Source organism: Antennarius striatus, chromosome 24, assembly GCF_040054535.1.
Source record: "Antennarius striatus isolate MH-2024 chromosome 24, ASM4005453v1, whole genome shotgun sequence".
In the NCBI taxonomy this organism is placed as follows: Eukaryota; Metazoa; Chordata; class Actinopteri; order Lophiiformes; family Antennariidae; genus Antennarius; species Antennarius striatus.
Window position 1 is genome coordinate 5,384,166 of NC_090799.1, and position 284,490 is coordinate 5,668,655.

The 284,490-nt window shown below is 47.6% G+C and overlaps 13 protein-coding genes across 19 annotated transcripts in view; 5 read left to right on the forward strand and 8 right to left on the reverse strand.

Annotated features, from left to right (window-relative positions):
- Window positions 1–5,626, reverse strand: part of LOC137591501 (major facilitator superfamily domain-containing protein 6-A-like) — a 6,254-nt gene extending 628 nt beyond the window's left edge. The window contains exons 1-6 of one of the 2 annotated variants that reach the window (XR_011034658.1): window positions 5,402–5,626; window positions 2,938–4,450; window positions 1,890–1,987; window positions 1,094–1,255; window positions 897–998; window positions 1–665 (exon numbers count right to left, since the gene is read on the reverse strand). The exon at window positions 1–665 is cut by the window's left edge and continues 303 nt beyond it. Coding sequence is in view for 1 of the 2 variants with exons in the window: in XM_068309550.1 (XP_068165651.1) it covers window positions 373–665; window positions 897–998; window positions 1,094–1,255; window positions 1,890–1,987; window positions 2,938–4,448 (2,166 nt within the window). In the remaining variant the exon portion in view is untranslated. The remainder of the gene's footprint in view (window positions 666–896; window positions 999–1,093; window positions 1,256–1,889; window positions 1,988–2,937; window positions 4,451–5,401) is intronic. The other variant, XM_068309550.1, reaches the window with a different exon arrangement.
- An 898-nt stretch (window positions 5,627–6,524) lies between these two features.
- On the reverse strand, window positions 6,525–13,181 carry LOC137591377 (reticulon-4 receptor-like 2). Of its 2 annotated transcripts, none has more exons than XM_068309323.1 (3): window positions 13,051–13,181; window positions 10,819–10,949; window positions 6,525–7,882 (listed from the first exon to the last, which is right to left on the reverse strand). In XM_068309323.1, exons 2-3 carry the CDS (start codon window positions 10,829–10,831, stop codon window positions 6,804–6,806), a joined length of 1,092 nt encoding a protein of 363 aa, XP_068165424.1. In that variant the 5' UTR covers window positions 10,832–10,949; window positions 13,051–13,181; the 3' UTR covers window positions 6,525–6,803. The 2 variants fall into 2 exon arrangements, with proteins under 2 accessions (XP_068165424.1, XP_068165425.1); XM_068309324.1 differs by having other exon boundaries at window positions 6,525–9,020; window positions 10,029–10,949.
- Window positions 13,182–15,436: 2,255 nt separating this feature from the next.
- LOC137591375 (aryl hydrocarbon receptor-like) lies at window positions 15,437–28,285 on the reverse strand. Its single transcript, XM_068309322.1, has 11 exons — window positions 27,566–28,285; window positions 27,058–27,245; window positions 25,754–25,860; window positions 22,909–22,998; window positions 21,893–22,016; window positions 21,356–21,483; window positions 19,938–20,143; window positions 19,747–19,856; window positions 18,806–18,947; window positions 17,478–18,723; window positions 15,437–15,615 (listed from the first exon to the last, which is right to left on the reverse strand). The coding sequence occupies exons 1-11, from the start codon at window positions 27,604–27,606 to the stop codon at window positions 15,457–15,459; spliced, it is 2,541 nt and encodes an 846-aa protein (XP_068165423.1). The 5' UTR covers window positions 27,607–28,285; the 3' UTR covers window positions 15,437–15,456.
- Window positions 28,286–28,772: 487 nt separating this feature from the next.
- LOC137591203 (aryl hydrocarbon receptor-like) lies at window positions 28,773–74,504 on the reverse strand. Its single transcript, XM_068309044.1, has 11 exons — window positions 74,053–74,504; window positions 63,919–64,106; window positions 38,056–38,264; window positions 37,892–37,981; window positions 36,040–36,166; window positions 35,795–35,934; window positions 35,465–35,667; window positions 35,163–35,272; window positions 34,718–34,859; window positions 32,877–34,587; window positions 28,773–32,387 (listed from the first exon to the last, which is right to left on the reverse strand). The coding sequence occupies exons 1-11, from the start codon at window positions 74,109–74,111 to the stop codon at window positions 32,301–32,303; spliced, it is 3,066 nt and encodes a 1,021-aa protein (XP_068165145.1). The 5' UTR covers window positions 74,112–74,504; the 3' UTR covers window positions 28,773–32,300.
- Window positions 74,505–83,357: 8,853 nt separating this feature from the next.
- On the reverse strand, window positions 83,358–85,669 carry gypc (glycophorin C (Gerbich blood group)). The gene is made up of 4 exons (XM_068309104.1): window positions 85,531–85,669; window positions 85,096–85,201; window positions 84,097–84,135; window positions 83,358–84,013 (listed from the first exon to the last, which is right to left on the reverse strand). The coding sequence occupies exons 2-4, from the start codon at window positions 85,187–85,189 to the stop codon at window positions 83,835–83,837; spliced, it is 312 nt and encodes a 103-aa protein (XP_068165205.1). The 5' UTR covers window positions 85,190–85,201; window positions 85,531–85,669; the 3' UTR covers window positions 83,358–83,834.
- A 16,044-nt stretch (window positions 85,670–101,713) lies between these two features.
- On the forward strand, window positions 101,714–114,812 carry sh3bp4a (SH3-domain binding protein 4a). The gene is made up of 5 exons (XM_068309102.1): window positions 101,714–101,954; window positions 106,310–106,476; window positions 106,909–109,244; window positions 113,019–113,207; window positions 113,273–114,812. Exons 2-5 carry the CDS (start codon window positions 106,353–106,355, stop codon window positions 113,495–113,497), a joined length of 2,874 nt encoding a protein of 957 aa, XP_068165203.1. The 5' UTR covers window positions 101,714–101,954; window positions 106,310–106,352; the 3' UTR covers window positions 113,498–114,812.
- A 141-nt stretch (window positions 114,813–114,953) lies between these two features.
- Window positions 114,954–119,386, forward strand: LOC137591228 (ADP-ribosylation factor-like protein 4C). Its single transcript, XM_068309103.1, has 2 exons — window positions 114,954–117,965; window positions 118,332–119,386. Exon 1 carries the CDS (start codon window positions 117,351–117,353, stop codon window positions 117,933–117,935), a length of 585 nt encoding a protein of 194 aa, XP_068165204.1. The 5' UTR covers window positions 114,954–117,350; the 3' UTR covers window positions 117,936–117,965; window positions 118,332–119,386.
- An 804-nt stretch (window positions 119,387–120,190) lies between these two features.
- On the forward strand, window positions 120,191–132,774 carry aox6 (aldehyde oxidase 6). Its single transcript, XM_068309101.1, has 33 exons — window positions 120,191–120,460; window positions 121,043–121,100; window positions 121,187–121,283; window positions 121,463–121,571; window positions 121,875–122,001; window positions 122,122–122,183; window positions 123,354–123,431; window positions 123,733–123,801; window positions 123,873–124,014; window positions 124,086–124,178; window positions 124,249–124,400; window positions 124,535–124,628; window positions 124,702–124,811; window positions 124,937–125,121; window positions 125,207–125,369; window positions 125,442–125,519; window positions 125,592–125,761; window positions 125,843–125,969; window positions 126,053–126,272; window positions 126,342–126,466; window positions 128,973–129,106; window positions 129,264–129,351; window positions 129,499–129,585; window positions 129,660–129,851; window positions 129,923–130,246; window positions 130,543–130,671; window positions 130,746–130,820; window positions 130,902–130,954; window positions 131,020–131,134; window positions 131,224–131,289; window positions 131,376–131,564; window positions 131,662–131,829; window positions 132,059–132,774. The coding sequence occupies exons 1-33, from the start codon at window positions 120,413–120,415 to the stop codon at window positions 132,107–132,109; spliced, it is 3,978 nt and encodes a 1,325-aa protein (XP_068165202.1). The 5' UTR covers window positions 120,191–120,412; the 3' UTR covers window positions 132,110–132,774.
- Window positions 132,775–133,076: 302 nt separating this feature from the next.
- LOC137591569 (eIF5-mimic protein 2-A-like) lies at window positions 133,077–138,180 on the forward strand. Its single transcript, XM_068309649.1, has 12 exons — window positions 133,077–133,188; window positions 134,630–134,702; window positions 134,794–134,970; window positions 135,050–135,144; window positions 135,243–135,308; window positions 135,674–135,809; window positions 135,900–136,009; window positions 136,116–136,286; window positions 136,367–136,513; window positions 137,166–137,301; window positions 137,380–137,502; window positions 137,580–138,180. Exons 2-12 carry the CDS (start codon window positions 134,639–134,641, stop codon window positions 137,609–137,611), a joined length of 1,257 nt encoding a protein of 418 aa, XP_068165750.1. The 5' UTR covers window positions 133,077–133,188; window positions 134,630–134,638; the 3' UTR covers window positions 137,612–138,180.
- Window positions 138,181–138,440: 260 nt separating this feature from the next.
- On the reverse strand, window positions 138,441–140,703 carry si:ch211-246m6.4 (basic helix-loop-helix transcription factor scleraxis). 2 transcript variants are annotated; one of them, XM_068309650.1, is made up of 2 exons: window positions 140,031–140,703; window positions 138,441–138,641 (listed from the first exon to the last, which is right to left on the reverse strand). In XM_068309650.1, the coding sequence occupies exons 1-2, from the start codon at window positions 140,538–140,540 to the stop codon at window positions 138,513–138,515; spliced, it is 639 nt and encodes a 212-aa protein (XP_068165751.1). In that variant the 5' UTR covers window positions 140,541–140,703; the 3' UTR covers window positions 138,441–138,512. The 2 variants fall into 2 exon arrangements, with proteins under 2 accessions (XP_068165751.1, XP_068165752.1); XM_068309651.1 differs by having other exon boundaries at window positions 138,441–139,677.
- Window positions 140,704–140,809: 106 nt separating this feature from the next.
- si:ch211-246m6.5 (von Willebrand factor D and EGF domain-containing protein) lies at window positions 140,810–156,551 on the reverse strand. 4 transcript variants are annotated; one of them, XM_068309545.1, is made up of 33 exons: window positions 156,122–156,551; window positions 154,279–154,463; window positions 153,944–154,172; window positions 153,785–153,850; window positions 153,475–153,707; window positions 152,237–152,326; window positions 152,013–152,160; window positions 151,626–151,843; window positions 151,131–151,204; window positions 150,756–151,032; window positions 150,425–150,627; window positions 149,460–150,346; window positions 149,200–149,336; window positions 148,971–149,132; window positions 148,790–148,894; window positions 148,184–148,298; window positions 146,990–147,261; window positions 146,700–146,919; window positions 146,482–146,619; window positions 144,770–145,141; window positions 144,532–144,693; window positions 144,110–144,435; window positions 143,551–144,031; window positions 143,385–143,480; window positions 143,208–143,303; window positions 143,030–143,125; window positions 142,856–142,951; window positions 142,691–142,786; window positions 142,505–142,600; window positions 142,300–142,395; window positions 142,090–142,185; window positions 141,884–141,981; window positions 140,810–141,719 (listed from the first exon to the last, which is right to left on the reverse strand). In XM_068309545.1, exons 1-33 carry the CDS (start codon window positions 156,219–156,221, stop codon window positions 141,699–141,701), a joined length of 6,087 nt encoding a protein of 2,028 aa, XP_068165646.1. In that variant the 5' UTR covers window positions 156,222–156,551; the 3' UTR covers window positions 140,810–141,698. The 4 variants fall into 4 exon arrangements, with proteins under 4 accessions (XP_068165646.1, XP_068165647.1, XP_068165645.1 ...); XM_068309546.1 differs by having other exon boundaries at window positions 140,811–141,719; window positions 144,770–145,144; window positions 153,785–153,841; window positions 156,122–156,550; XM_068309544.1 differs by having other exon boundaries at window positions 140,811–141,719; window positions 144,770–145,144; window positions 156,122–156,550.
- Window positions 156,552–157,700: 1,149 nt separating this feature from the next.
- On the forward strand, window positions 157,701–162,536 carry kynu (kynureninase). The gene is made up of 14 exons (XM_068309637.1): window positions 157,701–157,827; window positions 158,547–158,725; window positions 158,800–158,920; window positions 158,990–159,072; window positions 159,165–159,226; window positions 159,302–159,373; window positions 159,492–159,566; window positions 159,641–159,787; window positions 159,868–159,966; window positions 160,036–160,109; window positions 160,227–160,279; window positions 160,853–160,938; window positions 161,593–161,823; window positions 161,904–162,536. The coding sequence occupies exons 2-14, from the start codon at window positions 158,557–158,559 to the stop codon at window positions 162,033–162,035; spliced, it is 1,404 nt and encodes a 467-aa protein (XP_068165738.1). The 5' UTR covers window positions 157,701–157,827; window positions 158,547–158,556; the 3' UTR covers window positions 162,036–162,536.
- Window positions 162,537–162,784: 248 nt separating this feature from the next.
- Window positions 162,785–167,368, reverse strand: LOC137591560 (homeodomain-interacting protein kinase 3-like). The gene is made up of 9 exons (XM_068309636.1): window positions 166,963–167,368; window positions 165,322–165,509; window positions 165,049–165,240; window positions 164,746–164,927; window positions 164,538–164,661; window positions 164,332–164,451; window positions 164,160–164,252; window positions 163,897–164,066; window positions 162,785–163,253 (listed from the first exon to the last, which is right to left on the reverse strand). Exons 2-9 carry the CDS (start codon window positions 165,391–165,393, stop codon window positions 162,803–162,805), a joined length of 1,404 nt encoding a protein of 467 aa, XP_068165737.1. The 5' UTR covers window positions 165,394–165,509; window positions 166,963–167,368; the 3' UTR covers window positions 162,785–162,802.
- Window positions 167,369–284,490: the final 117,122 nt, after the last annotated feature.

Below are 284,490 nucleotides of genomic sequence, written 5' to 3' on the forward strand. Positions count from 1 at the left end.
ACGCCTGTCACCGCATGCACCAGGACACACGGAAACCAAGCCTGGACACTACCCACACACACACACAGACACACACACACACACAGTAGTTTTCCATCAAGTTTAGAACAAACAGCTCACCTTTCTGTAGAGTGGGTGTGTGTGTGTGTGTGTGTGTGTGTGTGTATGTGTGTGTGTGTGTGTGGTGAGAGCAGCCGGTTAGAGGAAGAAGAAGAATCAGAGAGTTCAGGTTAGTCATATTGTAGACGGTGGAGTACGGATGACTCATTGCTGTTATTAGCATTAGCGTTAGCGTTAGCTCTGGGCGTAGCAGGAACAGGTTAGCATCATTACGGTGGTTATTCGTCCCGTCTGCATCAGCTGGTCATCTACCTGCAGGGCCTGGATGTCCAGCGGCATCACGTTGCTCTTCTTCATCTTCATCAGCTCCCTGATCTGGATGGCGGCGAAGGCGATGGTGACCCAGGGGGCGCCGGTGATGACCCAGGCCGGTCTGCTCACGTCCTCCTGCTCCTCCTGGTGTTTGGTCTTCTTCACTGGAACCATGGGGGCGTGGAGGGGTAAGGCGGGGCTCCCGATGCCGCCCTGGCCCTGCACCAGGTCTATGGTGGCGATGGGGACCGGGCTGGACGGGACCGGGATGTTCTCCGCCAGCATTTTGTCCTCTGAGGACAGACGGGAAAACAAAATCAAGCTAAGGTTCTACAGTTTGCCCACTGGGGGGCGACACTGATGTGTCAGCGCTGGACAAGTCAGGAACGCCCTGACTAGCCTGTCACCATGACAACGACATGCTATCTGTATAATCAGCTACTGCATATAATTCATTCTTGGTCCGCTTCCTGGTGTTTGAATACACGGGAAACTGTGGGCGTGGCCACGGAACTATTTCCCACCTTTCTCCGCCTCCGTCTCTCCGGTGAAATACTGGATGAAGGAGAAGAGGAGGAGGATGACGAGGGAGGCCATGCCGATGCCTCTGAACGTCTCTGCAGCACCTGTAAAGCAAACACACGTCAGGAGGGCGGCAGGAAGCGGCGAACCTCAGCGTGAGGTGTGATGTCACCGCCACGCCACAGCATCGGCTCCGTACCGAAGAAGTTGACGAACACGCCTCCGACCATGGCTCCGCAGCCCCGCCCCAGGCCGAGGTGCAGGCCCTGCAGGATGCCCTGAGCCGACGTCCTCAGGGCGGGCGGGACCGCCGCGCTCAGGTAGGAGATACAGGCCGCCCAGACGGACGCGTGAGTGACCCCTGGTGGACACAGAGAGGTCAGCGCTCGCAGAAAAACACACATAATTACTTATTCATACTGCATTCTTTACCCAATGACACTTCTAATAAAGTTTATAGGTCATAAGTCAGGCGGACAGTTTGCTTCAATATTTGTACTTTTAATCACGTTGAGAGGATGAAACCATCCTGTTAGAAACGAGAGAGTAAACTCCAGTGAGCCGATGAGGACAAACGGCTGCTCGCTTTGTTTGACTTCCCTCCAGGAACAAATGACGACGCCTCCCTGAGCAAACAAGTGAAAACCTCTGAGGTTTCAGGTGCTTGAGATGTGAAGCGCTACAGCAACACCATTAAATCTGTTTCCAACAACACTGAGGTGGCCACCGCCCCGTCCAGGAACACGTCACATCTGGTCACATTAACATTAAATATAAAACTAGGTCTAAACTGGATGATTTTAGTGCTAATGCTATGCTCACAGGCTAATGCAAAAACACAGGGATGGTGTTTACTCATGTCCCAGGCTCAGGGCGGAAAAAGGCCTCCTGATAAACATCCTAGATAAAACACACGCTTCCTGTGCCGTTCCCTGCTGCAGGCCTCCGGGGTTCTAGCTTCCTGACTGCCTCCAGGAGGAGTGACTTAGCCTTACCTTGCAGGACCTCCATGGGCAGGACGATCCAGGCGTTCTGCAGGTAGGAGATGTACAGGTAGCGGGCGGTGTTGCAGGCCAGGCCGATGTACAACACCCTGTGTTCAGAGAAAACAGTCAGTCAGTTTGACAACAAGTCAACCACAGGAACATAAACGACTCGTGTTCTTCTTCTACCACATGACGAGGACCTGATCTCATGTCTCGGCAGGATAAACACAGCGAACGCGACACGCCCTGAAAAACATGTGTGTCGGAACGGTTGGCGTGAAGGATCGCTTCGTGTTTGCTCATCCAGAGACGATTTGCTGAGCGCACACACACACACACACACACACACGGGTTGAGACGGATGAGATGAATGCGAAAACACAGAGGGGAAACACGGCTAATTGTTTACCCAGCAGTGTATGGATTATCAACCGATCACACTCTTGATGGTTTAATCCCTGGGCCTTGAGTCGATACACACCCACCCATCAGAGGACGGATTCCACTGGACGCCGCTGCTCACGCCATTTACAGTATCTTCCGCACTATGAGATGCACCTAAAAGCTTTTAATTTTCTCAAAAACCGACAGTGCGCCTTATAATCCAGTGCGCCTTATAGTGCGAAAAATACTGTAGTCTGTGAAGACGGAGAAATAAGTCCCACAAACTCATGGCTTCTGATGTTATAAGGAAAGTTATGAGTGGATTAAATCCTTGTCCCACGCTCCGTCCTTTCCCTTTATCTGTGGAGCAGCAGCGGCGACGCTGCAGCTGAAATCCAACACCGGCGTCTCAAATGTCCTCGCTGCCTGAAAGAGCATCAATGACAGCTTTGTCCCAGACGGACCGATCTGAAAGCCTTCCACATAAAGGTTTCCATCTTTGATCGTTCCCCGTCAGCCCGACCCGAGCAAATATGATTAAGCAGCAGGAAGTTTCCTGGACGGCTCTGATTTTCTGTCTTTGTAAACGGGTCAAATTTAAACCCTTATTAAAAAGGATCTGGTTTGGATCGGGTCCGTTTGGTTGTCAGTGTGACTTGTGATGTGGTCTCACCTGACGTGTCCGACCAGCTCGATGAACTTGTGGCTGGTGAAGTAGGCGGCGAGCTCCGACACGTGGCTGAGGATGGAGCAGACCCCGAACAGCGTGGGGGTCCCCTGCAGGTCCTCCAGGTGCCAGTAGAGGAAGGTGAAGACGAAGCCGTAGCCGAATCCCATGAACCAGGCGACGAAGAGGACGGAGCTGTAGCGCACGCTGCAGAGCAGCTTCAGCAGGTCGCTGTAGTGGAACTCCTCGGCCGGGTCGGGGCTGCTGGGGGTCTGGTCAGACAAGCTGTACTCCGGTAACGCCGTCGGGTTCCCTCCTTCCTCCTGCGCCGCCTCAGGGAGCTCCTGCTGGTAGCCGACGCCGTAGTCGAAGCTGAACTGCGTGGCGACGATGAACGCCACCCCCATCAGCACGCCGAACACGATGAAGGCGATGCGGTAGTCGTGCATCCGGAAGTCGGGGATGACGCAGCCCGTGCCGTCGATGGTGACTTTGATGTGCGTGTGGTCGATCCAGATGCCCACGAGCAGCATGGCCAGGCCCCAGCCCAGAGAGCCCCACATCCTCTGGAGGCCGTAGCGATCGCGGGCTTTACCGAGGTACTGCAGGGTGACGGTGTCCACGATGGTGATGGCGGGGGCGCTGAAGAACTCGCCAACGATGACCACCAGGAGGATGAGCAGGAAGATGCTCTCCACCTGGTCCGTGTCGTAGATGATCTCGTATTCCTTGGCTGGGGTCGGAGCGGGTGAGGTGACGGTCGTCATGGTGACGGAGGCGTTTGGGGCGAGCTCGGTGGCGTTAACGGATGCTAAGGGAGCTGAGGTCCCGTTGGTGTCAAGGCTGCGCCTGTGCCTCAGGTACCTGATGAGGTAAGAGTTCACCAGTACGGAAAGTCCAGACAGCTCAAAGAGGCTGCGGCGCCGTCGGGTCAGGTCGGTGGTGTTGATTGGCGGCGTGGCGTTTGTCTCCGGGAGGGTCGTCATTACTGGAGTCAACATCGTCGGGGCAACGGCGCCCTCCTCCTGACATGTCATATTAGCCGGCGTAACAAAGCCGATGCCGCAGTTGAACGCCAACCAGCACAGAACGGAGAACAGCAGCACCGCCTTCCCCTGTCGGAACCGGTCCGCCACGACTCCCCAGAAGGGGGCGCTGCAGAACTCAATGAAGTAGCGGATGCCGACGAGCAGCCCGCTGCGGCTAGCAGACAGACCGAGCTGCTTGTAGTAGATGGCCAGCAGGGGGTGCAGCGAGCCGTAGGCAGCGTAGAAGAAGAAGTAGAAGAACTTGGAGATCAGAAGACGGCTGTTGACGCGGAGGCAGAGCCTCTCGCAGCAGTCCATGGCGTCCGGCGGCGACTGTTCCGGAAGCGTGTCCGAACCAGACGAGGGAGCGTCGGCCGGAATCGCCTGCCGCTCCATCGATAGGGTGTTGAACGGCTCGGCCAACACGTATTTCCTCTTCTGCTCCTCCTCGTCGTCCGTCAGGATGGCAACCTTGTCGTTTGCTGCCATATCTGGAAGATAAGAGAACGAGAATGGGAGGGGCCGCAGGTCAACGGTGGCGGAATTCCTCATTCAATGGAATCTTCAGCGCCGAATAGAAAAGATGGAAGAAGATTACAGTGGCGTACGTGTCCCCGAGTGAATTTATTCACCTGGACTTGTGGTATTTGTGGAACAAGGCTGAGCTGCTATTTACACACATAATAATCTATTTCAAACATAGTTTGAATCCCAGGCTGTATTAGGGTTGTTATTAAGGTCCTAGCACAATTTCCTCTTTACACAACACCAACATTTGAGTTTAAAACAGGATAATTGTGAAAACAACACTGTAGACTCTAATTTAAAATGAAAAGAAAAGAGGTTTAAAGAATGATCTCAGGAAGATAAACCTCTTGTTGGTGTCTGACTGGTTCAGCTGAAGGGACAGAACATGAGGTGTGTTCTGTGTGGAAGTTCATTCATAGTGTTGGGAAGATTTAAAAAGATGTTAAATAAATAAAATAAAATAAAACAGAGATTAAAGAGTGACGTATTAAAACAAGCAGGAACAAACATTTAAATCACTAATTTCCTGAACTCCTTGAAGGCTATTTCTTTTTACACTATTAATTCCAGTAGACGTGTTTCTGAGTCACTCAAACCTGATTGTTCTGATCACAACACCGCCCGGTGACGTCACCGCAACGACCGAAAGAGGTCCCCGGACCCACGTCTGTCGGTCACAACACGGAAGTAATATTTAAAATGTTTAAAACAAACTAAAACACTGAACGAGAAGAGTGACTGAAGCTAATTAAAACAGCATCGGTTAATTCTAAAAGTGCGTACCGGCACCGGTGGAACGGAAAAGAAGTCAGTCTGACGTTGATGCTCCGGTGATGTTTCATTTAAATAATGTAACTAAGATTAAAAATACTTCAAAAAAAGCGAATATAAAGAAAAAAAGTTGATTTTCTTACCTGTTCAGGTCACCGTTGCCATTAAACTATGACTGTGCAGTTTCTATTGATATTTCTCTCTCCTCCGTCGGACATATTCACAAAAAAAGCGCCATATAATACCTTTAGACCTCCGGATGAATTCAACAGAACGTATTCATGTTTTTTTATTCTGTAATGAACGTAAAGTGTTTCTCCGGGTCTGTTCGCTTTCTCCGGAGAACAACGACAACTCGTCAAACCGGAGTTCCCACCTGTCCCGACACTGACCTGTCAAGCACGCCGTCACATATGATTCAACTTCCGCTCTACCCTTCAAAATAAAAGTCGGATTTGACTGGATGTCGGAGCGCAGCAGCAGTGCGGCATGAAAACAAACTACAAATACTTATTCAGTACTTCTGCAATTGTATGGATGAATACATACACGGGCAGAAGCAACACCAATTTTTCTTTAGCAAAAATTTTGGTGTTGTTCATACATAAAAACTACCAAATTGAACGTTTCACAATTTCTATGCTATTATTTGGTCTATTTCCGGTTCTCTTCCAGCGCTAAATTTTCGTCAGCCAGAAACGCGACACCACCCAGAGGTCCTCAACGTCTCAATTAAAGAAAAAATTTCCTAGCAACAGACCCAACATTCCTGTAACCTACTTTAATGGTGACTATAATATTACATGTGACTGTAATGTGACACAACTCCGCTGTTAACATTAAAATGTAAAGTCTGCTGTTCTACCAGAATTCATACTAATTTAATACTATTTAGAGAAAGTGTCATTTCCGTTTCGCTTTCCAAAGCAGAGGTCATATTAAGTCACAAAAGAATATCTCTCTACTTAAACCGAAGATGCTGAATTAAAGTCAAATTTAATTTAATATGCATTGATATCCAGCTTTTCTGGTTGTGTGTTCCCTGAAACTTCAGTGTGTATTTTTTTTCTTAAAATATCTACATACTGTATAATTAATGTTGAATTTAACGTGCTGTTCCAGGAAACCCCACCCAGCGCGGGCTTCAATACTGTTATACAACTACTAACCTGCAGGGGGCAGTGCACACTTTAGTTCACACACACACACCGTTGTGTAGTTTTTATTGGTCCGTATGGCAACGTGGGTAAAAGTTAAATGAAGTATCAGACACAGAAAACGTTAATACATCCTATTTAATGCTTCAACAGCCAACATTCCAACATTTCTGATTAGAAAACAACCTGAACAACACTGAAGATATGTTTCATAAATGAGATGTTTGTCGTACTTCAGGAAGCAGCTACAGAATCTTCACAGGTACGCATTTGTCCCTGTGGGACAAAGCAATTGTTTCATGAAAATGTTCCCTGGAAGTCAAAACAACATGAAAATGAGCAACGTCAGACAGAAAAAGAACACATTTGTGAGAAAAAATAAAGATGTTCAATAGTCCGACTCATCTGAAAGATCTGCCTGCTGCGTCCAGTGCTTCCCCCTCTTCTTCTTCTTCCTCTTCCTCTCACCCATCAGCATGGCGGCCAGCACCGTGATCACCACAGTGACGGTGATGATGAGCACAGTGACCGTCTCAGCGATGCACAGCTCACTGTCCACGTCCATCAGCCGGTAGTCCTTGATGACAGGCGGCTCCTTGCAGGTCAGGTTGTAGTAGTCGTCCAGGAAGAGCCTCTGGATGCTCCGCAGCTTCCGGAAAACTCTCTGCAGGTCGCAGTCACAGTTCCAGGGGTTCTCCTCCAGCAGGATGTGGGTGCTGTAGGTGTGGATGTTGAGGAAGGTCTTGAAGTAGATGCTGGACATGCGGTTGGTGGCCAGATTGAGTAACGTCATGCTGGTGAGCGGCTTGAAGACGCCCACCTCCGTCTCGCTGATGCGGTTTCCAGCCAGGTTAAGGACCTCCAGGGAACGCAGCATGGAGAAGATCCCGCTCTTCAGAGATGTCAACTGGTTGTCCTCCAGGTGGAGCTGCCTCAAGGTGCTCATAGAGGAGAAGGCCCTGACGTGGATGGTGTGGATGCTGTTGCTGCTGAGGTTTAACCTCTGGAGGCCATCCAGGTGCAGGAAGCTCTGGCTGTCCAGGCTGGTCAGACTGTTGTGGGCGAGCTGCAGCTCCCTCAGGAGCGTCAGGCCCAGGGAGAAGCCTCGGGTCAGGGAGGAGATCCTGTTCCAGCTCAGGTCCAGTTTCTGCAGGAACTCCAGCTGAGAGAAGCCGCCGTCCTCCACCAGGCTGATGTTGTTGTTCTGGAGCAGCAGGACTCGCAGCTTGCGGTTCTTGCTAAAGGATCTCTCTGGGATGAAGGAGATGTTGTTGTCGGACAGATCGAGGAGCTCCGTGGTCGGGGGGATTCTCCCGGGCAGCTGGGAGAAAAGCGCCCGAGAGCAGATGGTGAACCTCAGGTCTCCTCGACATTCGCAGCCCAGCTCACACCGGCTACCGTCAGACCTCGAGGCCTCCATCGTCACCAGGAGGAGGAAGAGGAGCTCCTTCATGGCTTCACAGCTTTCTGGAAACAAGCAGAGAGGAGGTTCCTGCCTCAGAACTTCAATCCTGGTCCAGCTCAGACTCACACTGAACACAACATTAGCGCTCTGCAGAATTAAGAGCTGGTTCCAGGCCAGAGAAGAGGAGTTTGAGCGACGTAGTCCATGTCGGCTCTCTCCACCTATTTTTTAGAATTTAAAATAAAAATTTCTATTTGTTGTGTGAAGGAAATAGTATAAAAAGAGTTAACAAAGTCCTACATAGAACCTGAAGCCCTTTAAATGTTCTCAGGTAACTTAAAAAACCTCTCGAATTAAAAAGCTTTTTAAAAATACTCATGTCTCCCGGCTGAAGAAAGGAAGTCCAGATCCCTTCTCTATCAGGACCAGAGTCAGAGGAGGTAGAAGATGAGGATGAGGAGCTCCATACGTGACGCCTGCCTGCTTCGCCACTGTCTGATCCAGCAGCTGCTCCTGTGTCCTGTGCCTCGCCTGCTGACGGTCAACACGCCGCCGGCAGCAGCTGGAGGCTGGACGCGACGGCGGCGACGAGAGACGCCACAAAGGGGGAGATGGAAAGAGACACGCAGAGGAGAGGGGATGGAGAGCTCGTCAATTATTCATCCTGCGGCGCCGTGCTTGTGGGAGGGGTCACGAGGAGGGGAGCTTTAAGAGATTGAACCGAACTGGGCCACAGGGAGGAGAATTAGAAGGTCTGGACGGATTTGATTGCTTGCAGGCAGAGGTCTGTTTATCTGCAGGTTATTTATAGGTTTAGATGTTTAATGCGGAAAATGAGGAAATATGAGTTGATTTCTGGTCAGAAGTCGTTCATTAAATGCTGTTGACTGATGAAAACCACGCGCTTCCGATTTCTTGTTTCTGTTCACGTCCAGGAAAAGTGGTTTCCATTCTCCAGGTTCCAAACTTAACCTGTAACCCCTGTGAAGAACAGGTGCTAAAAGAAAATGTAGGGATATCTGTTTATTTGTTTGTGTCAGACTCATAAGTAGAGGGTTTTTTATTCATCACCATCAGCATCAACAGCTGATGGGATGTGAACCCACACCAGGAGGCTGGTCCTATGTGATGCTGCAGCCCAGATGTGAGCGTTAATTCTCCTCTGAGGGATGAAGGACGTGTTGGAGATGAGGAGCAGACCTGTTGGTCACAGAGAGGGAGATTAAACTAATACCATCAAAATCCTGCCAGATAAACCGGGGATGTTGCCGCGGCGATCCGAGGAACAGCTTGCATCACAGTTCTTAATTCATGGTTTCATTGTTCCTGGTTCATATCCAAACACTTGTGTAAAAGTCCAAACGCTGCGGAACAAGAACATGAACACGCGTTCGTCTACTGTTCCTGTTAGACCCCGTTTAAATTCTTCAAACAAATCACATTTTCATCTTTATGTTCAACGACCAGTGAGTGAGTAACGGGTCACCACCGAGGCACAGGCGCTGAGACACCTGACTTGACTGTAAGTATACGCGCTTTCTGCGCAGAGCGTGGAGGTGCGGCGTGTCCAGCTGGTACAGTAACATATTGGGTGTCTGCTGCGATCCGGTTTCAGGGCCGCCTCTGAGCTGACCCGTTCTGTTCTGGAAACTGTAACTGAACACTTCAGACGATTCAGCGACACAGGCGTTGACCACGGGTGGTCATAAACGTCGCTTCCCCTGCTGCTTCATTAGAATCTACATGAATCTGATCTTCATCGGGTTTGGATTGAACATAACATAACCCATCCAGACGGGACATAATGTATAGGAACACTGTAGGGCCGCGATCACAGAGCAGCAGGATTACATACTGAAAGCACATGAAGATGCTCATGTTTAATCCCTGTAAAGAGGATTAGATCGGTGTTCTGCCCCTAGAACATTAAGGTGCTCCTCTTCATCATTTAACCTCCATCCTATCTGTTAGGATTGTTCTTCTGTTCTGAGTTTAATCAATACGCCCATAAACACTCGTCCAGAATTAGAGTCCAGTCAACTCACATCTGTGTTCAGAAACATGTTTTAAATAAAAACAGCCATTTAAAATTATACCCCCCCACCCAAAAGGTTATCAAGTTATTCAAGCAGCACCCCTCCCCTCTCAGAACTTTCAGTCCTTCGGTACAGTTTCTGAAGGTGAAGCGATTCTAGTTACCATTCTCACCTGCGGTACTCGCAGCTGCCACCAGGGGGAGACACCGCTCTGACACACGACCTCCTGACTGACGCGAGTTCTTCTGACTCGCTGCTGCCGACCTGCTGATGCCGTGAACATCAGAGCCGGAACCTGACGACAGGTCCAGTCAGCTGTCAGTCAGACCGCGTTCGGATCAATACCATCCTGACAGAATCAGGGTGGAGGAGGAAGAGGAGGAGGAGGAAGAGCAGCTCCTCAGAATGACTCTGGAGGTGTGTGACAGATGGAGCTGCTAATGAAGCCTCGTTCACGCCGCTCCTCAGATCAGCATGGCAGCTCCGACTCCGACGGGAACCTCACAGAGGTCAGGGACGAGGGGCGGGGTCTATCAGGTCGTTCCCACTACATCGTGTCTTCAATCAGGTCCTCAGAAGGACCACCAGGATGGTGTTAGTCCTGACATAAGATTACTGCTGATAAATCTACTCCTCCTACAGCATGTGGTAGGGGTGGAGGGGTGGGGAGTTGTGCCTTCCTCTGATGGGGAGGACGTTTGTTGATGAAGACTCAGGCGATGAAGGAGACTCCTCCAGGGAGGTGCTGAAACCTCCAGTGGTCTCTGGTTGTCAGGGTGGATCCATCAGACCAGCAGGAGGAGGCTGTGACCTCCACACCTCCTCCCCTCACCCCATCCTCCTCCTCCTGTTCTCTTTTCCTGCTCTCCTCCTCATCCTCACCCCTTTTCCATTTTCACCTCTTTTTCCTTCCTTGTTTCCTTTTCTCTTCTCACTTTTACCCATCTTCTATTTCCACTCACGTTTCTTCCCCATCACTGTCTGGATTCTCTGGATCTGTCTTCCTCTCTTCCGTTCATTCTTTCAGAGCAACGGTTCTTCACCTCCGGAGACGTCAGAGCGTTCAGGTCTGGTCGGTGATCTCCAGAAGAGACTGAACACACAGCAGCAGGAGACAGAAAACATTGTGAATAATTTATCATCACATCAAATCAACAACGAGCCGGCAGAATGTTCTCTCTGCATCCAGGCTGGATTCCTCTCACCTGTTGATGACTTGTTTGTTCGTCATCCACAAATCAGTTCACAATAATTTAAGCTTCCGTGTGACTGAAGATAATTAAACCCTGCAGGGTCGACCTCTCATTGAACAGCATCACATTAAAATTCAAGTGAAATCTGGTACATGTGTGAGGATCATGGTTTCAGTTGTGATCAAGTCTGACCATAGATTTTTCTGAATCACTGTGTGTGTGTGTGTGTGTGTGTGTGTGTGTATATGTGTGTCTGTGTGTGTGTGTGTGTGTGGACGTGAGGGTCGGAGGGTTAAACCTGTGGGTGAAGGCGCTCAGTGAAGCGTTCCATGCAGAGAAAACAGAAAACGGTTTTCCAGTCAAACTGAATAAGACAGGAAACCGTCAGTAAGCAGCTGCAGCATCCTGAGTTTGTTTCCATAGCGACACATAAACATTCTTTAAGGCAGATAAACAATAAACGTTGGAATGTTTTGTTTGGAACCAGTGACACACTTGTCTCTCCACTTGTGTCTGACTGTTAGCATGGTGGTGCTAAATGCAGTTCCTCTGCCCTCATCCAGATGCTTTAGGGGGGGGGTTGTTGGACTGAAGGTGGAGGTGGAGCAGCCTGCAGGGGGCAGACGGAGGAGGAGGAGGCTGTTCACACCACCCACCAGCTCTGTTAAGCCTTCACGACAGCTCAGGCTGCACCCTGTGCCGCGGTCTGGAGGCTTCTGGGTCATGGTGACAATTAAGCGGTGGTGAAAACACATTTCAGGACAGATTTGTATTTTTCTTCTTTTCTGCTTCCTGTGACCGACTCACTGCTGCTGCTTCGTCTCTATTGTGCTCAACTTCATTATTTATTGTCCCGTCCTTCCTGTGAGTGTTTCACCTGTGTGCAGGAAACAAGAAGAGTGTCTGTCTGCTGGCGCGGACGTAACGCGACCCGACAGCCTGATGGGTTGAAGACAGAGATTGGCTCTGAACGACCGGACAGAAAATCGATCAGCGAGAATCCATCAGAGCTCCAGGACTTACGATAGACACAGCATAACTCCATTCTCTCTCTTCCATGAGATTCATTTCAACGCTAGTGATCGTGACTTCATGCCACTTTGACCTGCAGCTGAACATCAGTAGAAAGCCTGAGATCATCATCTTGAGTCTGAACGCCGCCTGAAAGCAGGTCAGCGGCTCAGCTCTTACTCCGGGTCCGTATTTCCCATCCCGGACGAGACCTGAGTGCTTAAGGATTTAAATATTTCATATCTTCTCTGTGCAGCAGGAGGAGCTGCGGAGGTGATAAATGTGGTGCATGCAACGCTTTTTAAATATGACCCACAGCAGCGAAACGGGAGCAGCGTTCACCCGACAGGTGACCCCTGGTGGCCGAACCCTACGTGACACCTGAGTGGTGTTTTTACTGTGTGTGTATTTCAGGTACAGCAGCTTGTGGTTTATTACCGTCAACACACACAACCCTGGCAGCAGCCGGCGGCGTTACACCGGCAGCTAAAGTGGGACACACAACATCTTGCTTGGATGATTGATCACGTCACAAGCGGTCAGAGCGAACCTGCTGGGGACGGCGGAGGAAGAAAAACTCTCATAAATGATTTGGGTGGGGGGTCATTAAAGATGCAAGGGTCAGCAGCAGCGGAGGGGGGAGGAGGCGTTTATGTGTGGGGGTTTATTTGACAGTGAGTCTGAATGAGGGGGCAGTAACCTGAGGTGGGGCGGGGGGACTGAAGCTACTGAACCTTTTGCTTCTGAACAGCGGGTTTCGTCTCTGGTGTCACCCAGTGTTTGTTTGCTTTTGGACGGGTGTGACTTCACACATTGTTGGTGCAAAAAGCGTCAAAAGGGAGGTGTGGGTAACTGGTGTGTGTGTGTCGCAGCTAAAAGCAGCCGGTGGCGTGTGTCACTTCAGTCCCATGATGCATCTGTTTCGATCAGACACATCAGCCGACATGCAGCTGGAGACAGTCTGCACGTTCTCAGGGTGGCTTATCTTACCTAACCTTCAGAGCTCAGCCTGAGGCTGCCTGGTCTGGCATGGAGGGGCGACGCGGGGAGCAGGTGAGGTGGGGGACAGGTGACGCCCTGGAAAGACAGGAAACTTGAGCTCAATCTGACAGGAAGAAGAATCAGAGGCGTTTCAGTGTGACGGCACAAACGCCTTTATTTCCACGATCCCAGAGCTCTCTCTTGACACGACACACACACACACACACACACACACACACACACACAAACAGGCGCACACACACACAGACATCAGTGATGAAAGTCACAAAATCAAGTCAGTGCCTCAAAAACACCCACAAATAGTTTGGCTGCAGAACACCTGCTGACAGAACATTACAGTCCACCTCAGACACACACAGACTGTATGGCACCGTTTATTCTGACGCAACATCAAGACACAACTCTGGGGATTATTATTCATAAAATGCCTTTTTTTTATACAACTTTCAGTGCTGGAAGAGTTTGTGTTTGGAAGAGTTAAAAAAAACAACACTTATACACACAACAACCAATGTTTGATTCCTTACAGCTGGTTTAAATAATCTGGTTCAAGAAATGCTACTGATATCGACAAATAACCTTTAAGCACCTTCATGTTTACTGTTCGCATAAACCACAGACACACACACACACACACACACACACACACACACACACACACACACACGCACACACATTCGTGTTGACTTGTTTCTTATTTGGTTTCTGAGTCAGCGCTAAATGCTATCTTGTAGCTGTAACCGTCTGCGTTCCAGTCATCGAGCGGTTTGTGTTTGAACAGGTTCACCTGTGTGAACGCTTCAGGATCAGACCCATTCACAGCTTTTAAAGCTAAAAGTTAAACTGGATTAAAGTATTTAGGAGCAGCGTGTTCAGTTTATCGTCCCTCACAGTGTTTGAGATGAGCCTATGTCTGTAAGGAAACAAAAATGCTTTAATTCAAGAAACACTTCTACAAAAGGACCAAACCTGGGCTTCACGTCTGCTAGCGCTCTGAAAGCTAACCCAGCTAGCCCAGGTTTGAGTCTTAGACATCGACAAAACACCAGGAAAGAAAAGCTGAGTGACACCCATCCTCCGAGTGTGATCAATTATTTTTGATCAGGTTATTGGAGGATCGCTGTGGGTGTGGGTCCGGCTGGCCGAAGCCATCGAGACAAGGCATGAACCAGAGATCTCCGCATCGTCTCCGGTCAAGAAACAAGAAATGCTTTTTCTACGTTTGAGCTCAACGCCACGGACAGACCAATCAGATGCTCTCTGATTCCGCCTGCATTATAAATATAAGTGCACGTCATCGTGGTAAACCTTAAACAGGCTAGAATGCAGCATGAGGATGAAGTACGTGACGTCACTCCCACAGAGGAGCTCCCACTGCGGCGGAAATAAATAAAACTCAGCCTGACATCATTTCAATCTCAACTAGAACACAAATTAAATGTTCGGTCCGACGTCTAGTGACCCTACGGGTGACCCGTGTCGTCTGCTGGCGTCAGTTCAAACCAGAACCGATCAGTGGAGTCATCGTCGTGACAACGCCAAAGACCAGAACGTTCCAGACGCTACAGGCAGTTGCTGGTTTCAGGCCAATCAGGACGTTCAATGAGATTAACAACAACAACTATATAACTGCCACTTGTTCATCCGTTACAACCATCAACAACACACTTAGCACTCCATTGATCGACTCTAACCTCATGCTGGCCTGATAGATCAGTTCATTTGATCAATACCAGGCCAATAAATACCTGCTTGGTATTTGTGCTCTATCAATAGTGATAACAGAATTTACATGATGTAATAGAAGAACAGATGTTTGGAGAGTAGTGTGAGGCTGTCACCTCGCCGCCAGAGGGTTCTGGGTTCGAGTCCTTCCTGTGTGGAGTTTGAATGTTCTCTCCAGCAACATGCAGCTGAGGTGAACTGGTTACACCAAACTGTCTGTAGGTGTGAGTGTGTGTGTGTTTGTCTTTCACGTGGCCCTGAGATGAGCCGGCGTCTTATCCGGGGAGTACCCTGCAGACTGGTTCCAGCTGACTTGTAACCCCCAAGATGAACAAGCAGCTGTAGATGAGACCATTAGGATCATCTTGTAGGATGAATGGATGTTTGGAGGGTTTGAACCTCTTCAGGTCAGCTCTAGAACCTCCCATGTGGACTGAGTCTTATTCCAGCATCGTCTCCTCCTCCCCCTCATCACCTCCCAGACAGATGTGAGGAGTTCTGGCTCAGGAGCAGGAATCAATCTGAGACTGTCTGCAAACTGGAACCAATTTAAAAACACGATTGTACGCAGTGACAAACCAATCAGTTCCCTCCATTCCACTTTTCTTGTTGATGTTCTGAATCCATAGAACCTGTTATGACGTCCTTTCTCCCCCTCCTCTTCCTCTGTCAGACGAGGAAGCCAGACTTCTGGGGGTCCTGCCGGGCAGGAAGTCCATCAGGGCAGGATAAGGGCACGTCCTCTGGAGCCACTGCATTCCCATTGGGTATCAAACAGGAAGTGATGAACGCTGCATTGGTGGCGCTGAGGAGGCGACCGTTCTCCAGCTGGAACACACAGCAGGGAGGTCATAGGTCACACAGATCAGAGAGGAGCCCCGCCCACGGGGTAACCAGCTTTTCATCATTTAAGATATCTCATTCCCCTCCTGCTGTACCTTAAAATAGTTTATTTCATTCACATGGACCAATCAGAGCAGAGCGCCCTTCTATCTGAGTGGAGAACAGTCTGCCCCCCCCCCCCCATTCTCCATCCCCCGCTCCGTCCTGCGTTCACAGCATCAGGTAATGATGCCAGTCAAATTGTAGGTCAGCGTTACTCATGCTCGACTGGCCGGCCTGCCAGTATTTTTCTTTCAGCGACCGTCACTGACCCTGAAGAATAACAGAGGAGGCCGAGGAGAGGGGGCGGATGGATGCCTGCCCGGGTCGGGCGGTCTCCCTGTCCCATCTCGACCTTGTTCTGCTCAGGACTCTAATTGTTCTCTGTGTGCCTCTTTTCTTTGCTCTCCTACCCTCTCATATGTCATTCCATCAACTCACATTCTGTCAGTTTTTTTTGTCAGTGTTTTTCACACCAGTGTCGCTCTGCATGCATGAAACAACACAACGCTGTGGAACATGAAGATTAAACGTCACCCAGATGTTCTCAAGTACAAACTTTGCTAAGCCCTGGTCCAAATCTTTATTACTTGAGTTTTTACATAATTATGCATAACGTTGAAAACCATCTATCAATGTCGAAAAAGAAAAAAACAAAAACTGACCCCTCCCCCGTCCTTCCTGCTCCATGTAAATCTGCCTGCGAGTTTTGTAGTAGTAGTTAATCCTGACCAACCGCAGACAAACATAATCTCCTCAGTGAAGGTAAAAAACCGGGTCAAACTGCTGACATCTCACGTCTGACGCCCCGCCGCACCAGGACACGATTCTGTCGAGGTTTAACAGCAGGGAACCTATACACACTTCTGATTTAAATCAGATGTGAAACCAGTTTCTTGGACATCCTGCTGTACCCATGTTGCCCTGCCCCTCGCTGTTTTGACATCACAACAGTCCCGGAAAAGCTTGTCATCGATCAGAACTGTTGCTGGGATCTGCAGTGACTGTCCGGAACGTTCTATGCAGAACAGCTTCAGCTGATTAATATTCTGCTGACATTTTAAACGATGTTCTGAATCAGTCCTTCTGTCTCGGCTCATAAAAGCTGATGCTGTTTAACAACAGAAGGAAACATCTTGTCCAGGAAGTAAAGGTTACTTCCTGCATCTTTGATGCTGAATAAAGAACCTCCTAGGATTCAGACTCTACTGCTGGATTCTAGTCGACTCCACTCTCATCCCCCCTCGTCTTATTTACATGGCATGTCTGGTCGCATCATCACAGTTTACACTGAGCTCATGCCAGCCCCGGGCCTCTGTTTGCTGACTCGGAAAAAAATCCACTTTCCTGACAGTGAAAGAGAGCAGGCCACGTTGAAGGGCTTTGGATTCTGTAGCGTTGGTCTGTTGACGTTCACTGATACTTGAGGCCAGTCGGCAGGATGGAATCAGGACTTGAGTCCACAGAACAAACAGTTTGGGAGAACAGTTTTGGAGACGTTGGGACGGACCAGAGGGAGATCAGGGCTGACGTGAGACCGGACGTCCGAGGGGAGGCATTGTCAGGATGACAGAGGAAAGCATTACTCATCTTCTCATGGACAGAAGAAGAAATGTATTTATAAAAAATAGGACGTCACCTCTGACCTCTGTGCTGTATGAAAGATGCTGAAGGAAAATTAAATCTACATCAACTGCTGTCCTCTTTAATTTAACTCAACGTACCATCTGCTCCAACCTCGCTCTCACAGGCCCAATGAGATTCTTATTCGCTTCTTAAAGATGTGGGGGTTTTTTCCAGCCTCTTACCTTGTCTGGTGAGCTGGGGCTGAACCTGCCGAAGGTCTCTAATGGTGGCAGGCTGTGGTGCTGCTGGGACAGTCCCAGGAGCTGCTCCAGCTCCAGTGCAGAGCCGTCACCGGGACACTGGGTCAGATAGGATGGTGGGAACATCTGCTGCTGGTAGCCCTGGTAGTCTGGAGTGATGCTGTAACCCGTGAGGCCGACTTCCATGTTCTGGAGGAAGGCTGTGTGTCCGTTTTGGACGTAAGGTCCATTAGTGGTCAAAGAGAGGCCCGGGACTAAAGGGTTCTGGCTGCTGGCCTGATGGGACTGGAGCTGGAGGGAGTACTGGTGCTGCTCTTGACCCGGTTCTGGTTGTGAGCTCAGCTGTTTGTGTTCAGCGTTAACCTGTGAGGCTCTGAGGACGGGATGTGGCTGCTGATGGGCATGGCTGGAGGGCTGATGCTCGTTCTCTGCCACCCAATGACCGTTCAGGATTGGCCCTGTGACCGGCTCCCCTGTGAGGACGTGGTGTTGCATCTGCTGGGACAGCTGGATGATGGGCTGCCTGCTGCTGGGACAGGCAGGAGGACCAGTCGGCGTGAGGCTCGGCTGCAAATCCTGGGTCATGCTTGGGGCTCTGCCACCTTCCTCTTCCCCTTCTGTGGCCCCTTCCAGAGAGTCCTGGACGTACGAGAGGATTTCATTGTTGGTCAGGAGGTCGCTAAGCGTTGGGACGTGGTTGGGATCCAGCTCGACTTGAATCATCCTCTCGTCCAGCAGCAGCAGCTCCAGGTCTTCAGCGTTCAGACCCAGATTCTCCAGCGCGCTGAAGAGCTCGCTGTTGGTGCACAGCTCCTCCCCGCCCAGAGACAGGGAGTCCAGAGTCTCTAGGAGGGGGTCATAACTAGATGCTCTACTGGGTCTCATCGTCTCCCTGTCACACAGGAGGTGAAAGCCGCCGTAACCTCCAGCTCCTCGCTGCTCGTTGGGCAGGCCGCCGTGGGAGGACATCTTCGGCTCCGGGTCCGGCTGGCACACGTACACGGACTCATCCTGGCTCATCAGCGCTCCCAGGAGAGACTTGGGATGCAGCTCATTTGAGGAGCTCTTGTCCACTTTTCCCTTCTTGGACTTGCTGCCATTTGCCTGGAGGGAATCCTGGAAGCCGTGAAGAGGATGACCCGTCTGGTAGAGCATCGCCTCTCCAGTGGCAAAGGTGAAGGGGAGGTGCATCGATCTCTTTCTCAGGTGTTCCCCTCCCTCCTCATCTCTGTAGAAATAAGGAGAAGAAATTACTGGTTCGGTTCAAACAACTTTATCGATCCAAAAAGGGGCATTTCATCCCGGCGCACCCCAAAGGCCTCTGAGTGGCAATGATGTAGTCCGGTTTGCCGTTCTTGTAGACGAGCCGGGCGTTGGCCTGGACCCACTTCCACCGGTTGTCCTTCGTGAGCAGCCTGAAGACAGTGAGGCCGCTCTCTCCCGTCTTTATCACTGGAATCACAACAGAACACAAGTTACAGCCTCACGTCGCCATGGTGATCCCATGTTTGCATGTTGTGGCTGCAAACAAGGTGTTTTTTAGTCGTCGAGCTCCAACAGACATTATTATGCCGTCTATATGGAGGCTGTGGCGTCCCATCTGTGCCTGCATGCAGCCACATAAACACTGTGTCGTACACTTCCACATGCTAATGCATGTATTTCTGTTTCGGTACGCATGAATACATGTATGCCATGTGTGTCTGTGTGTGTGTGTGCGTCTAGTGGCATCGAACGCTCCATGGTTGTGACTAACCGGGTCATCCGGTACACGAGCTAAGTAGGACACTTGACTCTCGCTCAGAGATTTCCTCCATCACTCTCTCTCTCACACACACACACACACACACACACACACACACACACACACACACACACACACACACACATTGAGTGGCTGCTTGTTTGTTTCATGTGAGCCAAACACGAGACAGGGATCAGTACAGTCTGAATAATATTGAACCCGCAGAGAATACAAGCTGCAGAGTCAAATTTTTATGACGTTAAAAAAACAAATCAGAAAAATCCATTATCTTCACAGGCGACAGGCAGCGATATCAGAGGCTAGTGTGTTAAAAAGCTGAAGATAGCCTTTGTTCCTGCAGCTGCATGTGCTCTCAAGGGCAACTCAGACGCAATGGCAGCAATAAATGAAACTCTATGAACACATAAGTGATGCAAGCGGCTGGGCTTGGTGTTTGCTTTGACGTCCCACCAGTATTTTCATTCGACTGTTCCGAGATCAACTTACTGCGGATGTGATTTTCAGCACAGTAGAGCATGTCGGCGGCGTGGATGAACTGGTACCCTGAGCCTCGGACTCTCAATTCCGCCTCGGTGTAGCCCAGAACGATTTTACCCCTGAAAGTCCAGCAGACACACACGATGACCACCGATGGAAGCACACTTGTTGACAAACACAGAGCTTATGATGGAACGTACTTGGCGTCGCAGGCCATGGGTGTGAAGTCCAGCTTGTGTTTGGTCCTGAAGATCATGTTCCTCGTCCTGATTTCCAGGATAGCTGGAGGCAGTAAGGGCGTGGCGATGGCAAACAAGGCCAGCTGAGACGGGTTGCTCCCCTTGATGACGCTCTGCAGGCTGCTCTGACCGTGGAGGAACTTGAGGCGTCCCTGGATATTCAGCGCCTGACGGGAGAGCACAAATTTCATAGCAACACATAAATAAAGACAAAATCTGTTTACTTTTTCCCTCTGAGAACAACTTCCGTCGTCTAAAGTGGTTGTTGCTCTTCCTCCTGTCTACCATCATCAGTCGTATTTATGCTGGTGAACATAGCGATGAGAGCACTGGGAACAAACTGGAGTCTCTTTTTGTGAAGTCTGCAGGTCACATGACTCAACACACTGTTTTAAAAACTAATAAATATGAAGAGTTCAACACATACTAAGATGATCATCAACAACTACTTTGGCAGAATTACAAGTGATCATTAAACTGTTGTGTCATGAAGGGCAGCAGTCAACGGTTTCGCAGTGAAAAAAGGAGAACTTTCTCCTGTCTCCTGCTCCTCTCACCCCCTGGCATGTCGTGTGAGGACCCCCACCTTCTCTGTTAGCTCTGCTTAATTAGCCTTGTTGGCTTTAAGGACCTGCAGCTGTGATGTGAGGAATCTGGCCCTGAATAGCAGGAGGGATTATGGAAAACAAAGCCATAGTGACTGGTAGACAGAAGCAAAGACCTGGCTTACTACTCACGCAAACCGTTCATGAGCACTGCTGGAGTGTCCTTGAGCAAAACGATGACCGAAAGCTTTCAGAGAAAAGAGTTTTCTCCCTGAACCATAACATAAAAGTGTTTACAAAGATGGAGGATATTGGAGTAGACCTCAATCAGTGTTCACTCCACCTCCAGTTTCAGGGTCAGGCAGTGCCTTGCTCATGGGGTCCCTGTCCCAGCTTTCCCAGGAGGGATTTGTGCTGCCACTGATCTACAGCGTGTTTTTCTCCTGCAGCTAATTGTCTTAGTCGAAGCAACCGATCTGGAGCTACCTACTCTGACTAAGCAAGTTCCCCCCTCTGCAATCGCCTCCTCTGGGTGGAGGGAGGATTAAGGCCCTTTCCCCACGACCCTGAAGCTCTCTTAAGGCGGATTACAGGAGTACATGGTGGCTTCTGATTCCTGGATTCTGAAGTGGCACGCCACCAACAGGCCTTAGAACACCAGAGTCCCAGACGGGGACTGACTGCACTACCGTTATCTGACCAGGAGAGTGCTCATGAATATTATGATTAAAACAAATTAACGCTCGCTGTCTAATAAAAATAATAAAGATTTCATTTAAATGACGCTGAGCTGTTGCTCTAAAGTTGCTGGGAACTGTGGGAACTCCATCTCACCAGGAAGCCGGAGGAGTTGTCCAACAGACAGCGGAAGCGGCAGATGAAGCCTCTCTCCAGGAAGGAGGAGTTCTCAGGGGGGAGCTGGTCGGGGTTGTAGCTCACCAGGGCGGAGGTGGGCTCTCCACCTAAGCACACGGATGGGACAAACAGAGTCATCACCAGAGCAACAGCCACAGTTGTCACGGTTAGTGTTTGTGAATTCTCTGCTGGGATGCAGCTGAAACTACAGAACAGTTTTTTCTGTTCTACATTTCTATTCTCTTTCATCAGAGGTGTTTAAACCCTCAACAGCTGAACTCCATCATGATCTTTTTGTTACCTGTGTGTGCCCGCTGACTGCTGATCCTTACCTAATGCACAGTGACAGCAGAGTGTGAGCATGTGCTGCTGATATGTGCGCTGTTGTGTTGTTTGGACCTCCTCTCAGGAGGTTTGACTTAAAGGTCAACTCCTGTTGCCCAGTCGCTGCACCATCGATTCACCAGACGCTTCTCTCGCACCTGCACGTCAACACACAGCCTCCATATGACTGACCTGTGGGCTCGACAGGGGGCCTGTGGCCCCCAGGTGGGTTGAGGGCCCAGTGCAGGTTACTCCTGAACTCCTGCTGGTCTTCAGTGTGAATCAGCTCAAACACACTCTGGTGCATCACGTCCGTCTGACAGGAAAACATTAAAGTGTGAGACTGCTTGAAGACACATCACATTTGTTGTCGTCACCGCATGTTTGTGTGTCGCTCTCAGTTGTGCTGTTTCTAAACACTCGTGTGTGCAGAGCAGCTGCTTCAGCGGGATTTGGGTTTGTTTGACAAACAATCAGAGATGCTCCTCAGATGGGTGAGCAAAAGAGGGGTGGGAGGTGGTGTTTACACCCTGACCAGGTGAGGACAGTGTGTGTGGGGGACAAGTTGTGTGTGTGTTGGTGTTTTGGATTAGATGGTGTTTGAGTCTCAGACAGTCAGACTTTGCTTAAATTGATAATCACATTCTCTAAAATAAGATTACTCTGGAGACAGTGGTGCTTCGTTGTTCAGCCAATGGGATTAAACCTCCAGCTCTAAATGTTTTTTTTAGACCCAAGTAATTCAGGATGATGCGTTCACTGATGTGTAATACAGATATAACACCAATCACATGGCAGGTAAAACAGAGGGCAGATGTGTGTGAGTTATGTCTAAAGGCCAATAATTATGTATGTGTGTTCTGTTGGATGACACTGTCCTCAGGAGGAATTTCTTGTTATCAGCTAACAATGTAAACAAAGAGTGAACAATCATCTAACATATCAAATATGTAGCTTCAAGAAAGCTTCATACCCAGCTGAACATAATGGAACAGAAATATAAAATACAAATGAGGCATCTGACCTTTTTTCCTTCTTTCAATTTGTGCATTATTCCAGAGTTGGCTTCATTCAGGAACTCTATGCTAAATCTGACTGAAGGTCACGCTTTAAGTCGATTTGGTTTTTAAACAGAGCACAAACAGCGTGAAGACAAAACGCCTGCGGTGAGATAAACCAGTCTTGTGATAGTTGACAGCAGCGTTCACCTGATGGAAGCCAAGGTAATCCTGGATGGTGTGAGAGCAAAAGAAGATGATTCCTTCAGCGGTGACGACCAGGACGAAGCCATTCAGGGCCTGCAGGGACAAGACAGCTGATCAGTTCAATGCTTCTGGGCGTCACAGAACAGTAAAGGTGGTTAACTGCTCTCAAAGTTAAACTGGTGAACTGGTGATTAGGATAAAAATGCCAAAGTGTTAGCATGTCAACCGAACAACGTACATTTGAAGCAGAAAACCAAACATTTACAAAAAAACTAGGATGAAAACAATCTTAAAAAATGAAGATAAGGTGTCCCCTCTCCAAGCACAGGAAGACAGGGAGGAGGAGGAAGATGTCAGCTCACAGAGATGTGATGGTGAGGACGGAGGAAAAAGAGGTCACTACTGGATGACTAACACCTCCATCATCACCCCTTCCTGTCACCTCATCTTCCTCTAACCTTGGGGTTTACTGTGGAGGTGATGACACTGTGAGGACTCACAGCCACATCCGGCCAGCTTCAGCCACACCCCAGTGATGATGATGATGGCAATGGTGATGATAGGACTACAGTGTTTATCTGAAAACACAATGACCCAGCTTCTGCTGCTGTCTGTTTTTCGTTTACTTTACATTTCTTTAACCAAACATCTCAATGCTATTTATTCATCTGGTCAAGTTGAGAATTCTATCAAACAGAGTTTTAGCACATGTTTGAAAGCTCTAACAGTAACCACACCCAGCACTGCTGTCAACACACACAGACACACACTCGGACTTCTTCTTCTTTCCTTTCTGCTTTTCCCTTCAGGGGTCGCCACAGCCAATCCGTTGCCTCCATCTAACTCTGTCTTCTGCATCCTCTTCTCTCACACCAACTACCTTCATGTCCTCTCTCACTACATCCATAAAACTCCTCTTTGGTCTTCCTCTAGGCCTCCTGCCTGGCAGGAGGCCTCTGACTTTATCTCCAAAACCTCTAACATGTGCTGTCCCTCTGATGCAGTCATTCCTGATCCTATCCTTCCTGGTCACTCCCAGAGAGAACCTCAGCATCTTCATCTCTGCTACCTCCAGCTCTGTCTCCTGTCTTTTCCTCAGTGACACTGTCTCTAGACCAAACAACATCACTGATCTCACCACAGTTTTGTAAACTTTTCCTTTCATTTTGGCTGAAACTTTTCTATCACGATTCACACCTGACACTTTCCTCCACCCGTTCCATCCTGCCTGGACATACTTCTTCACCTCTTTTACACACTCTCCATTGTTCTGGACTGTTGACCCTAAGTACTTAAAATCCTCCACCTTCTTGATCTCTTCTCCCTGTAACCTCACTCTTCCACTTGGGTCCCTCTCATTCACACACATGTACTCTGTCTTACTGCGGCTAACCTTCATTCCTCTCCTTTCCAGGACAAACCTCCACCTCTCTAGCTTCTCCTCCACCTGTTCCCTGCTCTCACTGCAGATCACAATGTCATCTGCAAACATCATAGTCCATGGTGATTCCTGTCTAACCTCATCTGTCAGCCTGTCCATAGCGAACAAAAAGGGGCTCAGACCTGATTCCTGATGCAGTCCCACCTCCACCTTGAACCCCTCTGTCTCACCTACAGCACACCTCACCACTGTCTTACAGTCCTCATACATGTCCTGCACCGCTCTCACATACTTCTCGGCCACTCCAGACTTCCTCATAGAACACCACAGTTCCTCTCTGGGCACCCTGTCATAAGCTTTCTCCAGATCTGCAAAAACACAAAGCAGCTCCCTCTGGCCTTCTCTGTACTTCTCTATCAACATCCTCAAAGCAAATACTGCATCTGTAGTACTTTTTTTTGGCATAAAACCATATTGCTGCTCACAAATGATCACACACATAGAGTGTGTATAAATATTTACTGTAGCTTCATTGTCTGCTCAGATTGGTCGACATGGAGCACTCCTGTTTGTTGTCTCTGCCAGACCACAACAAACAGACAACACAGAACCCCCTCAGTAACCACAGAAGAAGAAAACAGGGTCTCTGCACGTGTTTCTTGTCTCGCTTTAAGAACCTGGAAGACTCGCCTGTCGTCTTCACCAACTTGTCTTTAAATGATGGTTTACTTTAAACGCTTTAAGACGCACACATCCTTCATCCAAACCCCCTCCCTTCAATAATACATGTGTTCACCGGCTCTATATAATTCATGCGCTGGTGTCTGTAATGGAACAGAGCAGCTGATGACAGGAAGCTGCTGCCCTTCAAAGAGACTCGTTCCTGATACGTCATCACTGCAGTGACCCATTTATTCCTCCGGGATCAATACATCAATCAGGGAGTTATTGTGAGGTTGAGGAACCAGCCTTCAGTTTTAGGAGTCACTCTCATATAACATTCAGACAAAGTACATATTCAAAAATCACAATGACAACTCAAACTTAGTTGATTCTATGTGTTCATGAAACAGAATAAACACACTGTGAATAATAATCCATGGCTCTATTGTGAGTGTTTTAGTGAGAACCAACTGACTGCTGCTGAACCCAAACTCTCCTGCTGCACGGCCATGATAACAAGCCTTTCTCCTGTCGTCCTGCTGTGCAGAGCAGCTCGCCTCCATAACAAGCTTTCAGACAGACAGTTGTGTGTTGTTGTGTTCAGATTCTCTGCGTTACGCATCTAAAAAAGTCACAATAACTCAGGACCAGGGGGCTCGTCAGGAGGTAGACGATAGCTGCACGCTTGCGTTTGTATCACGCATTAATCCAGACATAAACATGCGAAGCACGTGTCATACATCTGCTGGGTTTATAAAACATCCATCCAGGAAACAGAGGAGCAAGCAAACCCCCAACCCTCACCTGCAGCAGCAGCTCTCCCTCAGGGATGCATCCGACTGATGTTTTGCTGTTTTCTACAAGATCACTGCTTCCGTTCACGCCATTGGACGGCTGGGTCTTGAGCGTCACTGTGGACAGATAAAAGATCACATCTTCAAAACCGTTCAGGTGACTCTGTCAACATGTTAACAGTAAATTAACAATCAGTGAATCAACGGCCAAAAGAGAGGAAGAGCAGGGGCAGCATGTCAATGATCAATAATTAAGAGTCAGAGGGGGTGGTGGGATGTCAAGAACAGAATCAACAGCACATTAAATTATATAGTAAGAGTCAGGAGGAAGAGGGTGATGAAGATATCAGCAGCTGGTCATGAAGACTGTGATGGATCACCTGGCAACCACAACATTATCATTTCAGGGCAAACGTTAATAATCTCGTTTGAACCGTTTCATGTTTTGTTCAGATCGTCTTTTTTTAACCTCTTTTTTATGGCGATTAATTGTCCTTAAGAGCAAAATAAAGACTTCTTAGTTCAAATCATTTCACTTCATAAGAATGCTTGTTTGTGCTCATCTGTCGCTGAGGAGCTGCCTGTCAGTTTGTCTGTCTGTACTCTCACCTGACCTTGACAGCCACAGATGGGTTTCTCAGAGGTTGCAGGAGTCAAAAGTTGAACCGTGGGCGTCTGTCCCCCCCTTCTCTTTGTAAAATGGCGGTGAGTGGATTATCCTGCTGTTTTTACTCTAAGGCTTTCATCTTCTCCTCCCACCTCGCCGTGGAGCAGCAGCCTCCTCAGACCTACTTTACCGTGTGGCTGAGACTTTGGGACAAGGGTCGTCTCATGGCCACGGGCAAAAGTAGCTGACCTACAATACGTTAATGTTGTGTTAAGACATCACGCAGAAATGGGGTCGTCCACAGTTCAGCCACTGTGACAGAGAAGTGTGTCGGCCCTGCTGGGTCGGGGTGTGTGACCCAGCACAGATGTGTGTTAAAGCCTTTGCTGGACAAGGACAGGCTCTGATTGGCTCTTCAAATGATTAAAAGGTTGAAAATATACGCACATGACTGGAAAGTCAGCTGAGCCAAAGGAAGAGTGATTTCCCTGGAGGGCTCCGACAGCAAGGCTGGTCACTCACAGTGACACTCCCCCCGTCAAAGCACAATTATAGGCTTAAAAAAACTCTAGGTTTTTCAAAACCTTTAAATGAGACTCTGAAAGCATCAAAAGCTCCCAAGGTTGTTGCTTAACAAATGAAAAACATTCAATGGTGAGTTTTTAGTGTTTTTTTGGCAAGCCGGCTTTATTAGAATCGCTACCTACCAGAGAAGAAGCTCTTGGTCCGTAGGAAGCTGACGCTGAGCCTCAGGATGGACAGTTTGTCCAAGCTGGCGATTACATCTTCAGGGAAAGGCAGCAGGCTGGCCAGCCGGTCCAGCTCAGAGTTCAGACGGTCACGGTGGCGTTTGGACGGGTTGGATTTGGCACCTTCGGTTGGGGTGGGTTTGGTTCTGGAGTTTCAGGAAGCAATGTACGATGCGTCTTTGAATACAACCTCATTATGACCACAAAGTTCACACAGAAGCATACTGAAACATGTCCAGGTCTCAAATTCAGCAATTCTTCTCACATGTGTTGTTATAAATAAGCTAGATCAATGTTCATTTTATTAAATTAACGCCCTTAGATATTAGTTTGATATGTAATTCTCAAATATCCGTGTAGCTCCTGTAAATACCGAATTATTTAGTTTATTGAGAGTTTATTAAGTATGTGAGTAACGAGTCAACTCACTATTAACCATCTAGTTAACTATCTATCATTAACTCACCCCTTCTGCGCCGGTTTTCTTCTTTTCCTGGCAGCATACATGTTTTTAGTGTTGATTTATTCAGTCTAGTCGAAGAAAATCCATTAAGTTTAACTTCTGGAGGCTTCAGACGGTACAAACCGGCCGCCAGGAACCGGCAGTGGTCCCGGGACACATGTCGTCTTCCGGGAGACAAGCTAACCTGATAACGAGCACCTTTATGCTAGCTAACGCCGATAAAGGACGGGATGGAACTACGATACGAACAGACGCTCCATGTCGAAGGCGGAGGAGTTTCACTGGATGGACGTCGCGCGGTCCCCGGTTATCACCTCCATGACGTCAAATCCCGCCTCAGCTTCCGATCCCGCATCCGAACATGTTCAAGCGGACCGCCGGGAAAGTTCTCCGGCCCCGTCCTCTCCTGTCTCCCTGCCGGGACTATCTGTCGCCTCTCCTCTCACTCCGCCACTTCACTGCTCGCGCGCTTCCCGGGCACTGATTCAACGTTGAGCGCGCGCGGTGGGTCAGAGGTGACGTAGAAAAAAAAAATAAATTAAAAAAAATTAAAAAAAATTAAAAAAAGGTAGTCGACATTTAATTCAGATTTAGTTAGTCTTCAGTCTTTAGGTAGTCTCAATATACGTGTAATCTCCAGAATATTTCTCAACAATTAGTATTTAATCATAAATAATAATTGTGGATTATTAAAAGATTTTTCTTCATCATCTTTTTCTTCTTCAGCACATTCTCGTGTTTCACACGTTAATTTATTTAAATTTAACGGATAATTTTTTAACATTTTAAAACACCCGAAGACGTTTTATTCTTTCTAATTATGTATTGATTAATTAACACTTAACACACCTCCTTTCTCAATACTGTACAGCCAAGTGTTTGGTTAATGTTAGCTAGCTTTCAATAAACATTAGAATTAATCTATCTCCCTCTTCCTTAGAGCGAATGATGCTTTCATTCTTAATGCAACTATTTATTTTGCAAGTAAATAAAAAAGGTAATAAAATGCATTATATTTCATCTCTGTCGAGCTAAATAAAAATGAAATATACTCCTAAAAAATATATACTCCAATATTAAATGTAATGCATTTAATACAGCTCCTAAATGAGCTGGTCGTGCCACTTTTACATTAAAGAAAACCACAGTGCCATCTAGCGACCACTAGGGAGCATCGCACTTATTAAATCACGGTTAAAAACACAAAGCAGACTGATCAGATCATATTTAATATGGTCAGCATGAAAAGATCGACTCAAACACTCAATTTGAGAGGCAAAACATTGAAGGCAAATCCACAAGTTACAAAAAAAACAACCCATCATAATAACAGATTATATTTGTTTATGCTGTGCACAAAATGTACAAAAATTAAGCGTGAATCAGGTTAAGGCGATATAACAAAATACACATTATAGGATGATATATATTATGAAAAAAAGAAGACAAATATATATATTTATATACAATTACACAAAGATACTGCACATTTGGAGTCTGGGCCTCCTGGGGTTTGAAAAATAAAAGTATGTGATATACAAGTACAAAGGTTTTTTTGTTTTTATCAAGAAGAAAGGATGAAATATATTTGTATTTTATACTTGGATGAAAGAAAGGGTGTTACGGTACTGAAAATAAAACACCTCACAAAACAAACTTCATGTTGTACTGAGTCTAAAAATTGATTCCATTAATTTGTAGATTTTTGGCCTAATTCAGATTTCAGGGAATCCTTTGTCTTAAAGCACTGACAAGCTACACAGTGTTGTCAAAGAGTCCTATAAGCCTGAAACTGAAGTTCTGCAAGTGGTTAAAAAACAAACTGCAAGCACTGATGAACTAACACCAGACAATTTTCCCATGATGCAACACATAAAGGGAACAGAGACGAAGATGAGGATGAAGCAGAGGACGAGAACCAGCCGGGAGCAAAACACACCTTCTGTTTGGAACCACACACTGCCTACCACAGACACCAGTCTGTAGTGCACACCTAACAATCACCATGACAACCAGACAACAGTATCCTCATGTTTCCCTGCATCACATGACCGTAACCATCACGACTCTACTGACGTCCCCAACGCATCATCCATCTAAAGCATCACGTCTTCTGCATAATAATAAATGAAAGGAGGAGGAGGAGGAGAAGGAGGAGGAACAGAAGGAATTGTCTAGATACATTTGTTGGGCTACTCTATTTTCCTTGAACTCAGCCTCCTGTCACCATCTGACACTTTTAGGAGCTTCAAAGCATTCTGGCCTTTTTGACAATAAAAAAAACAACCTCAGGAATTCCTGCTAATCTAGTAAACATGAGGGAATTTTTCACATACTCAAAAACCACACATCGTAGATGAAACACAACATCCTACATTTGACACGTTGCTTCGTAAGAATTATACATCAGCGTGTGATTCCAAACGGCCCCCACCTACAGACGGACACCTGAAGACGGCGCTGGCGTCAGGAGGGACACCCGAGTCATGTCCAGTCCTCTGCTCCACAAAGTTGATTGTGCCAGCATGTGGCACATTGAGTCATACAACATCTGTGGATTATGACCCGGTACCTGATGCTTTCCAGAGTTGACTTTAACCCACTTACATGTTGTGACAAGAACGCAGGTTAATCCTCCTTTGTGTGAACATCGGAGGTTTTGTATGTAACTCAAATCTTTAAGTTTGTGATCCTTTGAGACCTCTGGAGCGACAGATGAGTTGACGTAAAAATCAAATTTTATGACTCAGTACTGGATGAGGTTTGTTTTCAATCTAAGTGCCTAATTGTGTTGTTTTTAAGATCAACAGACAATCACAAGGAACTCAATGAAAACGCACTTTTTAATTTCCACCCCTCTTTGAAGATGTGTCTGTTTCCCTTTTTTTCCTTATTTAAAATATACAATAGCTGCCTTTAAACTGTTTTACTTCGGTGTTTCGTTACCGGATGATGTCGATGCTCTCCGGTCCGAGGGAGAACGTCCATAAATTAACCACAAAAACAGAAACAAGAAAGAGGGAGAGGACGGAAACTCAGAAAGGTAGAAATGAGTGAATGGTCCACTCCACTATTTTCAGGTTACGTTTCATCCAATTCTGATTTCAAGGAAAATCTCTGACTCTCAGTCTGTGTCTATTAAAAAAAGACATTAAACACACAAAAAGAAAAAGTTAATTAAGTTCTGATCAAATAAGGCACGAATAAAATGACTTTATGATCCAATGGGATGAAAATTTCATGCAAGCGTACAAATCAGGATTTATGAATTTTATCTTCACTACACTTTGGCAAAGGCTTTAAAAGGAATAGTGCAAACATTTCGACAACTGGCTTGGTGAATTAAAGGAAAAAGAAAACTTTGGTTTCGCTCATCTATCGATTTCCACGGCAGCTTTCTGCTGAAATCGGCGGGGCAGCAACCGGACCTTGAGGAAGGCACCGTCTCAGACAGGAGAAACCAAACGGGATGAAGGACTAAAGCTCAGACTGATTACATAACAGGAACACTACCAAGCAGCTAAGTCACTGACTACATCCTAAAAGACGACGTCATCATGCTCGTCTACGTCGTCTCACTCTCACCGGGACCGCAAGACTTGAAATGAACTTTAGAGGAACGCATTTTCAAAAGGACAAAACAGCAAAAAAACAAAAAGAGGTATGTTTATCCTTCTGTGCGTTTAAAATAGAGGATTTCAGAGCAAAGGGAGTTTTTGTGTGTCAGAGACGGCAGAGGGTTACCTGGAGACGACGTCTCTACAGGAGGGGAGGAGGGGAACCAGCAGCTATGACCTCATGCTTCTAGTCTTGGTCTGATAGCCCATTAATTATTATCTGAATCCTGATATGAAGCTATGCGTTGTGGATGAGACTTCGTCTCTGTGGCAGTATGCTGAGCCTCTAGCGTCATCAGCATGACAGTGGCGGCGGTGGGTTTGGACTGCTAATATTTGCAGAGCTTAGCCAGAGATGAACAAGTGAGGCGCCTGTGTCGCGACTCACAATGGCCTCCATTCATGGACGTTCAGTAACGGACTGATGGCGAGACGCTCCGTCCTCCATCGCTGACGTCCTGCTGTCGAGCATCACGTGTTTCAGATTGTCTCACGAAGGCTCCTGATGGAAGGTGGAAGGCCAGTGGGGTTTGACGAGGCCCTGCAGCCTGGAATGAGTCGAGCTCCACGCTAAAAATGTGCCTGGACTTTGTCTCCTGTCTTTTCTTACAAATTGTGTGGAGGGGACCAGGACTAAGAAGCTGCGCTGGTTAACCTCCTCACCTCATCATCAACCCCACCCCTCTAAAAACGTCCACTTACAAACATAAAAAAGGTTCAAATCTAATGCAATAAATGGGATAAAGAGGATGGCGCCGTTACATGATTGGCGGATGACATCAGCTGAGGTGGGTGGTAGGTAGAAACATCACAGAGCGAGCTCTGAAGCTGGTGTTGCCAGGCGTAAGTAATCCATCATCCTCTTTTTGGGACAATCCAAACAGCTCCAGGGAAGAGATTCATGTTCAGTCTGTAGATGAGCGGCCATCCGGAACCAAGTCTCAGAGCTTCAGAGAAAGAAAGAGAAGAGGAGACGCTTTCCTCGTCCTCCTCACACACGTTTTCTGTTCTTCAGTCTAGTCCCCGTTCGTGTTTAGAGACAGGAGTCTTTTGCTTCCTTTAAACTGCCGTTTCAGTCGGAGCCAGATCCCGGACCATCTGCCAGTCACAGCAGCTGATTCCTATTTGTTCTGTGAGTAGTATGCGCTCCCGTTAGACAGCGAGGAGAAGGGGAAACCTCCGTTCCCGACGACTGGACAGCTGCTCATCTGTGAAACAAAGGATCAGATTAGACCTTCACATCCAAACTTTGCACTACTTTAAATATTCTTCTCTGGTAATAAACGGTGATTTAATTGAACAAGGGAAGCCACCAAAGAGAATTTAATGTGACTTAATTACTTTACGAAGTAAAGTCTCAACATAAAGAACCTTAAATGTGTTTCTAATGGAGGACTTCTACTTCTCACCACTACTGTACTCAAACAGAAAGTAAATGATATGACTTCTTAGGTCCAGGATGGCTCTGCTCTTAGCCCCTCAGTTGTTTTGTTGTTGTTTGAATGCAAACAAAGGTATAAATGTCAGCAGAGCACCAGAACCTGACTATCAAACTTTCCCAGCATTCAGCTGCCTGCATCCTAACTTATTTTAAATGTTTTGTAGGAATCAAATGGAGGACAAACATGTCCCTTCTTTGAAACCACTTGTTCAGGTCAGCATCCAGCTCATTACAGATTGGCTGACATTTTTATTACCTGTGATTGCAGTTCACTGAAGTTTAGGTATGGCTGTTGTTGCACCAGCAGGTCTTCTGAGCCGAGGCCAGTGGTCATTTGGCAGGACAGTGGTGTCTCTCCAGGAGTCGGGACCGCCGTCATTCCCGGGACCGATGCTGCTCCTGGTAGACTCTGATAGAAACAGGACGGCTTGGATGGAATTTGGTTGCTGGCCGGGTTTAATCTCTGGTGGGAGGGGGTTTTATTGAGGTGCACCCCATTTACAGACAAAGGCTGGGGGATGTCAGTGAACATACAACTGCTAGAGGGCGCGAGAGGTGGAGGCGCCATGTTCTGCTGAACAGGAAATGGTAGATTTGAAGTGTTTGGGGTGTTGAACATTGGCCTGCCGTTCACTGAGTTCTGGGCTGTGACGACTCCAGGAAGGGGATTGCTATGAAATCCTGGCATCTGGTTCAGACAGGCTCCCATTGGCTGTTTCTGTGAATCCAGTGACCAAGACTGCCTCTGGTTCTCGCTGGATTCTTTCTGAAGGGCTAGGTGGTCTTGCATGCAGCTGGATGAGGGAAGCTCTGATGAAAAACCTGTTTCGTTTGAAAGATTTTGAGTGTATGTGTCTATAAAGTTGTTAGTTTGGTTTGCGTTCCACTGGTTGCCCTGGAAGTTGAACATGTTATTTGCACTTTGGTCCTGGAGGCCAACGAGTAGGTTGGGCGTCCTCATCTGAAGGTGGTTCTGCATTGGTTGAGCCATTTGGTTGGAGTGAATCTGATTGGTTGGTGCTTGCCTGAGGGAGAAAGTGTTTTCCTCTGCAGGCGCCTGTAAGGTTCTCCGCTGGTTCTGTGTATGAGAACAAGAATCTGCCAAGGAGGGGTTGAACGGAACTGGAGCATCCATGTTGCTACTGGTGCCAAGCTGAAGGCCAACAGAGGTGGGGAGCGCTTGCTGCTGATGGTCTGGATGGTTTAAATCAGAAGAACTCAACTGAGGAAGATACATGTGGGTCAGTTTCATCGTCCCCCTGACAGGACTCTGCTGTCGGCCGTTGTTCTGGGGATCCAGACGCCATTGAAAGTTCTGCTCTCCAACCTGGTCAGCATTCCTGTTCTGAGTGTCCAATGTGGACAGACAGGATGACATTTCAACCAGCTGCTCTGGTATCTTGAACCCGCCATCTGCCTGGAGCTGCTCCTCCACGTAAGTCAGGATGTCATTGTTGAGAATGTCGTTCAAGTCTTCGTTCAGCTCGCAGTTGGCGCTCATCTTCAGGAGTGTGCTCTCCCAGCTCTTCAACTCCTCGGCCTCCACGTCCAGGGCTTCGCTCAGGTCGTTCTCACCCAGGATCTGTTGCAGGGTTTCCATCATCTCCTGAACGGTGTCGTCGGGCTTCACCATGCTCCCCCCGACGGTTTTGGGGATGGAGTCCGTCCAGACATCTCCAGGAACACTGACTGTAGGGTGGGTGTCCTGGAAGGCGACGTCGTTGAGGGAGTTGATGGTGTTGATGTTGTTGTGTTCACAGTAGGCAGCCTGGTCCTGGTTCAGGAAGCAGCCCAGTAAGGAGTTGGGGCTGACGGATTGGTTGTCCAGCTTCCTCTGCTTGGAAGCGGAGCATGGGTCTGGGGCGCTGACAGTCGGAGTTACATCATACAAGAACGCTTCTCCTGTGGCAAAGTTGAACGGTAACTGCAGTCGACGAAGACGGAACTGTTCTTCCCCTTCTTCATTGCTGCGAAAAACAAAGTGAAGAGCAGAAGTATTAGCTCCATGAAAAATTAGTCAGCCAACAGAAAGTCCAGCCAAAGCCCACCAGAGACGTTCAAGCAGAAATGAACACAGAATACTTGTTGTTCACTTACGACAAAGCCTTCTGCCGGGCCACGATGAAGTCTGGTTTCCCACCTTTGAAGACGACCCTGGCGTTGGCCTGGACCCAAATCCACGAACCGCCTTTACAGAGCAGCCTGAAGACGCTGAAACCACTTTCTCCTGTTTTTATCACTGAAGACGAAACACACAGTTAGACTTGACATTGTAAGTTTTGTTCTGGTTTTGGTGTGTAAATTAGCGGAGGGCTACGAAGTCTCTTGTTATTTCTTCTCTTAGGTTGTCTAAACTATTTTGTTCATTTTCAGCCAATTTCTAACAAACAAAATGTGTTTTCTCGACCGAAACATACTTACAAAAATGGTTTCACCCTCCACATCAATAAGATCAATAAGTCAATATCATTGTGAGATTGAGTCTTTAATAGTTTATAAGCTGGGAGGCGACACGGAGATGAACCTGGAGGTGTAGACTTACTTCTGACGTGGTTGTCGGCGCAGTACATCATGTCTGCAGCGTGGACAAAGTTATAGCCGGAGCCTTTCATCACAATTTCTACTTCGTTGTAACCCAGAACCACCTTTGCTCTGCAGAGGAGAAACAATTCAGTTAAAATCAAAGCAGATCAAATTAATCAACAGCCACCGGGGTGTCGATTATTTAGAGTCAGGTCTAGTCCCATGAGGTTCTATTTGTTTTGTATTGTATTTACAGCATCAGACATTCTATTATCAGCACCATGAAGCAGGATCCATCTGTCAGCCCCTGACAGAATCTACCTGGTGTCGATGGCCATGGGACTGAAGTCCAGCTTGTGTTTCGTCTGGAAGATGAGCGTCTTGGAGCGGATCTCCAGGATGGACGGCGGCTGCATTGGCGTGGCGACAGTAAACAGGGCGAGCTGTGGGGGAACCAGCTTCCCATCCTCAGACACCCGGTTCTGGCCATGAACCAACTTCAGGCGACCATGGAAGTTCAGGGCCTGGAGAGAAAGGACAGAGACTTAGAAAAATCTACAAACCGTAACTAAATGTCCCTTTATCATCCTTAATGCAGAGTTTAACTGCTATTACAAGATTTATCTATTGTCAGTCCTTGTAGTGTTTTACCAGGAAGCCAGAGGAGTTGTCGAGCAAGCAGCGGAAACGACAGCAGAAGTTTCTCTCAAGGAAGGAAGAGTTTTCTGGAGGGATGGTCTGCGGGTCGTAGGTCATCACGTTGCTGCTGATCTCTGCAGAGCTCTGCTCATCTGAGGGATTTCATAACATATGAATCAATCCATCGAACCAAAACTCCAGACTCATCACAGAAAAAGTTAATAAAACACAAGGATTACAGCGCAAAGTGGACTTACTAGATCCCTCGGCGGTGCCGTCAGGCTGGCTGCGATTTGGGTTGAGGGCAAAGTGAAGCTGTCGTCTGAACAGAGCTCTGTCGTCTGTGTGGATCAGCTCAAACACACTCTGATGGATGACGTCCGACTGAAAACACAGCAGAAATCATTCACCAATCCAGTCTTCTTAAGATAAGAACACTCAAGATGGACAGAACACCAAAATGACTATTATAATAACAACTGCAAGAAAAATAGAAATAATAAGGTCATAATGAACTTTGATTTATGTCATTTTGGATGTCATAAATATTGAGCTCTTTGGAGACTGAGAGGAAATAAATGCAGACAGTTTATAACTCTTTATCACTGCACTCTGTGTTTACAGAGAGGAGGAGACTCATTGATTCCTCATGTCCCATAAGCTGGGCTGATCCTCACTCGGTATGAATATGTTCGACTTGGCTGCAGTTCTCCTCTGGCAGCAGCAGACTCACAAATGCTGATGCTCAGAGTCATGTAGGATTTCCCTCTGCAGAATTAAACTCAAACAAAGATTTGTTCTGCACTTCTAAGAAGAGAAATGGCTTTTATGTTTGTGTGCTGCAGAGCCACAGAGACAGCTAATTATTTTCCATCGTTCTCTCATTTGTGAATGTAGACATTTCTGCAGATTTGGACTGAGGAAAAGGCTGTGCAGATCCAGAGTCATTTAGGACATGGAACATAAACATTTCTCACTATGAAGAAATGCTGGTCTCTGCAGAGTTCAATCTGCAGAGATCAGCAATGATCAAACCTGTGCATTGTCTTCTGAGACGTTTTAAGTTCTCCGTTTGATTTTAGGGCACATATTTATTCTTTAAACAGAGACTTAGAACCTTAACAAAGGAGCCTCTAATAATGTGGCTGCTTTTGGCTTCACATGAACAGATGGAGAGTATATTTACCTTCATCTTAACACACCTGTTGTCAGGTGAATATGAACATATCAGTCCGTCACCACTTTATTCAGGTGATGGTGCATTAAAGTGAGACCATGAGGGTTATTAAATAACTGCCCCAGAACTGATTTTATGTGTTGGCAGAATTGTTTATGACGGGAAGAACCCTGGCTCTTCTCCTGGTCCATCCTCGTCCCCACTGGCGAACTGCAGCACTCTTTCTGACGAGCTGCATTCAAGATGGATTATGCAAGTGTAAACACACATTGTGTGAACCACAAACTCAGTCGTGACAGACCAGGGAAGGAAAAATGAACCACACCTCTGGGGTTTTTCTCTTACTCAACCGATGACAAACAGCCCAACACGGAACCGTCGTTTATCAGCGGTGCTGAAAAACGGCTTCAGTCGGATCACCAGGCTTTGTTCAACTCAAAGCGACCGTGAAGTCAGGATTTCTCAGCTTTCACAACTACAGGGACTGTTTTAACTTCACATTTCTGCTCCTTAATAATAAAACCATCTGAACCTTTTCCTCTTTCATCCCTGCTCTTCGTCTTCTGTCTTCCTCCTCTTTCATCTGCCCTGTATCTGTTTTTAGAGCTGCTTTATAACTGAAGCTTTTTATGCAGTAAATAGTTAGAGCCTCTGGTAATTGTGGGCTTTACCAGCCGCTGCGGCTCAGAACAAAGCGTTTCCTGCCCTGATTAGCATCCAAGTGTTCCCCCCCGACTGCAGACGTGTTTTATGCCGGCTCAAATGAGTGTTTCTAAGTCAAGAGTTCAGTCCTCTGCTTTCACATTTGACTGTCATGTGAACACAAAGTCATGTTTTCTGCATGCTATGGCTCCTTTAGCAATAAAAAGTATTTATTATATTACTCTGGTTTCTTCCAGAAGCACAGGAGCAGCAGGAGAGTCTGGTTTTACCTGGTGGAAACCGAGGAAGTCCAGGATGGTGGGGGAGGTGTAGAAGACGTAGCCTTCAGCTGTCACCACCAACACAAAGCCATTCAGCGCCTGGGGACAAAATAAAACTTCATTCTTCTTCCTACGCATGAGTGGTGACAAAACACACAAATCTTAGATGCTACCTGAAGCAGCAGCTCGCCCTCAGAGAAGGACACTCCATCGATAGAGGCCACCTGGGAGTTGGAGGAGGAGGAGGAGGAGGAGGAGGAAGAGGAGGGGGCTGGGGCTGGGGCTGTGGGGTTCGGAGGCAGCGCGTTCTTTACGTTTCCCCCAAACACATGTCCCCTGTCGCAGGTCCAGCTGGAGCCCTTCAGGCCTTTCTTCATGGAGGCTAGAGGTGAAGACAGGAGAGAATAAGACGTAAAACTCATACATGATTGGTTTGTGTCCGGTCAGGTGTTCACTGATGTAAAACACAGAAGAAACAGACAGGAAGCAAAAGACAAGGGGTCAGTAATCGGACCCTTTTCTGGCTTCTTTACTCATAAAGTCTGAATCATATGGATGAACAGTAACGACAAAAAAAGCCACATGGAGGTGTGATGGATATTTTTCAGAATTATAAGGCATTTTGGAAAAAATATTCAACAATTAATAGAGGAAAAAAGTTAACATTAGCATTAGTCAGTTCAGTTTAGAGCATCGGCTTTGCGTTTGTGTTTGAAATTCAATGCTTAGCTTCAAGCTCTAGTCTGACACACACACATGCACGCACACACGCAGGCACACACACACACCAGGACCAAAAGAGGATAACAGACTGAGCCACAAAATTGCCCGCTGGCCTCCACATTTCCCCTGCGGACCATCGCAGCAGGGAGGCGGCCATGTTGGAAGGCCAGAATCATGTGATGTGGTCGATGGAGGCCTCAGAGCCGTGCAGCTTTTTTTCTAAGCAGGCTCTTGTGTGCAGAAAAGTTTCGTTCTTAAATGAGATCGCCACCAACGGAAACATACAGCGTCTTCTCCAACAAAACCATTATGAAAAGCATATCATGTCGAATTTAGACGTTCTGTATTATAACCCTTTGATTATAACCAAACCAAAAGTTATATGCAGAGCTTTTCAGAAATGCTTCACAGTGATTATATGTGACAAGCTCTAGTTTTGTTCTGAAATAGGATCTTCAGAAATGTCTCCGAAGCAGCAGGACAGTGAACAAACTGTTGAGGGAAACTTTGTTCTTTGGGTTCAGGTGACTCCGAGTCACTTTCACACCAGGAGCTGTCACGTTCTGACTGAGATGGATGTCCATCTGAGAGGTAGACGTCCATTTAAAAGCATCATCAAATGGATGATGTTAGGTTTATCTTTATAGAGACATGCTGAAGCACAAAGAAGAGCATCTTCATCAATTTCCCGAGGATAACTAGGCAACTTTGGAGGCTAAACACAATCTGGATCCATGGCAGGAAACTCAAAGACGGAGCCGATATTAGCAACCAAATAATTTCTGGCCAAACAGAAAGAAGCCTGAAGTGGAGCCAGAATATGGAGAAAACACTCCAAAACATCTGGTGCAAATACCGAAATACCAAAGAGCCAGAGAGAAACTGGATGGAGAGCAGAGAATGAACGACAAGAGCCATTAATCAGCAGGCTCAAAAGAGAAGGTAAAATAAGAAGACTGAAGTTTAGATGAATTTATTGCAGAGATGCTCTGATTTACACCAGAGACTCTTCATCTGTTTGTTTCGCTCTGATTAATGGTGCCGCCAACCACAAGAGCAGCGCTTCACTTGTTCCTCACATACTGGATGTTTGCCACCATGCAAGCTCAGACAAATCTGAAGGGACTGAAAAGCAGATAAAGTGACACATGAAAGAATGAAGTTTATAAATCACATGCAACCAAGCTGTTAGGCTAAGGAACAAATGGAGATGGAGGCGATGCAGAGGAGAAATGCTGTAGTTCATCAATAATTACTAATCTTCATTTTTGATCATGCATTTGTGTTTAATTTAGCACAGCGTTCTGTTCCTGCTCAGATTTTCATTGACGATGTGACGTCTCTGCAGGAACGAGGCCTTAATAATGTTGTAGCTGATTCTGGTGAGTTTATTCAAGTGTACGTTCCCAGTTTATCTGTTGTATTTGTAGTTTTTGCATTGTTTTAGCATCACACAGAGAATAAGCCACAATGACAACACAAACCATTAATTGTCTGGTATGTGATGAATCATCTCTGAACAACAAGGACAATATGAGAGGACGATAGAGCTGAGGTTAGCGGGACAAATGCTCCGAGCTAATTGGGGTTGAAATGAGTGTGAACTCAGACGGAAGAACATGATTAAATAATGTAACATGAAACCACGGCTGGCTACCTTTCCTCCATCATGTGTTGTGAAACCAGCGCTCATGACAAAACACACTTCGCTCCTTCGCTTTTCCCCGCATCATGCCAAATTTTTCACTTCTCCCACGAAACAATCTGCACGGCTTTTAAGATGATTTATGGCATAACAGGACCGAGCCAACTGATGTCATGCACTCTCACACTTCATGGGTTCAGACACTGACTGCTCTGTTGTTCTGCAGGCCTACAGCCATGTTTAGATGTACACAAGTGTTGCTTTCTTGTTGTTTATCCTCATGGAAAGATCCAGAAGCTTCAAGCCCAGTCTCTGGGAGTATACTAGAACAACCACAGCGATGCCTTCGATGCAAACCCACCACGATTATTAATGTTGACATGATGGCATGACAAATCATAATAGAATCTATTTCCATCAGAAGCAGTTCAGGCTCAGTGGTCCAGTATGGCCTGAGGAAGAGAAGACCACACCAGTGGGAGCCCAGCTGGACACCAGGGGTTCTGGTTCTTATGAGATGAGGCAGAACCTCATTTCACATTTCACTATGAAAGTATGTGCAGTTTGGAACGACGCATGTGAAACACTTCAAATATGAGTCAGATTCAGCTCAGAATGTGGATCAGAAGACTTCAGACTACAGCTGCAAGGAAATGAAGCATGGATGAATCCTCACTGTGGTTTACAGCCTTCATGAGAGAGGCCTACCATCTCCTACACAAGCTACAGAAGAACAAAACAAAGTCAAGTCAAAACAGTCTAGAAATCATTCTGATTTTAAAGCGGTATCACACCAGATTCTCTAAGGCCAGTGCCAACCTCAATGAGCCCACGCTTGGACTATGCTGGGATTGTTTGAACGACACCTTGAGTTACAAGCATCGTCATGCTGAGTCCTCGGTTGCCACTCTTCGAAACATCTACAGTGTTCTTGCCAAGCTTTACGACACTTGAAACAGAATTAAATCCTCATCTCAGATTGCTTGAGATTATCATCCGTGATGTAACCTCACCTCCTACGAACAATGACCGCGCTTGACTCTGGAAGAGACCCTCGTGCTCCTCCAACAGAACCTAGAAGTCATGTAACTGATGTTGACTCATTGACATCGTTTGCATATTTTAAGAGGCTGGATAATTATTAAAAATACAAATATTTGTTAGTTGTTAACAAACACTGAGTAAACGTGTGTCAGTCGCTCTTCTTCTGTTTCACTGTTGCCTCAGTGTGGTTTTGGTGTATGTGTTGGGGGGATCTGTTCAGGCACGCTCAGAGTTGGCGTCTCTAACACACACACACACTCGTAGCCGTAGGTGATCTGGTTTAGTGGTTCAGCAACAATGAGCTATTTTAATGCTAACAACAGGGTGGGACAGAAGAAGATATATTAAGAAGGGGAAGAAGGAAGGAAGGAGGTATAAATAGAGAAAGAGTGGAAGTGCTCAACAAAGAGAGAGAGTCTTCGTCATAGACAAACATCAGAAGAGACGGAACGAAAAGTCAGAACTTTAGGTTAACCTCAAAAACGTAGTGTCTGGCAGAAGGAGCACTATCTGAAGGGACCACCGTAGATGCCCTGGGGAACTCCGAATCTACTTCTGACATGGTGAAAACCATATTCTGCCCCCCTGGTACCCCTCCGACTTTGAGATCATAATAAGAAACAGCTGACTCCTACCAAACTGTCAGAGCACTCATAAAACAGGAGGAACTCCCCAAACCTCATCTACGGCTGAACAAAGACGAGAAACCCTACGGCACCAAAGCACCCCTTCCTCCATTATAACAAAAAGAAAACACCCCCCCATGTCTCCCCCCCAACATTCACATAGATGTATGTTGGCGCTCAGATGTCTTTACAGATCATTTCCAGATTCGGGGTTATTAATTTGAGTTATAGATTTATTTTGGGGTCCTTCACTTTGACTCCAGATAAATCAAGTGTTGATACCCCAGTGTGTTGAGGTTCACTTCCTGTGGTTTCCTCTGAGTAGACGCGCCATATAGGTTTCAGTACAGGAATGTGTCCACATGTGGCCCGGCCACCTCAGGATGTGGTCTCAGGGATCCGATCTTATCGTTCTCAGTGCCTTCACACCTGACCTGAGGATCGTCAGGGTGCAGAACTTCATCAACATCAAACCCTCAGTACATAAAACCATTGGGGGATGGTGGAACTCCACGACCTCCACCACTGCTCCTCTCTTCTATCATGTTTGCCACAGTTCCACCCCTCCATCTCCAAACACCCGCTCTGAACCACTTTGTGGTTTCTGTCGACTTTGAAACCCAAGAGCTGAATGGAGTCATTGTTCTTCATCCCTTTGGACTGCAGAGGAGGGGGGATCGGCATCACTGGCACTCTCTCTCTCTCCTTTCCAACCTCCGTTAAGCTCGCTTTCCCGCTCTCGCTTTGATCCTCTCGGTGCAGGTTCTGACATGAACAGCGAGGTCTTGTCTGGTTTGGAAATCGAGAAGCTTTTCAGTTTGCTGTGAGTGTTTCTGCATTCGGTGTGTGGCTATAAATATACCTGTCGTGTTTTACTATAGATCACCTATCTGTGGAATCTGCACCTTTTGTTTGTCATACGTTACCAACACACATTTCTATGTGTAAATACACACACATCTGTTCATTCCAGACCCTACTTACTTACTATAGTTGAATAGTTGGATTTAGAAATAAATCAATGTCGAATCGAACTAAACCGACCAGAGTCATCTTTCTACCCAGACCCCATCTTCCCACCAAGTTTCATGGAAATCTGCCTCGGTTTTTCCTTCATCCTGCTGACAAGTAAACAAATCAAACGATGCAGAAATGTGGGAGGAAGAGGAGGAAATGCTGGTTGACGATGATGAGTCTCTGTGAGAACGTTCATGATCACAACTACCATGTGGATCATTAGCGTCTTAGCTACGATGGTGTGTCTCGGTTGTTGTTTTGGCATCTTTACAAGTGTTAACAACATATCAGGCTGACCCTCTCCCTTGACTGCTATGCTATTCTACCGATGGCCACACCTTAATGGTCGAGAACCAAATATTTCCCCCTCCCCCAACCCCTGAATCCTGGCGTGCTATTGGATAACGCTGAGTCTGGTGGAGACATCTCAACGTTTACATTCCTCTGTCTGAACGGCAGGTCACCTCTGACACACACACACACACACACACAGACACACAGACACACAGACACACAGACACACACACACACACACACACACACACACACACACACACACACACACACACACACACACACACACACACACACACACACACACACACACACACACACACACACACACACAGGGATAATACCAATCACTCATTAAATGACTTCAGGAGTTAATCTCAAAAAGCCCACAAGTCCATTTTGTGTAGAAAACAGCTTAGGTCCATCTTTCAGCGTCTTCCTCCTGGGACAAAGATGAAGACGAGCTGAAAGCTACACAGACTGGACAGACACACAAAAGACGTATTAGTCCTCAGGAAGAAGACTGAACTTGGAACAGAGTCATGACCTCAGTCCCTGATGTGAACATTTAGCTTTTGCATCAATACTTGTAGCTTCTGAGACCCTTCCTGTTTAAAGCTGTATTCACTGTGGCAGATGAAGCCCTCCAAATCCAAACCAGTTTTACATGGTTGTATTCACTGCTTCTGGCCTGTTGGCCCCCCAGTGGCAGGAGGATATAATGTTGTGTCTGAAAGTGGAGCAAAAACCCTTCCTGTCATCGTTTGATGGTTCTAAGGAACCATCTAGTGGGTGAGGGCGCTTGGCAGCAACAGGGAATCTGCCTTTTTATTCTGATTACTGATGTGAACAGAGTTCCTCACAGGACGCATCAGGAAACGTCTATCTAGGAATCAGCTGCCAAGTTGGGATGGGGGGTTTGGGGGGCTTTGTTTAATGTAATAAAAAGAAAGGAAATGTAAAGCATTACATAACCTCTACTGATACTCTTTTTGTGAAAAAGACAAGCTGAAAAAAAGGATGTACAACCCCAAGAAACAGAAGGCAGGAATGACAAATTAACACAAAAAGAAAGGAAGGAGGAAAGAAAGAAAGAATGAAAGAAAGAAAAAGAAAGTTCCCCTCACACAACGGATGGATATATGGATAATTTGCTGTAGTTGCTGCTTATTATCAAAGTTCTCTTTCCAAAACACACACACACACACACACACACACACACACACACACACACACACACTTAGCCTCGCGTGCGAACTTTCAATCCCCGGCATCCTGAGCCCAGAAAGGAGAGGAAGGAGGCCGGTAGAGCGAGAGGGAAAACATTTACTATGATTATTGTGAGACTGAGCGACCGTGCTCACGCACGCACACACACACGCACGTGCACGCACACACACACACACACACACACACACACACACACACACACACACACACACACACACACACACACACAGAGGCAACGATTGCCAGAGTGTCTGATATTCCTTTACTGGCTCTTGCTCTTTTGCATGACTACATGGTCTCCAACTTGGAACTGCTAAATGTTATTACACAGTAGACACTGAAAGGGGGAGGACAGGGGAGTGAGGAAAGAGGGGTTAGGGGGGTAGGAGGAGGTGTAGAGAAAAAAAAGCAGGGTGAGAAAATTAAAAGTGAGACAGGAGGTGAAAGCTGAGGATGGATATGGAGACAGAAAAGAGGAAGAAGGGGTGGAGGGGTATTTGCTAAATGGGGGAGGAAAGAAATAGGAGTAGATGGATGAAGGGCGTGGAGATGTGAGGACATAAGGGGAGGAGGCAGGTGGAAAGAAAAAAAAAGAGGTAAGAGGAAAATAAAACGTCATAAAACACTCCAGAAGCAGAACAGGATATGTGATCTCTTTTGTTGTGGATAAAAATGAAGAGTTTGTAAGGTTTTATTTTGAGGGGCGTTCAGTCGCTCGTCTGCTGACCTGCTTATTCTGCCAGTCTCCAAGCAGAACCCACTGTAATGTGAAGAGCAGCAGCGCTGCCAGTTCTCCAGTCTAACCACAGCCTTTCCTCTGAGCACCAAACCACATTAAAATCTCCACCCAAATTATCCCCGTCCAGGACGGCAGCTCTGGAGAATTCACCGTCTACAATCTGACAGGAATAATGAATAGAATCTGCAGAACGGCGCAATTCACTCAACCGGGTTCATTTGTTTCTCATTGCAGTCATTTGTCGTGGCGCGAACAGAAGGCGACGACTTCAAGCGGCAGTAATCTGCATGCAGCAAGGCCCCATGAGTCACTGCAGCCGCAACTTGAAAAGCTTGGCGCTCAGAGCCTGATGTTCTGTCGGACTCATCTGTTTCTTTTTTAGGCTGGAGTTGAATCTACATAAAACATTTAAGTGTTACTCAAGTGATTCCAATAGAGGAGGATCAATGCAAGCTTCAACAAATGTTTTTGAATCATCAGGGGTTTCACGTAATCTCTTCTGTAACTTTTTCCATGTCAAAGAAGAAAAAAACAACAGTAAATTAACTTCCCAGTTGGTAAACCAGTTACATACTCAGTGATAAACCAGTTACACAGTCAGTGATGCAGGTAGTCGAGTCACTAAACCAGTTAGTGATCCAGTCAGTGATTCAGGCACTCAATCAGAAACCAGCTAGTTAGTCGGTCAGTAAACACACCACTGATTTCCTGGCATGCTCTCTGCCTGTCCTGGCGGTCTGTGCAGCCCGGAGTGCTGACTGACAGGCACTCTCAACAGCAGACAGGCTGGGCTGGCAGCCAAAGGAGTTGCGTGTAAAGAGTTTATTTAGACAAGAGAGGGGGGAGAGGAGTGGGGGAGAGGAACGGGGGAGAGAGGAGCGGCGAGGGGATGGGGTGGGGGGTGTTCAAAGATGTTTTGTTCGGGCCTGAGGGATCATTTCTGCTGCTGAGAGAGAGGAGGTCTCACTCCTGTCAGAATTCAAGAACCAAATGAAATGTTACAACAGAACAGAGCAGAGGAAGCGAAATACAGTTTACATACCATAATACTGTATTTATAACTGAAACATGTTCACATACCTCGAACTGCAGCTGCTCACTCAGACACATGTACTAAAACATGCTACACATGCAGATGTGAACATATAAATGCACACATGCATGAGAGCTTAAACATGTACCTGATATGTGTAATAGCATGCACAAAATCAGACATACAGGTGAAGAGGAATGTCAGTATACACACCCAGCATGACCGACCTGCTCTGTCTGGCAGAGCTGTGTCTGTACGCTACATGGAAACACTATCAGTTTGATGAGAGGAGCTGGCTTCATCTCGTGTTTTTCTGCAGCGAGTGTCTGATAATGTCTGCATGATAAGTTTGCTCTGCCAAAGATCTCACTTGTTTGCCTTAGAGCCTGTTGTAACACGGCGTTATCATCCATCTGGGGTGATCTGATCCAAAGTGATCACCTCAGAGCTCCTCCACACCTGGCTTTAGAAAGCCTCTAAGTGACCCCTCATGATGGGATCTGTCTTCCCTGCTCCATCTGCCAGCAAACATCCCCGGGACCAACAAACTTTTATCACAGAGACAAATAGTTTAATGGAGTGGGGGGTTTCTGTCAGCATTTGTGCAACTTTGTTCACAAACTTCCTAGAAGTAGAAGCTGCAGCCTTTTAAACCTTCAAATAATTGGATTTATTCTCTTGAAGTAAACAATGTCACAAGCTGTGGAAGCCACAATGCGTTTGGCTGCTACTGTGGTGAAACACACACAAAAACACGATGTAAATACGAGTGAAGGTTCATTACAGCAATGGAGGATGCAGAAACCAAACATGATCCTGTCTTCCTTACGTCTGCGAATGGAACACCGGCGTGAGGGGAGTTATCAGAAACACCGATTAAAGGTCAGGGTTGTGTTTAAGCTGTTCGCTCCCCGCAGATTCACACATGATCAGAATCCAGACTCACACCTGCACAATAACGTGACAATCTGATACACAGAGCTAATATTTGTCTTGTACTGAGTGTTTAATATCACCCACCTCTGATGAAAACCAGTCTTGAGAACCTGACACTCCATAGTGTTCCAAAAAATTATGAAATCAGTTTTTCCACAGAACTGAATGAATGAGGCCCTTTAGCAGCAGCTAGCCCTAAATCAAATTTACTCTATAATTTACCCGGAAAAGCTTCAAAAGCTCAAACAGATTAAACTCCAGCTATGACAAGAGTTTCCAACAGTCGAACATTGCTTGTTAGCCTCGGTGATCCTGAGTTCTCCAACACTGATGGTAGCAACTTAGCGATGCTAAGAAACGAGCCACTATGCTCAAATGGGCAAACCTGATTTTAAATGTTGATGATATGCTAAGAACCTGGAAGCATCATAGCCAACACACACACACCTTACATCAACTGACACACAACTTTTGTTTCTGAGGACTTGCAAATTAGCTTCTGGATCCGTTTTGGGGCAAAATCTCCATCATGCCAGCTACTGTGTGATATAAACATAGAATGGATGACCCTCCTGACCAGGGGTGTACAGTAACGGAGTAAATTTACTTAAGTACTGTACTTAAGTACAGATTCTGAGGATTTTTACTTTACTCAAATACTAGAATTCTTTCATACTTATTACTCTTACTCGAATACATTTCCAAGGCAAAGATTTTTACTCTTACTCAAGTTAATTACTGAGAAGGCTCATGAATACTCGTTACTTTTAGGTTTGCCTGTTGTTGTTTTTTTTTGTCGTCCCCCCCCCCACAATGCAATTGGCCACACGCAGTGTTCGTCAAAGAAGGACACCTATCACAGTACACGTTCTCAACTGGTATTTACGTAAAAGCGGAAATACGTCATCCGCTACCCAATCAGCTCAAAACAAGACCGCAGTGGCAATGGCTACTGCCGAAGAAGCCTCCGTTGAATCTGAACATGATGAGCCGGAGTTTTATGAGGCGGAGGAAGAAAACCCATGGCCTCATCTTAAAGATATGTTCGAGTTTGTAGGAGTGAAAAAGTACAACGCGGACTCAGACAAGAAGAAGTACATTTTCAAACGCTTATTGTGTTTGCCGAAGAAAAACTGACAAAAGTCACACCTAGAGACCTCTTGTCACTTAATTTTACAGTACTACAGACTGACAGAGACTGGCGGACACAGGGCCACAGAGACACACAGACTGGGGGGCAGGGGGAGACACACAGATTGGGGGGGGGCAGACAGACAGACAGGTGGGGGTAGACAAATATTGTGGTATTGACATATGTCCTTCCTGTAAACATTGAGTTGTTGAAAGCAGATATTTAGTTTGTTGTAAAGCAGTGGTTCTCAACCAGTAGTCCACCAGTGTGTCCTTTAGGGGTTCCAGTCGGTCCCCAGTTAAACGAGTTGGTTGGGCCTGTATGGCTCCATTTGGTCTTGTGTGTGTATGGAAGGGGAGAATTGTTTAATTAAAAATGTGAAAATGACATAATTGTCCTCTTTGATGATTCCATTAATTTTATTTCCATGGGGAAAGCTTGGTACAGTATAACATAATGGCTCTACAGGCAAGCACATCAGTGCAGGTGGTTTCAAAGAGTTTTCTCAGAAACAAGAGATACAAAGTGCTATATATAAAATTGTAAAATGACAGTAATTCAGTCAGGTCCATTCTCATCAAACATAAAAAAAATAGGAATTTACTCTTACTCTTACTTTTACTTTAAGTGCATTTAAAAGCATTTACTCTTGAATACTTAAGTACATTTAAAAGCAAGTACTTTTTTACTCTTACTCAAGTAATGTATTGACTGGGCTGCTCTTACTTGTAGCGGAGTAAATTTTGACCAGAAGTATTTGTACTCTTACTCAAGTACTGGGGTCAAGTACTCTGTTCATCTCTGCTCCTGACACAGAATGCAGACATAATGACCGCACATGATCCTAAATATGATGGGTTAGGGTACAGCTGGAGCCTCAATCACTAACAATACCCTCCATATCCTAGAACCCTCCCATCAGAGTAAACTGTGTCACCAGCCAACTACGTGTGACTGACGATGAACCTTGGACAGCAAGCAGTGAAGCGGAGCTTTGGACACATGAAGAGCTTCAGCGCTCCTGAGCTCCTGAGGACGCTGCCTCTAGCAGGAGAATGCAGTCTAACAGGTTGGGTCGATTAGTCCAGCATGTCTGCAGGAATGCATCACAGCCACTTCCACTGTAACAACGACTCATGCTGTTGATGCTGTAACTCCTTCACAATCCTGAGAGATAGCATGTATTACTGTTTTCTCACACTTTAACTTCACATATTGTATGTTTACGTAATGCGTCATAAAAATCAGGTTACACAGGTAACCAGGCAGCATGTTTACATCGCTGCATTAGCTTGGAGGCGTTGTTCCTGCAGGCTAGAGATGGTTCCATGAAATGTTTGACAATGATTGACAAGTATGTGAGCGCTGCAGGGTTCCCAACTCTCAAATCTAGTTCTGATTCCATGTCAAAAACACATAGGAAACTATCTCCATCTGTGCGTAAAGGTATGTGACACTACCAGGGTTTATTTAAGACAACATGAGATACAGCAGGTCCACAGGTCCACTAACAAAACTTCATATAAAGGGTCAGTCATCTTCAGATTACCACCGCTACATCCGCCGCAGCGGGTCACGGGGAGCCGGAGCCCATCTCGGTGGCATAGGGCGTCAGGCGGGGGACACTCCGGGCACGACACCAGTGCACCGCGGAGCCACACAATAAAGACATACAACCATGCACACACACACACATTCCCACGGGCACTTTGGAACGGCCAATCAACCTGAAGCGCATGCTTTTGGTAGTAGGAGGAAGCCGGAGAACCCAGAAAGAACCCACACAGACACAGGGAGAGCATGCAAACTCCACACAGAGCGGGACTGGAACCCGGGTCCATGCTGCCCATATAAAGGGTTTTCTTCAGAAATCTGTGTTTAGCTGTGAGAATGACAAGCATGGAGTTTCAATTAAACCATTCTGTTGTAGCATGTAGCATTAACAGCCACAAGGGGCAGAAAACAGGCTCACGAAACACCATTTAATGTGTCAAACATCAGTAGAAAACTCTTGATTGTGCATCAATGAGTCTCTAAATTCAGTTTGTTTCTTGGTTTGACATAAATCTGCTGGAATGAAGGATATCTTTTAATTCAAACTAATTGGTTAATTACTGGCTGTGGACCAAAACGTCTGGATTTTCATGACGACGCTCCTGCTATCTGTTTATATTAGCTTTTGTGCACATGTGCCAAAAATGTCTTATGAGACACTGGATCTGTTCATATAAACACAGGAATCTGTCACCTCCCCATCCAGGATCGCAGGAGAGGGCAACAGGTTTTATTTACACCACAAAGGCCTAAGAATATGCAGAGGGAGGAGTGTGGCGCATGTGGCACGCCGTCATCTGCTGCTACATGATGCCCAGTAAGATAAGCTTACTTTAACAAGGGTGGTAACTGGTTTGAGTGTGTAATACTGGTGATTAAAGTCATTCTGGAGTAATTTGCTCATGAATTCAAGCTCTTCCTCCTTCCAGTCAAGATATGCCGTTTCTCCTCTAATGTAAGCCTGCTGGTGTCCTCGGGAACGTCTCTGAATCCCTATTAGCTCCAGACTCTGACCTCCAACATGCATCTGGATCCCTCAGGCTTCATCATCCAGACGTCTCAGTGTCTCATTAAGGCAGCATTTAAACTCAATCTACCAGGAAAGAGATGCAGCTGCTCTACGACGAGGGTCCGAATGAAAACGAAGACATTAAAGGAAGGAACATGAATAGAGCACAAGGTGTCTCTTCTTGATGTGACTGAGCAACACTCTAGTCACATCAAGAACAGGAATTCATCTTGAATAATGCCTACTAAGAGGGAATTGTAGTATTTGTTCATCTTGTGATATCAGCATCAGTATTTCAAGGCATCATCTCAAACTAAGGACTGTTGAATAAACGCAGCATCTTAACCCATAGCATCTTCAACATGCTGTTTTCTGCAGAGTCACAGTTAGTAAACTCCAATGTGAAATGAGCTCCATCTGCTTTGCTCCGTCAGTGTTTATGTCCAACATGTGCTTTTCCTGAAGGACGTCTAAGGGTTAAGGCAGACCTCTGCAGCGTGAGGAGTGATTACACAACCGGAGCCATTGTTCTGGTGTTTGGGCCTTGCGGCGAGGAAGGCCAGTTTACCGACATGTCTGAACCAGCTGGGAGGAGGCGCCGGCTCCTCTTTCATCTGCAGGAGCTGAAGTATGTAAACAAGAGCAGCAGCGACGAGGACAGCGGTCTTTAAGACCGGGATCAGGCCCAGAACTCTGCTTCCAGAACCAGACATGAGCTCATGATCCAACATGATGCAGCGTTCAGGGAGCCACCAGGACCGACGGGAGAATCCATGCAGCAAGTTGTAAATATTATGGTGATGTTTTAGTCAAGAATAATATCACCACAAAGAAAGAAAACTTTGATAATGGGTTTGATGTTGATTTGAAGCCTCATATTGAATCCTGCAGCAACACGCCAACACTTAGAGGTCGGATGATCTCAACTTAAGGCCAGTCTCTCGACTGCTGGAAAGTTCACTCAGTCAGACTCAAGCCCCGACGAAGTTAATGAGAAACTGTGAACACATTTAGTCACGTATGAGATGAGAACGAGAAGTGAAAACAGGTGAAGTTCAAAGTGAATGTACGGTGCTCAGGTGTGTTTGGTAACTGTATAATGCTGCTGTGGTAACTTCCATCAGCCCTCCTCCTCCGGGGGACAGACTTTTGTTTTAAATTAAGCTGGCATCCAATCACAAGGGGAGTTTTAAGGAAAAGAGAAAGGAGGCACACTTTAAACATTTTCCCTTCCCTTGTGGTATCTATTCCAACATACCAATTACACATCTTTGATTTCAGAGATAAAAAATATTCCCAGAACGGAGCACAGGGGCTGCTGGGAAGGGGATTTTTTTTCTCTCCTGAAGGAATGAGAGGAAAACACAGAACCTATCAGACGTGGCTGATAACTCTGCAAATTATGTTTGTGTATCTCATCACCAGTGCGATCTGTGTGTTGTGTCGAATCTGCTGTCATTAACTTATTTGGAATCGGTCACAGGGCACGACTGAACCTGAGCAGCAGATGGCCTGGTGGCGATCCTGTGATGCCAAGCAGCAGATCAAAATGTCTCAATAATCAGCGGTATACTTTAAAGTCAGCTTGTACTCAGACCTTCTGTTTCGTTGATGTGCATTAACTTGATGTTAGCTAATGATGCTAATGTGGCGGCTGATCGGAGCTATAAAACGAAGCTGTAAATCCCATCGCTGCAAGTTTACAGTTAGTTTAATCTGAAAACAAACATGTATGGCTGTTGGCGCCCTCGCTGGTGGTTTAAACATTGTTGTTCCAGTGTGGTCGCTCCACGAGGCAGCGATTCCCACTTCCTTTTAGCTGTGACCACTTGAAATGTGTCATAAGTCACAGCCTTTGTGTGTTCAAGCACAGAGTAAGTTATTTCCTGGTTGGAGTGATTTAAAGGCCGACGTCCGCTGAAAGCAGCTGCGTCTAATTAAAAGATCCTCCAGTATGTTCTGTGGGTTAAACATGGATGATGATGAGCTGATGACATGTTTTCAGCGTGTTTGTAAATCACTTAACATGTTGCTGAACAAACTGCACAACAAGTACAGATTATCTTCTCTCTTATATTACCCATGACGACACAACAACATTATAAATAAATATATATGATTTTAACTACAGACAACTACAGAGAACATCCAGGTTTTACTCAAAGATACAACAAAACCTTAAAATATTTTTTAAAAAGTCAAATAAACTAATCAGGACTGATCAGCAGCTCCTTGTTGCTGAAAGAAGTGAATTAGGGTCATTGTTGGACCAATCAGAGCGCCTGGCAGGAGCTTCTGGTAGCACAGAGGACGTCCATCAACAGCTCTCACCTTATCTAACGAAAGGAGACGCTAACTTTGACCGACAGATTTGGGGCGATGAAGAGGAAGTGAAGTCAGGAAGCAGCTTGTTCCTCAGAGGAAGATGAGGTCATGACAGCTCAGTAACTGTATCCTGACTCACCTCAACACTCTAAAGAAAAGGTCCTGCAGTTTTAGAAACACTAGTAATTTTACCACATTCATAATTTAATGTGGAGCCTTAGCTCTCCTCTGAATTATTATTGCATAGGTAAGTTATAAATCTTTAAATGTATTTGTCTTGTTTGATATGTTATCTTTTAAAAATGACAGATGTCAAAGATAAGATGCACCTTAAACTAATTAAATAACTTACATTTGGAAAATATCAGATTCTCTACCATGACAGGGAAATTTGATTTGTTCATTTCCAGCGTAGCTTAACTGTCAACCTCCTGTTGATATCTTAAAGTCGTTTCCACTCTGACGACTTATATACTTTCCACATATAATAATTTTACAGCTGTCGCCATGGCAGCAGATTGAGAAGGGTCCTGACAGGCCTGTCGTTTGTGTTACTACAATAAGAAACAGGTAGAAATATCTTTCAAACACTCCCTTTGTGTTGTAATTGTATGATACTCCACCTTTAGCCATGTGATTGGGGTGTCTGGCTCTGATACACGCTGTGTCGTCATGACGCTGAAGGGAGTTATATTGTAAGCGATAAAAAAAAGGGCAAACCACGAGTTTCAGCTTGTACCTCAAATCGCGTTCCCTTTCCACAGTCGTCACATGTGCTGCTCTGAATAACTGATGTATCTCATCTTGCGGTCAAATTAGTCACTAGTGTAGTCATGAGATGACGATCTAAACAGTTGCCTCACTATCTAAACATCTGGCATTTTTCTGCGTGATGCTTATTTTCTGAGAAGAGGATTGATGATATCTTCCCCTCATGTTAATAATTTGTAAGAGACAAGAAAATGTCACCTCAGGTTTCGACCTTGAAGAACTTGAGCTGAGCGTTCAGACCACATAGAAACACTGACTGATACAAGGGTTAAATATCTCTTTATGATCCCAGCACTGGTCACTCCTTCTTGCGTGCTGGTGCAATGATCATAACAGTTTGATTTAGTTTCCTCCAGCTTGATATTTGGATCGGGTGGTACCAACTGTTTGTCCCATAAAACCCTGGCTTGGCACACATCACTTCCTGGACTTTTTAAAATAACAATTCCTGTCTCATTGGCAGCTCTCTACCCTGTTAAGCTTCATTTGTCCCAGCTGTGGTTGGATCAGAGGTTAGCAGACACCTTTTTTCTCCACCACCTCTTCACCCCAGGCGCTTCCTCCCGCCCTGACTTCCTCTGACAAACATTACTTCCTGTTAGACATGGAGGAGAGATTAGTCAACATGTTTTACAGGTTTCCCCTGACGGGATGAGGAGCACATGGCTCTCTCCAGGCAGGGCACAGCTCCATTACCTTTCATTTCTCTGCAAAAACCTGACTCTGCTTTGGTGTCTTGACTTTGCTGATGTTTTTGCTTTGCTGTTAATGAGTGTTGAATGGGCATACATCAATCTTTACTGTCTGACAGGGAGGACAGAAAGCCTCTTGTGGGTTTCAGTTTGCTGAGGCTTCGGGTGAAAGGTTCTCTGTGGCTTGAAAGCCCTTTGAATTATTGTCTTTATGTTGAACACCGTCTCACTCCGCAGATTAAAGTTCTGTGACCTTTGGAATCCACCTTAAGCTGCGTTTCAAAAAAAATGTAAGTAGGCAAATTAGCCAGAGAGCCTCAGTGAGCAAAACTGGTGTCATAAAGCAAACATAGATCTCAGTTTGTCAGATTGTCATTCAGTACTTAGCTCCTCCCATCTCGCTAAAGGTGTGTTTAACATTGACTGGCAGGTGCATTGTTGTCACACTTTGTGCTCGCTTTGTTCCAGTCACTTGTTAACAGTAACTTCCTTTCAGATACAGGTGTTTTCGTCACTGCCTTTGTTGTTGGGATGTGTATGAGGACAGCTGAATGAGACACTGAGACGCATCCTCACTACAGCATGGCGGAGATAAAAATCTGACTGTAGAAGATTCTCACCTGGAGAAAACAAACATTACAAATCCGACCAGATTTTACTACTCGTCAGACTGTCCCCTGCAGCACTCACTCACTCACTAATAAGTGAACCTGACAGGTGTGGAACTGAATTTGGTGTGAAATGAGTGAGTGTTAGTCACCGACGGCAAGCAGGAGGATAAAAGAGACCAAGACTGTTTCATTGTTTGCCTGCTATACGATTGTTGTCTGCATGATTAACAGAAACGACACGGTGGCATGAAAGAAAAGCAGCAGTCACAGATGATGTCACGGGTTGAAGGGCAAGATGCAGTGATGACAAGAGTCCGACATGTGTGATCAATCAGGGATGCCCGACTATGTATTCCAATATGAATGAATATGAGAATGCGTCCTAAAACTACGTTGTGAGGAGATGGACACTGTAAAGTTTGTTTGGATTGTGGTTTGTTCCCAGCAGCCTGAGAGATCAAAACAAGACCTGCCCAGTCTGACATCAGAAAATTCCTCTGTGTTTGTTGGAGTTACAGAACAAGCAAAAATACTACAGCTGACCTCACACGATGGGGGGACTGCATTTCCCAGAATTCCAGTGAACAGGGATTAAACTACTGCTTGGTTGCCAATGCTCTGCTTTGCTTGAGGTAAGTTGAAGTTTAGTAATTTCCAAACCTTCATGGCAACAACAGTTGGTAATCAGGTGAGATGAAGCCCAAAGAGAAAGGGAGGGAGAGGACAGACACCTGAGGCGCTCCAAGAAAAAGAACAACATTCTGAATGTATTTGTACAAGTAATTGTACAAATGAATTAGTTTGTACAAACATCATTTTTCTGTTAAATTGGTGCTGACACACACACACACACACACACACACACACACACACACACACACACACACACACACACACACACACACACATACACACACACTCTGGTCTTCCCCAGATGCCTGGGCAGGTTTCTACACGACTGTCTGTCTGATGTTTTGACTGCGATCCTCCATGCAGAGGGTCTGCAGGTCCGATCTTATCACACTGGACCACTGAAGACGTCCCTGGACTCTTTCCAAGACACTTCCAGAACGTGGAGTCACTCCACAAAAACTCTCCGAAACAAAGACATTTCTTTTCACTGCAGCCCCAAGACATCAAATCGCTGTAAGCACAAACCTGCTTGCTCTGATTGGCTCATTTCTCACGGATTGTTCCTGAATCTTCCCTCCTTTCTCTTCTGTTTACTTTCTTTTCACTTCTTTTCTTGTCTACTTTTCTTTGTGTTGACAGAACCAGTTTGATGCAGCGTTTAAAGGTCTGTTGGACTTTGTCTCCGCTGCCAATGCAAATATTGATGTTCACTGACATAAACCAGTTTTCTCTGCCGTTCTTTCTCTTTTATTAATCCTCTTCTTCCTCTTCATTGAAAAATGGATAAAGAAAACAAAAACTGAGCTATGAGTGCGGCTGTGGGATCAAGCCTCTCACACTACTGTAGGATTATGTGTGGCCCATGTAAATAAATATGTTCACCACCAATATACCTATATGTAAGTCTGAAAAATTATTTAATGTTCTATGCAAACGGGGAAAACTGCACATGGCATTAATTTTCCTTATCATTTCTAAATATTTAATACTCTTCTGGATAAACAGATGAATCCAGCAGCTCTCTGAGTTTAAAAAACTTATTTGTTGGAAATGTGTTTCTAGTCTTTTGAGGAAATAAAGAAAATGAGGCCTTTTCCAGTTCCACGTCTCCTCCTGATTGAAATGCACCTGTAAATAGTCCAGATATTCCCAGCTCCACTTGTAATTTAAACACCTCAGCTTTGGTTTACTTTATTCTGGTGTTGCCTTGGGACACAGGCAAGTCCCACTGAACACGGCATCTGTTTTCTGACGGCAGTTACTGCAGCTGCCAAACAGTACATTATAGGACTTTTTTTTTTACACATCTCTGTTCAGTGTTGCTCCCCCACAGAGAATGCCAACGCTCTCTGTTGACACCCCTGCATCAACCTGTCAGTCAAAAAGGAGGAAAATATGCAGAAGAGAGAAAAAGTCAGAGTGAAATGAGGACAGTGAGCTTTGTCTCATTATTTTTAAATCAGGGATTTTTTTAATTCAAAAAGGGAGATTAAAGTGTAATCTTAAAAAAATCTTCACCTCTTGGTTCTGCCTTTCCTGTTGTATAGATATGTACTGTATATTAACATTGATGTTTTCTGAAGCACTTCAAGACTTTGAGGCTAAATGTATTTGAATTGAATTAGAGACTGTAAAGGTCAAATTTACAGCTACGGTCTACTGTCGCCCTTATAGCAGTGTGTTGTCTGTCTCTGAACATGAGGCAGGTCACAGGTCAAACTATAGGTCAGGGGGGGTCACACAGTTACAACGGAAGAAGCTCAAAGTCTTCTTTTAGCTTGAGTCTGCTAGGAATATCCGCTGGAGGCTGAAACGTGAAGCACATCTGGAAAATGCATGGAGGTTGAGTGGGAGGAGCGAGCATGTCGAGAGGAAGAGAGCAAGAAAATACTGAATGTGTAACAAAAAGAGTAAGTGTATATACATGTTTGTGTGTCCATGTGTGCAAGTGTGTGTGTGTTTCCTGGGGCCCAGCAGAGGAGGGAAGTTCAGCAGAGCTATTATAAGACCACAAATTACAGCCCTCCACAGCCAGAGAGCTCCTCTGCTGGGGCCTCATCAACAGCACAATGAAGACTCGGCCCCGAAACCAAATGCATGCAATCTGGCACCACCCTTAATCCATCGCCCCAGATTCCCAAAAACACAAAGGACCCTCATCAGGAACGACTAGTTTGTGGGCAAATATCTCTGCAGTGAACACGTAAATAAAGACGTGCTGTCTGCAGGATCGTTTCTACGTGCATGTGCAGACAGCAGCTGCGTTGTGCTTGTGAAACCCATCGTGCTTCAGTTTCACACCTGTCATTACAGCGCCTTTCAGGTGTGCTAAAGCTCACTTTATCCATTGTCAGATAAGTCAACAACTCCGCCCACGAAAATGATAAAGCAGAAAGGAAGAAAGAGCTGAAAACAAAGCTCCATTGTCTTCAGGGAAATTTTGATTACAGATTGAAAGCAACACTTAGACTTTTGCTTTGTGTGCTTTTATTTCAAAACTATTTCTGACAACTTAAATTTCCTTTCCTTTTTATTTTTTTCTACTGTCTTTTTTTATAGCTGTGTATTTTTTGTGGTTGTTTCGTGCACATATGAAGTTGCTTTTGTAGACTTTTTGTATGTCTTTGTATCTCTGGGGTAATTTTAAGTACGTTAAAGAAAGAACCCATTGGCTCCTTGTCCACCGTACAGGTTCTGGTTTCGCATGTCTCCTGAAAGACCAAGCGTGCATTTAAGATTTCTTTCAAAAGAATTTTAAATACTGTTTGACTTCAGCTAGTATTTATTTTTAATTTATCCAGAATAACAACTTCTTGAGTCAAACTGGGTGATGACAGAAGAAGGCAAACAAGAGAGGAGACAGAAAGATTCAAATGGAGACGCTGCGGATAAAAACAGAGCTGTGTGTGATTCAGAAAATCACGTTGTCAAACAATGCTGGTGTTGTGAGTGTTGGCGATGGGATCAAACCCCCGGGCGTTTCCCATCGACCCGTCTGCCCGTCCTGTCGGCTCAGCCCGGGGGGAGAAACGAAGACAGACAGAGCCTTCGTCTCTCTGCCACATCCTGCTGAAACGACAGCCTGGCCTTCCCATGAGCCTTTACTCTCTCGGGTCGGCTTTGTTCGCTGAGGGGCATACTGGGAAATTCACCACCAGACAGACTCCTGACCGGCTTGTTTGGTAACGTCGCAGTCACAATGAGGGATTCACCGACGCTGCACACTGACTCTTTTTTTGAAGCTGTGAATGTCTTCACGTCTGTTAGATGAATAAACTGAAACGTCCCATCATGTCATCACATTACACAAGTCTGGTCTGGTCTCATGTGCTTGTAGCTGCTTTAAATCTTTGCTTCGTGAGGATATTTATTTAATCACTTATTTGATGCTCTGCTAATAGCATTTCATCATTTGACCATTAATTGATGTTTTGGTGCTGTTATCAACTGCTGAGAGTGGATATGGTTCCTCAGTAAATGTACAGACTGGCTGCTTTCCATCCGTCCATTAAGATGTTGTCCTCTAAAACGCTTGTTGTTTAAAAGTCTATCACAGATTCAAAGCTCGGCCAGTGTTCTCAGGAGGAAGTTGGGGAACAACAAGCTTTCTCAGCCTTGGAGGTCTTGTGGTCCATCCACATTCCTCAGGAAGAATAACCTAATTGAGAAAGCGCCGCTGCCATCGGGGTCTGGACGGCACAGAGGCCAGAATGAGGACGGCTTCACAAAGGACGCTCATGTGAGCTGCTGTCATAGGTATAGTTGCACAACTTTAACTTAAGACTGAACATCTGTGGCCATAGCCGAGGGGACTTTATCTACACGTTGTATTTGTGTGTGGAAAATCTGCCTATACTCCCCAGATGACAAGGTTGGAAAACATCAGTTGAAGTTGCAAGCTAAGAATATCAAATCCACTTCCTGTCGGCGCCGTCCGGCCTTTCTCCCGACATGATTTCACATAATATTTGTTTATGTCTCTAGGTCTTTTTCCATTTGTTTGGGTTGGACTATTCTAGCTGGAGGGAACCATATGATTCTAGGTCTGTTAAATGATGTTCTCAGTGGCGGGACTCTTCGGGTTGTTTCTGGGAATAATTTGTGTGACGTAAAAAGTGGATAATTAAACTGTTGACCATTGAATGTGGAGATTTTATCAATCCACTGGACCACAGATAAATAACGACAAACAGGAAGCAGTTCTAACGTAGTCATACATGTACGATGAGAGGAAGATGAAAGTTTTGACATGTCTCACTGCTCTGGAACGAGACGACAAACATCAGGCCATCAATAACTTCACAAAAACCTGTGGTAACAGCTGCTGTACCATCACTATTATAAGAATTTATGGAATAATAAACAATAAAGTGAAGGCATGATTTAGTTCTTCGTTTTTCTGAACCTGTCATGTCAAAAGAGGAATTTTGTAATATATTGCAATACAAAAATTTACTGCAATACTGAGCCACACCTAAAAAACACCCAGTTTAATTCAGTTTCTTAGTCAATGTGATATGTAAAATTCACTGTTCCCACCAGCCGTCACATCCAGTAACACACACACACACACACACACACACACACACACACACACACACACACACACACACACACACACACACACACACACACACACACACACACACACATACACACACACACACACACAAAGACATATTAAGATATTGTCTGTTCTATCTTACTCTTACCTTTGAAAAATAATTTCAGGGGACAGACTAGTTGGTGGGTGATTTTATTATTTTTGCTCTTTGTTGTCGTTTTTTTTATCCTGTGCCCTCTCCACTCTCAATAACTTCCCAACTTTGATGTCTGCTTTATTTGACAGTTTGATTGCTTTATAAAGATACGTCTAATGCTTTAAAAGCTGCTTATTAAAATAATGTTTACGAACACAATTAGAGAGAAGAAAAGAAACAAAAAGGCAGAGAGTAAGAAAAAAACCCAAAGGTCTATTTGGAAGCGTTTCAGGAGTGGAAACCTCACACAGGAGAGCCGCAGTACTTCCTGCAGAGAAGAGCTGATGAGATTACTAAAGATGACTGAGAATGATGAAGCAGTACCAGGAAACGGATCACTCATTGTTCTCTGGAACCATGTAAAGGTCAAACTTGTCATTACGTGAAATGATGAAAGCTAAACCTGACAAAGAGCAGTAACAAGGAGTTCTTAATAGCTAACAAATGTGGACGAGGTGGTCCAAATGAAGGCTGAGCTCTGGAGCAGGTAGAAGAGGCCACCTTTCAGAGTCTCATGAATGCATAAAGCCCTGAGTTGTTCCTGTACAGCCTGCCGTGCCGACAGGCCTCCTGCTGCAACAACAAACCTGACTCCTGCAGCATTTGTTTGAGCTGGAGGGGGCTGCAGGAGCTGAGAGCTTCAGACGAAGAGCTGTTGTAGAAGAGGCTGAAGAACAGTTGAAGGAAAAGGGGTACCCCGGTTCAGCAGGGGCCGCCACAGGAAATGGGTGCGGCCCAGTGTGAGCAAGAGCGTCAAATTGGCAGATGAGAAACGGGTGGAGAAGGTTAATCTTACATCTTCTCTGTCTACTACCCAAACTAATCTGCTATTTCAAGTATTTAGCTTTCACATCAGTCACATGAGGATGAGTTTGTAACACCTCACTGTTTAAATCGTCACATTAATCTTATTTACGATGGTTCACCAAGTTCTCTGCAGTTCAAAAGGTCTGCTGTCGGGCTGACATCTGTTCCCCCGTTTGATAAATAACAAGATTTTATCGGCAGGATTCATAAAGATGAGGTCATATTCCTGAGCCAGAAACAAAACGGTGTCAGTAAACAACTGTGATGTGCTCACTGCAATCTTAAAACGCTTAAGTCACATTTAATTCCTTTCAGCTCACACAGACGTACGTGTGGTTCTTAACGTTAAAGTAATGCATCATGTTCTCAGTTCATCACGTTAACTAACACACCCAGCAGTGACGTTCAACCATCCACAGCAGGATCAAGAAACTGGATCAGCAGTTTTAAATACTTTTACACTTTATACTTAAGCTTAATCTCCCATATTTTGTGCAAGATTTCTAGTTGTAGTTGTGTAATTTCACAGGTTTGACATTCAATGTCAGTCAAGAATCAGCACTTCCTTGCCCGCGTCCATCACCTCTCTAACAACAGTAAATGAAAACATCACAGACCCTCTGATTAATGTGAGAATGGAGGAAGTCAAGATAAAACTGGTTTAGTGTCTGCATCAGTTCGCCACAACATTTTATTAGAGAACAGTGTTGGTGCTGTTCGCTGCTGCTGATGCATTTCCTCTGGGTCAGCTCATCGGTCAGTTGCCGGCCTCAATGAGGCGATCGCTCTCTTCGGACATTCTTTCAAAATAAAAGAATGTGAGTCGACTTGTAACTTGAAAGTAACCAGACTCACGATGCTGCCTCCAAAAACATTTGTTCAGCCAACACAAAGTGGCCGGCGCTGCCAAATAACTGATGACTCCCAAGCACCAGGCTCCGTTCCCTCTGGCAGCTGTTTGAAAACAGACTGGAACTCTCTCATGTTCTGATCAGAAGAGTTTCTGGGATACACACTAAAGAGGCTAAAAGACGTTTTTACTGTCTTGAAACAGAAAACAGCCAAAACTGGTAGAGTAGTTTGTTAATGCCAATGATTGATTAGCTTGCTTGATTGGCTTGCTTTACAGAAAAAAAAGTCTAATTGATTCCAAGGCCTTATTCTCAGAGCAATAAAATGAACTATGAAGCCTTTTATTATTCCAGTATTCAAACCTGGCCTTCACCAGACGTCTGCTGGCTTGGAACACAATGATTACTCTTTTATTTTATGTGTATTTATTGTTTCTGTCAATGACAGCTCAACACAAATTTGTTAAATGACGAGATGCTCAATATAATCAACTAATACTGTAAAAAAGAGCGTGTGAACATGTTTCCACAGCCACGGCATTGAGAAATAAAGTAACAGTTATAGTTTTGGCCAGGTTATAATTGTATTAATGCTACCAGTTCTTTAGCAGTGTTTATCATGCCATGAGGCTTTGCACCAAAGTATTGCAGCTTGCATCACAATGATAGCGATGCGGGCCAGAGTAGCACAGCAGAGATCTCGCCGTACCACATGACAAAAAAAGAAAAGACAGGGAAGCAGCAATTTGTAACGCCAACCTAATCATCTGTCCTGGGGCTGCTGCTCGCTCCCTCCACCTCCGCCTAACAAACACCAACTTCCTCTGGTACACGTTAAACCCAACCTAAACACAACGACCCAATCCTATTCGTCCAAATTCACACGTCCTTTTAAAGATGAGGTCAACTAAATATACAGCAAGCCATACGGAGCAGGTTTCATGGCCCTGCACTGATATAGCCTCCCAGCTGGTGACACCCCCTCCTGTACTGTAAATACGAGCTGCGTATCTCAGGCTTCTCAGGCTGTCTGGATCTAATTGCTGCTATTTTCAGAGGAGCAGCAGAACAATATGAGGAAGCTCAGTGGAAACTGGAATAACCTCCCTGAGCTTCAGATTTTCCTGCGTCATGTTGACAGAAATATGGCAGAATTCAGTGTTTAATAAATTATACATGCAGATTCATCTTTGGTCTGATAATACAAATCCTTTCTGTCTTAATTACAGACTGACTTTATTTCTTTGTCTTCTTGTCTGTAACTGTTAGAAAGTATTTGAATAACATTTAAAATCAAACATTAGCATGATTCCTAAACCTGAACTGAACACTGAAATAACACACTCTTTTTATCAGACATCCACCTTCAAATGAATGCTTGAACAAATTTAACAGAGTAAACACTTTTAAGTCCTGACTTACACTCTTTCACATTCTTGCAGAAATATACTGTATGTGACAGTGTGTGAATTTAAAAAGATGGCAAGAGGTCACAAATGAAGACATATCAGTGACATCAATCCATCCTTTTCCTGCAGTGACATCACATACTCTCATCTCACACACCGGGTGACATTGAGGTAAAGGTGGGTTTGGACGCTCACCGTTGAAGAAGCTTTTGACCTTCAGGTATCCAACACTGAGGCGGAGCACGGACAGCTTGTCTAGCCGACTCCTGACCTCCTCGGTGAAGGGCAGCAGGCTGGTGAGCTTGTCCAGCTCACCGTTGAGCCGGTCTCTGTGGCGTTTGGAGGGGTTGGATTTGACGCCATCGGGAGGAGGTGGTTTTGGTCTGTTGGTACAGAAAGAAGATTAACAAACCAAAATGAGAGTGCTGCTGCAAGAATTACAGAGGGTGATGTAATATGCATTTCCCTTTGGACATCCTGAAGCATTGCTATTCGGGGCTCATTTAGTTCATGTTAGCATCTTGGTTTTCGGTTGCATTGAAGGCATCTGTCTTTTTGATTCGGTCAGTGGTAGAGCATCATTTACTCCACTGCTCAGCCTACAGGTAGAAGCAGTTTATTGTCTCTATGAGCTAATATTGTGTTGCCGTCCCACAAAGTTTATTGTTTTATTTCCAGCTTAGAAGCAGCTGTTGATTTGTAGCGATAAAAATGAGTGGAAAATTAAAGCGCTTGCTTCTCCACAGCCGGAGCAACAAGCTACCTGTGCCATCCACTGTTGCCAGGGGAACCGGGTTTGCAGCCTGATGTCACTGAACCTGATTATGGGCTGTGTATCAGCAACAAAACAAGACTTACAAACTGCAGAAATGACACGTGGGATGTGAGCTGAGGAGTTACTGCGTGAGCTGCTGACCTACTTTAAGGACTCAAACATTTTAAATGATTCAAAAAGGTACATTCATTCAGTTTTATTTGCAATACCCAACTCCACGTCTTGAGTGTGAATATCCCTATAATCAGCGCCACTCTCTGGCTGTGTGGCAGCTCTGTCTCTCCACCTGAACTCCAGTGACCGCTGGTTAACTTAGCAGCGTCTCGTCTGTAACTCAAAGCAGACCCTCGCTCCATGGACAGGCTTTTCTTTTTCCCAGAGAAAGTGTGAAGCACCTCAAACTCGCCGAGGAGACATCTCCCCTTTACACCGCAAAATGTTTGACTTGAATTATTAGAGAAGCTGTGAGATGACTATCTCTGATACCTGAACTCCCAGTAATACATGAAAATCCAATCTTTTCCAAACACATTTGCATGAATTTCAAACATACTTATTGTACTCACTGCTATGGGTGATGGATGACAATGGTTAGATCTGTATTAATGGGTGTTTTGCATGTACATATCTATTTACATATGAGCTGAGCAACACCGGCAGCACGGAAAAACAAGACGACCAGAGAGAAAGGATGACTATAATTTTTAATTTCATATTCAATAAAAGAATCACTAAATGGAATGTGAACTCAAGACTTTCTGGAGGTCAGGTTTCAGGGTTTTTCTCAAGAACACCAGAGCATCTGGTTGTTACGGGAATGGAACCAGTTACCTTCCAGTTCCAGGTCAGTCTCACACAGAGCAGCTGCATGTCTGCTAGTCCCAGTAAAGTTAAATCAGCTTCAGATGTTTCTGCTGATGACTCCACTGGGAATTTCAGGTCAGATGAGGCCAATCGGGATGTTAACGCTCTGTGTGTGTGTGTGTGTGTGTGTGTGTGTGTGTGTGTGTGTGTGTGTGTGTGTGCGCACCTGCACTGCTGCAAACGCTCTAGCTTTGACCCTTTAACCTCCTGATTAGGGTTTTCAGCAATAAATATAATGAGCAACTATTAGATAATATTTAGCACACAAACGTTTTGCCAGAATCGGCCAAAGTAAGAAGAAAAAAGCATTAATTAATGACTTTTACGATGCAGTAACTAACTTTTTCCTTCTGATCATTGCCGACTCAGAGAGTAAAGAGTTTTCTGGTGAGAGACTCAAACACTTCTAAAACCAGCACTCTATAACTAGTGCACAATGGAAGAGGATAACAACAGCAACCACGAATGACGACGACTGACCGACACGTCAAAGGCCTCCGGTGTTCATACACGAGAAACTGATTGTTGGAGTTGACACACACTTTTCTCAGCTGTTAAATCTGACAGGAAGGTTGTGAGCTGCCTGTAGTGTAACGGTTACATAAACGTGTAAAATGTGGACATTGGCCGTGACTGAGCCCTCCTTCCCTCTCTCCTGCAAATAAGACATCTGCTTCCAATAAGGACATATTTGAAATTGAGGGGAGATGGTTATCGCTGCATTCCTGACGGCACAACTCCCTGCAAGAACAATGAGCTGGCTTTATCTACCACATCAGTCCTGGAAGGGGCGTGGGCGTGAGCGAGATCTGTGCAGTGTGTGTGTGTGTGTGTGTGTGTGTGTGTGTGTGTGTGTGTGTGTGTGTGTGTGTGTGTGTGTGTGTGTGTGTGTGTGTGTGTGTGTGTGTGTGTGTGTGTGTGTGTGAACATTTATGCTTAGATGTATAATGAAAACACGGAATAAATAAATATCATTTGTAGTGTGTAGCGTGTACAGTTTATATACAGTGTTTACAGTGTGTATAGTGTGTGTCCTGTGCAGTGTGTGAGACGCGGCGTTTCGCCGGGCTGACAGAAACACTCCCCGGCGCTCACACAAAGCCTCTCTGTCTGTGTCGGGCAGCGATACCTTCACAGAACAAAAGAAACTAAACACGACGCTGGCGTCTGTTCGCTGCTGGAGTTACGATACAGGAAAAAAAACATGAGCAGAGATCCAACGACGCCAGGCCCAGCAAGCCTTTGTTCAGTTTCTACAGGACATAAATTTAAAGTACAGTATAAAATCACTCCAGTAATTAAGATTTCAATCCACAGAAAATTCTCAGTTATCAGTTTTAGCTCAAAGCGGTCTCTCAAATAGAAGGATTTGTTGGCTTGCTTTCAGTGCAAACCAAATTTCTTCTCTCTGAGGAAAAACAAGATGTGTCAAGTCAACTTTTGTACTTTTATACATGAACAAACGACTAAAGGATTAATTGAAAAATTCTGGATTGGCGCAGTTCAGAAACACACCACCCAATAAAGCCCTGAAGAGAAACAGCTGAGCAGCAGCTCACTGATATCACAGCATTCTGATGGAAGTGAAAGTCGGGGACTGATGTCTGTCACATGGACGACAGAGTGTCAAACAGCAGGCCGTTTGAACACATGACCTACGTTTTAAAACACGTCCATCCTAACACCTTTCTGTCAGACACGACTGACTACATGTGACGCACAAGAACAACTTGAATGGCACCCTGCGGAGCACAAACCTCCCCTGACAGCTCAAACCCTGCACCCTCTATTCAGCCCGCCTGGCCTGCCCTTCACAGCATTCAGAGGAAATTGGTTCAGTAGTTTTTGCGTAACTAAAGGAAAATGTTGAAAACATCCAACAATGTTAGGAAACGCAGTGAAGCAGAATGTGAGCCCTCAGATAGCACACTGGATCCAACACTCAGGAGACGGTTATGTTCTACCAGCAGATGATGGGAGTGATGCAAACTTTACACCATGATGCGATGCTGAGGTTGTAGCAGAATCTCCAGGAGTTACACATAACAAGCTTTTTCTGCACATCAGTCATGGAAAAGGATCAACTAAGACAGCTCATCTGGGTGAACACGTCCTGAAATGTGACTTCTTCCACCACTGATTTGCACCACATTTATTAAATTTTGATTCCATTCCCCACCATATTCATCTTGTCCATGTGACTGGAAGTGTTGGTGAAGAGCGGCTACTGTTATGAGCTTGAAATGAACACAAACAAAGCACACATGGAAGACATTACAGACAGTAACAGGCTAAAAACACCCCAGCTCGCTGTCGGCTAGCACTAATTAGATTTACTTTGAATCCTTGAAAATAAAAAAGGATCTGCTCATCTTTGTCGTAAACTGTCATCCAATACTCTGTACTCACTATTATTCAATTCTTTTTCCCAAACCTGCATTGAAACACTTTGTCAGCCCCTCCAGAGGGAATGCGGTTCAACAGCATTTTACTGAAAACCAATTCTGAATCTGTTTGGTCTTAATTTGTCAAATGTGAATGCTTTCTTTTGGGGGTACTTTGTTTGGTCGGGAAAGACAAGCTAATTGAAAGCATATGTACGGTATTTGATTTCCCTCAGTATTGTACCTAAACCACAAAGTTTCTACAGTGCTGTTGGGGTGAAGGCTTTTCACCACATCTTTAGTCAGCGCTCTGTGACATTCATTAACCCTGTCCTGACTCTTTTTCCTTTGCCGGGAGGGAAACACAGTTTGTTCCTCATGTGGGAAGCTGTAATAGAAGGATAGTAAAAACAACTAGCAGGAAGAACAGAATTAAAGATAAATATTAAATACACGCTGTAAACGCATCCCATCCAGCCTCCTTTACCATGCATTAAACTTTAGAAGTTGTATCTGCTGCTATTCTGTTCATCTCAAACAGGGAAGAGAATGTTGAATGTGCAATTAAAACAATCTGTGAATTAAACTTTTTACACAGACTCTTTTATTTACTGAACAAACCAATAGCGTCATGTCGTCGCCCCGGTCTGTCGTGGATATCATGATGACATTGTGATGTAAAGAATGATAGAGCGGTGCCAAAGTCAGATCTGTTTTCTATACATATCAAGTTATTCAAACATGGTAACAACAACCATTCACTTTCTGCTATGATTGTATCTCAGGTCTCATGAGCCCACGTCACACACACAACATACTGCCAGAACGTCTGGAGACAACCACATCGCCCAAGGCATAGCTTCTAAGATGTTTCTGGTGACAGTTAATAAGTGAGGCTCATAATTGTCACCAAGCTGACCTCATCCGTCGGATAAACCTGCCTGGTGAAATGGTACCTGCCACCAGGCCAACGGCTGTCGCAGAGGAAACTCTGCTGCTGCGTGGGTTTCCAAGAAATTCATCATTTCTATTTTTGAGCTCACAAACCCACTTGCTCTTCTCACACAATCACACAATTTGTGCTGAAGATGCGGGGGCTTCTCTGGTGTTACGTCCCTCCATAGACACACTGATTGTAGATAAACCTGTCTGCTGAATGTCCAGCTGGTCAATCGGGTGTCATTTGGAATGGAGTCTTGAAGAATGGCAAACAACAACAGGCCAAAACAGGAGTTGTGTTTGTAGAAAAACTTGATGACACAAACTGCTGATAGAAATAAACAGAGACAGACCAGAGGTGTAGGCATGGGTGGAAGAACAACTGAGGGCACACTTAGCTAACTAAAGTAGTTTGCATTTACATTTTCAATAGACAAATAAAACCAGCACCTTCAGACACTAATTATATTGAAATGAACAAGTTTGTAACGCGCCCTGGGGCAGAAACACCGCCTCTCAACTCATGTGAGGATCAACACATTCTTCACACAGCAGACAAACTCACTCCATCAAGCCTGTTGCCAAAGAGAAAACAACAGAAGAGAGATAAACTCTCAACTTTTCCTGAAAACCAGAAATGAGGGAACATGGAAGACTTATGTAAGCGTGTGCGTGACACTGAACTATGTTAATTTGTGTTGAAGGAGGGAGGGAGAAATAACCTCCCCCAAAAAAACACACACAGAGACAGAGGGAAAGACAGGAAAAAAGTATGTTGTGGCAGTCAGAGGAGGAGGAGAAAAAAAAACAGAGCGCGTCTCAGATTACTCCATCCTCCCTCCCTCCTCTCTACCTCCTCCCTCGTGGAAACATCGCGTGAGAGCACTGCTCTCCATGTCCTGATTATGATTAATGCAGGTAGTACCACACACACACTGAAACCACGGTTCTGGCAGGGTTCTGTACAGCTCTCAGCGTGGGTCTGTGGTTCTGTATGGAGGATTTAACACTCCAGTCTGGATTAAAAAGCTAAAAGTCAAACTGAGGGAGATGGAGTGGCTGAGAGCAGCTCTTAGGAACTGAAAGGGTTCTTTATAGCACCATAAAGGGTTGACGCTCAATACTGGAGACCTTCTCTAGAACTATTCACCATGTAGCTGCAGATAGATTCCTTATAACAACAAGAGGTTCTGTGTAGAGTCATAAGACTATCACAGTATCTCCTAAAAAGTTCTATCTCCATAATATGGTGCAGAAGAACCCTTTAGCACAGAGAGGTTCCTCATAGTACTACAAGGGGTTTATAAATTATTCCTGCAGGATATTTTAGGTTTGCAGCATCAAATCAAGTCACCAAAGAAGATCTTTGCTTTTTGTTTTGGACAACCTCTTCAAGGCTCCATTATTACCTGCTTCTCTATAAGTTATGCTGGCTTGTTAAATATCTTTCCAGCAAATGAATGTGTAATTCTGAAGCACTAAATGATTGAGTATCAGCCTGAAAGCATCTTTGTTTCCACAGAGAAAGTAGAGGTGTTTAGTTAAATAATAGCTCACTCATTCAGGAAGGGTGCATGTCTGTACATGCCAAATAAAAATATCTTAATTGTTCCTCACACAGTCTTCAGGCAAGGTCTAATGACTGATCGCAGTCTGATCAAACACACACACACAGCACGAGGAGGGTGTGTGGAGAAGACGCACCATCTCTGGTTCTCACACAATAAAAATTTATGGGCTTCAGTGGGCTTTAGGCAGCGACATCGCTCTTCCTGTTCAGCTTCCAGCCTGCAGTCAGGAAGCACAGGGGATGTCTGTTTTCATCCAGCGCTGATGTTGATTCTTACCTCAGGATAAACCCGTTCATTTTTCCAACAGTCAGGGAAATAAGAGATAAGACTTGTGCTGGTCAGGAGAACTTGCAGCATTTATTACCTGCCTCTACTGTACGTTTACTTCAGCAGACTCCCTGACTAATCCAGCGATGCCGAGATGGGCAAACATTAACTTACGGACACATATTGTTTTTGGGTGGAGATCTAGACTTAAAGATAAGACATGGAGGGCTGAGGTATGCAATACTCATTTTTATTTGTCCAGTTTGCATTCAACTACTCCTAACAGTAAACCCATTGAAGTACTCAGTGCCAAGTTTCCAAAGTCTTTGAGCATGATGTGAAAAAAAAACAGTCCAAGAGGTTCTATATATATAGCTCCAATATATCACCATTAATAGTCTGAGAGGAACCATGTGATGTCGCCCAGCTGAGTCTATTAAAAACGCTTTCACAGCACCAATAATGTTGTAAACTTGGCACAATTTTTATAACCGAATTGCTCGGAATCCATTAAAAGTCAGACGAGCATCATGAGAAGTCGTTTAGTCAACATTTCATTTAAGATAAATACATTAAGAGATCTACTGGTGTGTTTATTACCCAGTCATGACCGCCACAGATAAGCGATTTTATGCATAGCAACTGGGCAAACATGGTTTTTTTTAAAGAATATATGTTAAATAATAATTTTTAAATGTAGTGTCTAAAAATTCAATTTTTGATTGACAAGGGATAGTGATTGGTTTAAGATCAACCTTCTTCTTTTCCTTTCGGCTTTTCCCTTCAGAGGTCGCCACAGCGAATCAATTGCCTCCATCTAGCCCTGTCCTTTGCATCCTCTTCTCTCACACCAACTACCTTCATGTCCTCCCTCATTACATCCATAAACCTCCTCTTTGGTCTTCCTCTAGGCCTCCTGCCTGGCAGTTCAAAACTCAGCATCCTTCTACCAATATATTCACTATCTCTCCTCTGGACATGTCCAAACCATCTCAGTCTGGCCTCTCTAACTTTATCTCCAAAACCTCTAACATGTGCTGTCCCTCTGATGTACTCATTCCTGACCCTATCCTTCCTGGTCACTCCCAAAGAGAACCTCAGCATCTTCATCTCTGCTACCTCCAGCTCTGTCTCCTGTCTTTTCCTCAGTGACACTGTCTCTAGGCCGAACAACATCGCTGGTCTCACCACAGTTTTGTACACCTTTCCTTTCATTTTAGCTGAAACTCTTCTATCACACATCACACCTGACACTTTTCTCCACCCGTTCCATCCTGCCTGTACACGCTTCTTCACCTCTTTTCCACACTCTCCATTGCTCTGGACTGTTGACCCTAAGTACTTAAAATCCTCCACCTTCTTGATCTCTTCTCCCTGTAACCTCACTCTTCCACTTGGGTCCCTCTCATTCACACACATGTATTCTGTCTTACTGCGGCTAACCTTAAATTGGTTTAAGATCAACCACTCAGAAATATTCTTACCACCTAAATTGTATGCAAAATGATTATGACTTTAATTAAAATGATAATTAATTAAAACTGATAATTTAATTAAAGTGATGTAGTAAACTTAGATTATCACAGCAGTACCAGAGATCCATTTAAAGATATGTCTGTCGAAATGGAATCTAATTGAAAAAATAATGCAGTGAAAGAGAAAAGTAGTGATTGATGCTGGATATCTCATTTAGAGTAGAAATGTCTCATTTTAAAACAAACATTGATAACATTCAAGTTAATGATGTGTCCCTGAATGCACCACGGATTTCCTGTGTTTGTGTATGTTGTAAAAACAAGACTTCGGTAAGTTTTTTTTACACAGCGACAAGGTTTCACATCCATTCATTCATTTTCTATTTTCTATTTCTGGAGTTGGGCCCCTCTGGCTACTGAGGTGAAACAGGTAAACCTCAGCTGACAGGTATATTTTACAACCTACTCAAGCACTTTTTTAAATTTTATCTGCAAGGGGGAAAGACACCGACCATTACTGATTAACTAGTAGATAATCTCTTCTCCATATACTAACCATGTTGTAGTTTTAAGCGCACCTGTTTGGTGCAATGTCATCTGATGTTAATTTAATAGACTATATTATTTCTATGAAGCCTCAACTAAATGTGGTTCATCTGATGAAACATCAAGATGCTAGCTAGCCTTGCAAGTAGGGTGACTGAGGCCCCATCAGGGAACCCAAAGGAGAGGGGCAGTGATCTGATCAATGCCGACCTGGAGACACTTGACCTTCTGGTCGTGTTTGAGGTGCTGGTCACACAGAAACAGTACAAACAGACGAGAACAGAGGAACTAACTAATTTTTTGCTGGTGATCTAATGAGAAATGCTCATGATCAGTTTTAAAAATAAAAAATAATGATGTAAGTAGCAATGAAACAACTAATTAAATTTGTTTTGTGAATCAAGCTGGAAACCTATGTATGATATTTCAGTAGCTATTTCACTTTTATCTATGTTCACTGCCTCTGGACCATCTGGAGAACCGAGGGGTTTCAGTCCAAGACAGGGTCCACTGAGACTATTTTTTTGTGCAAAAATCATTTTTCTATTGTATATACAACTCAGAATGATTACTGTCTGGCTCTACAGGATGCAGCAGCCGTTCTAAAATTGTGGTTTGAGGCCATCCACGGGTCCTCAAGATGGAAAACAAGACATATATCCAAAAAAGCGAGGAGTTGTGATGAGTTTACGAGTAGGGATTCATTTGCTCCACTGCAAACCTCCCCGCCTACAGAGCACAAACGAAAACTCCCTAAATATCATAAATTCAACAATCAGAAAAGCCGATTCAGTGGAATAAAGTTCCATCTCTACGGATTTAAAGCTGCTGCATGAATCAGTCGGAGGAAGTAGTGAGATTTATACTATAGTGAAGGAAGAGTTTTCTTTTGCTTTGCTTTACTTGATGTAATTTTCCATGCTGGATATGCATGCAGAGTTGTTGGACTTCATCACCTACCATTACCTCTGGTCTGGGTTTTCTCAGCCAACAGTGCAGAACCACAAGGAGGAAAATGGGTTTCATGTCCTTATGCATTCACAACAGGACAATGCAGCTACTATTGCACGCTTATAACCAGCTTATAATCTACTTATAATGATGTAAGATGGGAAGTGACACTGACTAGTCTGGAGATGTTTGCACAGCTGAAACCACCTAGAAAATACCCAACTCCTGGTGCAATAATGAATAACAATAATAACACAGGAATAAAAAAAAGAACCTTTTAAAGTAGTACAAACATGAGTGATGGTTTATGGAAATATTTAGGGATTTCAATATACAGTTAAACAGCTAAAGATCATATGAGTAACATTCAACACAACTTCAGGAATGAAATGCATCATGTAGTACAATGACAATAAGTGTAACTTTCAGGAAAACCAGAGAGAAGCACCAGAACCCCACTGTACCCCCGGCGTGATGCAGCCCATGCACCCGGTGACACAGCAGGAGTGTTACCGGGACATTCCGGGGATATGTGAATGTTTATGGTGTAAACTTACATTTTCTGGACCGGCTTCTTCCTTTTCTTGGCTGCGTAAAGCGCTGTATTCGCCAACATGGTGAATTCAGAGTCAACACAACAAGAGTGTCTTTATCCCGCGTTGTGCGAGCACGTTAACGGAACCAAAGCTGTTCCGAATGTTTCCAGAACGGAAAAGTTTCAGACGAGCCGGTAGAATCCCTTCAAAGTTAGTCCGCGGTCGGTCTCGCGCGCCCCTGTGTTGAAAAAAAAAATGTTTTTGTCGTAACTTGCGTTACGTAGCATGTCCAAACACTAGAAAAGTACCGCAACTCTTCATAAACCCGACGTTAATGTAGTTCCACGCCAGTTTACCGAGTGTACGGACACTTTTACCCGTTAAAAGCAGCCGTAAAGTCCTCGTTGCTGACGGTAAGTCCTCCGCCTGAGTGTCAGTCCCGTTGTGATTTGACAGGACTGCTGCTGCCTCCGCGCGCCCACGTCCCTGAGCGCGGCTCGCGCGCTTCACTGTAAATGCAGAGCAGAAATATTTAAGGTGGTCCAAATGTAGGCCAAATAAGACCGGCACTTGCAAGGCGGGGTGTGAGTGGAAAAGAGCGTCAGATCTGAACGACCTTAATAATGTCATTACGGAATTCGTACTGTATTAGTATAATTTATGAACAAAAAACCGTGTTTACCCTACTGTACAAACTACAAAAAATTCAAATAAATATTTATTTTCTATGGTGTTAAAAAATACTAATACTGTGATTACTATCGATTTGTTGAAAGTAGTAATCAGAGCAAAGTAAATCGATTGAAATCGATTTATTTATTTAAAAAAATAAACATTTTGTTAAAATACTAAATAAAATATTTTGATTTTTTAATCAATATACACTATTGCGATAATAAATCAGAAAATACCTTTATTGTGATTCTGAATAATCTATTTATAATCAATTTAAAGTAAATACTGACCATAACAAAATTTAATATTCACAAGTAGTCTTAATGTAACCAGGTGATTCTGGAGGGAATATTCATGGTATACCCCACAGTATTGATTAAATGTGGACAATACTGACAGTAGAATCCTGCACCCGGTAACCCATAAATGTGTGTAGCCATGACCAGCTTTTATTACCTGTCTCTTTGTTCGAACTCAGTGTGATGATGTGATGTATTGTTTAGGAATGTGCAACTGTGGTTAAGTGTTACATTGTCTGAAAAAGTTCTATTTTTAAGCATACAAAGGACCATGACATTATATTACTGTTTCCTTTTGGAGTTATTTTAGAAAGATGTGCAGGTTCAGTTTGGCCTTCCTGTCTGTTTCTTGATCTTGAATCTGAGAACATCTTATGAAAACTTGAAAACTGCCTGAATGGTCTTCAACTAGTTGACCTCGCTGTTATTTGAAAGATTTTTCCAAGAGTGCATGATCCCATCTGGAAAAAATGTCTCATAAAAAATATAGATTTGGCCGTGCAAACTGTAAATTTGTCTCTCTGGTCTAGTGGTCTTCGAAGGGAAGGGTTCACTTTGTTTAACTTAACCTTGCATGCATTGACTAAACTTTGTACATTGATGTAGTCAAGGTCAAATACATATTTATTCAGGGTCTCCGCCTTTTGCATGCAGCTCTGTCTGCCTACACTCCACCAGACTGAACAGCTCTGAACGATTTATGTGTAGTCAATGCAGTTAATGCCAGCATCATATATCATGGTGATTTATCCTTTGCGAGGGGCTTGCTGCAACTTGCCATGAACCAATTTCATATATATATTGTCAGAATGTCAAAAAAGAAAGACCTAAGAAGTCAAATTCACGATATTTCCTGTTGCACATCTGTCAGTCATAAAGTAAGCTAGAATTCCCTGTTTGTTTGTCATTTGGGACTTACTGTCATGATGGCTCAGCTTGTGCTGACTTCCAAAATCACACTTGTAAATCACGCATCAAGATTCTTCTGGGTGAAAATAATGAGGAAGACAGAAACTTTTATCGGTTTTATTTGGTGTTTGGTGCTCAAACCAAGAAGTTCAGAGCTGTTTTGTGCAGCAGAATCCACAATTTGAATCACAGTCACACCGTAAACATTCCCAGATATCAACACCAGAATTGCTGCACATGTGAGAGCTTCACATCATGACTTATGGATTGTTGCCTTTAGCAGTGAGAGTTCATGGAGGTCATGTGATCACTCTATTCTTTCAACAAGCTCGATGGAAATCCGTTCAGCAATCTTTTCTGTAATAAAAAAAAAAATCGAATCTGAAAACATGATCTGGATGAAGACCAGGATGGAACGGACGCATCGCTGGCTTCAGTCCAGTGTTTTTACACTAACAGCCTTCTGATGGACGTGGATAGAACTCCTGTGTGGAGGTGATCAAACCCCCGTCACGTCTCCTCCCATCAGCTCCACATCTTATTCTAGTGACGTCACCCAACCGGCTGATTGAACTCAGCTAAATAAACAACCTTAAGTATAGTCATTTTATTATGTTTTCTTTCCTGTAATTAAAATCTACTTCCCATTTGTAACTTCTAGAACCAGTTCCAGGTTGGTTGGCAGCACTGAGGGGAAACTCCTGGCATCCATGTTTCCATGGCAGGACGTTGTTTTTATGACTAAACAGCAGAAACCATCCGACAGCTATCGGCAGTGTGGACAGCTTTATTTAAATACACCCTGTTTGGACGCAGTTTAGGATTAGGTTTCTCTACGACAAGCTCTGTTATTTGTGAGCTAATAGCTTCCAAAGAGGCCGACAGGTTGATTTGTGATGTCGACGTTTGCTTTTAATGACTTTGCATCTCAAATGGAGCCGAGCAGTTGTTCCTTTTAATAGAAAGATCCAGAAAATGATTGATAGCAGACAATTAAAGCACCTATTAAAATCTAATGGCCACCTGAGGTCCCTGGTTTCCTCTTTAGTGATTCTTTTCATCTGAACTTTTTTTTAAATTGCAGCGTCTGAATTAAACAACAGCCTGTTTTTCATTTAGAATAAAAAAAGTCTGCAGGAGACAGAGGGGACAGGAAGACATGATTAGAATGCACCGACATTTAACTCCAAAGCATTCTGCATCAGAACATGAGAACATGCGAGCAGAGGAGCTGTGGTAACGTTCCAGTAAGCAGACCCAACTTTTTACTGGGGCATGCAGAGTGGCGTTTACACAGCAGTAAACTCACCCCCAAACTCTGACGATAACTCGTGAACTTTCAGTTTCATCCCGTTAAGTGTGGTTCAGAGCGGAGGGAATGTTCTGCCCCACATCTGAAGCTCATCATCGATTATTCCGACACCATAAAGAGTCAAACTTTTATTTTTTGTTGGAAAAGGCAACTCCAGCAAGTTGTTTGAACTTTAACACGGATAAATCCAATAAAGCCATGTGTGTTATTTGATTTCACATTAATAAGTGGAAATTTAACTCGATTAATCGCTGGTTTGATGAATATCAAGACTAATGTTGAAAATGTCTTCCGCTCAGTTCATGAAAAGCATTTTTAACGTGTTTGAATTTAATTTGATTAAAGGTTTGAAGACAGAAATCTTGTTAATCGTTCAGTTTTTGTAACATTTTTTAACTATCAAAATGTAATTAATATCATTTTGCTTCTTTCTCTTTCTCCTGTCTGTTTACTTTGTTGTAAGCTGGCAATCAAGAAAATGGAAGTTAAGGTCAACAATGCAGCATTTAGCTTCATAGAAGTGTCCCAGGAGACGGAAGACGCTCTGGTTCCGGAAACACAAACTGTGGTTAATTAATTACTGCACAGTTCTCAGTTTAATGGGCAGTAAATTACACAGGAGGGCATTTTTCATGTCCGTGAAACAAAGCACTATCTTAATTTCCTCCATTTTATGTGCAACAAATGATTTATTATCACCAGTCGGAGGCTTAGACTTGTTTTGCACCACTTTCTCCATAAAATCACATCATTACATTATACGAAGTAATTTCATGAGTATGTTCAAGGATAAAACTCTTATTTTGAGACAAATATAGAGTGCACAAGGCGGCTGTGTGCCCTTTAACTTTAGTATCTGTCTTTTCTCTTTCACTTCATGCGTATGAAACTGGTAACGAACCATATATGAGCGCTTTTATGAGCAGATAAGTTCCCATTCAGTGCATTTAATAGCAGCGTGAAACGTTCCTGTATAAATTTTATTTTCAGAAGACTTTTATTATATCACACACAGACATACACACACACACACACACACACCTTCACACTCTCTACTAACACACACATCCTATCAGTTCATTATTATGTTCTTCATGCATTGCCATATATTTATCTTTGTTTCCCTCAAATTCCGCCTGCAGAGTCACGTCGGGACGACTGTGAGCGATTCCTGTAGCTTCCAGTGAGTTTCCAGCAGTAAACACATGGTAAACAACAATAAAACCACAGTAAATAAACCATAAAGACACAATAAAACAAGCCACAGACTGCAAGAGAACATCAGCTGATATGTGCAGAGCAGAAGAGAAGCAGCGTCCAGCCTCATGAAGGTGAGCCGTGTCATGGTTTGACGAGTCGGTCACACTCATGGCAAAAAATAAAAACGAGTTAGCTTCAACGTTTCTTCCTTGTTTGGCAGTAAAAGCTATAAAACTTCTATAAACTGACATAAAACACAATCTCTGGTTGACTGTTCATGGATTATTTAGTGATTATCGCACGTCAGCCGTGATATAAAGGGCGATTCCTGCTCGTCTTCAGTCATTTTTACCACATTTTATTTCCTGTTGAATCGTGTTGAGCCAAATCCAGACAAGAGAGGTTTTCCTTCTTAAACGTTTTAATTACTTCTCTTCAAAAACATTCCTAGACCAAATTTAACAACATCATATATGGTTGGAATTAACATTTTAACATGCTATTAACAACTTCACTTATCATACTTAAGTGCATGTGCGGTAGCTGTGTCTGAGATTAAAAAACCTGGTTGTTCGTTTAGTTTACAGCTAAATCCAAATGAAAGAACGTGATCAAAAGGGCTGTGACACACTGGAGCACACAGAATCCCTCCTGAGGGCCAGGATTTAAAGCGTCTCCTGTGAAAGCCCCGCTTCAGGTCCAAATTCACCAACATCTGCCACCCATTTATCAGAACACGCCCGTAGATACGACTATTAGCCAGAGCAGCCGGCTGGGCTCGGGCCACCACCGCTAACCAGAGCTGAAGGATGAGCCGCAGGTCCGAGCCCGACATGGAAAGGCCTGCAGCAGCTTGTAATTTGGAGCCACATGCGACCTTTAATCATATCTTGATCTACATCCTTCACTCCTGCGTCTGACGGTCGCCAAAGCTAATTTGAGATTTTGTGAGTCTGGCGGTCTCTTCCTGATCGTCGGTCTGCGTTTGGTAACGTTTGGTGTTTTATCGAAGCACCAAAATGACCGGACGGCGCCTCGTGAACCAGAAGAACGTGACATTCTGATGACGGAGTTTGAATTGGAACTATGCAGCATGTGTGTGTGTGTGTATGTGTGTGTGTGTGTGTGTGTGTGTGTTCATTAAAACCTGCTGTAAACAGAACTCATTAGCGACCTGTTAGGGAGGATGCGCTTTATTTTTGCCTCCTCTGAGCGGTGGAGATTGTTTACAGGGTGACATACTGTATAAACCACATGATGGTTCCCCATCAGAACGGGTGGAGCGGCCTCTCAGAGGAGCAACATCACATCTTGGAGATCATGGGATGTGAAGCTGCATATGTTAAGATAGTCAGAGTGATACCTGGTGATAGCAGAATATTTATACGTCTGGTTTCTGCTTTCCTTTTTGCTATCTTTGGTGGAGATCTTCAACAGCTGGATGGATGAATCTCCTCATCGGTCCTGACTGAACACGTGGAGGTCAAGACGCTTCAGAAGAGGAATGATGCCTTCGGCGTTGTTTGAAGTGGGAGCATCTGTCCCCTGGGGGAGATCACAAATCAGGAGTTGGGACAAATAAAGCGTCCTCCACCTTCAGCTGCTGCTAAAGAGCAGCCTGCACAGATGGGTTATTAAAACCCGCTGGATCCATGCTAACATGCTAACACGCCAACGGATGCCAAGCGAGTGGAGATCACATCGGATAAGATCCGTAACCGATCACTGCTCGGCGTCACACACAGAGGATGAGAAAACACAGCCGCCATCGGAGGCGCCAGATGTTCCCAGTCTGCCGTCAATCCAGTCCACATGTCAAAGGAATCAGCTGCTGCATTGTGGCGGGAGCTTATGTGATGATGTCACCGCCTCCAAAACATCTGACACGAAATAATCAGATCATATAAAGAAAATACTTCGAGGCTGAGCAAAGTGGAAAAGGAAGGAGCTCATAGTTGAAGCTGACAGGCATCAAACTCATTCTGGAACCGTGTCGTCGGTCGTGTTCATCTCAAACTAACAGCAGAGCTGTGGCCCATGTGGGCCAGGAGTCTGTGTCCAATCATTAGTGTTAGCCTCTTGTACTGGTTAATGATGGGATGCAGTTCCAGCAGCTGCTGCAGGAAGTTCCAGCCATCTATTTCTTCACGCCGATGCACCAGAATCCAAACGCCACCACCATCTTCTTCTTCTTCTTCTTCTTCTTCTGGGATGTGAGGTCTTCCAGCTTTATTTCCAAGAAGAAGACACAAGGAGTTTGTATTCTGTCCCTTCATTATATTCAGGTGTGTTTTAGGTGCACCTGGATTCAACCAATCCCAGGAAAGATAGGTAAATCCCGCCTCCACCCTCTTCCAATATCTCTGTCTCTTTGGTTTCAAATCAAAAAACAACTTTTTATAAATGTAAGTGTTCACCAATGACCTGCATGTACTGAGTGGACTGACCCTTTAGCGCTCCCAGACCTCCTTCCAGGACACTCAGCTTCCAATTAGCTCTGTGGTTGAATACTGGGCAGCTCCCAGTAGCTGACAGCAGGAGTCTGTGGTCAAACTGGGCACCTCCTCGCCGTGATGTGTGCGGCTTTGTGAAACTGAATCACGCCATTGTTGAGCAGGAACGTCCGGCCAGCCTCCCCTGGATAAATAAGGGTTGAATAAAAACCAATCTGGGAAGAGGTGGTTTGAGTTTTCGATCCATCAGCCTCTATATGACTAACCAGGCATGCTGGGAAATAGTTCCTTTCCATGCCCGTGTTTTGATGAGTCACTCTTGGCCAAAAAGCATCTGGAAAATCGAGCTGGTGTATTTGGTGCGCGATGAAAGAGAAAAACATAATGAGGTGCTGCTCAGCCTCCAGGCAGAGAGAGAACCTCAATGTGGACGCAGCTCCTCAGCTTTCGGCCCGGATGGGACCAGACAGGACGGTTAGGTCAACATCCGACCTCCCTCCTCCAGCAGGACGGATGAGACTTCATCACCGAGTCAGGATGAGGTCCTGGTCCAGACTGTTGGTGCTGCTGTTATACACATCTTCACTGGAACAGCGAGACTCGGCTCATCTGGCCTCGTCTGCACTCATATGGGTCGGATTAGAACCATCACACACACACAATCACATACACACATACACACTTATGAGTGATACGATGGCGGCTTCCCATGAACTCAGTCACCCCTGAGAAGTGAGATCTCGCTTCAGAGACGTCCCTCTGCTTGTTCAATAGTTTTCCAGGACATTCCAGGACCTGGATCTACAGAGCATCATGGCCGGTTCGGGTCAGACGCCAAAACTGGAACGTTTTCCTCCTTGTCACATTCGTGTCAACCTGGATGGAAGTCAGGAACTCAATTTGTCTCAACCTGCAAACAGACTGACTGATCAATCAGACCTCATGTGATCAGAGCAATCGATCCTGAGAAGGAGACTCTAATAATTATAGCGGTCAGTCGTTTATTAAGTGTTCAGTTCAGTTATGAGACAAATAAAGACAGAATGGAGTTTAGTCAGAGAACATCATGAATAAATAAAACTGTCAGACGAAAGTAATGAAGGAAAAGTTTTAAAAGAGGAAGTTAAATAAAGTTCCACTCAAGTGAAAACTACACATTGTGGTAATTAGAAATATGTCATGGAGGAAGTGAGGAGATGAAGAGATTTAGGGGGTCCTCCTCCTCTGGAGAACAAGGGACAGAATATTTTCTATCTTTGATAAGAGCTGATGGAAACCAGGAAGCGGCTGCAGGATGTGAGATGACCGTCCAGCTTCAGACTCGATACCAGGCTAAATAAATCACTGCCTGGAATGGATACGGTTCCACATTCCAGCGAGATCCGCGGGGAATATATTCTGCCAAAATTTCCCTCCTCTGGAAAATGTTGTCAAAAAATTAGTCAGCTCTCCCGGGAAATTCACAGCGCGTTTTTATTTCTTGGATTCTTTTCCTCCGAACGGTTTCATCTCATTCCTTTCCCGCCAGCGTTTGTTATGGAGAACGTCGTCAGCTCAGGAACTGATTTGACGGGTGAGTCACAGATGAAGTTTCCAACCGCCGAAGAGCTCCTTCCTCCCCCTCCTCTTCGTCCTCCTTCTCCTCCTCCTCAATCCACTGCTTGTCTTCTAATCAATGAAACCCACACATGTGAACACTTTTGATGAGCCACCTGTTCAGGTCCCAGTGATGGGTCGGGGTCAGGGTCAGGGTCCCGGTGTCACGTCACAGGAATCGCTCCTTCTACTTCTACTCCTCCACAACATCATCAGTTCTGATTCTCTTATCCCTAAAGTTGTTTTTTTGAGATGCTAAAGCCTAAAAAACTTTTTCATACCATCACATTAATAGTTAATGTTTCACCATGCAAAATATTTCTCATCTGCTTTGACTGCAGTGGATTTCTGAGTTTAATTCAAATGTGATTGAAACTTTTAATTAAATGTAATTTGAGCGTGTCTAAATGAATCTGAAGCCTCTGAGATGAATCCCGTTTCTCTGTTTAGTGTGTGTTTGAAGCTGTGTTAATGAGCGACACACACTTTTAATTCGTGGCCTCCTTAGCTGAACACAAACTTTGTATTTACTCTCATTCAGGATGTTTGTGTTTGAATATTGAATGAGGAACATGAGCCCCTTGTTGCTCTTATAACAGGATCCCAGATCACTATTTTCCCACCTTCCATCCTGGTGATAATTTTCCCCTACTCTGATGTTATCGATCGTTAATTGAATATTAGCTACCGACAGGAACTTTTGTTTGTAATGGTTTATTTTGGTCCAGCAGCACCACCTGCCGGCGGCCAGCGGTTTTACATCAAGACAAAACGTCAAAAACCGACTTTAGAAAGTTCAAATTAAACTAATTACAGTAAGAATCAATAAGAATTAATCAAAATGACGGTAATAATGTCAATAAGGATGAACACGTTGACAAATTCCAAACAGACAACTTTTAATGAACATTCAAGCGGTTACATTTTAATGGTTACATTTGAGATATCTGAAATATATTTTCTAGTCATAACAAAAGCGTTTATTAGTTAACTTGAGGCACGTTTTATTTTAAACAAATTTATTTTATGGCATAGTTGAATTTTGAGTGAATAAATTCCTAGAAGTGTTTTTCACGTTGTTTTCCAAAGAAGTGCCTCTACTTTCCTTAACAGGCAGATAAATTCACATATATGGATTTTTTTATCTCATTTACATTAATTTCCTACACATCACACCCACAGCTCATCATCATCACTGCCTAAAAAGCTCCTTTTTGGTGTTGGGAATCCTGTCTCCATCCTGTTGCCTTCAGGTTCACGTGGACTTCAGACCTCTAGACTGAGGGCGAGGACACGATGACAGTTTTCAGTTATCCAGTCAAGACGCCGTGTGGAGATCAATCAGCTCATGCTGGTCCTTCATTCGTCCTCTTTGACCTTCAGAGGATCCTTGCTCTCGAGTGACGTATCATCATCAAACTCTTCATCCATGTCGTCGTCCGTCTCGTTGGTGACGTATGAGCCTTTGTGTCTGGACAGACTCCTCAGCAGCGCCGCGATGATGATGATGAGGATGAGCAGCACCGCTCCAACCGTCACTGGAAGGTGGAGGAGAGACGTCAGCACACAGAGGGTTTGTGAAGTCAAGACACCAATGATGTGACATTTAAATTAAACACACCTCCAATCAAAACTTCAGAACCGCCGTCTGTGATGGCAGCTGAAAAACAGAAATATGATATATATCAATCGTTAGAAATGACTTTGGACCGGTACCGCCTCTTGACATGTCCAGAACTCGGGTTCTGGTTCAAATGGTCCACATTCAGTCTGGATACTCTAAATCTGTAGAACCAAAACTGGGTTCGCCTCAGACTCAGATGGAGGCGCCACACCCACAAAGATCTGGGGACCACATGGCAGCTGATTTTTATTTTATTTTCTTGGCTCAGGAGCCAAACATGTGTGGCATTCAAAGACCGTCGGTCTATTTTAGCCCCACTAAACGGGCTCAGCTCAAGTTGACGCTGCACAAAAAGTGTCATCCTATGAAAACAAGATGGAACTTCTGTTTGTCTGACAGCAGAAACCCTGACAGCAAACCAGTTTAGTTTAGCGAAGACAAGAAACGAGTTTTCTTTGGGTTGAGCATCTTAAAACTCAGCTTTTGTTCACGTCAAGCCTACATTTCATGCAGATTTGTCAAGAAAAATGTCCTAAATAGATTAAAAAAAACCCTGCAGAGATAAGTTTGTTTTTTTTAGATCATATCTATTGATGCATTAAAATCAGAAATGTGTGCAGCGTAATCACTGATCTGATGGTTTAACTGCATCAACAAGCATCAAAACATGAAAATCAATTATCCATTAACAATTCAACATCTCCAATCTTTAGTTCATTTATTCATCGTGTGTGCGGTAACGCAGTCTGCTGGCAAATTTAGATTTGGACTCAGATCCCCGATGTGGAGACGAGGACCAGTGGGCCTTGGCGTCTGGGCTCTTATCTCCACGGCAACAGACCCTGGAGGCAGCTCCCTCCGTCTCACGCTCTTCTCTGAAAACAGGCTGATAAGAACACGCCCTGCTCAACGCCAGCGCACACGCAGCAGGGAAAGAACGGGATCACAAACCGACCTGCGTTCTTCATGTCTTTATGATCACATACATGACCCTACCCTTCGTCACCATCTCCAGATTGACCTCAACGACAGGAGGAGGGGTGCCGGGGGGCGTCATGACCACGGAGGGAGGAGTAGTGTGAGCGTCCATGATGACATCCACCTGAAATGAATTGTGTGCTTATTTGACACAAAAACCAGTTGTCCTGAACGGTTCTGTCTGGATTCTCTGTCCTCCTCTGTCCACAAAGGAAGTTCTCTTGAATCTGATTTCATTTCTTCACCAACTTCCACACACATCTCAACTTTTCTGACACGCAACTGTTTTCAGTTTACCGTAGAACAAGCAGCACAAAAGAGAACATGTGTAGGGAAAAGTTCAGCATGAAGATGAATGAATGAGAAACAGTTCTCCCTGTCTGTAAAGTCCAACAACAGCTCATAAAATCTCACAGAACACCGAAACAACAAGGCAAACAAGCAACAACTCACCAGTTGTGTGTCTTCAGCAGGAGACGGGAGGCTCTGCTGGACTCAAACATGCTCGGTGCTGGGTGTGGTTGAGTCCCCAGGGTCCGGATCCGTTGCCTCCGAGCCAGCGTGCAGCTGGACTCCACCTCTCGGATGCTGTGCAGCCTGCAGACGCCTGCGCAGCTGCAGAAGCCTCCTTCTGTAGACGCTTCCTGTTGCAGCCGGGAACACCAGATGAATCATCGCTGCACAATTTTTACTTTCCTGGATGCATGCTTGAAGGCTTCAGGAATGTTGGACCATGTTTACTTTCCATCACCATGGTGATGAGAAGATCTGGGGTGAACTGTTTAAATAGTAATAAATCCTAATAGTTAAAGTTGGATTAAAAAAGGTTAAGGTATGATATTTCATCTAAAGCTTCTGATCACGGGTGATCGATCAGAATCTGATTAATAACCAGTGGTTGACCCCCCCCCCTCAAACGAAAACAAACCGCTTTATAAACTGGATAAACTGGTGCGAGGGAAAAGCAAGCGACAACAGCGCCCTCTAACGGACACACACTGAAACTGCACCAGAAAACCCAATTCTTTCCTTCATCCTTCCTTCCTTCCTTCCTGTGTTATGCTGCTGCCTGACGTCACAGGCATTTGAAGGCCGGTTGTTGCGGCCTGCAGTTGTTTTCCTGTTTCCTCCGCTCACAAACAATGGTGACCTCTGACCGGTTTTCACGTCTTGAACTTTCTCACAGGACAAAATTCAGTCTGTTGCTGCTTCAGACTCCATTTATCCAGCATATCCCACAATCACCTTCTACCATTTCTCTTCAGCCAACAGCTCCTTGCAGACACGTGTCCTCCTTCCTGCCATCAAACCCAAACCGCCGATCTGGATTTGAACCTGCGCCTCTGTCGCCATAGCAACCCTCATATTGTCAGCCTGCAGAGCCGTGCAGCGACAGAGTGGCCATCTCATGTCACATCTTCCCCTCCCTAATCCCATAATCCTCTACTGCCTCCACTCCCACATCGGTCCAACCCTCATGGATGGCTCCTACACCATCATCTGAAAAATGTCCTTTATGAAATCCTCTGAAAGCAACCTCCTTTGTCAATGAAAGTTTAGGGTTTTGATGTATTCACATCTTTTCAACAATAGAAATGCAAGATTTTAAAGTTTCTAGGCAGAGGTGGTTGACCTTTTTCCATTCATGTTAATATGGTAATAGATTGTTCTACAAGGAATGAAAATTCAGGCATACCTTTAAGTTCCCTTCTACTTAAGAACTTTGTCTATACAGTGGGAAAAAAAGTGGTCAGCCTCCAATTGTGCAAGTTCTCCCACATGAAGAGGAGACCTGTAATTATCATCATAGAAATATCTCAACTACGAGAGTCAGAATGAGAAAAATCCAGAAAATCACATTGATTTTTTCAAGAATTTAATTGCAAATTATGGTGGATATATTTGGTCACCTACAAACACGACATGTGCTTTATCAGTCATTTCTGTTTAATATAGGTTTTAAACAACATCATTCTGGAGAATATTCTTGTCATTCTTTTGTTAGAGTTTTTCAGTATTTCGTTCATCGATCATCTTGCTTTGGTATTGTGTATAAATTTTTTATTTGGCAATCCTTTAATTGTAAGAAAATCCTTTATTTTTACTCAACACCTCTGACGTATCATTCCATCTGGTTTTATGTTAATTACTTTTACTCTTTTATGGGCCATGGACATAACAGAAATGTAAAAAACAACAAGGACTTCAAATAAAATTGAATTTAGTTACTTATGTCAGATTTATAACACTACTCAACCATGTTATAGACTCACCCAAACCATCTTCATGCATATAAAAAAAAAACCAAACCCAACTGATACAGGCCTGGACAAAAATGATGGTACCCCTAACTCAATGCTTTGCTGCACACCCTTTTGAGTCACTAATCAAGGTGATTTCTGTAACTCAGTGAGACTTCAGCACCTGTCCACAGGTATTTTGGCCCACTCGGGAGCAAACTGCTTTTTACTTTTATTTCTCATGAAAAAAGGGTGAAAACGTGTACTCAAAGGACATTTGACACATTCATTGACCATAAAGGCAAGAAGACGTGTTATAATATTTAAGGGATTGGGTGATTTCAATTGTGTACAAGTACTTTTTAAATATTTTGAGCACACTGCAACATTACTGCAATGTTAACTGATACAAAATTTTCATACCATTACATCCCTAACATATATATTTTTGTACATGTATATTTACATATACTGTATATATGGACAATCACAACTTTACATGTGAAGAACAGCTGTAAGCCTCTGATCAAGCAAATACTTTATCAAAAAGTATCCATGGGTAGTAGTTGTACGTCAACCAAGTTTAAATAAACTTAGAGCTGTCAAGGTAAAAATTGTATTGCCTTGATCAGAATAAGAGGGAGTGATTAATCTTCAGAATAAAACAACTGATTCATTCAACTGAACCCATTCATCTGATCAACAAAGTCAAAATTGTGAATATGATTAATTTAAAAATAGAAATTAAGGTTTCTAGATCAATCACAAGCGTTAACACTATTTGGACTGATTTACCTTTAGCCTTCTGTGCAGGCAGCTCATCACTGGATCGCGATGGTGTTGATTGGGGGTAGCTTGCTTTGTAAGGTCCATCTATAGGCCTCTCTTGGGGAGGTGTATCTGATGAGGGGCAGTGGTCTTTTTCAGCCTTCATAGCCATGCAAGAGTGGGGAAAATGGGTGATTATCAGTTGTGCAAATAATTTATTGCTTAATTCAGTGTTAAACCTTTACACTGCACAAGACCGACCATACATCTACAAGTACTTTCCATTGAAAATTACTCTCTAAACAACACAGCATGTTTCTTCTTGCTGGACTCTGGCCTTTGAATGACTGCCTATTTACTGTATGTGAAACTCAGTTGAGATGACAGTGTAGACATGTCTAACATAAAACCCTGGATCAAACAGGAACATATTACTCGTATGTGAACTTTGATGTAACTTGTATGCAGTTAATGTGCCATGACGATCTTTTTAGTTTTAGACAAATGCGTTGTTTTTTTTAAAATGAGGATTGTGTTATCCTGACATCGTCTTTCTGCAAGACCAGTTGAACCAACATGTGATGCTTCATGGATACAAATTCTTGCATCCAGTCGGGTTTGGTAGTAATTTTAAAAAAAAAAATCTAAGTTACATTTTAGACCCTCTTTATCAATGTAGATTTGCTCATATCAATTACTTTTATCTTCCATGTTTATGTAATGTGCCCCCTCCATAGTCTGTATTCACTTTAACCAGGAGTAAATGAGGCGCTGCATACTAGGAGGAGACAAGTGTCAATATCAGACAACCTTGTATGTGACCTTGTATAATTTAAATTTTTAACCTGAGTTCTTTACGCAAAATTACAAGACCCTGATCTCTTAGCCCTTTTACAGTGTTGAGAGCTCCTGCCCTACGTCATTGAGCATTACCAACACTGATATGCCTTGCTTCGTGTAGACGTAAGGACCTCCAGCCTGTCATAGCATTAATAATGACACCACATGCCATGACAATGGTAACAAAACTGTTAAATACAAAAAGTTACTCTTAAAAACATGCATTATATTCTCATGTCATGCACTATGAAATGTTTTCTCCTAAAATTGAATTATCTTGTGTCTATGCAATTTTAAAATAGTTTGAGCCAGTAATGTGCACTTTGTCGGGTGCAGAGCGGTCATTAAAGGGACAGTAAAGTTAATTTTAAGTGACATAGGTTGTTCATTATGAAAAATAGAATATGTTTAGATTTTTTTTCACATACTGTTCTGACCCGCTATCATCATAACAAATAAATGCAGACTATGGATGTTACAGAAGTGACAGGTGATGCTCATTCAGACACATTTCCCTCATCAGATCAAGTCCAACAGCAGGTCTGCAACAGGTCGCCAGCCAGCCTCCCATTTACTGCCCGTTTCTCGGCGACTCCGCCCGATCCCTTAACGTGACTCTAGGGAGGACTGCTGCTTTGAACAAGCTGCTTATTTGCACAATCGTGGGGAAAACACGTTTTAGGCAAAAACAGTTGTCCATTTTGTCTCCAGTCAACAAAAACGGAACTTAAATGTCGCCATGAGGCACTCGGAGATGTGGGCTATTTTTAGCTCGTCACTGTTTCCTTATGCAAATATTTTGTTAATAATTTTGTAAATACAATAATGACTAAAAGTATCACTGGTATTTATGTAAAAAAAAATTTGCTTTCACTGTCATTATATTTATTTAACACAAAACAACCTTAAATCATTCTCAGTGCAAAAAAAAAAAAAGTTTAAAAAAAATTACTTACCTGAGCATTTTCAAATTTTTCCTCACACTTGTTGTGGTGGCTCCGTAAAATATGTAATCTTCTTTGAAAACGATCCATTATAAAGAGTTGGTGTTGGGGTGTCCGAGGAGAAATGGGGTGCTGGTGCTATGTCTTCCCTTAACTAGCTGAACTTTTCCACTCCCTACTCCAGCTCTGATTGGATAATTGGACAACAAGGTGGTGGGGGATGGGCACACAGGAGCGTGCTCACCTCTGAGAACTCAAACTAAAGCTTCATGACCCCCCTTTCATGATCACCACTTTTTTATAAATTTATCCAAAACAGAATCAGTTCAATATGAATCCTGTACTATAAAAAGGGACATCTAATTAAAAATTCAAACCAAACACTTAACCTTTTTTTTTAAATTAAATTTTTAACCAATTACCGTATTGGCCCGAGTATAAGACGGTGTTTTTTGCATTGAAATAAGACTGAAAAAGTGAGGGTCGTCTTACATTCGGGGTCTGGACATTATACCCATTTACAACGCTAGATGGCGCCAGATATCTTTAAAGCGAATGCTGAACTCAACTCCCCAGGCCAAAGAGAACCCCTGTGAAGAAAAATAAAAAATAGCGGCAAGAGAGTAGAAAATAAGATAACAGAAAATAGAGAAACGTAGCGACAATCTGGAGACTACCGTTAGACTTCACTTTGATGGTTAATGCAGTTATTGCGACGTTTTATCACAGATTGATTTATTTACATTTCAGAAACCAGAAGCCATTCATTTACAAATGTGATTTCACTTTACATTTTAAATGTAAAGATATTAAGATGTGATGGACAGTTTTGCATGATTTGAATGAGGCAAAATAATATGCTTTTTCTCTCAAATACATTGTTATAATCATTAGTTTCAGATGTACTGTCATTTTCTGTATAATAATTAAATTTGGTGTTCAAAAAGTCTTTTTAAACTTGAGTCTGTAAAAAGCAGGGGTTGTCTTATAATCAGGGCCGTCTTATATTCGGGCCAATACGGTAAGTCTGTCAAGTTAGTTAAATGAATCTTTTTGTTACGTAGGACATATCTTGAGAAAGTTTATCTATCCTTTAGAGTTCCATATACTGTGAAGCTGTTCTGAAGGCCCTGTGCTGCTGCATATACACACAACCCCAAAATCAAAGTGGACTTATTTCCATCAGGTCCATCGGGTTTTGGTCCAAGTGATTTGGGGCCATGCATCAGTATCATGATCTTAGTTGAAAATTAAAATGCATGGAGACCAAAAATTGTTTTCCATAAAAACAAAAGCCACATACATTGTCACATTTTAAGCAAAAAATGTTGAGGCTTCGGCCATGGAAATGAGGGTTCCCAGTGGATTTGACTTCTGAGATTTTTTTTTTGGCTATCAAGGGCAGTGAGATGATCCACTGGATCAGTTTTTAAGAGTCTAGCCCCATGAAAACCCCCCCTGTTCCATGTTTGAGGCCTACTGCTAGTGATGAAGCCTGAGGATGTTAAACTTGCATGAACGAGTCTTGCTCCCTGGTTTTTGAGTATTGTCATCAAAATACCACCAGGTATTAGGTCTCCCCCTGAGTTTGGATGTGCAATATGAGATCCCCAACTCTAAAAGGGGCCTCCACATGGTATAAAATACTTGACAGTACAGTAGTGTTGCAGGTGGACTGATTACAGGGACTTCTACAAACACTATAGCCATGCAGTCAGGCACAGGGAACACTCAAAAATCCTTTTGTCGTAATTTATTATTACTTTCGGAGGGCAGTAGATGAAACAAAAGAGGCTGACAGCAATCAAGGCTGATTTTATCTAAATAGAACAAACTAAACACAAGCATGTATGAAATGTGTAACACAAATATAACACAAAGCATAGGTCTATCATCAAACAACATAAAGATACCAGCTAGATAATTCATTCATGGATACCAAAGGAACTCACATTCTCACGCAGACAAACAATTGCCGTCAGATAGTTGTAGAGATCTGCTGCAAGGCAAATGGAAAGGGACTCACACCTGGTCCCAGTCTAATTTATCAATTTTCCAACCTCAAGCTCCTCCCACTTCCCGATCCTCCCATCGCTCCTCCACCGAGCCTGCTCTTCACAACACATGGGCCTGTTTCTCAGCTGACAATTAAACCTTTAGAGTACAAAATGGCTAAAATGGCCTAAATCACAGATTTATTTACTGAAATAAAGCCTGATTAAAACTTACAGGCTTGATATGGGGTCCAATGTGAATACTCAAACATATTTTCAGACCTCCAGGGGCCTCTAGGCATAAACAGAGGCCAAACAGACATGTTTTTTGAACACTGTTGCTCTTTTGCTCTCATTTGACCTCTGTGGCACTTTGAGAGATGAAACCTGGACTGTGGGATCTCTGAAAATGATGAAATAAAATGGTGGTAGAACCATTTTGATAGCCTCTCCCATACAGGAAGTAGCTCCAGGAACCATCTAGAGACACGTCCTTGAAAATGTTGCTTTATGGGGGTGACCTGAATGACCTTCAAAAGTTTCAGCTCATTTGAAGTAAAAATGGCTGATTTATAAGACTTCAAAGTCCAGACATATGCAAAGTTTCCCATGGCGCCAGGTAGTACAGGAAAGTCATAGAGACACCAAATCACCACACTTAAAAAAAATCAGCCCCAAGGTCATAGTAAAAAAAATTCTGACCCTAGTCCATTTCTGAAAAATTAGGTCTTGCTACCCTCTTAGACCCAGAGACCCTGAGAAGGAACTCATTTCAGCCACTTGTACTCAGCATCCTGTTTTTTAAATGATAGAATCAGATGAGATATTTTTTTTCTAATGGGCCAAAAGCCTGAAATGGATTATTTAAGGCCTATTTTAGGCCCAATCTCTGATTATTAAATACATATTAATTTAAAAATTGTCTTACATCTTTAATTTGATTCAGTCATTATTTCTGCCTCTTTCTTCTTTTGCCTTTTAACATGTTAAACATGTTACATAAAGTCTATTATGGATGATGCCCTATTTTGGGACCTAATCCAAAAATGACATGCTCATATTCAAATCAATGTATCACAGCCAAAAGGTTACTTTGGACAAAGGAAGAATTAAATTTAAGAGAAGGCCTTGAGATTTTTCTAGATATGTAGTTATAAGGATATACGGTACTGAGGCCAAAATGGCTGCAGTGTTCACTACAACAGGGGTCACCAAATGGCGGACCACAGTCCGGATCCGGACCGCGTGATGGTTCTGTCCGGATCCGTGACCGCTCCGTGATAAATTCACGAGAGTAGATTTTCTTGGCACATTTTTAATTGCAGTTCGCGGCTACAGACGGCGGGCGCTGCTCCTCCAGTTAATACGGTAATAGCTCCACTCAGTTCAAAACCATTTTACCTGGTTTATATGGTCTGAACACGTTGCATGAATTAGAAGTGGTAACATGAAGCTATGAAACAAAGCACAGATCTTTTGCGCAGAATTATGCCCTGAAGTCCGCGCTGAGGGCAAAATGACCAAGAAAAATGCAAACGAATGTTCACTAGAGGCATGGTGGAGTTTGGGGCAACATAAAACATCTTTGAGTGATGGGACAGTTGTGAATAGGTGCTTAAAAGCTGTTGATGACAGAGAGATGAGATGTGTGGAAAAACTCCTATTGTCAGCTTCAACAGCAACCAGAAAATAAGAAATATTAACAGCTCGATGCAGCTATGCAGAGAGCACCATGCATATCTGTGGACTTTGGTGAGTGTGTGTGTGTGTGTGTGTGTGTGTGTGTGTGTGTGTGTGTGTGTGTGTGTGTGTGTGTGTGTGTGTGTGTGTGTGTGTGTGTGTGTGTGTGTGTGTGTGTGTGTGTGTGTGTGTGTCCTCATACAATACCACAGTTCCTCTCTGGGCACCCTGTCATCAGCTTTCTCCAGATCTACAAAAACACAATGCAGCTCCCTCTGGCCTTCTCTGTACTTCTCTATCAAAATCCTCAAAGCAAATACTTTTTTTGGCATGAAACCATACTGTTGCTCACTTCTGCCCTTAGTCTAGCTTCCACTACTCTGTCCCATAACTTCATTGTATGGCTCATCAGCTTTATTCCTCTGTAGTTGCCACAACTCTCCACGTCTCCCTTGTTCTTAAAAATGGGCACCAGCACACTTCTCCTCCATTCCTCAGGCATCTTCTCACTATCTAAGATCCTGTTGAACAACCCAGTCAGAAACTCTACTACCACCTCTCCTAGACACTTCCAAACCTCTACAGGTATATCATCAGGACCGACTGCCTTTCCAGTCTTCATCCTCTTCAGTGCCCTCCTTACTTCATCCTGGCTAATCTTTGCTACTTCCTGGTCCACAACAGTCACCTCTTCTAGTCTGTGTTGCCTCTCATTTTCCTCGTTCATCAACTCTTCAAAGTACTCTCTCCATCTTCCCATCACACTACTGGCACCTGTCAATAGACTTCCATCCCTATCCTTAATCACCCTAACCTGCTGCACGTCCTTCCCATCTCTATCTCTCTGTCTTGCCAACCTGTATAGATCAGTCTCTCCCTCCTTGCTGTCCAATTTAGCATACAAGTCATCATAAGCCCCTTGTTTGGCCTTTGCTACCTCTACCTTCACCTTACGCTGCATCTCCCTGTACTCCTGTCTACTCTCCTCAGTCCTCTCAGTGTCCCACTTCCTCTTAGCTAACCTCTTTCTCTGTATACACTCCTGTACCTCCTCATTCCACCACCAAGTCTCCTTATCTACTTTCCTTCCAGATGACACACCAAGTACTCTCCTACCTGTCTCCCTGATCACATTAGCTGTAGTTTTCCAGTCATCTGGAAGCACCTCCTGACCACCCAGAGCCTGTCTTAACTCCTTCCTAAAAGTCATGTAACACTCTTCCTTTTTCAGCTTCCACCATTTCGTCCTCTTCTCTGCCTTTGCCCTCTTCATCCTCGTCATCCTACACACCACCATCCTATGCTGTTTGGCTACACTATCGCCTACCACTACTTTGCAGTCACTGATCTCCTTCAGGTTACACCGTCTACACAAGATGTAGTCTACCTGTGTGCTCCTACCTCCACTCTTATAGGTCACCCTATGTCCCTGCCACTTCTGAAAGAAAGTATTCACTGCAGCCATTTCCATCCTTTTTGCAAAGTCAACTACCTTTTGTCACATATGCAGTGGATTCCACAACATACTGTGTACTTTTTATCAGCTGTCGAGCGCACGTGCACGTGGAAGAGAGTGTGTTGCTGCAGACAGACTCAAGTTAGCTGTTAGCCACGGATACAAACAAATGTACTGAGCTGCAGTTGTTTTGTGACTTAAAAATAAAGAGGCCGCCGTAGAGAAGGTCTTTACACAAAGTAAAGCCGTCGTCTTCTTTCATTAGCAGCCTGGATGAAGAGCGGCGACTGCTTTGGGTGCCTCCATGCGTTGATTACGCATGCGCAGTGCGACTCTGTGGCAGCTGGGTTGCCAGATTTGCTTTTGATGTGTTTTAGCAGAATCAGTCACGTAGTATCGGCCGTGATGGAAGCGTCGATAGGGAAGGTCACACGCGAAGCCTCACTGCCCGGCGATGCTTCGGACGGGCAGTGAATGAGGCACCAGAATGAGCGCGTTCACGTTGTCTTTCATCAAGCAGAAATATGAATCGTTCGTCTCACGTTCATTAAAAAACCCAAAACCCCACTTAAAGCATACATGACACTTAGTAAATTGTAATTAATAATGTAGGAAACTCTGTTTTAATGTTTAACTTTAGCTAGCCTTACATTTTAAAAAATCAGCTTGCTAACATTGGGCGGCACGGTGACGCAGTGGTTAGCGCTGTCACCTCACAACACGGCGGGTCTGGGTTCAAGTCCCACACTGTGTGGAGTTTGCATGTTCTCCCCCGTTAAAATAACACTTTGAGAGTGGAAATCAACTCTGACATGTTTAACCCCAAAAATTCAACATTCCAATTTCTGCTGTGTATGTCTACCTTCCTTCTCTGCATCATGTCAATCAACTCTGTACCTTTCCCTGTCATAGTTCCAACATTCAACGTCCCTACTCTCAGTCCTATACTCTTTCCTGTTGGCTTTTCCCGTCAGGGGTCACAACAGCGAATTAGTTGCGTCCATCTAACCCTGTTTTCTGCATCCTCTTCTCTCACACCAACTACCTTCATGTCCTTTTTCACTACATCCATAAACCTCCTCTTTGGTCTTCCTCTAGGCCTCCTGCCAAGGTCAACTGTTTGGGGATATTTTGGCTGCAATACCTAATTCGGCCATAGGTGTAGCAGGAGTAATTTCGCTGCAGTTCCCAATCTCAGCAGTTGATGGAACAACAAGCAAAATCTGTGTGAAATTCCGGCGAGAAATTCTCGACACCGACCCATTATGAGGACTTTTTCTTAAAATCACAGGGGAGAACCTACATGATATTTAGAGGTGATTTAGAGCATGATAAAGTGAGGACCGGCCAAAATGTTCTCACTTTCCAAAAATGTTCTCACTCTGTTGGGTAAAAACTCATGCCGGCCCTCACATTGTAGAGACAAACACACACACACACACACACACACACACACACACACACACACACACACACACACACACACACACACACACACACACACACACACACACACACACCTGATGGGCCATAAATCTGTTTTCTCCCACCAGTTTGGGTAATTGGGCCAACAGGAAAACAATCTGTGAGACATCAACGAGTCTGCAGGAAGAGTCAGCAGCATCCATTAACAAGTGATGTCAACGCTACCCACAATGCAACGCGGCACAGGCTGACTCTAGGTTCCGGTTTTACATAATGAATTCCTGGATGATGAGTGCAACTGAAGTCCTTCCTGCTGCAGACACGTCTTTTAGTGTTTGGCAGCGAAGACAACGGCATATGGTGAATGCTAAGCTCCCATCAGGTCGTCAGGGCAACACGACGAGCTCAGAGGGGCGAGAAAAACTCTTCATCGCGAAGAATAAACCACGTGGCGTGAAGAGGAGCTCCAGAGAGGAGGACCAGGAGACTCCAGGGGTCCCCACACATCAGAGCAGTTTCCTCTTGAACTCCTGAAGAAGGCGGAGACTAACACATAACCATTTTGACTTCACCTCACCTGGTTCCCGCCCCCCTAAAAAGTGTGATAGAAATGACTTTGGTGTTTTTTTCATAATTTTGGAAATTTGACCAACCAGAGTTGCTGTAAAGTAAACTTCCTGTGTTGTTCTCTCTCTCTTCTGGAGGTTCAGGTGAGTGAATGAAGCGCACCATCTCCTTCAATTAGAACACAGCCCCCATGTTAAATTTCTTTTTGTTCCTTTAAAAACAACCTACAGGAGCTGCCTGAGGCGTCACATCCACACTGACTCCTGCTCCATCAAACCGGTGACCTCCCAGCAACAGGAAGTGACCTCGTTTCTCGTGTGATGGCGGTACTCAAGCAGCTGCTGTGGCGAGGACTCGGGACAGAAGCGAGACGGAGCTCATTATGATAAAAGGAACGGAGCTTCTCAACCAGATTAAAAACAAACTGATTAACCCGTCTGTCACTCAGGCACCGCCGCCATCCTGATGAAATGAGTCACAGCGACGACTGCCAGCCGCCATGATGAAGATATTAGCTCAATCCGCTAAAGACACAACACAGGTGACTGCTCCAACTGCATCCTCCTCATCATCATTATGTATTTTTTTGTATTGTATGTGAATGAAAATCCTCCACATTGCAGGGAGGCGTCCAGGAAGCCATCTGAGATGATAAATCTCCTCCTCTGGCTCCTCCTAACATGAAGGAGGCTCATCCGAGCTCCTGTCCCATGCTGGACGCTCCTCCTTCCAGCTAACAGGGTTCATGCTTTTGATTTAGTGATTTTAAAGCGCTGCCTTCACCCTTCATCCATCAGCTTCATCACCATTAGTGTCACATCTCCTCACTCAGCCTTCGTTTGTTTTCTTTGTCTCCTCCTCCACCCACGCCTCTCAGTGCGACCCTGAGCGATGATGCCGCCGGGGAAACAAGGCTTCTGGAAACAGTCACCGACGTCCCGAACGTCTGTCAACTCTTTTACAGCGAGCTGCAGGCGAGGCGTGGAAACACATCAGGACGCCAAATGAGAGAAGAGCTCCATAAAAAGGTCAAATGCCCGTTTGACCTCAGGACCCGTCAGAACGTCTGATTGATGGTCATAGCGAGCGGCGTAATGAGTCGAACTCCATATCAACGGCCCTCTGCAGACCAAACCAAATCAAAACGCTATCCCTCATCCAGGAGACGGCGTGGAACACAGATTGAAGAATGATTGCCTCCATCAGAGCCTCAGGTGTCTCTGACGGCTGGCGAGTGGCGTTCAAGGCGAAAACGTTCAGCCCGGAGGTCAAAGAAGAAAAGATCATAGCAGCAGCACGCAGGAGGCATGCTTACAACAAATTTACAACATATTTACAGCAGGTTTACAGCACGTTTACACCACGTTTACAGCATGTTTACAGCATGTTTATAGCATTTTTACAACATGTTTACTGCATGTTTACAAAATGTTTACAACATGTTGACAGCATGTTTATAACATGTTTATAGTATGTTTACAACATAATTACAGTATATTCACAACATGTTTACAACATGTTTACAGCATACTGACATCACATTTACAATATGTTTACAGAATGTTTATAACGTGTTTATAGTATGTTTACAACATAATTACAGTATATTCACAACATGTTTACAACATGTTTACAGCGTGTTTACAGCGTGTTTACAGCGTGTTTACAGCATACTGACATCACATTTACAATATGTTTACAGAATGTGTATAACATGTTTACTGCATATTTGCATCACCTTTTTCCAGATACAGCAATAGATTTGATTTCATTGCCTTTTGGTACCCTCTCAGGCTGGGGTTGGGTGGAGAATATTTTGGATCAATCACAGAATGTCATCCTGAGAGACTGAACGTTAAAGCAAACTGAATCTGATCGGTGATCAATAATGTCGGGGGTAAACAACCTGTTCCTCCCCATCAGGAATTCCAGCGCGGCGTCCTGCAGCCTGTTGATGCTTTGTTGTTGGTGGTTTGGGATGTTCTGCAAATGGATGTGAAGAGGATTCATCTCCTCACTGCAGAATTCCATTAAGTGAGCAGACGTTATCTATCGCTGTATTGATCGATCGTGTGATGAAGCCCCTGGCTGCGAGGCCGTAAATCTGTCTTTGCACTTAAGCGATCACCTCAGGCTGCAGTTGGTTTTAAAGCAGCAGCTCTAAAACTGACGCAGCCACACATAAAACACCGTTAATGAATTCAAAGCTTCGTCAGGAGCTGCGCCTGTTTCACGACTGCACCTGTCTGCAGGTGCGTCAGCCAGAAGGACTCGTATTAGCCGTGGATTAATGATCCACATGGCGCGTTGGCAGCTCTGCAAGTGGGACAGTTTGTCTTCTCATCAGCTTTAATTCAAATCCAGACGCACCTCCACCTCTGATTCAACTCCTCCTTATCTCCTGAACTTCCTCGTTGTTATTACCTTATAATAATAGTATGTTCTGCAGACGCCTACCAAACATAGCAGAGCTGCTCTTTGAGAACAAGGTCATTTTATCCATTTCATGACGATCACAGTTTGATTTGAGTCCATTTATAACACGCTTCTGTATTTTCCTCTAACAAGATAAATGTCATCGTTTGAAGCTGCTGCCAAGACATCCGGGGGAAGACATCATTACCCTCCGTTAATCATCATGAATCCCATCCGGGTGTCCTTGAGGGGAGAATCCCTTCTGAGAGGAGAGAGGAAAGACGTGGAGGAGCGAAAGATCAACACGTCTCATTTCAGGATTTCAGAGGGAGCATCGTTGGTTTGGTCACATTGTCAGTCCGGAAGAAAAGGAATAAAAATCCAATAAGTTTTAAAAAAGAGCGAAACCTCAAAGCAGCAGAAATCGACTTTTAATGTGAATTTGCCTGGAGACCCAGACGGCCAGTCGTCTCCCACAAATGGAGGAATGAATGAATAAATAATTATCTGCAAACAGGTTGTGGAGCCTGAAGAGAGAGGGATGCAATAAACAGAGCGATGGAGGAGAGAAGGCAAAAAGAAATGATATTTTCTCTCTGCAAACTTATCAGCCTGAAGCGGCCTTGATGTCAACGTGCATCATCCTCATTATTGGTGCAACCTGATTGACGATAGATTGATCAAATCCATGATCTGTGATTTTCAGGATGGACAAACCCTCCTCTTCACTTCAGTTTTAGGAATTTCCATTCAAGCAGAGTCTGATAAACAGAATTCCAGGCGTCTCTTCCCAGAACCAACCTGGCTGACAAGCAAACGGTCTGTCATTCTGATGCAAAGCAAGCCGGGGCTGATAGCGCGGCTCCTCGATAAAGCGGTGAATGGAAGGCTTCTTTTCAGATCCCACAGCTCCCATTCAACCCAGATGAATAGAAGCATCAAATCCAGGCTGAGCCTCTCGTTCAGCTGGAGTTCAGGGCAGCAACGGCTGCTTTCTGCATTCAACTGAAAACATTCACAGACTCCCGGCGTCCTCAGGATGATCTCAGACTGTCTGCAAACTTTGCTGAGAGCCTCTTCCCTCACTGGTGCCAGCATGTTGAACACCTCCTCCATAGAGGATGTGTCCCAGGAGGTGAAACAGGTCATATTTATTAGAACCGAAGCACGTGAAAGAAGATTTTAACTCTTGATCAGGGACAGAGACAAATAAACCAACTATAGGTAAATGAAGTTCTTGGCAGAAACGCTTCAATAAAGACGTGACGGATCAGCGACAGGTTGGTTTTAAGCCTGCTGATGTTTGATCGATCCCTTTTTTAAGTGCTGTTCCAGGAGACGCAGCTCATCTCCAGTCTCTTACAAGTCGTTTTAAACACATCCAGGACTCTGGGGCGATGATGGATGAGAAGGCGTTGGCGATTAATCGGCAGGATTTCATTTTTTGTGACGCTGCTAAGACATTCGCTGTGGGTCCAGGAATAAAAAGATGTTTGGTGACAGAGGTGTGAGTCCACCACAAAAACATGAGCTGAATGAGAGAAGAACGGCTTTAATTGTTTTACGGAAAATCCGCGAGCGGAAATACAAATAAAAATATGCTGACAGGAAAGTTGTTGTGTTCCAATGAGGCCTCTGATTTTTTAGGATTGAAGTAGGACAATGCATTTTAATAACGGTTGTAAAAGGACTTGTGTTATCTTCCTCCAGCTGGTGGTCTAATTACCGCCTTGTTTCAAACTTTGGGTTTTCCCCCCATGGCGTGGCTGAAGGGGAACAGAATGCAGCATGTGTTGCTGATTGTACAGCTTCAGATCATCATTTGCTCTCATCCTGGGTTGTGTATTTGATGTCTTTCTGATGCTGCAAGTCAAGCATCTCATCCTGATTTGATATTCTGGACGTGTTGCGTTCAACAGCGCACGGGGGAGTGAAGATAACCTCTGTGTTGGAGGTAAATCTGTTGAACCATGACGTGTTTTTGCAAGGAAAACAACACTGGAAATAGTTAATCAGCTCAACATCCAAGCACTTTCTTGTTTTCCACTGTAATCTTTTTTTTTATATACACTGGATTAATCCAGTAATTGATAATAAAACCTCATATTTTTTTAATACTTTGAATCATTTATGCGCAAAAATCTCACTTTGAAGCTGCTTAATGCGTTTAGTTTCATAAAAAGTTCCACATTGCTCCCTTTATTCGGAAAGTACCATGAAATCGTTCCTCCATCCGATCCTTAGCAGACTCCGTGGCCACGCCCCGCGTGGTGACGTCAGGCTATCCCTGTCTCAGCAGCTCTCCTCCAGTCCCCGGGCAGACCGAGGCAGGCACGGACCGTTCGGGGCTTCTCGGTGGGTTTTCCCCCCGTTAGAAACTTACCGGGCTGAGAGCCACACCTAGTTCGGACCCACCTTCGCCGGCTGTTGGATTTATTTTTCGATTTCAACCGAAAGAATGCGAGAAAAAACGAGGAAAGGGGAGAAGTGACGGGCACACATCAGCTTCACACTCCGCACGTACTCGGAGCATTCCGGCCAGCAGGAGGTCAGTTCCAAATAAAATTCGTGTACTTTTAGTTTTATTTTGAGCCAAAAATAAACTATGTAATGTGCTGCTTCTATCAAAACAACAATTTAACAAGAAGTCGGCTGTGTTGTAATTGAAAAAAACGTTTCACTAGTCGTGTCGTATTCCTGTGTGTCTCTGGTGCCCAGTAGTGTTTTCGAGTCGACAGGAACTCCGTTCACGCCACAATAAAATTTACTTTAACTACTTCTAATTGTAGTTTTAACTAATAAATCCATATTTTTTTTGGCTGATTTAATCAAAATAAAGTCCAGAGATGAATTCGGCTTCACTTCTGTGCTGTCATCTCCTCCCCCGATCGCTTCAGAGGGAATTACATTCCCAGAACAAACAAATCTAGATATGAGTTGTTGTAGTTAATATTTAAACAGATGATCCTATAATATATGTGCTTAAATTATTCAACAAACATATGGAGAATAATTCGGCTTCGTCTAAATGAACAGTAACAACAGTTTTCCTGTCATATTTCTGTCCATCTGTGATTGATCGCCCGTCAGAAACACTTTCACGTTAGATTCTAATTTAATTTCGTGTACCTTAAATGATGTCTTACCCGTGATTTTCTACTTTTTGTGTGCTGATTTCAGAAAAGCAGTGTGCAAAGACGGATTCGGCTTCACTCCAGGGAGAATCCTGTTTTTCTTCCTGTGTTTTTCCGGTTGTGTGTCTGAGGTTCTCCATGGTGATTCTTCCTGGGGTTCTTCTGCTTCCACTGACTTTTCTCTTCACATGGTGTTTTTATTGGATCTAATGGTTTTGCTAATTGTCTTCAGAGTGAGTTTGTGGTTCCAGAACGAGACTCGTTGCTCCTGTGGGTGTTTTTTGAAGTTGCTGTTGTTCGCTGAGCTGCTTTGTCAGATGTTTTCGAGGACATGAGGTGACAATTAGAGAGCGTTCCCGAGCCGGTTGGCTGCACCTCCTCCTGCCGCTGAGGTCATCTGATAATCTGAAAATCCTCCTGGCTCCTCTATCAGCTGCCTCCAGGTTCCACACACCACTTACTTTCATTCCTCCTCCTCTTCCTCTCTGTTGCTCCTCGTCCCGGCTCTCCTCCTCGTGTCTTTTCTCATCCACCATTCTATATCCTCATCCCCTCCTCTTCATCCTCCTTTTTTTGACCGCTTTTTTCTTTTCCTCACCACCTCCCCTCCTCCTCCTCCTCGCTCTGATTTATCTGCTTGTACTTCTCCTCCTCCTTTCCCTTTCTGCTGACTCCTTTCTCTTTTCATTCCTCCCTCTCCTCATGCTCTTCATCTTGTCTGTCTCTTTTTCATCTTCACACACCCAGTTCTCTCTCTCTCCATAAACTCCCCCTGCCTTCTTCATCTCCTTTACCTCCTCTTCCTCTTTACTGGGTCCAGCCTCCTTCTTATTCTTCTCTCCTCCATTGTCTACATCCTCCACTCATGTTTCTCTCCCGCCCTTCTTTCCTTTCCTCCCTCTCCCTTTCCTCTCCCACCTTGCTGTCTTTTTATTCTCCATTTCCTCTCTCCTCTTCCTCTTCCTCCTCCACACAAGCATCTGCCATCACCAGCTGACGCTGAAGGGTTTGTCTTCTCTTGACAGCATCTCCTGATCCTGCAGATGTTTAAACCAGAAGCAGGGGCGGGGGGTTCCTGTGTGTGTGTGTGTGTGTGTGTGTGGGGGTGATCTGATGACTTCATGTGGCTCCAATCAGCTGACCCGTGTGAAGCTGCTCCATTAGTCGTGATCATTACCCAGCATCCCCTTCATCACTGCTATGACCTCATCGCTTTGAACGCTTGTCGGTGAATCGACTGAATAACTGCATTCAAAGTGATGCTGACTCTTCGTCAAACCGACGGTGATGAAGAATGTACTCCGGTGACATTTATACCCAACCTTTAAACGGGTTCGTTTCCTCTGGAATTCTTCCTGTGGGAAGAGGCGGTGATATTTATGGACCAGCGGCGGCAGATAGATGGACTCGACCATGTGTGGAGTTTTTTTTTTTTTTAAATGTATTTTATTGCCCTGGGGTCTGCAGGGTAGCATAAAACCTGAACACGTGAGAAAGATGGAGGACGGCATCGGATCCGGCTCCATGGTAACGAGGCATCCTGAATCTGGACATGCCATACCTGAAATGAAGGTGTGATCAAAAATATGTGTGTTTTATGGGTTAGAAGCTGTCAGGATCGTTTCTGGATGCGTCCAGCCTGCCCTCCTCTTCGTTTGGGACTCCTTCCTGATCTAAGCAGGATTGAGTCGAAGTCGTCGCTGCGTTTGGGTGAAGGTTCGACTCTCGGCGTCTTATCTTCACGCCACAGGCCCCGCCGCTCCGTCTCATTGGCCGTCCTGTCATTTTAAAGTGCTGCGATGGAGAGACGATAAAGTCCTGGTGAGCATACGGTTATTACAGCAGCATTCATCCAGGGATTAGACCGGGCCGACTCTCGGCTAATTAAACCTTGGACTCTCTGGCTCCTTCGCTCTGTCAGCCCGACTGAAATGAGTTAATAACAGCGGCTCGGATATGAATGCCTCAGCCGTCGTCTGGGGGCCCCTGGAACTCGACTTTTTTTTTTGCCTTTCCTCTATTGCAAGTAGAATTTCCTTGCTAATGTGAAGTTAAACGGAGTTCACATCCCCCAGACGCTCCTCGCGTTCTTCAGTCTGGGTGTACGCTCATACGCGAGCGTCGTGGTGGATATGCAGGTTGTTTGGAGGGAACTGCTGTTGCCTTTCTCTCAGCAGCAGCAGCTCCGATTCTTCCGTGTTCCCACCTGTCAGTCGACGTCTCCTGCTGGATTCAGCTTCTGTTCTCTCACAGCTTTTCAACGGCGTCTTTGTCTGACGGCTTGTTATTGATTGCGGCCTCGCCGCTGCCGCCGTCTGAGCTCAGGACGAGGGGTTTTCTCAACGAGGTGACATGTTCTCCAACAAGCAGAGAGTGTGCAGGAAGATGAAGCGCCAGCTCAGAGGAGTTTGACTCCCCTGTGAGGAGATGCCACTCCACTTTTTATTCTGTGGATGCAACCTCCAGAGAGAGGAGCCGTGAAGAAAACCCCAAACTTCACTTCATTTGGAAGCACGAGAGACACAATTACTCATCCGTCTGCCGGTTCTGCTCAAAACTGGGTCATCGGAGAGCAACAAACCCACAAAAGAGCAAGTCAGAGTTTTCTATCTCTCAGTTCGAGACACGAAAACTTGATTCCTCCTGTAGAAATCTGAATTTCCTGCAAAATATAGTTGCAGGAAATTCGTGGTTTAAATTATTCTACCGAAAAAACAATTGGTGAACTGAAGCTGTGCAGGATAATGTCTTCAGTGTGGCGTTAATCAGAATGCGGTTGCCCTAATGTGTGGACAGTGGAGGTAATTACCACATTTACTCTGACGTGTTATTACCGAACATAATGAACGGCTGTGTTTTATGACAACAAACACCTGCGTCCGAATGGAGTCCTCGGCGATCAACGTAAAAAACGATCGTCGGACGACAATCAGCTTCTCCGGTCTGCGTCGCTCAAATCGCATTAAAATGGCATCATTAGTGTGAAAATTAAAACTGTCACCGCCTGCCTCCTCTTGCAGGAAGGAGTCTCCGAAGGAACGGAGTTCTGCTGCACAACAATGTCTCGCAGCCTCTTTAATCAGATTACAGTCCTCTGCTGACTAGTCCCTCGTACCCAAATTGAATCATAACTCAGTTCCGATGAGGAAATTGGGAACTTTCTCTGATCGCATATGTAAATACTCCAAAAAAGAGAGCGGTGCAGCCTGCAGCCGGAGAAAGGAGATGTTTGGTTGGAACTCCCAGAAGGAAAAGATATTTATATGATCTAAAGCCTGTGGTTAAAAGCCATAGCGCATTTAGGGATACGACTGCAGTTCTGGTGCCTACATATTTACAAAATGTGTCTAGAGAGGCTTGTGTGCTATTTTTTGATGCCGTGCCTAACATTATGTTTCTTATTTTAACATTCTCTCAGAACGTAAACCTCGCTCAGTTTGCTTTCTTTATCACTTTTGGATTATCCTCCCCAGAATCTCCTCTCTCTGACCCTTTCTCTGGCAGTCCACGGCTCACAAGATTTGCATTGATTAAAAAAAACATTATCCTTATTATTTCCACGGCTCATCGTTCACTTTGGGATGCAGTGGTATTTCAAGCTCATTTTCACCTGCAGCGATGCCGACCTTTGGAGCCTTTAACCACATTAGTGATCTAGAGAATTGAGTTCCAGACTGTGGCTCTGCCTCAGGAAGTCTCTCAAGCTGAACAGTCCTATGCAGATCTGGTCTCCACCCACCCTGAAATCCTGTCTTTGTTTCCCACCCAGATGAAAAGCTGCCAATGAGCCAGCGTTGCAGTGACTGCCGGCCATGGCTGCCCATCGAATCATCAGAGTGACGAACAACAACCACATCCTCCCTCGCTGCAAGTCTGAGGGGACGCTCATCGACCTCAGCGAAGCCGTGAATGGAGCCAGTCTCAGCGATGTCAAAGGTATGTTGGTCACTTCGTAAGATCATACCATTGGTAGAACTGTACAAGTTGTCTTCTTAATCTGTCGTGTAGTTGGAGGCATTCTTTTCTTTCTCTGGCTGTGCTAACGCGCTTCATGCACGCTAATGGGTGAGCTAAAAATAGGAAGTTATGCAGGAAATTATCCAGTTTATCTTTCTGTACTGTGACTGTGATCAGAATATTCTTTAGATACTGGTCTCTCTGATCTGCAGCTCCCTTTCCTTATATCCTTATGTCTGATCAGGATATAAACAGTCTTAACCACAGCATTTGTAGAAATCAACCAGTCGCTGATTGAAGTGCACTTATCTGAAGTCAGGTCCAACCGGTTCAGACGAAGCTTTGCAATCAAGACAAATAAAAGACCATGATTCTTAACCTTAAATTGTGATTCTGTCTTTTACCTTCCAGTGCCTTCTCCCAGTGCCTTAAGGCTGGACACTTCGGCTTCCTATGGAGACGCACAGGAAGTGGTTGCCATCAAGGATTATTGCCCCAGCAGCTTCACTACTCTGAAGTTCTCCAAAGGCGATCGCCTCTATGTGCTGGACACGTCAGGTGGGGAGTGGTGGTACGCCCACAACAACACGGAAATGGGCTACATCCCGGCCGCCTACGTCCAGCCGGTCAACTTCAGGAACTCCTCGCTTAGTGACAGTGGGATGATCGACAGTCTCGGGGAAGGATATGAGGATGGGTCAAAGGAGTTCGGAGGTTTGGGCGAGTGGACAGGGATGAGCCATAAACCCTCCCCTATTAGCAACCCTTTTACCTGCCCGTTGGACCAAAACTGCAAAGACACCAGTGGAAGGAAGTCATCGGACCTCATTCGGTTTGATACACTGGCATCTCCGTCATCTCACTCTGACTTCGACACTAGCACAATCATGATCAACGGGTTCAGCAGCTGCCCTGTTACCAGTACCACCATCACTAACCCAAACCAGGAAGAGGTGGTGCCTAACTTTCACAGGAATAACCCATTTTTTAGGAGTAAACGTTCCCATAGTCTCTCAGAGCTCTCAGTTCTGCAAGCACAGGCGGATCCAACCTTGCCATCTTCGGGATTCTTCACGGGTCTGAAGGCTCCTGCACCGGAGCAGTTTCAGAGCCGAGAGGACTTCAGGACTGCTTGGTTGAACCACAGAAAACTGGCCAGATCTTGCCATGACCTTGACTCCCTGGGCCATAGTCCTGGATGGGGGCAGACACAGCCGGTGGAGACCAACATTGTGTGTCGCTTGGACAGTAACGGAGGAGTTGTCCAGCTGCCTGAAACCCACATTAGTGCACACGTCCCTGAAGGCCATGTCAGCCCTGGAGACTACCAGCAGATCTCCATGAAGGCCTTACTGGACCCTCCTCTGGAGTTGAACAGTGACCGCTGCTCTACTGTGAGCCCGGTGGTGGAGATCAAGCTCAGCAACATGGAGACCAAGTCTTTCATCACATTGGAGATGAAGGTATTGGTAACTGTGAAAAAGGAGAGTTGTCACATTGCTGAAATGCTTTGTGTTCGAAGCGACTGCAAAGAAGGGCCCTACACAGCCGTCCTCAATGCTTACATTTACAAAGACACGGTCCAGGTGCAGCTGGACAGTCTGGAGCCTTGTATCTACATAGCAGTTGTGGTTCGGTCTCAGAACCTCAGCCAGAACACAACTGTTTGGGACCACATGCAGAGGAAAGTAACTCTGGGCGTTTATGGACCCAAGCACATCCACCCTTCCTTCAAGACTGTTGTGGCCATGTTTGGGCACGATTGTGCTCCCAAGACCCTGATGGTCAGCGAGGTCGGCCGACAAGCTACTTCCAACCCGCCGGTGGCCCTCCAGCTGTGGGGGAAGCATCAATTTATGCTGGGGTTCCCTCAGGACCTCCAAGTGGGATTGTACTCCAACATGTCCAACTATCAGGTGAAGGCAAGCGAGGGCGCTGGAGTGATTCGTGGATTTCAGGTCAAACTGGGTAAAGTCAGCAGGTTACTCTACATGATCACGTCGCACAATCCCAACAGCATCTCAGACTTCACTCTCAGGGTCCAAGTCAAGGATGCTCTCGACTGTATCCTCACCCAGTTCTGCGTCCAGACCCCTCAGCCGCCGCCAAAGTCCGGCGTGAGGATAACAGGCCAAAGGAGGTTCCTGAAAAAGAAAGAGGTGGACAAGATTGTCCTGTCGCCACTGGCGGTCACCTCCAAATACCCAAAGTTTCAGGACCGCTGCGTTACAAACCTGAAGTTTGGCAAGTTGATCAAAACCGTGATCCGGCAGCACAAGAGCACTTACCTGTTGGAGTACAAGAAGGGGGACGTCATTGCTCTGCTCAGCGAGGAGAAAATCAAACTACGAGGTCAACTGCGGACCAAAGAGTGGTACATAGGATACTATCAGGGAAAGATCGGCCTCGTCCACGCCAAGAACCTTTTAATTTTGGGAAAGGTGAAGCCCATCTATTGGTGTGGGCCGGACCTCACCACCACGGTGCTGCTGGAGCAGATCCTGAAGCCCTCAAAGTTCCTCACATACATCTACGCAACAGTGAGGACGGTTTTAATGGAGAACGTGGGCAACTGGAGGGCATTTGCTGATGCACTGGGGTACCTGAATTTGCCTCTGGATTACTTTTGCCGGACTGAGCTGGACAATGAGCCAGAGAGGGTGGCATCGGTTCTGGAGAAACTCAAGGAGGAGAGCACCAACACAGAGAGCAAGGAGAGGAAATCCTTCCAGAGGGAACTCCTGATGGTAAGACTTGTTTCATGGTCTGTTTTCATGAATGTAAGCGCTTTGATAGACATGCCCTTGTCTTTTTGGATCATCTGTTAGCAGGATGGCACAGAACTACTTGTAGGATCTGGACAAGAGGGCATATAATAAAACTTAAATTAAAATTTCCACTTAAATAGCTCGTGGAATGTTGATAGACTGAAAATACAAGACAAAATAGAATGGGTTTGATGATCACAACATTTTTTGTTTGATAAATGACTCTGTAAAGACTTTCTTCCTCATTGTTTTTGTCAGAGTTGAGTTGGTTCACATCCTCTGAATCGTCCTTGAATGAAGAACTGCAACACATTGAGTTTTTGACTGATTACCCCGATGTTCCAAATCTTACATTATTCATGTTCCGGGAACACATTTACCGCACAGATAAATGCTAAGGAAAATTGTCCCACATCACCACAACACAGCAACAAAACACTGTAATCTCATGACAGACCGGATGCCTTTATCAGAGTCCCTCATGTGGCTGCGCTGCTAGCTGAGCTAAAGAGAGTCTAATTTCCTAAACAGTCACTTCCTGTCTGATTGATGAATACCTTTATGCTGCGTCGGACGCGAGGAAGGGATTGAGTCGTTTTGCTCGTCACAGGAATGGTAAACAACTTCCAGCCTGGGGGGTCCACTGGGGTGGGGTGGGACAGGGGGGGCAATGAAAAATGAAAGGCAAACCGCTAGAAATCAGACGCAACATCTGCAGTTGGAGCAGACACAATTCCGTCATGGAAACGTTCAACACCCGGCTAGTGGGGGGGGGTTAACCTGAGACGTTCCCCTCAGCAGACGGCATTATTCAAAAAGGTCTTCTGTAAAGGCTGTTTATCCAGACTGGATAGAATGCTGTCCAATCGGTGGTGACGGGCAGGGCCTGGCGGGAGGCCAACCATCAAGCTAAAAGAGGTGGTTTGTCTTCTTCTGCTTCTTGTCATCTCTTCTCATCTTTATCAATCAGCTGATATTGTTTCATGTCTTTGATTTCTTTATGGAAGCCCATTCAGACCAATCCATGCTAAAGGGGTTCTGCTGGCCCAATGTCAGCAGCTCATCCTCCACGAGGACAACAAGCAGGACCCTGGTGGTCTCGTCTCAGAGCTGGGCTCCATCCTCGACTCCACTCATTTATTCATTATAAAAACATTCTTGCGGAATGAAAGGACAATTTCCTGAGGTTACACATTTTCATCAGCAAAGATCACTTAAATTTATTTCAGTCTAGATGGAAAGACTCTATTTTCAGCCGCAGAGAAAAACGGATTTTAAAGCGCGCCGTCGTTTTTCTTCCTGATTAAAAGGTTCAAAAAGCTGAAACATGAGGTCATCAGCGTCTCAGACAGACTTTATCAGCTGTTGTCCTGCAGCTGTTCACACAAAGTCGACGTTAAGTTAACAGAGGGTACAGAAATGTTCCCGATTCTTCCTTTCAACTCAGTTTCAGCTCAGTTTAATGTCTGGGTTTAATTAAAACGAATGCAGGAAATAAATATCTTCCATCTTTGGATTGCCGGCCAGACAAAAATGTTTCTCCAGTCAGAGTCCAAAAATAGAATCTGAAGAGCTCGTGTGGAAAATGGTCAAAGCAGCCGTGTTATAACTGGACTGGAACATCCAGGCCTCCATACCTGGGGATGCGACGCATACGTTTGGTAGCACTCACATGGGCGTACCTGCACCAAGGTGAGACTAGACGTGTTATTTGTACGGATCCCAACCAGCTCAGTGTTCTTCTCTAACTACGTCTCAAGTCGTTTTGTGTTCCGTCCCACAACAGCACTGTGAAACAAAGCCCTGCTAATCTGTTAGCTTGTAATCTCCAGCAGAACCACACGTGGTGAGCTAATCAGGTTAGCCGCAGGTCATCAGGGTTAGCGCCATTATCCCCTTGTGTTGAAGGTAAGTCCAGTTTCCTCCTGGACGTCTGAGCAGCGGATCGTAAAGCGGACTTTGCTCGCCGTTCACATGAGCCGACGGGTTTCACATGTGAAACGTGAGCCACCATTGATCAGGACGGACCCAGAGGCCTGGGGGGCATCCGACACCGCCCCTGCAGATCTGTTAACACCGCAGCTCAAGTAACGGAGGACAAATGACGGCGTGGAGTGGAGGAGAGTGTTGTTCAATAATAGATCTGGGAGGTGGGGCCGATCACCCCTGCAGGGGTCGTAATCAATCTCCAGACTCGAGTTCGGGCTAAAGACCCTCCAGGGTTTGACTTTATAAACCAACGGCCTCCGTCAGCCAGCACACATCAGCCCACAGTTAATATGTCACAGCCGGACTGATTATCTGGACCGGGTTGAGTCGTTTACTGGACCACAGGTGGTCCCGTACCCCACTTCAAACCTCATCTAATGGGCCTTCAGACAGAACCAACAGAGCCCAGAGAACTTGGACCGTTTAAGTAATAAATATTAAAAAGACACCAGAGACACATTCCTGTTTCACCACAATGTGTGAACCTGGACTGTTTCACTGTGTGAACCTGAACCTGGTCTGTTTCCCTGTGTGAACCTGAACCTGGACCGTTTCACTGCGTGAACCTGGACTGTTTCACTATGTGAACCTGGACCGTTTCAATACGTGAACCTGGGCTGTTTCCCTGCGTGAACCTGGACTTTTTCATGGTGTGTGATCAGATAAATCTATAAAAAATTTTAATGTGAAATTAGCTAAAATTTCCTCGAAAGGCTGAAGCTTAAAAAAAAATTCTGCTTCTTCCTGGTTTTACCTTTCATATTGGTTCTTAATTTTTCTTATTTATATTTCCCCCCCTACCTGCCTCACCTCCTCTTCCTTGTCCCCCCCCCACCTTTATGTGGAGGTTCTTTCAGTCCACAGCTCAGCTGTCAGCTCCGTCTGACCAGCTGCTCGTAGGCATCTTCATGGTTTTGTGGAGCGCTGTCCTTTTATTTAATGATGTGGAAATTCATTGATTTAATGCTACTTTTACTGATCTATTGTTAAGTTTATTGATCTAATGTTGAGTTTATTGATTTGTTGTTTAGCTTATTGATCTATTGTTGAGTTTATTGATCTAGTAAGACACCCCAGTTTTAAAATACGGCTCCTCCAGAAAAAGATCAAATACAATATATTTTAATTTGTCCGTTTACGCTGTGGACAATCAAACAAACCCTGGCGATCACATGACCTCCTCTACAGGTAAACCTCGCCGCCCCTCTGACCTCGCTGACCTTTATTTTTGAAGCTCCTTCCTGTCGTCTTTTAATCCTGAACAAAGCCAGAGTGTCTGATTAGCATTTGACGCGTTCGTGGACCGCGTCTATATTTAGACCTGCGTGAAGCAGCGGTGGATGATATGCAGGCGGCGTTCAGGTGGTGGTGGGGGGGTGGAGGCACTTCAGATGGACAGTTTGATTGATTATGGATTGATGTCACGTAAAACCTGCACGCATTTGATCTGTTGCATCTCGTCCCGTTAGATCGTCCTGGTTTATTGTCGGTTCAGCTCTCAATCGCGCCCGTCAGGGTTTCCCTTTCATTAACGGGAACGTCGGTGAAGAGAAAACATCCTCGCCTTGAAGAGTCTGCGAGACGCTCTCTGATCCGTGGATCGGCGTCCTCTCTGCAGGAACACGAGGACGCCGCCTGCAGCGTTTTCCGCTCAGCTGCTTTTATTAATTTTCAGTTTTTCCCAGCCGTCGTTTAGCAGGATGAGAACATATTTCACAACAGCAGCTTGAGGGACTCAGGATGAACCTGTGTCTGTCTGTTCAGGCCCTGCTGAAGATGGACTGTCAGGGGCTGGTGGCCCGGCTGGTGCTGGACTTCGTCCTGCTGACCACGGCGGTGGAGGTGGCGTCCCGCTGGAGGGAGCTGGCCGACAAACTGGCACGAGTGTCCAGGCAGCAGATGGAGGCGTACGAGGCTCCCCACCGGGACAAGAACGGCGTGTTGGACAACGAGGTGAGTTTGCTGCTTTACGTTGCGTCCTCGCCCCCCACCCTCTCTAATCATGATGGTCCCTCCAGTGCATGTGGAAGCCCGCCTACGACTTCCTCCTCACCTGGGCGGCCCACGTCGGCGACAGCTACCGGGACGTGATCCAGGAGCTCCACCTGGGCCTGGATAAGATGAGGAACCCCATCACCAAGAGGTGGAAGCACCTGACCGGCACCCTCATCCTCGTCAATTGTCTGGACGCCCTCCGAAGCTCCGCCTTCTGCCCCACCGGGCACGGTGACTTCGCCGTGTGACGGTGGTCCTCCCCCCTCCCGCTACGATGAAACACATCGCCTCGGTCCAGAGACTCGTCGGCGACCATCCAGGTTGTCTGATCCGCCCTTTTCAGGGCGTGGCTGTCCCCGCCTTCAGTCTCCAGGCCGTTCTTCATCTGATTGGTTCTCGTACAGAAGCAGGAATCCTATTGGACGCTTGTGACTGTGGAGGACTTTCTTCTTCTTCTTTTTGTCCCTCTCTCTCTCTTCTCTCTTTTCTACCTCAGTCTTCGTCTTCATCTCTTCCTGTCTCCATAGAAACATCTTTCCATCTCCTTTCCTTTTTTTGCTGGTCTTTAATATTTCTCTCTCCCCTCAGCATGGACATTTTGTAGGCGGGACCTATTTTCTGTGATTCTGATTGGCTCACAGACCTACCCTAATCCTAACCAATCTAACTCCTCAAGCAGGAACTTTTCCAGCCAATCAGCGAAGGCAATGAGAGCCATTCAATCAGGAGGCGGGATTTTAGACCGTCCCGTATTTTCAGTGTTTCTTACAGTCCATGTTAGCAATTAGCTTGCCAAAAACCGTTAGCACAATGCTAAACCTCCGTCTGACTCAGTACAGTCCACACAGCAGTGTGTGTTTCTACAAAATATACTTCTATTTTTTATATTTACACTACAAACTACGTATTACCCACGCTGTATTCGTGTCCACTCTTTCGTTCATTTTTTTAGCCAAACATTTAATTGTGGTTCTCTGAGTAAACGCTAATGCTGCTTACTTCTTTATGTAACGAGCACATGCTAATGGTTTCTACATTGTACGTGCATCTAATATTTTTCCAGATTTGTTGAATATTTGAGTGAACATTGTTCGACACATGGTTCCAGCTGTCGTCCGGCTAAGTGCCATTATGTCGCGGTTTCCATGGATTCTGGATAATTTCTGAACTTCTTTCTTATCTTTCTTAGAAAGCGCATGAGGACTCTGTCGATAACCAGAAAGGAGTCTGTTTTTGTACTCCAACACACACCAGCTGTTCTTCAGCACTGTTTCCTGCTGAAATCGATGAAAAAAATGACTTTAAACTGTGAAAAAATATCAGAAAACATGTTGTTTCTGTTGGATTTCTGTTTAAAGAAGCTTTTTGTCTCTGATTTGTTGACGTATAATCGATCGGCGTTGATGCTTTCATCTTAATTTCCACACGTTTGTTCTTTTACCCTCTGGTTTGTCTGGTTCCAGTATTGACACACCTCGGTCTCGTATCGTCGCCGACGGTTTGCAGATCTAAAATCTGTTCAGTGTTTCTGTTCACAAGGTTTCAATAAAACAGAAAACATGTTGTGACGTGATGGTTTTTACCAGACAGACCTCTTTCCTTTGGGGTCCTGCAGGTTAAATCAGGGAGGGGGTTCAGCGTGCAGTGAGGTTGGGTTCAGTCTCTTAATTATTCATAGACATGACAGGAGCCCCATTTGCATTGTAAATAAGTTGTACATCACAGCTTTGCAGCTGCATCTAAATGTATTTCCCTCTTCTTTTCATCGCTAGGCTAACAGTTGCTGACAGCTTCCAGTGTATGTGCTACGCTAACCTTAGCGCCCCCCCCTCAGTATGTAAAGGATGCACCGAGGTGAGCGTGATGTCCTGATGCTCAGCGACGCAGCGGAGGCTTCATGAATGTGCTAATCATGTTCCGTCCACAGAGGCGCCTTCGGTTCCGTGAATTCCACGCATACGTCTACACGTGAACACACACGTGTCCTTATCTCCCAGCCAAACACACACATACACACACTTTAATGTGCTTTAATTAAAGCAGACAGTTAGTCACCCTCATGATGGGACCTCCAGGAGGAGCAACCATCAGCATTCCTGCTCCTCTCCTGGAGACGGGGTGATGGACTTCCTGTTTGTGAAGGAGGGCATCAACCGACTGGAGGCTCAGACGTGAAGGACAGTCGGGTTCTGATTCCCTTCTTTCAGAGAGGTCCTCAGTTGATTCCAGGCGGCTTCCAGCCTCTTTGGAGAATGAAAAAAGGGTTGAGATGAAAAGCTTTGGGTCTGTTTCATCTTCTGCCGGAGCTTTTAGTGGAATCGGGCCGTGCTGGTTTCACATCACCGTCTGCAGAACGGAGAGAGCTCTTGAAAGAACAAAGATAAAACTCCATTATCTGCTTTTTGTCACATCTCGCTACTGGAGCTTCTCTTTCGGTTGGGTTCCTCTCGTCACGTGGGACGCCTCGTTCCAGAAGCTGAATAATTAAATCCGGACGCTCATGTCTACCAATACCTTAAAAAAATTTTTTTAAAAACTCCTGTGAGTCTTTGGAGTCAGAACCTCTATTATTATCAGTCAGGCCAGGTTTCCTGCTTTTTCAACAGCTCATATAAAAAGATGCATTTGAACCTCCTGTGTCAAGGAGACAACAGAATAAATCAGTGAAGGAGGCGGTGAGGGCGTCAGGCGAGAGGCGTTTAGGTGAATCAGAGAGGGAGAGAAGTGCAACGTGTTCTTAGAAGATCTGTTTGTGTATCGACGTCTTGTCCCTGAATATAGCTGATCCATCGATGTCACGCTCCTACTTTGGGGAAAATCTGTGGAGGAGGAGGTCAGAAGGAACAATTAGTACCGATGACTCAGGTTGTTCTGTTTCCTCCTTCTCTTGGTCTCTTCCTGCTAAATCCCTGCTGCTGTTCTCACTTGATCTGGATTATGAGTCCTTGTTCTTATGCGTGTGCAGCTTTAATGGGAGTTTGCTGAGGTTAACAAACTGAACACTCCAATAAATGACTGCAAAGTGAAGATGCAAGCAGAGAAATGAAAAGGTTGTTATCCATCATTCCTTAAAGCCATTGTTTGGTGTGCATCCCAATACTGATGATCAATACATCAGAGACATCTTTTATTTCGCTTCAGTTCAAAGGAACATTTTTAATTAAATGTTCCAGAAAGCAAATCTCTTTCTGCCTGTTTAAGTTAATAGAAGACCTAATTAATTAGCTGTAATTTGTGAGTAATTATTTATGCAACATTAAAAGCCAGAGTTGCCGCCGGGATCTTATTTTGAAATCCTCTGCTGCCACCTGGTGGCCGAAACGTTCCCTGCATTTCATAATGTGGACGAGTTTATTCAAAACGACAAAAGAACTGTTCAGCAAAGACAGATCTAAATGTTCTCAGATATGATTTCTCCTCTTCTCTCATTCATGTTTGCTTCTTTTATGTTTTAATATTAAATTTTGTTCCTGAATGCAAATATAAATGAAATAGAATAATCGCTATAGCAGCAGTTCCGCTGTTTCAACACTAGATGTCAGCCTTTGAGTAGCGCTGTACGCAGAGGAAACGCAACTTTGCATGAAACCCTTTCAATATAAGATCCTGACTGCGGGGGTGTTTTTCCTGGAAGTTAAATGCATTTATTTTTTAAGTTAACCGGACGTTTTATTTTGTATTTTTCTGCTTCAGTTTGACGCATCCTTTCTTGGCAACGCGTCACACACACACCATCATTTCTGTGTGTGACCACCTGAAGGCGGCCGCTGCGCACTTGTCTCTCTCACACACACACACACACACACACATACACACACACATACACACACACACGGGAGAGACAAGATGCTGCCGCGCGTAATTTGCGCATTTGGAAAGACGCACCGCTGGATTGCGTGTGGATGTGGTCGTTTCTTGGCGTGCGTAATGCTGTTGGAGTGAGTCCAGGGATGCTGCGGCTCGTCTGGAAACCTCCGCACATCCAAGTGATGCGTCCTGCACGTCTGCCGAAAGCGCAAACCTCATGATTTGACTCACGAACCCGCTATGGATGACTCCAGGGGCATTTACTGCGACTGATCCTCCATCCCAGGCTGCGACATGGGGAACAGCTTCTCCAATCTGGGTGCCTTCCAGTCCTTGCACATAGTCATGCTCGGTTTGGACTCTGCGGGTAAGACCACCGTCCTGTACCGGCTGAAATTCAACGAGTTCGTCAACACGGTGCCAACCATCGGCTTCAACACGGAGAGGATCCGTCTGGGCGGCGCGGGGGCCTCCAAGGGCATCAGCTGTCACTTCTGGGACGTCGGGGGCCAGGAGAAGCTGCGGCCCTTGTGGAAGCCCTACAGCCGCTGCACAGACGGTATCGTGTACGTGGTGGACTCCGTGGATGCTGAGAGGCTGGAAGAGGCCCGGACTGAGCTGCACAAGATCACCCGGTTCTCGGAGAACCAGGGGACTCCGTTGCTGGTCATCGCCAACAAACAGGACCTTCCCCGGGCGCTGGATGTCGGGGAGATCGAGAGGCAGTTGGCCCTGGCAGAGCTCAGCCCCTCCACCCCCTACCACGTCCAGCCGGCCTGCGCCATCATCGGAGAGGGGCTGGACGAGGGCATGGACAAGCTGTACGAGATGATCGTGAAGAGGAGGAAGTCCCTGAAGCAGAAGAAGAAGAAGCAGTGAGAAACGACAGGATTACACTGAAACAGGATGGTAATATATTTATAATGCGGATACGAATACCCATATTGCCACTTTAAGATCATGTGTGTGAATATTAGAGGAGCGTAATGGCAGGAGATCTCCATAAAAAACCATTTGCAGCATCTTTATGTGCAGAGAGAGGCGTAAAATACGAATATGGGGACATAAATCCACAAAACCATCAGAATAATCTCACATTTATGGGAAATATTGTGAAGCTGGAGGCTTGTTGGTGTCGACCCCCCCCCCCTCCTTCCTCCCCAGAAATTCCTGATGAGGGACTCCTCATCCACATAACAGCAACTGTGAGATATTTCACACCAAAGATGAGATGACAAAACCATCTCATCCTTCCTTCATTGTGTTATTTCCAAGCCTTGTTCCGGCCGTGGTGAGAAGATTACATGAAGTAAACATCTGCTGACCAATCAGGACCCTGAAGCTTCAGCATTGTGGGAAATACCGACCGTGTCCAGTCTATAAATCACCAGCTGCAGCCGTTTGCTGCCAATTCCTTCTAGTCAGCAGGAGGAAGGAGTTTCCTTTCTCCTTTCAGGTCCGGGGATCCGGGAACGGGAATGTGGTGACTGTTTGTGGCAGGAAACGGAAAAGTGACATCAGGATTCAGTTTTATTTTTTGTCACTTTGTTGGTATATTCTACTAACGAAAACCTGCCTGCTGGCAGCGAAAGAGTGAAATGTCTTCCTCAGTAACGACCAGACGGGCTGGAACCTGTTCAGATGCTCCCTCAATCCTCATCCAGGATATTTAATCTGAAATGTTTCCTCCAGACGGATGAATGACATTTTTATGACCTATTCTTTTCCGGTTCTGTCCTGTTCTTGATAAATTAAGTCAAAATGTGTGAACAAGTTCATTCTAGTTCATGATCAGGTGTCTTCAGGGACAGGAGTGTTGAATGTCTGACGTGGACTCCATGCCCACATCCAGAAACAAAAGACACGGCCGATGGATTTTAAATGATAACCTGCAGCATGTTCATCATTTTAAAGAGTTGATTGTGTTTTGAATGTAATTTTATCCTCATTCATTATCCTGGAATGCAACGTCATGCCTTAACCAGCAGACACACTGCTTCCTGCAGTCTCAACACTGAATTCTGACCATTAACCTGACGGGAGCGGTGCATCGTTTTCCTGCAGCATTCGGCTGAGCTGTGTTCAACATTGCATGACAGTCCACATACTTCAGACCATGTAAATCATACAGTATGGTGTTGTAGCCAAGATACAGCAAGACCAAACAATGTAAGACATGCCAAAATGGAAATAAAGGATGTATTTTTGGGATTAAATTGGACTTTTGTTGTGATAAGGTTTTGTCTGGACGTGCTTCAGCGTTGCTCACATCACATGCGGCGGTGGGTTTATGTCCTCCAGAGAGCAGACATGTGATCACTGATGTTATTTTAGTCATCCGTGACAACAATGTCATGTTAATGAGATTAATCTATTTGAATGCACTTGCAGTAAAAAAAAAAAATCCCCAAGGGGATTTTTAAGTCACATTTCCTCTTTTTAATGTGTGACCTTTGTTATGGAGGCCGTTAAATGCTTGGTCAGCCGTTCCGACATTGAACAGATGTCACCTCTGTCTGCAGTCATAAAGCTCAGTTTGCTTCAGGAAACCAAGTTCACATTCATCTTTCAAATATTAAATGCATTTTTATCCTGATTCATTCCCACATGTCTTGTTTGCCTTAGAATATACTGTAAAGTGGGTGCAGATGTGAGGGGTCTAAAGGGATACAGTAAAATTGAATAAAGTAGAATTGAAGAAAACACAAACTAATCAGTAAAGAAAGAGAGACAACTCTCACTGCTAATCATTCACACCCAGACTTCGGTGCTCGTTTAAAAATCTTCCCACTTGACCGAAACCGAAAACGCTGACGCCTCGTTCAGGTCACGTGACACACAGAGCTGCCCGCAGATAGCGCCGAACAGGAAACTGACGGTGCGTCTAAAATAAAAGCATGACTGGCACTTTTCCCCACCTATATCTGACATATCTTCTTCCCCAGGCTTTATACTTGATAAATCTTAAACACATCCGCTTTATTATTTAGCTAATCAGTTATGGCGTAAACAGAATTAGAAAAAAGTCCGACATGAAAAACTGGAATAAATAAATGCAGTTCTGCAATTAATTTATTTTGAAAGTACTGGCAGACGAATTTCTCCACTTCCGCTAAAAGAAAAAATATAACAGCGAGGCGTTTTACTTTATTACCGACGGGAAAGGGGTGTTTTTATGAGTAAAACTTTAATATTCCACCAAGTTCCAGACATTTTTCTTCAATATAAGTATTTTTATCTGCTAGCGAGTCGTTGTTTGTTGTTGTTTCGTCTGTTCGGTTTTAATTTGAAAGCGTTGGCAGACGTCCTGTTTCCTGTTTTTGGACTTGACGTCTTCTGTCAAAGAGTTTTGAACGATGTCTGAAGTTGGAGATCAGCTTTGCTTCTTTATCAACGGGAAAAAGGTATGTTTAATTCCAAAGCACGTCTCATTCTTAGTTAGTAGTTTATTGTTATCTTCTTTTTTTTTTTTTTTTTTTAAATCTTCTTCCGCTACTAATGTTCGTTTAAGAACCGAAAAAAAAACATTTTCATCAACTTGAAAAGTTAATTAGTTACCGATGAGAAGAGTCAGGCCTTTATAAATACTGGAGTCTAAATGGTCTTTAGTCGTTCAAGTGAACTGAAACGAGCTTTGAAAGGCACTATTATGTAAACTTATAAACTTAACCAAAGCCATATTTTTTTAATAAAAATAATTTTGCTGATGCATCTTGTGTGGTCCGTGTTCGAGTTGTTACGAATAACCGGTTAGAAGTCTATCATCAATAATTTTTTATTATTATAACCTGGACAGAAAGTCATATTTTTTGTCTCTGATGTCAATATTTCCGTCTTTTTTCCATTGAAATATCTTTTACATTTTTGCATTTTTAATATAAATGATCATGGAAACACATTTTACATGTTAGTATTTGTCGTCTCGATTAAAATTAATGCAGTGATATGCTAATGCCTTTGTGTCACGTGACTCCATGTCGGACCAGGTAACAGAGAGCCATGCTGACCCTGAGACCATGCTGCTGTCCTACCTCAGGGAGAGGCGTATCCTTCACATCACCCCACACCAGACATGCTTGCTTTGAGCTGATTAGTTGTTTGATTAGGTTTGACCTTGACCTTGACATCAGTGAGGTTGACTGGGACCAAGTATGGCTGCGGCGGCGGAGGCTGTGGGGCGTGTACGGTCATGGTGTCACGCTACCAGCCTGCCACCAAAACCATCATGTATCCTTTGAGATGAAGCTTCGATCAATCAGACATGATTCTAAAGTTCATCATGAGTCACTTATTGATAGATTACATTATTCCATTTGCATTACAGTTTAATAATTCACACGCTTGTTACGCATTATAAATAACACAATATGGTACAATATGTGAGACGACCTTCATCACGCCGTCAGGCATTACTCAGCCAACGCTTGCCTCCTGCCGGTCTGTCAGCTACACGGCGCCGCTGTCACCACGGTGGAGGGCATCGGCAGCACCAAGACCCGTATCCACCCAGTTCAGGTGTGTGATGCTGTGTGTGTGTGTGTGTGTGTGATTCATCCTGATGCTGCATCGCTCATAACACCAGCCGACATTCAGCCAGTGGATAAAGAATTGTTTCCATGCGTAAAATATCTTCCTCGTTGTGTTTCTGCGTCAGCGAGTCGCGTGATGGATTGTTCAGTCGGTCGCCGGGAATGAATTTTAACGGTGACTGACGATTTATCCGACCGCTGTGCTTTGTGTAAACACCAGATAACAATGCTCCTGATGGAAAAACCCTTTTCTCGGAGCTTAAAGCGGTTGCTGTGGGGGTTTTTTTAGGAGCGTATAGCGAAGGCTCACGGCTCCCAGTGTGGCTTCTGCACCCCGGGGATGGTGATGTCCATGTACACCCTGCTGAGGAACAACCCCCAGCCCAGCCTGGAGGACGTCACGCAGGCGCTGGCCGGTGGGTTTCCTCTCCTTTGAGCACACAGGGATCCCCGCCTCATTTCCTTGTTGGGGTCGTGACCCCATTATAGATCATGTGTGACACACTGCCCTGTCCTCATTGTGTTCGGTTTCTCAGGTAATCTGTGTCGGTGCACTGGATATCGACCCATTGTTGACGGCTGCAGGACCTTCTGTCAGGTATGAAGCTCATCCAGTGAGAATGGAGACAGCTATGTCCACACGTTGCCGGCTCTTCCTGAAAACACATCTTTTTTCCCTCCGCATAGTATTCACGTCCACACGACATAGTTTTCAAAAAAATCTCCGTCCATAAGTAACCACATAAGTGTGTTGATCACGTTTATAAGCAGAACAACTTCAAGAACGACAGGAGAGAGGAACGTGAATGAATGAATAAATGAATTTTATTGCCATTGTATATAAAAACAGGGTTCCATGGACAACAAGATGAGGACTATCGCCCCTGGTGCTTTTGTATCAAAAGAAAAACAACTAAAGAAAAAGAGAGACGGTACAATTAAGGAATAAATAAATATGTAAACTTTATGATTCATGAGGATTCATGTTTGTCAATGGTAGCATGTCAGAAAAAAGCTCAATGTGCAGCAGCAGCTCTCAACAACAAGATGGTTAACAATGGCTTCAGGATACTTTTTATGGGTTTAACTCTGTCCATTCTGTTTGTATTTGTAGAGATGGGTCACACACACACACACACACACACACACACACACACGACGTCACAGCAGTTTTTGTTTCAGGCAAGACGTATCTGGACCTGAAAACCCTCGGTTACAGCGTGCGCAAGAAAACGCCGCGTAGAAGATGTGGTTTTACTGCTCGTTCTTTGCTTCCACAGAATTTCCTGGGGAGCATGAAAAGAAGTGTCTTTGTCAAGTTTCAGTGTTCACTTTCACTTTCAGTTCACTATGATGACAGCAGTTCACAGACAAAGGTCTCCTCACTGGGTTTCATATCAAGCTAAAACAGGTCAGAGCAGATCCAGATCAGAGCCCTGATCTGAACAGAAAAGTTTTTAGGCTGTTCTTACTCAATATTTGCAGATTAAATAGACTTTGGCTCATTTCCAAGAAATGCAAGCTTTATAACCTTTGCCATTAACCCCTAGTGCAGGATAACACTTGTAACAATGAAGTTGCCTCTGGTAACTTCACAAAGTTGCTGTTCACATCTAATTTCAATCCCGTCCTGAGCAAACAGATGTAGCGAGGTTTTCTGATTTAAAGTGAGAAAAGTGGAATTTTTCATTCTTCTTTTGACAAGTGCTTGGAAAAGGTCCGTGAATGCCTCGCGGTGCTTTCATGTGATGCTGTTTTCTTTCTGCAGGAGGCCAACTGCTGCCAAAGCAACTCATTTGGAACCTGCTGTGTGAACGGCGAGGGCGGCCCTGACGAACCGCCGCTTGTGAGCGTTTTTCTTTCTTCGCTTTGCTTTTCTTTGTCTTCTTCTGGTGCTTATTCCGAATGAATAGTCTGGTGAAGTGTTTTAGTTCTTGTTGCTTCATAGTAGAAGTGTTCAGTAGACTCTAAGCTCACACGCCTAAACCTCTGGGACGACCTCACAAGCCCTGAGAGCCCATATTTATCAGCAAAGATGTTGTTTACACTCTTCAGCTGAATTTTTCAGTCCGTGTTCATGCTGTTAGGCTGCAGTGAGGCGGTCTGCTGTAACCACGGTGACGCCTTCTTGTTTTCCATCCATCCAGCTATTTGACAAGGATGAGTTCCTCCCACTGGACCCGACCCAGGAGCTGATCTTCCCTCCTGAACTGATCGTACGTTACTCAGTAAGACTAATTCCGCTCCCTGTGTTAACAGTCAGGTAAAGCAGGCTTTGTGTCCACAGCTGAAGGCTCAGGCGTCCCCACAGACGCTCACGTTCAGAGGGGAGAGGGTGAGGTGGGTGTCCCCCGCATCCCTGGAGGAGCTGGTCCAGCTGAAGACCAGCAACCCTGAAGCTCCGCTGGTGATGGGAAACACTAACATAGGTGAGCAGGAGGTGCAGAGATCCAGTCCAACGGTAAGAGCAGTTGAACTCAAGTCCTGTTTGTGTTTGAAGGTCCGGATATGAAGTTCAAAGGTGTCCTCCACCCTCTGGTCATATCTCCAACCAGTGTGATGGAGCTGTTTGAGGTCACCCAGACGTCACAGGGTGGGTCATCTCCTTCTCTCTGTGGGTTGAAATCCAAGCGACTTCGTTTAACCCTTCCTCCTCCCTGCAGGAGTTTGGGTCGGAGCCGGGTGCAGTCTGTCTGAGGTTCAGTCTCTTTTGGAAAAGTTGCTTCTGCTGTATCCCGAGGAGAAGACCGAGCTGTTCAGGGCTCTGATCCAGCAGCTGAGGAACCTGGGAAACCAGCAGATCCGTAACGTTGCTGTAAATAGGCCGAACTTCTTTGTTTCTCTCTCCTCGACTCCCTCCATTGTCGCTGGAAAATACTTTTAGGATTCCACCGCTGTCAAAAAACTATGTGAATGTGTGTCTTCTTATGCGATCTTTTGCACATTTAGTCTCTGGGGGGCAACATAATGAGCGCGTACCCAAACTCAGACCTGAATCCTCTGTTAGCTGCCGGGAACAGCAGGGTGAGCGTCATCTGTGACGGTAAGTTGGAAGTGTGAAGAGGAAGTGTCTGCCGCTCACGGTTTAAATTAACAAGCATGTCTGAAACCTCCAGGAGGAAGACGAGAGGTTCCTCTTAATCAGGACTTCTTCATCGGGTTTGGTAAAACCATCCTGGAGCGCAAGGAGATTCTACTTTCTGTCTTCATTCCCTTCTCCAGAAAGGTTCAAATAAGATTCCTTCTGTTTGTCGGAGTCCAAACACCGCAGGCATAAATGAAAACCATTTGTTTTTTTCGTTTTTTTTCTCCTCTGCTCCTCTTTATGTCCTTCCTTCGTTTCGGCTGCAGTGGGAGTTTGTCCGAGCTTTCCGTCAGGCTCCCAGGAAAGACGGCTCCTTCCCTACAGTGACGACCGGGATGAGGGTGTTTTTCTCCAAGGGTTCCAGAGTGGTTCAGGATATCAGCATTTACTTTGGAGGAATGGGGCCGACCACTGTTAGCGCCGCCGAAACCTGTGCAGCCATCAGCTCACGGTCTCTGATTCTGCTTCCTGTCTTTTGTAGCATCTTTAGGCGAACAGAAGGAGCTCAGAATCCATTAATAACATGTTTCCTTCAGGCCCTGGGATGAGGAGACCCTCAGCCGGGCATATGACGTCCTCCTGGACGAGTTGGTCCTCCCTCCTTCGGCTCCTGGAGGGAAAGTGGAGTTTCGTCGCTCGTTGACACTCAGCTTCCTGTTCAGGTTCTACCTGGAGGTTCTGCAGAAGCTCAAAGAAATGGTAGAACGCTCCAAACCGTGTGAACATGTCTGACGGGGCAGAAACAGAGACTCACGGCGTTGTCATTGACAGGGCGTGGTCACAGGTGACATCCAGGAGGTGATCCAGCCCCTCCCCAGAGAGATCCAGCACAGCCTGCAGGAGTTCCAGGTGAGGACACATCATGTCATTGAACAGGGAGGTTTCCTCAGAGACCTGGTCCAAATAGTTCTTCTTTTGCAGCATGTGTCAAAGAACCAGAGCGACTGGGACTCAGTGGGACGTCCCATCATGCATCGATCCGCCATCAGCCAGGCCACGGGGGAGGCTGTGTACTGTGACGACATGCCCAGGACGGACGGCGAGCTCTTCCTGGTTCCGGTCACCAGCTCTCGAGCACACGCTAAAATCACGTGAGGCGAATGACAACAGTTTCAGGCAGCGATCGATGTCGGACTTGCTGTGACGAAGACGTGCTGGTGTTTGTCCGACAGAGGGATGGACGTGAGCGAGGCGCTGAAGCTCCCGGGTGTCATGGACGTCATTATGGCCAAAGACATTCCTGGGAAGAAAGTCCGCGAGTCGTTCGGTTACACGGAGGAGCTGCTTGCGGAGAGCGAGGTGGCGTCTGGAGCGCCGGGTGTCGGATCAGAGGTAACGCTGACCCCCGTCTGACAATCGTCTGCTTTCCCGTTTCCCTGCAGGTGTCTTGCATCGGTCAGATGGTGTGCGCGGTGGTCGCCGATTCGAGGACGCACGCCAAACGGGGAGCAGCGGCCGTGAAGATCAGCTACGAAGACTTGCCTGACCCCATTTTCACCATAGAAGAAGCCGTGGAGAGGTCGTCCTTCTTCGAGCCGCAGAGGGACATCGAGAGAGGAAACGTGTCCGAAGGCTTCAGAACCGCAGATCGTCTCTATGAAGGTGTGTCAGCCGGCGCTTGAACACGTCTGGAAGTGAAAGTTTTGTTCCGAACGTTTCACGTTTCCTCAGGGGAGATTCGAATGGGAGGTCAGGAGCATTTCTACATGGAGACCCAGAGCATGCTGGTCGTTCCTGTCGGTGAGGAGGTGGAGCTGAACGTTTACGTCTCCACCCAGTCCCCGGCGACTGCTCAGGTACACCCATATTTCAACAGATTTTAAGGTCGAACCAGTCAACATTTTTTTGATATTAACCCTTAAAGCCCTATGATCACACCTGCGTGATCAGATCACATAATGTTTTTAAACCATTCTTAACAAATAAAATCTGTCACGTGGATTGCTGTGCGCATGTTTATGTGACTGTATAGATGTGAAACTATTTTTCCTGTTTTTACTTGGAACCAATTGACCCCGGAAAGCCGGAGATATGATCGTTTACATTTGATCTAAGACAAGCGGTTCAAACGGCTCCTTATCGTCAGATGGCAGGCACAGCATTTATGTCCATGTCGTCGCCATCGTACAAGCGGTGACGCATGTATTCATGTGATTCGAACATGTCTTGTGATTTGTGCATTTTGTCACGTTATGCAAACATGTACCGTGATTGATGCATTTAGTCACGTGACACATGCAATGTGACAGAAACGACTTCACGCATTTTTCTGCGCGAATTGTGTGCATAGTCTTCTTCTTCTTCTTTTCCTTTCTACCAATATATTCACTATCTCTCCTCTGGACATGTCCAAACCATCTCAGTCTGGCCTCTCTGACTTTATCTCCAAAACCTCTAACATGTGCTGTCCCTCTGATGTACTCATTCCTGATCCTATCCATCCTGGTCACTCCCAGAGAGAACCTCAGCATCTTCATCTCTGCTACCTCCAGCTCTGTCTCCTCTCTTTTCCTCAGTGACACTGTCTCTAGACCAAACAACATCGCTGGTCTCACCACAGTTTTGTACACCTTTCCTTTCATTTTAGCTGAAACTCTTCTATCACACATCACACCTGACACTTTCCTCCACCCGTTCCATCCTGCCTGTACACGCTTCTTCACCTCTTTTCCACACTCTCCATTGCTCTGGACTGCTGACCCTAAGTACTTAAAATCCTCCACCTTCTTGATCTCTTCTCCCTGTAACCTCACTCTTCCACTTGGGTCCCTCTCATTCACACACATGTATTCTGTCTTACTGCGGCTAACCTTCATTCCTCTCCTTTCCAGGACAAACCTCCACCTCTCTAGCTTCTCCTCCATCTGTTCCCTGCTCTCACTACAGATCACAATGTCATCTGCAAACATCATAGTCCATGGTGATTCCTGTCTAACCTCGTCTCTCAGCCTGTCCATCACCATAGAGAACAAGAAGGGGTCAGAGCTGATCCCTGATGCAGTCCCACCTCCACCTTGAACTCCTCTGTCACACCTACAGCACACCTCACCACTGTCTTACAGTCCTCATACATGTCCTGCACCTCTCTCACATACTTCTCTGCCACTTCAGACATCCTCATACACTGTTATAGGTCACTCTATGTTCCTGCCTCTTCTGAAAGAAAGTATTCACTATAGCCATTTCCATCCTTTTTGCAAAGTCAACTACCATCTGTCCTTCTGCGTTCCTCTCCTTGATACCAAACCTTCCCATCACCTCCTCATCACCTCTGTTTCCTGCACCAACATGTCCATTGAAGTCTGCACCAATGACAACTCTCTCACTTCTTGGTATGCTCTGCATCACTTAATCCAAGTCCAACCAGAATTTCTCCTTCTCCTCCAGCTCACATCCTACCTGTGGAGCATACCCTTTAAGAACATTGAACATCACACCTTCTATTTCTAGCTTCAGACTCATCACTCTATTTGACACCCTTTTTACCTCCAGGACATTCCAAACAAACTCCTCCTTCAAGATAACTCCTACTTTATTTCTCTTCCTATCTACACCATAATAGAACACCTTGAACCCTGCTCCTAAACTTCTAGCCTTGCTACCTTTCCACCTGGTCTCCTAGACACACAGCATGTCTACCTTCCTTCTCTGCATCATGTCAACCAACTCTTTACCTTTTCTTGTCATAGTTCCAACATTCAACGTCCCTACTCTCAGTCCTATACTCTTGGCACCCTGTAGGTCAACATCGCCGATGGCGACCGATCCGGTATGGAAGTCATAGGTCTGATTCGCATGTTTGATTTTGCAAAAGTTTTACACTGGATGCCTTTCCTGACACAAGCCTCTGTATTTATCCAGGCTTGGGACCGGCACACTACGAAACTGCAAATTGTGCGTGTAGTGTTACTTTGAAAAACTCCTTTGAAGAGGGGCACAAGTGACACAAACTGTATATAATTATGTTATTAGCCTATGGCAAACTTTTTGTAGCTCAAAATCAATTCGATGTGCATGTTTTTTGGCAGTAAAATACAATTTTTCCATTTCCGAATTTGACTGTGTGTATCTATTTTGCCCCAATATGTCAATATAGTAAGTTATAGGGAAATAAAAACTATTTCTTCATATAGCTGAAGTTGTGCTGGAGATAAACGTACCAAGCATGGGTATGTTAAATCATTTTTAATATGGTATGTAGAGACAAATATCAAAAGTACCAAAAAACGGCCATTATAGGTCAGGGGTGTCAGGGTTTATACCTTTATAAACGTCATGACGGTGATCTTCATCCTGCTGCAGGAGGCGATTTCCGAGACGCTGGACATCCCGTCCAACAGAGTCATCTGTCACGTCAAACGCATTGGTGGAGCGTTCGGGGGGAAGCTGACAAAGACCTCCATCTTGGTCAGCATCACGTCTGTGGCCGCGTGGAAGTAAGTCACATTATCAGGAAGGAGGTTTCCTTTATTAAACGTCAGGAAAGGAGGCGTGGTCAGGGGCGTTGTGGTATTTGACAGAAGGAGGTGTTTAGATAAGGTGCACACACTGGGTCAGCTTGACCTCCCTGTGTTGTTGAAATTCTCTGCTCAGGGCCAATCGGGCGGTGCGCTGCGTCCTGGACCGAGGCGACGACATGCTGATCTCAGGAGGCCGCCACCCCCTCCTCGCAAAATACAAAGTACGGCAACACACCCTCAGCAGGAGGCATCCTCAGTGCCCTTCAGCTGGTCTGAGACCAGCTATACCTTCAGTCTCATTGTACACATGTTCGGTGAGTCTCTGGACAGTCTGTGATTGATCCGTGATCGGCTGTGATCGTCTCCAGGTGGGGTTCATGAGTGACGGGCGCATCGTGGCTGCAGATATCCAGTACTTCATGAATGGGGGGAACACGCTGGATGAATCTGTTCTGGTGGGTGACGTGTTCATTCTAGGCTTGTGTGCAGACAAAGAGGAACGCAATAATCGGACGTCTTCTTCTCGCAGGTGGCGGAGAAGGTTCTCCTTCACATGGACAACGCCTACAACATCCCCAACCTGCGGGGCAGTTGTTCCATTTGTAGGACCAACCTGCCCTCCAACACCGCCTTCAGGGGCTTCGGGGTGCCCCAGTCCCTGCTGGTGGTGGAGAACATGATCGAGGATGTAGCCTTGGCCCTGGGACGCCCCGTAAACCAGGTCCAGCTCCGCCTCCTGCTGCTGGTAACAGACCAGTGAGAGCCCAGTCTGAACAGTTTTGTTCTCACCAGGTCCGGAAGATCAACATGTACGAAGGCACGTCCATCACCCACTACAAGTTCCAGTTTGACCCAGAAAACCTGCACCGCTGCTGGGAGGAGTGTCTGGTCAAGTCCAACTACAGCGCCCGCCGAGCCGCTGTGGACCAGTTCAACCAGCAGAACCGCTGGAAGAAGAGGGGCATGGCCCTCATCCCCATCAAATACGGGATTGGATTCGCAGAGCCCTTCTTAAACCAGGCTGCAGCTTTAATCCACATCTACAAGGACGGATCGGTTCTGGTCCTTCATGGCGGGACGGAGATGGGTCAGGGCCTCCACACTAAGATGCAGCAGGTATTTCCACACAAACCCCTGAGGGACTTTTGAATTAAAATGCGTGCAAACAACATGCAAGATGCAGCATGTCCGGGAACAAAGTGACCCAAATCGTGGAACGTTTCCACCTGGTTGTTGATGTTCCATTTGTCTCGGGTGGAAACAAGCCTTTACTTGTGTGGAAGACGAGATTTGTTGCTTCTGATGGGCTCCACTTTCATCAAAGCGGTAGAACAGTAGCATGGAGGTGTCTTTATGAGATAAGTTGTTGTTGTTGTTGTTGTCTTCTCAGCTCAGTGTTTGCTTCTTCCCAGGTGGCCAGCAGGGAGCTGCACATCCCAACCTCCAAGATCTACATCAGTGAAACCAGCACCAACACCGTCCCCAACACCATGCCCACCGCCGCCTCCTTCGGGACCGACTCCAACAGCATGGCCATCAAGGTGCGCCCGCATCCTGTCTGTCCAGGCCCCACCCACAGAATTTCGGTTCTAAAGCTTGGTTTTCTTTTGTTCAGAACGGCTGCCAGATTCTGTACCGTCGACTGGAGCCCTTCCGAAGGAAGAACCCCAAAGGATCATGGGAGAGTTGGGTATGATTTGGTACTCGATGTATGGATTGGCCGCCGTCCTGTGGGTGAACAATAAGCACCAGTGTTTGTTTTCCTGCTCAGGTCAAAGAAGCGTTTTTGGATAAAGTCAGTTTGTCGGCGACTGGATTCTTCAGGTAAGACAGAAACAGCTGCTCTGATTGGACGAGAACGTTTGGACGCTAACAGCTGTTGTCCTCAGGGGTCCCGATCTGTACATGGACTGGGACAAGAAGGAGGGGCAGCCGTACGCGTACTTCATGTATGGAGTGTGTTGCTGCGAGGTGGAGGTGGACGTCCTCACAGGGGACTACCGGGTGGGTCAGAGACGTTCACTCTGACTCAGTTCACTCTGACTCAGTTCACTCTGACTCAGAGACGTCTTCTTCTTCTGTCGTTCTTGCAGACGTTGAGGACAGACATCATGATCGACATCGGTAGAAGCCTGAACCCGTCTGTGGACATCGGCCAGGTGAGTAAAGGTTGTCCTCTCCTCTCCAAACATCGAACCATCCATTCCTCCTCCGTTCTCTCCATCAACATTTTACCCCCCCCCAGATTGAAGGGGCATTCATGCAGGGCGTCGGCCTCTACACTCTGGAGGAGCTGAAGTTCTCTCCCTCCGGGCTTCTGTACACTCGAGGCCCCACTCAGTATAAAATCCCTGCCGTGTGCGACCTGCCGCTTTCCTTCAACGTCTACCTGCTGTCAGACTCGAACAACCCCCACGCCATCTACTCCTCAAAGGTCAGAGGTCACGACAAACAAATGCCATGTGATGACCCCTCCAGACAGTTGTACACAGGCTCAGAGACGGATGTTGTGGCCTGTTGGTCTTCTGCAGGGCATTGGAGAGCCCACCCTCTTCCTGGGCAGCACGGTGTTCTTCGCCATCAAGGACGCCGTGGCGGCGGCCCGTTCAGAGGCCGGTTTGGTCGGCCCGTTTCAGCTGGACAGCCCCGCCACACCAGAGAAGACCTGCCTGGCTTGTGCAGCCCCGTTCATTCAGAAGGTACGATAACATCAATGAATGGATGTTCAGCGGAGAAGTTCTAATATGATCAGAACTGATCTGTAGAGACACGAGTGTGGTTTATTTATGATAGTAAACAAGATAGTTTAGTTGTTTATTAATGACAGTAAACAAAACAGTCAACTGGTTTATTTGTGGCAGTAAAAAAAGTATATTGACATGAATTTCTTGATTTTTAATTCATGCTTTTTTATTTTTTATTTTCCAGATTCCAACCAGCAAACCAGGATCTTTTAAACCGTGGGCTTTAAACATCTGACAGTTTTTATCATGTGACTGATTTTAAAGTAATCAAACCGTGTCAGTCATTAACTGATTAATAATTAGTAGGAGAAGAAGAAGTAGAAGAAGAAGAAGAAGTCAAAGTCAGCTGTATTGTCAAGTGTACCATATATGCACGACATACAGCACAGATGAAATTGCAGTCCTCTCTGACCAACGGTAGACAGGCAGTAAATACAGGCAGTACAACATAGGCAGGACAACACAGGCAGGACAACACAGGCAGGACAACACAGGCAGTACATCAGACAGTACAGCACAAAGCATGAGACGAAACACAAGGGATGGTAAACATCTCGAAACACTCTTTAATCCCGTAAGGGAAGTGACGTGTGCACAGTCGCTGACTTGAGGGAGGGAGAGAGAGATAGGTAGTCAGGTGCTGGGGGGAAGGCAGGACAGTGAGATTAGAGTTCAGGGCAGGGCAGAGTGAGAGTAGAGTAGAAGAAGAAAAAGAAGTAGTAGTAGTACTTTCAGAATGCACTTATCAGTTTTATTTTGAACAAACATGAGACTTAAACACATATCTGACCTTACAAGGTGTGAGCAGTGACATTGAATAACCTCTTGATGTAGAATTAAAATGTTTCACGTCCTACAGCTGCAGAATAAATGCTCGAATATTTAGAGCACATGAATAAACCTGTGTGTGTATTTATTCAAAAAGTTGTATTTAAAACCCAGAAGGGAACCATCTGCAGGTGTGATGATCCAGTTCCACTGGTTGTATGGAATTAAACTTTTATCACACGTGACGTGTCACGTCACAGTCACAATTCCCGAAAAAAAAAAAAAAAAAACGGATTCGGAAAGGAACGCATCTGTAAATTAGTAATCTGTTAAAGGAAAATGAAGTTTCCAAAATGTGGGATTTAAAAAAAAAAGAAAAAGAAAAACGTTTCTGGCGTGACGGAAATCTGCTAAATCGCGCATGCGCAGCGGGCGGAGTCTGCGGAAGTATACACGCGGAGGCTTTTTTTGTTTAGGCCACTTAGAGACTCGACGTCTGATTCGATTCCCCTGGTTAACAACCGTTTTTTATCTGCATTAATTTCGGTGAGTACCCGCATTTTCCCATTTTATATATTATCAGACACTTGTATTCGCCAGTAAAGACTCCAAAATGCCGGGTCAGAAGGTAGTAAGCTGCGTTTTTAAGCTGGGAATGTCGACATCATGGTTGCCGCCTCAGGGCTAGTTCTTCTTTCTCTTCGGCTAACTACCTTAGCATTAGCCTCAGTGGCGCTCACAGATTTAAAGACGATATCGATTTCAATCAAAAGTCAGGACTGACATTTTGATGAATGCTTGTGTGTGAAAGCTAATTAACTTCATGTGTTGTTTTTAGTGAGTAAAATGTCCGTGTAGTGATTTAATGAGTGACTAATCAAACATGTTTAGCAGCTAGCGGGCCCAGCTAACCAGCTCGGCGCATGGTAGGCCCGGAGTTAGCCTATGCTAGCGCAGAATTAGCTAGACATCGAATTTAGAAGAAAACACCGCATCGAAACTAGGAGTATTCACACCAGTGTCGATAGGAAACTCTTTTACTCCAGATGTCCTGGAATGTTAAAAGTGTAAACCGTAGATTTGAGGAGATGCCGAGCAGCTGGAGGTAGAAGTTTAAAACATTTTTTATAGATGGTCTGTTGGTCTGGATTGATTTATTGTGTTTGTAATGGAGCTCTGTAAGGTTTGGAACAACAACGTCGTCGTGTCCATCACTTAAATCACATGTTTAAAACAAAGATATGAACTAGTTCTATATTATTGTTGAGAAATTTAGACGAGACATTTTTACTGTGTTGTTTTTGATGAAGTGGTCATTTAAAGTTTCCAATCTGGACGTCATCTGTTAGGCTGATCTATTTATAATAAAAAATGTCTTCTGACGTCAGCAAAAAACTTTCACAACACGAGCATGTCACATTTAAATACTGAACATTTGTAGTTTTTGTCCTGTGGCTGCTTCCTGTTTGTTTGTTTGTTTGTTTGTTTGATTGTTGAGTGTTGCTAACAGAATGAGTCAACACACACTCTGGATGGAAAAGCCACAAGGTGGAGGTGTTGAAATGAGCTAAAGTAAAGGGCAGCTGCCAGGTTCACAGTGGGGCGATGCTCCACAGCACCGGTTTGGCCGGTTCTGTGTGTCTTGAATATAATTTGGATTATGTGGAACTCCATCAGTGTCAAACTCTAGCAAATATTTACGTGGTTTTACACCCAAACACAAGACAGGAATTGAACGTATTGTGTTGTTGCCACGCTGTCTGACACCCGATCATCGGGTGGGATAAATTTGGATTTGATTCCTGGACTCTTAATCCTGTTCAAGGTGACTATCATCAGTGTGTTTTTGTCTTGTCAAACTTAAAATGCTGCTCATACAATTCAGAAAAGGGGAGTATGTCAAGCAACATGGTTGAAGTTTTGTACTCATTTAAGCATACGTTAAATGTTTAGTGTTACTCATCATGAATGTTTTGTCCTTTTCAAGGTGTCTTTTATGAATAATCAAAAGCCGCAGAAGCCAACGCTAACAGGACAGCGTTTCAAAACAAGGAAAAGAGGTTTGTTTGTCTCCTTCGTGTGTTTGTTTCCGTATCCTGGCAGACTTCTTACTTCTTCTTACTGAATCAACATGTGCTTTCTTAATCGCAGATGAAAAGGAGAGATTTGACCCTACTCAGTTTCAAGAAAGTATCGTACAAGGCTTGAATCAAACTGGCACTGACTTGGAAGCTGTTGCGAAGTTCCTTGATACCTCTGGTGGCAAGCTTGACTACCGCCGGTATGCAGAGACACTCTTTGACATCCTGGTCGCCGGCGGAATGCTGGGTGAGTTGCGTTGAAATCTTTCTTTCATTAGAGATCCAAACACTTCCTGTTTTATACGCAGTCATTTTCTGTCCTACAGCACCAGGCGGGAATCTGTCGGACGACATGACCCGCACCGAATTCTGCCTATTCACGGCACAAGAAGACCTAGAGACCATGCAAGCATATGCTCAGGTAGAAAGCACTGAGATCTGTGCAGAAACACAGACATGGAACTTAAAAGTTGTCGAAGCTCTGATTTAAAGGTTTGTCGGTGTGACCCTCTGAAACAGGTTTTTAACAAGCTGATCAGGCGTTACAAATACCTGGAGAAGGGTTTCGAAGATGAGATCAAGAAGGTGAGTGTTGAAGTGGACATAGAGGGAGACATGAATGTTTCTTTCAGCTCTGCTAGACTGTTTATTATGGTTTAAAACTCTGTCCTCATTTGTCCCATATATAAAAATTCATGTGTCAAAGCTTTTTAAGGCTTAAAATTTGGTTTAGTTTTCCACGTCTTCTTTCATAGTGGTTAAAATAGTTTCTTAGGCTTCGGGTAGTTTGTTTGCCACACTGCTTGTTTTAGATTTTATCAGGAGCCCTATAATTGACGGTTGCTGCGCCGCTCTGCCAAGTTTTACCATTGTCAGCAGTTCCAAGTGTGAGAAAGCAAAGATGGTGTGCTGTGAATAACTTTTTTTAAACTAGTTTCTGTTGTCTGCAGCTGCTGCTGTTTCTCAAGGGATTCACAGAGTCTGAGCGCAACAAACTGGCCATGCTGACGGGCATCCTGCTGGCCAACGGCAACATATCAGCCTCCATCCTGAACAGCCTCTTCAACGAGAACCTCGTCAAAGAAGGTGAGAAGCCCCGCGGCGTAGACGAGACAGAAAGCTTTGTTCAACGGTGTTTCAAAGTGTTTGTGACCGCTGCTGTTTTCCTCTGTCCAGGAGTGTCAGCAGCCTTCGCTGTCAAGCTGTTCAAATCATGGATCAATGAGAAGGACATCAACTCTGTTGCTGCCAGTCTCCGCAAAGTGGGCATGGACAACAGACTGATGGTAAAGCACCGTTTAGAATCGAGGTGGTTCGAAAACCTCCAGTTTGGGATTGAGTTTCAAATCCTGCTGTTTGTGTCCAAGTTTTAAGTATTCCTGCCCCACACAGGAACTCTTTCCTGCCAACAAACGGAGCTGCGACCATTTTGCTAAGTACTTCACCGAAGCAGGGCTGAAGGAGCTGTCCGACTTTGTCCGCAACCAGCAGTCCATCTCTGCCCGCAAGAAGCTGCAGAAGGAGCTCCAGGACCAGATGTCCCGCGGTGACCCTCAGAAGGAGGTGAGGCCGCCGCCCCGTCCAGCAGACACGTGGACTGAGGGGATGCTCTGACCCGTCTGTGTGTCTCCATGTCGCTTCAGATTATCGCCTTCACCAAAGAGGAGATGAAAAAGGCCAACCTCTCTGAGCAGACCATGATCGGCATCATCTGGACCAGCGTGATGAGCTGCGTGGAGTGGAACAAGAAGGAAGAGGTGGTGACTGAACAAGCCATCAAACACTTGAAGGTACGAAAGGCCCTGTTGAGGAAGGAGTGGGGGAAGTTCACTGAGAGCAGGTGGAGGCTGCAGGTTCTGAAATCAGATCTCAGATGTTTTTTATCTCTTTCCTGCTCAAGTCACAAGAGAAGGTCTGATCAACATAAATAAAGCAGTTGGAACAAATGACGGATGTTTTGTACGCTTCTGATAATTGACTCGTGCGTAGCGGCACCTTCTTTGGACTTATGTCCGTTAGTTAATCTCATTAGGGACAGATCACCATGTTTCCTCGAGCTTGGAGTGAGCAAATAAGGTGAGAATCAGCTCGAGTTTGTGTAACTGTGGGGTAAATTTTCTGTTGAATATATCCTGTTTGTCTTTCAATACAAAGAAGTGCCGTCGTAGTTGTGATTTTACTTTGAAGAGAAAGATGAATATCACCCAATGTCAAACTGTAGCATCCATAACGACCACCAGAGGGCAGCAGTGCGCCACCAGGGTTACATGTAACAGCAGAATTGAATGATCGATCAGTGCCGGACGTGTGATAGACGTAAACGTGTATTTATAGTCTGTGTCCCTTCATGCCTGTTGACTGTGAGTGACAGAACCAGTAGATAAATAGATCTTCCTGTAAATCAACGTTTTACGAGACGCGGCTTCTTGTCTGTTCCTGCAGCAATACAGCCTCCTGATGAAAGCCTTCACCTCCCAGGGTCCGTCTGAGATCAACCTGCTGCTCAAGATCCAGGAGTACTGCTACGACAACCACTTCATGAAGGCCTTCCAGAAGATCGTGGTGCTCCTCTACAAAAGTGGGTTCCTGCAGGGAGAGTTGAACGTAACCCGTCTCCTGTAGCCTAGCTGTAATGCTGCTCTGTCCCTCTGAACAGCGGACGTTTTGAGTGAAGAGGCCATACTGAGGTGGTACTCTGATGCCCACCTGTCCAAGGGAAGGAGCGTCTTCCTCGAGCAGATGAAAAAATTTGTGGAGTGGCTGAAAAACGCAGAGGAAGGTAAATACCGATGCGCCGGGTAGATGGGATTCAGCCTCAGTCCTACATCACGTGATTGACGGTTTTCCTCTCTGCAGAGTCAGGGTCAGACGAAGAGGAGACGGACTGAAGCCTCCACGGCTTGATCTTTTTTATTCGCAGGAGCAACGAATTTTTCCCCTTTTTCTCTTTTTGTGTCTTCGACTATAGGCCCAACTCACTCTCGTCCACCACTCCAAGTCGTTTCTTTTGAAAGCGAAGGGCTCGGTCCTGATTCCCCATCCATGGGCCCGTCTCACAGCTCCCAGGGGAGAATTCTTTATTTTGGTATTGTTGTCAGAACTCCTTTTGTGATTTGGATAAGAAACATTCCATGTGATTGTGGCGGCCGCTGCTCGTATAAATCTGAATCAGGAAGTGTTTAATTTTTGAAAAAATATTAACATAATTTCGCCAAAGCCCCCTTTTTTCTTTTTTTAAATTAAGCCCAGTCATTTTTGAGTCATCTTTGGGTCTTACCTTCCCTCTTAAGTAAACCTGTTTGACGGGTCGAGCTCTTTTTGTTCGGTCCATCAGAGGACACGTCCCCAGTAAGTTGCCTCGCTAAGCTAACTGGTTAATATGGTTTCTACTTTCTCTAATCTGATATAAACCAATTGACTTTTTTTATTAAATAAAGATTATGGAGGTGCTCTTGCATTCTTCGGATGTTTTTCTCAAGAATCCACAAACGGCTCGAGCTCAGTTTGAAAATCGGGATAAGTTATTAATACGTGGGGACAAAATCTCCTGCAGTCATGTCGATGTTTGAAAACACATTTACTGGTTCCCCTGAGGCAGAGGGAACATTCTCAGATCAGCTGGAGGTAGAACATATTTAAATGTAGAAGTCAAACAGGTTTAGAATCATATTTATTAGGCAAACCTGGTGGATCTGGAGTCAGGAAGAACGGCAGATGCAGAGAAAACCGTTTATTGTACAAAAATACATTCTTCAGCTTAACAGAATTGTCCGTGTGCAAAGACAGTTTTCAGGTATTCAAGTACTTTCGATTTAGAGGTAGGCCTTCATATTTCATGCATAGGTTTGAGGTAGTGTGCAACTTTTTTCGCTGACAGTTCTGATCCGTCGGAACAGGGTCGGTTTCCGATCCGCGTTCCTGTGCACACGAAACATCACAGTTTTAAAAGTGATCACAGGTTGTGCAACGACGCAAAGGTAAACAACATGCAAACATCGAAAGGCATCAGCGCAGGCAAAGCTGCCGCAAATCCCACGTGTCTGGTTTCCTGCAGTCAGTGAAGGCAGCAACGTTTCGAGCATTCACTGAGGAAGAAGAGGCCACAGTTATGTCATCAATACCTAATCAGATGATCAGATATCTAGACTGACCCAACTGAGACGGAACCAGTGATGACATCGTTCTATGTGTCAGGCGGTGCATTCATGTAACATCGTAAAAAATTATTTCACAGCAAATCACCGGTGAATATTTAATACACGGCTTCCGGATGCAAAAGCCACTACTTCTGTCCCGTTGGACTGGGTTTAAGTATTTTATTAACGTGAGCTCTGAAATGTATGTTTCAGTGGTTTTCTGGAATGTTCTGCTACGGCAACAAGTCTGGGACAAATTGTCCCAAGTCACAACCTCCAAACAAGATGCCCAGTTATGAGTGACGTCCTGACTGGTGATCATGCCTGAGCTATATTGATTTTAGGCTGATCAGAAAGAGCTGTATGAGATCAGGTCTTGTGTTGTTGCAGTTCCACATCCGGCCACTAGAGGACCCCAGTGAACGCCGCTTTAATTAAACCCCGCGTAATTGTGCTATTTCTGACAGACCTGAAGGCATCATTAGCTCCAAACGCAGCAGCTGCTCCTCCGTGACCGTGACTGACAGAGACAAGGAGCTGGACGTGGGGTGGGGGTAGTTTTCATGGGACCAGAATAGCCCCCCCCTGTCAGGTGCAACTTTACACATGGGCTCAGGTTACAGTTCAACCAAAACACGGAGGTCCAGAAGCGCATGAACACGAACAGAAAGTGCTTTTCAGAATTCTACCTAATAAAAAAAAACCCCCAAAAACATATAAAAGCTTTGATATGTACAAAGTTCCATAGGAGCGTGTAAACATCAGGGAGGGGGTCCGTCACGTCACACCGCAGCCACAGGTTTCCCTCCATCTCTGAGCTGTGGACAGAACCCACAGACATTCAGTGACGTTCAGGTGATCAATGATTCACCTGCAAAACCGAATGATTGATTGCTGTATTTTCTGGACTAATAGGCGCACCTAAAAGCCACACGTTTTCTCAAAAACCGACAGTGCGCCTTATAACCCAGTGTGCCTTCTATATGAAAAAAGGTTTTTAAAATAGGTAATTCATTGAAGGGTGCGCCTTATATTACGGAAAATACAGTACCGTACCTGAACGCACCACATCTTCATTTTGCACTAAAAACCCGGAATCCCCACATGACTGCAGATGACCTGACTTGTTGTGTGCCCCCCCCCCTCCCGCGGTGATGCGGTCTTCACTCACCAGTTTCCTCTGGTTGCTGAGGCAGAAGGTGCAGATGGGGCGCAGCGCGACGGGGCCGTGCAGGATGCTCTGGTACCGGAGACACGGCTGCCCGTCCCGGCAGTCGTCCCCAAGCAGCAGCACGTTGGCCAGGTGTGAGATGTAGCTGGAGGCCAGGCGCAGCGTCTCGATCTTGGACAGCTTCCGGTCGGCGGGCTCGGTGGGGATGAGCGTGCGCAGCGCCGTGAAGGCCGTGTTCACGCTGTGCGTCCGGTCCCGCTCCCGCGCGTTGGCCGCCTGCCGCTGCTGGTTCGCGCCGGAGAGACGCGCGTCTTTGCCGCCGCTGCGACGTCTCCTCCGCCGCCTCCTCCTGGGCGCACCGGATCGGGAGTCCAGCGCCGCCGCCTCCTCTTCCTCTTCCTCCACCGCCAGCCCCGGCTCCGCTCGGGGGCTGCAGCCTCCCGTGGAGCTCCCGCTGCCGCTGTCCAGGTCGGACGTGAAAGCGCTGCGCTCCGTGGACGCGGACTTCATCCTGGCTCTGCTCGGGTCTGACTGCACATCGCTTTATTCTGGGGGGTGGTGGTGGTGGTGGAAATAGCACCGGGGGGCCGAGCAGCTGCCGCCGATCCGGTGACCGAGGGGGGTTCGGCTGATCAGCATACCATTAACGAATGACGGGTCGGCCTCCAGCGCGGAGGAGGGAGGACAGGTGGGGGCGGGAACGGGAGGGAGGACCGCACCTGTCGCGTCCGCGGGACGCGTTTAAATTCGGCTGCACCGACATGTGGGTCAAGGCCGGGTTATCATGGGGGTTTTTTTTTTGTTTTTGTTTTTAAATTAACGTCACCACAGTCAGAACGTTCCGGTTCCGGTCACGACCGGAGAGCAGCCGGGGCGTCGTTGTTTACCGGATGTTTGTTTGTCAATGTTTTAAGTCACTTTAAGACATTTTAGTCTTGGATGAAAAACACACACACACACACACACACACACACACACAGGATAACCTTTGCCCCCTTGGCCGATGACTTAAAGCCCCCATTGACTGAACAGTCCAGGTGGACCCGCCGGTCCGTCCCGTTCTGTCCGTGTCCACCAGGACGGACCAACCCCCCACCCCCCCGTCCCCCTCGCCTCCTCCTTCCCCTTCCTCTCCCCCCTTCACCTTACCAAGTGCCATCTTTGGGGGTGGATATAAATATCCGTGAACCTCGTGTGCTGCAGAGCTAAACTTTAAGTCAGGTCGTGTTTTCATTCATCACTCAGGTATTCAGGAAGACTGTGACGTCACAGCCCCAGCCAGCAGGGGGCAGTAGAGCTCCGGTGATCGGAGGTTCATGGAGGACTTCAGAGCCTCCAAATGTGGAACAGGTGTGTGTGTGTGTGTGTATGTGTGTGTGTGTGTGTACTTGAACCTGGAGTAAATACCAATCAATCAACACCTTATAAGGATTTTTATTTGTTTTTCTTACAAAACGACCAATAAACAAGCTTTGTTGAGATGGTAACAGTGATTATAGATTAAATAACAACACAAACATGTGACATATAGAACAAATAAATAAAATTCTCATAGTGTCATTTACAGTCAAACATCTGTTTTTATAAAACTTATTTCTTCTTTACTGGGGCATCATAGAGATGAGGATGATGATGATGATGATGGTGTCTGTGAGCTGGACAGGGGTCTCAGCCCCGAGAGATGGGGAGCTGCAAAAACAGTTTCATTCACTTTATTAAACCTCAACATTAGTTTGATTCTGGTGAAGTTCAAAGTTCACTTTTTTAGGTGTGACCTGATTTAAATAAAAAACCCCCCAACTATTTATTTGAGTCATCATTGACTTCAAATCCATCACATTTCCTGTTCTTACCCGTCTAGCGCAGACGGAACCGGAGTATCCGCTCCGGCAGGCGCAGACGTTGGGTCGGATGCATCGGCTGCCGTAAAGACACTTCTGTTCACAGTGAGCTGAGAAGCGACAGAAACGAAGGCTTTCAGACCCTCACGACCGGCCCATCAGGCTTTTAGAACCCGTGACGGGTCCACCTGGTTCTGGTTCCCTGCTGGGATACTCACGGATCTGACACAGCATGCCTTGCCATCCGGGGCCGCAGTGGCAAGTGTTCCGTCCGACGCACTCGCCTCCGTTCAGACACTTCTGCACGCAGCTGGCTGAGAGACAAGCAGACGTAGCGTTAGCGCCGTGATAACAGTGGTCACACCAGCTGTAGGCCTACTGACAGGAAGTAGCCAGTTTGTTGTGTCATCGCACACGATCCCACTCACGTTTGTCACATCTCCTTCCTCGCCAGCCTGACGGACAGTCGCACACATCAGGACCGACACACCTGCCGCCGTTCATGCACATGGGCTCACACACACCTGCAGAGAGAGAGAGAGAGAGAGAGAATGTAAGGAAGGGCAGCCGAAGGAGAGGGCAAAGCGTTTCATGAAGAAAGGGTGAGGAGAGAGGGGCAGGAAGGAGACGGACTCTTCTCGCATCGCCTCCCGGTGTATCCCTGCAGGCAGGAGCAGACGTTGTTCCTCGTGCACACACCGCCGTTCTTACAGGGAGGGGCGCAGACAGCTAGGAGGACAGGAATGACTGGGTGAATGAGCTGATGAATGGGTGGATGATGGATAGATGATGGATGGGATGGGCGGACGGACGACTCACCATTCTGACACTCAGTTCCGTAGAAACCCAGAGGACAGTCGCAGACATTCGGACGGACGCAGGAACCTCCGTTCAGACACATGGGGGAGCAGCGAGCTGGATACAGATGCTAGAAGTCAGCACAGACACACCGACACACACCGACACACACCAACACACACTCACCGGTGTCACAGGAAGGTCCTGTCCAGCCCGGCGGACACAGGCACCGGTCTGGGGACACACACTGGCCTCCGTTGTGACAGTGGCGGCTGCACACCACTGCGTGCGACAGGAGGATCGATCACATTTGGAATCAGAGGGACTCAGAGACGGAGTTAGAAACGACTTTGGACTCACTGGTCTCACATCGAGGTCCCACAAACCCGTAGGGGCAGGAGCAGGTCTGCAGACCCACGCAGGTGCCTCCGTTCTGACAGGGCGACCTGCACAGAGCTGCACAGACGCGTTTAGATGGTTGTATTGCCGAGTCAGTGGGTTTAAACCCGGTTACCCGCGTCAACCTGGAAAGCCTTACCTTCCTCACAGGTGTCTCCATGGAAACCCCGGAGACACTGACACACACCCGGAGCAACACAAACGCCGCCATTCACGCAGGCCGGCTCGCAGATTGCTGTGGAAACAGGTAATAATCGATGATTAATCAATGACATCAATGCACAGGTTCAGGAATAGAGGCGCTTCATTTATTCACCTGTGCCACAGTTCAGTCCAGTGTACCCCGGTTTGCAGCGGCAGGTGTTGGGGGCAGCACAGGCCATGTTTCTGCCACATGTATGTCTGCAAACAGCTTGGAAACAGACGCAAGTCAGCTGTTTGGTAAGACACACACATACACACACACAGGAGTTAGGAGTTACCTCGACAGACCCGCCCATCTCCCGTGTACCCAACAGGACACCTCCCACAATGGAAACCCCCATCCACGGCTGGTTCGCACGCGACGCCAGGAAAACATGGCCGGTCGGTGCAGGTTATCTCATGTAGCCCCGCCCTCGTAGCACTCCCTTCTCCCACCTGTAGGGCGCTAGCTCTTAGTGGCAGGCGGCTGCTGTAGGCGACCTTGTCCTGTGAGGTGAAGGTTGATGAAGATGCGGCGGGCGCCATATCCGGGCCTTCGCCTCCAGACTCGTCTCCATCTGCAGAGAACTCTGACTCAGACAGGGAGAACGACAGGGAGGTGAGGGCTGCTGTCAGCCCAGGGCGGGGCCAGGGCATGTCTCGGGTGGAGCCCAGGTGGCCGATGTGGGCATCGCTTGTCTGCTTGGACGGCGTCATTCTGCCAGGCTGGGTGACTCGGTGAGGTCCTGATGGAGTCACTCTGGACGGGGTGTGGTCAAGCTGAGTGAAAGGGTGAAATTGATTGGATGTTCATGCCCTGACACATCATTATCATGAGTACAGAACAGGTGAGCTCACCTTGGAGACGGTCACCTGAGCAACCGTGACATCCCTGCTGATCGTCATGTATGTCCTGGCCGTGTCTGGCGTGACATGATGAGTCCTGACTGATGTTCTAGCAACATCTTTTGAAGGAGTGACCGCCTCTCTCCTCCCTGTCCCGCCTCCCCTCCTGGAAGGTGGGACCTGGCGTGGGGTATTGTCCCGGTTGGCTCTGGCACTGGGCAGAGACAGGTGTCTGATGGGAAGGTTGGGCAGGTGGAGCTGGGAGACTTTGCTGCTTCTTCCTGGAGGCTGTCGATTGGTCTTCCCTGCTGGCCGCTGCTGGGGGAGGTGATTGGACGCTGGGGAGAGACGAGGTCTTCGCTTACTTTGAGAACTACTTCCTCCAACAGTGACGGTCGGGTCACCACTAAAGCAGAAGAAGAATAATCCCCTACCGGCTTTGGCATCCTTCATGCAGATGCGTCCATTGCCATAGAGGCCTGGTGGGCAGCGACCACAGACATAGCCCACGTGTGGCGGCCTACGGTTGATGCATTGAACCCCAGGGAAGCAGGGCCTACTGGTACACGTGGCTGACACAGTCACATGACCAGATCCTGAGATAGAGATCAATCAGAATCTACCAGAACCACATCGGACCTCTATCTCCAGCAGGTAGAGATGGTTGCTTACCTGACGGGGTGGCGGCGGATGTCTTGTTAGTTTTCCGTGGATCGGGCTTGACTTGTGTCATCATTCCTGAGATGCTGAGTGTGTATACGCTGGTTGTGGATGGGTTGGATTGATTAGCGTGGGTCTGGGACACTATGGGTGGAACTGCTGTGAGGCTCCTGTTCACTCCTTGAGTCGGCCTCCAAACACCGGTCTCAAGTTTTGACTGGTCTGGATCAATCCTGCTCACCACGGCCCTTGTCTGGGACGACGTTCCAGTCGCGCTCTTCTGGAAAGAGTGTGTCTTTGTTTTGTGTGGTTGCATCAGAACATCTGGTGTTTTGTAGACAGTGGTACGAGGAGCAGATGTGGTGGAGGTGGGGACCAGCCTGACTGCTGAATGGAGAAAGATAGATATTAAATTTGAGCCTTCGTCAGCTTCCCACTGAACGGTTTGATCAACCAGTGAGGTGACGGGTTGTGGTTGTTTCAAAGGCTTGTTTGTGTACTTTCAGATGCCCCGCAGCAGATAAGACGGGAACAAAGATCTAAATGAGGCTTAATTACCCCTCAGAGGCCGTTGGCACATTTACAAGCCACATGCGTGGCAGGAAGGACTTCAGACACGACTCCAGTTTAACCAACATCAGCCTCCACCTATGGAACATCTTTGATCTAACACCATCCAGGAAACCTTCCTCCTTTCTGAGGAAACCCACAGTACTGTCCTCAAGAGTCTGCTCTTACAAAATCCTGTAAAATCCAAAATGTACATAACTGATTTATGTTGTCTGCTTCGCCAGTTCTCCCATTAGACATGATTTCATTCTTATTTCACGCCAAAAGAAGAAACAGGAATCTACATTTGAACGGAAGAGGATCCATCCGGACAGAATTCTGGAGTTCCTCTGAGAATCATCCCTATGTAGGAAAATGCCTTCCTCTAGTAATGCGTGACCTTCTGGTGCTTTTTTATGCAACACAAATGAAATCTACGTTTCCCTGTGGCACACAATGTTTTTCTACACTCAGCTGTAATGGAGCTCGGTGGCAGATGCCCTCTATTGGTAGAAAAACAACAATTTCCACTGATGGGTCGGTACTGATCTGGTTTGATCCTGGGTGTCCTTGCTGACAGACAGAAGCAGAACCTCCCTGGTGGAGGCAGTAACGACTGATCTGCTCTGAGTTCCATCAAACCCGAATGAGGAAGCAGGTTTTCCTCCCAGTGTTTTCAGAGCATTAACTCCAGCTAGCCGCACATGGAGGGAGGCGTGAGCATCAGCTGCCATCAGACATCTGGTTTCCATTCGACGCAGAGCTGCATGTCTGCTGAGGGTTCCTCAGAGACGCACCTTCACGTCCTGGACGGGGTTCTAGCAGATGAATCGGATTTGCGTGACAAAGCGTTGAAAAGAAGCTGCAGCCTCCAGATGATCGTACGAGTGTTGGACGACTGCTCAATGTTTTTACATGAGCTCCCCTAACAATGGCTGCACAACGTTAAACAGCAGCGTCTGATGAACTATAACTGGCTCCACCTCTCAGAGCTATGTCATCATGTCCAGGAGTCTTACATGTTGTTAGCATGTTAGCGTATTCCTGACTTCCCCCCAGTGACACTCCTGTTTCATGCACCCTTAAAATCTTAGACCTTTGTGGATATTTTCTTAACTGTTGTCCTGATATAAATGTAATCATGAAAATACAACAACTCGCTTTTCCCTGCTTACCTGTACACGTCGTCCCATTTCCCAGCATGCCTTTGGGGCACGAGCCGCATCTGAAAGAGCCAAAACTGTTGAAGCACAGGACTCCTGGGTGGCAAGGCTTGTCCTCACACTCGTTGAAGTCTTCCAAGCATGTCCCACCTGCCAGAATCATAGACACCAGAGCCACAGGTTAGCATTAGCAGCTCTGTTTCCCACAAGCTCACATTTGAAGGACTCACCTTTCAATCCGGCAGGACACTCGCATCGGTATCCCCCGGCGGTGTTGATGCACTTCCCAACAACGCAAGGGTCTGACGAACATTGGTCAACGTCCTGGTCGCAGAGGTCGCCACGTTTCCCCTCGGGACAGAGGCACAGGTGCTTCCCACTGCCAGCAGGGAACTCGACATCCGTCACGCAAGAACCTCCGTTCTGGCATCCACATGGAACCACGTCAATCTGTAGAGAGACGGCGCCTGAGCGACCACGACTTGAATCATCAAGGATACACTCGGTGACTCGACTCTACCTCCACAGTGACGGTGCTCTGAGCGTTACACTCATCTGACAGAGTGAAGCGGAAGCCATGGCGTGACTGGTGTCCGCCCTCTTTGGGGAGGAATGGGACCCTCCAGATGAGGAGACCTGCAGGGGAGAGGACCGCTCCATCTGGTCCTTCCTCAAGCTGGAAGAGGAGCGCCGAGCCCTCGGGGTCTGACGCAGCAAATTGGTACACAAAGTTCTCACCAGCGAATGTTTGCAAGTCACTCTGAGGACGGTGGAAGGCCGGAGGCTTGTTGACTGAAGACGAGGAAACACAAATAGTATCTTCATCTTTGAGGAACATCCTGTCATGATACAAAGTCTGAACATGTGAGCACCGTTTGGCAAAAACATCCTCCTGGCTGTTCCCGGAAAATCATTTTATCTCCGGTTGGATGGGTTTGCGTCTTTTCTTTCCAAGCAGACCCCTCAACAGCCATTTAAGCGGGATCACATCGCATCCACTACTGAGATCACGCCTCCCCAGGGATGTTTGAAAGGCAAGAAAGTGATGATAATCTCAGGAAACACCTGCTCAGCAGGATGGTCATATGTTAAGACAAGGGAGCGCTTGCTGATTAAGAGGATTATTGCTGAACTCCTAACCCAACTGTCTGGTGGTGCGGTGAGATAATTCCACTTGAATCCAACAGAAATCAAGCTGTTTTAAGGTTTTCATAGAATACTGCTCTTTTCATGATGTAATTACTTTTGGCACTTTGTGGAAACGGAATAATTTCATCTCATTTGGATGATAATTCAAAGAAATTCAATGCATTTGTTGCAGCAAGGACTTTCAGGTCTGCAGACTGAATGTGAGACAGTTATGCTGACTTTGTTGAGTGTGAGTGAGGATGGTAAACGGTGCTAATCAGTCATGTGACCCCCCCACCTCGCTCTCTTGGTGCGGTTAAATGACAGGTCAGGGCATGCTGGGAAACTCAAGCGTCCGCTGCTTTCATCTGCTGATCGTGACAAACTGGACGGCTACCACAGTGACGGCGGACTACCAGGACCGCCGCTTGAAGATAAATACTGTTTTCCCGGGTATTCACAATTACAGGACAGAAAGCTGAAGCTAACCCCCCACCCCCCACCCCCCCAGAAGGGAACACATACCAGTGTGCTCTTTGTAATCGTGATGGTTGTGTTCTGCTTTCCCAGGTAAGACATTTCATACCTTGGTTCACGGACCAGCTGAATTTGGAAGTGTCTGGGTCACAGAGGAGACACGGGCTGCTGGGATTGGAGTCCCCCACCGTGAAACACATGCCATCGATGTTACACGTCCTCTCCTGACAGCGCCAAAAGAGAGGAGGTTTGTTTGTGCACTCACATTTACTGTATAGCATCACGACAACAGATCCCCCCGTTTCTCAGGTAGGTCAGGGAACATCAGCTCCAAACACGCCGTCTGCTCAGGTTAACTCAGTTTACTGCAGTGTTGGCACACACATGCGAACATGTTCTCTCCAGGCTGTTCATGACCTGACACGAGGTCTCCTGTCCATAAAACCGGTTCCAGTAACAACAACACCTCTGCGTCTGCTCTTGTATTTAAATTAGCCAGATGCTACATGGTGGGAGGATGGGAAATCGCTCTGTCTCTGGTTTAGTCATTCATCCAGCTACAAGTTGGGAATCTGCTGCCCTAACAAGGCAAATAAAATTATTTTGCTGTGCTCCACGTTGAACCACATACTGCACTCAAACAAACTCACGAAGGAAAGTTTTTCCCTGCCTCGACATAGAAACATAGAGACAAACACTGTTGTATGTGAGTTACCTTTAACTTACAGAGTCCTGAGCGTGAGGCTTCACAGACCTGGCAAACGCCATCGTAGATGGTCAGCACCCGGGCCCGGCTGTACTGAGAGCCATCATTGGTGACCTGAGGGGCCAAGGAGCTGAGTGAAGACACGCCTAACTAACCAAAAGACTCTTTAGAGTGATTTCAGAGATGTTACTTTAATCTCCCAGCGTGCATAGGGCTTGTCGTCCATCATGAAGTCTTCCGTGTTAACGGCGGCGTTGCTCAGAGACGGGACGGCGCAGTCTAAAGCCTTGGAGCTGAGGAAGGCGGCTTTGGTTCTCTGCTTCTCCCCCGGAACCCAAACGCCATTTATGTGCTGTGGAGGTAGGTTGGTTTAGAGGAACGGTTCTAGATTTGATCTGACCTGATTCGACTTGCCTCACCTTCAGTCGTGTTGCATGGCAGCTGAGGTCGGGAGAGTCAATGAAGCCGATGCCAAAGACGCGGATGTTGCGGCAGTTGAAGGATCGAATGTCACACAGTCCACCGTTTTCCAGATCTGTCAGCTCCACTGGTTGACCTGTCAGAGAAGTGGTTGGATGTTCATGAGTGATCTGACTTACCTACATTTGGAAGCCAACCACAATTAGCCTCTTAAGTTTGGACTCATGAAGCATCACATTAGCTGTCTCTGGATACTCACTGATGGCCAGGCTGCAGTCGTAGAAGCTGTGGGTGGGGTAACACTGACACCCCCACTCTGTGCATTCTCCATTTCCATTGCAAAAGTTGGGGCAGCGTAGCGCTGTCACCACCTCTTTGGAAGTTCCTGGTGGACCGTTCACCTCAGAGGCTCTGTGGGTCCGGTTTTCCAACAATCTCCTCTCGCACTCGTTCTCCAGGTAGGGCAGCAGCTCCTCCTCCCAGCCCAGGTCGTCTTTGAGCTGCAGGTCCAGAATGCAGAGATCCACTGCCTCTTCCAGGCGACGTCCCAGCAGCCCCCGGCACACTGCACCAACAGTGGAGTTAGCCAAAGCTACCTGGCAGATCTCCAAAGCTTTGGCTGAGGTCAAGCCACTTGGTGTGGGCCACTGGGGTTGCACCTCTGGCCGGGCTTCCGCCAGATGATCCTCAGGGAAGAAGTAGGCTACGTTCTCCAAATCGGCTTGGCTGAAGCTCTGAGCAGCAAAAACCGGCTGAAATTCAAATGACACCTGTCTCCTAGGTCTGTTGGCTGGAGACAGAAGGTCCTCTCTGAACTCCCCATCCAGTTGGAGACCAATGTCCTTGCCAGGAAACTGGAGGTGCCTCCTCTCCAGGGGATGACTGCTGAAGTCAGACGTTTCCTCTCCTCCTGAACTCTTTCTGATGTATTCCACGGTCGTGTCCATGGAGGGGAAGACTGATGTGTAATCCACATTATCAGAAGCTAAGCATTCCGAATGGGCAGAGGGATTGTAGAAGCTCCTCATCCCTCCACCATCGTGATGAGAGGTGCTGTATCCTTTCTGGCACTGGCAAAAGGGCCTCCTGATCTTCTGAAGGCTCACCGGGGGCGTCTTGTCAAAAAAGCTCTCACCAGGATTTATCCTAGCACACGGAGAGGTAACAGGTTGAGCAAATCAAGCTTTTAGTTTACGACGGTCTAAACTGCTGTTGAACTCTGACCTCCAGTGCTCGATGAAGCTGTGTAGGTTCTGTGGGCCAAAGGCGTCGCCGTCAGAGTCGTGAAAGTCATTGTGCGCGTTGCGGTCGAAGGTGCCACAGAGGCCTTGTGTGTTGCTGTAGTCGACGCTGGGCGCCCGGACGGACAGGCTCATCCCCCAATCACCAACATCAGCCCTAACAAAGGCCCCGGAGGGAAAGATCAACTACAAAAGGAGAGTCACATCCAACAGCCAGTTAACAGAACTCCTCACCATCTCTGCGTCATTTCACTGATGCGATTAGCGCTCTAACACTGCAGCTGATGTTCACAAAAGATTGTCAGGATACCTACGGTGACCTTCTTCCCCTGGTGGGATTCCAGGACCCTCACTTGGCTGCCAAGCTGATCACCCAAGTTCTTCAGGGTGAGCTGTGGTCTTGTTTCCTGCGGCTGGCCGTTGCACATGTCAAAGATGGCAATCTCGTTCCCTTCTCGTGCTGCAACGCCACAGTTGCAAGCGACGGAGTAGTGTCGGCTGCCACAGTCCCACTGGCGAGAGTGGACTTCAAAGTCCCTGACGAGGCTCCGGTAAAGGACAAACGTGCCGGTTTGGTGATTTTCGTAACGTCTGTACACAAAGAAAGGTCTAAGTTACTATGGAGTTCAAACACAACACTTGAAATGTCCCGTTTGACGCCGTCTGAATCTGATTAGGAAGTCAATTACCTTCCATCCAAGGTGATGACATGTGGGTCAGTCAGAGAATAGCAGATGGAAGTGGGAACGTCCTGGACCGTGACCTGGGGGCAGAGGTTAAGAGAGCATAGATTACAGGGCGGGGCTCCACCCGGTGACCTCCAGCTTTGATGTCTTCACTCAACACAGATGGAGCAGCTCCTACACCAGCCTCCCAGAGACACCCTGTCTGGAGGGCTGACATCCCGTCTTACATAACATAATGGCTTGTGTGGACACAAAGGCTTCTTTAAACATCCCCCCCAGACTTTATGAACTGTATGCATCTGTAAACACCTGTGCTTCTCATGGGCCTCTAATTAAAGTCATATTTGATCTTCTTATCACATACCGATACCCCTCCAGGACTCCAGGACGCCTGTGATCCTGAAACCGTGACCCTCTAATCAAGTCCATGATGCTTCATTACTTCTGAAACATCTAGAAGCTCCACTGCCACTGCACACCCAGCGGACTTTGACTCACTTTCATGGGCTTCGGAATATAGCTTCTCCAGAGTCTTGGTGCGCTGGATCCAGGCAAAATGCTGATAAGGCTGGGTCGGTTCCCATCACGGGTGAAATCAGTGACGGCAGTGAGAATAACGGCAGCACGGCCACAGCTGCCATGGCTGCAGGTATGAGGGTGGAGCATCACCTGGCAGGTGGACAGCGCCACATTAGAGGCCTCGCGTCCAAGACTGTCTGGAGACACCAAGCCAGCAGAACTGTTAGCAAGTGCTCCCAGACTTTTATCACATAATGGACAAGGACAGTCAGAACATAGCAGCAGCACCTTGTGAATGGATGTTCAAGCATCATTACAGGTAAGAACGGATGACAACACCAGTTCCTGTCTACCTGCAGGTCTCACCTGGGTCGTGGACACTCAGGCCCAGAGGGACGCCACATTGGTGCCCGTAGTCTGGTCCCGGTCCGGAGCAGGGGATGGGCACGGTGCTGTGGACCGTCACCTCGTGATGTTCACTGTCTTCTGCTATGTGGAGCGAGTCTGGAGAAAACTAAAGAGGAAGAGGAGAAACGGTGAGCGCTGCTAAACCCCGGCAGTGAAACGGTCTTGAGTTGAGGACGGTTCACCTTCAGTCCAGCGTAGAAGCTTTCACTTTCCTTTGGAGTGGATTGGCTGTGGCTGGAGTTGGCTCGGAATGTTGACACGCTGCAGGAGTACTGCGGGAAGAACATCATTTAACGTTTGTTTCAATCCAACACACACACATGTGGAAGAAAGGCAGCGGCGGAGACAAGAGTCCTGAGGATGTCTGATGGCGCAGGGATGATGAAGTGAAACACGTCCTCATGCAGCATTTCTCTGATCCAGAACAGCCCCAACACTTAACTCACTCTCAGGGTTTAAACAACACGGAGACGACCTTTGACACGACTCAGCTGCTACATCAACACATGTTAAAGATGGTCCTCCTCAACATGTTCCAGATAAAGCTAACGCGGACCAGATGGCCATATTTGGCAGTGCACTGGTCCACAGCTGTACAAGGGCCGAGCGATGGACTGAAGTGTCGTCATGTTTGGTATCTAGTTACTCTCCGTTTGCTGGGAACAACAAGTCTCTGCAGGAAGTGGGTGTGATCAGCAACAAGTTGTCAACTTAGTGTTTGTGGCGGCAGCTCCTTTAGAATTGAACTGTCACCTCTGATTAGAATTCAAGACAAAAAAAAAAAAGCACTCCTTGTTCAATCAGAGCCGCGATCACCGCAGGATGCTGTCCACCTCCCACCTCCAACCTTCATCCATCGGCCGGAGATAAATGGTCCCGACACATGAAACCGAACGCAAAGAAATGCTGACGGATGATGCGTATCGCCAAATGTCTCCCGGTGAAAGAACACCGCCATCTGAACGGCAACATTTGCACATCAGAGAGATGAACTGATCTGAAGTCAGAATTCATTCATCATAAAGACAAGAACAAAAAGCAGCGAACGGCCACAGATGTTAAATGATGGTTAATGGTGGGCGCCACTCAGACGTTCATGCCTGTCTTTAAGGACAAATGAGGAGAAAATCTAATCTAAAGCACATTTTGGGTTGTGTAACATTCAGGACACGATCCGAGAACAAAGTCAGGCTCAGCGGATTGTCAGAGGTGAATCCTGGAGTTCCCCGTCAGTATTTTAACAAAACGGCCTGAACGTGAAGCATGTAGTGGTTTAGCACCTTATGCCTCTGCTTAATGGGATCTGACACATGCTGGACCCATGCCAAAACGGGTCGGCATGATCCGAAGCTTATGATGCCCGCTCAAGGGGTCACACTCTCCACATGTGTTCTTGGAAGTCTGGTCTGACAAGAATTACCTTTTCCCCGAGCCTGAAGTGAACGCCATCCATCTCCGCCAGAGAGAAGGGCTTCAGCGTGGCTTCCTGCCTGATCTCGGCCTTCATGCTGAGGCCGATGTGTCTGGCCCAGACCACCTGGAAGCCCAGCGGCTGGCTCCACGGCGGCGGGAGGAAGGAGCACCTCAGGTGGACGCTCTGGCCAATCAACTCCGGTGTAATCACCGGCCGGGACGGCAGGGACGGGATGGCAGCTATCGAGACAAATAGAGGAGTAAAAAAGATGTTTGGAGTGAACGGATTGTGGGGGGAGGACTGGAAACATTCTCACCTCGGCACCGCCCGTTGACTTCGACCTCGCCTGGCGGGCAGAGTCTGGGTCCAACATCTGGAGCAACTAAAACAAAGTTTCATCAGAAACGTTGATGAGGAAAAGTCTCAGAGATGAAACTGTTTGACGTGATCCTAGTTGAATAGTCTCACCACTCACCTTTGGCACAGTATCCCATGCAGCCCTGCGTCGGCTGCAGGTAGTAGATCAGGAACTGACCACAGTTGCGCACCGTGACGGGAATACGGAACAGGCAGCAGTCTTTGGCACTGCCATGGAAGAACTGCCAGGTGGCGCAGGCGGAGAGCCGGCGCACCTCGCCAGGCCGCGGCAGCGAGGCCTCCTTCAGGGACAGCCACACCGGAGCCTGAGTGCCACAGCGGTTCATCTGAGGAGACGCAAACAGTCATTACCCACCAGGCGACTATTACACTCCCCCAAGTTGGACTGGAGGTACTTATTAAATCTGCTGGAAGCTGGAGACGGACTACTACCTCCACGCAGGTGGTTGGCATCTCTGCCGGTTTGTTGTTGATCTGGAATCGGTACCAGCCCGGCGCCAGAGAGTGGTCGCAGATCAGGTCCTGGATGGCCGTGTTCTGGATCTCGGTGGAGTCAAAGTTGATGCTGCGATAGGGATTGGATAACGTCTGGTGGCCTCCTGGGTAACACTCTTGAGCTGGGGGGAGGACAGCGGGATAAGGAGGAGGTCAAGGTCTCTCATAGCGTTTCTGGCTGATGACCAGACGCTACGAGTTAGCCTCTCTGAAAAGGTTCGGATTCAACAGGAAATGAAAGGCCGTGACCAGACAACCTTGGTGTCATGGGAACCCCCCCCCCATCCCCCCACCAAATCAAGGCTTTACTTACAAGCAGAAAGTTTAGTTTTGGATTTGGTTCCATCTGGGAGCAAGAGGAAGACACAGGTGATCCGACCGGTTCTTCCCTAATCATGATCCCGATCCGAAACACTTGTTTAGCGAATGCTATCCAGATGCATTGAGATGTTAGCTCAGCAGTTAGCATTAGCATCGGCTGAATGACAGAGGAGACCAACCCACCGGCGCTGGGGAGGTGAGGAGGATCATTTCACCCCCGGAGGTCGTCTAAATTGCTAAGAATAACAGACATTCCTGTGAGCCTCTCGCCTTGCTGCACTCGCTCCGGGATAGGGTTCTAAACCCATGACCATCCTCTGAACGCCGCCGACAGCTGGAGGCGGAAACGAGTGGGGAACGATTTTAACAGAACGTTTAACAGAACCCCTCCAGCGCTGGAGGAACACATTTAAGGATGTCTTGAAGGCCTTGAATGGACGAGGTGACGTTACACCAGCGATCCCATAGCTTTACTTCACGATGACAGGAACCCAAAAACTCCTGTTTGAACACCCATTTGGACCCCCCCAAGAAGATTCCAGGTTACAGGCTGTCCAAACAACAGGTTTCAGGCAGGAAGACAAACTAACTAACGTTGTAGCTGCTGGTTAACTACTGCAATTGGTGACTTAATGAGTTTATAGAGCTGGGGGGGGGGGCTGTAATGAAGCGTTCCCCTCGGGGGGAGCACAGATGTGCATGGACTTCCAGAGTCAATCAGGAAATAGAGTTAGGGAACATGGCGTTAAAGGGTCTCCTCTCCGGTGGGGAGTGGCAAATTAGGAAGGGGGGGTTCAGGTGTGATGAAGATCTGACACACAAAATCATTTCAATCAATAAAAGAGGAGTCCGAGGAAGAGTGGGTTTGGTCAGTCAGTTCCTCCTCATGGCTTCTAGTCCGGGACCCAGTGTGTGTGTATGTGGGGGGGGGGGGTCGGTGGGGTCAATGGGGGGGGCGCTTCAGGTATTCTTGTAACAGAACTCCCAGATGACCCAGATTTTATGACGGCCCCATCTACAGGTTTACAACGGCAAGTTTTGTTGTGTCGTTAAACACCCTGGAGACATGTGATGTGTGTGTGTGTGTGTGTGTGTGTGTGTGTGTGTGTGTGTGTGTGACGGATCCTGCTATCTAAATATTTGTTTGACCTCTTATAAGAATAAAACCTGTTTGTGCGTCTTTAACCGAACCAGATGCTGGTTATCTGGACCAAACCCGTTCACACCGTCAGAACCTCTGAGGAAGACTGTGGCGGCTCTTCGGTCCAGTTTGGCTCCAAAAGTCTAAAAGAATCCACAACAGACACACGCTGTCAGGCTGGGGCCTGGGTCTTCATCTGGGTCTGTCCTCCGCACCTGGAGCTTTACGCAATCTGGGTGTTCTTTACGCGCGACTCTGGAGTCATCATCTGGTTGTGGAAATAAGAGGAGTTCGGTTCTAAGTGTTCCGTGGACCTACCGTTCTGTGCAAACGCTCCCAGCTGCACGATCCACAGGAACAAGATGCGCAAACATCCAGGGAACATCTGGCGCAACGCTCCAAATGCGCAACGGTCCATGTCTGTGGTTCGGGTTCGGCTCAGGGGGGGGGGGTTGTCTCAGGCTGGTCCCATCAGAGCTCGCAGGAACGGAGTGGACGCGTCCGGACTGCGCTCCAGTCCCGCTCCGGTCTGATCACCAGACAGTGGGGGCTCGCTCTGAGCTCCGCTCCGCCGTCCTGCTGGGGGCGAGGAGGGGGGAGGCCCCAGACGACCCGAACACGAGCGCTACGTCAGAGTCACGTGACGCAGATCAATACATAGTTCGTGATTTGTCGAAGCGAAATTACTGGCGCACTTTTAAATGTGTGATCGATTATTCGACCATTTTAGTGATGAGACACAGTTTGTTGTAGAGGTGTGTGTGTGTGTGTGTGGGGGGGGTGTGTGGATTAAATCAGTTTGTGTCCACCGAGCCTCTGATTGGTCGGTTTGTAGTTTGAATTAAAGGTAAAGTCACGTGCGTAAAGAGAATTGAATTTAAATCTTTCACGTGTTTGAAGTCAGTGAAGATACCCCCCCCCACTTCCCCCCCCGAGAAAAAATCAGGTGGTGGGGGCGGCACACAGTAAACATACCTTCCGCTAAATAGAGACCTGAGAGGAGCAGCAGGTGTCCGGATCCTCCCCCCCAGATTCAGAGAAGAAGAGCCTCCTCCTCTTCTTCTTCCCCCTCCTCCTCCACCACCTCTTCCTCCTCCTCCTCTTCCTCCCCCATTCCCCTTCTTCCTGTTCCTCCTCTTCTTGCCCCTCTTCCTCCTCCTCCTCCTCTTCCTCCTCGTCCTCTTCCTCACACCTGTCCTGCATGTGTTCAGGAGCTGTGTCATACTCTTCACACCCCCGCTGACCTCCTGACCCCTCTGGGTGTCAGACTACTGTGGCGGTGGTGGCTCTGACATCTCTTTTGAAGTGTGGGCCCTGAGTCACCGTGGAGGGGGTGTGGGGGGGGGTCCTTCCTCCTGAGTGCTTCCAGACGCCACCAAACCCATCCTCCTCTGCTGTGAGAAAACGATGGGGAGTTTTATTTACACAGGTCGCCGTGATGACCCTGTGATGTCATCAATGACGTCACAGCACTTACCATTTACCCAAGCATTTAGCTCTTATTGGTGTGAGGAGCTGACACACACACACACACACACACACACACACACACACACACACACACACACACATAGCTTCCTGTGTCCTGTCGCTTTAATGTGACGTCACGTGGTCGATGCCGTTCTGAACACTCAGGGGAGGGAAAACCAGTTCGCTCAGAACGTTGTTATTTTATCCCCCGCACCTGAGGGCGGTTCTGATGACGTCACAAGTCATGTTCCGGATGGGCCATCTCTGACGTAAATGCGTTTTTTTTTTCTTTTTGTGCGTACAGATAGGATTGGTCACGTGCATCCGTCAAAACACGTGACCAAAAATAAAGTAATAATTAACTAATGAAATAGCGTCTGACTGCTGAGGCCCGCCCATGTCCGGTGTGACGTCAGAGCGTCGACCGGCTGTGTTTCCAGACGGACTGGTGGAGTTGAACTCTCCGGTTCGGACGGCGAGCAGAAACGACCCCCTTCCCCCCCCCCACCCCCAACTCCGCTGGAACGGAACTGTGAATTGGACCACCTGCATCTGTAAGTCGAGCTTTTCACATTAAAACTCACAAGGACGCTTTTATTTCTATGGGCGAAAGAAGAACATCCGGTGTCCTCATCGATAAAGCAGCGAATCAAAAATAAAAAAAAGTTAAATTAGAAAATAAAACCGCAGCGAATGAAGTCAGGAAGAATTCACGAAAGGTTGTTTTTTTTTTTTTTATCGATATGATCGAAATTAACTTCGCATAAAGCTTATTTGTTCCTGCCGGAGATTAACGTTTCATTGATCACTGTTAATCGATAACCTACGAAGGCGCTCACTGGTGAGTGAGTTCATTGACAGAAGACGAACGCACTACAAAAATTAAAACTTTAAAATAAAGTAAAAGCGTCCTTTCAGGTGTTGTTTACGACACGTATAAATAAAGTTTTGTGAAAAAAAAAAAACGATGGTTCAAATTCAGGAGTATGTCGTGTTTCATTGATTTTTTTTTTCCTGGTCCTCTTTATTAATAACCAAACAAACAGTAATTAACTAATTGTTTTAATAACATAATTGTGTCTTTGATCTTAGTTTGTAAAGTCATTCATCTCCAGTCTTTATAATGTTATTTCAGCTCCAACTTCAAGTTGAACCCTACTTAACCCCCCCAGGTCCAAAGGTGGTCAGGCGGTTGTTGCTTTGATAATGGGGGGTTCTGCTGGTCTCAGACTGGTGGACTTCAGACTGATCTAAACAGAGTTCTTCTCTGCAGCCTGGCCATCATGGAACTGTTCCAGGGCTTGACCACGGCAGAGACTCTGAGGCGGGTGTCGGCCCAGCTGGGCTGCAGCCCTGCCTCCATCAAGGTGGCTGAATACCTGGACCAACACGACGAGCTCAGACCTTTCAGGGAGAAGTTCTACATCCCCAAAAAGGCAGATTTGTCTTCTTGTGAGTCCCAAACTTGGGTTCTAATCGCCGCTTGTGGGTTTTATTCTGAATGCTGGCTCCTCCTCTTCCTCCAGCTGATCCCTCGCTGGTGGACGGCACTGAGGAGTGCATTTACCTGGTGGGGAACTCGCTGGGACTTCAGCCCCGAGCCGTCAGGGGGTACGTCGAGGAGCAGCTGCAGAAGTGGGCCAAGCTGTAAGTGAGCGTCGATGCTCTTCCTCTTCACCTGGACTCAGGTGAGCTAACATATTCCACCCTTCACAGAGGCGTCCAAGGTCACATGGAAGGACCTCGACCCTGGGTGTTGGCTGAGGAAGAACTGGAGGAGGCGATGGCGGGGATTGTTGGTGAGATCGGGGGGGGGGGTAGGGAGGTGACGCAAACATCTGCACAGGAGCCAATCAAATCGCTGCTTCACCGTGGCTGCTGTTCCTCACAGGGGCGACGCTGGAGGAGGTGGCGCTGATGAACGGCCTGACGGTGAACTTGCATCTCCTCATGGTGAGCTCCTGACCTCCTCCTCCTCCTCCTCGCTACAGACCTTCAGGACACTCAGTCTGTTTGTGTTTTCTGCAGCTGTCCTTCTACAAACCCACGGCGGCGCGACACAAAGTCCTGCTGGAGAGCAAAGCCTTCCCCTCCGACCACGTGAGTAAATGCCGGGGTCAGAGTCCCTCCCTCTGAGGTGGGCCAATAGGAGCGGCCTGTGTGGGGGTGAGGCGACGGCCGAAGAACTAACCAAATTCTTCTTCTCTGGTGTCTCCAGTACGCCGTGGAGTCCCAGATCCGACTGCGAGGGTTCGACCCGGAGGAGAGCATGCTGATGCTGTCCCCCAGACCGGTACTGGTCCCAGTTGACTTCCTGTTTCATGAGGTTAAAGGTCAAGTCTAACTGAGATCACTGCTGCTGTTCAGGGGGAGGAGACTCTGAGGACGGAGGACATCCTGGACGTCATCGAGAAGGAGGGCGACTCCATCGCCGTGGTGATGTTCAGTGGGGTTCAGTATTACACCGGTCAGCTGTTCAACATGGCCGCCATCACTGAGGCGGGGCAGAGGAAGGTGATGCTCTCTTCACTTCACACACGCTTGAACTCGCCAGCTGTACATGATTCAAACGCGACCCCGTCCCGCCTCTCCAGGGCTGCTACGTGGGCTTCGACCTCGCCCACGCCGTGGGGAACGCTGAGCTGAAGCTGCACGACTGGGGGGTGGATTTCGCCTGCTGGTGCTCCTACAAGGTCAGCTGACATCCTGTTGAGGGTCAGGCTGACCGTGTGTGTGACTGACTGTGGCTTCCTCCCACACAGTATCTGAACTCTGGCGCCGGCGGTTTGGCCGGAGCGTTCATCCACCAGAAGCACAGAGACAGCATCAAACCCGCGTGAGTGCCCCGCCCATTTTTTTTCAACCGTAGGTCTTGAAGAACACTGGACTTTCTTGTTTTAAACTTTGATATGATGATGATGATAATGAGTGAACATGCTGTGGTTTCCTCCAGGCTGACAGGATGGTGGGGGCACAAAATTAAGACCCGATTCACCATGGATAATGGTAAGAGGGGACGCCTTTCTTCATGCTTTTTGCCCTTTGGGGCGGCAGTGGCTCAGCGGTAGAGCAGACGTCTTGTAGACAGATCCCCCCAGCCATCGGTGAATCGAATCCCACTCCCGTCAGGATGTCACCAGGAGTGTGAGCTGACGGTGGGAGGTGTCAGCTCACCTCCCAGCCACTGCCGAGGCGCCCTTGAGCAAGGCGCCGTCCCCCCGTACAAGCTGCTCAATTGAGGCGCTCAATTGGGGCGCGTTCCAGAAGCCGCTGCCCGTCACTCTGCCTCCCTGATGTATGTTGTTTGATGTGTACTAACTGCATGCTTGCAGGCCCCCCTTGTATGCTGTGTTTCAGGGGGCCTGTATACACACTGATTGTTAAAAAAACTAACACAACTACATGTACACCTGAGTGACTATGTAATTTCCCTGCGGGGATGAATAAAGTATACTTCTTCTTCTTCTATGATGTCTCTGCTCTGCCCTGTGCTGCCCCCTGGTGGCAGCACCGGGGGTTACACCCAGTCACATTGAACCTGAACCTGAACCTGTGTCCCCGTTCTGTCTCCTGTCCCAGTGATGGACCTACGACCCGGCATCAGCGGCTTCAGGCTGTCCAACCAGCCCATTCTGCTGGTGTGTTCTCTGCAGGCCAGCCTGGAGGTAGACGCAAACGTTACACAAAGTTTAGCACACAAACACACACCCTCTGCTGGTGCAGCTGGTGCAACACCAATGGGGTTGGTGGTGGTCAAAGTTAAAATGTCTTGTAGTCTAAGTATAACTTACAAGTAAACATTGAGTAATATTTTGTATGACTTATCTTCACATAGTGAATGCAAGTTTTCAATTGCTGAATCTCACATTTATACCTGCATAAAGTAGGACAGAAATAAAGATAGTTCAGCTTACATGTTGACTTAAGTGTATTTTTGTAGGTAAACTGAACAGAAGATTTTGCCCTCAGAATGCACCAGAATGCAGGAAAACAACCCCATTTTCTAAAAAATTTTCTGGGGGAGGCCCCCCGGACGCCTCAGTGTGTGTGTAGGGGTTTCCCTCCCGCAACAAGCGTTGGTTGTCCGTGTGCTACACCACTGTCTTGGACACAGAGTGTGGCTTTTTGTGGCTTGCTCAATTCTTTTTCACTGAGCCACAGCGGCTTAGTCATACTAGCTCCTAGTGCAAGCCCAGTTAGCGTAGGGCTAATCGCTGCTCCGGTCATAAACGTGAGCTAATGAACCCTACATGCTGCCTGCAGGAAGAGGAGGCTGCATGATGAAGATGCTAACAGTTTCTGCTCCACTCTTTCTCCAGATATTCTCCATGACCAGCATGCAGGCGCTGCGCAGGAAGTCCATCCTCCTGACCGGCTACCTGGAGCACCTGATCCACCTTCTCTTCTCCCAGGACCCCGCCCAGCCCCACAAACCCTACATCCGCATCATCACGCCCTCCGACCCCGAGCAGCGGGGTTGCCAGCTGTCGCTCAGCTTCTCCATCCACATCAGGGAGGTATTCCAGCAGCTGGAGAAGAGAGGCGTGGCAGTAAGTAGACAACACGGGTTCCACATGTATGTGCTAAGACCCCTACTAGTTGGCGTGTTAATTCTGTCCATGTTGTTCAGTGCGACCTGAGGGAGCCCAGCGTGTTGAGGATCTGCCCGGTACCGCTATACAACTCCTTCACGGACATTCACCGCTTCATCCAAACTCTGGGGGCGGTCCTGGCTGCCAGCAGCCAATCAGAGAAGGCCTGAGCAGCTGTGGTGAAAACCACCACTGGGTTATTGATTATAGATTTAGTGGTCAGCAACATTAAAGTCACCACAGGGCATCAAAGATGCAGAAAACAAAACAGCCTATTGTCCAATCACATCTCACTTCCTTTGTGGGCGACGCCCACTCTGCTCACAGCATGAGGTTTTCATATGACACAATTCCTAAAATGTGACCGCCCATCCCCCTTCTTCCTCCCTCTCCTGTACATTACACACATGAGTTGGCGACAGTCCTCCCTTCACCAATTAACACCGACTTTATGAGCGTCCTGACTCCGCCCTCTCGCCCTGCTCGTGTTTATGCACTATCACCGTGACGGTTGCTCCTCCTCCATTAGACATAATTGGCATCAATATGCAAAACGTAAATGGATTAACCTTCCTTAAAACTAACAAGCATTTGGACACCCAGCTGGGGGACGGACCACAATTAACATTTGTCATCTTTGTTGTGATGTGAGAATAAATCATTTTAAAACAGCTGCGTTGTCTTTCCTTGGAGATCGATGTCCTGCACGAGACGAGAATAAATGATGGTCTGCATATACAGGAGGAGGCCTGTTACAGGAGGCCTGAGGATGGAGCTCTGCACCTGGACGGGAGGTTGCTGGACTTGTGCTAAAAATGGGGGTCATTGAAAGAAGTATTTTTAATGCGATAAATAGATAAAACACCAGAAAGTATTAACAGAATTTTATTATAACAACAGAACAATGAAAATTTCAAGTCAAATATCTATTAAAAAATTAATTATCCAGTCTATTTACTGCAGCAACTGAACAAACGTCTGGTAAATTGACAAACTGACGGAAAGTTTTCATCATCCTTTTCCTGAAGCTTTTGGTGGTGGGGGGAGTCTCTGTGGCTGGAGGAGGCTCAAGGGCGGGGGAAGCGTCTGAGACAGGAGGAGCCTCTGTGATGGGAGTAGTCTCTGTGACAGGACAAGCCTCCTTGGTGGGAGGAGCCTCTGTGGTGGGGGGAGCTTTGTGGGTGGGAAGAGCGTCTGTGGTGGGAGGAGCCTCTGTGGTGGGAGGAGCCTCTGTGGTGGGAGGGGCCTCTGTGGTGGGAGGAGCCTCTGTGGTCAGAGGAGGCTCAGGGGTTGGAGGAGCTTCTGGTTTGGGAGGAGCTTCTGTAACTGTAGCCCCTCGTTCCGGATTGGAAGCTGAGCTGTCCGTCTTGGTCCGAGCAGCAGTCAGACTGCAACAAACATGACCATCAATCAGTGAATCGATCACTGAATCCATCAGTGAATGGATCACTGAATCAATCAGCGAATTGATCAGTGAGCCCTATTATGAAAAACACAGGTCTCTACATATACATAGTGGTCCTCCCTAACCCAACCAACTCCTAGAATCTGGTAAAAAAAACACTTCCGGCATCAATAAATATATGGAATTTTAGGAATTCATGGCCCTGATCAAATCAAAATGATCGGATTTTGCTAGTGCCCAATGTGTGACGTCACAAATTGCGCTCTGTTATTGGACAGAGTGATTGATAATATTGATTGGTTGACATGCCCAAGGGCGTGGCCATCCCCGAGGAGGGAGTTCGTTCAGGCTATGGTAGCTACACACTGAAGGTTCTTCACAAACTGTTGAAGTCAGCTAACTAGTTAGCTTCCCTTCAGTCATGTGCGTGTTCCCTAAAGGCGTATCCTCATCGTCATAGCGAACACACCTGCGTATATCCACACTGCTCATAAACAGCCTCAGCCTTTATGGACATTTCAAATAGAGTGTAGTTGGACATCTGGCATAATATAGGACCTTTAACACATGTTTTCAGGAAGTTGTGGGCCGGATGTCTGGCTCCTCCCACACACATGCCTACTTACTGTGCTCTGATTGGAGGTTTGTGGGTCAGGTAGGCCCTGGAGACAAACGGGTGATGCAGAGCCTCACGGGGACTCATCCTCTGGGTGCCTTCCAGGCGAAGCAGGCTTCTCAGGAGGTGGAGGAACGCCCGCCGGTTCTCCAGGTCGGAGTCGTCGTCTCTCAGGTAGAACTGATTCAAAAACAGATTCGGGTCAGCTGACTGGACACTGGTCTCTGAGGCAGATCGACAGCTACCAACACTCAGACAGTAAAGACTGCTTACATCCACCAGACCGTCGAGAGACTCCAGAACCCTTTTCCGCCTGTCCTGCTGCATCTCCTCAATGCCGTTAGCCTCCTTGTACTGCCCCTGGGTCTGATGGGAAAACATGTTGGTGAGACTCATTTAAAGCAAACAGAATCACATGGATTCATATAAGCGACGCTCCTCATACCATTAGCTTCCATTTGGCTGACTCAGCGTCCTGCACCTCCATGAAGTAGGACCTGGTGTACATCCCAGCAGACAGCAGCTCGTCGTCCGGCTGACCCAGCAGGACCACCATGTCCTTCATCTGGAACCTCAAACAGAAGCCCATCAGACTCCAGCGTGAACCCGTCTCCACTCGTCCGTCCTGTCTTGTGACGTCATCCGACTCACCATTTGAAACGGGCAGCGGGTTGAAAACAGACCCTGACCGAGGTAGAGGCTCGCCAGGACGCATCCGACCCCCCACACGTCGATGGCCTCGTTGAAGGGCAGGCCGAGGGACACTTCTGGGGCCCTGAGGTGGGGGACGAGAGCCAGAGGTGAGACTCCTGCTGGACGACACGGATCTCCAGTAAAACCACCGACCCTCCCAGGTTACCTGAATCCACACGTCTGCAACATCATCCCCGGTTGGACTCGGGAGACACTGCAGGCTTTCCCGAAGTTGACTAGCTTGACCCTCAGGGGCCGTACCTCACTGTTGACCAGCATGATGTTCTCTGGTCTGATGTCTGCATGGACGACAGCAACACTCCTCATGGAGTCCAATGCCACCAGCAGCTGCAAGGACAAAGAAAGGACCAGAAAAGAGGGGCTGGGTTTTCTGTGTTCTGTGGGCAGGATTGTGGTTTCACTGATGAAAAGCTAATCAATACATGATTGATTACATATCAACACCCACCTGCTGAGCAATCGGCTGGATCTCGTTCAAGGACAGCGACTTCCATCTACGTTCTTTCAGGTGGGTGCTCAAGGGTTTGTCCAGCAGCTCAAACACTTGACAGGAATTACCTCTGTGTTCAAACTGATCGATGAACCTGAGGATGTTTGATTGATCCGGGTTCAGGGTCTTCATGAGCGTCAACATTTGGAACTATGGACAAAACAGAGACAGGAGACGGTGTTCTGATGGAGGACACATTCCAGTCCAAATAACTGGCGTCCAAAGCTCTACCTCCCACTGAAGACGTCTTTTTCCTTCTTCATCTCTGACGATCCTCATCGCCAGCTTCTCCTGCGTGTCCATATTTGTGCACAAGCGCACTGTACCAAAGGTTCCTTTACCCAGAATCCTTTGCACAGCGTAGCGAGCGTCGTTTCGGTACAGACAATAGCCATTCCGGATCTCTACGGGTTTATCATCTGTGGTGAGAGAAGATGGAGAGAAGACCTTTAAATGTGTGTGTTTAACCAGCAACGGTGCATTCTTGTTCATTCTAACTGAGAGACAAACACTGACAGGACTCAAACCCAGCTTGAATATGGAAATGTAATGTAACACAAAGATGTGAGGGACTCAGCAGGACAACCACATTGCAGTAAGTTTTACCAGCATGTGTAACCACTGCAAAAAAGTTCTTCATATCCCTGAAGACCCAAACAAACGCAGAACTGGCTTCAGCTTTAAAATGTCTGATTTAACCCTTGGGCACTGTTTGGGCCCAAAGGGACATTTTTGTTGTTTCTCTCCCAATAAATCTGTCAGTTAAAGGCTAATATATGAAATTTTGCCAGTCATTTTCTTTCATCTGTATTTTCTAAATTCCTTATTGCCTGTCATTGGAAGTGTATAGAAGAGCAGATTTTCAAAAATGGTATAGTCAAAAAGTGGTATAGTCAAAAATGCTCCAACTGACTCCCATTATAACCACATATTTTTCATGTACCATAAGCATATATATATATATATATATATATATTTTTTTTTACTACGTACAATAATGCTGACATGTTATAATGAAACATGATCTTCATTGTCTGCAGCAAGACAATGACCCCAAAATCACCCCACAACCCATACACAGACCCATTGTGTCTGGGTAACATTCATCCAATAGTTGTAATATCTTTATCAGAAGTATTAAAGTGTGCACTAACTTGGAAATATTCCACATTTTGTGTTTTTCCCATTTTTAAGAAAAACAGGGTTCTAATGGCAAATTCCATATAAAAATATATATTAATAATAATTTTAAAAAAAAACTTTATATCTATGGATAGGTTTGAAGTAATGGAAAAGATCTGATGCATTGAAAGAAAAAAATATTTCTGTATTACATTTTTTTTTTTTTAATACTCAGCCCTTTTGTGACCCGATTAGGTAATGTGTGGGGCCACTTTAATAAGTCTTGGGGGGTTAAGTCGAGTCCCCAAAGCGGAGGCTAAGTAGAGACCGAACGGCGGGTCGTTCTCCGACCGGAAGTCACCGAGTTTGGGACGGAAGTCCGGACGGCTGCTAAAACAAGCTAGCTAAGGGAGGCTAACGATGGCTGATCCGCTGCTACCCGTTAGCTACATGTCAGCTATCGGTTAGCTTCCTATCTGCTACCTGTTAGCTACATGTCAGCTATCTGTTAGCTACCTATCTGCTACCTGTTAGCTACATGTCAGCTATCTGTTAGCTACCTGACAGCTTCCTATCTGCTACCTGTTAGCTACATGTCAGCTATATGTTAGCTTCCTATCTGCTACCTGTTAGCTACATGTCAGCTATCTGTTAGCTACCTGACAGCTTCCTATCTGCTACCTGTTAGCTACTTCTTAGCTACCTCTTTACAACATGTTAACTGTTAGCTGTACGCTACGTGTGAGCTACCTGTTAAAACACTTTTTCTCCCAAAACCGCTTCACGTTAAATCTTCCGCCGTATTTTTCCAGGTATTTCCTGGTTTCCGGCCACCAAGACGCTTCCGGTCCATTTTCTCCGGCTCACTAAACTCCAACTTGCGCTGGATCCAGAAATCCACCTGCTTTATTATCTGGTGACGTCAGCGAACGGAACCACCGTCATCGCGGCTTGTTTCAGAGGAGCCACACTTCATGAAACACCGGATCACCACTCGGCTCGGCTAAACTCGGGAATGTTCGTTCATATTGACGATGACAGAACGGCGCCCCCTGCTGGGCGAACAAACACTGACGAGCCCGCAGACGTCGATGCGACCTGTTCGGAACCGGAGCTCCAAATGAACTAATTGTCCTCCAAACCTGACGGACGTTTCGTTTTTACCTCCAATAATATAAAATATGAAATTTAATAAATTATTAAAAACATGATAAAAACGATCTGTTTTTTTTTTAAAACTAAAATCACACCTGCGGGGTTTTTTTTATTCTACTCCGAACACTTCGCTCTACTTACTTTTACGTCCAGTTGGATTCTTCGTGCCTTTTCTTCGTGTCATACTTGAAGTCTTTCTAGTTGTTATCAGGCCTCTGTTGTGTCGGATGAGATGCGATCGATATGAAAGCCCCCCAGACTTGACTCATATTTATCACTAAATAAAGAAACGCTGTTCAGGCGCTGATTGGTGGAAATTGCCTTTGGCTTTGAGGTCCAGTGTTTATACTAAAACCAACCGTTTCCCCTTAAGAATGTGGGTTATAAGTTACCACAAAGAACCCGTTTCTAAAGCCCACCCCCCTCCCTAGAATTAAACTTTTTATTGCCAAAGATTTATTTTGGTACATATAAACTACATTGGGCTAAGTGGTAAAACAAATTCCTTATTTGAACATAAATAAACCTGACAGGTTTTACCGTTTGCTAAGACAAAACTTTCACTTTTAATTCGCATTTCCATAACATATATCAAAAATTTTGACCAATAGCAAGGTCTAATGTAAGATTCCCCATTTGATAATGCTTTGCAACACAAAATATGCAAACTGCATCAAAAATAAATAACACTGCCTATTTGGGGACATTTGCAATAAGTTACCATACCTACAACAGATCTAAAATGTAAATTGTGCAAAAAAACTAGGAATTAAATGCTTGTCACATTTGACAGGCCAATGTGCGATTTGATCACTGCAAACATCATGTGGAACTCCAACACCCACCATCTTAGGCACTTTAAATTGACCAACACAAAATATTTCAACTTAATGTAATTAATACAGCTCAATTCATTGGTGGATTTTTCATTTTTATTTTAAGGCTAACATATATGTGACATATATATGGTAAGACCGGGTTGAAAGTAATATAGAACATGTTATCAAAGAATTAAACCTGTCAAATGTGTTTGAAATTACCTGCTGTCACCGTGGGTTCTCTCGGGTTAAAGTAGTTTATCACTCAGACTCAAGAATTTTCAATAACTTTGTATGAAAGATCATGAACTCAAACGTCCTGTCTGTCATCTTTTTCTCTGAACAATGTTCTTTTCTTCCATCTGCTGTTATTTTCCCTCTTCGTAGTCTTTACATTCAGTGATCCCAAACCTCTTTAGCTAGAAGCATTTGGAAGTGAAATATAGTCATATGAAAAAGTTTGACCCCCTTAATTTTGATTGATTAAAAAAAAAAAAAAAGGACTAGCAGAAGATCTTTCAAAATTCAAAGATTTTAGTAAGAAGTTTGAATCTCAAACTTCTTGAGTTTTACTCTTCTGATTTAAAAAATGCTGTCCCTTAAACCCACGAGTTCAAAACCTGTAAAGGTTGTGTTTGGAAGATTGTATACCAACTTCTACCGTCTTAAAAAAATTAAGGTGGAGCAGTTTGTGGTCCGAAATGTCCCTTTATTACTCCCTCAAATGAGGAACTTCTGTTTTACAGATCAGTCGTAAAGGCTGCCGTTAAATTTACGGTTGTTTCACAATAAGAGCAAAAATAACGTGAAAACAAACTTGTAAAAATAAAAGTGGAGTTTTAATCTGGCAAGCCACGTTTCTCTCTGATGATGTCACGATGATGTCATCCTCCCATGAGCTCGGAGCTGCTCGATATACAAACACAATTTAAAGAGAACAAGGGTTATGTATGATGTTAGCATATATAAGCCTTTAATCATTGTTTATATTGGGGGTCCCTTGGGTCGAGGCGGTGGAGACGACGTCCTGCCGAGAGACAATCATGACATCATCACAATGAACAATCAGATTTCTGCTGAGTGATCAAAAACAACAGGCTGCTAGCACTCAGAAGCTAACCCTGTTAGCATCGCAGCTCATTTGCATATTAATGAGCCGCCAGAAGATCAACTTATGAATAATTGACAACAAATGAAATGTTTGGATTGTCGCCGTGTTGCTTCAGAGCTCATTATGAGACGAGACATTTGTCAGAAAGATGGCCCCCCCCCCTCATGGCCACCGGCCCGTGTCTCCAGACAGGAGGGGGGGGGGGTAATTATCTAGCAGGATGCTCAGGGGTCTGGGAGGGGGGTCTTATGGCTCCCAGCTTACAGCCATTGTTTGAGACGACCTCTGAGGGGAGGGGGGCATCAGGTCACCTGAGATTGGACAGGTGTCCCAATTAACCCCTCCCACGGCCCCCCCAGAGGTGGAAACAGAACCACTGAGTCCGGTTCTGTGACAAAACAACTTAAAAGTGATAAATCTATCAGTAATCAAGTTCCTGATTGGATCAGAACCAGGACCAGAAACAGGATCAGAAACAGGATCAGGACCAGGATCAGGACCAGGATCAGGATCAGGATCAGGACCAGGATCAGGACCAGGATGACTCCAATTGTTTTATTCTCTCCATCTTCCCGTCTTCTTTGTCTCCTGCTGGAGACACTTCCTCTGAGCGGCCAGCAGAGGGCAGGGCAGCACCAGGAAACACAGGCGTGTGTCTGAAAGGAACCGCACAGGTCAATCAGTCTCCCCCGTGACCTTTGACCTGCCCGACAGAACAGCCTGCTTCCTCCAAAAGAAAATACAATTACCTAAAGACGACCCAGAATAATAAAATAAAGCCTTCAGGTCACCTGTCCAAAAATATGTAGACACTCTAAAACATGTTTGATGAACTCAAAAACGTGTCGACACGTTTTCAGTGTGTGTGTTTAATGTGGTGTGTGTGTGTGTGCGTGTGACACATGTCAATACGTGACGTAGTGATCGGTGGGAGGGGTCCGACTCCAATCACATTTGACTCCATAAAAACACCGATGGATCCAGACGACTCCAATTAGGGGACATCATCATGATGACATCATCAGTGTGTTCCTGATGAAACACACACACACACACACACACACACACACACACACACACACACACACACACACACACACACACACACACACACACACACACACACACACACACACACACACACACACACACACACACACACACACAGACTAGGATTTCTATCTACACACGACATGAGAAGGTCACACGTGTCCCCATACTTCTGGCCGCACATGGTACCTCATTCTACAAGCTCTTGATCAGGTGACACACACACACACACACACACACACACACTGAAGCCCAGCTGGGTGAGCGAGCTGCTCTCTCTCTCTGGGCTGTTTGGTTGGTTATGGATCCCTGAGGGACGCCACTGCCTCCTGCGAGCAGAGGATCTGTGCCAGGCCCTCGCTAGTGTGTGTGTGTGTGTGTGTGAGTGTGTGTGTGTGTGTGTGTGTGTGTGTGTGTGGTTCTGGATCACATCTAATAATTTACAGTAAATCCTACATTTTTAACTCATCACAGGGAAACACTGAACCCATCTCCATCTGATGCTGCTGTGATTTATTCTGCGTTTTTGTATTTGCGGTTGCGTCTCGTCGTGCAGACGGAGGTCTCCGGGTCCTGGCGGGTCCTGGTGGTCTTTGTGACCCGGCAGAGGAGTTGCCACTGCAGATGTTGTGCATCTCTAATAAAATATATTTTTTTAAAAAAGCCTCTAAATGTGCAGCTCTTAGTTTCACTCTTTGCTTTTTCTGCTTCCAACAACTTTGTTCCATCCCTCATTCTCCGGCATAATTATGGCTTTATAGCGTCCTCCAGTGCTCGGCTTGCCGGAGATATTTCTCCCTTCTTTTTGTCTTCTCGGTCCGGCGCTCATTAATAATTCACAGACGCAGAATGGGAAATTTTAGTGCAATTTGCTGCAGCTGAATCCCAGTTATTGTTTTGCAGAGCGCTGCTCAGAAAGAGAAATCCTCGGACGCAGGCTTTGTAGTCCTGAGTGTAATTTGGCGGCGTCTCTCTGACAGGCCACACATCATTAGAAAAGGGGGGAGCAATAAGATTTGAGGGGGCAGGAGGAGGGGGGGGGGTAACGGCTCCGACCATTCCGTCAAACACACTGTCCTCATCTGTCGCTCCGGAGTCCGACTCTCCGAGCTTCCGATATGCTTCCGAATGCTGTTTGTTCGTATTCATGCTTCATAACTATCGATGTTTAATTCTGTTTGTTTGCGTTCGACCAGGCAGCCGCTGAATTATTCACCCACGCCGCCAAAAAGACGACAAAGAATTTAGGAAACATTGGCCAGAAAAGCATCGATGGATGTTTTTAAGGATGAAACCGACCGGTCCAACAGAACCGCTTCGTCCAGAACCGGATTCTGAGAGCAGAAGAAGAAGAAAGCTGGAGCCTCCTGTTTGAACCAGCGCTCAGGAGGAATCCTTTAAAACGTTTTATATTTACATGAAATATCACTCCAAGTAATAAAGTTAAAGCAGCAGCATCAGAAAACTTAATTTAATGGTGGAATAAACACAAATCAAGGGTTTTACAATTACATTTTTGGTGTCATTAAAACCCATTCATGTGGAAAATGTTCTGGTAATTTTTGATCACTGACACGGAATCTTTATGTTTTATTTAAATATGGATCAGGAGAAACCTTCAGAGTGACTAAATCTTTTTAACTCACCTTGACTCCAGTTTCCAGCATAAATACAATAAAATCTAAATTAACTCTGGTGTCAGAAACACACGTAAAACTCATTGGATTTTATTCCAGCAGTGATTTTAGATTTCTATTCATCTTCCCTCTTTGAAATAAAACGGCCTCTGATTTACATTAATGTGAACGTCGTGTTTCTGTACGTCGTTCCTGAACATTTTTATTTTCTCAAGTTGTCCGTGAGCATTATTTTTTCTTTACATTCCCATATTTTCTTTCATTGTTTCTGACTCTTGTTTTTTTTAAATGTTCCTGAACATTTTTTTTTATATTGGTACAGAATTTTTTAAAATATTATTCCTAAACATTTGTTTTTTGACGTTATTTCTGCACATTTTCTTTTTTTTTTATTGTTCTTAAACATTTTTTAGGTTGTTCCTGAAAAAAATTTTTTTTTTTCCTTTGTTTCTGAACATTTTTTTCCACATTGTTACTAATTTTTTTTTAATATTGCTCCTAAACATTTGCTTTCTCAACATTTTTTTTAAACTTCTTGAACATATTTAGGTTGTTCCTGAGAATATGTTTTTTTTTATGCCGTAACTGAACATTGCTTTTGAACAATGTTCCTGAACATTTGTATTTGTACGTCGTTTGGGAGCATCTTATTTCTCAACGTCGTGGTTTTTTTTTTTTTTTACATGTTGTTTCTATAACTCAAACGTCTCTTTCCTGTTTGTGCCCAGTTCTGACCTATTTTGTGAGAGTATCTGATAACGGGGAGTTTAGGGATGTTTAATGCCGGGTGACACAGAAGTGTCCTGCAGTCGTTCTTTCTTCATCCCTGGCATCTCCGTTAAAGATCTCAGAAGAAGCAGCGCTCCTTTCTGGCATCCTGCCGCCAGAGGGAAGGGGAGGTTGTCAGGGCGCATCTCTTCTCTGCTCGCCAGCCATTCCTCAGGAGGCTGGTGTGTGTTTGTGTTTGTGGAGGAAAAAAAAAAAGCCCCCTCCTCTGTTTTTTTTTTTGGGTGGGTCAGGTAAACTGAGGGGAAGGAAGGGGAGGCAGGAGGCGAGGTTCCAACCAGCAGCTCTTTCATGAAATTACAGAAATGTCTCTCGTCACCTCGCCTCCAACATTCCGGAATGAACCTCAGTTCAGAGTGGTGGAGGAAGGAGGAAGAAAAGACGGAGGCGGAGGAGGAGGAAGAGGAGGAGGAGGAGGAAGGGGATGCCCGGTGGGCTGTTTTTCGGTATCATGCGCTGGTAGGGATCTGATTTGGCCGGAGGAGGTGTGCTGAACGCTGGACTGACTGTGAGTCCGGTAATCTCTGACCTCCATGTTCATGTCCAGCCGGTGAGGAGGAGGAGGAGGACGAGGAGGCTCACCGAGGAGCTGAGAGGGAGTCCAACCAGAGAACCTCCTCCACACTAAGGGCTCAGTTTAAACCGGATCATCACATCACTGGAGAACAACGCAACCTGAAATCTCCAGCAGTCATCAATCCCAGCTATCGATCAAGATGATCAGTTTTCTGGTGGACACAGCAGCCTCCTCTTCCTCCTCCTGTTCAGTTAAATTCGCTCGCGGTTGATGGGAAATGGTGTCATGTGACACCAATGAATAACATGTGACAGGAAGTGAAACACATGAACCATCATTTTCATCAGTTGGAGGACATGAAGCCTCTTGAGAGTTTCTTCCACCAGTTTCATCTCATTAATTCTATAAACATCCTTTTTTTTCTTTAAACATTTTATTAAATTTCATTCGATGATTTTCGATCATTTTTTTACATGAATTTTTACATGAATTTAATTTACATGAATTTTCAATGTGTTGCTTTTTGTTACATTTTGTTAACTTCTGTTCAAATTATCAGTTCTTTCTGCGTTTTATTTCAATAAATTTGTTGTTTTTGTCGAACTATATTAGTTTGTCTTGTGTTTTGTTAACATTTGTTAGTTTTTGTGTAATTTGCTAAATAAAATTTGTTTTTATGTTACGTTTTATTACATTTAAAAAAAAATAAATCTGTTGTTTTTGTCACGTTTTGTTACATTTGTTAGATTAACTCGGTTGTTTTGTTACATTTCATTACATTTATTGCAGTCAAACTGTTTTTGTTTCTCTCATCGTAACAGAACAAAGTGAACTGGGGGCGACTCGGAGGTGAAGTGAAACGGAGGAACTCGTCTCCCTGCTGCAGCTGATAAGGACGGGGTCGACCCCCCACCCCCCCTGCCCTCTATGAGAAGGCTGCGTCCAGGAAACACCAGTTTTCCCCCAATCAAAAGTTCCATTAACCTGGAGCGCGGGGGAGCTAATAGAGAGCGGAGAGGGTGAGGGCGGGTGAGGCACATGGCGGCGGCGTCAGCAGACGTCACACGGCGACACGTCGGACATGTTGGTAATTATGTGGGATAAGAAGAAGCAACAAGAGCGGAGAAAGAGGAGGAGACAACAGGAGGAGGCCTGGATCAGGTTAGCATGAGGAGGAGGAGGAGGAGGAGGAGGAGGAAGAACGTGCTCTCCTGCTCTGGAGATTTAAACTTCACATGTGCTGTGAGGAGATCACCAGTTCATTACGATGGCCGCGCCTCTTATCAGCTTCAGAGGGTGGAAGATATTCTAATCTGCCCCCCCCCCCAGTAGCCTTAAGCCCTGGTACGGCGAGAGGGCCGGCGTTTGTTCTCCGTAATCCCCACCCCCCCACCCGGCGAGGGGAGGTCATGTTTGTCAAAACGTGCCGGAGTGCCCCCCCCCCCCCTCTTCCTCGGCTTAATTTGGAATTAAAAAACACGGCGACTCTGAACGTCAGACCTCTGGAGGGACGTAAACAAGTACGAAATGAAGTGTCTTCAGAAACGCTGCAGCAGGACGTGGGGCGAATCCAGACCGTCAGCCTGGGGAGGTGGGCGGCGACCACAGAGGCCCCGCCTCTCCGATCGTACGCCACACCAACACTTTGGAGGTGAACTACAATACGTATTATTATTATAATGACTATTATACTTAATATTATTGTTGTAATGACTCATCATCATCATCATCATCATCATCATCATCATCATCATCATCATCATCATCATCGTTATTATTTCTAGTAATTTTTTTCTGTTCTGAAGCTGAAATTTCTTTCCCTGTTTTCTCGTTTCCACACAGATACGAACACGTATCTGTGTGGAACGCCTACAATGACGGCGTGTTATATTATCTAGCCCCTGGGGGGGTGGGGTCTGAGGCACAGGTGGCATTAAATAAAGAGCATGAGGGACACGTCCAGGGGCGAAAATGTTTGATTGATGACAACTTCCTGTTTGAAGCAGACCTCCTCCTTTGTTCGTCTTCCTCCTCCTCTGCCCCTCTTCCCTTTACAGCGCCGCTGCCTCTGCGCCGCTGTCCCAATATTTACCCCCCTTTACGAGCGCCGCTGCTCCTCGCTCATTAACAGCAGCGACATTTGTCCCGGTTTAATGGCGGGTCGCTGTGAGGTCAGGCGCCACCTGAAGTAAAAGACGACACTTCCTGCCCCCCCCCCCACCCCCCCACGCCACGCCGACAAGCTACTCAGCACATCTGCATGCTAATAGACCATTAGCCGTCATTCCTCCGTCCCGTTTCCACACGAGCGATGAGGCATCGCCGTCCGTCATGTGACATCTCAGGTGTTGATCAGAGCCAATCAGACGCAGGCGCACGCCAGCCCCTCCCATCTAACGGAACCTCAGACAGTTTGACCAGAGGAGCGACCCCCGGATGACGGATGGGGCCGGCCCGGAAACGAGCGCCGTTATCAGGCGGCGGTATCCTCCTGCAGCCGATCCAGACGGGCCAGATTTTTATCCAACTGTATTGGATTTAGTAATTTCCTTTTCAAGACAAATGGATTGAGATACTGGGGGGGGCTGGGGGGGGGTGGAGGGGGCGGGGTTATTATCTGCGGCGCTGCGTGATCATTATTTACAATCCGATTGGTTCTGGGTCCTTTCCTTCACCTGCGGCTGACACGCCCACGCTCCGGGTCACGGCGTGTATACCGGAGCGTATGTTCCGTCTCTCCGTGGGGGGGCACCTGACGTGTCAGGTGATTTCACACTCTCGCACGGGATTGGGGGGAGGGCTTGTCGTGCTAAACGCGGCGGCGAAAAGCGACGGTGAAGCAGAACACGGAGTGAAACGGTTCATTTGCATCCTGGGGGGGTTGGTGTGTGTGTGTGTGTGTGTGTGTGTGTGTGTGGGGCGTCTGGGGTGAAAGAAACACGCCGTGACAGACCTGGGTGTCCTCCAATGGAAGCTAACCGGCGGCGGCAGCTCCGCCCACCTTGTAGCGGCAGTGACACAAACACGGGCGGGGTCAGAGGTCGGGGGTTCACCTTCTGCGGGGAGAAACCAGGAGCCGGGGCCCCGCCAGCTGTTTTTCTCCCTCTCGTTTTGCTCTTTGACAACAACACCATCACCCCCCCCCCCCAAACCAAACCCACCCCCTCGCCGCGGAGCTGTCAACGGTGGTGGGGGGGGGAGGCCGGACCTGCCAGGACGCATCTGGCTGACAGGCGACTGGGAAGGTGCACTGCGAGCGCACGTCACAATCAATAACCCCCGCTGAGAGCGACGGATCGCCCCCCCCCCCCACGCACACAGACACCCTCCACCTCGCTGGCTGTTTTTATTTTTGTACGGGGGGGGGGGCCAGCGTTGTCACCTAACAACACGCTCGCTCCGGGTGTTGGAGTTTGTTTGGAGAAAATGCATATGCGCTGTGTGCAGGCGTGCATGAAGGCGGAGCCTTCAGGAGGGAGGTGTGAAAAAGCAGAGGTCACCGGGGGGGGGGTATGTTTGTGTATGGGGGGCGGCGGTGTTAAAATATGTCTGGTTTCACCGAAAAACGTCTGAAACCAAAGGTCATAAAAGGTCTAATCAAAAAGGATCTACTGATGCTGTGCTGCTGAGATGCATTATGGGTAATGTAGGATCTACGGTGACACACTGGGGACCTTCCTGCATCAATTACAAGCAAAACGAGGACTCAAATTGATAAATGATGGATTATTTGAGATATTTTTAAACATCATTATCAACTCCAGGTGTGTGTGTGTGTGTGTGTGTGTGTGTGTGTGTGTGTGTGTGTGTGTGTTTGAGGTGTGTGTGTGCGTCACCAGGTGGATCAATAGCCCGAACCGTTACAGTCACCGACTGCGCTCACGATCCGTTACGATTCCCTTCCCAGAAAGAAGCGGACCAGAAGAGGAGCGAGGAATTCCCGGCTGTGATTGGATCCGCCCGCCGCCTCCCATTGTAAGGTGAGAGAGGGGGGGGGGGGGGGGTCGATGGCGGCTGACACCGAGACGCCGACCCCCAATCGATCCGTTAGCTGACGTCACACCTCGGCCTGTCGGGCCTCTTCAGGCCGGCGTTAAACTTTCCTGCCTTCTCCTCCTCCATTCCCTCTGCACAGGCGAGCTTCCATTTGGGGGCGGGGGGGGTGTGCTGGGTTCAGATGTGACCCGGGTTTGGGTTCACCAGCATGTGTGTGTGTGTGTGTGTCTGTGTGTGTGCGATCCACACATTCATCCCCCCCTGGAGATGTTTAAATGTGAAGACGGCGGTGGGAATAAATCCATCCAGGAAGCGCTCGCCTTTCCCCTCGGCGGGGCGGACCTCCTGACCGGGGCATCGCATCGGCCGTCGCCGCCGCTCGGCATTGTTGCAGCACTGTGTTTACCTTCGGGCCCCCGCCGCTCTTCATTTTTTGCATCGCCACCTGTCACCCCGGCCCTCATTTATAACGCCGCCTCCCCTGTCCTTCCAAACAACGCCAGAACTGTGAAACTTTCTGTTATATTTATACCAAAAAGAAATCTAAATATTTAAAGCTAGCGTTTAATGGGGGGGCTTTGTGCGCTCCGTCATATCGTACACAACCTCAATTGTTACCTTGGATGAATCGCCGGCGTGTATTTACTTTGGGGTCGGCGTGAGTGATATGGATGCTGCCTGCCATATTAGTGAGCTCAGACCTGAGGCGCTCCAGCTGAACTATTGTACACAATTTAGATAAAATCCCTGTTTAGATTGCAAAAGAGGTGTATTTTGCAAGCCCTTCCTCTGCCCCCCCCCACCCCCTTGGTCCTGCTGTGTATTTTATTGTGAAATATTTCCTGCTGCCTCGTCCTGACGCCCTAATAAATCCCACAATGCACCTTCAGCTGTGGAATTCATATGTTGGAACATTTGGTGCGACGGCCTGATAGGGCGGACTCATGAGTCATGAGTTATAGATTCATTAGTGGATAATAAATCTGAATTTTACATCGGTAACGGGACAAATTCGGGGTCTTGTAAGCATGAAGTGATCCCATTACTCAGGAATATTACAGCTTTAGCTCATATTTATCTTTTCTCAGTATTTAATCATGGTAGTTTTAACTGACTGGATCCAATCCACGCTTTCATTTTTGAAGAATTTATACGTTTAATGCGGTTATTTCTTTACAGGTTCACCAGAGGTGGTGCATTCAGGGGCTTCCTGACGGGGGGGAATAATCAGCTCTTCTTCCCTGAGAAGAGAATCATCGTGTTAAACGTGTGCTGGATGAAGCAGCGCCAATCAGATTAACAAGCTAGTTGATCACTTGACCTCACGTTAAAGCTGAACGCTTTTCCTTCTGCTCGCAAACCTTTCAGAAATCATCTTTTAACGCCGTTAAACTCAAACTTCCATCTCCCTCCTCGCCGTTCCTCCCAATCTTGCCTGATTCTGACTGGCGGGACGATTCTGTCGCCCCCGCTGGGACTTTCTGGACTTAGAGACCAGTGAAAAGAGCTAATTTGAGATTATCGCGTCCTGATCTGCGTGGATGTGTCGACCGCTGTCAGGCGACGCACACACGTCCCGGCGACGCGCAGATGCGGCGTGTTGTGGTTAATCTCGTCGCCTCTCCGCCATCCATACGCAACTTTAATTCCAGCTCTTCACACTGCGGGGGGATAAAGATAGCTTGTGAAGATGCCTTTCATGTTGTCTGAGTTGTCGCACACAAGATCTGGACTCTTTTGTGGCGCGCTTCTTAAAAAAAAAAAAAAAGGAATTCGCTCGTCTCCGAGGGAATTTGAAGCATCTGAAAACGGAGGCAATTTTCCTGCGATTGTTTGACGCTAACGCGATAAACACTTTCTGTCAATTAGAGTGGCGGAGCGTTGGGCTGACGCTGTCTGAACATCGGCGCCTTTACTGCGTCTTTATTACGCCTTTATTACACCATTAATCTGAACAAACTCACATGACCGGGGAAAGCGTTTGTCCTTGCTGCTGTGGGTGACCTATGAGCGTGGGGCTGACGCCGTCTGAACACCGGCACCTTTATTACACCTTTATAATGCCTTTATTACGCCTTTATTACACCATTAATCTGAACAAACTCACATGACCGGGGAAAGCGTTTGTCCTTGCTGCTGTGGGTGACCTATGAGCGTGGGGCTGACGCCGTCTGAACACCGGCACCTTTATTACACCTTTATAATGCCTTTATTACGCCTTTATTACACCATTAATATGAACAACCTCACATGACCGGCGAGGCATTCGTCCCTGCTGCTGTGAGTGACTTTTGAGCGCAGGGCTGACGCCTTCCGAACATCGGCGTCTTTATCACGCCTTTATTACGCCTTTATTATGCCTTTATTGCGCCTTTATTATGCCATTAATATGAACAATCTCCATCCAGGTCTCTGCTGCCGGAGCTGAAACCGCTGCTGTTGGGTGACTTATGAGCGTGGCCTTCGTCCAGGCGCTCGCGGCCTTCCTGTTTATTTGTACGGCGGGCAGGTCGGCCACGAGGTGGGGTCGACGGATCCAGCTGAGCATGTGTAAACACTCATCCTGGGAGCCGCGGCGAAAGTGGCCATTTTCCTCCCGGCGAAGGATTTTTTTTTTTTTTTTTTTACTGCCCATTGTTTTTAAGACAGAATGGAGCTCTTGAAAACATTGGAGCTCTCATGGCTCTCCTGCGGCCGCGACAGAGCTCTGTATACGCCTATTGACAAAATATTTCTGTGTTATGGCATGTGTATACTGGGACTCGTATAAACTGGGACAGGAACGCTGAACATCTCGCCCATTTCACCTAAGTGCTCCCTGGAAAGCTGTCCAGGATCCCGGCTCCAGAAACACTGACCACCTGTGATTTCCTGTTTCTGCTCCGGTCTGGGGAAAAAACAAGCGAAGCCAAAAAACAACCAGCGACCAGATCGGATTAGATTCCAGCCGGGGTCGTCACCTGGTTCAGTCCAGATATTAGATAATCGATGTGGAAGGACGCGGCTGACGCTAACGAATGCTAACACACGAGCCGTCTTGATGTCAGACGAGCCCCGAGCCAGACGGCGGGGACGTTAGCGGCGCGACTCGGTGGTAGTTTTTGACAACGCGAGGCGGGGGGGTCATCTGAAGTCAGGCCCCCGTCGGACGCTTCGCCGCCGCTCTGACTCAACCAAACTCAAACCTCTTCAGCCTCAACCGGCGACGAGCCGGGATGACGATGATCGGTCGCTACCAGGCCTGGCGTTCGGGGACACGCCGGAGAAGAACGCGTCTGTAGGGCGGCGGTCCGGTCAAGGGGAGAGGGAGGGAGGGGGGCTGTTTTGAGGGCTGCCGCTATGTGAAAGCTTCTGCGGGCGGATCGTGCACTTTGACACCGCCAGCCAAGTCCTGGAGGCCCCCGACCGTCAGGGAGGAGAGCGTTTGTTGCTGCTGAAGGGATCTGTGAGCAGGAGCCCGGCCGGGGTCACGGGGTTAGCTATATGTCCTAAAAGCAAACTGTAACCTACTTTCACCCCCACACACACACCACAACACACATCCGGACACACACTCCACTCCTGACGGTTGGTGCGCTGCAAAGTCAAAAGGGCAGAAGAGAGAAGAGGTGGTTCTCAAACTTTGGGGCATCTGAGTTCCCAGAGTGCCACTGGTCGAGGTGTGGGTGGCTGCCGTCCCTCAGGCTTACAGTCCAACATCATCTGCATAACTGCTGCTAAAATCGTGTGGAGTTGGAAAGAGTTTTTGTGAGGGAACGTCGGAAAACAAGCAGCCAGTAGTTTGACTTCTGGATTACAGCTTCACGTCCCATAATGCACCTTTCCTCCAGAGCCGTCCCGCCTGAGGACAGATGATCAATGAGAACACGTCGACCTGGATGAGGCTCTAATCGGAGCTGCTCCTCCTCCTCCTCCTCCTCCTCCGCCGGGCTGCATCCCACTCCGAGGCGCCGCAGATCTTAGAGGGTTTGAAGTCCACCCGCCGCCCGGTTCACCTCCCAGCGTTTCCACCCCCCCCCCACCACCACCACCACCACCTCCGGAAGCAAAGCAACCAAATTGTCAAGTATCTTCCAGATCAAGCGGGAGGCGGGGAGGAGGCTTCTGGTGGTGAGGATCAGCGGAGCATCAGTGATCACATTAAGGACGGAGCTTCTGATGCTCCTCAGACCCCATCAGACTTGTTTTTTTTTTTTTTGGAGCCTCGCAGCTCCTCCACGTCAACGCAGATAAAACACCCGCTCGCCGCCAACCGGTCAGCGCTTCCAGCTGCAGAACAACCCCAACCGTCACCTCCAAGTCGGTTTTGGATCTTAGAAGTGAGTACGAGTATTTATACTCGAGTATGTTATCTCTGTCTGATTGAAGTTTCTTTCAAGAAGCCTCGGCGCCACCAGACGGAACTTTTTTTTAAAATGTATTTTTATTTACATGCCGCTCTCGAAAACGATGAAAACTAACTTGGCAAAGTGACAATCAGACCTCAGGAAGTCATCGATGAATATTCCATCAGATTCCACAAAAATATTTGCACGGATTTACTTCCTGTCAAGCGGCGTGATTTGCTTTTAAAGATACATGAAGACGAGACGAGGCCCCTCCGACTTAAAGATGGAGGCTGTTTTATTCATGCGGCCTCAGACGGGGGGAGTCAAGCGAGGTGCTACTGGGGGGGGAGGAATTGTTGAACAGGAAACCGCGGGACGCTCCGCCGGAGACAAACATTTCATCAGGACGGAGTGGGATGCTCGGAGCGCCTGTGAACGCACCTCGCCCCGGGTTCGCCGTAGCCTCGCCTCGACGCGGCGAGCTGGTAAATATGTGTTTTCCTCGGCGGTGATTGGGTTTCACCGCCCGGAATAAATCACGGAGGAGCAAATATGAATGTGTTGCTCAGCTTATTGACAGTGAGGAGAGTAAATAAAGGGAGAACGGGAGGAAATGGAGGCGCTGGCCAATCATGACGCCTGCTTAAGACCTCATCGCGTCTGAGTGCTACTTTACTGTTGCCGTATTTTGACTGAAATCTTAATGCAATGAGGATTAAAGGGATTACAACATAATCTTGAATAATCCAAAGTGCCACGGACGGAGGAGCGCTTGTAATAACGGCGTAAAACCCGTCCGGAGGTCTGACAACATTGTCAGTCACAGCAGGGATTAAATATTTGCGGGAAAAAACTTTCGACTAATGCCCTGCAAAATCATCTGGGGGGCGAGGGGGGCAGTTTGGTAATTTAAGAGACATATAGCACCTCTGTAAGTGCTGGACAGCCTTTGCAGGAGAAAGCCCACGCAGATGGGGGGGAGGGCGAGGGGAGGCGCAGGGGAGGGGAGGGGAGACGGGCGTTTTAAGCAGATTTACTCCTCAATTTTTGTTTTTTGATCAATGCTCAGGCAGGTTCATTACACATGTAAAGCATGGGGGGTTGTGGGGCGTGGGGGGGGGGATCAATTCTTATGAGGTTAGCCCAAATGCCATCAACATGTCCATTAGCGTTCCCATTCATTTAGACGTCCCCCCCCCCCCCAGACGGGCCCTCGTGTGTGTTTTAAGGGATTATGTAAAGCGTCTCCCGCTAAATGACGGCGTTCATTGACGTGAACCTGCCTGTAATTACCAGCCTTCACTCAGTGAGGGGGAGGGGAGGAGCCTCAGGGAGGGTAGGGCTGAGGGGAGGAGCCTCAGTCACCCCCCCCCCCCCCCTTGACGTTCGTGCATCCGATCGGCAGGAGGAACCGTTAACCGTTAAGTGATTCAGGACGAACCGGCGCTTTCGGAATCGGATCAGTCCGTCGGAGGAAAATGAAGGCGGGGCTTGGAGTGTCCCGCCCCAATTCACCAATGATGGAGAACAAACCGGATGGATGAGGAGCACCGAAAAGAAGCGTCCTGGAAGAGGAGGGGCGGTCTAGTTTAATCTCTAAACGAAGATGCGGGCCCCCCGGCAGGAGGGCGGGTCGGAGGTCGGCGGGTCGGCGAAGGAGTCACGGAGGTGAGGTTTTAAAAGTCCGAACGTTGTTGGCCGGACGCTCGTCTGGCCCCTCTAATGTGAGACCAACGCACTCTGCCCCCATGTGGACGGGGGTGGGCCTTGGGCGCCGTCCGCCGACATCGCCCGCTCGCCCCGACATCGGCGCACTCGACCTCGGGCTGCTGCGCGTCCGACCGCAGCCGACTGGCCGGCGTCCAGCTTGGATAAACCGGAGGGGAGGAGAATTGCGATGCTGCTGGGCGAAGATTCACGTCTCGGGAAGTTTAAAAAACGTTAAAAGTCGACAGGAAAATGCAGATCAGGATCCGCCCGACATCAGTCGGGTCTGCCCCCCCCCCCAGTGCTGCCCCCCAGTGCAAACCGGCGTCAACAGCAGACGTCCGCTCGCCATGGAAACAGATAACACCCTTTACATGTGTTTCAGTTCTTTACACCGAGACGTCGTTCCTGGGGGGGTGGGGGTGGGAGGGGGGGGAAGGAAGACGCTGCCGTTTGTTTCTCCTGCCTATGAGCCATAATGAGGTTCTGCCCCCGGGAATCAGCAGAGCGGAATGTTATTAATGCCTCAAAAAGGAGGAGAAATCCTTCCACCTTCTGTGGCCGTGGCATCGAGGCAGGAAGAGACTGTCAAACAATTAAAGAGAAGTGAATTCCCTGAGACGGGGAGAGAGAGAGGGAGGCGGCGGGGTGGGGGGTGGGGGGTGCGAGAGAGACAAACGGACAGACTGGAAAGGAAAACGACGGGAAGGAGAAAGGATGAGGTCAGCGTCGGTTTGGACGCCTCCTCTTGCCCCCCCCCCCACACACACACACACACACGAGTGAAGTTAACAAACTAAAAGTTTACAGCCCCCTCCCAAACTAGGCCACGGACAACAATCTGAGTCTGGTGTTGAGCGTTCTCCTTCCAGGACCGTGTGGGACCTCCTCGTCTCGCCCAACGTCCCCGATACGCTGACGATACCCTCATTAATCTGAGCGTTGCACCAGAACTCCTTCAAGCCATTTCCCTTAACGGCGTGCGAGCCGGCCGACCCGAGCGCAGCCGAGCGCCGGGGTCGTCGGCGGCAGCGGCAGCGGCGATAGAGGTCCACGATGGCTAACCACCACACCAGAGGCCTCCTTTGTTTCCTCTTTTTCTCGCCACGCTTCTTTACAAACAGCTCCGCCTGTCACAGTCCGACATCAAGGTTCACTGGTCTGTCAACATTTACCAGCAGATAAAGACGAAGAGGGAGGCTCGCCTGCCCCGCAGAGAACATCGCGTTTGTGCGTTTCAGACAGAAAGTGTGTGAAAAGACACACAACCAGTACTTATGTGTCTTGTGTCAGTGACAGCAGCCAAACAGAAAACACTCAAGCGGGGAGAAAGACGGCGCGGGTACATTAGAGCTCCCGCCGCCTCCCCCCGACCGCCTCCACCGTTGATGAGAAGCGACGATGGAAAGCTCTGACAAATCGGAGCTTCTCCCTCTCTCCCATGGGTGCCGGCCCGCGGGCCTTCTGCTCCGATTAAAGGAAGGGGAGGGCCCAGAAGGATCTCCAGCGGATCAGATGTGAGGGAGGCGGCGCCGGGGCAGAGATGTGAGAGGGGACGCCGTCCACCGCTAACAAACAACCAGGGAGTCGATGGAGAACGGCGGCGCTCTGACTGACGGGGCGTTAATCATCAACTGGCTAAAGTTTGTCGAGCAAAAAAAAAACCCAAAACAAAACAAAAAAAAACCGATGAGACTTCCACTTCCTGTTTCAGAAGGATCCTCGTCAAGACGTCCAATCATCAATGAAAGCATCAGAAACCACGCCCACACAGGTGTTTCTGCAGCAAATGATCATCACAGATCCAATTTTTGGAAAATATGTTTAACCCACTCTGGATTGGTTGTTTTATTTCTGCAGGAAGCAGAGAGGCTGATGGGTAATGTAGTCTCTGTCCACAGACGTGTCACCCTTCGGTGTAATTACACTCGTCCGTCGCCGTGGCGATCCGTCCTGACTGCTGAAGTCGGCGCCGGTTTGCGTCGGCGTCACGGTCGCCTTAATTTCACGGATCCGACGCGAGTCACGGTTCCCGTCCCCGAAACGAGGGGCGGAACGATTCGCGACGACGTCTCAAGGGCGTCTTCTGATGGAGGCACAGGTGAAGCAGCGTCTTGACGCCGCCGTTGCCGCCGCCGCAGATGTACAGCAGCGTCGCCGGCGTTCCTCATGGGAGGAACCCTGCTGGAGGTACCAGGTTGGCTTCAGGAGCAGGTGTCGTTGTTTTCCTCCTCCCTGGTTCTCACACTGTTCCACCACCTGTTCTCATCTCCACTCCCCCCAACCTGCTTATATTTAGCTTTGACTACCAGGTGATACGGTGTTAGGAAGAGGAGGAGGAGGAGGAAGGGATCCGTTTTTACATTTTTGTAAGGATTAGCAGGAGAACAAGGCCAAATTTATGTTCTATTTCAGCTGTAGCTCCTTGGAAAGACAGTTTTCTTGCATCATCTTCCGACCAAGCACGTCGGACGAGGATGATGTCACCGCTGAGGTCAGCGAAGCTCGCGGCGCGTTCAAAGGACGCCGCGTTCTTTCTCTGAGGATGATTTGACTCTTTTTTAAAAAAATTTTTTTTTTATTTGTGCGTTTGTGTGAAAACAGTAAAAACATAAAAGTTGGATGGGTTTGAATCGGCGCTCGGAGGGATGAGCGGAACGAACACGTGTGATTGTCGGCGTGACCGCCGGCGCTCCCCTTCTGTGTGGCGGCGCGGCGCTACACCAGTGCCGTGCGCCGCTGCTTCCTCGCTCCCCCTGCGCCTCCTCTTTAAAACGCTGTAGCTCCTGCTTGAACGCTCCCTGTGTCCATGCCCGGTGCCCTAATCCAGGCCCGCTCTTCCTCTGAGCGGGGAGTTAACTTAATCCCTCTCATTTAGGCAGCTGCACTGCCGGGAACTATGGGTAAAGAAAAGTTAGAACTCTGTGACGGACACTTTCAGCTGTTGTGACGATCCGGCTGCCTTAGCATGCAGCTCTCACCCCGGGCCGGCATCTTTAATGCGGCTGTGAATAATGCATGGGGGTGGGTGGGGGGTGGGGGGGCTGTTAGCGTTCAGAGGGGGTATGCATGGCTGGGGCAATAGAAGACGGTAAAATAGGGACGAGCTAAATGCCAGGGAGGGAGAGCGCCGTGAATGCAAAGGAGACGTCCGACGGGGGGAGCGTGGAAGAGTCGGGGAATGAAGACTGAACCAGGAAGTGAGACCGTCTGATGAGCGTCTGGTTTCACTTCACGTTTTAATAACTGGACTCGTCTTCCTCACAGAAAGCGTAAAGTCTTCCTCGGATTCACACCTCTGCACTTCACTTTGCAAAAAAAAAAAAAATCTCATTAAAACGGAAAGCGGAGGTCAGGAAACACAATCTCACATTCCTGCAAACATCCGAGCTACTTATCCGTGAAATTTTCGAAACCTTCGCCCACATCTGGGTCCTTCCAGCCTGCTGAACATTTGTAATGGGGCTTGATTAGAGCGCAGGACAGATACGGTAATAAGCCCCGGAACCCTGTCAAAAGAGAGGTCAAATTAGAAGACAAATAAATAGGAAATTGCTCCCTGCGAGCCCTCTCGCTGCCACCCTCCGCTTGTTACCTTGAGCGCTAAAAAGGTATTTATCTGACTCCCTCCCCGCCGTTTAAACAGGCGTCAGCGCCGCTCTGCAGGCCTTTAATTGCTGGTGGGTTTCTCGGGAGTTCGCTGGTGAAATGCAGGTGTGGCGTCCAAGAAAAATAATTGAACAAACAATTAAAAAAACGCGGCGGCGCGCCGAGAGTGAGCGGATTCCAGCTTCGGGTCGTTCCCGATCCGCCGGCTGACAGGAAGCCAACAGATATCAGCGGCGCCGCCGCCGCCCGGCCCCCGGCGAGGTGCTCGTCGCTCCTCGCGGCTCTTTTGTTCCTGCTCGTCCCGTTGTTCCTCAGGCGATGGGCTGTTTTCAGAGATGACAAACGGTGTCTTCTCTGTGGTCGGATTATTTTGACAGGGCGGCCATCGCGGGGGGCGGTGGGGGGGGGAAGAGCTGCTGGAAAATGTAGGAGAAGTCACCTCAGGATCGGAACAGGATAAAAATAGAGGTCTGCTTGTCCTCGGCTTTTCGGGGGATTCGTGGGCGGGGCTTACCTCTGTTCGGAGCTAGGCTACGCTAACACCTTCGTCACACCGACACGCATGACCCTCCTCATCCTCAGGTGCGACCACCGAAGGAGAGAAAGTGAAGCCGAATCATCTCGAAGTTTACTTTTCCTCCGTCGTCCACCATTTCCTCCCCTGAGGGACGCCTTTTTTTTTGTTATTTTTTATTTTATTTTATTTTATTTTCCCAATCCAATGCAGGTTCTGGATTCGTTCTTTTCTTTCACTCGTTCCGCCGTTCTTCCAGAGACGTTTGTTGTTGGCAGTGCTTATGTAATAACAGATGGAAGATAGAAATTAACACGTCTTTGCCTCTCTCGTTATTCTCTTCTCTCCATTTATTTTTAATGCTGTGAGCAGGAGCGTCTCTACGTCTTTTGGTTTCGTGTGTGTGTGTGTGTGTGTGTGTGTGTGTGTGTGTGACCCCGGCAGGCCAGCAGCACCTGTCAGGAGTGCATCCACCGCGGTTGCGTGCCTAATTAGCACACAAGGAATTTGGTGGCACGAGGCACGCAGAATCGGAGGAAGACAAGAGTGGTGGGTGCAATTAGGATTTTGTTGGCATGTGCAGAACACAGCGAAGAATCAAAAGGAGGAGGAGGAGGAGGAGGAGAGGTTGGGGCGTTTTGGTGTGGGAGTGAAGAGTAGCATGTGTGCCCTGATGCGTCGCTACTACTTTTTGTCTTCACCTTAAAAGAAAAAGTTTGAAAAGCATGAAACCCCCCCCCCCCAAAAAAAAACCCCTCATTTTTGAACAAAAGAATGAAGTTTCTATTTTATTTTGTTTGATGACATCACCGCCGATGCTACGTTTGATTTTAAAAGAAAAAAGAAAAAAGAAAAGAAGAAGAAATAAATAAGGTTAGAGGAGAAATTGCGCGCTGAGGAAAAGAAGAAGAAATCAGAGATAACCTAAAAGCGTCCGATGACATCGATCAGTCGGGACTTGAAAGCGCCGACATCTGACGCCGACGACGACGGCGATGGAGGAGGAAGGAGCGAAGACGGCTGTTGGAAGCGATTGTGTCGAGGTTTTAAACTTTGTGTCCACCCGCCATGATTTATTTATCGACACGCCGCCGTTTTTTTTTTTTTTTTTCATGGTTAGATTGGGGCCGACGGGGGGGCCGCCGGCGGGAAGTTAAAACGAATGGAGGGAGCTTGAAGGAGCAGACGTGCCCCCGGATTGATAAAGGGAGGGGGCAGGGAGGGGGGGGGGGGGGGGAATCAAAAAGATCACGATAGCTCTTGTGCCCACAACACTGAAAGGGAACAAATGGCTCTTTAATATTTCCACGCAGCCAAAGAGAAATATAAGAAGGGTGATGAATAAAACAAAAAACGACGGCAGAAGAAAGGCGGCGGCGGCGGCGGCGGCGCTTCTCTTTTTCTAATGGGTGCTGTGGCTGTAAAGCATCCACGTGGCCCCCGCTTTAATAATTGAACAGACATCGGGGCGGCACCTGCTGGGAGCCCAAATCATCGTCGCAGCTTTGAACAAACCGCTGTGACATTACAGCATCAGGCGGCGCCGCCAAAACAGACAGAGGGGAGAGGAGGGAAGGGACGCTCTGGAAGGTGGAGGAGAAGGCCCGAGGCTACAGAGTAATGAGCTCGTCTCCGCCGAGGCGGCGGCACATCCACCGCGTGAAGATTGTTTCTTGTCTTAATAAATCCTAAACGTGTCATTTACTTGTGAAAGAGGAAAACAAAGCCGCCGCTCCTCATCGCTGTAGAATCACACGGCGTCGCCTTGTGGATGTTTCCTCAGGTGTGTCACCTCGCTTCCCTTCCCAAACAGGAAGTGGGAGTGGTTGTTAATGTTGGAACGCACAGAAAGCACCGATCCTGGATCAGTTCACAGACGTGGGTCTAGTGGAGCTCAGATTGACCCTCCATCGCCGTCTGATGATGTCAGAACTAGGAGTGGGTCCTTCTGATTGGCTGACGCTGGCATTGGGAGTTGAGTTGGACGGTCTCTCTGCTCTCTGACTGCGGCGCCATCATTAGGATGAACGCCGGCTCGCATCTCGCCTCGGGCGGCGGCGCGGGTCTCCTTCCTCTTCCCCCATTAGGAGGAGTCTTCGAGTGAAAGCGAAGCCCCTCCGTGGCGCCGGGCCAACGACGAGCAGAGGACAGGAGACGCCGATCCCGAGGAGTCAAGGCAGCGATGGAGGCGGACCCATCAAACGTTAATTCGATTCCTCGTATTCACTCGTGAATCCAAGTCGTCCTCTGGGTCTTCAGGTGGATTTCAAACGCATTTCCAGAAGATCTGCCATCTCCATCGCCCGCTCGCGTTGTTTGTTTTGGGCGTCAGAACGCCGAGACCGCCTCGGGTCCACTTCCACAGCAACACAACGCTCCGTGTGGCACAACATCCAAATGGACCATCTGACTAATTACAGCGGCGAACCATCAGCCGGCTCTGGAGGCCCGCCGACGACTCGCCGCGTGGCCTTCCGGTCAGGAAGCGGAGGCGGCCTCATCGTTGCTGCCAGAAACAATCATTTCAATAATTTTCCGGCATCTAAAAACAGAAAAAAAAAAAAAAAAAAGTCACCAAATCCAACGGGGGTCGCCAAGCCCCGCCTCCACCTTCCTCACCCCCCTAGAAAACACACTCACAGGGGCCAATGAGAGCCGCCATCTAAAAACAGCCTGTGCAGCTGGCGGCCTGGGAGAGGCGTGCTTCCAGCGCCGCACCGCAGCCGGAGTTTACTCGGATAAATGTATGGAATCAGGACGGGGATAAAAACTACAATTACAGGTGATCCGCAGATTGAAATCACAGGGGCCGCGTTCTGGTTGGGCAGAATCGTCCTAATGAGCGGTTTGGCGATTCGCGGGGTGGAAGGGAGGGAAGGGTTGGTGCTGGAGGAGACAGAGGAAGCCTCTTCAAGAGTGTGTGTGTGTGTGCGTGCGTGTGTGTGTGTGTATGGGGGTGAGGGGGTGTTGGGGTGGGGGTAGATAAACAGCTGCACCTGCTGCTGCGGCACACACTGCCACAGTTAATGATATCGGATGATATCATTAGGCAAAGTGCTCATAAACAGATGTTGGAGGCGCTGCCTAAACAGTGTCAGCTGAGCCGGGCGGCGTTTGTGTGAACGTATTATTTATATAGGGCATTTAAGTTTGTTATGTTAATAACCCCTCTGTTAGCATGCAGGAAGTGGCGCAGGAAGAGCCCAACTGCACCGCAACGGACTTGAAGTGCGAAACCGAAACCAGCCCCGCGTCCTCGCCCGGAGCGCCGCCGGGTCAATCGATAAACAAGAACCAATGCTGTCGGAGACTTCAACATCCCGCGACACCCCTGAATTTAAAATTTCACCCTCGGTCAAAGATCAAAGCTAGCGCTCTGACCTACTATCATTGATCAAAGCAGTAGCTTTGATCTGTGGTCTTACTCACACTGGCCTTCTCCCTTGTCTTTCCATCTTATCCAGTTCCCGAGTGTAAAAAAGTTGAAATTTGACCTTGACCTAGTTTTCTCAAGGTCAAGGTCATCATCTCATTTTTATCCCCTCTGCCGCCCGAGTCACGTGCTTTTTGTTTCATCTTTCTATCTGCAACGGTTGTGGAGGTATTTGGTGGACTAACTAACGGACGGACGAACACACCAACGCTTACAATTACAATTCATCACCGCTTTGAAGTGGGATGTGACCGTAATCACCAACGATGACTGAGGGAAACCTACAGGTGAGCTGAGGAGGTGGATGCTGGTTTCCTTTGCCGCCGTCCCGTCATGTGATCGGCGCCCCCTTTTTTCAGGATAAAAATGTCCGCCGGCAGCCTGAACGGCGCTCCAGGAGGACGGAGCGTGGAGTCCCACTCTTAAACAGCACTCGTACACGTGTTAACAGATTTATGGAAAAGGTTAACGTCCTTGTGTTATTCTGCTCAGGCGCTGCCATTTCAACCCCCCCCCCCATTTCCCCCCCACCACCCCTGGCTGGAAGAGGGGGAACAGGCGCCCATTTCCCTGCCACCATTATGCTCATTTGTCCTGTCAAGAGAATGACAGGCCGCTTGACTCTTCCCCAGATACGACCATTAGGTAACGCTCTGTCATCTGACAGCGAGGCATTCTGCCGCTCCCTAAAAACCCCCTAATTATTTCCTTCAGCAGCGACAGGCGGCGGCGGGAAGGTAATTTTTAACCTTTCACGTGCACCTGGGGAACCCTTCTCCGGGGAGCCAAGGTGCCTGTGTGGCATTCAGTCATCAAAACATGACCTTTTATGGCCGTTCGGAGAGCAGTTGGCACCGGGTGCCACGCGCCGGCTAATGCTAATGTTGATGACTAATTTATGCGTCATCCGACCGCATCTGCAGCAAGTTTAGAGCAACAATGTGTGATAGAGCGGCGGGGAGGGGAGAGGGGGGTGTAGATAGAGGTGAAAGGGATTTTTGGTGGGGGGGGGACGGGCGGGGCTTTGGAGACACCCGGTAGGCAACCGCGACGGGGAATTGAAGGGCTAATTATGTTGCAGGGGATACATTCGGTGTGACCGGCGAGGCCTTCTTAGAATTTGTCGAGTGAAATCTGACGGACGCCGCTGACCTTTTCCGTTTTTTAGCCCAAATTTGCAGGAGGAGCGGCGACTCGCGTGAATATTCAACGCCTCACCTGCGCCTCGCCACGCCCCATCGGCGGCGGCTTGGAGAGCCGACATGGGAAACTTCAGACGTGACGCCGGTGGACAGGAAGTCGTAAACACGACTCTTCTTCTTCATGTGTGTTTGAAGGGATGTTATGGGATGTAAAGAGCGTGTAACAGACATTTATGCGCCAGCGTCAAATCAAACCGCCCGGGGGTGGCGTGGGGGGGTAGGGGAGGTCTTACAGTCAGATTGACGAAGACATTGCGCGTTTATAATGTTGACCGAAGTCCTGCCGGTTCATAAACAGTTATTACCACGACGAAGGTGACGAAGAGGAGAGGACGGCTAATCGGATCATAGCTAAGCGATGGCGTCTGTTGAGACAAATCAGGACGTGACGGCGCCCGGTTGCGCCCGGGTACGTAATATTTCTCCCTCCCTACCCCCAGGTGGTGCAGAAAGGTCGCGGGCGAAGCGTTTCCCTCGGAGCGACGGCGACGATGAAGCACCGGCAAACACAAAGCAAGACGGATTCGCGCGTGCAGCCGCCGGTGATGGATGCGGCGCCGCTAATCCCAGCTCGGGCCGCGCCGCTGCCATTAAGCTCGGAAATGACGCGCTCTATCACGGGCGGCGCTCACCTGAGTATTGGATTACTGGAATAAAATCTGAATAATTAATGGCGAGGAAGAGGAGCGGCGGCGCTTTCATCACGAGCGCCATGTTTTCTCCCCTCTACCCCGTTTGATCTTCTCTGGGTATCCGCCAGGGGAGTCCCGCCATCCTCCTCCTCCACTTCTTCTTCATCTTCTTCTTCTTTGTTGGTTCTTCCTCCACTCGCCCCGGCCATGGAGGCGTCCGTCGCTCGTCCTTCTTCATCTTCATCTCTTTCTTTAATAAACTGCCTGTAAATAAAATAAAAAAAAAAAAAAAAAACCCCGCCCAGGGGTGATCAGACGGACACAAACCCTTGTCATCTGTCTCCCGGCGATGCCAGGAGAACGAGGGCAGGAGGAGGAGAAGAAGGGGAGGACAGCCAGCATTTCTTCTTCTTCTTCTCCTTCTCCTTCCTCTTCTTCTTCCTCTCCTGGCCTCTGTCAGAGGTGAGAGGAAGAGGAGCTGGCAGCTATTTCCTTAAAGAAGATTCCATACATCCATCTTTATTTCATGAGGATTGCTGAGGAGGAGAGAGAGGCAGGAAGGGAAGGAGACGGAAACTTTGCTGCATATGGAGCGCTTCTTACAACTAATCAGCAGACTGTTGGTGATTGGGGCCGCGGGGGCCAGGTTGGCGCTAACCACAGTTAGCACAGTGCCCAGGTCTTTGCTGCAGGCTGCACAGGTTGGCCTCAACTCTGCTGGGGAGCAGATGGCGAGCCAAAGCTTGTAGTCACACTTACCTTCCCCACTAAATCCCTAATCCCTCCGTGGACGCTCCTCCAAGGCAGGTTTTTGGAGGCAGAAATAGGGGTTACAATCTGGACCGGCGCTGCGCCTGCCAAAACACTCACAACACAGAAATGCAAATTAACTTATTTGTGTTGTCCGCCAGCCAAGGCGCCGCTTCTTTAGCGAGTAATTAAGATACCTTAAAAATTGTTTGTAAAAGATCAATAATTTGAGATGACAATCAGAAATTTTTTATTTTGGTCTTAACTCCGCCCATCCTGTCCGTCTGCACGCATCAAGCGCTCCGCCCTCCTTCACCTCCGGACGCCGGGAGCTGGTCCCTCTGGCGGCATCGGAGGCGGTGGCGGCCTTGACCTTCTGAGGCGTTTGATTGCCGCCATTACAGCCGGCGAGCGGTGCGGGGAAACAAGCGTGTGCGTGTCAAAACACACGGAACCCGTGTCGCTTTGAAGGAGGCAGCTTGAAAGGGAAGGAGGAAACAAAAAAATAAAACAAGCGCTCCCTGAATCAGTTAGAGGAGGCGGAGGAGCCTCGGTGACACCTTTCAGCTGCTCCTGTTGGCTGGTCCCCACACACACTCACACACACACACACACACACACACACACACACACACACACACACACACACACACACACACACACACACACACACACACACACACACACACTGTTATTAGCCGGTGTCAGCAGCAGTAAATGGCTGCAGATGTTAATCTGCTGCTCTGGATCCAGTGGCTGGATGAATCCCTAAACAGCGACACACACACACACACACACACACACACACACACACACACACACACACACACACACACACACACACACACACACACACACCCGTAACTCACCGTTCTATAAACACGACACTTTAAACATGCCGGGATGTTTAAAACGCGCTCAAACAGACAATGTGTCGCTGCCACGGCCGCCCTGTTGTCCCGACTCTCAGTTTATCAGCTCAGATTCATGTCTGGGGGTGTCGGGGAGCCTCGAACGCCACAACATAAGATTAATTCACTCAATCTGTGTAGCATGGATATTTTTTCCTTTCATTTTCATTTAAAAAAAAATCTTTTTAAAATCATATTTAATTGATTTTCTGCTTATTTATTTAGCATGCTGCTAATTTAAATCAAAATGCTAATGAAAAAAAAACAGTTAAAATCATATAAAAGTTGATTTGTTGCACATTTTCGTTAAATTATTTCATCTGAAATGTGGGCAAAAAAATCATGACTAGAACTCCTCTTCCTGATTTGTTACCTCGTCCACCCCCTATCCCCCCCCCAGCACCCCCAAGCACATGTACAGTAAGTCTGGGTCTGCAGGCCTCTGGGACCGTCCAGCCAGATCAAAGGCCCCCCCAGCGTCCCACCAGATGTCCGTGCTGGACGGGTTCAGATGGTCCCAGCGAGCGGCGGGGGAAAGGTCAGAGTCACACAGTGGGTTAAACTGGACCATCACAAACTGGCCCCCGGCTGCAGGGCGGGGCGGCGCCGCCCCCCCCCAGCGGCGGGGACGACTTCAATTACAGGTCCTGCTGGCTGAACGCGGGATTACAACAGGGTTTAGAGGGGGGGCGCATCTGAGCAGTCAGTAGGCAGGTGAGAAGGGACGGGGGGTGGAGTCTGAGTCCAGGACCGGCCTGAGACCAGATCAAACCAGCCAATCAGAGAGCATTAGCCTCTAGGCGGGAGAACCAGAACGCCCCCTCCACTCAGAATCAGTCCTGGGGAGGAGACTTTGATAAGGGGCGGAGCCCTGGAGCAGGACGGAGGAGTCCTGGAGTCCACCTTCAGAAGATGTTCAACAAACGCTTTGATTGACACCATCAACCAACCAATAATCAATAAGGATCCACCGTCCTGAACACCATATATGGACTGAAGGGCATGGCCATCCTCTCAAGTTGCACCATGACTGGACCAGCGCCTTCTCTTCGTCAAATCAGAGCTGACCTGGGTCATGACATCACAGATCTTGTGGATTCTAGAGTGCATGATGATTAGACTCCTCTACAGGGGGGGCGGTAGGCCTCCAACCTCCCCCAAGGGGGGGTATTAGAGTAGTGGTGTGTGTTGCTGTGTTGGTGTGTTGGAGTGTGTTGGAGTGTGTTGGAGTGTGTTGCTGTGTGTTGCTGTGTTGGTGTGTTGGAGTGTGTTGGAGTGTGTTGGTGTGTGTTGGAGTGTGTTGGTGTGTGTTGGTGTGTTGGAGTGCGTTGGAGTTTGTTGGTGTGTGTTGGTGTGTTGTGTTGGAGTGTGTTGGAGTGTGTTGGTGTGTGTTGGAGTGTGTTGGTGTGTGTTGGAGTGTGTTGGAGTGTGTTGGAGTGTGTTGGAGTGTGTTGGAGTTTGTTGGTGTGTGTTGGACTGTGTTGGAGTGTGTTGGAGTGTGTTGGTGTGTGTTGGAGTGTGTTGGAGTGTGTTGGACTGTGTTGGAGTGTGTTGGAGTGTGTTGGTGTGTGTTGGTGTGTGTTGGAGTGTGTTGGAGTGTGTTGGTGTGTGTTGGTGTGTGTTGGAGTGTGTTGGAGTGTGTTGGAGTTTGTTGGTGTGTGTTGGACTGTGTTGGAGTGTGTTGGAGTGTGTTGGTGTGTGTTGGAGTGTGTTGGAGTGTGTTGGAGTGTGTTGGTGTGTGTTGGAGTGTGTTGGAGTGTGTTGGACTGTGTTGGAGTGTGTTGGAGTGTGTTGGTGTGTGTTGGAGTGTGTTGGAGTGTGTTGGAGTGTGTTGGAGTGTGTTGGAGTGTGTTGGTGTGTGTTGGAGTGTGTTGGAGTGTGTTGGTGTGTGTTGGTGTGTGTTGGAGTGTGTTGGAGTGTGTTGGAGTGTGTTGGAGTGTGTTGGAGTGTGTTGGTGTGTGTTGGAGTGTGTTGGAGTGTGTTGGTGTGTGTTGGAGTGCGTTGGAGTTTGTTGGTGTGTGTTGGAGTGTGTTAGAGTGTGTTGGAGTGTGTTGGTGTGTGTTGGAGTGTGTTGGAGTGTGTTGGTGTGTGTTGGTGTGTGTTGGAGTGTGTTGGAGTGTGTTGGAGTGTGTTGGACTGTGTTGGAGTGTGTTGGTGTGTGTTGGATTGTGTTGGAGTGTGTTGGAGTGTGTTGGAGTGTGTTGGAGTGTGTTGGTGTGTGTTGGTGTGTGTTGGAGTGTGTTGGAGTGTGTTGGAGTTTGTTGGTGTGTGTTGGTGTGTGTTGGTGTGTGTTGGAGTGTGTTGGTGTGTGTTGGTGTGTGTTGGAGTGTGTTGGTGTGTGTTGGAGTGTGTTGGTGTGTGTTGGTGTGTGTTGGAGTGTGTTGGAGTGTGTTGGAGTGTGTTGGAGTGTGTCGTTGTGAATAGGTTCAATCCCCACCTCCTGTCCCATCATCCTTTGCGTGATGATGTCATACCCTTCATCTGCTGACTGTGACCCTTGTGGGTGGGGCCAGTTGTCCCGGTCAGGTGACCACCTGTCCTGTTCCCACACGCCAGCACGCGACTGGCTGGAAGCGGACGTAGACATGGACGCGTCTCGGCTCCGGCGAGGGTTTTGTGCACGCCACTCACAGGCTGTCGCTTTGGCATTGATGCCCGGGTGTAAGCTGCACACCTGTGAGGGGCGGGGCCAGGCGGGGCCAGGTGGGTGGAGCCATACCTGAGGTCAGCTTCACTTTATTTCCCGCCGTATTTAAAAGGCGCTCAGTGCCACCGTCTCCTTCTCCTCCCCCCTGCCTCCCTCGCCCCCCCCCCGTGAGTTCAGCTGTCTGGTCAATGGGACGGGGGCGCGGCGCCAAGCGTGTGCAGCCAAGCCTCCCCCCGCCCCCCCCCCCCCGTCCCCTCTCCCATCCAGACGGCCTCCTGTTCAGCTGCGCCGCTCGCCGCGGGTTCCAGCCAGGTCAGATGTTCGACACGAGCGACAACATGTTCGCTTCTCGCCGCCGCTAAGGGTCCAGAGCCACGCCCCCCCCCCTCTCAACCCCCCCATCAAAAGCCGCCACACCATGCCACACCCCCTTCCGGCTCACGCTCCTCCCTCTTTCGCCCCAGTTGAAGGTGCGGCGGCGCCTCTGCTGGTGCAGATAGGGTTGCTGAAAGGGCTGTGCGGCGGCGGGGGCGGAGGCGGGGGCGGGAATGCCAGCTGCCCCCCTCCCCCCCCACTGCATCCTCTGAACGTGGAACGGTTTTGGATTGGCGCGCCAACAGAAGGACCTGACATGCACGAGTGGAAGCAGCTCGTTTCCTGTGTCTTCCCACGTCAATAAAATAACTGCTCTGCACCGTGGCAAAACCCAACTTCTGTTCTCCATCCCCGACCCCCCCCCACCAACCCCCACCCCCCCCCCCCCCTTCGAGTGATGTATTTGAGCTCCATCAAAGCGGGACGACCGGAGCAGGGAATATGCATTCGTTTGACCATTAAAGCCTCCGGTATCGACCGTATTGGAGGTTCGCCGCTCGCCGTCGGCGACCTTTAAACCTTGGGGGCGCTCCTCATCTGCAAACGAGATCTTAACGAGTCGCCCCACCCCCACCCCCAAAAGTCCACGCAACCTTTACACCTCTCCAAACTTGGCTTTGTTCGGCGGCGGCTAACGCGCTCTTGGAGCTCATTTCCAAAACTCCATGGTGTTTGCGGAGAAGCGGATGATCATTAGGTTTTACAAACACAGCAGAAAGGGGTGAAAGGGCTCTGTTCTTACAACATTAGCATCAATTTTCCTTTAAAAGTTTGTAAAATGTATATTTCATTTCGTTACTGAGGAAGAAACAGCAGCAAAGAACTTTATCGTTCTGATTTTGGATTTCTTCCTGTTTTTTTAAAAAATTCTAGTTGTCATTTAATTTCCTTCCATATGACACGTCTATATGTTTCTCCTTTTGCACTCACCCACAGATCACAGGAAGTTGTTGACGGTCGGCACGGCAACACTGACGACTGTTGATGTTTGTTTTTTGGCGGGCAGATGTTTGTCGGTCGGCGGCGGCGGCGACGAGATCGACCCTCCTGACCGAGGAGAGACGACTGGCTGCCGGGAGATTTTTTGGGATGTAGAGGGATGGATGTGGACCGAGATCAGCAGAACACACACACACACACACACACACACACTCACACACACACACACACACACACACACACACACACACACACACACACACACACACACACACACACACACACACGTATATTAGCATGCAGAGCAGCGTGGCAGCAGCTTCTCGGTGTGTTTGTTCTTTTCTGAAGCAGCAGAATCAAATCCTTCAGAAAAACTGATGCAGCTACAAAAAAAATAAAAATCTTCGTCTCTGGTTTGTTAGAAAACATCATCAGCGTTCCACACAAACACCCTCCTGGAATTGCATTATGGGATTTGTAGGGTTAGGCATTTTTTTTTAAGAATGTGACCTCTGATCCGTCATAAATCTGTCAAAACGCGTCAAAATTCATCGGATAAAATTCAGGCCCAAAACTTTCACAATAAAACAGACGAGAGGTTAAATAAATTTTTTAAAAAAAGCTCTAGAGACATAAAAAAAACAGGAAATTAAGTTTATTTTATTCTAAGAGTTTTAATCAGGAAATAAAAAAGATTTGTTGTTTTAAAGTGAAAAAAGTAAATTGGTGATTTTTTTTTTTTTTTAGTTGACTTATTTAACTTCCTGTAGCCTTTATGCTAAAAGCGTTAGCATCTGTAGGAGGAGCCAGAACACCAGCACACACTACGGGCCCTCTAGCAGGGCTTCAGGGGCCTCAAAGAGGCCTCAACGGTTCGATTCTGGTCCCGCCTTCCGTCCAAGTGAGTCTCTGTGATGAAGACCACCAGGTGAGTCGCCCCCCCCTCTCCCTCCCCTCCTTCATCTCCCTCCACCAATCAGAGCGGCCCGTTGCTCCACATTGCACTCTTGGACCTTCATCAACGGGGCGATGAGGCGATTCTGTGCTCGTGTGAAACTGTGCTGGCAATCCGTACACCCCCACAGACCCCTCCCCCACTGTCATTGGGGCCCCTCCCCCGGCGTTGCGGCGGTACAATGGTCTCTCTGAGCGGCGACGATTAACACATAAAGGCGACACGGGGAATCTCGCCGCGAGATACGAGCGCACATGAGAGGGCGAAGCATTCAGAGCACGCCAAGTTCAGAGGCAGCGCCGCTATCTGATTGGTGATCTTTTGTTCTGGCGCTGCCCCCCATTTGGGGCAACGCGCCCAATCAGATTAAAGGAGGGGGGTGGGGGTGGGGGTGGGGGGGCAGGGTGAGACGACTGCTTGCTGTCTCCTTCAGAGAGATGGCGGCGTGTCTGAACCGGACCCGGTTTGATGCTAAAGCTGGATTAAATGTGACAGGTAATCTCAAGGACGTGTCACAGATAATCTGTGTGGATTATTTTACCCTAATCTGTGTTTGTCATCCACACTAACAACAACAGGAGCACTACAAGGTCCAGAAAGGCCCAAACCCCACGGAGCGGGACCGGATTAAACCGGACTACCAGCACAAACACACACATCATCACTGAGTGCTGCAGGATCATCTAAACAAACGTATCGGCTATTGATTATATGATAATGAGCTCATTAGCATTCAGGGATTAAAGACGCTCCATCTAATTAAACAGTGAAGGTTTGTGGTGCAATGTGACGATGATGACGATGAAGATGAAGATGAAGATGCCTTTATCTACCAGCTCCTACAGTAACAGATTATAGGAATGTTCAGATGGAATCATTGATGATTGATTGATTTTAAAACTGTTTACATTCCGTCATTGATGAGTGATCGATGAGCTCATTTTATGACGGAGCCGAACAGTTAAACTGAAATCAATCTATTGATTATTAGACTCTGATATCTAATCTGCAGCTTCAGTCTAAGAATAAAAATAAAAAAGTTAAAAAAAAAAACCTAAAATTTTGAGGGTTCCTCTCTGCGGTATTTACATTCTGATGGTCTATCACTACGGTAACGGCCATCCAGAGACAATGACCTCAAGTGGATTTACAAGGAAAAGCGGTACGGATGCTTGGAATGCTGGGTGGAATCCAGATTGGGCTGTGTGTGTTCACACCGTTAAACCGGACCAGTCACAATCGATCGATCTGTTTTTATTGGAGCTGAAAGGGGACGATCAGGTGATTCAGATTCAAAAACACCAACACAATATTTTCATCACTGAAGACAAACGTCGGCGCCGCGTCGTGACAAACACATATTAAATTATTTCATCACACTTTATCAAGTAAACACAAACGCAGGCCATCCGTCTGCGAGCTGAGGTTTGGCAGGAGGAGTGATGAAGTCGATGGTGATGGATGAAGTCATTTCTCACTTTTATTGTAAGCATTCATAACTTCAACAAACTGTAAGCGTTTTACATCAAGAGATGCAGTCAACTTTTTTTGGGGGGGTATAAATTGAAATAAATCTTCCAAAGTAAGGAAATAAAGGAAAGCAGGAAATAAAATTTGGATTAAATTTGAATTAAATTTCATATTTTTTTCCCTGTGTTCATGTTTATTGTGTTAAATTTCTGGTGTGTATCAAGTGTGTCTTCATTAAATTTATATGTGTGCATTTACTGCATCATATTTCGATAAAATAAAAAAAATACAGAGAAGCAAGAATTTTTTACACTTGAGTTTTAAAATATTTGTTTTATCACGAAAAGCAAAAATCTTTATCAAAATAAAATTGTGAGTACCTAAAATAATTTTTTCATGAGTGTTGATAATTTTCATGCTCAGCCATATAGTTTAAATCTTTATGCAACATTTAGGGCAGAAATGAAGAAAAGCAAAATGAAGATAGTTTTTTTTAATAATGTTAAAATTCCTGTCGCCACGGTGACGCCTCCTGATATTAAAAGGCGGTGGAGGTTTAGGTGGAGGGTCAGAGTGGAGCTCGCTGCAGAGAGAGACGGGGTTTAAACTGTAGGGTGCAGCAGTCGCCTTCCTAACAGGAGGAGATGAGGAGGAGCGAGAGTCAGGAGCGCTCGCTGAGGAAGAGGAGGAGGTAGAGGAGGAGGAGGAGGAAGAGGAAGTGTAATCACACACTACATATCATCACCTGTCCTAATTTCATATAACATTACTGAGAAAGAAAATATTAAACTGTTTTAATACACACACACACACACACACACACACACACGCACACGCACACGCACACGCACACGCACACGCACACACACACACACACACACACACACACACACAAATGACAGATTATGTCATTAACTGAGTGAACCTTCAACCAGCGATCAGCCAATCACAGCGCAAGCTGGGCGTTGATGACATCACAGCCAATCAGCTGAAGGAAGTGAAGAGAGGAAGTTCTTGACTTCCTTTCAGCAGCAGCCGGTTTGTGTGTTTATATACAGAAAATCATTTTATTTGTGGCTATTGAAAACAATTTCTGATTATTATTAATTATTGATTATTTAAAGGACGAAAGCAGCTGATCTCCACCTGTCAATCCACCTGGAACACTTCCTGTTCTCCTGAGTGGATCCTTCCTGTTTCAAGTTCCTCGTCAATCTCTGCAGAACCTGATCCGACCCCCTGTTGGGATCAACTAGAGACCTGATTGGTTCTTCCTGGTCACATGGCCTACCCCCCACAGTGCTTCAGGAAATGAATAAATGGTTTTTGGGAGCTGCTGCTAACAGAAGGACTCCGCTGACGGCTGAATACAGAAGCCCAGAGGCGACAAATTAAACCAATATATGAAAAACGATTTAATAAAATAAAATAAACTCACTGCATTCATGTCGTTAAATTGAAACATATTGTGTAGCTAAAAATGTACATTAAAATTTGAATTATGCCAATATTTCCGCAAATAAAATGCCAGTAAAGATTTTATTTTTCCACAAACATATGTTTGCTTCGTGTTTATTTTTAAACGTGTTGTGTTGATAGCAGACAAAATGAATTAAACAGAAAATAATAAAGGGTTAAATGTTAAAGCTTTCCAAAGTTTTTTTTTATTATTTTTTTTAACAACCAGTTCTTTCACGTCCTGAGAAGAATAATAAAGCCTCATCATACATCATACACACATATGGGAAATTAAATTTCAATTTGATTGAATGCTTTCAATTTCTAGTCCTCCCTGGGCTTCCGTAGCCAAAGGCCAGCGGGACATATGAGAACATCCTTTTCCTGCCTGGCGTTCCGTTCCACGCCGGCTGTGATCTGCACCTGAACGGGACCAAAGGTGGCGTCTGGCGAGCGCGAGGCGAGGCCGACACGGACGTCTGCGGCAGCCGTCACACCAAGAAGACGCATTAGTAAATAACAGCGGGTTGATAACGCTGGAAACGCACCATCAAATGTACTTCATACTGCTTTACGGCTGCCATTCGCTGACATTTATATATCACTTTTTAGTGGTCGGCCAATGAAACGCCGGCTTTGAAATAAAGTCGGCCATGATTCATGTCTCTGCTGTGTCAGTCTTACATTAATATTATGACCGTATCCATCATGTCGGCCATCTATAATGAACAGATGCTGTAAAACACAATTTGGCATGACAAGAGGGAGAGGTGGAGGGAGCGCTCGCTGATGGCGGCGTGCAGCCTTTCAAACGGGCGGCGGTGCGGCATGAATCCACACAGTAAGTCACTTTTTATTTTAAGTCACTTAAAAGAGAAAAGGACTATAAATTCCTCAAGTAAAGAAACACAGAAAAGTGTTTGAGTCTCATTAAATGATCTCTCTTACTTGTTATAAATGGATATAAATGCTTGAAGGGGACAATATGTTCATTTCTGAGCCCGACAGGAAGTGATGCGCTCATTTCAAAGTCACATGATGTCTGAGTTGGAATGTTTTTGAAGTAGTTTAGTAGTTTACGGCTGATTTGTCATATGCCAGTCAGCTGCTGCTCCTCCCGTGGAGGATGGATGAAGACACACCCAGTCGACACCACAGAAGAAGAAAGCTCAGGCACAGGTGACAACACCTGGAGGAATGGCTGTCACGTGACCCAACAGGTCACTACTGGACCTACACCAGCCTGTCAGCTGATCACCTCTGACCAATAGCATCACTCGTCCCCCGATGAGCTGATGAGACACTTCATTTCTCATCAGCTCGGCAGCATCATCAGCCGCCGCCACCAGCATGTGTTGACCTTGAGGATACTGTTTGAATATGTGTTCAACCTTTCGGAGATCAATCAATGGAAATAATGATCTTTTAGGATCGTAACTGATCGATCAGGCAGCTTGTTGTCAATTTATTTTGTGCAGAAGACGTCACACCGACGCACTTACTTAACGACTTTTAACACGAACGATCACCGGAAAGAGGCGGGGCCTATGACGGCATTTGTATCCCTGGAGACGTTTCACGTGTTGTTTGAGCCGCCGTCAGCAAAAGATGACGTCGCAATAACTAAAGATAAATGTTTAATGTTCCACATTCGATTAAAGGTGGACTGACGGTACGGCTCACACCTCAGGCGATCCAGACCCACGCTCGGAATTGGAGATAACCGATGGCGTCACGGAGAACCTCCTCCAGAAGGTTCCCATCCCAACCCACACCAAAAATACTCCATGTGGAGTAGCAGTGTGGTAGTTAGCGGGCGACCACGCGCTGTGGTCGTAGGTGACTTCTGTCTTTTGTGGTAAAAGACGGGATATTTTTCCGCTGCTGCTCGGCGCTGGATTCTTCGCGCCGCCGCTCAAACAGATTCTTACAGCACTTTGCCAGATTTCACGCTACGTCTCAGCTGCGATTTGAACGCTCAAGTCGTTCCCCTGCATCTGTTTGCTAGCCCGTGCGATAATGCAGGTGGCGGCCATCAGCACAGACGCTGATATTTTGAAGTGAAATGGCCAATAAAGCTCAACTGGGCTTCTAAAAATGAAGTGCAGAGTAAAAGTGGAGTCTGTCTTTGGACGGAAATGGCTGGAGTTTTATCGGCCTCCTTAATAATGAATGGCACAAGCTGCTGCGGACGTTCCGCGTTTATCGTAAAAGAACTTTCCGCCGAGCAGGAACGTGAACAATCCTGCCCCCAGGTGAGCCCATAGAGGTAAAACCCATCCAATTAATCCCATTACGTGTCCGAGTCCACCTTCATCTCTTTAACCCTCACGCTCCCCGCTCGCATAGGAAAATGTTTGCCTCTTAAAATACTCGACTTCCAAAATGCTAATTTCCTAAATGTGTTTTTCCGACTGCGTCCGCCGCGCTGATGGCGGCGCATATTTCTCCACCCTCGTACTCTTTCATTTCCCCTCTCGCCCCGCTGGAAATTACACACAGCCTTGTTTTGTATGCAAAGATCCTTCCTTTGCTCAGGGAAATTTTATTTGTGCGCCGTTCCTCCTGCTAATGCAACAAATGAGAAATGGCGATCCGGGCCTCGGGAAACGCTCAGGCCCGGCGACTGGCACTGTGATGTCTGAGCGTGAGCGTGTGCTGATTCTCCATACCCCAATATTGACCGACCGGCTCTGTTTGATAAACCCCTTCCACCCCCACCCCCACACCCCCACCTTCATGCAAACCCAATGTTTGGGCTTAACTTGTTAGTTCTGCTTCTGGAATAGCTGCTGATGCCCCGAGATATTAGCGTACGACGGATGGATGGACGGACCGTTTGCACGCTGACGGCGATGGATGCAGCCTCTTGCTGCTCGGATGATGTCGGCGTGTGGTTACAGGGGGCGTGTCTTGAGGAAACACACACCTGATGGGCTGACTGGGAGTGGCGTCTTCCCACCCCGTGGGACGGAGCACTGAAACATCAACGCGGCAGATAGGTATCTCCTTCAGATGGAAGATAATCCCCGCCGAGGCACCGGGAGCCGCCGCAAACTTATCTCATCAGGAAAATATCCTTGTTTACTGAAATGGCTGAACAGTGTAAACCTAATTACTCTGAACTAGGTCAGAATCTGCCACCGAGTGAAGAGCGATCAAACTGCATATTTAATGGGGTGTGCTGCTGCATTTTGCCTCGTACTGTTTTTACCTTTCCGCCTGCCTCCATCTGTGATTCATAAATGGAATCACCTGATGAGAGTTGTGCAGTCTGGTTGTGATAAAGCAGGAAAGAGGAGGAGGGGGGGCTTCTATTAATAGATCAGTTGACTTGTGGCCTGCAGATGACAGGAAGAGGGGCCGGCCATGAGGAATGCTTTTGTTGTTTTCCATCCAGGCAGGAAATGAATTTCTTGTGATTTTTCAGAAATGCTGCCCGTGGGTGCAGGCGTCGCCGCTCGGAGGCTGGAGACAGAAATAGACAGGAGAGTCAGTTGATGTGATGATGAACACTTTACGGGTTGGATGCGGTTTCGAGGTCGGAGGAAGACGAGGCTTGAAAGGTTTGGAGACGGAGCGAGTTTCGGCACGGGAGGCCCGTCTCTTTTTATTGGCCACATCCAAAAACGTATTGTGTCGTCATTTGATGTTCCTGCTGGACAGCGATGAAGACGTCGGCTGTTCTTTGAAGGCCGGCGACAACTTTCCACCATAGATTCCCCGTTTGATGTATGGAGCCAAACGTTGAGGCGATGTGTGTCGTTGTTGCTCTTCAGCTGCTTCAAGAGTTCATCTGAAATCCAACAAACCTGCAGTTCGTTGCTCTTTGCTCCTCCGTCCTCGCCTTTAATTGGGGTTGAGATCTTTCCATTGTAAGAGAAGCAGGGTGGGGTCATTACAAAGTCCATCGCCATAATAATAAAATGTCCACTCTGTACAGAGACCATGTGGTCTATGAAAGGACGGCCAGTTCCGCCAGCTCTTATTGGTGTAGTCTAGTTTGGCTGCGGCTCCCCTTGTTCTTGGAACCGGTATCAAATGGCACATGAACACTATAATCTGAGCAATTTTCCAAACATCTTCAACTTCCACCGCACAGAAACGGATCCAGGAGTGCGGCAACAAAACCGGGCCTTATGTCAACTTCTGATTCCAAAACGTTAATGATCTAGATCAAAAGAAACCTCTCAGACGAGTCGCTTTTGTGTTTTCGCGAGTCCTTTTCAAACGCTGCTTTTGAAGGTTGAATACGTGCCCAGAAACCGGTTTGATGAAACAGGTATGTGGGACGGTTCAACATATTGAAGACGCTAATTGCTGCTGGCCGCTCTGTGGTGTGGTGCGCTGGAGGAGGATGTGGAGGAGAGGCCGCCGGGCTCGAGCAGAAAGACATTTCTGAATGCGAGACTATCCAACGAAAACAATCTAGATTATTTCAGAAGGAATTAATGTCATTTGCCTTGTTTCCGTCATGGACAGGGAGATGTCAGCTTCTGTGGAGCGGAGACCTACTTTAAGACGAGGGTTAAGGGAAGATAAACACTTCTTGAAAGACTTTTACTTTGAAACGATATGTTTTTATGGTTCTCCAGCTTGGATTGATACGACTAAAGCTGATGGTCATGCTAATTGGCATCGGACTATATCTTACTTGAAGTTAGATTTGGTGAAATCGCTCCAAACAATGTCTTTAAAGCTCTGTTTGCACAGATGGAGAGATTCTATTGGAGGGAAGCTTTGACTTTGGTCAGGTTTGCTTCTTTTCTCCTCCTATTGGACTCTAGCTCATGCATTCAATAAAAATAGAAAGCAGAAAATCCCTAACTGGGTTCCGTTGAGGAACCAGGACCTGCCCATCTGTGCTGGTGTTTCGCCTCAAATTCACCTCTTACATGGAAGGACCAAACACGAACACACTCTTGTGTAAGTGTTTGCCGTTTGAAGCCGTTCTGATTTCAACAAATCCTAGGTGAGTCCCTCCTCTGACTGCCGTCGGCGTTTGACTTTGCTTTAAGTCGCTCTTTGCACGATTTCTCTGCTGTGATGTGGACCAAGAACACTTCTGACACATCTCTGGAAACACACTTCTAATTTGTCCCTGAGGCGCTGGTTATGACGCGGGATGACACTGAGGTCTGACAACATGACTTCTTTCCTCCTCTGGCCAAAGCTGCCGCCAAGACGAAGCCTCGCCTGCCTACAGACCGGAGAATCGGGGTGTCTCACAATTGAGTTGTTCCCGTCCGTTCCCCTCCCCTTTTGGGACATCAGCTCGAATTAACACCACCGCCATCAGGCTCTTAAGGCATCGCCACTGACAGCTGGAGCACTCACACACCAGGTGCTTCTATTGGCGCCGAGGTGCCCATGACACCTACCTGTTTTTTAGCCCCCGACCTGTCAAGGGAGCCAGATTTAATTAACGTAATGATCAAAGCTGGAAAAGCAAGTTGAGCCCTGAGGTAGCAATCCCAGTGAGCCATGCGCTCGCTTGCTAATTATTTAGCATTAAGGTAGACGGCGTTTATGCATACATGACTACTTCAAAGATTTGATTGGGGTTTGGTTCGTTACAACAGCAAAGCGCCCGGAGGAGCCGGTTGGTGACATGAAAACATCAGTGTGGATAAATCTGCTGGTGGAGAGCGTCTCGCTCTCAGCCACCAGGTAACCTTTCTTTATCCTCTCTGACAGCGCTTGTTCACAGCCAACATCAACAGCTGTGCCAATTTAAACGAAGGGACGCGAGGCCAGTTCAGGATACGAAGATGAGGAAGTTTTAGTTAAGGCCACGGAGAGCGGCGGCTGATCGCCCTGACTGGGGTTAAAGCAGAGGAATTCTGGGATGAGCCGGCAGGGAAACGTTCCAGGACAATTCAGGAGCTCAAGGTTTCTCTGTCCTGAATGCAGATGAGCAATGCTTGATGGGCCCCATAGGTCCTGATGCCGGGGGAAGCTTAAAGCCATTTAGATATGATCATGTTCTTTTCCAATATTTTTTCCCCACTATTCTTAAACAGACGTTTTGCTTCTATGAATCTCACAACACTGACGTTAACTGTCGTTGGTTTCTCAGTTTATATCGATCCGATCCAGTCGGGACGCTCCGACCACGTGATTTTCTTTGCATCCAAAGACAAAAGATCTTTTCATGGCCTTATCTTGATCTTTGGTTGATGTTGCAGAGAAAATAGGATTAATCCAAAAGCAACGGGTTTCACTTCAAGTGGAAATCTTAAGGATTGCAAATCAATGACATTTGAAGCATCCCGGCCTAACTGAAGCATCGTTTAGCATGAAGAGCTGTGTAATTAGTAGTTAATCGGATTGTGCCGAGTTTGTTGTCTCCTCGGATGAGTAAAAGCAGGCCTCCAGCCACCAGTCGGGTCTTTCCCTCCGGTGTACAACATGAATAGACAAGAAGAGAACAGCCGGACAGACACACAGGGCTCTCATTGAGTCATGTGAACGAAGACAGGGACTTTCTGATAGCCCCCATCTTGGTGCACGGACGTAGAAACAAAAGCCTTCACTGTCTGCCACCGTGGAATTGCGAATTACCTCCAGGCACTGCCAAGAAAATAAAAAATGAAAAGAGAAAGCGCTCCTGGTTCTGGGACCTGAGCGGTTGCCCATTCTTGGGCTTGAAATGAAAATCCGCGCTCCTCCATCGGGGCCCTGGTAACCTGTTTCAGCAGCTGGTGGCCACCTGTGGAGCGAGTCAAATTAGAGGAGGAGTCCTACTGTTTCTGTTTATTGTTGGGTTGTGTGCGCTTGTGTTTGGGACCAATGGAGACGGGTCAACCGGCGGGTCACCCAGTGGCTCTCCGGAGGCGTTTGATTTGTTGACGGCGAAGCGGGAACGCAGCTCTCGACTAGTCCTTTTGTTGAGTCTTACCTGAGGGAAGAAACGAAGGTGAAGATGAAGATTCTGAAGAGCAGGGCCTGGTGGTCCATGTGGTCAGGCTCATTCAAGTCTCTTGGCAGCACAGAACGGACTGCAAGCCTCACAAAGACACCAAATCTCTTGCGTGACTATCTTTAAATCTCCAAATCTAAAAGATGGAGCTGAGATATGACCTCTGTCCATTTCCCTCACATTATCCAATTTGGTCTTTATGAGGTCTCAAAGCCTGGGAGCCTTGAATTCCTTCCTCGCCCGAACAAGAGGTGCTGTTGTTTGCTGCTGTGGCCACTCGGAGATAGAAAACAGATATTAATCATCATTTGGACACACCAAGGACTTATAGGTCACAATGGAACGAGTCAGTAATGCAAAACTGCAAAACACGGCGGCTCTTTGTGCCTGTTTCCTGTTCCCAAGAATTCAGCTCGTCTTATGACTGGAGGTGGGGTTGAGGAGGTGAATGACATCACCGTTTGCGCTCACATTTGAATTCTAGCACAGTGGCACCTTGTGTTCTTATTCACCCCTCACCTCCCCGGGATCTCCCCTCTGAAGCCCGGATTGTGCTCGGCTCTGCCTTTTCTTTCCCCCCTCAAAGAATACCTCCTTTTCTCTTGCTCCTCTTGAGCAGCTGCCGGCGTATGAAGTGGAGAAAATGACACTCCATCTCATGATGAATGGTACTTGACCTCTGGATCCCGCTCCTGTGGGACTCAAATGGAGTCGCATTTACATAAGCCAGGAGATCTCACGCACTCGCTTGTTTACATCCAGGGAGGAAGGATGCCAGCGCTAAGGTGCGGCAAATGAAGATTAAATATTTGTTGATCAACCTTTACCGTTGCTTCCCCTCTCTCGGCTCTCGTTTGCCGGTTTGACACACGTCCTCGCTGGTGGGCTCGCCTCGCCGAGAGCCCTTTTGTTACATGATTAATTACTCCGAGCAACAGTTATGGCGGGATTAACAATTAGCTAGACCTGTCAAACAGTCCGTCTAAGATGGCAGACTAATTGAGCGGCTGGTTGGCCATTGTGTCCTAGTATAAGGCCAAGGAAGTGGGGACGGTTCGCGAGCCTTTCATCTCTTTTACAGGCCTAATACCGCGGCAGAAAGGACCGCTATCAGGCGCGCTGAGCTCGGCTAATTTTTCATGAATATTCATACGCCTTCTCCAACCGCAGTGAACTTTGCAAAGTTACCTTCATGGTGCATATTCTGGAAATCTACCAGTCTTACTGGGAAACAGAAGAAGAAATGTCCGCTTCCCAAAGTCGATTAACGCTCCTCACTGGTAGATGAAGATGACCGGGCCTTCCGCTAGCTGGTTAATCGTCACAAAGATAGATTAAACACCCCAACGCAGAAAAAAAAACTTCCCGTGTGCCAAGTTTTGGTAACCTGCAAGGCCACAAACTGAAGAGGCTTCCTCAAAGAGTTTTTATCCCCGATGTCCATGGGAAGAACTCTAGCCCAACAGCTGCAGCGGCAAGCCATGGCTGCTCATGAAAGGTTTCCCGGAGGCGGGGAGGCGAACGACTCGATGGTGAAGAAAGTCGATTGTTTCCACCGCTGAAAGCAGAACGCCCAGGAGGAGCTGCACCATGGTGTGTGGGGCATATCAAAATATTTGACAGACTTCAACGTCCTTTTTCTTTTTGTCTTTGCTCCCGCCGCCGACCCGTCACACTCCCATCAGGCCCCCCTGACAGGCCCGTGCCATTGTTGGGGCCCTGAGAGTTCAAAGCGGGCCCTTTAGGAGCCGCTCAGTGTGTGCTGACACCATGTAATGAAATTAGCCGTTGTCGCTAAACAGGTTTCAATCAAAGAGCGCGAGCCAAGACCTCGTGCCCACTGCTGATGAATCACCTCTTTCACTGACTTATGGCAGAAGTCCTGAACATTGTGGGCGCTTCCTTTGAGCCATCATTCAGGCAGGTAGTCCCACCGAGAACCGGGACAAAGACAGACCTGCCTGAAAGCAGGACGGCCACAAACGGCAGGCAAACAAGAGCTAAAGCTAACGCTGGGGGTCAACGCCCCCGCAAAGAGACCTGGAGATCTGATCCTGTGTTCTGTCGGGCTTTATCAATAAAGTCTTTATTTAAATGAATGCATCAGAGACACAGATATAATCAAATCAAATGATTCTTAAATGTTCTGCTCATTAAGAAATTTGGTTATATCATCAAAGATAAAAGAGAAACTGATCATAAACTGTTCTGATGAAAATTAACCTTATTTCTTGAATTTAATTTTTCATGATTTTATTCTGGTCTCAAAGCACAAGGTTGATATTTACAGGAAACAGGTTCATTTGAAAGCTCAACGAAAGAAGATTTTCTGCTTAACTAATAGAAGAATTTTTCGAGAACATGTTTTAACATGTTCCCACGACACAAATTTTTGAATCAATCAATTATGAGATAAAACTGTGACCAAGAAAATGTCCAAGATGAAATGTCTTATTTTTCTCATCCAAAACTAAACATATTTCATTTTGATAAATTATATTGTCCTGGTTTCAGTCTAAATAAAGATCCGACCAATAGGAAATAAAGGTCAGAAAAGAGAACCGCCCAGTTAGCGTTAGCGGTAGCATCAAACTTGTTTGCTTCACTAGAAAGGTGGAATCCCCCGTTCAATGAACAACAGCAGCTTTAACAAAGGCCTGTGTGTGTGTGTGTGTGTGTGTGTGTGTGTGTGTGTGTGTGTGTGTGTGTGTGTGTGTGTGTGTGTGTGTAGGCACAGCAGCCCCCGTGATGCATGTGTTTACATGTGTGTGCTCATGCGTCTGCGTGATGCATGTGTTTATTTGCTTGTGTGTGTATGTGTGTGTGTTCCACGTGTGTGTGTGTGTGTGTGTGTTCTCGCCTCCAGGCCTGTCCCCTGAGTCCCCCCCCCCCTACCTCCTCACACCCACCTCCCACACACACACACACACACACACACACACCTAAAACTGATGGCTTTGAATCACTGGCAACCCTGCTGCTAATTTATTTGCGCTGAGCATTATGGGAATTAATGTACCTGACATTCAATGACAACAGCCGGCGCTTTGTGGGCCTTTTTACATTTCAGCACTCTCCTGCCGTACACACAGCTGCCTACTGAAAAATGTCCTTCCTACCTAGCTGAGAACACACACACACACACACACACACACACACACACACACACACACACACACAGCTCTGAACCTCTAGGTGCAGGAGGCTGTTAGCGGTGGCTGATGATAGTAGCAAAACATTAACATAATAATTAGTGTCTTGTAATTGTTTCATTAAAACCAGTTGTTCCATTTCTCCTCTTGTTCTCCCAGAAGACTCCAGACAGACGTTGGACGTCAGCCAAACGGAGCCTCCGTCCACGTTCCCGCCTCCCGCTCTGCGGGGAGGCCGGGGAAGGCTGACAGCGGCGGTGGTGGCGGCGGCGGATGGATCGTCCGGCCATATGTGAGGAGAGTGACTCCTCCTCCTCCTCCTCCTCCTCCTCCTCGTCCTCCTGTTATGATCCGACGTGTCCAAACCAAACGCTTCCGCTGCCCAGTAATGAACTGGATCCTGTAAATGGTGTCGGCACCTTTAAAAGGTCAGCCGGCGGTTGATTTAGAGCGCCGCACACCAACACCAACACCAACACCAACACGCGGCGTCCGCTCGGCTGTGAACCGCATCCGTTCACACACTCGCTTCACACTCATTAGCATTTCAAAGGGGAAGCCACTCCCCCACCGTTTAGTACCTGCCAACCCGCATTTAAGAGCGCCATCGACTCCTGAACCAACAGATACCTGTGTGTGTGTGTGTGTGTGTGTGTGTGTGTGTGTGTGTGTGTGTGTTTGGGATCAGGTAAATGTTTCCATATGACAGATAAATGGGCCAATCACAGTGAGGCGCAGCAGTGTTGTCATCGTTGAGATATAATTAAAGGTTGATTTCAAGTCCTTCAACTGGACTTCTTGACGGCGGTGGGATGACATCATTTGGCAAGAGGTTGATGTGACGCAGTGATGTCATCACGATGATGTAAACGGGATCCGCCCCTTTTATCCCCGTCCGCACGGAACTTTTACAGGATCCCTCCAGGAAAGATGGAGGTTTCATAATAATCTAATTGGCTGTTATTGTGTAATCCACACAAACAAACAAATAAACAAAGGAATCCATCCCATAATGGCCGACGACTTCAAACCTCTGACAGGAACGCGTTAAGCAGACGTGACCGTTTACGACACAAACAGCTGACAGCTTCGAAACAAATGATCTGAATCCTGTTTTCCATTTTACTGCACACACACACACACACACACACACACACACACACACACACACACACACACACACACACACACACACACACACACACACACTGCTGCTGTTGTTGGTCTGCAGCTGCATGCTCTCCATTCCATCTCTCTGTACAACACCGTGAGGAGGCAACAAGAGGCATCCGTCTCATTGGCCGAGCCTGGGAGGGGCGGGGAGTGCTTGTGTGTGTGTGTGTGTGCGTGTGCATGTGTGTGTGTGTGTGTGTGTGTGTGTGACAGCCTGTGTCACAACACCAGATAGTTAGATACCACCAACGGGGATTTGACATTTAGTGTTTTTTGACAAACTTGTGACGACTCCTCGTCTCCTGCAGATCATTATCAAAGCATTTCTGTCTCTATAATCAAGACGAATGCTTCCGAGCTCCTCCGCCATCATTTGGGCGGAGGAGCGACTCTCCATCCGACGAGGACGGGCGCTGTGAGGTGGGGGGGGGGGTGCGTCACTCGGGTGTGCTTAACACATACATTTCCATTTTCTCAAAGACAGATTTGTTGGCGGCGTGGATATAAAGCGACAACCCCGGCGTTGACAATGTTTCTGTCAACTTATTGAATCTGCGGTAGCAAAAAAAAAAGAAAAAGAAAAAAGGGCAATCTCAGAGGCAGGGCCCGCAATCTAAAACATTGACAAATAAATACGGGAGATATGAATATGTTTGTTTGTTTGTTTGTGCTGGGGGTCGATTTAATCTGCGCTCGCCTTACAAATCTCCCTAAAGACTGATTGGTGTCGCGCACCGCAATTAACTCCACGAGCACCGTCTATAAATCAACTTCCTGAAACTCGGCGTGGAGGAGATGATGTTTTTTAAATAAGCGCCATCCGCCCGCCTGTATTTAAGGGGAAGGGGGAGGGGGTTTGATTCAGAAAACACGCGGAAACAAGTTTCGGAAAATCACGTCCATTCTTCACGCGCCGCGGGGGGAGAGACGCTCATCTCGCTGATGTTTTTTTTTAAATTTTTTTATTCTAACTGATGGCCTGTTTGGTGGGACTTGAAGCGTCGGCGCCTCTGCGGCGTTATGAGCCGTCGTCACCGCCTCCGCGAAAGAGGAGCATTTAGGTCAATTATCATTCATTCAGAATCACGCTTGACTGCTCCGATTAAGAAAACGCTTCTTTACACTCTTCGCGGTCCGAGCGGAACCGTATCCGATAGCGACAGGATAGCGTTATTGTTCCGTCGGGCTCAGTACCGCCAGCTCGCATTCCTTTACACGTGTGTCCGATAACGCTGATCCTGTTTTGCTCTTCTCTCCGCGGTGTTTCAGGCGTATACCTTCGGACTTCAAGGCGAGTCGGCGAAAGAGGGGGGGGGAACGCGGCCCCTTGCCCCCGATCTGGCACGCGCTGGCGGAACAAAGGGAGTCCCTTCATATTCCATTCCCCTCTCTGAATATGTAAAAGGCATCAGCAGCACAGTCAACAGGGGGAAATGAGCAGAACTATCTGGGCCATTGACAGGCCCCCCCCGTGGTCAAACGGGCTGCGCTGCTCTGGTTTCTTTGGCTCTCTGTAGATAACCAGCAGGGAGGGAGGGGGAGACGCTGGCTGGGGCGCCGCTCTCACCCCTAAAGGCCCGTTTCTAATCAGCCCCCGTGTTGAAGGGGAGTCAGGAAACGCTTTGTGAGAACCACAAGAGTAGTATTTACTGGAGGTTCACCTCCGTTACGTTTACATGACACTAATCCTAACATCCGTTTTGTGGACAGGTGACATCGGACAGGTACTCAAACTCAAGGCCCGGGGGCCAATTGTGGCCCGCCACATCATAATATGTGGCCCACTAGCGCATAAACGGGCAGTGTCTAAAAATAAATAGGTCAAAAGTGTGCTTTGGCCAAAAACTACATTTCCCACAATGCAGCAATTCAGCCCATTTTAACTCTGACAAAAACATTTTGAACAAAGTTGATGTACTAACTTGTGTTTGAAGTTATTTTTCTTTATTCACATGGATAGTTTGATCCTTTACTGATGGAGTTCTGTGTGTTTAATAAAAGGATTTATGTTATAACAGAGTTATGTAACATTAAGGAGTAGTTACATGTCATTTACAATTATGTTACATTACAGTGAGTTACATTTAGTTACATTTATGAGTTACCTCTGGCCCTTTGAGGACAGCAATTATGCTGGTCCTCGGTGAAAATGAGTTTAAAGCGTGAGCATCGTCATCATCAGCATCATCGTCAAGACGACACGCCAGAGAGGAGAGACGGCGACGTTAACTCGGGCTCTTTGGAGGATGTTCACGCCTCTTTTACGTGATGATACACTGAACCGTCTGTGACCCGTTGGCACGGCGACGGCGTCGGGGGACGCAGAAACCATGGCTGCTCCTAAAAACCGGCCGGCAGATGCTCCCCTCCGTCCTCCATCGCCAGCCGACTCGGTCTGTCCATTCGTCCGTCCATCTGTCCGTCAAACACAAACCTGAATTGACGGGGGCCTCCTTGCAGCATGAACTGTGCAGGATCCTCGAAAATAATGTCTAAAAGAAGGGAGAAAAGGTTCATGGAGGCAATATGTTCCCATGAATCATTTATGGGCCGACAGTGTTTCTGTGCCCACATTGGCTGATGAATGATTGATGCCAACATGTTGGAGCCTTTTGCCGGTCCTGAGATACATTAAAACTATGCCTTCAGGTCAATGACAGGCCATCGGAATCGGAGGAGGAATATTTCTCCACACGACGACCCAGGAAAGAGGAGGAGGACGAGGATGGAGCTTAATGCAATCGGCAGAAGTCGATAAATTCCGATCGGATCGGTCCAACTAAACGTGAAGCAGCAAAACAGGAAGTGGAATTCTTGCTGCCAAACTCCAGAGGCCAGCGACCCCGACCTGACCCGGGAGGAGGTCTGAGGAGACTCTAAGGGGGATCCCAGCAGGACGACGGGACTGGAACCCAGACCAACTGGAGTTGGGATCTGTGGTTGCATTCTGCAGAGCGCCCAGAAATCTTGTCACAGATTGTCTGAGTGACAAACTTGGTGACAGCACACGCTGGTTAATGAATAAATCATCCCATAATGACTGGAAGTTTTGTTTGTCTTCTAGTGGCTGATGAACCCTGGAATGGGGCACCGGCCATCTGCGCTCTAGTGTGTGTGTTTAAGTGTGTGTTTGTGCGCCGCCGTCCAGCGTCCGCTGGGGAGGCTCGGCTGCTGCCCCACTTTCCTCGCTCTCATGTCCGACCGGGGACCATCTGACGGGGGCTAAAGACCACCGTCACATGTCTATATTTGGCGGCCGTCGCCGCTGCTGCCAGAACTCGGCGCTGCAGTTGTTTTCCAAAATGCGCGGGGCAATCGATGATAATGAGGAAAGGACATTTTAATTAGGCCTGTCGCAACCTGGGGACGCCATGTCGGCTCGCTCGACGGGGGGGCGAGAGAGGGACAGGAGGGAGGTCTGGTCACCATCACACCTCCTCCTGGGAGTTAGACGGGTGAAAGTCTCGCTGCATTTTTAGGAGGAGATAAACGTGCATGGGAGGCTTTTACTACCGTGACATTTCATCAAGTCGTCTCCGAACAGGATGCGCTTTCGGAGAGTTGGGAATATAAACGAAGTGAGAAAACAAAGCTCCGACGACGGGACGACGAAGAAGACGACGACGAACAAAAACGATTGGACAGTACTTTTAGATTCACATCTCTCTGACATCCAGCGTGGATCGGACCCAAACGCTTCGGTCCAGAACTTCTTGTTTTTCTCAGGTGCTACGTGAATCCGTTGCGTTTAATTTAAACTCCAACCCGCTGAGAACTTCGTCTTGGTGTTCCACCGGCGGCGGCTGTAACGTAACGGCATCTCAACGGAGAGGAGAGCCGACGGCCTCGAGTCTCCGGTGAAGAACTCCCAGAACAGGGGAAATAGAAGCTCACGGCTAATGCTAACGTTTCTGAATGACAAGGCTGCGGCTAATTCTGAGCTATTTGTAGAATCAAGAGAAAGAAACTCAAACGCTTTGATTATCCTAACGTGTGTCGAGATGTGCACAGAGGTGGAAAATGAAACTCATCAGGCTTCTTGAGACCTTCATGTACAGAAACAGCAGAAGATTCCCATGAATTTTAAAAATAGGGCTGTTTAAAATTAAAAATTGATAAAGTCATCGGGGATTTAGACGATAATATGCATGTATGAGGAAACCAGTCTTTGCGCTACATTTACAGGTCGTTTAGTTCACACTCGGCGCCAAAAAAACCACTTCTAATGAGATCAAGAGAGGAGGAAACTTTAACGTGAAGATCACCGGGATCGCGTGCAAACAGCGGCGAGGAAGCAACAGCAACAAACACCCTTTGTCTGGAAAATGTTTATGTATATTAGAATCACACAAGGACAATGAATCTTTCATGAAAGTGGAAAAGTGCGCTTTACGTAGCGGCTATATGTGAGCGGCTGATGAAAACAAAAGCCCGCCGCAGCCTCGTTGAATATTCATCCCGCGTCCCCGAGCAAAAAACTGTGCAAGGTGTGAGAATAAAAGCTCCGGCAGGATCGCACCAAAAGTTGGGAATAACTGCATAAATTACGGCGTGTGCCACTTAGAGAGAGCGGGCCGCGGCGGCGCACAAGACAAACAACCAGCACCGGCGCACCGGCGCAGGCCGATCCGCTCCCAAACGATGAACGAAAAACAGGCTGAGAACCTGCAGAAAGCCAATGGCTAGCCGCGCAGCTCGCTAATCAACTAACGGCAACATCAGAAAGAATAGGTAATTTGAGACACAAAAAGAATATGTAATTTGGGAGGCACATACCCAAGTGGCCAAATTATTTATGCCTAATGGAACGGGGGTGTGCATTCATTTGCAATTAAGCGATCTGCTTTATTACCTGTCACTTGCTAATGCGGCTGAGAGCCTCGTCTGAAATGCTTTTAATTACCGACGGAGGTGTGGAAGCACTTCCTGCTCCGCGCAGACGGGTTCACGCGAAGTTAGCGTTTCGGATCAACTGGAGAAAACAGTTAAGCTACATTACACTGAAGCTACACAGCTAGCTAGGCTACATGGAGTGGTTTTGAGGGGAGGAGCCAAGACAGCCTGATTTAAACATCTGCATACTAATGAGGGAGGCTCACCTCTGATTGGACGTCCTCCACCGACGCCTTCTTTATCACACCTGTTCCCTAATGCTGAGGTTCTGGAGGCATCAAACCCAGCGACCGGTGATGTCATCGTCATGCAAAGTTGCTATTGGCTGAAAAAACAACACATGCATGTCAGCGTAGCTTGATCATGGTCGTCATTAGCGGTCTTACTTCAGACCGTGTTCTCCTGATGTTCCGTTGTTGGGCGTATCGCCCTGGTAACACCCTGAACCCCCCCCCCACACACACACACACTGTTCACACATTCTATGTAAATGTTTGAATAAACAGGTTAATCTAATTAAAGTGTCTCGTAGCCGCGTTAGCACACAGTGGAAACAGATGAAAACCTCAAAGTGATATTTCCAGGTTGTTTGCAATTCAAATAAGAGTTTTGCAGCCTTGAATGTTGAACGTAGAAACCTTCCTCAGCTCTTCAAATATATGTAATGAGCCGGGGTGCCGGGGCGGCGTTGGCGCGACGGCGGCTGCGATTGGCTCCTTCCAGCCAGGGGGACCCAGAGGAGGCTCCCTTAAGAGCGGATCTCCTGTTAAGTATGAGATCCCTGAGAGGAGAAGTGTTTGAAGGTCTCTGCTTTCTTTAAATACACCGGCCCATCAGGGGAATAGACTGGATCCACATATAATTAACAAGAACACAAGGTTGGAGGGTTGGCGTGTCGGCGCCGCACCCACATGGCTTCATTTACAAACGCTCACACGGACAACATTTACATATCCAGCTCCATCATGGAGCCAAAGGTTAAAGGTCAAGGGGCGAGCAGACAGGAAGTAGCTGTCACCTGCACAGGTAAGGATATAGCCCAACTCGGCGCTGGTGAAACATTCTGCACATGGTCCGCGTTACTCATCGCCGGAGACGCAGTCTCCGCTCCGGCATGGAGTCAAACTTCATCAGTGCTCCTGGAGGGGAGGGGAGGCGGGGGGGCGCTGACGAGAAACCAGCGCTAATTGTGCTAACGAGTTTGTTTGGAAAAGCCCTCGTTTCTCTCAGCGCCACGAGCGCCATCTGATTTCCAGAGACGGCGGATGAAGTGAGACTCGTCTGGGACGGGTCGGCGCTGACGGCGGCGACGGCGGCGGCGGGCCCCCCAGGTCAGGGTTGGCGTAGGCCTGCCCGGCATCCATCACCGGTAACACAGCTGTCTGACACGGAATCCATCATCGCTCACTTAAGATACACGTTTGGCCCGGTTGTGACACATGTGACGGATTATTGTCATTAGAGGCAGATCTTTTGTTTTGATGGCCCCTCTTAATGGGGGGGGGGTGAGGGCATAAGGGGGAAGTCCTAGGGGCCAGTTTTTGGGTGATTAAGCAAGCAACACATTTACAAGTCTCTAATTGAGAGAACAATGCCAGGAACCTACGGAGTGCAGAGCCGTAATGAACTGAGGCTCCCTGAACTAGCGTCATGATGAGCTAACGCTGCAGCTCATGAATACACAACAGAACGCTCTTCGTCCCGCCGACGAGGAAGAGGAGTCCTTCAGCAGCGTTTGTTCTTCCAACTGGCCGCGTTTGAAACTTTTTAGGGATTAAAAGTGACTTCAAGAGAATGAAAACGACGTTAAGTTTCCCCAGTCGTCTTCATCTGTTCGACTTTTGGAAACCAGGAGCATTATGGGAGAATATTGACCCACAAAGAGAGTAAAGAACCCTGGGAAATGCTGGCTCTGATTGGCCGGATGAAGAACGACTTAATTTTTTTGTGGAATTTGCACCAATAATGGGCGGGATTTAAAGGGTTCCTCAAACACGGCAGCAGGTGGGGCTCTTTGGGGGGTGGTTCCAGATGAGGAAGACTTCCCATAGGCTGTCGGTTTTGATGCTGGCCATGAATGAAACATGCTCCGCTCCATCCTGGTCTTTGTTCACGCTGAAGTGGAATCAGGTTAAGTGGATGTCGTCGCCGCGCTGTGATGTCATATTTCACCGCGCCGCTGTCTCGCGCCCTAATTAGGGCGCGCCGAACCAAACGAAGCAGTCGTCACCTGAGATGAAGGACACGCCGTCTGCGCCAAGAGACCCTTCACGTTTGATTCTTTATTTATATTCCAGCGCTGCGATACAAGGGATGGGGGGCGGGGAGGGAAAGTGGGTCAAGGAACAGATTTGCAGAACCCAAAGAACTTTGAGGCGCCTGTGTCTCCTGTCTGCTTAAACATAGTTCTGAAGCCAGTCCCCGGTGCCAATTACTCATTAAAAATGTTGAACAACATTTTAATTGAAGAATTAATTACCTTCGGCTGCACAAAACCCTCCTAAACTTCATCTGGGGAGTCATCAAATGTGCAGACGAGCAGCCGCCGATGGAGTGTCGGCGAGTGGGTGGTGGTGGTGGTGGTGGTGGTGGTGGTGGCGTTGGCGCGGGAAAATTACATCACATGTCGTCTGTTGCGAGTCGACGGTGTAAAAATAAAAGGGTGAACGCGTTTGTGAGAGAAACGCCACGATGTGTGACATCATCAAACCCCCCCCCACCCCACCCCCACCACCACCACCTCACAGGCTCTGACGCAAAACAGAGACGAGTCTTGACCCAAGTCCCGCCCCACTCAGGTGAGGAAACAAACAAGGACACCAAACGTGTCGCGTTTGATGAATCCTTCTGTTTCAGGTATGGCGGGCAGGGGGGGGGGGGGGGGGGGGCGACATCGATTGGACCTCTACTTCCGTTACCCAGCATCCTTTGTGCTGCTCCAGCCGGATCAGCGAGGGCAAACTTGACTTCCCCCTTTTCCTTTTGTCTGCCTCCTCTCTCTCTCCTTGCCTCCTATTTAGCCCATGCATTTGATTAGTTAATCGCCCCCCCCCCACCCCCACCCCACCCCCACCCCGTCCTCAGGTGGAGGCAGAGCGCTTGGGCTTCTCATCCAGCCAAGCTGTTCTTTTGGAAGGGAAAGGAGGCAGCTGTGTTTACAGCCCGGGTCCTGGCGTACATTTAGCAGAATCTATTATTCATATCGCTCAGTATCAGAGCGAGATCTCCAGCCACCTGTCTCGCTGACAAGCTCGCCCCCTTTTGTGGCGCTTTCCGTTTCGGAGCAAATTACGCTCTTCTTGATGAATTGAGTTTTTATGAGTGTTGCTGTAGCGCCTGGGCGCCCTCACGCCGAGCCAGGGGGCCATCAAGGGGGGCCCTGCCGAGACTCTCCCAGTCCACGTTTGGAAGAACGTGGACTCCGACCTGTCCCCTTTCTCTCCTCCTGGTGCCACGCCTTTATTGCTGTTTACCTCTAATCTAGATTGTGAGGAACAAAAGCCTCCCCCCCAGAACGGGTTTTCTGAGTACCTGATGAGAAACTATCTCCGTCTGACTCTGAACATTTTTAATTAACAGGGAGGTGCGCTATCTGGATGATAAGCACCCCGATAACTTATAACATGATTCATAATTTATAAAGATTTCTGCTTTCATCTTCACTAGTTTGCATAAAACTAATTACTTCATAAATGGCATTCATTACAAAATATATTTTCTGTCTTTCTATGCACGTAAACGGCGGCGGCGGCTACCTCTGGGACCGGTTAGCATGCTGGAGAAGAAAGGTAATGATGAGTTGTTGGAGGCGGCGTCGGGGGGCAGACCTGCCTGTTTCAGGCGTGTTGGATTCATTATACTGCAGCTCTGAGGCTGAGCTAACAACCAACCTGCATAATGTAGGTACATCTCAACCGGGCGGGGCAGGAAACGCTTGACAGGTGCAGCGGGAACCAATCAGAAACCAGAAAACAAACAATCTAGACCTCATTGATTATGTTAGTCTAAGTTATCTTTATTGACGCGTCTGGTTTAACTTTATTAATAAAATCTGATTTGTGTGGTGCTCTTTTTTTTTTATTTTTTTAGCCTTGTTAAAGTTTATCTTCCAGGTTTGAAGATAAGACGTGGTTTTTAAAAAGCCTCCGACAGGACAACAAGCCAGACGTGAGGATAAACACCTCCCACCCCCGGGGGGGCTGTTCTCCAGCCCCGGTGGATTAACTCGCCCCTGCCGGGGCCGTGAGGTGGGGTACGGGGCGAGGTGTGGGACATAAATCAAAGCGGTCCAAGGAATAGTAATCCTCGCTGAACATTTTGGACTGATTGATATAAATAACATTGTCCTCGCCATCTGTCCAAAGAGGGACCTTTCCAGTTAGTGTTGAGCGGCAACGGCAGAATAATTAATGAATGGTGTCCTTTGTGCCGGTAATAAAGAGGAGACAAATTATGTTATAATCCAACTGCTGCTCGTTTGTCACAGCCAAATAAAATGTCAAATAAAAGTGAGGGGCCACAGAGTTTGTTTAATGGAGTGGAGCTACCTGCTCCAGACCCCGACAGCAGGGAGGGACGGCCGTTACAGCCGCCACCCTCCCTCAGCCAATGGCGAGCGGGGACGCCATCATGTGATGCACATTTAACAAATGTTCACAGTCAGGAGGGTTCGTCCAAAATGGGGGGGTGGAGGAAGAGCACGACCTGGGACGAGGACGGAACGTCCAATCTGTTCGCCGGACGCCGTTCCCTCCCGAGATGAAGGTCAGGAGAGGTCAAATGAACGGCAGGAAGTTCAAATCAATCAGTAAATCAATCAATAAAAAACGCTGAATGTGAATGATTTGGTGTCCTGCTGCCATATGGAGAGATCACAGATATATTTATTGATTATTGTAGATGTCCTGCTGCTATTTGGATCAATCACAGATGTATTTATTGATTATTGGAGCCATCCTGGTGATAACTGAATGAATCACAGATGTATTTATTGATTATTGGAGCCATCCTACTGATAGCTGAATGAATCACAGATGCACTTATTGATTATTGGAGCCACCCTGGTAATAGCTGAATGAATCACAGATGTATTTATTGATTATTGGAGCCATCCTGCTGATATTTGGACTAATCATAGATAAAATTATTGATTATTGTAGACGCCCTGCTGATATCTGACAGATCACAGATATATTTATTGATTATTGTAGCAGTCCTGCTGATATCTGACCGATCTTAGATATATTTATTGATTATTGGAGACATCCTGGTGTCTGGCAATGTCTGTATGCATGGCGTTAAACACCTGCTCATGTATCCAGGTTGGATCAGAGTTATTGATCAGCATTGCATCTGGATCTGAGTCGTAACCTGAAGCTGGAGAAAAGTTTTTACGTGGGTTTTTTTTTTTCCAACAGTAACGGTCCAGCTGCTGATATCTGCAAACCAACCGAGTCGTTGGTTGGCATAACAACTGATCTTGTTCTGATCCCTTCAGAACAAGATCTGTTTCTGGTTCCTCACATCAACGTGTTGAAAACCATCTACCCATCTTTGACCTCCAGCTTCTCCGGATAAAACATCACTGCAAGTGAACTCCAAGGAAGTTTGGGAGTCCTGAGAGGCAAGGACGAAGGAAGGGTTGCCAAGCAGCGCCTGGATAAAGGGCGGAGGAGGCAACCTAGACAGGAGCCCATCACTTCGCAATATCGCCTCCAGGTCCATCAATCACCCTCCAAATTAAAGGCGAGGTGAGGCGGGGGGGATCGGTCGGCCGTGTTTGGCATCAGCTTCACATCCGCCTGCGATGAGGACATCACCCGGAATGCTGGGATGCTCCAAAGGTACGCTCATTCAGCCCACGTCGGAGTCTCGGCAGGGCTGGCATTATCAGGGCCAACAAAAGGAGGAGCCGCTTTGTTCAATCAGCGGCGTTCCGTACATATTAAACAGCGCAACATCCTCCACCCAGGTTCATTTTAATTAGAGGGGAATTTGATCACCGCCGTCTCCCCTGGCCGCTTTTGAAGTTAATAAAACAAGCTGTACCTTCGCAAAGATGAGCTCGCCTTTCGAAGGCGATGGGGGTAGGAGGACAAAAGGCAAAAAGTTACCTATTCAAGTCCAAAACTAGAGGGAGGCGTCGGTGGCGAGCCTGTGATCCCCCGTCATGTTGGGGGATGACGAGCGGAGGGATTACGGACGCCGGCGAAGCGTCTCGTACATGCAGATCGAGTCTTGGCTCCGACGCGCAAAACCACAGAAGAAGGAGATATTAAAGGTGTAAATCTGATGTGAAAAGCAGCAGGTTTCATTTTTCATGATAAATGAAATGGGCGGTCACCTGTCGTGGAGGCGGGGCTCCATCTCACCCCGCCCCCAGGCGACGCGTTAAATGGCCAAACGAGAGGTGGAACAAGTAAATAATTTAACTAATAGATGAATAAATAAAAAGGCCGGTGTTAAAGCAGAAGGGGGTGGCAGACGAGAGGGGGTGTTGGAGCTGGAGGGGCACCTATGGTGGAGGCAGGGGGAGGAGGACGAGGTGGTGGTGGTGGGGCTCTGCCTGAACATGTACCGTCTGTACAAATCGGAACCTTGGCAGCGGGACAGGCATCTGCTGCCGGCCCCCGTCTGCCAGTCCGCCGTCCGCACAAACATCTGCTTCCTTGCACAAAGAGGGGCCGCGCGGGCGCTCGACGGGTTCGCGTCCCGCCGCCCTGCCTGGCCCCCCCGTTCGGCGCTCCTCCACACACAAACCTTAATGCATCCTGTCAAGCCATTAGCCGGGGATACGATCGGCTCCCATTACGCCATCAAGAGTCCACCTGTGATAAAGACGCCCATTTGTTTTCTTAAAGCCCCCGCTTAATGTCCATTTAACTCGATTTGTCAGGAAATGCACAACGATTTCCTCCCCCCACGGTCCTGAAATCTGGTCGGGGTTCAAGACGGAGGCGAGGGCACGTTTTTGGAGGATGCATATTCAAATGAGGGGGATTAGATTGCCTCTCGTATTGACGTATCGTGTTGCGTGCGCGCCGAGAGGTGGCCTGTGTTTTCCCTCTAAAAGCCCGTTTTTGGACAGCGGGGGCCAGAGCTGGAGGTAGTTTTGCCTCCATTAGCCTCGGTTCGCGGCCCCTGCTCCCTCTCCTGATGTGACAGCACTCTAAATCTGGTTCGTCGTTATTCCACCGGCAGAAACATAATAACACCTTTTCCAAATGGCGGCGGCGTCCCCCGATGGCCGCCCCCGCCGCCGCCGCCATCAACCGCGTCTCCGCTGAGGACACCTAACAGCCACTGAAGCATCTGTTTGTTTGTCCACGGACGCGTCGTTTGGGTTTTTGGGGAGGCGGAAGCGATGAGGAGGCGAACGCAATGATTCTTGGGTTATTAAGGTAAAAAAGGAAGCTAAACGGGGAGGAGCATCATGGCGAATGGGGCCGCGTGGTGGGACGGCGGATCGGCCATGCGGGCAGGAAGCGGAGGGGCCTCCTGGTCGTGACGGCGGCAGATCTGTTGACATCTGTCGCGGTTGGAGAGCTCGCTGCACAGGAAATGGGGTGTCACACCACTTGCTTGTTGGCCATTATCCTGGCATCCTAATGAAGTGTGGGCAGTTTGCGAAGGGCTCTCTGGACGGCGTGTTGAATGCACGGATGGGCATACACCCACATCGCCCCTTGGAACGCCCTCCCCTTCTTCTTCCTTCTGCGTGTATCCCATCTGCCCGAGGCCCCGAACTACACCCAATGGGATGGAGGCTGACGACGAGCGCGTGCGCCGACAGGCGTCTCAGCATTGGACACACACGGCGAACAAGTGTCGTCCCGACACGGAGGCTGCTTCACGCCAGGCGAGGCGGGCGGCGGCGACGCAGCGCCATCAATACACCTGGTCCTAATGGTCTCCGCACCACAGATCAAGTGGAGTCTGCGGATTCCTGAAGGGCCTTAGGTGGCGGTTTATTGATACAGCGAACAGCAAAGACTCCCCCGACCGGAGGTAATTCCACAACACTTCAGCGCAAGATGCCCCCCAGCGCACATAACCCCTACATCACCACGGCGATTTAGAGAAATCTATAGAAAGATAATGGCGTTGGAACGTGAAGAGGATCCGTTTAAACCACATGTATGTTTCTAGAGTTTCACGTGTTCACGAGATCCTGCACACGCTTCCTGGGCGGAACTCAAACTCCGTCTGTGCAGACGGAGTTTCGTTCTCGTCTCTCCAGGTAGAGAGTCTCTCCTCGCCGGGGCTAATGGGCTAATGTGGCGGGTAAACGCAGCACTACAGCCCTGGAGTGCTTCATCAATACATCCGACGGATGCAGGACAGAAGGGGGATTATCACCAGTGCCAGATGCTAAGCCACTGAAACAGCACACAATCAATTAGGTCCTCTCTGCATACAGTAGCATCGCCCTGCTGCCGAGCTAGCGGGGAGCGATGGCGCGCCGCTCACTCACTTCCTCACTTTGCAGGAAGTGGAATTCTTGATCCTCCTGATCGACCGTTCAACTAAAAATCGATCAACTGAAAGCCCGCCAGAGACGGATGTGTAGTTTTAAGAAGCAGGAGTGTTGAGATTTAGCTTGGTATAGTTTTTAAAAAGAATTTACGCCCCATTGTTTCGCCGCGTTTGACTCGCAGTTTTAAGTTCATTTGTAAATCACAGGCTGGAAATGATTACAGCGCAGCCACACGGGGTTTTAAGAATTTACAACAACACACACGCACACACACAAATCAATTCTGGAAGAGAGGTGCTTCATCGTCTTTGTGATGCCGGCGTTCACATCCACGCCCGACAGGCCATCCAACACCTCCCGACGACTGCGGCGGCACCGCAGCCTCAGAGGGAGGAGTAAACATCTCAGACGCCAAAGCACCCGGTTGATGGACTGCTCTCATTTTTTCACCTGCAACCACAGATCACTTAATAACGACTCCGTCTCTTTGTCACGCCACCAGAAGAAAAAAAAAAAAAAAAGCTCCTTTGTGTTGCGCCGCTGGAGACAAAGAGCCCCACAATCCCCTGCAGCGGCGGCCCTGACAGAGGAAGTAGGTAGTTAACCACATTACCTAACAGGTCGTGATGGATGCTGCATCTCTCCGCTGGGGTCAAGGGTCACCCAGTCCCCTCGCTGAGAGGAAGATGGATGAGGTTGGTTACCGTGGCCAGACACCTCTCTTGCTGGGCCTTGTTTTCTTTGCTCCCTGAGCTATCTGATTCCTGATTGGCTCTCGGAGGAGCCGGGCTTTGATGGCGCGTGATTAACGGCGGCGATGCAACACAAGCCGTCACGTTAGAGTAATTACTGGTGCGGCTCAGGTGGAGGCAGAGCTAATCCGCTCCGAAATGACCATTAACCCAATATCCTGGACGCTCCTCCCAGGGAAATGGCGACCCTAGATGTCACAGACTCCTGTGGTTGGTGGAGGCACCAGGAAGGGGCGGAGCCAGATAGAATTATCCAGAAACAAGTTAAATCCTGCTCAGATATAAAACACCCTGGATTTCAAAATTTCCACCAATCAGAGCAGCTCGCGTGAAGCTGATTCAGCATCAAACGTGTAACAGATGAGTGTAACTGGCTCCTCCTCCCTCGCCGACGCTACTCTTCCACCTTTCAGCTTTCATCCGCCTTCATCCATCACCGTGGAAACGCCTGTGGATGCCGTTGGCCAATAAACTGCTCTGCATCACGCCGGACAGGCAGTGAACAGACCCCTGAGAGGACGTGATGGACCCGTTGGCAGCCATATTGATGCGCCGCAAATGAGCGAAATCATGCTCTGATTAATGTAAGAGCTAACAGCTAGCTCCCACATGTAATTAAGTTGTTGTTGGAAGCAAACGCTTACAGCCTAGCTGCTAAAACCACAAACGGTCATCGGGTACACCGCGTCCTGTCTCCTCCCACTGGGTGACATCATACCTGACAGTCTGAGGCGCGTTTTACAGGAAGCGCCCGGCTGTGGAGCCTCTTAGCATCACCTCTTGATGATGTCTGACAGGGAATAATCATCCAGCGCTTACGCAGCTTATCCTGTATGAGGAGCGGCGGCGGGCCCTTCATCTGCCTGTAATCAAACCTGACAGTCACCTACAGCAAGGTGTGGCGCCACGCTGGGAAGCCGTCAGCCGCCGCCTCTGATCAGCGGCGGGAAGCTGCCAAGCCTTTTAATATTAATGGTCCTAATCGGGCCCGAGCTCCGCCTGATCAGAATGCAGCAGAAGGTGGAGCTCGCCACGGCGAGGAAGACTCCGGGGCGAACACGCTGTTAGTACATGAAGGTAACGCTTGTAACCCGCGGCGACCGTTTGAAGCAGGTGAAGGGAAGCCAGGTTTGAGTTTCTGTTAATTACCCTCTTTGTAGTGAGTCTCCCTCCACCTTCTTCCTGTTTCCTCTCTCAGCTCTTCATCGCTCCTTCTCCTCCCCGCTGATCTTCTTCTCAAAACTTTTTTTTTTTTTACAAATTCTTCTTCCTCTTTTTCTTTCCACCCAATTAGCTTTCTCCTCCTCCTCCTCCTCCTCCCTCTTCCATCCCTTCCACTCGCCCCATCCATCTTTTCCCTCTCCTCCTCAGCTCCAATTTGTCCTCTCTTCCTCTTTTCTTCCCCCCTTTCCTGCGGTTTATTTTATGTTTCTTCATCTTCATCTGATGTCTTCAATCCGTCATGAATATTTTTCATCCTCTCCTCCACTTTGTCTCCATATTTCTCCTCCTCTTAATTTTATTCTTCCATCCAATCCTCCATCCTTCTTGTCTCCATTATTTCCTGTTCTCTCGCACCATTCATCTTCTCTCCCATCATCCTCCTCTTCCTCTTCTTCTTTTCTTCTTCCAGGTCCATATCTCTCGCCGGCTCGCGACCTCCTGGCTCTGACAGGACATCGGCGTATTACTCCGGCTCTTCCCGGTGAGCGATGATCGCCTCCCTTCGCTTGCCGCCGCCGCTGCCGGACGACTTCTTCCTGAGCGAGTGTGCGGGCCTTATCTCGCCGCCGCCACACAGAGGATTACTTTACCCGAGCTGATGTAGTCTGGGATAAAGTTCCACAGCTTCACCTCTCATTCTCCGAAAGCTAACAGCCTAGCAACCGTGTTAACAGCGATCTGATAGCCGCTGATAAATGCCGTCTCTCTTTGTCTAGTTATTTCCCCGTCGCCGCGTCTTCCACCTTCCCGGGAAGCGTCAGGATAAACATGTGAAAAGCAGCGGCTGAGGCCGACGCTAATAACCAGAAATGAGCAGAGATCTGTGGTTGAGGGATGGTTGGAACCGGCGATTGCAGCAAACAAGCCGCAGGAAGCTTTTTCAAGGCAGAAGGAAATGGGTAAACATTGAGCATGGGAGGGGGGGGCAGAAAGTCCTGCCTCAGCAGCTTGGAGAGTCCGAGATGTGAGAAGTGACTGGTTGATTTATCATGGGGCGAAACGGAGCCACAAAGTGCAATTTTCTACCTTGGCTGCAAACAATAATTCATAATGATGTTGCCTCCTGATATCAGCAGACCTTTGTGTCGCCGCTCGTAATAAATGTCAGGAGTTTGCAGGTAACTACTTTAAAAGCCATTAGACGTGGTCGTGATGGAAGATACGGCGACTCCAGCGTCGGATAACAACTTGGTTTTGGAGATAAAACAGGAGAAAAATGAGCCGGCTGTTTTATTGTGAGGTTAAGGCAGCTCAAGGACTATTACAGATAAACAGGTTATGTCAATTAAAATGCTGCAGAGGGTTTGCCCGTAACCCCGCCCCTTCATGGACGGACGGGCGACGCATCACCTGGCTGGATCTGACAGGTATTAACTAGGAAGGGAGCAGGAAAACATCCGGCGCGCTGTTTGCTAACGCTGTCATGTCTCCCCGTTGACCTTTCAACTGGAAATACTCGTGCGGAGCGTGTCCCCCCCCCCCCCCCCCGACGCTCATGCATCACGCTTTAATGGCGTGTCAGGAGAAGCTTGTGCTTTTTTTCGTCGGTGTACGTTTTTTTTATCGCCACATCGGCAGATTATGAGCGAGCTAATGAACTCCGCTTGTTCTCCTGGAAGTGTAAGTTGAAAACAAGCCCATATTGAGCGGCGAATCTAATACAAAACTAATACTTGTAAGAGCAAATAAGCGGCGCCGACGAGCGCTGCTCTTTATGTACACTCGCCTCACACAATATTGGATCTCAGCGTGCTCAATGTCATCCGTTCTGCTCCCAGAAGGGCTCATAAAAGAGGGGTTGATGTGACTTTAAAGCTCCCCGGGGACGCCGGCGAGACGTTTAAAGACTCTTTAAAGCCGCTGTCACAAAGACTTGAAAGTTGATATAAAGACTAAATATTAACGTGTGTTCTGCAGGAAGGGAAAACGCTCCGGATCAGGTATTCCATGGCATCATCTCTACTTTGTGGACGGTGACCTGGGCTGAGTGTTTACCCAACAAGATGAGGAAGAAGACCTGTGGAACGTCGCTATTTGAATTAGCATCTGAAAGGGAGGCGGCGCCATCAAGCAACAAAGCAATGAAACACACTCAGGCGTGATTCAGATAAAGTGTTCACACCTGTACGCCCCAGGTGTGAATGGACTGTTTAGGTGAGACTTACCTACTTGTGTCCATATTGTCCAGTCAAAACACCTCTCTCTTCCTGACTGGTTCTTTCAACGTGGGCGGCGTCCTGGTGGAAGCATCCTGTTGGACGGTGTCCTAGTGTCCCCGTTTGGACACGGCGCCGGGGACACGCCTTCAGAGGTGTGTGTTTAATGCAGCGTGAGGCGGTCTGTCGTATCACATGTGGAGGACGTAGCCTGCAGGAGGAGAGGTGGAGAAGAGACACGGTCACGTCGCCTCCCTCGTCCTGCGGGGACGACTGTGTGCTGTCCCCTCTGCCTGAGGTGTGTGTGTGGAGTGTGTGAGGGGGGGCGGGGCTGGGTGTGTGTGTGTGTGGGGGGGTGCAGCCTTGTAAAAGCTGAAGGGCCCTGCAGGGACCTCGACTTCTGTCGTCCCCAGACCCAGAGCCATGTGCTGTGCTTGGCAGCGTCGCACCTTCTGTGCCCCGCCTCGGGTCGCTCCGGGAGGGACGGGAGGTGGGGAGGGATAGGGGAGGAGGGGGACACGGTGGGGTTTGGCAAGGAAAGGTTTGGAGGTTGGCTTGTTTGTCCATGTGAAGCTTCTCTCTGTGCTTTTTGGATCTCTGTCCTACCAGATGAACTCAGGGGAAGTTTGAAGACTACTTCTAGAATCACTCATGTCTCCAGTTACTTCAAGAGCAAACATTTTACAGACTAACTTTCTATGTCGATGACACCTTATTGTTTATTTTCATCTATTTACCGAGCTATACTTCCACTCATCATCTGTCCTAATCATGTTTTAAAGATAAAAAGTCCTTTTAGCATCTCATGGGGACTTGAACTGCATTTTGATGACTGATCGGAGGTAAAGATATGTACGATGAGCTCCTCCTTGCAGTAGTTTCGTCCTCCATTGTCAGCCCAGGAGTGTCCCTTTTAATTAGATTGGCTTGTGCAGCGATGGCGTGGACGGACTCACGCGGCTCATTGAAGTCTAATTTGTTTGACTGTCATTTTCAGAGCAGAACCTGAAGGGTTTCATTAGAACGCATCACAGATTTACTCCGTCATCTATTTTAAGCGCTACCTAATAACGTCCATCACAACCCTTAGAGGAGGTGATGCTACTCCTCCCTTTCACACCAGGTGGAATGATTCTGCCCATGCTGGAAAACGTCGTCTGATGGCGATGGAGGTGGAGTTTTAATTAGACTACCTGTTCACACTGTGATCCCAGCCGATGAGGCGTCTCTTTAGTCCTGGCGGTGACACGTCGTCACACCAGAAGCCATCAGTTTGTTTCATCATTATCTGCTTCGACCTGATGATCTCGTCAAATTGGACTCAAACTTTCTCTAATTAAGAGCAAAGGAAAAGGCGTGAGGTGAGAACTGGATGGAGGAGAAACTATAAACCTGTGATACTGGCAGCAAAAGAGATCCATAAGGGAAAGTTTGGGTGACTAAAATCACCTGGGGGAGGCCATGAAGATCTCAGAAAGATCTCTGTGGCTCTACAGGAATGTCATGCCTTCGCCTCAGAGAGACCACAGCCAGTATTTATAAAACCGACCGCTTTAAGTGTTTCAACTGCAGACTCATGCTACTGTTGTTGGGCTGGGCCCCAGACACTACGGGTTCCGAATGGTTCTCCTGTCTCTGGTGTAGGCCAAGAAGAAAGAACACAACTAAGATTTGTGTTTTTAGAAGTTTTTTAGGATAGCAAATTTCAGTTTGAATTTCAAACGGATTCAAATGTCAAAATTCCTTAATGTGCCTACAATTCCCATGATGCATTCATTTGAATCTGAAACTGGACAGGTCCCACAATCAAAACCAAGATCAAGACCGGACAAACTGGACCCAAAATCAGGACCGATCCTTGATCCTGACCAACTTTAGTTGTTTGATTGTCAAAAGACGAATAGCGGTCCTGGTCTAGATGGTCTTGATGGTCCTGGTGGTCTAGATGGTCCTGGTGGTCTAGATGGTCCTGAAGCTCTAGCTCAAATCAGATGGACCAGTGCCTTTAAGGTCTGTTATGTTGTTCTTAAGCTAACTTAATTTAGCTTAGCTTTCCTCCAGCTAACGTCTCTGAAATGAAAGTCATCTTCAGTCACGACATAGCCTGCTTGACAAGAGGAGGAGGAAGAGGAGTACGAGGAGTAGGAAGAAGGGGAGGAGGTTGAGGAGGATGAGGAAGAGGAGGAGCAGGAAGAGGTAGAGAAAGAGGGGGCGTGGCGTCAGCTCCTCAGATGGAGCGGCGAGGTGATGTCCTCTTCCTTGGACGCTCCTTCTCTCCTCGCTCCAAGATAATAGCAGCGCAGCGCCAACGACGCATTTTACTACCAGCATGGTGGCATGTATGTTCTTTTCACCGCCGCCAGAAACAAAGAGGGAGTAGAGGGGGGAGGCGGGGGAGGCGGCGACCATAATGCCGAGACGACATCTCATTGGCTTGGCTTTAAGCAGCTAGGTGAAACCGTCGCTAATTCCCAGCCTTAGCCGTTTTGTGTCCCAGCACGGAACCCAGCTGGGTGTTCAAGGGGCCACCCTGGCACACAAAGCGGGCCATGTGGTCGTCCCGGCAACCCTGGGGAGGTTCGCAATCCCGCCATGTTGCATTTACCTTCTGTGCAGGTGGCCCCGCCAGCCCCTCGCTGGCGATCGTCGGAGTTAGAGCGGAAACTTTTCCCACTCTTTGGCAGTTTGGAAAGAGCGCGTGCTTTCAGACCGGCAGACAAACGCGAGTAAACGGCACATCAGACGCGTCTCCGACGTATCTGAAGACTCTTGGCATGTTATTGCGGAGCGTGAGACCCTGAACGCGATGCTTATCTTGAAGTGCAGACAGACGGGCGACGGAACGCTTGGGCTGCTGGACCAGAGTTCAGCCGTTCGCGGGGCTCCAGCCGGAGACGAAGCTTCATGTTGGCAGCGCCTCCAAACGATCGCTCGACCGCCGCGGACGGATGGAGAACCAACCAATACGGGCGTGTTCAACCTGAGCGCTGACTGACAGGCTCACGCCGTGACCCTCATTAGCAGAGAGGCTCGGAATGTCATCGCTGTGTTTCCTGCTTGTTTGGAAAAACGAAGCCAACTGTGTTGATTCTGTTTGCATTTTCCTGTCTTACGTTTATCTATTTCTACATCTACATTTATTCGGCTGCATGGTCTGTTTGTTGGGGGGGGGGGAGTGAATCTGAGCTCGACTCGTTCTCCTGTCGGTGTCGCCGTCAGCTGATCTCACTCAGAATGAAAATGTAAACATTACACCTACACAATAGCCGTAATATTTCAGTGTGGTAATCCTCAATCAACAGGCCCCGGTGGGGTGTGTGTGTGTGTGTGTGTGTGTGTGTGTGTGTGTGTGTGGTGGTGGGGGGGGGTAAAGCTGTGTGTGTGTGTGCTGGCAGTGGGCCAGTTCTTTCCTCTGCACCAAACGCCGAGCCGAGTCGGTTGCTTAGTGGAAACAGACAAGCCAAATCGGCGCAGAGTGACCTATTTTGTTGCCGTGCGCCGCTGGGAGTGTTCCTCCCTAAACTCACCCCTGCCTCGCGCCGTCTCCCCTCTCCCCTTCCCCAAGGTGAGGAGATAGAAAAAAATGGGCCCGGCAGTGGATCCCCGGCTCTGGACGCCACACCTCCTCATGTGGTCGGAGCTCTTCCCCTCTCCACCCCTCTTCAGAGGCACCTCATTATGAAAGCCCTGACTCATTTACATGGCCATGTTTGATCTAAATTACACTCCAAACCACACCAAATGAGGATCATCTGTGAATCTGAAACACTTTTCTCTCTCTTTCTGACCCCCCCCTCCACCAGGGTTGCAAGCGGCAGCGCCGAGCTCTGCAGGGCACATGTTCAAACGGCAAAGGGGGAATTTAGTTTTTTAATGCTCTCTGGAGACCCTGGCCTTGTCCCGGCTCAGAGGGACCGGAGTCACCCACAATTATCCCAGGATCTGATCTGCCCCCCCACCACCCGTCCCACACCCAAATTAGTCCGAGGCTCCCTGACTGATTCCATGTACAGCCGGCACATTAATTACAATATGCCAGCGGCTGGCCCTAGCTAATTGAAGCCTTATTATGCATTCATGTTTGATAATGTGCATCATGGTTCTGTCTGGTACCATCCTCAGCGGTTCGTTTTATTTCTTTTATCAACTCCCAGATCGATATCTGAAACCTGTTTGCCTCTGACATTTAAGGAAACCTCCTCTGAATCCGTTCCCTTTATAATCGCGCTCACCTTCGTGTCCAAACACGATCCTCCTCTGGAGATCAGGGACGTGCTAAAAACCTAGCGTCAGTGCTAGCAGGCAGCTAGGATTCAAATGTAAACACTTTGTTTACCCACAGATTTCCGCTTGTTTACTCATTAAAGATGAATTTCAAACTTAACAATCACTTATATCTACAAGCAGATTGCACCAATGCTAGCACTGATGCTAGCATGTTAGCAGAAACCAATGTTAAACTGGGATGAGAGATTTGAATGTGCAGAGCGCCCTTGGTCTTTGCGGTTAATGCGTTCCAGGAACTTCAAACGATTAAGGAATTTGCGATCGAGATACCGTCAGCCAATAGAATGCGCGTACGGTATCACGTGACTGCGATGAGGTGGAGGTGGAGCGTTGATGCGCAGTCACGCGAGGGCGCACTAAACGGGTGTGACAAGCCGCTCACGCCTCACCAGGTGACTTCCTGCTTTTGTTTCCTCAAGTCTTCCTCTCGGAATGACATCCGACACTAGACGCCTGACGTCGGATGCGTGAACGCGCGACCTGAACGGCGCCGGACTGACCTGGAAACCGTTACTTCAAACATAAGATGTTTTACCGCTTCTTCCTCTCACTTCCTGTCATGAAATCTGAAGCAGGACAGGATTCATGCACTGTCTGGTCCGTATCGCAGCTGCTGACAGGTCGCCAAGGTGATGATTGACAGGTGTGAGGGCCGGACAGGGTGGCGGTGGGGAGGGCGCGGCTAAAAATATACCTGCCTGTAGCGCTGGCGGACCGGGGGGGTGGGGGGTGGGGGAGTCTGCACCTTTCAGGCAGTTGCCTCTCGCTGCCATGTGGAGACACCCGAGCACCGAGCGGCCTGAAAGTTGGATGATTGAACGCAGATCAAACATCTCGCCACAGATCTTTGAACCGGCGGCCAAAACGGCGCAGAGGACTGCTATTCTGAGAAGTTTGTTTTCATGCCTTCTGTTGTGGTTAGCCTGGGCGGGCGCGCCGTGCCTCCTTCCCCCCCCAAATCCACAGAGCCTGGATCCAATAAGCTGCAGTATCTGACAGCGGTGGGGCGGTTGGCGCTCCGGTCCACCTCTAGGTGCTCCGTCTCCTCTGGGCCTCCTCCCTCCAGACTTAACTCACAACAAATGTTTATTCCAGGAGCGTTCCTCCCTAGAAGAGCGACCTACACAGTAGGTAGAAGCGGCGCCGCCCTCTGATAAAGTCTGACGGGGTTGTTGAGGTTAAAGAGACCAAGCTGCACCTCCATAATCTGATCAAACGACGGATTTGCGGCTGTCGTTTCTCCTCTTCCTCACCTCCGTGTGCGGCTTTTTGGGTTTATCTGCACGCACACACCGCCGGCAGGGAAAAGAGGAGGAGAAAAGAAGGGATACAAACAGAGTGGTGGAGGAGAGCAGAAGCCTGAGGGGTTTATGAAAACATCTTTACTCCCAAGGAAAAAAAAGAAAAGAGAGAAGAGGATTAGATTGTTGCTGTCATGGAAAATGGCTGTAAGAGCAATTTGGGTGTTTTTCTTCAAGCGTACCTGAATTCAAACTTTCCACGGTGGGTTAAGCGAGCGGCAACGCTGCGAGGACTCTGTGACCCGCGCTGCTTTTCTTTAACTCAATAACTCGCATGGAGGAATGAAAACACAACCAACAGCTTGTTTTTCCTCGCCGCGGCCACGCTTGTTGGAACGCCGGCATCCAGGAGTAATGAAGTGGTGGCGGCGCCGGTGCAGGTACCTCTGGAGATGACGGGCTTTCTGCAGCGGATCAGGATGCTCTCAGCATCCCAAAACATATATTTATCTCTTGTTCCTGCCTGCTGCAACCATTAACCTTGTTATTTCTGCTGAGACGAAGCCGATCCAGCCCCTCGGGGCACCGCGGAAGAAGAGTCGACACGCAAGTCGTAGATGTCGCCCAAAGTGGAGGAGAAGGGTGGCGTTACTTCAAAAACTAAAAAACTTGCGCCGACCTCTTCCCATCTCCATCAGAGATGAAGGCCAAATGTCGAAATGCCAGTAAAATGTGTCTGGGCTAATAAGTCCTGTTTGATCTACGGGGCGGCGCCGGACGGATGACGCCGCCTTGGTTTGTGGTGCCCATGGGCGCTGAAAACCAGCGAGACGGGGACACGTCATAAAAATGTGACTGTCAACGCGCCCTCCTCCGTTTATTAAGCGGCCCTCAGAGCTGGGGTTGTGACCCTGATAATAAAACCCCCGTAGGGGGGGGGGATGGCATAGAAAAGCGGCTCCATATCCTGTTTTTCTGGTCAAAATGAGATGCTAATTAATTAGCATTGGCATCCTTAGCAACGCGTGTCAGCTCCTATTTGGTGAGTCAATCTGTTCCGGGTTCAAACCAAGGCGTTACGAGGCCGTCGCCGGTTCCTGCAGCCGCCACGGTCGGGTGGAGGCAGAAGCTTCACCCCGAGGACGCGGCAGACGCCGAGCGCGGCCCCGTGTTTAATGAGAAGAGTTTGAAGTGGCCTCCAGCGCAAAAATAACCAGAATGGATTCGTTCCATTACGGATCAATACCAGTGAGTCATCCGGCTCCTGTCTCGGCGGCGAGAGCCACGCTCCAATGTCTGAAGATGTTTGCAGGGGGACAGGTGCATTCTGGGTAATGTGGGCAATCACTCAATCAGTCAAAGAGTGACAGAAACAGACTCAAAGTTCCACCACCTCACCTCTTGGGATGATTACTTACCTGATTACATCCACCTCGTCATCAGCTGGGATGCAGTTGCCATGGCGGCAGCTTCCTGTTCAGCAGTGGTGAGCTGCTGGTCCGTAAACCTGAAGCTAACTTCTCTCCTCTTCCCAGCGTCTTCGTATTTATCTGAGTTAAATGAGGTTTGGCTCTCCTGTCTGTGACGAGCGATCCCATTGGTCCAGCCTCCCGTCCTGACATCACCGTGTTATCCGGCGAGTGCAAACCGCATCCCTTTAATAACTTCATGTCAATGTGATTAATGGACGCTGCTTAATAAATTTCCTGTAATTAAGTGTCCACCTGCAGCTCGCTGGAATCAATTACCTTTTTGTTTATGCAATTTCCTCGAGGTATTTAGTTATGTGCTTCCATTATGGAGTTGTAAGATAATATCTGCTTATTCTGCTAATTCCCGTCTTCCAGTCCGTGACACGGCGGCGAGCGGCCGGAGGAAAGAGCAGATGGGCGAAGGGCGAATCGTCTTCATCGCTGTGTGTGTGCGGAACAAAAGCTGTGTGCTTTAACGACGCTGCTACGTTCAAGGCTAACGTATCAGAACGGCGACGCGTGACGGGCGAGGGGAAGCGGTTCTGCTTTGCATGATGGGAAATGTAGTCAGTGTGACTGGAGTTTGATGAGGAGACAGGAAGGAAGAAATTGTGAGAATAAAAATTGGTTGATTTGACTTTGTCGTCTTTGGACTCGATTCCGGCGTACTGTACGGGAAGTGGGCGGGGCCTCCAAACAGTTTCTGGGAGCAGCAGGTAGAAGGAGAAGCGGGCGGCGGTGGATTGGACCTGACAGGTGAACAACAGGAGCACCTCGAAAGGTTAAATCGATACCTCCTCGGTTCGCCTCCCCCGCCGACTCCTAAAACGTGAATCTCTAATCGACGGCTGTTTAGGCGGCGTTCGCCGGCCGCGTACTGGCGAGACCAGATGACTCATTAGTGCAACGAGGCTGACCTTTTCATGAGGGCGCTGACACGTGAGGACGGTCACCGCCGTTAAATGGCACGCCCCTAAGTGTCTGTCAATCAGGTGGCGGCCGCAGTGTCACCTCCCCCCGTCATGCAGCACATTTATGCAAGGCTAAATTAACCTTTCTGCAGCCGGGCGTGCAGCGGCGCTACAGCGGCTCCCCGACGCCTCAAACACAAAAGTTCTTTGAGACGTTTTGAATTTTTATGACTGCTGGCGAATTTACACTGATCAGAGAGGTTATAGAGAGAAGGATTCATCTCCAGACTACCTGTGAAGGCGGGCGTTTACGATGATTCACACAGCCTGCGGCTCAATTTTCTGCCACCGTTTTGAGGTATCCGGCGCTGGCATTAATTCAGCGCCGCTTCAGGGCTCATCTAAAATAAGTGAAGGTGTGAGATTAGAAATGTGTTTTCTGATTTTCGCCGTCTCTCCTGTCGCCGTTCGCCGTCACCAGCTTTCATGTCCTGACAAGAAGTGACTGCAGACACTCGAGGTGAGTCTGTGCGGGAAATCAGTTTAGAAATTACTGTTGGTGGGAATAAGTGCAGCGTACATGAATGAGAATGAGTGTGCATTTCAGTCGCCAATCACTTGAGTGCGGCTCTCCTGGACTCCCTGTGTGCTGTTAACATGTGTGTATCGGTAAAAGCAGCCTGGGAGAGAGTCCTTCACCCGCCAGAACACTGAAGATTTGATAAATATGAGAAGGGGGCCACTCCACGCTTCCAAAGCAACGTTAGGAACGCAAAAAACAAGTCGCCGCCGTAATGACTGGAACCATCAGACGACAAAGCAATTACCGCACCTCAATGTGCATCGGTGGTGTCGGCGGCGGCGGCGGGGGGGGGTGGCTGCCTCACACCCAGGGCTGGGTTCTGGGACACGTCCCGTTTAGCAGGATTGATTAAAATCATAGTACAAGGTAGAATCCTGTCTCTGATTGGACCAGAGCGACAGATGTAAGAACTTATTTGCAGGCCAAAACTCCCCCAAAGTGTTTTTAAAAAAAATTTTTTTTTTTTTAAGGAAACAACAGCCTACATATGTCACTTTCTCTGCAAAGCAACCTCAGTAATTATGTTTTCACATATCTGAGTGAACTTGAAAAAACCAGACACCCCTTCAAGTCTGATAGGCAGCGTTTAATTGGTTCAAATATCAGTGCCAGGAATAGAGTCGGTCGGCGACGAGCGTTACGTAAGTGTAATTTAGTTTGTTCTGGGTCAGCGGGCCTCGGCGCGCCGACGGTGCAACTTTAAAAAAAAAAAAGTGACAATTCTTATTAAACCCAGTGTGAACGGTGCAGATCGGCAGGCGGCTTCCAGCCTGCAGGTTGCAGACGCTTCCTATCAGGTTCAGCCGACAGAACCTTCCAATATTTCCTTCTATTAAAGATGATGTTCAGCAGAAGTTTAACCAATTTCATGCCCAAAAACAAAGAAAACTTTATGGAGGAGGGGGGGAGACGCCAACACGCCTGCTAGCAAGGAAAATACTGGCTGTTGTGATTAATGGAGACTCTTCTAAGTAAAAGTTTCTTCTTTATCAGCATCTATAATTTAGGAAATCGCATTAAAGAGAACTCCTCCGTCAGAAGCGACTGGCTGCGCCCCCGACCTGCTCTGGTGTGTCATAATATTTGGAATACAGTTAAACTGTCATGTAAGGATAATATTTTGTCCACATACTTTCGTCCACATGACATTCCCGATACATCAGCGTCAGCCCTGCCAAAGGAAACACAGCGGCGAGAGCGCGTTTGGGACGTAAAGGAAAGCGGCGCAGTAAAATAGATCCTCCACATGTTCCTCCGATCATCCTGTCCGGCCTCATTCCAATTAGTTAGGACGAGCGGCGGAGAGACGCGCTGCGGTGACGATGTCATGTGCAGACGGATCCCGGAGCTGCTCCTTCAAAACGGTGAATAATGGAACAACCGCTGATGTGGGGACGTTCGTGATTCACAGCTGGAACGGGCAGATGAAGCTCATTTGGATGGAACATCTCAAACTGAGCCAGTTGCTAATTCGGCTAATTCTGTGTCACCGCCGCCGCTCGTCAATCTGGACGCCACCGCTCTGGTTTCCAGTTCAGCGGACGGGTTTCTGGTTTGTGGTCGCAGCCGTAATGGAAATGGCTTCCTGGAGGGAGTGACTCCATCAAGGGGAGGGACCTTCACGTGCCCCCCGACCCCCCAATAGCATCACACGCTAACGACAGGTGCTGAAAACTGTGCAGCATCTTGTTAAAACAGGTTACTGTATTTTCCGGACTATAAGGCGCACCTTCATGTAGGGCCTACTTTAAAACTTTTCCATATATAAGGCACACTGGATTATAAATCGCACTGGATTATAAAACGCACTGTATTATAAAGTGCACTGGACCATAAAGCACACTGGATTATAAAGCCCAATGGATTATAAAACGCACTGGATTATAAGGCGCACCTTCAATGAATGGGCTATTTTAAACCCCTTTCCATATATAAAAGGTGCACTGGATTATAAAGTGAACTGGACCATGAAGCACACTGGATTATAAAGCGCACTGGATCATAAAACGCACTGGATTATAAGGCGCACCTTCAAAGAATGGGCTATTGTAAAACTTTTTCCATATATAAAGTGCACCGGATGATAAAGTGCACTGGACCATAAAGCACACTGGATTATAAAGCACGCTGGATTACAAGGCACACTGGATTATAAGGCGCATTGTTGGTGTTTTAGAAAATTAAAAGCTTTTAGGTGCGCCTTATAGTGCGGAACATACTGTAGTCTCCGGCTAGCGCCGAGGCTAATGCTTCAGCATCCTACCCAGATGATGATGATGATGATGATGATGGTGATGGTGATGTTGATGCTCAAAGGTGCCGGGGGCCGATCAGATGAAACAAACAACTGTTTATCATTTATTCGTCCGTCAGAAAACAATTGGACGTGATGATCGCAATTTGCCTGATTAATGACTTGATTAAGATGCTTAAATGTTTACAGAGGGTTTGAAGCGCACACCACAAATATTTTCACAAACAGGACGTGGCGTCCCGTCTGTAAACTTTAATTAAGCACAAACCCATTCAGACCCCACCCCCCCCACCATCCCTCTCTCCTGGGAGTCATTATTCCTACGTAAATCTGCATTTTTAATTATTTGAGATAACATTCGTGAGTTCCAATTATTTTTCAAAACTCACAAAGAGCTGCTCGAGAAATAAATAATACCCCCCCCATGAAAGGTGCACTAATAACAAACATGCTAACCGCTAGTTTGGAGGAGGTCCCGCTTTAGACTGGGAGGAGCAACGCCAACGCTGATTAGCATAACAGAGACCTACAGGATGGCATCCTGCCCGCGACAAAACATCCCATCATGCCTCAGGAGGCAGGGGGGCGGAGCGCTGATTTGTGATCATCGTCATACATTCCTGGGTCTGGATGCGGATGCTGAGAACGTGAGACAGAGAAGAACCTGGACACCTGGAAGATCCAGCTTAGCATAAGCATCTCGCTGGGGAGGGGAGGGGGGGGTCCACTGGTGGAACGGTCAGGTGTTCAGATCTCTGCTCAGACCCCCGACCGGCCGGCCGACCTCACCTTCCTCCTCCCCCATCCTGCCTGCGGGGCGTCTTCATCGACACAGGAGGAAGTAGCAGCGGGGGCGGCGAGGACGCCTCATGACGTGCTGCTACTGCTGCTTGGTGGGGGGGGAGGGGACAACAGAGGATTGTGGGGGGGGGTTGTATGACAGAAGCACCAGGGAGAGGCGAGCAGTTCAGGGGCCTTTTTTTCCAAGAGTGGTAATCAGGCGAAGGGGGATGAAAAAGGCTGATTTTGAGGGAATTAGCATGATAAGCGAGAACACAAAATCAATCCTCGTCCTCAGCCGAGGCCTCCTCTGATTACTTTGAACTGTCAAAAATGGCAGAATCAAATCGAAAGTGCTCGAGGTTAGGGGAGTGATTTGTTCAAGGAGAGATCGCTAGAGCAATTGACACAGCTCTTGAGACAATAATTGGGTTATCAAAGAGAAAACAGTTCAAGTACCACAGGGGTGAAAGCTTATTTGCATTGGATTTTCATACGGAGAGACACACCTCTTCTTTACCGCCGTCCTCTTTATTCCTCTTTCTGTACTTGAGGGGCCGAGTTGACGCCGGGTTTGCATCATTATCATCCCAAAGTTTGGTGCCATGTGCGCGCCGCGTGATTAGCAAGTTGTTTGTGCGTGCAGAGACACGCGAACTGGAAGCCACTGCGGCGTGTATGTGTGTGTATGTGTGTGTTTATGATGCCACCAGTGCATTGTGGGAATCAGTTCCGAGTCTGCTTCAAAGCTAAAAGTTGATTCTTTACATCGACTAGTTTTTGCTTTTATCAACATCCTGCAGAGCTTTTCTGTGGCGTTCATGCACATCCAGGCTTTAACTGATACCGGAGGGCGAACGCACTGATCTCTGCAGGAAAGTACATTATGACAGTGAGGAAGTATTTCAACCAGCACGCCGCTCTGGTCACAAGGGGGGGGGGGGGGGGCGTAGTTTTGGAGTCAAATGTGCAAAAAAAACCCCCACTTTTGACAAAGTAAATAATTCAAATAATTCAGCTTGGAGTCCAGGACGCTTCACAAACACATCCGCTGCTCCCTGATTGGTTGATCCCACCACATGACAGCCTGAATTAATAATCAGTTTGTACCTAGACTGATGCTAAAATGTTGCTCTGTTGTCATGGTAACACAGATGGGCATCTACATGGCGGAGACCGTCCAACTGTCACTTCCAGTGCAGCAAGGTAAGAGTTTCTAGTGGGTGTCACTTGGGAATCTGCTGACAAAGCAGATTGCGCTCCCCCCTAACTACCCCCCCACCCCCCCACCTCGGGTTCAGCCGTTCAAACAACCTGCAGGAATCCGACCGGCTGCTCTGATCTCAGGATGGGACGTCAGGATTCCGCTCGGATCATGTTTACACAGCTTGGAGCGACTCGGGAACGGATGAAGGTGTGGACATAATGACAGGAAGTAATCCGGAGCGTTTGTTTTAAGCTTTGTGAGGAGCCAGGCGGGTGGAGATTACCAGATCAGCTGTCAATCACACAGACAGATGCTGATCAGAAGGTCAGCGGAGAGGTTTTTCTGGTCACGTGGCTGTTATGGAGAAAGATCCGTGATTGGGTGAGAAAAAGGAAGGAGAGAGATGGTTTTTATCGTCCAGGAGGAAAGAAAGTGAAAAGAAAGGTGAGAAGGGAAAATAGGGTGCAAGTTGAAAGAAAAAGTCAGGAAAATTAAATAAAGTATAGAAGAAGAAAGAAAAATAAACAATAGGAGGAAACGCGACATAAAAACGGAACATCAGGGGGAAAGAAGGATATTAAGGGAAGGAAGGAGCGACAGGAAAGGAGGAAGTTAAGAAAAGGAAACCAAGAACTGAAGATGAGACATTAAGAAGAGGATTAAGAGAGGAAATGAAGGAAGGGAGAGAGGAAGTCAAAAAGGAAGTGAAAATCTGAGCAGCATCGATAAAGGAGAGGCAAGAAAAGGAGCGATGGAGGAAACAAGAGCAAGTGGAAGTACAGTCCGGAGGAGGAGATGTTGCTTAAAAGTTTGTGTTTTGGAGGAGGAGCCTGACTTCAGCAGACAAAAGTGCTAACAGCAGATGAATTAAAGGTTAGCCACCATATATGATGAATGTCAGCAAATACAAATTACCAGAGGAAAAGAATAATGAAGCGTTCGCCTGGAGCCGGAGGCCAGTCAATAATTAGAGGTGGCGCGTCGCTGTCGCCGGCTTTTCTGCCGCCGCCGCGTTTTGTCTGGCTCTAATTACTCAAGGTTAAGATGGTCGCCCACGTCAGGAAACGAGAAGTTTGAGAAATGGTTCCTCGCGAGGATCGGGCGCAACTTGGACGAGGTTTTTAACGGGGTTTGGTGTTTACCTGAGGGAGACGTCTTTGAAACGCAGTCCCAACCGTGTTGAGAAAGAAAGAACGGCGAAGGAGGAGGAAGCGGCCGCCGTACGCCGACGGTCGGTCGCTTGTTTTTTAAGCGGGCGGTGGGGGAGGGGGGGGAGACGTAATCACACAAATAAGACATCAAAGATGGATGGAGAGTTAAAATATGGAAATTATTCACACTGCTCTGGGATGGCGGGGGAGAAAAATATTCCCCTCAAAGTGTCCGAACGGATGAGATTTAAAAAAAAAAAAAAAAAAACGGCGTGATGATACTCAGGCGAGGAGGGCGTTGTCTGGGTTTGGGTCTGGACGGTGGAGTTGGAGACTTCGAATCAGCGTGAACTGGTGACGACGCCGGATGGATTGCGCCAAACCGGAGCCTCAGGAACGACGACAACAACAAACGCCGCGAGTTGAGCGACGATTGGGGGGGGAACCAGAAAGTTTTTCTCTTTGTCTGAAAAAGCTCTCAAATGTGCCACAGAAAAAAAAAGAAAAAGAAAAAGAAAAAGTGGGATTGAAAAGCGAGGCCCATCTCTCCTAATTAACACTTTGAAAGATAAAAGCAGTTTATTGAATCAATCAGGATGACGCTTGTTTGTGAGTCCCAGCAGATAAGGACATTTGCATATTAGCTTCACTTCTAACCTACATTTGAGGATCTTCAGAGATCGTGGCCAGCTTCAATGTAAATATTTTTCCTCCCCCCCCCACCACCCCACCCCCACCCTTTCGCTACCGCGCACGTTTTTCAAAGTTTCATCGCCCGCGTTTCTCTGGTGGGGTTTTTCGACTCATTAAAAAATAAAGACGAGGATAAATAAGCAAACATGTAACAAACAAACGAACGTGGAAAGACTCGCGTTGGAATTGTCCGGTTTTTTTTTTTTTTTTTTTTTTTTTAAAAGCGACATCATCGTCGACCTTCGTCCGTCTCCGGCGCGGAGGATAGGTGAAGCAAGGAAGAGGCCGTCCGTCCTATTAAAAACGACTTTGTTTAAATTGCGAAGGCTTGGGGTAATAGTTGAAAAGCGCTCACTTCATGCTTGGGAACACAGTGGCACGCCGCGGCGGCGGCCTCACCCCGACACCGTTTTTAAAAAATTTTTTTATCTGCGAGCAGATTGAACTCACTTCACAGTAAAGAGAGGCCAATTAGGGTGAAAGGGATTAAAAACACAGGGAGGAAAAGACTTTCCATTTCTCTGCTTCTGTTGCGGCGGACAGGCGGAGGAGAGGGAATCAGGGGAGGGATAGAGGGGTGGTGGGGGTGGGGGTGGGGGGGGGGTAGCTCGGTGCCATGATGGGGAAAATAAAGGGAAAGGTGTCCTGTCAGTCGCTACTGAGGGGAAAGTAAATCAGCTTCCGGTTCCAGAACGCGTCTCGACTCCCAACAACTTCCACGATTAGCGATCTCTGGTGGAGGGTTACCTCAGATGCACCGTCCCCAGGAGATGTCCAAAGGAGGTTATTAACCAGGGGGGGGGGGCAAGGGGGGAGGCAGGGGGAGGGCTTCCCCAGCGAGTCGTGTCTTTAACATAAGTGGAGATGAGCGTAACCGGATGGTGGAGGTGGCGGGGGGAGGATTTTCCCCGGGAACAGCGGAGCGCAGCAGGAAATCGATGCCTTGTTTGTTTATCGGTCTGACCTCCGAACCTCCTCCTCCTCTTCCTCCTCTTCTTCTTCTTCTTCTTCTCCCTCCGCTCCCCGTTCTTCCTCCTTCCTCTCCTCCGTCCCATTTTTTCTCAGCAGTTCATCTTCGGTGCAACGAATCAGACGCTTTGAAAACTTCAGAGGAATAAATGTTTATTTCATGACGTCTTTTTTTTTTTTTTTTTTTTGTTCCTGCTGGAAACAGACCATCAGTCCAACCTCCAGGTTTTCTTCATATTCCTGCTAATTTACTGAAGTAACGACTTCAAACCTCACATTAAATCAATATTTGCTTGTTTTTCTTTTGGATTTTATTATTAGACATCTTTTGATTCAGGATCGTCTTGATCGGTTTTTTCCCCCCCGAATCCCAAACAGGAATAGATTCATCTTCCACTTTTTATGACGGAAGCAAGTTTAGCAAAGGTCAACCAAAAAAAAAAAACGGCGGACGCTCGGTGATGCTAATGGGGCCTAATTTGAATCGGAATTTTATCCGCATCTCCAAATCCAAACGTGAGATTTGATCCGGTGGCTTCAGACGTTTTAATGATCAGCAGGTCCGACGGCGGCGGCGGCGGGAGATGGGGGGGGGGAAGGGGGGTGTTGGTTGGGGGTGGTGCACGCTCCCCAAGGTGCTCCATCTCTGTTTTATTAATGACTGGAGCCCCTTTTGTGACCGCCGCGCCACCGTTTGATGAATCATTATCGCGGGGGGGGGGGGGAAATCGTCACGACTGATCATATTAAGAGGGGGAGCGCTTGTTTTGCGAGTCCTCCTCCTGGTGTCCATTGTGAATTATTGTCATTATCATTAGCATGAAATGAATTCTGGCCTTTGAAAGGGGGGTGGGGGGTGGGGGGTCGGGGCGCCGCTACCAGTTAATGTAAATTCATCCGTCGCCGGCCTTGTTTTTTGCGTGTTATTGCAGCTGCTTTGGAAGCACCTCGGCTCGAGGACGCCAATAACGGCGCCTTGCGAACATCAACCTTGTTTACATTAATGTCTGCCGACTTGTCGCGCGTCGACTCGCCATCCGTATCAATCGCCGGCCGGTGAATAAATTCCAGTGACGAGACATCAACGAGGGCCCGTTCCTTATTATAGCTACATAAACTATGCATTAGCGTGCGTCTGCCGCCGCCACTGCCGCCGCGGCGGCTAATAGAGCTGTAGCGACTCTAATGCTAACGTGTGACGGCTGCGGCGGTGCGTTCAGGCTCCACATCCCTCTCAGTTGGTTTTAATGTCACTCCGGCGGTAATGTGTCTGGTCTCCTGGCATCAGGGACGTTTGGGGGACACCAACCCCGTTGGAGGGCAGCATCTGCGGCCCCTGTGAATGGACGGGGGCCCCCCGCCTCTGGCGCTACCTGGGCCCCGGGCTCCTCAGGCAGGAGACTACAAATGAGTACAGACAGCTTTTTCATCGCCACGAGACACATGCGTGTGTGTGTGTGTGTGTGTGTGTGTGTGTGTGTGTGTGTGTGTGTGTGTGTGTGTGTGTGTGTGTGTGTGTGTGTGTGTGTGTGTGTGTGAGTGACGTACAACTAGAAGTTGCTGCACGCGTCCCTGAATGCAGAAGTTGCTGCATTCAGGGACGCGACAGGAAGAGACCAGTCAACGTCCGACGGTGTTATCCGTGTCATCACATGACCGTTATGACGGTAACACACACTCTTCTGCTCACGTGGACCTTCCGGAAAAAACACACCAGGTCACGTGGGCCGTCGGTTGTGACCGGAGGTGAAAGTCGGTGAACCTCCACGTATTATTCACGGCTCGGGTCAGTCCTGGACAATATGCTCGCCATCTGCCAGCATCTGTGCTTTCTCCCACCTCCCCTCGCCCCCCCCACCCTCCCCCACTTCTACGTGGGACCGACACCCCAACCTCACCCCGGAGCCACGGCGCCGCGGGTGAGGCGCTAAGCAGGTCACATGTTGTCTTTCAGCCATATTTGGGTCAGGCCTTTGGCACTGGATGAGGAGAAGCTTAATACACGTAGGCAATGGGTAACCCCCCCCCCACATATATATAGAGGAGTAAACACACACACACACTCCTCTGGACGCTATTTTGCCTGGAAGGGCGTGAAATTCCTAATTTCTCCTCGATATGATCCTAAATCAGGTTCATTTAAATTCCGCTGGATGCAGAGTTCAGGATGGCGTCTATATAGCGGCGCCGCCGAAGCTAACAGCAGCTTTTAGCGGAGCATATGCCGCGCCGAAGCATATGTTCAGAACATATGTTTAATGCCAGAAGGAAAGATGCTCCACGTGTCGGCCATCACAGGTAGATCTTAAATACAGAGCAAAAAGAGACGGAAACCAGGCGTGAAAAACGACCCGGCCCTCATTTAGTCTACGTGTTAAGAAGATTGAAGTTCCCGAGCAGCGAGGCCGAACGCTCGCAGCTAATATTCCTGGAAATGTATGCAAAACTGAGCCAAATGTGCTCCCTCCATTAAGATTAGGACACGCACATACGGCTGGGTGGCCCTGGACGGATGGGGATGTGGAAATGAAGTACGAAAAAGAAGTCCAAATATGGGGAAAAAAGAAACTTTCTTTTATCAGGAATTCATTAGCGGGACCTCGGGTCGTTGGCGTGTGTGCGTGCGTGTTGGATGGCGTGTGAAGTCCTCGGGGGCGGAGGCCGAACGCGGCGCTTGTGAAATGTGATCAGATTTCAAAATGCATTCGTGGCGATTCGTCCGTTAGCATCCGGCGCCTGACAATAAATGGGATGAGTTTGGACACGTTTTTGCCCGCCGCGTCTCAGACGAGGCTGCGGCGGCTACTAACGGAGGGGGCGGGGCTCTGGAGCGCCCGTCCTGTCACGCGTTCGTACGTCTCCACGCCGCATGACTGACACATTTGCACTTTTCTCCTTCCTCTTTGCAATCAGGCTAATTGCTTTCACAGACGACTTTTGGCGTTTTTTCCGCCGCACCGAGATCCGTATCTCTGAGCGCCGTCTGACAGGAATCACATTGGGCTTTTTGAAGACACGCCGTTATGATTTCATTTTGGCCGCAGCCGCCAGAAACCAAGGGAAACTTCAAAAAGGAGAAATTAAAGGTAAAAGAGAGGGAAAAAGCGAATACGAAGTTATTCCGTTTCGTAATCTAGAAACAGTTCAGGCGTTCGCCTTCAAGTCATCACTGAGGTCACGCAAACCCATGCAGGTAGGAAGCTGATGAATAACCTCCACGCCTCGCTCTCACGTCTGCAGAGAAGAAGAAACGGCATCCCCATCATCAAAAAGAGGAGCGCTTCAAACCTCCACCTTCACCTCCTTCCACGCCTCCCCCACCCCACCCCCACCCCCTCCAGAGCGCAGACCAGCGTCCAGGTTTGTTTTGGGGGATGAACTCGTCTTCTTTGATCAGCGCTAATTGGACAGCCGCGGCCTCCGTTCGCTACCTATGAGGGTTGGCGAGGTTATCGCCGTCCTAATCTCTCCGAACGCCACGCCGGGCGAGGGTGATGCGCTCCTCAAGGAGCCCCTCAAAGCCGTCTAAGGTGAGGAGGAAGCGTGATGAAAGGCCGTCTCCTTCCAGCGCAGATCAATACGCTCCGCTCCTTCGCCGATGGGATCAAGAGTTTTCAAACGCAAAGGGGGGTTTTTGCATAAAGATCCAAACAATGGTTCACAAGACATTTTTCCTCCTACTTTTTTCTTCACACTTTCTTGCCCTTCTCCTTCAACTTACCTCTCCAGGAAGGAGGAGGAGGAGGAGTGGAACTATTTGATGAAGCTGGAACGTTTGGATTTGAAGCTCTAAAAAGTTCCACTTGTTTTTTTTGGTTTTTTTTAAAACACGTTTAGCCCGATTTGAACAAACGTGTTTATTTCTCAAACGCTAAAATTCTTCTTTTACTTTTAAATTACAGCACCATTTCCTCATGCTGCCCCCTGGTGGTCAACATAACTCCACTAACAGGCGTTTAGATTTTAGGCTGATCGGTTATTGATTCATCTGTTTAGTAACGAATGTGAAGATAGTCTAACTGGGTGTACGTTGAGACAGTACCCATAATCCACCTGTGTCTATCGTAACAAGTTCTCCACTGCTTACACTGTGCGACCCCCTTTCCTACAAGTCAATTTCCCCTGGATTAGAAAAACAATCAATCCAATCAAAACCCCAAAGGGGGTGGAGGAGGGGGGAGAAGGGAGATTTGAGGGAAATTTGTGCAGAAGTTGTCGGCCGTTGTGGGAGAAGAGAAGAAGGAAGCAATCTAGAGGTCCGGCGTCTCTATTTCCCTCTCAAGTAATTCATTTATGTCTTCAAACTGTTGGAGCGACCAGAGTTACTGTGCCTTTGTTGTGCTTTAAAACGCTTAGCGCTCTGTGAAGAGACGCGATGAGAAGACTTGAGAGAGGGCTACAAAGGACGGGACGGGCGGTGGAGGAGAGAAGAAGTGAATGGCACCACTGATAAAGTTGAGCAAATTAAGTCATTGACCTGCGGTGGAGATTAATAGCAAACAAGGTGCCCCGGCTTCACAAGTAATGAATATTCTTCAAACGCCGTGCGAGGGCGGGGGTGGTGGTGTTGGGGGGGGCGGGGGGTGGCGGCAGATAGGCGGCTCCACACACGGATGACATTGAAAGTTGTGGAGAACAGAAAAATTCTGTCATTTTTCATTTGTATGCAAATTCGCCTGTTACACAAATTAACCCCTGAACCCTGGTGTCAGTCCTCATCTGGGGCAGAAGCCGGGCCCCCTGCTGGGGGTCCCCCGCAGCTGCCGGCCCCGCCGTCGCTCCCCTCTCACGTCAGCTTGATAGTGGAAAGTTGGGCTGAAGCCACGCCCCCCCTTATTTACAGTTCCCAATGGGCGACAGATGACCCGCTGGCAGGAGGGCGCCCCCGATAGTCGGCTCTACGCAGATGACACTCTTCTGTGGGGTTAGAACCCAACATGGACCAAGAGGTGATGCAAATTAACTCCAGTCCAGACGGAGATGATTAAAAGTGATGCTAAATATCTGATCCAGCAGAGACCAGCACTGGTGGTCGCTCCTGTGAGGAGGAGGAGGAGGAGGAGGAGGAGGAGGAGGAGAAGGAGGACGCCACCGTGAACGGATCCTACCATCTTGACCAACCCCTTTCATCCAGGCGTGTTTAATTACGACCGTCACCTGCCGGAGTCGCCATCGGGGTTCCCCGTCCCTGACGTGTCCTACAGATGTCAGGTCAGAGTCAGAGCTGTGTTCTCCTACTTTCTGAGGTGCCCTGAACGCAGCGTTGAGCTTCCTCTAACGACTCCTCATCTAAGAGACGAGTCCTGAATCAATCCAAAACCGATCCTCCGGTTGGGTTTTTCTTCTTGCAGGACCAAACATCCTTCTCGCTGAATAAATCTGTCTGAAGTCTCCACAGTGGAACTTCTGCAATGAGGAGGCCCCCCCCGCCCCCCCCGTGCTCCTCAGCAGTGAGTAAAATGGGTTTAGACAAACAAACAAACACACAGCGAGCGGCCACCAGTGGCTCTGCAGTAAGTTTCCCTTCAAAGGATCCCCTCAGGATAGTGTGTGCGAACATAATCCAAGCCCCCTTTGAAGTGCACACTTGAAATGTCTTTTGGCTTGGCTGCGGCGGGTGGCGTCTCAGCCCCTTTGGGTTATTGGAGAGGAGAGGCGCTCCTCCTCGGCCGGCTGGAGGTGGAGAGGCAGCACCTGGTGGTCCTCCTCGCCGCGTTTCACACATTTAAAGTACACTGGGTGCTCGTCGAGAGACGCCGCCGAGAGGTATAAACGGGCGCTCCGGTTTTTTTTCCCGCCGCATAAAGCGGGAGTAGGTTTCAGAGGGGGATTTTAATAAATCCGCTGTGACTTTGTCGCGTTGGAGGAGTTTACACGTTTGTCTGCGGTGGAGCTGCCCCTGGGGGGTAGGAGCAGGTCTAATCTCCCGGGCGGGAGGAGTCACTCCTTTAGACACAGCGATGGGAAGTTCTGAGGATAACACCACGGATGCTAGCGAGAGGCTAATTCTACCAACACGGTCCAGCAGAGGGACCGTGGTGTTTCTGCTCCTCCTCCGCTGGTGGAGGTCACATTTATCCACCATCAGCAGCAGGAGGAAAAGGAGGAGGAGGATGTGAGGAGCTGCTGACCAGCTGACGGGAGCCACAGGAACACATGTCAGGTCTCTTTCATCTGCTCCTCGCCTCCTCCCGGGGCATCCTGTTAACATCCCGCCTCCAGGTGCATCTTTGGGACAGATGATGACCCCGCGGAGGAAACGGCGTTTCAGTTCTCCTCAGACTAGAATCTCCTGAAAGCGTTTTCTAAACGGAGTCAAAACCAAAGCTTTTCTTTTTTTCTTTTTAACATGGATTAACCCTGGAGAAGTCACTTTCATGCCCCAGTAAAACACCAGCAGGCTGGAGAGATGCTAACACATTAGCTACGTGAAGTTTCTAAGAGCAGGTCGTTCTGTCGCTCAGCTCATGATGACATGATTCCCAAATCCTCCTCGCTCCGAGGAGGAGGAGGAGGAGGATGGAGAGTGTCGGAGGCAGCTGGTGGGAGATTATCAGAGTTTCCTACGAATGATCCTCGCCGACTGGCCGGCGCGTTCAGCCGGGGCCTCGGATTCGCGCAGACGGCGGCGAGTTGTGACACCAACTGCAGCGACAGACCGGAAGGGGGTGGGGGCAGGAAGTTTGGTGGCACGCCGCCCCCGTCACATGACCGCCAAACGCTCTCATCCTAAACGCCGATGGCATCATCGACATGACCTACAGGGGCGGGGGGGGGGGCGCTCAAGACTTCATTCGCCGTGTTAAATGAAGACGCGGCGAACGGTTGGGCGCTGATAAAACTGTAAGACAACAAACGTAATTGCGTTTTTGGATGTCGGGCGTCACATCCCGATCGTTTGCCTGCATCGCTTGTTTCAATCGGGCCGCCTTTCTCTCCAATACGGCGCTAATGCATTTAATTTAATGTTCGCAGATGCTGTAATTGGTGTAATATTGCTCTGTAATACGTCGAAGGAAACCTTAGCATTAAGCACTAAATTGAAATTTTGAAGCGAACGGTGAAAACGACTGCAGGGGCAAAGAAACCCCATTAAATGTAATTTGTTCTGCTTGGCTGTGGGGGTAATGGGTACCAGCCCCCCCCCCCCCTCCCCACATGGAGTGTAAAGGTAGAGAGGTAACACACACACACACACACACACACCACTGATGTAACTGGCTCAACCTGAAGAGACAAACTTCTTGTTGCAGAGGAGGAAGAGGAGAAAGGGAATGAGGATGAGATGAAGAAGAAAACAGGAAGTGCATGAAAGAGAATGAAAGAATGATGAAGAAAGAAGGAGAAGATACATAGGAAATGAGAAACAGGAAGGAGAAGGGGAAAGAAGAGGAAAAGACAAAGAGGACAAATGATGAAGAGGGGGTAAAGGTGGGAGGGAGGAAGAGGAGGAGAGGAGGAGGTCCCGGCGGAGGCTGGAGATCAAACGTTGACTCCTCTGAGATCCTAAAGCTCCTCAGTGAATGAGGATTTAACACCAATACGTCTCCAGCAGTCACCTCCAGGAGGAAGAGCAGAACGCTCTTCTTCTGTGGTTATCTCCTGCGATGGGTTGGAGGAAGTCACCGGGGGGAGGATGGATGCCGGTCAACGAGGAGGTGATCGCAGAGCGTGACCTCCAACGTGTCCCTCCTCGTCCCTCGCTTTCCTCTAAAAGGTGGTCAAACCGCTCGTTCGGGGTGATAGGGGAGGGAATGGGGGTGTGCTAGCTCCTCGTGCTACGTGCAGCGTTAGCTTTAGCGTGTGGATGATAATCCCACCATCGCTAATGATGAGCGCTAACCTCAGAGAGAGCGCCGCCGCCCCTCAAGCCTACGCTCGTCACGCGGGATGACACATGACGGAGGGGCAAAGTGAAAGCAGCCTCGCAGGAATGTCTCCTGCTTTCACATGTGAATACCCAGCATGCATTAGGTGGCTGTGGGTAGGTGCGCCTCGGGCTAAATTACGGTTCCACGCACAATTGTGTAGGAGTTTTCAGCAGGCACCCAGGGGCCCCACACGACCTCAGCAGAGGCCGCTGACGGAGTCGTCCTGCAGGGAGGCGTCAGGAGGGATAACGTCACGCTAACAGCTAGCATGGATCCTCCTGATCAATACCTCTCATTGGTTACTGGGTTTATTAATATCTTCATCAGGCTGGGAAGTATTATTATTATCATTATTATTAATTGTTATTATTATTAATAGTATCGTATGATTATTTTTTAATTTTTTTTATTTTAATTAAAATTTAAATTAAAACATTTTTAAAAATTTAAAATTATTATATTATTAATTTTTTCTTTAATTAAAATTAAATAAAAAAACTAAAAAATCATTATTATTTTTATTAACATTATTATGAATATTATGTTATTATTATAAATGCTCAATGAGTTATTTGTTAAAATATAGAGTAATCCCTCATTCCTCGCGGTTAATGTGTTCCGGGAACCAAAACTATTAACAAATTCCGCAAACTATTTTATTATTTACTGTAATTTAAACGTTTATGAACCCTCCCCATACCGATATAAAACCACTTTCTATCTGTATTACCTTTTCCCACACTCTGATAGACTGTTTAAAGCACTTTTGTGTCTCACGTAAGTCCGAGACTCACGGAACAGAACGCACTTCCGGATGTCGTCAGCCAATAGAATGACAGGTGACCTCTCCATCTGTTTGTCTGTGACATCATCAGGGGTGATGGGGGGTGTGAAGCCACTGATGACAGCGGTGACTCTTTAAACACACATACACACACACACACACACACACACACACACACACACACACACACACACCGCTGCTGTTGGAGGACCTTCTGGCGCGGCTCCGTCACGCCGCCGTACGAGGAGGCAGGTGTTAATTACCAGCCGACGCGGGAGATAAAAGGTGGACGGCTGGGAAAAGAGGAACAAATTGGACATCTTTCACACACACACACACACACACACACACACAGTCACACACACCGTCACCTCCGCGCACGCCAACGGCAGCTACAACACACCTTTGTTATCCAATTAGAGACCCCAAAAGTTCCAACTGCTCGCGTGTCGCCGTGGTGATGGCAGCTTCATCAACGCTAAAAGAGGAGCTTGAGAGTGTGGATCACCTCCGTTCACACTGCAGCTCAAACCGAACCCAGATCAGATCCCGCTGAGACGCACCGGCATGATGCGATCGCTGCTGGACGCCATGACAACCCCATCGCTCCCATCAGCCCCTCTGGGGTGGACACACCTCCTCAAACTGTGCTCTGGAACCACAGATGAACTCCAGAACTTTTATCAGAAGAACCTCAAGAAAGCTCTGGACCAATCAGAGGAGCCGCAGCGACGTGGGTGGGCCTCGACAATACACACACACACACACACACACACACACACACACACACACACACACACACACACACACACACACACACACACACACACACACACACTTTAATCTTCTAATAAAAGACGTACAACATCAGAGGGCCCCCAAAACAATCACTGGTCATCAGTGTGTCAGGGAGGAAGGAAGCCCAGCAGCACTGTCATCCACTAAAATGAAGACAGAGGAGGAAGTGGGTGCAGGGGGGGTGGGGGGGTGGGGAGGAGGGGCGTTCCAACCGGAAATTCAATGTGGCGTCCCATATGGGACGCATAAAGCGTTCTTTACAGTCCCTCCGTGTGTGCATGAGTTTCAAAGAATTTCAAGGTATGCAAAGCTGGCGACATGTGTAGCCATCAGAAGGTCGCTGTTTATCTGTGTTTCATTTCAGAAGGGGTGGAGGCGAGGAAGAGGAGGAGGAGGGTGTAACGGAGTGTGTGTGTGTGTGTGTGTGTGTGTGTGTGTGTGTGTGTGTGATGGGGGAATCTGAAGGCGCCACAGGTTTGAGGCAGATGGGCTCTGTGTCAGCCATGACAGGCGGCCAGGCTTTTTCGACTTCCTCTGCACATTTTTGGAGTCCAACACACACACACACACACACACACAAACACACACACACACACACATGCGTGCACGGATACACACACACATACACACACACTGATCAGGTAAATCTGGGCACCCTGTGGAAAGTTCTGGAGGATGAATTTCGCCCGAGGCTGTGAGTTTTGTGACTCGGCCCCATCTGTCACAGATCTTCATCGGCCTCAGCTGCCAGGAGCGACTGCACCTCCTCCTCCTCTTCCACCACCTCCTGCTCCTCCTTTCTTCCCCCCCCCCGGTTCTCTCTCAGAGAGCGCTACGGCAGGAAAAACAAAGTGGAGGTGCGAGGGGGAGTCGCCTCGCGAGGCAATTAATTAGGTATAGATTACAGGCGGCATTTACCTTCACAAACCGTCAGGAAGGAGATCGACCAGTCGGGTTTGAGATAAAACCATGGTGGGGGGCGGGGGGGAGGGGGGCGGAGCTTCACCGAACACGTCACTAAAACATGTTGAAAACATGAAACATGTTTTGAAGCTGATCATCTTTCATGATGCATAAAACATCTATTGGAAAACACTTAAAAGACCTACTTCCTGTCTAACAGGAAGCAGATTTAAAAGGTGTCGTTTTAAAGGTTTTGTTTCACCTGCTTTGAGATGAAAACACGCTCCGACTCCTCTGATCCGGTCCCCGTGCTGCGGCGGCACGGCGAGGGTTAACTCCCCAGAGGAAATGCCTAATTCATCCTCTTCGTTTTTGGTTCCCCTCCGAGTTATTTCCTGTTGGACGAGAACCTCCGAAGCGCTGCCAGATCGACGAACATGAATCATCTCAATATAGACTCTCACAGCTTACGCTGACGTGCTCGTCCAGCAGGAGATTAATGCGAGGAGGGGAGGAGAGCGCTGCGATCCAGCTTGACTTGGGGGGGGGGGGGGCTGTTGAAGCAGCGGGGAGGAGGGTCAAAGGTCACCACATGTCTGCGGGAAAACCAGCAGGAACGTCAGGTGAAAATGCGTTGCTATCTCACCCGGAAGCTCGATTAGTGATAGTGTTTAGCAGCTAAACAGCTGCCGCCGTAGGTCGTCATGTGATCACTTGATCACATGACGACCTCACCTGTCAAAAAGAAACAAAACTTTTTCAGGGGGGGGAACAAAGACAAACCGACAGCGACGCCGTTTGCCGCGCTTAAACTGGTTTTTCCTGTGCCTCGTCTGCAAGGAAAATGTGTTGGAGTTCGGATGGATTCCGCAGGATGGCATCCGCAACGGTGCATCTAAAAAAAAATTTTTTTTTTGTTTGTTTGGTTTTTTTTTTTGGAAGAAAACTCTGCAAATGTTCCTTGGAGTGGATGGGACGAGGAGATAACAAAGCAGACGGGATGCTTACCAAGGCAACCCAAAAATTTGCTTGGAGGAGCCAGAAGAAAAGAACAAGAAGAGGCCAAGGAGAGGGAAGAAAACGTGGGCCTCGAACAATTAAAGAAATATTGGAGAAAGACGGAGTAGTAAAAAAAAATAAAATAAAAAAAAAAAGATTTTTTTTTTCATCTTTATAACTAATGAAGAACGTCTGGCGTTGTTGACGATAAATCTCCCCAGGAGTAATAAAAAAAGTGCACCTTCTGAAACATATGGACACTTGGCACATTTTTTGGCACAAAGCGAACAGTTCCACTCCCAAAAGTCAGAATCTGTGGTTTTGAAGCTCTGCCGCTGCATATGGAAGCATTAAAGTTTTTGTCACCTTTAATTGACATCACATTGTGTCGATTGAACTTTAAAAAGCGGTGGTAAACACTTTCCCCCCACCGGTATGGTCGATCCGGGTGTAGGGGGTGGGGAGGGACAGCCGTCTTGTCGCCTGCCGCTTCAGCCAGGAAAGGTTTTTTTTTTTTTTGTCTTCGTCTTCGTCCCTCTGTGACGAGAACTAGCTCGCGGTAACGCAGAGAGTTTATGCGAAAAGAGAAAGGGAGCTAAGTGAAACTGCATACAACATCAAAATTAGGACTGTGAGCTGTGTGAAGTGGAATAAGTTATCAAAAATTGCTCAAATTAGGTAGGCTGACTCTCCCTTCTGGGCGCCAGGCGGATCTTTGAAAGGCTGGAAACAGAAGATGTGGAATGAAGACAGCCGGCTCTCCCTTGGACATTGGTTTTTAAAAGTGAGGGAGTGGGCGGAGTGACGGGACGCATGATTGATTAATGACTTCTCCACTTAAAGGCCACAGCGACTTTTTGCTTGCGTTCATTTAACTTTAATATATGAGGGAACGCTAAGGTAAGGCTGGATCGACGCTCGCCGGCTCACTCAGGAGACCAGGCTGGTGTCAGGAGAGCCGCGGTTGTCTTAGTGTGTGTGTGTGTGTGTGTGTGTGTGTAAGCCTCAGACTGCGCGTTTGAGGCTACGTCATAAATAATGCACTCATCTAAAAAGGGAAGGCTCTCCAATTAATGCACAGACAAATGGAAAAATGTGGGAAAAAAAAAAAAAAAGACAAGTTTGCACACAGAAAAATTCTCTTTTTTTGTCCCTCCTCACCCCCCGTTGAGCACGAGTACTCTGCATCACCTCCAGAAAGTCCCAAAAAAAAAAAAGAATCCGAGTTTAGTTTTGCTGCCTTTTAAGCGGTAGTGTGCTAAATTCTGCTCCATTATGTTTTTAAAAAAAAATCCGGTTTTGTTCTTGTGAAGTGGATTTTTTTGAAAAACTTCTTCTACCTTCAAGAAGCCATTAAAAACTTTTCCCTCCCCTTGCTTTGGAACACGTTTGCTTTCCCAGAGGTCAGAGGAAGCGTCTGGTTAATTAAAGGTTAAAAAGCCAGTCGTCTTTGATTGCGTCAAACAAAAGCGGAAGCGTTTTTCCGCGGTTTTTTTGGGTTGTAAAAGCCGTTTGAAGGCCTTCAGACGCAGACGGCGCTCCAGCTTCACCGCGTCAGACCTGATGAAGCGAGCGCCGAGTTGACTTCAGCGACCTGACAGCTGCTCAGCGACGCTCGGCTTTCCTTTGCCTTCATCAAATTCACATGGACTTATTAGCGAGCGGCACCTGAACACGTGTTATTAAACCTCCTGGTGTGCTTGAACGCAGCGCCGCTCAGGTGTGCGCATCCGACTCCGCTGCAGGGAACAAAAAACAAATGCATATTTAATGGAACAAAAACCTCAAAGCCAAACCTAGATATTAGTCACTTTAGTAATTAAAAATGCATATTGCTCTGCGCCGGCTCACATTGTGCATTATTGAACGTTTTTTTTCCTCCTCTTCTCAAACTTACATCGACTCAAAAGGATTTTTAATGTGAAACACTCCCTCCGAGCGCCCGCGCCTCCTCCTCGCTCCTCCTGGGGAGGGGGGAGTGGGGGGGGCAGACGAGGAAAACGGAGTGTTCGCATTGGCTTGAGCTCCTGCACAGGTGCCCCCCGACAAGATGTGCTTAACGACAGCAGATCGTATTAGAAATAAGGTTTATTCCCGCATTAAGAAGACGTTTTAGTCACCCAGTTAAACGATAAACGCGGCCCTGATGGTCATGTGATCATTAGAGCTGATTGACTCGCACCTTCTCGACATGTAAATGAGGGAGGCGGGTTGATCTGAATGTATGAACGCACATTTAAACGTCGTTTACTCCCTCACAGCGGAGCGCGTTAGCTCAAGCGTTAGCCTCGCCGCCGATATTTAAATTGCAAGCTGCTAATTCCTTCAAAAAAGTCGACCGATTATGAATCAAAGTGATCCGAGCTGCACAGATGCTGGGGGTGATTCCACTCACTCAAACAAAGAGGAGGTGATAACACACACACACACACACACACACACACACACACAATGCAAGAAAAGAAAAACACCTAGCGACTTGAGTGATAGATGCCTGTGAGTGCACGTGCATGAACACACAGCCGTTAGTTCGCTTTTCATATTAGTCACATAAAGTTTACACTGCCTAATCTATTACCCTCTAAATGGGATTTTAATTGAATTGGCGTCAAAACGACAAACAATGACGCCTCTGTTGCAATTAATAAAATCACGGCGCAGAATCTATGAGGCTTGATATGAACCTCCATTCAGATCAAGTTCATTAATGTAAATGCACGCCATTCAAAGAGGCTCCCAATTCCTCAACCCCCCCCCCCACCACCACCACCACCGCCAAACGTGTCCGGGTCGACTCTGTCAAGACGACCCCGGCGATTGGGGGGGTGAAGGAGTTCTGATGGCGTGTTCTGTTCTAGGTAAAGACAGGTGTGGACAAGAACATGGATGGACATGTGGCGGTAGGACACGCTAACATGGCATGGAGTTGTTGGGGGTGGGGGGTGGGGGGGGGGGGGGTTGTGTTGTTCCAAGCAGCGCCTCCTGCTAGCGGTGGCTGAGTAAATACAATGAGGTGATTAAAAAAAAAAGGGGTGGGGGATGCTTTAAGCGCGCCGCTAATTAAATGGGTATGCTAATGCTGTCATACTTAGCAGATGGAAAAGAATGACTTAAGTGTAATGCACATGTTATGCTATTTTCGACATGACACGGAGGCCCTCGTGGGACCGTTCGCCTCCGTCACGTTACAACACACACACACACACACACACACACTCCTAGATGCAAACACACACCTTTGTCACGCACTCGTCTCATGTGTGTTTTTAGGGAAATAAAACGCGGCTCTTAGTCACCATCGCCACGAGCACTAACACATCCTCATCCTCGCCCACAGATGCTGGCGTTTGAACTCCGTGCTGGTAACAATCTGGACGTCTTCCTTCCTCTCCAACTCCAACGACAGGACATCCATGATACCCACAGAAATGCCAAGTATGGACCCCCCCCAGACCACACAGCGTCGGTCCGGAGGAGTCGGTGGCGTCTTTTGGAAGGTATTTGACGTTTTTATGTTTGTTTCCAGCCGTAAATCAGAAAGATGAGGAGTAATTGCGTTAAACGTGTTTACTGCCTCTACTTAGTGAGAACCCTGCAGCTCCAGCTTATCTTCCTGCTTCATCTCCGAGGCCTCACACGCGATGCTAGCACCGTGCTACCATGCTAACCCCTCACATCATCTGCTGCTGGTTTAACCGAAGCTCCCAGAAACGCTCACAAGAAAATTGATGATGCAGCTTTTATCAATTACGGCCTATGAAACTCGGCACGTATAGAAATAAAGGAAGCAGCTTGCATCTTTCAAAGAGAATCCGTCTCTTGGCTCGAGATTTGTAACCCAGGACGGTCCTGCATGGCGACGCCACGACTCCAACACACACGTGAGGGATGTCGTGGTCCTGCTGAGCCAATCAGAGGCGGCGGACGGTGGGTTGGGGTCCGTTTTTCTAAAGGTGAAAGGTGGTCAATTAAATTTAGAAGCCACTGGGATGATTTTCCTGCCGTTAAATCAGGTGCGGTTGTTTGTTCGTCTTCTTGATGTTCAGCCTCCGGCCACGCTCCGCCCGCATCATCACAAAAACCTCTGAAGTGATGGAGGAAGAAGCCACTGGGTGAAAAAGAAGCTCCACTTCAGTCAAAACCCAAAACGGCTTCATTATCGCCGCTCCGTCCAGAGACCGGTCCATTCAGCCCACCACCATTACCGCTCATCTACAATATCTGCATGTTCCCTAATTATGGGCCGTGTTTATTCCCTGGAAGACCAACCTCCAACAGAGATGGCAGGTTGTGTAATCAAAAGTCTTACACTTGGGGCTCCCAAAATAAAGTCACCGCCTGGCGAAATGGAATATTTTGGAGCTACATCTGGGGAGGCACCATTAGCGCCGAAGACTTCTGACACGTCCTTTTATTCCTGGAGCTTCTGGGTGGGTTGTTACTGTCGAATGTAAACCACACAGATCTGCAAAAAAGGTATGCTCTCCGTTAGAAGCCCAAACACTTCGTACTGGCAGCGTTAGCATCAAAGAAGGGCCGCAAAAAAAGAGATTTCAGTGGACAGAAAGAGCACAGAAAAGACGTCTGATGCCCCCCGAGCTTACAGAACCCGAAGCGGCTCCAACTCAGGTCCGGTTTATCTCCAGAACCACCACAAATGAATAACAAGGCAGTCACATACTGCAACATCCCACGACACCCGTGAATTCAAATTTACCCTGACCTACTTGCATAGATCAAAGCAGTAGCTTTGATCTACAGTCTTACTGACGTAGGCCTTCTCCCTCGTCGGTCTATCTTATCCGGTTCCTTAGTATGCAAAAGTGGAAATTTGACCTTGACCTAGTTTTCTCAAGGTCAAGGTCATCTCATTTTTATCCCCTTTGCTGCCCGAGTCATGTGCTTTTTGTTTCATCTTTTTTTCTCTAACGCTTGCTAAGATATTTGGCGGACTAACGAACGGACAAACGAACGTACGAACAAACGTACAAACACTGACAGTCACAACGCATCACCGCTTTGAAGCAGTGATGCAAACGGGCCCGGTTTTTATTGGGTCTGGCAGTGCTGTCCAGGATAGGTAGCGCAAATAAAGCGGCTCGACACACGCATGTAAAGCAGATCCAGACCCGCCACTATGGAAGCACCCCCCCCCCCCACCACCACCACCACCACAGCCACGTCCTACGATTGATGACCTCCCCACGGTGACACTAAATGGAATGCACATATTGTGCACACTCGTGAGCACGCCTGTTTCTTCTTCCAGAGGCCCGCTGATAAATAATTGTTCCAGGACTTGGCTATGACACGGGCTGGAAACTATTTCTCGATTGTTCAGGTTTTTCGCGACAGTGGCGGTGGAGGTAGGGGCGCCGCATGGCCTCCTCGGAGATGACGTGAGCGCCACATGCTGCACAGACGTGCAAAGTCAACGTTTCTCCGTGTCACAGGGAAGGGTTTATCACGACAGCGGCGGCGATGAAACACATGGGATCAAACGTCACGCCATCTGAAGGTGACCCCGCCTCCTCCACGCCGGCAGGAACAAAGGGAACAAGGCGAGTCAGACGGGACGCCTCCGGCCATGCGTGAGTGTTTGTGTTATCACGTTGGGGACGACCTGAACCGGGTCGGATCAGACGTCTACCTCTACAGCGCCGGAGGTGGGGGGGGAAGGCGTCGGGCTGGCTTCCCCTGGAGAACAGCCTGAGGGTAAAAAACCTCCACAAACGGAGGGGGTGAAACCAGGCTGAAGGCGTGTTTAAAAATGTCACGTTCTTTATGGGGGATGTTAACCAAATATGAGTGTGGCGTAATGTTCCTTTAAGCTGTCGCTTCAAGCCGCACCTATCATCAGTTGCGGGGTCCTGATGATCCAACGAGGAGCGCGCCGTTGATTAACGGCGCCCCATCCAAGCGTTGCTTTCTCTATTTCTGTCAGGCCTAATGGCATTAGATCAGTAATTATAAGATTATTCACAGTTCACGCCGGCCTCACTGTTAACTTTTGAGATATGAGACCATTATCTTCTTCTAATCTCTTTTTCTCTGAATTACAGCGCAGATTCATATCGCTGTTTTGACGGCTCGTACGTCGTCGCCGTCCTCCGACTGGAGCGCCGCGTCTTTGTTCAGGTTTGATTGCAGGGGGCGTCTTTTCTTGGTTTGGCGCCGGTTCTGGTTTTGAAGGTGTCGGTTTGTCGACTTGAACTTTGCATCATGGGAACCGCCCCCTTCCTGTGCCACTGCCTGGGGGGCCTCAAAGCGATGGGACCTTCTCCTGCTCCCAATATGGATTTTATATCGGATCCAGATTCTAACTTGCTGACCCGCCCTCGGGATGGGTTCTGATTGGTCCACATGCTGATGTGCTCTGAAGGGCCGTGAGTCCAGGACGACTGGCGACACAAGCGTAGGCACAAATAAACCCACATCTGCCCCGGGGGGAGCAGGAAGTAAAGTTTGAGTTTTGTTTAAAATACAGCGACAAATTCCTGGAAATATTCTGGTGAGCTGGAACGTCCTTCCTGTCGGTACAGCTTCAAACAACCGTCAATGCAGCAGCCAATCAAAAGCGTTGCTCCCGCTCTGGAGGTCAACTTCCTTTAAGTCGAGCCTTCGTCGCGCTGCTCTTCCTCCTCAGCGACTCGTCGCAGCAGAGGCAGACTTCTCAGCCTCGGATGTAATTAAACACCGGAGTGGAGACGCCACAGCGGGGGGGGGGCGGCGGCTCGTGGCTCCCCGGGGGTGAAGCTGAGCCACCGCCGCCGATGATGATGAGGAGGAAATGAAGAAGGAAGCAGCCAACTGAAGGTTACGGTGCATGAATGCGGGTTGTCTGTGTAATTTCACCTTGAATCCACTTACAGTATTTTCTGTACTATAAGGCGCACTGGACTATAAGGCGCACAGACACACTGGACTATAAGGCGCACTGGACTATAAGGCGCACTGGACTATAAGGCGCACAGACACACTGGACTATAAGGCGCACTGGACTATAAGGCGCACCGGACAGGCACACTGGACTATAAGGCGCATCAGACTATAAGACGCACCTTCAATGAATGCTTACTCTATAACGCTTTCGTATATAAGGCGCACTGGACTATAAGGCGCACCTTCAATGAAGGGCCTTTTTAAAAACTTTTCATTTATAAGATGCACAGGATTATAAAGTGTATCTGATTATAAGGCGCATGTTCAACGAATGACCTTTTTAAATCTCTTTCCACATATAAGGCGCACTGGATTATAAGGCGCACTTTCAGTTTTTGAGAAAAATTAAATGTTTTTAGGTGCGCCTTATAGTGCGGAAAATACTGTATGTATTGACCCGGGCTTCAGATTTCAGGGTTAAAGGTCACGTTTAAACATTTGGATGGAGGCGGGGTTTCACGCGTTCACTCAGGTGACGTTCAAAGGTGTCAACACAGCATCCACCACCAGGAGATGGGCAGATAACGCCTCCTTCACCTTGAAGCCGGGGTGTCTCCGAGGCTAAACGCCGCCGGAGAGGAATTAGCGGAGGTCCGTGTGAGGCGGAGGAGGAGGTACGAGACGAGTGAAGGTAAATCTTTAACAGCTCAATCAGCTCTGAACACATGCGGGATGACAGCGCCGGTTTGTCTAAGGGGCTCGGCTTAATTAGCCCGTGCTTTATTGTTAATGAACTTCATGCAGTTGTTTGCTTGTATAATCAAGGCGAAGGAGCAGAACTGCTAGCTAAGGTGCCAAAAATAAGCTGACAAAAGCAGTGGCGCCCTCCTCGATTACTCCCCCCCCCGTCCCTCACCCCCCCACAACCCCCCCTCCTCAAATGGAAAAGCCAACTGCCTGCTTCATAAAACTCGCTTAGCAAGACACTGAGACAAAATGGACTGTAAAGTTCGTTAGATGGAAATATTAAAAAAGAATTAAGCTAATGGAGATAAAATTAAAAGAAATGAGGCAACAAACACTTCACACCAAAAATGGCATCGCCATGACAGCTAGGATTTCTAATGACGGACTGCGTTTGGGGGGGAGGAAAAAAAAATTAAATGGCATGCCGCGCTTAAATTTCTTTGAGGAGTAATGATCCGAGAACGATGCTCACTCCTGGCACTCGTGAGGAAGAGGGGGGAGGAGGAGGAGGAGTGGGGGAGGAGTGGGGGAGGCAGAAAATGACAAGGAAGCTGGTCCTGCAGGGAGGTTTAGGTAGGAGGTGAAAACGTGGCCCTCCGTGGGCCCACCACCCGGGTCTGAAAATCAAGTCTGAGTTATTGGTTCTCAACATGGGGCCTCCGGTCCCCCACCAGGACTGAACAGGCTGTCCTGAGGGTAGCAAAACAACACGAGGAAGAGTTTAGATGCATAAATTACCCCAGCTGAGGGCCGTTTGTGAGCAGCTGTTATTGTCTTACATTCAGCTTTCATCTGGAGAAAAAATGTCACCATCGTTTCCACTGGAGTCCACATTGGGATCGTGACGCACTGGAAGTGAAGTCATCGCTCCTCCATGGTGGGGGCGGACAAAGACAGGAACATTTTGACTCCTGTCAGGATCACGGAGATTCTGGAGAACCGGGTTTGACTCACCTGGTGACCTGGCGAAGACGGCCAATGGACTTGGGGATGTTCTAACCCCGTCAGCCCAGCAGCAAAGAGCGGAAGAACTTTCAAACCAGGTTATTTCTGTTACTGAAAGCGTTTCCTCTTCCTTCACACTCCGCTGTTTCGTCGTTCCAGGCCCCACTGGAACATCTCATTAAGACCCCTTACACGACATCCCTTACATCGTGCGCTCGTACATGCATGCTAGACTTCTAAGGTGAACTCGTTCTGGCGCGGCGACGGAGGTGGAAACCGAGTCGCCTTGTTAGACTCCAGCCTCCGGCGTTCAGGGGGACAGAAGAAGAACACGAACGCATGAAGGACTTCTTCTTTCCTCTCGCAAGAACCGCTTCCAACTTTGAGAAAGTTGCCTCCTCCGTCTCCTCGCGCAGATTTGCATACGAGGAAACAGAGGAGCTTCCTGGGGAGGCCGTCCTTCTGCCGTCACAGCGCTACTTTCCCAGTCTCTATTAAAACAGGCCAAATTTATCACCAAAGTTTCTGAAGCAGGATTTCTGCAGTACAGCAGAGGATTAGGCCACTCCTGCTTTAGGATCAAATTGCAATAATTAGGTAGAACATGAAGCCAAAATACGTGAAACACTGTGGAACTTGACACACACACACACACACACAAATCAAGAAAAATATTCCATTTCAGGCAGATTCTCAGAATGAGCGAAATCCCGGATACTGCGAGGCCTTTTCAGCGTTGCCAGTTAATCTCCTCAAGGAGAAATGCGAGATGACAATGGCAAAGCACCTCCAATAATTGGTTCCAACAGGCTTACCGTATTAAAACCTGAAATGAGTTCTTCCCCTTTTAAGTATGATCCATTATTTCAATCCGGGGGAGAAAATTCTGTCTTTGAGAATATTAATAACTCCAACCACGCACTAACATGAAAAAACAGCCCCCTCCTCTTCCTCCCTCGCACGGCCCCCTCCTAAAAGCTGTGTACCTGGCACGGCGGCAAAGGTCCCACCAAGGACGGGCACTTGAAAGCCCCCCATCCTCCCTCTTTCTTTTGCGTTTTCCCCTTCCTCTCATGGCTTCAGAGCCATCTTGAAGAAGACCTTGAGGCCCCCCCCCCCTTTGTCATCATCCCTTGAAACAAAACAAATAGAATTCAGGTCTTTTGATTGGCTTTAGTGAGCCCATCTCGCCACGTCTGCCTCCCGTCATGTGAGCCAGAAGTTGTGACTTCAGAGGAGAGCCCCGGCGCTCCTATCTCTGCATTGAAATGAGACCGGCAGGTCTTGAGAGGATGTCTGCTAACTTTCTTCCCACATCCAACCTTGTTACAAAACACAGAGTGTTAAAAACTTAATGCCTTTGTCGTTTTTTACTTCTCGGCGGCAGGAGTGGCGGTGGGCTTATTATACCGTCCTAGAAAATACACCTTTTCTCCAGGATTGTTGTCGCTCCCCAACCGACTGGAGGAATATTTGAATATTTTTGATTACGTCTTGCATAGAACATACCGCAATCCTCTTTACGGTCCCGAGGGAAATTTGAGCTTGCAAAGACCAGGATGGAAGCGGCAGACGAACACGTTTGTGTTTTTGTGCATGAATTTGCGTCCGGTCTTTTTCTTTTGCACCTCCGCAGGAGCGAACACAAAGTTACCCCAGAGTTTAGATCCAAAACAGTGAGGATGTGCAAAAAGAAGTGAAAACCATCAATAAAAACATCAAGTGAAGGCATTTGTTGTTCGACTGCTGTGTACATCTTTGCACAAGCTTGCATCATTATGGTTTGTTTAGTGTGCAGATCAAGCCAAAAATTGCTCAGATCACCAGGCGTCTGAAAAGCTTTTAAGCACTTTATTCGGATAAGCCCTCTTTGATATCAGATCCATGCATGAGTGAAGGAAAGACGCCGAGATAAACACAACAACTGACATCTGCTAACCAACTTTTTGTTTGTTCTGTTTGTGGCAATGTTGCCAGCAGAAACTGTCTGGTTTGTTTGCGTTGGGAAACCAGGAGTACCGGTGGCGGCGGCGGCGGCGCACACCGGTTTATTAAGACGGGCTGCATCGTTTGATCTGATCTCACGTGCGCTACGGCGTCTATAGGGGGGTGGAAGGACAGGAGGGCTAATTATTGGCTCCGGAGTAAAGCCGCATTTGGCAGCAGCTGAAGAAGAAAGTGGACTTTAAAGCGTCTAATGAGGGCATTTGATATGTGCTGATATATTATTACTCCACGTGTCATTAGCGGGCCTCGAACACAGACGGCATGACTTATAGGACGCGTCCTCCGTGCTGATGTCATTAGACGCCACACAAATCATCCAAGGCGCGTTTCGGATGGGTTCCCGGTCCGTTTTTGTGGAGCAGAGGTGTTATTAGGATCTGAAGCGGTTAAATAAAAGGCGCTCCACAGCCCGCCTCCTTTACGGCTTGCAGCCATGCTGGTTAACACACCGCTCAATGTAAACAGGTCGTTTCATCGGGGGCGCGTATGGAAACACGGCGGGGGCTCTCTTCACGCTCCGGCGGGTCGCAGGTATCCAGAACGACCGCCGTTTTTATCTGTTCAACGCTGGCTGCCGATGATCTGCTTATCGTTACACCAGCCGGGGCGAAAATTAAACACTCCCGACACGAGAGCGTAATTAAACGGAGGTGGGAGTGTGTGCTTGTGCCTGCTTTGCACCAGGTAGGGGTGGGAACGGGCGAGGAGGGGCCGCGGCACGACGACACGGGAGTCCGGCGAGCACATGTGTCATCCTCAGCTGCGTTGACTGGATTAATGGAGCAAACCTTTTATTTCTTACCCTCCTATAGATCAAATTATCCCCGGGCTCTGCAGAATCCCACCGGGTCACGACCTGAAGGGTCCAACTGAGCTCGGGAAGCAGGGAAAGAATCCGACTCATAAAGCTTCCAAAAGGCTCGACGACACAATCGGACCAGAATGCAACCATTAAACACGATGCACTCTGGGAAATGTAGGCATAAATCTGAATGCGATGCGTCTAAAGAGCTGCTGATTGCAGGAGTCCATTCCCGACCTTCTCCCGTTTTAATGACGCTCCAAACGCGCCGCGCCGCGCCTCGCCTCGCCTCACTCCTTCCTGCCGGCGCGGCGACCGAGCTGTCACATCACATCAGGAGCGAGATAATATGTCAGATTAAATATGTATGGGTGAATTAGGGCTATCTCAAGTATTATATCATTTAAATTCAAATCGCTCCATCGCTCGGCACCGCCTCATTATGATGCTTGAGAAATTAGCAGATAAAAACAGTGTCATCCGGGCCTGATATTACAGCTCCTTCACCCCACTTCACTTTGTCTGTGGCGCCATCTGAACAGTTTGAACGCGTACCCGTCACGCTTTTCCCCCAGATCCACCTTAAGAACGTCACCGAGACCCCAGATCCGGACCCGGCGTTTTAGCGCAGACGGACCCCAAGACTCCTCTAAGAAAATCCTGCGCAGCAGCTTAAACGTCACGACCGGATCGCCCTCCGTGGGTCGCCTGACATTACAGCAGCCTTTTGCCTTCCTGACACGGAGAACATTTGTTTAAAAAAGCCCCAGCAGCTCTCCTCACTGAAGGTCAAACAGCCTGTGTAACAGCTTAATAATAAAGTCTGCAAACAAATTACCGGCACACAGCCGCGGTTCAGCTGGGTACAGCGCCGGCTCCTTAAGGTGAGGTATTAGCAAAGCTTATTTATTTTCATTTCCGTGGCTTTTATTTGCTTCGTTCCCCTGTGGTAAAGCAAAGGCTGATTTCTGCCATGATTCCCTCCTTAATTTTAATACCCTTTTTACTCATCATACAGACATTAGACACCCCCACCCCCCCCACCCCCCTGCCCCGCCAACCCCTCCCAGCCTCATCTCTCTGAAATAATGTAACTTGGGCTCACACAGGAACACGGGGCGACCACAGGGAGGGCTGTAAACTAGCTCCCCCCACTACACCCCCCCTGCCCCCCCCGCCCTGCAATTAATTGGTGTACAGCCATGTGCATATATGATAACAGAGGATTTCTTCCTGAAACACACACCAACCCCCTCCTTCCCATGCACAACCAACCCCCCCCCCCCCCCCCCCAACCCCAACAAACCCCAACAAGGAAAAAGGGAGGTTAATTAATGTAAGGGGCTGCGTGTTCACCGAGATGCAGAGTTTACTACGCCACCGCCGCCCCTCCTCTTCCTCTCCATCACCCCCCACCCCCCACCCCCACATCCACCCCTCATCCCCTGCCGCCTTAAGAGCCTTGATTCTTTGCTAATGACCTAGTTCTTTTAATGAGCGGTATTAACCCCTGGCTACAGTCGCCCAGGTCTTAATTGTCAAGCCAGGCTGAAATGCGGGGAGACGAGTCCCTCGCCCATCAGCAGGTAGAGGCGGAGCGGCGGGCGGCGGCGCGCTACATTAGCTCGCCTCATCACCGCGGCCCCAGGAATAAATAATGAAAAAATAAATAAAAAAGGTTGCCGAGGCAACCGGCGGCCACCATCATCAACCACGTCCTCTTCCCGGTAACATCGCTCTTTTACCTCTTGTAATGACGACGGGGATGATCACCTTACTCCCCCTCACCCCAAAGCCTCACCCCTCCTTCCCCCCTGGTTGTGGACTCCCACTGTGACCAGAATGGGGGAGGAGATACAGCAGCAGAAATATATATATATATAAATATATATATAAAGGCGCTATCTGCTTAAGAAACCTGCAAACTCATTAAGACACATTTGAAAAAAATTGGGAGAAAAAAAAAAAAAAAGAAGCCGACCGGTTTCCTTTCATTTACAGAAAAACGTGATTAAAAATTCCCCTTTATGTTGCACCCAAGAGGTGTGTTTTAAAATTCAAACACTATTTACTATTAAGCACAATATAAAATAAATCAAATAACGAGATATAGAAATATAGACACCTAATTAGCACGAGGACGCCGCAGCAGAGCCTCATGAAACTCTAATAGCATTAATGAAGTAACGTCCAAAATAGCACCATGTGGTTCGGATGCAGAAACGTGTGGTGGTGCCACCGCCTGACGCGAGGAGGACGTTCCGCTCGGTTCCCACAAGAACCAAGAACAAAGGAACGTGCAAACCGCACCGGTGGAACGTGCGACCGCACCCGTGGAACGTGCGACCGCACCCCAGGGTGGATCTCTCTTTCGTCTTCTGTTTCTTCCAAATGAACTTGAAAAATAGTCGGTTCCAGACCTACAGGGAGGGGGTCGGACAGATTAACCACCCCCATTGACCAAAGATGGGCGTGTTCCACACCCTCGTACTCATCATGTCAGGAAATGAGTCCATTTCCCATTAAGATGCTGCTGCTCTTCCTTTACAGCTGGGAGTATTAGCAGCAATAAACCTTACTGTCAATCTACAGGAGGGCGGGGGCCTGAGTGTGTGTGTGTGTGTGATGTAAATTCGACTGCGTGTCAGACTGTGTGTGTGTGTGTGTGTGCAGGTTAATGTTTATAGGGGTGTGTGTTGGCGTGTCGTTGGGTAGAAGTGTGTGTGCTGTGGAAGTGACAGCCTGTCGGTCAGATCAGGGGAGGGGAGACCTTGACCCGAGCTGTCCAACCAGCAACGAGCCTGCAGCACTGGGACCAGTATGACAAGGGCAGTGGGAAGGGCAGCCGAGCACACACACACACACACACACACACCGTCAAACACACACACACACACTGCTCCCAGGAAAACATCCAAAAAGCTCCTCTTCTGCTTAATTCTCCAGTTGGAGGACGGAATCCTGCACATCCAGACCGAACCGGTTTCAGAGCGACTGAAACAAACAGGAAGTGAAGCGTCGTGAACGACGTCAGGCTAGCCTGACGCCCCCGTCTGTCCAGACGCTCGTAAAACACGGAGCCAAGACTTTGAGGCCGTCGCTTCTTGGTTCGATCATGTGGAAAAACGTGAAACACGAGCGGAGCCTCCGATATCTGACATCACATCTAGATGATCTTTTTCATTCTCATCTCTCATAATTAGCGAGCGCTGTAGCTAAATAACGCGAGGTGGTCACTGTGACCCTTTGACCCTTCCCATAATGAGTTTGACGGGCGTCCAGGTCTTCACACACACCTGATCCGCTGCCGTTAGCGGATGTCGTGTTTATTCTAAAGACCCTCTTTCATTACGGCGAAGCTGCAGCTTTAAGGTACAATTTAATTAGCAGAGAACATTACATTCAGCTCCTGCACCTAAACTCTAATGTAAAGCACCTAAACCCCCCCCTCCCCCTCGAGCCAAACCCCCCCCACCCGCTGTTTTCTGTACATAATAATTTGGAGGTAAAAGCCCTTTTCTGTGGCGCCGCTCTGCAGAGCAATGACATCGCTTTTGTGAGGTTTGTCTTCTAAAAGCAATAAAGCAGAATATCCTGCCTGAATGGTGTGTGTGTGTGTGTGTGTGTGTGTGTGTGTGTGTGTGTGTGTGTGGGGGGGGGGGGGGGGGGGGGGGGGGGGCTAAGAACCTTCACGCTAAATTTAAGGAGGGGAGATCCACGGATGCCTCAGGAGCCACCAAATGCCTTTCCTTAAGCCGTCGGCATTCAGGGGGGAAGGGGTGAGGAGTGGGGGAGACAAGAAGAAGAAGAAGAAGACCCTTTTTCCTTCCAACCCCCCCCCCACGCCTGTCCCCCACACCCCCCTTCCATCCATCCCATCCTTCCTTCCTCCTTCCCTACCGCTGCACTTTTCATTTTTTGTTTGAAGTAACGGAAGATGGAACCGTTGCGAGTGCTGTCATTTGCCGCCATCATCGCTATTTCTATCATCATCATCATCATCATCGCCATCGGCATCGTCACGGAGATCCCTCCGAGTCTGGCCGTGATATTGCTCGTCATTTTTTTTTTTGCACCCCCCCCACCCCCCACCCCTGTTGTCGGCGCAGGTTAGCATCTGTAATCCATGACTGCCTCAGAATTAGAATGTCCCCCATGAGTTTGATTTTGCGGCTCGTTTCTCTTCCTGCCCTTACCACCCCCCCCCACACCCCCACCCTCCATCACCCCCCCCACAGTCGTCTTCTTCTGGGCTTTTCTCATGTTTTTGTTGTTGTTGCCCTGCAGGCTTTACCGATGCTCTATGGCCCCGGTGTTTATTCCTCCTAATCTCAGCCTCATCTCCAGGCTAGCGGTGACAGATGGTTATAGGCACACAATAGTATTAAGAGGTAGATTTTTTCTCCCCTTTCCTCACCCCCTCCACCCCCTCTTCCACCCCCCCTTTCTGCTTTCCCTCCTCTTCTGTACAACACATAGAAATCAGATGCTCCTGTGTAGTAAACTCTGCTTTAAACGTCTCTCGGTGTGTCGTCTATTCCCCCCCCACCCCCCCCATCTTGTCAAATAACTCCCCTCTTCCTCACCCCCTCACCCCCAATGCTGTCGGCACTCCAAGGTAAGCTGCATTAACCTCACTGTTATTAAAAAGATGTATTTCTCCAGGTTTTCCTGCGCCTCCTCTCTTCTGATGTATTCACAGGACGCACACACACACACACACACACACACACACACACACACACACACACACACACACACACACACACACACACACACACACACACACACTAAACAAACAAATACCGAGGTGGCGTCATAAATTCTCCACGCCAGCCACAGTCGGTCTAATTTCAATCCCACCATCACTCCTGTCAGATGAGAGCCGCTGGATGATACATAGGGGTAAATAAGACGGGCAAAATTAGCCCCTCCTGTCATTCTCCACCTTTTACGCCGCCCGAGGCATCCTGGGAAATTGACTGCATGCTAGATTTTGAAAATTAGCCCGTTAATGTTAGCCAGGCAAACAGGGCCAGGGCAGACAAAGGGGTAAGACCCCACCAGAGACCGCCCAAAAGCAGATTTATCGCCAATGTCTCGCCTCATTTTGCATTTTTATCATTTGAAGAAGAAGAAGGTGAAACGGCTGAAGAGAAGAAGAGGCAAGGTACCGCGTGACCTTTAATCGCCTTCATTAGCAGGTTTACCAGCATTAAAACCTAAAAAACAAACAAAAAAACCCCCCAAAAAAACGCAACACCTCCAGAAAAGGAGCTGAAAGCGGTTTTCCATGCTCGGTGTTTTGAACGTCCAGCCACTTTCTCGCTGTAAACAGAGTCTGTGCTGTGGGTTCACGGAGGTAAGGAGCTGATTCAGCTCATAAGTGAGGAAAGTTCATTCTGTAACCACATCATTACAGTTGAATGGCCTCCAGGTTGGAGTTTGGGAGCTGTTCAGGGTTCAGCGGAGGCTGAGACGCAGCTTTGTTTAGGTTCTGAGCGGAGACACGGACTGGAACGCTCTGAAAGCGCCCCGACGCAGACACACTGGAGTCGTCAATTACCCCAGAACCTGCCCTAGCGACTGAAGTTCGCTCCAAAACGTGGGCCGGCGCGTCAACCGGCAACCAAACCCACAGTCTGGATCCTGGACACCACCAGAAACGTATCTGGACTCTGCTGGCCGCCGCGTTCCACCAAACAGAGCGTTTCACACCTCCATCCTCTGTGACCCCCCTCCCAGTGGAAGAGAGAGAGTGTTGGAGGATGAGGTGGTGCAGAGGTCGCGCAGTCGGATGTGGGCCTGCCGGGACCCGGCGAGGATTAACACAAGCGCTGCGCTCAGGACATATGGCATTTGTCATCTCCCACAGGGAAAGAGACCCCCCACCAACCCCCCCAAAACATCTCTCTCTATCTGACTTTCCCTCCCTCTCTCTCCCTCCTCCTGTCGGATTTAAAGGCTTGAAGTGCTTTAGTTGTTTACTGTGCATTAAATGCCCCCCCCCCTTCCTCCAAACTTTGCAGTGTTAAGAGAAAAATGGCTCAGCGGAGGAGAGGATGCTGATGCTGGAGTCCTCACAGGAGGGGCCAGGGATGGGGGGCGTCAGGGTGAACTCTGACCCCTCCAGTCCGCCCCATCGCAACGACTTACCATCAGCTAACAGTTCAGTTTCCCACACAAGAAGGCGGCTAATGCTAACCTCGCGGCCCTTCCTCCCCATAGCGACGGCGCTATCGCTCAGCCTCACGCTCTCTCAGATAGTCTCTCGTCATCCTCCATCTTCAAAGAGCGGGCGTGTTGCTAGAAGGTGATGGAGTGCCGTGTTTGTCTCCCAGTACCTTTATTTATGGGAAACTGTAATATGCTGGAAATCAAAGCTTGTAATCCGCCGCTTGATGTTTATTGTGCGCCTCCTGTGTCTTGAGACATTTGATAAACAGCGTGTTGCAACAGCAGAGAAAAAGGTGTTGGAGGATCTTGTGGGAGCTTGCCAAAATAAAACCCCCATTCAATGCAGCTACCGTGTGAAAATGCCTCCCTGCACTGACTCATATTTCACCGCCAGAACGAGTGCTTGGCCGTATGGGCCCGGTGATGAATTACACCAAAGCACATTTCTTATGGGAAATCTGGATGGTGCAGCAGAGAAAGGGAAGGCGAGCTCCAGCGACAAATTGCCTTCACTGCCACTTAGTACATGTTCCTTTCTTCTCTCTGTGTTGTTGTTGGAGGAAGAGGGATTTATTTTGTTAGGTGGAGGTTATTTTGTCTTCTACGAGAGTCTTGGAAATCGCCCCTGAGGTGTTGGGAGTCGGGATCGGGCGTCTTGGGGGAAACTGGGCAACGCAACAAAAAAAAGCTCCCCGAGATGAAGATCTGCCTCCGTACCTGTTAGCACCAAGTGAGCTGCAGGCCAGACGAGCTGCCAGTTGGTCTGTTGGATGGTTGCCAGTTTGAATCCCTGGGATGTTTATCGCAGGAAGCCGCCCTCACCCGATGTAGTCCCGCAGGCTGGGGCGCCAAGGCCACGAGGATAACCCGCAATCTGGAGGATGAACTCTACCTCAAGGCCGGGCTCAAGAGGAAATGAGACCGGAGCAATGGAGGGTTCAATCCCATCTGAAAGCTGCTGAAGTGTCCTAATGCAAGGCACAAATCCTCCAACCTCGATGCTTGACTGAAGGCAACCTTCATCAGGATCATCAGGATCCAGTTGGAACCAGTTCGACAGTCTTATACTGTGCCGTCACTGTCATGAAGGAAAATTCACAACACGCAGTGATATTTGAGACAATAGCGTGTTTCCATCTCTGTGGCTTCGACTCAAAGAAATGGTTTCCCTCGTCTGATGTGGAAGAAGAATAAAAACTCCACAAAAAAACAACTTTTAACAGTCGTGAAAACAGGCGGTCTTGGAAACATCCTTCCCCTTCCCAATAATGAGTTCGCAAAACATTGTTCATGTCTTTGTGATTCCTGACATTGTGCTTCGCCTCCGCCGTCGGGTTGGACCTCGGCGATCTCGCCCACTCCCTAAATGTGGAAAGATTACTGAGGGAAGAGCGCTTCCTCATTCAGTCCCAATTTACCCCAGAATAAATCCCGAATTCATGAGCGTGTTAGCGGGCCTAATCCACTGTTGATTCGCTGGTTTCAGGCGCGAGGATGGAGCCGCGTGAGAGACAGATTACAAACTGGGTCGCTGTTGTCCCCGGCACCGCAGTAGGTGGCCAACAAAAGCCACTAAACATAAAAACATGGAACGTCTGCGACGGCATCTGGAGGCTGACGGAGGAGCCCGAATAGGTGGTCCACGATCCTGATTTATTGACGGCCCCGGCTGGGGGAGCTTTGTCTCCCGTCAGACAGTCGCGGGCGCCGAAAGGAGGTGGCGGCGGCGGGGAAAGTGAGAAAAAAAAGAGTGGGTCTTTCTGCTGATAGAGCATATTTTCTGTCAACAGTCTGGCAGATGAGTGGATGTGATAATACCGCTGCCAAGGAACATCTCAGCCCTGCAGCCTCAAGAAGGATATTTGGGTTTCAGCTCAGGGCCCCGGCTCCTCGCGCCTCTCCTTCCAGCTCTTCGGCAAACTGAAATAATTACCACGGAGGCGTGCTCCCGTAATTACAAACGCTCCGTCACGGCCGTGGAGGTAATGGCGTATCGTGCTCCGTCGGCGGCGATAACACAGGTGAGACCAATCGCGGAAAAAACCTGTCTGATAGCATTGTGAAGGAAAGTCATTACGATTGAGGGCGAAGGGGTTCTGACCCAAGATCAGGAGTGTATTCTCGTCCTAGAAGAACGCCGACTTTCTGCCTGGAGTGTTTCCTCCCGATGTCTCATCTCTCCTTCCGCAAATCAGCGTGAAATTTGCTTAATTATCAACTGCAAATCGACAAAATATTAGGTGTTGTTTACTGTAATCCCATTTTGCTTAGTCTAATTTCCTCGACTCCTCTCCTGGTGGCGTGTTTACTCGGGATTGGACACGCCGAGCATCCTGCAGATCCCGGCTATCCAGTGCAGCTTCCACAAGGCGGTGTCGAGAACGCACCACGTAATTAGCCAAACGCGGCCCTAATGCTCGTCTCCTTGAGAGTTTGACCCTATTTGTTTGTGCCGGGGTAATTTCATTACGCCGTGCGATTCCCAGGAGCCACCGCGAGTTAACGCTAAATGCTCACCAGAGAGGGGATAAGTATTTGGCAAGGCATCAGCAAAGAGAAGACAGGGAGCGGCGAAGCTCAATAACACTTCTTTCATGTTGACAAATTCCATTAGTGCGCAAAGGGATGTTGTTTGTACTCTATTTTATTTATGATAATGCTCACGCGTCGGAGTGGAGCGGCATTCATCACCCATACCACCTATGTGGCGTCAGACGTGCGATTTCGTGCACGACGCTCGGCGTCGCTCTCGCCATCTGCATCCGGAGGGCTGCGACTTTGCAGATTCAGGTACGAACAAAGCAAAACGATGAATCTGTGTCGCCCGATTCAACTTGATTTTCTTCAAGGTTATTTCTGGAGGCGTCTGACGTGAGTCCGTTATCCCGCAGAAGACGTAGACCACCCTCCAGCAGATCCCAACGCGCCGCGTTCACACCTGTTCTTAATACCAGGTCTGAACAGGCTCCCTATCACCAGATGGTTCATCTTAGTTCACCCCATTCTTCCTGCCCCGCTTATCGAATTTGATTAAATCTGAGTTCTAAGTGCTTTAAGATGAGGTTTCACCTGCCAATCAACGGCTGCCTGTCCTTTATGACAAATAAATACGCTGGCGTCCTCGGAGCGTGCTGGCACGCTGATGAGGCCTATAAAAGCAGCTCCAGGACCTGTGGGATGTGGTGGCCTCCATAGTGCCTGTTGGCAACATGCAGCGTTTCTGTTTCAATAAAATATCCATCACCCTTGCCTGCATGTGTTTCTGCATGCATGTGGCTTTGTTTGACTGTGACTCTAAGTGTGTTTGCAGATGCCTGTGTGTGTTTTGCATGCACATATTTGTGTGTAATTATGTAAGTGTCCCGTGCATGTGTATGTTTGCGGGTTTTTTTAAGATGTTTCGGGGGGGTACATGCACTCACAAAACACTGAGGTTGGAAACATTCTGATGTCAACAGCGCAGCAAGAAATAGGAAACACATTTAAATCTCTGGCGCTGAGGACGGTGTTCAGGAGCCAGGCGAAATCACAGCGCGAGCCCGGCATCTCGTGTGACAGCGTGCATCATGGGATAGCTCTTTATCCTCTGCGCACAACGCAGCAGGGAGAGGTACATCCCATCCCATCTGAGGACAGAGAGTCGGCGCAGGTTGTACCTATTAAGGAAGCTTAGTAACTCAAGAAGCGGCAATTTAAGAGTGAAAGAAGGGAAGGGAGGAGGGAGGATTGGGGAAGAAAGCAAACTAATGCCATAACTCCGAGGGCTCCCAGAAGACAGCTTTGAGGATTGGACTGGATGACAGAACGGCTCGTCATCACAGAGGTGGGTATGAGCGCTGGTAATGAGAGGACTTGCTCCATGCCAGGCATTATTATGGACAGATTGCACCCAGGGAAGAAGAAGCCTCCTTTTGTCTGCTGAGAGCTCTGAGCTGGAATAAACCAAACCCCAAAGCATGCAGGGAAAACGTAAGATTTGGCTCCCCGCTTTCTGTACGTTTGAAAGCTCTGTTGATTCAAGCGTAGGGTGAAATACCCATTTTGTGTCGCCTTAAGATGCACGGAAGGGGCAGAAAAGATGACGGGGAGAATGTGCCAACCTACTGTACTTTTTTCCCCCCTCAGTTTTCAATATTCTGTGGTTGGCAGCAGGGACAGAACCAGGGAAACAGTATCCTATCACTTAAATGGTTAAGTATTTTATGAGTAAAATGGTTCCAAATGTCTCTCAAAAACCTTCCAGACCACACCAAAGACAAAATGAGGTAATATTACGTTTCTGAAAAGTCCCCAGTATGATACCCCGACTCTGCTGTAATTGCATCAGAAAAATGGTGCGCCAGTCTCTCTCTGTTACATGTCAGGCCATTTGACTTGGCAGAAGCTGTGCTCATTAAGAGTGTGCAGGAGAAAACTTTTTATTTTTTTTATTTTTATTTTTTCAAATTTTTCCCAGCTGAAGTTCTTGTCTGCATATAGAGGACACGGCGTGCAGAATCGTCTCTGTAGCTGGTTAAAACGCCATGTAGCCTCGTGCTAGCACGTTAGCATGCGACGACATCATACGAGGATGATGTTTTTTGATTGGCCCGCTCCAGCTGAGAACCATCATCATCATCATCATCATCATCATCATCAGCTGACAGAGAGAACGGCTCACCGGCCGCTATTACAGCTTCTTTATCTCCGTCTCGCAATATATGTATGTTTAAATACGCTCAATGATCGGAGGCCCCGCCCCCTCCACCACCTCCCTCCGGTCTCCATGGCAGCCTAATCTACTGCAGATTTAAAAAATGGCTATCATGAAACAGGCTTTCCCTGTAAGTAATCCCCTCCTCTGTGAAAGGAGCTGGAGGGGAGGAGAGGAATCTGCAGCAAAGAGCCTTTTTTTTCACTCCAGTTATGTCAGGCTGTATTTTAAACAGTGCTAATCATATACCTTTGTGGACACTTAATTAAAATTACAAAACCAATTTTAATCGGCGCTCCAATTAATATGCAAATGTATGCAAATGTAGTAAAACAAGGTGGTGATTAAGTTAAGGACACTCTATTTCATGTCTTCCTTAAGTGTGACAACAAACCGTCTTTTCCCCTGCCGCACCCCCCCACCCCCCCCATCCCAAACCTCTAAACACCCCCCGAAAAACATCCAGGACTGATGGATTGGGATGTTTAGCAGCCACATGCTGAGTTTGGAAAATACCCTCGGTGGTATCATTTATAAAGGCGGAGGTAAACGACACCAGAATCTCTATTTCTAATAATTCACTCGCAGTCAAACGGGAGCATTCACTCGTTCACCTACAGACCCGGTAACAACTGCACCACGGGGGCGTATTTGAAATTCAAGGCGTAGTTTTTCCGGGGCTGGAGGTGAGAGTTGACGATTCTAAAGCAGACTTTCAATTCTAATTAGGCCTCGGAGATACGGTGGTCTTTCAAAGTGGTATCTGGAGGGGTTGGGGAGGAGCGTGGGGGCGAGCAGGTAATAATGAATCTGAATCGGGCCTGGATATTAAATAACTTTGGGCAGAGAGAGGGCAAGAGGAGGAGACAGAGGAGAAGATTAATTTATCCCGCGAGGGAGGCCCGAGGAGCCGGCCGGACGAGGCGAGAGCAGGTCATTAAAGTTAGTTTCCAAATTTATCCCTGATAAACACAGCAAAATACCTGATTAAAGGTCATCACACACGATATGATGTATTTTCACAGTATTTTCCGCACTATAAGGCGCACTGGACTATAAGGCGCACCTTCAATGAACGGCCTATCAAAATAAATAAATAAAATGTAATGCATAAGGCGCACTTGGCCTGCCAGCCAATCAGAAGACAGCACTGAATCAGGTGAGGTCATGTTTTCGGTAATGGATTCATCCCATCCTGGCGTCGTCTGGCTTCTTAATAAAAAATAAAATAAATAAAAGCGTCTCTGGACGACGGCGTCATGTCACACACTACCTCTATTACCCGGGTAGCGAGCTGTGTGTGTGTGTGTGTGTGTGTGTGTGTGTATGTGTGTCTACAGAGACATATGTGGAAATGCACAACAGCGCTGGCGCTATAGGTGTGTGTAATGCTATATACGCTCCTCTATTTACCCTGCGTGTGCGCCGAGCCAGCATGCACACACAACTTTAATTTTCTGACTGAGTTAACACGTGTGTGGGCTCGGTGCATGTGAACGTGGCTTCCGCGGGCGTGTGTTCAGCACACAAGGTGGGCGAGATGTTGGGAACAGCTTGTGTCATCGAGTGTTAGCAACCTGTAATCCCATCTGAGCCGCGAGGATGTGCGGCGAGCTCCCCCCCCCCTCCTTCCAAGGCGACGGCTCCCTGGGGCCTGGAGTGCAACCTGCGCCCCGTTGATACCCCCCCCGCCCCATCTACACGAGGGTTCCAGGTGACTTACACATATAAACACCAGGAGGGGGGCTCAGCTGTTAGCGATGTGACGCTAGTCCCTGAGCGGAGGACATGATAGCAGGTAGCATTTAACGCGCCTCACAAGGCAGCAAGAGGATCGCACCTGTGCTGCTGCAGGATTCGACCAATCAGAGCCAGGCTACACAAACACAACAGAAGACTGAGCCTTTATTACCCCTAAGACTTGACCAACAAAAGAGCTAAATGCTAAAATAACCGATTTGGGCGTCTTAGTCACGTGACGGCGTCTCGTCAATTGGAGCGTTGTTGTACAAACAGATCTCCCCTGAGGGGGGGGTGGGGGGGGGCAGCCGATGCGTAGCTTTCTTTTCAGGCAGTTAACAAATCAAAAGATCTGCGTCACAGCTGGAACTGGTTTTTATTGGCTTCAGCGACTGAAGCCAACTGAAAGGCGTCCAATCAGGTCAGCTGAACTGGAACATCCCAGCGAGGTTACCTCATTTAAACCGGCCGCCGGCTGCCGGGCCGGCTCCACTGCCATCAGGACGTTGACTTTAAACGTTTTTTTTTAACATGTATGAGATTCTAATCTGACCTCCCGTCCAATCAGATCAGCCGGACTGGATTAAATGGGATCTTTTTAACGGCGTTCTCAGGAAGAAGAAGACAAAGATGTGTCATCCACACTGTTTGAATGACAGGCAGCTAATAGAGGGAAAAGTTGGAGTGAAAATTTACACAAGGTCCCTTTTAAATTTCATGATTTCTGCTGACATGTGTAATGATAATACGCTGAGAGGAAGAAAGAAAAAAAAAAAAATACTGAAAATGCGAGGTGGTTTCATTCAACGCCGACATCAGATGCACAACTCTAATACAAATTATCACCTGCAAAGCGCCGTGTGAGAAAAACCTCCAGTAGATTCACAAACAGCAGAATTGTTGCTTTTCCCAAAGTGACAAGTGTTGAAAGGTATTTTTCTGTCTGAACATTACATGTAAAAAAAAAAAAAAAAATGACAACACTTTAAATCAGACAGCATGCTTTTTTTTTTTTTTTCACCTGACGCCAATGAGATTCATCACGACTGTCAGCGCCGCTGTCACAGGTTTGATCCCCACGAGCTGTTTATTCCCATACCTTTGTAATAAATTCTGTTTTTTTTTTCTCCTGGAATCGTAAATTAAGCTGATATTTACACATGCCGAGATGCATTTATGACATGTTATCATGGGCTTTAAATGGATTTTATGTGCCTTGGGGTAATGAAACTGTGTCTTTACGTACACACAGACATGATTTGTGTCGTCTGACAATTAAATTACACGGGGATGTTTTCTGCGGAGTAAATACCTGAAACCTTTTTCCTCGGCGTGAAGGTGATGGCAGCGGCGGCCGGTGATTCCGCAGAGATGCCCGCTCAATAGGCAATTTAAAAATGGACAAGGAGGTTTGACTAAGCAATAAAATTGTTGGGCTGCCAGCGAGACGGAAACACAAAGCGAAGCGAGGAAGAGGAGAAGCAATTATCTGACTAATGGATCAAAACCAAACAGGATGCAGGTTTGAAGTCTCTTAACAAAAAGGAATAAATAACTGATCAAATCGTCGTTAATGGTTATGATCAGGAGATTCCCTCTGCACCTCATCGATCACAACCCCATTGACCCACAGGCTTTACTGATGATCAACACTGGTCTGATCCGGTGTTCCGATTGGATGATCTGGTAGTCATGTCACAGATCCACCAGAATCCTGGTTAGCATTAGCATTAGCTCACCTTCAAAGTCAAGTCAAAGTCAAATCAGCTTTATTGTCAAGTGTACCATATATGCACGACATACGGCACAGAGGAAATTGCAGTCCTCTCTGACCCACGGTAAACAGGCAGTACAACAGGTAGTAAAACACAGACAGTACAAAAGGTATTACAACACAGACAGTACAACAGGTAGTACAACATAGGCAGTACAACAGGGAGTACAACACAGGCAGTACAACACAGGCAGTACAACACAGGCAGTACAACACAGGCTGGACAACACAGGCAGTACAACAGGGAGTACAACACAGGCAGTACAACAGGCAGTAAAGCACAAAGTGAAGAAGGAGAAGAAGGAGACGGCACAAAGACAAACACCAGATGATTACAGCACAATAAAAGCCACATTAGAGCTCCTCCAGTCTCCTCAGGAGTCAAACTGGGCGAGTCATCGGCGACTCAACACGCCGTGGAATAATGGCAGCTCATGTGGACAACCGTCCACTGATTGCAATTTTGGCAGCGATGTAATCAGTGGCTCGCAGAGGTGTGACAAAAAGATAAAAACCCAGGGTTTACGCCAAACAAAAGACGACGCCCGCGTATCAAACTGACCCCGGGCTGCAAAATAAAGACGTGAAAGGAAATAATTAATCACCTCCAGTCCTCTGGAGATCAGCTGGAAATGGATGCAACATGTGGAAGAAGTGAAGAAAAAAATGTTGCACCACGGCGACTAAAAATACACTCGACAAAAATGTAAACGCAACACTTTTGTTTTTACTCCCATTTTTCATGAGATGGACTTAAAGATCAAATATAAATATTATTATTTATTATTAAATTACCATTTCTCTCAAACATTGTTCACAAATCTGTCTAAATGTGTGATTGTGAGCACTTCTGCTTTGCT

Coding starts and splice junctions, on each gene's coding strand:
- LOC137591375 (XM_068309322.1), bottom strand. CDS start 27,606: ATGTATGCTGCCAGGAAAAGAAGAAAACCGGCGCAGAAGGG. Junction 25,861..27,057: donor GACCAAGAGCTTCTTCTCTG/GTAGGTAGCGAT, acceptor ATCTGTCCACAG/TGACGCTCAAGACCCAGCCG. Junction 22,999..25,753: donor AGGGAGAGCTGCTGCTGCAG/GTGAGGGTTGGG, acceptor TTGTCCCTGCAG/GCCCTGAATGGCTTCGTCCT.
- LOC137591203 (XM_068309044.1), bottom strand. CDS start 74,111: ATGTTGGCGAATACAGCGCTTTACGCAGCCAAGAAAAGGAAGAAGCCG. Junction 37,982..38,055: donor AGGGCGAGCTGCTGCTTCAG/GTAGCATCTAAG, acceptor TTTTGTCCCCAG/GCGCTGAATGGCTTTGTGTT. Junction 35,273..35,464: donor CCCATGGCCATCGACACCAG/GTAGATTCTGTC, acceptor TCTCCTCTGCAG/AGCAAAGGTGGTTCTGGGTT.
- gypc (XM_068309104.1), bottom strand. CDS start 85,189: ATGGACGCTCACACTACTCCTCCCTCCGTGGTCATGACGCCCCCCGGC. Junction 84,136..85,095: donor TCTGGAGATGGTGACGAAGG/GTAGGGTCATGT, acceptor TCTGTTTTTCAG/CTGCCATCACAGACGGCGGT. Junction 84,014..84,096: donor TTCTGAAGTTTTGATTGGAG/GTGTGTTTAATT, acceptor TCCACCTTCCAG/TGACGGTTGGAGCGGTGCTG.
- sh3bp4a (XM_068309102.1), top strand. CDS start 106,353: ATGGCTGCCCATCGAATCATCAGAGTGACGAACAACAACCACATCCTC. Junction 109,245..113,018: donor TCCAGAGGGAACTCCTGATG/GTAAGACTTGTT, acceptor CTGTCTGTTCAG/GCCCTGCTGAAGATGGACTG. Junction 113,208..113,272: donor ACGGCGTGTTGGACAACGAG/GTGAGTTTGCTG, acceptor TGGTCCCTCCAG/TGCATGTGGAAGCCCGCCTA.
- LOC137591228 (XM_068309103.1), top strand. CDS start 117,351: ATGGGGAACAGCTTCTCCAATCTGGGTGCCTTCCAGTCCTTGCACATA.
- aox6 (XM_068309101.1), top strand. CDS start 120,413: ATGTCTGAAGTTGGAGATCAGCTTTGCTTCTTTATCAACGGGAAAAAG. Junction 125,122..125,206: donor TGTGCAGCCATCAGCTCACG/GTCTCTGATTCT, acceptor TGTTTCCTTCAG/GCCCTGGGATGAGGAGACCC. Junction 129,852..129,922: donor TGGGACGCCCCGTAAACCAG/GTCCAGCTCCGC, acceptor TGTTCTCACCAG/GTCCGGAAGATCAACATGTA.
- LOC137591569 (XM_068309649.1), top strand. CDS start 134,639: ATGAATAATCAAAAGCCGCAGAAGCCAACGCTAACAGGACAGCGTTTC. Junction 134,703..134,793: donor TTTCAAAACAAGGAAAAGAG/GTTTGTTTGTCT, acceptor TCTTAATCGCAG/ATGAAAAGGAGAGATTTGAC. Junction 137,503..137,579: donor GCTGAAAAACGCAGAGGAAG/GTAAATACCGAT, acceptor TCCTCTCTGCAG/AGTCAGGGTCAGACGAAGAG.
- si:ch211-246m6.4 (XM_068309650.1), bottom strand. CDS start 140,540: ATGAAGTCCGCGTCCACGGAGCGCAGCGCTTTCACGTCCGACCTGGAC. Junction 138,642..140,030: donor TCAGCAACCAGAGGAAACTG/GTGAGTGAAGAC, acceptor TCGTGTGCACAG/GAACGCGGATCGGAAACCGA.
- si:ch211-246m6.5 (XM_068309544.1), bottom strand. CDS start 156,221: ATGGACCGTTGCGCATTTGGAGCGTTGCGCCAGATGTTCCCTGGATGT. Junction 150,628..150,755: donor ACCAGGGGAAGAAGGTCACC/GTAGGTATCCTG, acceptor CTCCTTTTGTAG/TTGATCTTTCCCTCCGGGGC. Junction 145,145..146,481: donor AAATGGGACGACGTGTACAG/GTAAGCAGGGAA, acceptor TTCTCCATTCAG/CAGTCAGGCTGGTCCCCACC.
- kynu (XM_068309637.1), top strand. CDS start 158,557: ATGGAACTGTTCCAGGGCTTGACCACGGCAGAGACTCTGAGGCGGGTG. Junction 158,726..158,799: donor AAAGGCAGATTTGTCTTCTT/GTGAGTCCCAAA, acceptor CTCTTCCTCCAG/CTGATCCCTCGCTGGTGGAC. Junction 158,921..158,989: donor CTGCAGAAGTGGGCCAAGCT/GTAAGTGAGCGT, acceptor CACCCTTCACAG/AGGCGTCCAAGGTCACATGG.
- LOC137591560 (XM_068309636.1), bottom strand. CDS start 165,393: ATGGACACGCAGGAGAAGCTGGCGATGAGGATCGTCAGAGATGAAGAA. Junction 164,662..164,745: donor TTGCAGACGTGTGGATTCAG/GTAACCTGGGAG, acceptor CCCCCACCTCAG/GGCCCCAGAAGTGTCCCTCG. Junction 164,253..164,331: donor CAGCCAAATGGAAGCTAATG/GTATGAGGAGCG, acceptor TTTTCCCATCAG/ACCCAGGGGCAGTACAAGGA.